This window comes from Crassostrea angulata, chromosome 3, assembly GCF_025612915.1.
Source record: "Crassostrea angulata isolate pt1a10 chromosome 3, ASM2561291v2, whole genome shotgun sequence".
Taxonomy (NCBI): Eukaryota; Metazoa; Mollusca; class Bivalvia; order Ostreida; family Ostreidae; genus Magallana; species Magallana angulata.
In genome coordinates, this window is record NC_069113.1 from 26,824,322 (window position 1) to 27,112,679 (window position 288,358).

At 34.0% G+C, this 288,358-nt stretch overlaps 11 protein-coding genes across 52 annotated transcripts; 5 read left to right on the forward strand and 6 right to left on the reverse strand.

Annotated features, from left to right (window-relative positions):
* Positions 1-9,623: 9,623 nt before the first annotated feature.
* LOC128176293 (myotubularin-related protein 10-A-like) lies at positions 9,624-39,262 on the reverse strand. 6 transcript variants are annotated; one of them, XM_052842530.1, is made up of 18 exons: positions 39,106-39,234; positions 33,472-33,706; positions 32,932-32,976; positions 31,925-31,942; positions 30,446-30,509; positions 28,854-28,993; positions 26,893-26,968; positions 26,556-26,638; positions 22,953-23,009; positions 22,677-22,764; positions 20,527-20,653; positions 17,292-17,382; positions 17,081-17,169; positions 15,409-15,450; positions 14,408-14,538; positions 12,432-12,575; positions 11,627-11,808; positions 9,624-10,763 (listed from the first exon to the last, which is right to left on the reverse strand). In XM_052842530.1, the coding sequence occupies exons 2-18, from the start codon at positions 33,535-33,537 to the stop codon at positions 9,921-9,923; spliced, it is 2,286 nt and encodes a 761-aa protein (XP_052698490.1). In that variant the 5' UTR covers positions 33,538-33,706; positions 39,106-39,234; the 3' UTR covers positions 9,624-9,920. The 6 variants fall into 6 exon arrangements, with proteins under 6 accessions (XP_052698490.1, XP_052698491.1, XP_052698492.1 ...); XM_052842531.1 differs by lacking the exon at positions 33,472-33,706 and having other exon boundaries at positions 39,106-39,262; XM_052842532.1 differs by lacking the exon at positions 31,925-31,942.
* Positions 39,263-43,850: 4,588 nt separating this feature from the next.
* Positions 43,851-44,889, forward strand: LOC128176681 (histone H1-delta-like). Its single transcript, XM_052843177.1, has one exon. The coding sequence runs from the start codon at positions 43,906-43,908 to the stop codon at positions 44,473-44,475; it is 570 nt and encodes a 189-aa protein (XP_052699137.1). The 5' UTR covers positions 43,851-43,905; the 3' UTR covers positions 44,476-44,889.
* Positions 44,890-50,888: 5,999 nt separating this feature from the next.
* LOC128176023 (regulator of G-protein signaling 22-like) lies at positions 50,889-81,881 on the forward strand. Of its 14 annotated transcripts, XM_052842003.1 has the most exons (31): positions 58,077-58,483; positions 58,964-59,052; positions 62,330-62,523; positions 63,362-63,648; positions 64,267-64,363; positions 64,693-64,769; positions 64,963-65,044; positions 65,314-65,536; positions 65,844-65,992; positions 66,231-66,416; positions 66,736-66,972; positions 67,630-67,707; positions 68,065-68,222; positions 69,156-69,315; positions 69,567-69,677; positions 69,890-69,925; positions 70,261-70,314; positions 71,174-71,372; positions 71,518-71,612; positions 71,785-71,940; positions 72,086-72,236; positions 72,361-72,489; positions 72,970-73,164; positions 74,497-74,598; positions 75,866-76,054; positions 76,247-76,345; positions 76,538-76,721; positions 77,052-77,197; positions 77,601-77,739; positions 79,297-79,317; positions 81,528-81,646. In XM_052842003.1, coding segments are annotated over exons 1-30 (4,119 nt in total). In that variant the 5' UTR covers positions 58,077-58,368; the 3' UTR covers positions 79,299-79,317; positions 81,528-81,646. The 14 variants fall into 14 exon arrangements, with proteins under 14 accessions (XP_052697960.1, XP_052697962.1, XP_052697963.1 ...); XM_052842000.1 differs by lacking the exons at positions 58,077-58,483; positions 77,601-77,739 and adding an exon at positions 50,889-51,087 and having other exon boundaries at positions 81,528-81,881; XM_052842002.1 differs by lacking the exons at positions 58,077-58,483; positions 77,601-77,739 and adding an exon at positions 56,445-56,636 and having other exon boundaries at positions 81,528-81,881.
* A 1,298-nt stretch (positions 81,882-83,179) lies between these two features.
* LOC128175353 (dynein axonemal heavy chain 6-like) lies at positions 83,180-140,561 on the reverse strand. 11 transcript variants are annotated; one of them, XM_052840912.1, is made up of 85 exons: positions 140,490-140,561; positions 139,733-140,167; positions 139,329-139,483; positions 138,217-138,362; positions 137,718-138,104; positions 137,286-137,422; positions 130,567-130,734; positions 130,194-130,300; positions 129,903-129,965; positions 129,355-129,622; positions 128,889-129,066; positions 128,561-128,745; positions 127,630-127,695; positions 123,360-123,415; positions 122,974-123,115; positions 122,475-122,682; positions 122,231-122,381; positions 121,741-121,844; positions 121,397-121,629; positions 121,084-121,206; positions 120,655-120,828; positions 119,683-119,901; positions 119,305-119,591; positions 118,465-118,694; positions 118,077-118,267; positions 117,657-117,737; positions 117,357-117,515; positions 117,078-117,199; positions 116,693-116,864; positions 116,443-116,550; positions 116,011-116,120; positions 115,833-115,907; positions 115,628-115,715; positions 115,198-115,448; positions 114,711-114,942; positions 114,223-114,491; positions 113,683-113,949; positions 113,340-113,514; positions 112,738-112,974; positions 112,198-112,437; positions 111,586-111,855; positions 110,810-111,065; positions 110,154-110,334; positions 109,695-109,721; positions 108,345-108,583; positions 107,844-108,113; positions 107,045-107,532; positions 106,849-106,937; positions 106,515-106,734; positions 105,938-106,108; positions 105,242-105,409; positions 104,645-104,671; positions 103,955-103,990; positions 101,698-101,787; positions 100,952-101,149; positions 100,113-100,478; positions 99,570-99,751; positions 99,237-99,345; positions 98,721-98,846; positions 98,029-98,283; positions 97,630-97,761; positions 97,421-97,516; positions 96,364-96,504; positions 95,874-96,089; positions 95,670-95,788; positions 95,415-95,526; positions 95,110-95,231; positions 94,684-94,813; positions 94,227-94,341; positions 93,928-94,064; positions 93,249-93,589; positions 92,697-92,914; positions 92,116-92,358; positions 91,427-91,660; positions 91,055-91,265; positions 90,702-90,804; positions 90,191-90,418; positions 89,562-89,759; positions 87,560-87,753; positions 87,225-87,418; positions 86,498-86,709; positions 85,775-86,021; positions 84,881-85,038; positions 84,420-84,566; positions 83,180-84,032 (listed from the first exon to the last, which is right to left on the reverse strand). In XM_052840912.1, the coding sequence occupies exons 2-85, from the start codon at positions 140,114-140,116 to the stop codon at positions 83,784-83,786; spliced, it is 15,213 nt and encodes a 5,070-aa protein (XP_052696872.1). In that variant the 5' UTR covers positions 140,117-140,167; positions 140,490-140,561; the 3' UTR covers positions 83,180-83,783. The 11 variants fall into 11 exon arrangements, with proteins under 11 accessions (XP_052696872.1, XP_052696869.1, XP_052696866.1 ...); XM_052840909.1 differs by lacking the exons at positions 83,180-84,032; positions 84,420-84,566; positions 84,881-85,038; ... (10 more) ...; positions 104,645-104,671; positions 127,630-127,695 and adding an exon at positions 127,024-127,041 and having other exon boundaries at positions 92,656-92,914; XM_052840906.1 differs by lacking the exons at positions 83,180-84,032; positions 84,420-84,566; positions 84,881-85,038; ... (10 more) ...; positions 103,955-103,990; positions 104,645-104,671 and adding an exon at positions 102,629-102,655 and having other exon boundaries at positions 92,656-92,914.
* A 1,982-nt stretch (positions 140,562-142,543) lies between these two features.
* Positions 142,544-172,173, reverse strand: LOC128175563 (echinoderm microtubule-associated protein-like 2). Of its 7 annotated transcripts, none has more exons than XM_052841311.1 (22): positions 172,048-172,173; positions 165,760-165,909; positions 164,713-164,938; positions 164,443-164,586; positions 160,462-160,487; positions 159,623-159,749; positions 154,971-155,120; positions 154,520-154,592; positions 153,869-153,916; positions 153,223-153,324; positions 152,532-152,633; positions 150,863-150,997; positions 150,664-150,763; positions 150,388-150,545; positions 147,534-147,659; positions 147,074-147,205; positions 146,638-146,794; positions 144,808-144,905; positions 144,507-144,594; positions 144,295-144,390; positions 144,069-144,199; positions 142,544-143,956 (listed from the first exon to the last, which is right to left on the reverse strand). In XM_052841311.1, the coding sequence occupies exons 1-22, from the start codon at positions 172,097-172,099 to the stop codon at positions 143,831-143,833; spliced, it is 2,547 nt and encodes an 848-aa protein (XP_052697271.1). In that variant the 5' UTR covers positions 172,100-172,173; the 3' UTR covers positions 142,544-143,830. The 7 variants fall into 7 exon arrangements, with proteins under 7 accessions (XP_052697271.1, XP_052697269.1, XP_052697273.1 ...); XM_052841309.1 differs by lacking the exon at positions 172,048-172,173 and adding an exon at positions 167,264-167,580; XM_052841313.1 differs by lacking the exons at positions 164,443-164,586; positions 172,048-172,173 and adding exons at positions 162,509-162,532; positions 167,264-167,578.
* On the forward strand, positions 165,827-185,913 carry LOC128175564 (uncharacterized). 2 transcript variants are annotated; one of them, XM_052841318.1, is made up of 14 exons: positions 165,827-165,956; positions 172,725-172,896; positions 173,926-174,092; positions 174,976-175,060; positions 175,616-175,763; positions 175,929-175,963; positions 176,347-176,593; positions 179,338-179,411; positions 179,534-179,647; positions 179,911-180,388; positions 182,496-182,607; positions 184,429-184,548; positions 184,835-184,924; positions 185,365-185,913. In XM_052841318.1, the coding sequence occupies exons 2-14, from the start codon at positions 172,771-172,773 to the stop codon at positions 185,465-185,467; spliced, it is 1,899 nt and encodes a 632-aa protein (XP_052697278.1). In that variant the 5' UTR covers positions 165,827-165,956; positions 172,725-172,770; the 3' UTR covers positions 185,468-185,913. The 2 variants fall into 2 exon arrangements, with proteins under 2 accessions (XP_052697278.1, XP_052697277.1); XM_052841317.1 differs by lacking the exon at positions 165,827-165,956 and adding an exon at positions 172,320-172,407.
* A 3,337-nt stretch (positions 185,914-189,250) lies between these two features.
* Positions 189,251-234,520, forward strand: LOC128176071 (alpha-mannosidase 2-like). Of its 7 annotated transcripts, none has more exons than XM_052842125.1 (5): positions 189,251-189,301; positions 196,436-196,561; positions 216,913-217,036; positions 229,414-230,024; positions 230,410-234,520. In XM_052842125.1, exons 4-5 carry the CDS (start codon positions 229,482-229,484, stop codon positions 233,179-233,181), a joined length of 3,315 nt encoding a protein of 1,104 aa, XP_052698085.1. In that variant the 5' UTR covers positions 189,251-189,301; positions 196,436-196,561; positions 216,913-217,036; positions 229,414-229,481; the 3' UTR covers positions 233,182-234,520. The 7 variants fall into 7 exon arrangements, with proteins under 7 accessions (XP_052698085.1, XP_052698082.1, XP_052698083.1 ...); XM_052842122.1 differs by having other exon boundaries at positions 216,913-217,022; XM_052842123.1 differs by lacking the exon at positions 216,913-217,036.
* A 3,605-nt stretch (positions 234,521-238,125) lies between these two features.
* LOC128178345 (uncharacterized) lies at positions 238,126-241,224 on the reverse strand. The gene is made up of 2 exons (XM_052845463.1): positions 241,186-241,224; positions 238,126-240,467 (listed from the first exon to the last, which is right to left on the reverse strand). The coding sequence occupies exon 2, from the start codon at positions 240,465-240,467 to the stop codon at positions 238,239-238,241; it is 2,229 nt and encodes a 742-aa protein (XP_052701423.1). The 5' UTR covers positions 241,186-241,224; the 3' UTR covers positions 238,126-238,238.
* A 13,928-nt stretch (positions 241,225-255,152) lies between these two features.
* On the reverse strand, positions 255,153-267,110 carry LOC128177992 (aldehyde dehydrogenase-like). Its single transcript, XM_052844940.1, has 14 exons — positions 266,958-267,110; positions 266,142-266,246; positions 265,767-265,907; positions 265,542-265,668; positions 265,390-265,451; positions 264,158-264,286; positions 263,895-264,008; positions 263,478-263,580; positions 261,199-261,383; positions 260,772-260,936; positions 260,495-260,652; positions 260,261-260,335; positions 260,063-260,102; positions 255,153-256,052 (listed from the first exon to the last, which is right to left on the reverse strand). Exons 1-14 carry the CDS (start codon positions 267,006-267,008, stop codon positions 256,020-256,022), a joined length of 1,488 nt encoding a protein of 495 aa, XP_052700900.1. The 5' UTR covers positions 267,009-267,110; the 3' UTR covers positions 255,153-256,019.
* A 1,974-nt stretch (positions 267,111-269,084) lies between these two features.
* LOC128178383 (uncharacterized) lies at positions 269,085-274,061 on the reverse strand. The gene is made up of 4 exons (XM_052845516.1): positions 273,884-274,061; positions 271,507-271,665; positions 271,143-271,322; positions 269,085-270,796 (listed from the first exon to the last, which is right to left on the reverse strand). Exons 1-4 carry the CDS (start codon positions 273,948-273,950, stop codon positions 270,597-270,599), a joined length of 606 nt encoding a protein of 201 aa, XP_052701476.1. The 5' UTR covers positions 273,951-274,061; the 3' UTR covers positions 269,085-270,596.
* Positions 274,062-275,548: 1,487 nt separating this feature from the next.
* LOC128178095 (40S ribosomal protein S15-like) lies at positions 275,549-287,031 on the forward strand. Its single transcript, XM_052845106.1, has 5 exons — positions 275,549-275,604; positions 277,393-277,496; positions 280,173-280,305; positions 282,285-282,386; positions 286,890-287,031. The coding sequence occupies exons 1-5, from the start codon at positions 275,602-275,604 to the stop codon at positions 287,001-287,003; spliced, it is 456 nt and encodes a 151-aa protein (XP_052701066.1). The 5' UTR covers positions 275,549-275,601; the 3' UTR covers positions 287,004-287,031.
* The last annotated feature ends 1,327 nt before the right edge of the window (positions 287,032-288,358 follow it).

Sequence of the window (288,358 nt, forward strand, 5' to 3'; positions counted from 1 at the left end):
CTGATGTCATATCAAACTGGTAGGCTCTCTTTTCCATCCCTGAAAATGCTGCAGTTCTCTTTACAAGAGTTTTTTTTTTCAAAATCTTGTTAGAGTGCACATATTTGTTATGCTCTTTTGTGAGCAGCACAAGACGTTCCATTTGAAGGTCACAACTAAAAGACGAGTCAAATTTTCCTTGTGTATTGACAAAGAACCATAAACTGTTAATGGGCAGACTTTTCATCAAGTAGTGATTGCTGCATAGCCAGCAGTCTCAAAATTTCAAGGGCATACTTTGAATTATTATTATTTACCTTTAAAATACACATATTTCTGGCAAGGTAGCATTCAGTTCCTTTTAGTATTGGTAACGTTCAAAAGTAGAAATTAAAACTTAAGGCAAAACCCATCTCTACCTCAAGTGAGCATTTTTAAAAACACTATCTGAGTCCATGGGATTTTGCATGAATTATCAGAACTTGTGTTTTCTAATGGCAAAGAAAATAAGAATTTCAGTGGTTTCCTCTCTGTTGAAAGGCGCCATCTTCGCTAGCCAAAAGTTTTCGGTCCACTTCGCTCTCCATAAACCCTTTGCAGATCTTATTACGAAAACTCGGTGACATGATCCGTTTTATGATTTGCTGCAGTTGCGAGTAACTGATCCAATCGCAGAGTTGTAGACAAGTACTTGTAAAAAAAACTTTAAAAGAAACACATGATTGTGTGATCTATGGTTACACATTCGGTGCTTTTCAGAAGTTGAGGCACAAGTGCTCGAATAAAGTACCTCCCCAAGGATGGTCTAACCAGATCACTTTTAAAAAAGATATATTTTACTGCATGGGATTGAGATTTACAAATTTGTCAAGGCTCGCGTGATGGTAAGGGAAGAAAACATGGCGAATGTAGAAGTTGCCTATTCTGCATCGATACGTCCATGTTAATGGTTATTGCTTTTAGAGGTTCAATGAGCTGTATATTTGTTAATTTCTTTTGTCCGCAATAATAACGACAACGATACCTAGGCTTAGGGCTTGAATGCATATATATTAGCGACTTTTTTACTCCCGGTAAAGGTCCCTTCATATACTTTAATAAATAAAACATTCCTTGCATTCTCTAGGTTATATCTTCATTTCTATATTAAAAGCATCGTTAATGATGTTCCGCTTTTCGCTAGTCAACATGTTTTTCAAGTTGTATTTATGCTGTAGCGCGTATATAACCCGTTGAATCATTCGCTAAAAATATAAATGTACAAGGGGCGTAACTCAAGTTGATTGCTAGATAGCGCCACTGCATTATCGAATTTTCGTATTGAAATCTGCCAAGGGTTTATGGGGAGCGGAGTGGACCGAAAACCCTTGGCTAGCGAAAATGGAAAGGCGCATGCATGAAAATTTGTCATAAGAATTTGTTTTCAAAAGTTCTAATACCTGACTCAGTGCCATTACATTTTTCAAGATGAATTCGTCCACAAATATACACAGACTATTGCTACCCCAAACAAAAATTTTTCTTAAGAAATCATATCAAAATCACTTAAAAATCATATCCAACTCACAAATTCATGATTTTGTTCTATGATTTAGACATGATCCATTAAATGAATCATACCCAAATCATAGGTGACAAATAAGGAAGTATGATCCTGATGTGGTTTGTTTCTTGGTTTTGAGTCTGCTATGATTTTCTTGTGATTCTGGTATGTGCTATTATCTTAGAAGGCAACAGAGCATGCGTTTGAAATGATTCGTTAATTGCCAGATAAACTGACCACTAAGAATTAAGATTTCTGCATAACAGGAAGTTGAGTTGCAAATTTTGAATGTTCATCTTGGAGCCTAAATGTGATGTACATGTCAGGAAAATTTGTTATTGTTGGGCATCTTGCTCTATCTTGGCATATTTATAAAGTGAATTTATGGAAGTATTTTGGGGGGATATATTCTTATTCACTTGAGGTAAATAATATTTTATAAAGACTAATTTACAATACGCTATCAAGTGATTTATTAAGTGAAGCAAGCAACTAATGCATGGATGTACATGTATCGTTAGTTCAGACCGGGAGCTACAGACCTGCAGCTAGGTTTTGAAATGCATACATGATATTTTAATTTGAACAATTCATGTAATAATTGCTAGAAGAGTTTGAAATAACAGTATAATTATCATCTAAATTATCGAAGACTTTGATCCTGCATTCTAATTCAGATTATATTGGCTTAACGATATAGTACATGTGACATTTATGTATACTATTTTTCATATTTGGTAATTGTCAATGTATTTCAAAAATTAAAAGTATATAATTGTCTGTTGCAAAATATTAATTAAGTGGTAATTTTTTTCTTTAAGAAATTATTGTATAATTGTCCTTTAACAGGTCATATAAGGATCATGGTTTTGATATGAGTTGTTAGTTACAACAGATCATACCAGGACCATGGTTTTGATACGAGTTGTTAGTTACAACAGATCATACCAGGACCATGGTTTTCTTGCAATTTGTTTAGTTTAACAGATCACCCGAGAATCATGATCCATTAACTCATTTGCATGTGAAATTTTCCTATACCGAAATCATCTCAAAACCATGATTTACACACAAGCCATTGATATGATCCCGTAGGCTATTTTTTCTGTTTGGGAATTATACGGTCCTGACCGGAAGAGTATTTCTCACAGGGACCCTAGCGGATAAAGAACGATAACTCTGTTAGGTACATGTATGCAGTGTTACAGGCAATGTTTTATCTACGTGTCGATTTCAGTATGAGAATTAATTTTCATCTTATCAGATATTTTAAGCAATATAGCTGCTAATTATTGTGTACATACATTTAAATAATGTATGATGTAAACAATTGTCAGAAACACACTATTCAAACTGGTTTGCCATTTCATACTTCAGCAATTATGCTTCATCGATAAATTCAATCATTTTCAACGCATAAGTTTTAGTTGAGGTAGTATATATTTATTTTGTAGTAGCTTATTCCAAAGAATTCACAACAGCTACTGACAATGAATATCACGTAAATTACATTTTATTGAACTTCAACCGATCGATGGTACACTTTCTTCTACAAGTGTGCATGTGTTTTCAAACACACAAAAAACTTTCAATTTACGATACAAATGTGTTTAATTTTGGACTGACCTGTGATTTACAATGTACCTTATTTTGTACCTCACTCAGTCTGTAGAAACATGAATTATAATACAGGTACCTCATTATTCATCAGACAATATACTGCTGCTGTTGACGCTTTACTTGCTGCTGACTTTCTCTAAAACACGCTAATCGACGTCGGATTGTAAAATTCGCGTTCAAATCGAGTCGCCATTTTACATGTATATAAACTACATTTTACGATGTCTCAAAGATTTTCAGTTCAGATTTTTTTTTACAGCTGTAAAACGTCTTATGGATTTCACGGCGTGTCAGCTTGTGTATCTCTAATTTGCTGCAAACGCTAGCTTTTTTGTGAGAAAAAGGAATCGGTTCAGCTCATGCGATATTCCATATACATTTATGGTACACTGTGAACGGTAATGTAAGATATAATAATTTTGTTACCTAAACAATTTCTGTCGAATTTTTTCACAATGAACAGAATAACGCAATTCGATGAGCGAAGTACAAATAGTGACTTTAATTCATATGCGCCCGTCCCTATTTAATGCATTAGAGAATCCTTTCTTTGATTTTGGGGGCATTTTTTTCACTAACAGATAACAGAATTATCCATGTATTAAAAAAATCATACAATATTCAGTTGCGGCAGTTTCATTAATCAACGTTTTAAACATTTGTTCAATTGTATTTAGCTATAGATTTATTCAAATCATTTGAATGAATTTGGGAAAAAATATGGAGCTCAGACCCAGTCTATGAAGGAAAAGGCATTGAAGTTATAAAAATTACACTATTTGGAGGTTTTCACACGCATACGCCAGTTTAAATCAATATATTGCAAGTATTTTAAATATTTAAAGGTTACAACCCGTTGTTACGTTAAATATACATTGTTTTTAATTATTTTTTTAAAAAGTATCAGAAATTTGGGATTTTGTATAATTAATCAATATTTGTTGTACGTTTACATATGTAAGTAATTAAACATCGCCCCGTTTGTTCTCAAATAATTTTCAACTCGTGAATACAACTCCATTATGAACTTTCTTCGACATTTGTCTCCAAGTGTTAGCATCATTTTGTCAACATGCATTTACAAATAGGCGGGCCTATATAAATGCCCCAGTTTGTTGTGACTCGCAATTGAAATACACACCGGTTAGAAAGTGTCATTACTTAACGCAATGCTACATCGGCCGTAGCGTATACATCCATGCTATATTTGCGATAAATAATGAAACATGAAAGCAAAAATGTGCTTCATTGATGACTGTAGAATTCTGCTGAGATACAGAACTATAGCTTTCCGAAAATATTGCCGGGATTTGCGAACCCTAGATCTATTGTCTAGTACATGCAAAGAATAAAATCAAAAATGGTGGGTGAATAAGGCGTGTAAAATCCCCATATGAGGAATGATTAGATACGGCAAAATTAAAATATTAAAATCCGTGTAGGAAACTCACGACCAGTTGTGCGAGTAAGCGTTAAGTATTAGTACATGTACGAGATACAGGCTGTGGATTTTCGACAACAATAATTATCATACATCACTCATTGTTACATGTAATTTGCCACTTTCAAACGACGCCACCGTCTAACAGTACTTTCAGTACTTTGATTCAATAAAGGAGTGATTCTCTTCACATGTTACATATATCCTGTATTTATCTCATTCTTATATATCTCTTGTAAAAGTGAATTCATTCTCTCCAAAATGCAGTTATCACATGCCCATTAGAGACTTATATCGCCAGTTCCTTGCGCGCATCATAGCAGCCCCAGAAACGTGTGATCTCCTTTGCTTGGTTATTTTTTCTGCATGAAATGTTCCTGGCTCAGTACTGTTCTTATTGTATAAGAGTTTTAAAAATTAGTAAGAAAGTTCATTTGAAGATGGATAAACTCAAAGGTTATAGGTGTCAGGTGTTGGAATTTCTCTCTGCTAGTAAGGCCATGCAGTAGCTCTTAATCGTTTTGTACACAAACTTTTAAAGCTTTTGTTTTTGTTGATATTAATTTTCAAAGACATATTTTCAATTTCCGCTGAAGTTCATTATTTAAGCACAGGGGCACCGTATCCGCTCTACACTCTATGACATATATATAATAATATGTCATAGAGTGTAGAGCGGATACGGTGCCCCTGTGATTTAAGATATCAACTCCAGATGGTGATAATTCAGCTGACTTGGAGTAAACATGATCCAAGTTGCAGGTACCATTAAAACAACACATTATCAAACATGTACCGAGCTCTTCTTCATAAGAAAGTAAATAAAGCCTAAAAAGGCCAAGACCATCCAGCCATCATTTTAGATATAACATGACGTCAGGCAATTCCAACACTCTATTTTATGACTTTCCTTAATTTATTTGAAAGGAAGTTATTTTGCGTAAAATAAATTGAACAAATAAATCTTTAATCTCCATTTAGGAGGTTATGGTTTTTGGAGTGAAGTTAATCAGCGTTTTTGAAGCAGGTCGCATACCTGGGACATACATATATATACATGTACTATATAGTCCGCTAACGTATAATATCTAATTGGCATAGTAGATTTAACAATATTTACATTCTACTGTGTTTTTCCATTAAATTCCGTGATGTTTAAATGCCTCTAAATGCAACACCTATTCACTGCGTATGAATTTACATGTAATTTACATAAGTAGTTCTCAAACAGTGATTTATGTAATCGGTTAAAAAATGTATTTCATAAATGTTGTCAAAACACCATGATTTATAATTATTCAACAAAACAGTTGACTTTATTGTTAAAAGCAACATTTCAATAGTTATTTTTCATGGATTATATTTTCATGCTCGTCGATCTCATCTCAACGGTCTCTGTGAAAACCAGTTTAAACCGGTATTACAAATCAGCTGTTCTTGCTGTTACTAATTTACTCCCTCCGTGGTCTTCACTTTATATCGATTTATTTCAGTAAACAATTGATTTCTTCAGTAAGGGAATGTAAATATAAGCATTAAATGATTTATTTTTGACGTCGTCGTGTCAATAACTGCCGTCAGGTGAGCAGACAAATTATCATAACGCGCTAACGCGCGTTATTCAATTTGTCTGCTCACCTGACGGCAGTTATTGACACGACGACGTCAAAAATAAATCATTCAATGCTATAATAAAGGACGGAGCTAGATTTATAATGGACTGTGATCTTGTTTATCGAGATGCTTGTGCACTTGAAGTATGGATGTTAAACTAGGTTTATCGGCTGTAAACTTCAGACGTAAACTATTATAATAGTTATCGTTGATGATCTGTATTTCACATCTCTATATCATAGATAATGCAATGATGCACGTTTCTGAAGCGGGCACGTAGCATCAGGAAGGGGGGGGGGGGGCTGCCAACCCCCACCGCCGCCCCAACTTTTTCTCGCAGCTAACATTTTTTTTAAAATAATGTAAAAAATTGGAATGAAATGAAGAAAATGAAAGTGAAATTGAAGTTATAGGTATACAACACTGTGCCGGATAATAATGCCAGTGCCAATGTGGCATTTTGGCACTCGTCTAAGCTGCATATTTCGAAAAATTTAAATATGCCATATGTTAGACCATTGCTTAATGAGTTTACAACCACCTTTGTTATCATTGTATCTCACCTGTCAGGTGAGATATTTACCTTTCAAAACTAAATTCCCACAGGAAAATAATTTTCCCATAGGAAAAACAATATGCCTACAAGGAAAGTTCCTATCGGAATAAAAGAACTTCCTATGGGAATTTCAATTTCGATAGGATTTGATAAAATCCGATAGGAAATTTTAATTCAGATAGGTTGTTTTCCTATAGAAAATTTTAATTTCCTATAAGTAAACAACCTATCTGAATCAAATTTCTACAGGAAATAGCTTTATGGGATTGTCAATATTTCCTGTAGGAGAATCGTTTCTCCTGTAGGAATTATCATTTTCCTATGGAAGATTAATTTTTAAAGGTAAATATCTCACCTGTCAGATGAAACACAATAAAAACAAAAGTGGTTATATACTCTCAAGACCATGGTCTACCACTTGGCATATCTGGATTTTTCCGAAACTGCAACTTAAGCAGGTGCAAAAATGAATAAAATATTGATATATAAATTTAAGAGGGCTGGCCATTTTTAGGCTAAATTTACCTCCTTGAAGAACTCTGTATAAAATATAGCATGCTCAAAATTAAAAGCTGAACTATTTGGATTTTTTTCTCTTTTTTTTTTTTAAATAATAAGCAAGATCTGATCTGCAAGATATGCAAGATCTGATCTTAAATATCAAAATATATTGATTGTATTTCTATAATATGCAAGATCTGATCTTAAATATCAAAATATAATGATTGTATTTTTATAGTTTTGCATTCTTTAATTCGATGTTATGTATTGTATATTATGATGCAATTTAAAAATATTGTGTTATATTAAACAATATTACATCATATAATAAAACAATATTATTTTGTACCTTATGATCCAATATCATATCATATTAAGCGATATGGTTTTGTAACATGCCATACAATATTGTATGTATCATATGATACAATTTCATATCATATCACACAATATCAAACGACATAATATTGAATTATATTACATGGTAGCAGGACTTTTTGGTCCAAAGATATTTAGGCCCTTATTTGATATGAAATTTAAGCTCCAAGATGTTTAGGCACCTATTATAAGATACTTAGGCACCAACATACATACAACAATATTGTATATAAAAAAATGAACTTCATAATTATGATTCCAACATGATCTGAATGACAATTGTCTTAACATATACAATTATTGCTGTTTTGAGGTCAATACAATGGTATAGCTACCCGAGAAGTACAATAATTACCGAGCCGGAGGCGATGTGAATATTATTCTTCAAGGGTAGCTAAATCATCGTATTGATCGAAAAACCAGCAATAATTGTTTTATTATATGACTCGGCGATGAATTGATACAGACATATCAAATTGAGTGTTATCAAGCAATCATTTTAGTCTGAAGCCATAGCCGAACAATTCATTGGACGATCTATTTTCAGCTCAAGGTAGAGAAAGGTATCAAGTGTATGGCTATACTGACCTCCTATGTTATGTGCAGGTGAATATAACGTTTTATTTTTTCTTCATAGTTGGATATGAGCCAACCAGAGATCTAGGAATTAATCAATCATATAAACAAAATACATGTATATTAATTAAAGGGGGATGGTCACGATTTTGGTCAAATTCTATGTTTCTGTTTTTACTTTTTACAATGCTTTAGGAATGCATTTCTAAAATGAAATTTGAGAGTCAGGCGAAGAAGTATAAGCAAGATAGAGGGCTTACTATTCTTTGTCATGTAAACAAGGCTCTACCTTGTATTTGTTTACAAGTGTTCAATATACCAGTAAAAATCTTTTTCAAGCTGATTTGTCTATCTTCTTATATATAAACAGTTCCTTAAGTTTAGCAAATCCATATTAGGTCTAAAACTTGAATTTTCACTTCAACATGCAAAATGTAAACAAAAGATTTTTTTATATAGCAAAGAATTATAAGTTCTGTAACTCGCTTTTAACTCAACAAACGACATTCAACTTTTGGTTACCTATTAAAAATGCCTTACTGAAGAATTGTTAAAACATGACATGACATTTTTCTTGTAGCATATTATGATATATTTACATCTCCAAAGTATTATTCCCTGTATTTCTTACAGAAACTTATAGTTAATTCAAAGGTCTATAGAAACAGCCAAACTGAAATCTACACGCTCCATTTATCGATTGGTCGAAATCTACAGCGGCTGAAACTGACAAGAAAATGACAGGACAGATATCGACACGCCCTGTTTATGGATTGGTCCAAACCTATAGCGACCTAGGAAAAATCACGGACTGCACGAAATAATCATGACAATGTCAGACTCAAAGTCTCACAGGAGACAATTTTGCTGTTTCTTTTCGCTTACTTACTTACGTACATCAACAGTAATTTAGTGCATTTTACTTACTTTTCCTAATCAATTTATCAATTAGCTTAAAGAAAGATGTTAATATAAACAATAAAATGCTTTCTTTGATGATTCATTCGGGTTATGAAGGTAGTGGTCATTGCAGAAAAAATTAGCGGGTAATGTATTTTTTCTGCAATGTCACTACCTTCATATCCCAAATGAATCACCAAAGAAAGCATTTTATTGTTTAAATAAATCATTTTCTATGAATTTTGTATATGCTAACGGTGGTTCATAAAGGTGATGCCTGTCTCAGTGACCTCTGAAATCTTTACCAGTGTTTTTCAAAATATTAACTCTACCGAGTGTTCTTATTATACTCAGTTCTTGTGTGTTTTAAATATTAACTATATAGAAAATTTTTTTTTACATTTGCTCTATACCTGATGACATGGTGGGTTTTTTTATACTACCTTACAATATGGATGTCACTGCAGTTTTTACAAATAAAAGTAAAAAATTAAAACTCCTTTTTATCAGAGAAAAAAATTGATATCCATTTTATTTTCAACAAAGCTTGCTTTGATTAAAAATTATGATAAACAATGCAGAAATAAATATGTTTGATTCTGGTAGTGAATTATATTATCTACGTGCCTAGATGAGTGCTTTAACTTTTTTATGCTGCAGTAGTAAATCAATAAATAACAACAAAAACATTTAACAATATAAAGAAATAAACAATCTAAATTTAAAACACAACTTGGTCCAAGGAGGTACAGACAAGGAATAACACGGAATGTTGAGTCTTAGGAAAAACACAGTATGAACATATCTAGATATCAGTCGTCATCATTGGAGTAATCATAATCAATTGTGCTGTGTTCCAAAAACAGGCTAATTGGTGTGAACACAGATTTCTCCTCTCTGGACAACCGCTGTACAGAGGAGAAAGGAAAGGAGGAGGACAAGTAAGTGTTGGCTAGAAGTTCGGTCGTTCTAGGCGTGTCCAGTGCCATGCTGAACACCAGGTCACTCCTAGTCCTGGCCAGACTATTGGCCGACTTGGCACTGTTTTTCTTCAAGGCCTCAATCTTGTGCAGCAGACACAGGATTTCCTCTACCATCACACACTGCTGTAAATATTGCGACGGATTTCCTCCCCCGATGATCTGAGCCGGAGTCTGCCATCGTAGGTAACACTGAGTCCAGAGCTTCATGCAGGCAGCCCCTGTTAAAGGGGTCAGTCTGTAACCTTTCAGTGATTTTGTTCCATCTATACACAAGTTAGATCCTTCCAGGTTTTGAAGTTCGTACGAATATAATTCCTGGGTGGGAATTTTACTACGAAGAGAAGATTGGAGGTATTTGGCCTTATTCAATGCCTCATTAACATCAGGGTTTGTTTTCATTACATACAAAGGATTATTGAAGAATGACTGATCATCATCACTAAATTGCACATTCCAATCCCACGTGGAAGGGAGGAACAATCTCTGCTGCCATCGTGCATCTATGTGGTAGCGGGATCGCTGGTGGCAACAATCGAATAGGAATGTCTCAAAAATTCCCAAGTGCACACTGTCCCATAGTGTGACCAGGTATGTCTCTGAGAAAGCAAATCCCGAAGGGTACTGCTGCGTCAACTGCCATACACAGTCCAAAAACAACAGGAAAAGTGGAATCTGAAAGGAACATCCAATGTAACACATTTTAAAAATGAATATTACTGTGGTTTCATTAATATTCAAAGGTATCAATTTTCATGGATAAAGTGAAAATTACAGTTTCAAGGATATGTAAATTCGTGGCCAATGACCCCATCAATACAAAATGTTAATAGAAATTGCATTTCAATGAACATTTAATTTCATGGATCAACTTAAAAACGAAATCCATGAAAATTGGTATTCAACGAATATTGATGAAACCACAATAATTGCTGTTTTTGAGGTCAATACGATGATTTAGCTACCCGAGATGTACAATATTCACCAAAAGGAGGCCAGGTGAATATTGTACTTCCAGGGTAGCTAAATCATCATATTGATCAAAACCAGATGTGTCGTAACGCTATGAAAGTCCCCGCAGGTGACAAAAATTTCAAACACCAAATTTAGTATAACATTTGTTTGATTGCAGAATAAGTTATGAATCCCTGAAAATTACTCATTTTTTTTCAAGTTCAAGAGGCAAACTTCAAAAATTATCAGACTGGAACCAAGTTCAAACTTGACCTGTATTTTCTCATTAATTAACTTTACATAAAATATAAGCTTTACATATGCATCACTTTATAAGTTAGAGAGCGGAAACTACAAATTTTTCATTTTATCTTAAGTTCAAGAGGACCAGAATGAAATTCGAAATTGATGTTTTTTATTGTAATTATGCTACATATGAAATATTAGCTTCATTTATGCATCTCTTTTAAAAGGTATGTATACCTGTATTGGTACAAAGAGCTAGCAGTATGTGAATGAGAACTTTTTTTTTTTACAACAGTTCAACTAATTTCATACTATTCCACCTTTTCCTATAAACTTACGTATTCAGTGTTTGATTTACTGGAATCCTGGACCAGACAACCCTCTCTCTGGAAGGGGTAGCCCATGGCCACCCACTCTCTCTGTATGAGGGACTGGAATCCCAGCCGGGTTCGGAAATGCCTGTCCAGTAAAATCTGCACCAGACTTGATATCATACAACAATAGTGTCGGCTATCTGGTTCTGTCAAATATCGAATGCTCATTGATAGTACATGTACAACAAAATTTACAACCATTTATGCAAACTAGCTGCATAATTGTTGTTCAAAGGAAAAAATTAGCTTTGCAGATTGTAGAGCAACAGTTTTCACATACAAAAATGCAATGACATAGAACTTCTTTCCCAAGATTTTGAACATTTAACACTTTAAATTTCAAAGGACATTTCATAACCAATGCGAACACTTTATTTGGTTTGGAATATTTTTAAACACCCTCAACAAACCAGATTAAGGTTAAAAGTTTGGTTTTGTTCACAGATAAAATGGCCAATGTCATTCAGCATTTGAAATTGACACACTCACTTTCCAGGGTTGTTGAGGGTGTCTAAAAAAACAATCTAAGGAAGGTAAAGGAGTAAAATATGGAACCAAATACTTCTACATGTTAGGAAATACTGCAAATTAGTCAAAAATGTGTAAAATATATTGAAATCTGCATGTCTAGCTTATATTGTCATGCAGTCAACTGAGTTATACCAGTAATTCTGCAGCTAATGTACTTGAGTAGCAATAAGATTTAGAACTAACATGAAATCAAGAATGCAGGTTTTTTATGTGTAATAAGTACTTGGATAAGTCAGACCTTTGATAATGACCGTGTGATTTTCCAGGTGTTTAGCTGCATCACAAGCTACCTTCAGACACTGCGATACACAGGTCAGCCATTTTGTTCCCTCAAGAGATGAGAACCAAGAGATGTCCTGTACTGCAAAGTCCTTTCCAGAATCTACCAGATTTAAAGAGTAAAAAGAATAAGTAGAACAAGTAGAGTTTAACAAAAATCTATTTCATTGTTTTGTCTAAGCCTTAGGATTATATATCTATCATTGCAAATATATATACTTCTTGAGACATCATAAAGATATCAAAATAATGATAATTGGATAAATGTATTCATTTGTGAAATTTGTGTTATTGTGTGTGGGTTATTTAATATAAACTTAATTATCGAAAAAAAAATTGATAGGGGATTCAATTAGATCTTGAATTAGCACCTATGGAAAACTGTTCATAAAGACATTTTAAAACAATATGCACATGCCCATGGACCACATTGCTCACCTGAGCAAAATTTCCCATTAGTGTCCAAGCCAGCTCTGTTTTTAAGCCTTAATAAATTGCTATGATATCTTAATACATACTAACACAAACTTTAATATTGAGGTACCTCACTACACCCAGACTTATACATTTTAAGACAGTGCATCACAAGATGGCGATTTAAATGTTTTGTTAAACTGTTTGTATCGTTCGATTGGGTTGTATATCGTCGTAGCTCAGTGGCTAAAGTATTGGACTTCTGAACAGCAGATCATGAGTTCGAATCGGCCTGGAGCATTTGTTCATGTTAACTGCATTAATTTTTTGAAAATCGAATTTTTCATCCAAAATTGCACATTTTTTGCCTATTTGACTTAAATACTTCTTATCCATTATGATTTCTCTCAAGTAATTTTCTGCTGATTTGAGAAAATATTTTAAGGTGTAGTGAGCCACCTTAAGTGAATATTATTCTGCTTAAGAAGTTGAACAATTGATATCAAAAACCTCCTGCTATATTTTATCAAACATTTCTGTATTGTAAAAAACCCTCAAAAAACCCCTCTATTAGAGGGTAAATATGTACAAAGTGTGGCCTTTGTAGTCTTTAGGAATATTTGTTATCTATATACAGACATATATGTCCAAAACTTCCAAAAATCCAAATATCAAAATCTTTCAATAGAATAGGCCATGTCTCTTTATCATGAACAAACTCTCAAGTCCTCCATCCTTTAATTTCTAGGGCTCCACAATTCCACTGATCATGATGATACAACCACAAACACTTTTCAAGAGTGTCCTCTACCAGAACTATATAAAGCAGGTATAGCTGAACATAGAAGTCAACTTGACACCAAATCTAATCTACATGGTGTAAGTTATAGATAACTGTAAAACTTACAGACTTTCTTTGGTACATGGAAGGTTTCTTGGAGACTCGTAGAGTTATTTTACCTTTTTAAACTCAAATGGTACAAGCACCATTGACAACATGTTGGTATCAGGTCAGCTTTTATCAGACAGTATTAGACAATAATCTGTACTACCACCTAATGAACTGTCAGATCACTCCCTTATCAGTACTTCTATTGAGATTAAAAACTTTTTACATGGAGAAGAACATAAAACCACTCCTTGTCAAGGAAAATACTTATGGAATAATCAATCAAAACCCCACTAGTCTTCTTAAATGCACTTCAAGACCATGAGACAGAACAACAAATTTCCAACCTAAATGAGTTAGTTGAATCAACAAATGTAGACACCAACATTCTTGTGGCCAGGTTAACAAATATATATGTATTACTGAGCAAATAAAGCCATTATTTTTCGTAACAGTCAAATTATATCCAAAAAGAAGTGTAAGAAAAAACCCAACTGGGTAAATAAAGAATGCTTACTATTACGTTAAGAGGTATGAAATTTAGGCCCAAAAAAGTATCTTAGTATCCTGTAAAAAAGCATGCCTCTCTCAGCAAATGAAAACTGCTATTATCATAGAATATCAATTCTTACCAATAAATATAAGTTCTTTGAGCCTCTCATAAGACGCCTGGACATCTTTCAGGGATGGGCATAGTTTGGTTAGATCCATTTCCACGGGGTACCCTTTGTTCACATCAGCCAGCTGGATGGCAGTTTTAAGACTGAAAATGGAAATGCAGTCATGTGGTGAAGAAAGTGTGCAGGTAATTGGTACCATATCTGTTGCTGAATTTTGATCTGTACAGCAGAATTAAATTTATTATAAGAAAAATTTTCTTTTTATATCTAAATTATCAAAATGGTACCGTAATCCATGCATCTTGAGCAATACAACAGCTGTCATTTGAAAAACTTCCCCCATCCCCTAACCCCCCCCCCAAAAAAAATGATAAAACAGATATAAAATAAACAAAACTAATTTCAGACTCGGCTTTCAATACAGCAGACTAAAGCTTTACTTATTAATCTCTAATCACCACAAAGCAAAAATAAAAATGACTTTAGTATCAATTAGTTATTTTTGATGATTCCATGGCAGTCATATTCCACATGCAGATTTCGGTTAAGCCTGTGCATGGTCTGATCAAATTGGTCCCGTAAAGTTAACTACTAAAAACACAGATCTCGCTTCAATTAAATTCACAGAAGGGTCATCTCTTAAATTCCACCTTATGGATGCCCATTATGAACTATAATATGAATGCATGTATATGTCAGATTATACCATTACATGTACCAAGAAACATGCAAAAGGTTTTAGATACATGTACCAATGGTAATAAAGGCATTTTGAGTAAGAGTGTTTAAAAATCTACTGTTACATACATCAATTTCACAAACTCTTCCAAATTACAATGGCATTAGTTTGCTGTTGGTATTAAATGCTGAATGATTCAGCCTCCAGTCAGCCATTGTTTTAACTGATTAGATACATAAAGAGAGTAGATTTTAGTGTCATATCGAAGAGATGCAGTGAGTAAGGCACTAGATACAGCCAGTCATATGATGGCAGTGGGGTGTGGTCATCTTACCGGTTACAGTAAGTCCTAATATACATCTCAGACGACAGGCTGCTGTAAGGGTAATTCATCCATTTCCATCAGAAGCATTGAATATTATACATTTAATGAAGTTGATCTTCCTACATACATATATATGTAACTTTAGTATAATTAGTACGTAATCTTTCATTTAGGGCCTTCTTTTTTATCTTTAAATCTTGTATGCCAGCTGCAGGACCAAAAGTTGGAATATAATTAGCTCATCTTATGTAGTTAGAATTAAGAGCCATTTTCTCAAGCCAAGGGTTTTTGGTCAATAGCTCTCCAAACAACGTGAATTGGGAGTGGAAATGTTTGCAATTAGCTTGTCAAGATGTAGTGGACCTATTTCGTCCTTATGTAGGATAATTTACATTTCTGATCAATATCATTCTCAAACTTCCTTTAATGTACCAAGACTCATCTATTAGAAAAATAACTGTTGTTACATTACAAGGATAAAATTCCTATAAAATTAAAAAAAATCAAAAACTGCAATTTTATGAAATTAGGTATGCACAAGGTATGCTAAAATCGAGAACATTTGAATTATTTATTTAAATTCTTAGGGGAAACTCTGTATCACAATAGCACAACAATTATTTTATCACTAAAATGGGGTACTTGATCTTCATGATTAGTGTCTATAAATGAATTGATAACAACTATAATAAATTGTATATCTCTAATATTTACATTTTCCAGTGTCTTTACCTGTGATAACACTACATGTCGATTTTGTACTACCGGTATATAACCCATAACTTCAAATGACGTCAAATTGAGGCGCCTGTGGGATTTGCTTATTTATATTTAAATATTTAAGTGTACCATGGCTTAAAGTTATATAAATATAAGTTATAAAGAATCACTCTTTGAATATTATGAGGTGATAATTTCGGTCGGGACTTCATCAAATCTATCATAAAGCCCTTTGGGCTTTATTGGATTTGATAACGCCCAAACCAAAATTATCACCTCATGATACTCAAAGAATGATTCCTTATTCCTTAAATATGAAATAAACTCTTCATTAGATTTCTCAGAAGCCCTATGCATTCTACAGAAAACATATAACCTATAACCAATATTTGCCAAGTTTTAATCTATAAACAATCAGAAGATGGGATATTACATACAGCAAACTCCTGGAAACTGTCATCAAATAAAAAACATCTGATAATTAAAATAACTACCAGTATGCTTATAGCACACTTATAATAAAGTCTAATACTTTATACTAATCTCTGTCAGTCCTGACTTCGAGAGATTCAGCCTCAGTCTAATAGGTCATGTCCTGACTCTGATTCAGCCTGGGTCTAATAGGTCATGTCCTGACTTCGAGAGATTCAGCCTGGGTCTAATAGGTCATGTCCTGACTCTGAGAGATTCATCCACAGTCTAATAGGTCATGTCCTGACTCTGAGAGATTCAGCCTCAGTCTAATAGGTCATGTCCTGACTCCAAGAGATTCAGCCTCAGTCTAATAGGTCATGTCCTGACTTCGAGAGATTCAGCCTCAGTCTAATAGGTCATGTCCTGACTTCGAGAGATTCAGCCTCAGTCTAATAGGTCATGTCCTGACTTCGAGAGATTCAGCCTTGGTCTTCAGAACAAGACCATGTACACATAATCTAGATTTTTAAAAAAAAAATGGACTCACTTTCCGACATAATCTGCTAGCTCCGACTCAGCATACATCTCAGCCATTCTCACCAGACTTGCTCCGTTTGTGTGGGTGTAACACCAGGCCTGAAAACCCAAGAGTTCTCCCATTGTACTTACACTGTCATAATTGCATAGTAATAATGATAGTACTATGGTTACTTTTAGGTAATCTGTTTCACCTGGTGTAGTGTACTATATAGACTTACAGGTAATCTGTTTTCATTGAATTGAGAGGCTGCTTTCATCAGTTCATCGTAACTCATCAAGTTCATGGGCAGAACAAATCTCTCTGGCATGCTACAAGTAATCAAAGTACTGAAAGTACTTAAATGCACCAACAGTATGCCTGCTCTTGTAAGACGTTTTACACAAAGTCTCCCTGTCTGCTTGTTATTACGTCAACTTCCAGTTAAAGTGTTCATAATTTAATTTGTTGTGTCGTATAGTGGTATAACATCAGTTCTAATCTAAATTGGTTCTTGATCTGTTCTCTAAATCAGTCTGAATCGGTTCTCTAAATCAGTTCTATAAATCAGTTTGATCTCTAACAATTGACATGAGTATATATACCCTTTTGGCTGTCTAGGACGGACAGTTTTGGTTAGTCATGACCACCTGTGCTGATCATGAGTGTAGATTCAGTGATTAAATTCGAAAGCAGTATTTTAGTTCCAAACACAGTATCAAAACTGTCAAACTGTCCATCACAGCGTCAAGGGATACGGGCTTACAGTCTCCCGCATCAGTACATAGCATGAGTAAAAACACGAACATAGGTCAAAGGATGACAAAAAACATGTAGTTTGTGGCAAGCATGCAATAAAAAAGCTATATAGAGTCTACAATTATAACAAATATAGTTCTCCTGTCCCATACCTGGATGTATGAGATTGTACTACTGTGCAGTTCAATTCAAACTGTACTTTCAAAAAGAGTGATTATTATGTTAATAATTGCGCAGCTTGTACATAATTGTTTACGTGTTCATTTAATAGTACTTATCAAGGTCACTTGTATAGTCATCTGTTTACACTTTTAACTGTATGTGGTCCTCAATTAGTTAATTATGTATTATTTGTGTATCACGTGAAAAATATATACTATTTGAATATGCCTAATATTTTTCATGTTTATTACACCTGTGACATAAGTCACATTAGACATTAGATACTACCATAGGAAAATATTCTGAGAATAAGCTATATGCACTTTTCAGTGAATTTTTCATGATTATTACACTTGATTTAAGGTATTAAAACAGGAAACAGGCAGGGTTGGCCGGGAAATACCAGTGCTGGGAATTACCAGTGGTAAATACCAGTATTTTCCGTCCTAGATGGTAAATACTACTGATTTTCACTAAACTGGGAAATACAAATTTATAATCTTTATTTCTTTAATTTGCTCAATGTAAATTGTATGTTTGGGATATAAGATAGTAACAATAAGCATCAAAACACAATTCAGCATACTTTGCCATTTCACTGTCGGTTTATGAATCTTAAATTCACCAGATCACCTATTCCCAAAGACTTCTATAGCTGCTAGAATACAAATTTTAGTCCAGCTTTTTGAACCCCAAGTTTAGTGTTTTACAGATTAATAATTCAAAGCACAAAACAAACTGTTAATAAAAATGTTATAATTACTGTAGGTGTTACAAGTAACAATTTAATAATCACACATGTTGTTTTAATAAATAATTGACTCTTGACAGTTTTGTGCTCCTGTTTTGGGGAGATATATACTATCAGTGGAGTTATTTGGCTTCTCAAGTCTGTTGCATACTGTGGTAGTGACACAAATCACACTTTATTTTTCATAATTTTCTTGGCCCATTTTTACATACACCAAATAACCAGAAAATGAATCTTTTAATTCCATGTTTATGATAACTGTATAAATGAACCTATATCTGAGGGGTCATTTGACATATTTTCTCTTCATTTTAAAATGAACCAAAATTGGTAAACCATTAATTAATTATCCAGAAAGTGATGATGTGTTCATTTAGAGAGTCCCTAGCTTTTACCTCTTATACCATAATGACCGTAGATTCTGTAGATTTCAGCAGGTGTCAATTAAACAATATGAAATGCTTTTTTTGATGATTCATGTTATGAAGGTATAGCGATCATTGCTGAAAAAAAATTTCTGCAATGTCGGTACCTTCATATTCCGAATTAATCACCAAAGATAGTATTTTATTGTTTAATTAAACATCGTTAGAAAATATCCTATTTTACTAGATATTTTAAAGGTTTACTCTGTGTATGGATTATTTTGTAATAAATCAAAACTTTTAGCAACATGGACTAATTTTGGGCTGCAAATGTGTGTATAGTATGTTGTTTGCGTTTGTTGACAATGGTTTTCTCGGGGTGTCATTATCAACTTGCTTAGTTACATAGGGGGGAAAATCGGGACTGGAGACTCACTTCGAGTGACCAAGAACTTCGAGCGATCGAAGTTTAAGCCATCAAGACTTACCTATATTAACACTGTATCATATTTATGTGTAAGTGTTAATTCCTGTGCTTGCAGGGGATATCATCTAGTTTGGTCAATAATTTTTCTCATTTTTGGACATGGGATTGAGGGCTACATTTTCCAAAAGAACTTACGACAAAGTCATAAATATTTACAGCCTCGCAAAATGATCTTTAAAGAACAAAATTGACATAAAACCATTTGTTTACAAATATTTCAATTCCCATAATTATATTTTCCAGCCATAAGATAAATTATTGATCAGTTGGTGATTAATTAGCATTCATTAATTTGGTCTTAAGGCGTAAGTTCTTTTGTAAAACGCAGCATCTCTTCAATAAGCAGATTATTAGATTTTAAGCTCACTGTTTTTTACTCACATTAATAGTGAAGCAGCAGATTGGCCATAATAAAACATATAGCAGTTTAATCCAATCAGAGTGCTAATCTTGTTTGGTCACAGACCAAGAAACTTGACTTGTCAGTTATCGAAACAGTCTTAACATGTAATAGCTGTATGCTTTTTTTGATTGTTCATACAGGCTTTGAAGGTTCAAATTATTGCAGAAAAAATTGGCATAACCTGCAGCAATCTAATTTTTCTACATTAATGTTTTCTTCCTATTTGCCCGCAAAAAAAACGGCATTGTATTGCAGTAAAAAATGTGAAACTGCAAGATCATTGGCATTACAAGTAAAAGGTGGGTTAAAGGTTTTATAGACAAATTTAAACATATGTCTCTCTATAAACATATGTACCATCGCATTTATTTCTACACACAAAAGTTACATTTCTAATGATCTAGAAACAATTTCTCCATGCATTTGCAAATGATGAAACATTTAATTTTATATAAGAAATGACCTGGTTCTTTCTTTTTTTTTTGTTTATAAATTCTCCACAGTTTAAGTTTGGTATTTAACAGAGCTTTTACAGAGCATAATACCCACCTCTGGGACACACAATATCCCCTGTTGACATCACAAACATTCCACTTAGTACATCCGCACCTGTTCAATTCTCTCTCCCAATCGTCAGCGTTATTATATAATGGGGTATTGCTAACTGTCCCATTTCCTGTTGAAATAGACAAGAACATACTATATTATATACCCACATGGACTTGTGTAGAAGGGAAAAAAAATCTTTAAAAAAAAGGGTAACTCAGAGGAAAAATCAAAGTGCTAAAAGTACTGAGAGACAGGGTCTTGGAAGTCTGGATTAGTAATAGACCACATTTTCTTCAAGTATGCATTTAAAAATTATGAGTTTGAATTGGGTATTTCCATCCATATTAAGATTTGGCTTTCTGTCTGATATTTTGTCTGAAATCTTTACTGAATCCTGGCCTTCGTAATTGTAAAAATTTGCACACTAGTATTTCATGTAATGTAAATAAAGCCCCAAGAGAAAAAATGAGAAAACTTACAAGATATCGGGAAAATCAAAACAATTATATTCATTTAGCAAGATTATAATTAGATTTATCTAACATTGCAATCCATGCAAAAAAAACCCCACAATGTGACCCCGTCTAATTACGTTAATTTTCCTCCAAGGTACCCACATTTTTTAAGATATTTTTTTTTCCTACACAAACCCCTGTGGTATACCCATAAATTTTTCTGTTTTGATACTGTTAATATTACACAGTGTGGTCCAATTTTCCGGATCATCACATTGTGGTTTTCCAAATCCATATTCCCACTCTCTACTAAAACTAATGACATAGTACACGATAAATAACATCTGTGTTTTAGCGCATTTCAAAACTGTAATGAACTCCTTTAGAAGAAGAATTTCATATGAAAATATATACCGAATTCAAAAGTAAAATATATGGATTTTTTTCCTTACAAAATGATAGTTAATAGCTCACCAAATCATATCTTAAAATTGTTAACCATTTAGCCTTCTTAATACATCTTAAAAAATAAATTTGTGTTAATACAGAGTAAATTCTTTTTATATTCAAATATCTTCTTCAAAATTTCAAGAAATGCAATACTGTAGATTCCTTATTTTATGCAAGAACTTAATTCTGCAATCCTGCCATTGTGTATTAAATTGGGAGAATATAAATTTGTGAAATCTGAACAATTGTCTCAATTTCTTATAATTCTCAATGCTCAGAGAATAGTAGCAAGATTTTAAAATCTGTAAGGGGTGCTTCTCAAGATTTTATGCACATATTACCGGTGATTCCTTGCGTTTATTTAGAAATCAACAGTAGTTTAGGAGTGCACAATTGACAGAGTGTAAAGTGTCCCACCTAATGTTCAATTTGAGAATCAATTAAAATATTAATATAGATTCATAATTTTTCATACAATTAATAAAAATCTTTCACAAAAGAAAAGCTCACAATGTGACAGCAAAACAGGGTTTCTTTTATGTGATTAGTATCAAATTCCATTTGTCAACTTTGAATTGATAAACACTAACTATCCAGAGAAATTGGGTACTCTATATGCAATATTATGAGAAAAAAAATTACTTAGTTCAACAGCTAGTATTTTTCACAAAAATTATCAAAAATCAAAATCCTAGCAATATGCACATCATTTATAAATATGTACAACTGATCTGCAAAACAACAACTTCCTATCTTGAAAACTGTAAGGGGAGTCATCCGTATAATAGGGGTACCAGGTATGGCAGCGGCCCGACAGCCATTTTCACCTTTCAATCACTGGATTTTTACTTTGGAAAACCCTGTTTACAAATTCAATAATTTAAAAATAAAAAACATTGCAGTAGCCATCCTTTATTTGAGCGTGCCTCCGTGTGACTCACAGCATTCATGTTTATCATGATGGTGATAACAAGGTTCATCCATTTCATAAGGATGTACATGACGCACAGAGCAATCTTTCCCGACTTCTCAAAAAAAAAATTATCACTTCCAACGCTCCGCGAGAAATATTAACATGACTATGCTTGCACTTTAAACAAACAGATTTATGTGTGCTCTGTATGGGAACATTCACAAAGGGTATCCTAAAATCAATACATTCATTTCTCTAAGTGTGATATTTAGGCAAAATTAATAGAACTGGGCAAATATAAGACCCTATTCTTTTCTTTTTAAATAAAATACCTGTTGGCTGGAGGTTTTTGGCATATTCATAGGCATACAGAAGCCAGGACTTGCTTGGAAAGGCATAATGAATGACAGCATTGGTTATCTGAAATTCAATTTAAAAATTAAAAACAATGAAATCTTGCCATAAGATCATACAACCACACACACACACACAAGAACGGTGCATTTGAAAAAAAAAATATTTGAACATATATTGTGTATGATTTCTATAATCGATATCTGAATAAAAGTTAGATTAATGCTGAGTTGGTGTTTATTACAATTACACACCTTTTTTATTTGGTCTTTAGGAGTGAACTTGAAACCAAACACATGAGTCCTAAAATCCTGCAAAAGAAATAGGATTCATCTCCTCAAAAAATCAATCGCAGAGTTCCAAAAATTTTAAAATTTGTAATGCAGCTAGCAAGCTTTGTTTCTATATATTTGAAAAGAAGGATTACTCAATTTGATTTTTTTTTTTAATATATCAAATTGAAAAACTAAGACATTCCTCTTTTTCAAATAGCAATTGTTAATAAGATTAATCAATATGGCAGCAATTGACACAAAGTGGCATTGCCTGAGAAACAATTTTTTTATGGCCTTTGTAATATTTTTTTTTATCATATTACTGTACACACTACATTTCTATATTATATTACACGTACATTACAGTATACATTATCAAATTACAGGTATGACTGGTATAATATTAACTGGAATAAATTTTCTCTGATGCAGTATAATCAGTTTCAAGATATATTTCTAGCCTGCCTTAGCGACTCTGTTGTATTAAAGGGTACCTGCAGTGCCGGTCAATTTTTGATATAATGGAGATCTATGTGTAAAAACATCATCCTGAAAATTTTACATCGATCCCTTAAGTAGTTTTCGAGATATTTGGGGAAAACCCGATTTCACACCTGAACGAGTTTTGAATCAAGCCGTTTTGGCGCGAGATGAACTGTGACGTCACGGGGTCAACGCCGCTGTATGAGAAACAGGAATATCGTATGAAAACTGTTCGTTTTCTTGCATTGTTTAATCGATATATGAATATTTTTTTCTTTTATTTTGTTTCCGTATCAACCCTGGATGACTAATTATACTGTCGTTTGAGTTTAACCTGTATTTTATCGAACAAAAATGCCGAATTTGGACAATTGTTTGCATCATGAATTTCGTCAAATGTGTAACACATTTTACATATAAATGCACACCATATGTAGCAAAATGACAATTAATCAAAGCATTATTGTTATACGAAACATATTTTGTTAATATTGTCATTCTTTCGAATGATTTCTCAGTGACATTATTAACTGATTATAATAATAATATTGATGATACATAATGATATTTCGTAAAAGGTAACTCGGGGTCTATTCCTCGTATAAGGCATAACATTACAAATGATGTCGCCCGATTATTCAATAATATTGATATCGGACCAATAACAATCAAAATAGTATGCATTCTTTAACAAACAAACACGGGATTATAAACGGAACAAGGCGAAAGTCCAAGATGGCTGCATGCATGATTATGTCTGTCTCGTATTCTTTTAAAAATACGATAATGGAATTTAATTTTACATTTATTTACATCCTTTGTCAAAATGTTCCAGTTTATTTAGATTTCATAATGATTCGTTGTCAGTATTACAATTTAAGCTATACGGAGTTATAAAGCGTTTAATTGCTGACCATAGCGCTCGAAAAAAAGTTGCACTTTATTAAATAACAAATTATAAATCCGAAATAATTACTTGATCACATAAAAAAGGTTTCAATTGCAGAATTGTAAATGTTTGTCATTATTTAAGTGATAAGATAAGTAACAATAAAGGCATTTACTTTGAACATTAGTTTTACTATTCAATAGTATCATGCATGCTTCTTTAATCACTGATTGTCGGACTATACACGTTTTAGCTGACGAATGCTTGATTTTACACAGTCTAATTTATTTTTCTGTTTTATCTTTTAACAATTGAGTAGCTAATTATACACAAATGAATTTACCAGTCTAGAGGTGTGAAACCCTCTCTTTGTTCACCAGACTCGTGTACCTTGTGTATACATACCCCAGATACACGTGTGTCTGGAGCAGTGGCTTCGATAGTTTACCTGTTTACCTGTGTCATTATCTCGGATCACTCGTGTGTGAAAGGATATTATGTAATCAATAAAATGAATAATGAACATAAATTTGCCCATGTAAGCGTTTTAAGATATCGTATTCATCGGTAAAAAGGCGACGAGAATAACAAATTTTAAAATCGTTTAAAAAGAAATCAGATTGTAATAAAATAATAACGGATACAAATTTCTAGATCTACAATACTTAAATTAACAAAATACGTCAAAACATCAGACCTATATCAATCATTTTGGCTGAAAAATCGAATTTAATTTGTATAGCTTTGTAAGGAAATTTCCGTCGTGTTGACCTCGTGACGTCACTTCCGCTGAAGCCTCGTTATCGCCTAATTCTGTTTTTTCTTGATTAGATTTCCCAAAGCAGGTAAAAATAGCCACTTTGAAGGGGCATAACTTCATTATTTTTGCACCGATTTCGATGCGGTTTTTTGCATTAAATTTTGGTAAATAAACTCTTTAACATATGTTTCACATCGGATGGGCTGCAGGTACCCTTTAAGCCACTCTCTGTCTAATGCGACCATATTTAGACCGCCCAATGTAACTTCCTATATGAAAACTCTGTATTAAGCAGGCCCCCTGCCTTACGTGACAAGCGATCATAATTATTAGTCCCAAAATGTTGTGAAGACTGTTTTAAGCGACTTTAGCCAATTAAAATGACGTCCCAAGCTAAGACACAACTAGATGTCTTTTGTTCTGATAACCAATAAGAATATTATCCCCATTCATATTAAATTAATGGTTATCATGATATCATCATTAACCCAAATACGTAAAGTTTTTCAAGACTCTCTCTATATCTCTAATGACGACTTTTGTTGCACCTAACATGGCGGCCCAATAGTAATTGATATTCCATAAACATGGGTTGTGAAGCTGTTTATCATTACTTGGTATACAAACGTCTTGGCCAAACTCATCTTGGCATGTACATGTCTAAGTTGAATCCACACATCGATATTTATAAAGATGTTGTGTAATTAACACGTGTATAAGGAAGAAATAGGGAGGGTGCTTAGTCAAATAAACAAACATGGCAGATTACGAATCCGACATCGTACATGTATTTTGAAGTCAAGTTTAAGGTCAGATTAATAGATGTGAAAACATGTGTAAAACTATGCATGGTTAAACCTGGTAAACGGAAACATCATTGAGAAAACATCATCCATTGTTATGATGCATAAATGTAGCTAACATCATTTTACCAGTCATTTATATAACAAAACAATGAAAACATACTGCCACAGTCCAATTGTTGGAAACAAAAACATACTGAGTTTATAAATATGTTCCCCTATATTTAATTATTGTACAAAATTCAAATATGATAAATTTTGAATTTCTGTGCAGTCTATCAAAAACTACTTAAAGGTAAAAGATGTATAAATTAACTTTTTGGTACTAAGTATTATTGATAACTAGAAGGTAACTAAAAAGATTGTGAAGTTAGACTTGGACTGCGTTATGTGACTCCCTATCTTATGTGACTTTTTTAATTGGTCCCTTGGATGGTCACATAAGACAGTCTAGACATTGTTTTGTGGACAATAGTAAAAAAACAAACAAGAAATGTTGTCCAAGATTTACTTGATGATCATTTTATTTTTGGGATCAGCTCACTGACGAAATGCACAGAAATATTTGCACTGAATATAAATTGAAACCACAATCAGTGCATGCAGAATGATTTCCCAGAGAAAGAGAGATAACTCTAGAACATTACCTTGCAATGAATTTCTAGATACTTCGTCAATGTGGACACAGTGGTATTTGGAAGCAGTTTCTTCCTCTTTCCTCCAGACACAACTAAAACAGGATAAAGCCTATTATTTTCTCCATTGAAGTAATACTTCTTAGTCATGAATATATATCCATAAAATTGCACAGAACATTTCCTGTGTAATGTAAGTCAAACAAATCTGAATACTTCCTTAGTCTTTGTCAAATAATTTATACTCTATTTAAAACACAGGTAAAAAAAACAACAAGGTATTAAAAGCTTGAAGCTAAATAGAAATCTGGGCCTGTTCAGATGCTTTGTTTGTTGTTACATTGATTACCTTGGTAGATGCTTTCAATGTTGGTGAGTGGAATGTCTCCATCGTCGATCAATTTGTTCCTTTGCCGACGATTTTGCTGCAAAGTTGTATTTAAAAGCTCATCATATATGGAAATTTGAATGATAATACAAAAACATAGCAATTATACAAGAGATGCTAACTAATTGTGGTTGATTTTGTATGATCCTTATTTTTCTATACATATGTCACTGTGTGAGGATAATATGAATTCAAGCATCTTAAGTTGTCTGCTTTTGTGAGTAAGTAAACCATATCTTTTTACAAAATCATACACTGATATATTGTGAGATTTTCCATCTTTTAAGAATAAAATTAGCCAATGGTTCATATAATGTGCATTATAAAAATTTCTTGTCCATCTCCTTCCCCCAAAATCCCCCTCTCTCCCCATATCTTTCATTCTAAATCCATCCACCTACTGACCATTTCATCAACTTACCGCATGGTCATTATATCCACTAATCGATCATTTCATCCACCTACATATCATTAAATCCACCTATCAATTAATACATCCACCTATCAATCATTACATCCACCTATCAATCAATACATTCACCTATCAATCATTACATCCACCTATCAATCAATACATTCACCTATCAATCAATACATCCACCTACCAATCAATACATTCACCTATCAATCAATACATTCACCTATCAAATAAAACATTCACCAATACATTCACCTATCAATCAATACATTCACCTATCAATCAATACATTCACCTATCAATCAATACATCCACCTATCAATCATTACATTCACCTATCAATCAATACATACAGCTATCAATCAATACATCCACATATCAATCATTATATCAACCTATCAATCAATACATTCACCTATCAATCAATACATTCACCTATCAATCAATACATTCACCTATCAATCAATACATCCACCTATCAATCAATACATTCACCTATCAATCAATACATTCACCTATCAATCAATACATTCACCTATCAATCAATACATCCACCTATCAATCAATACATTCACCTATCAATCAATACATTCACCTATCAATCAATACATTCACCAATACATTCACCTATCAATCAATACATTCACCTATCAATCAATACATCCACCTATCAATCATTACATTTACCTATCAATCAATACATACAACTATCAATCAATACATCCACATATCAATCATTATATCCACCTATCAATCAATACATTCACCTATCAATCAATACATTCACCTATCAATCAATACATCCACCTATCAATCATTACATACAACTATCAATCAATACATACAACTATCAATCAATACATACAACTATCAATCAATACATCCACCTATCAATCAATTCATCCATCTATCAATCAATACATCCACCTATCAATCAATACATCCACCTATCAATCAATATATTTACCTATCAATCAATACATACAACTATCAATCAATACATACAACTATCAATCAATACATACAACTATCAATCAATTCATCCACCTATCAATCAATTCATCCATCTATCAATCAATACATCCACCTATCAATCAATATATTTACCTATCAATCAATACATCCACATATCAATCATTACATCCACCTAATGATCACTACATCCACCTATCAATCAATACAGCCACCTAACGATCACTACATCCACCTAATGATCTTCATATCCACCTACTGGTCATTTACATGTAATTCATCCACTATTTGGTAATTGACATAGAACTAGTATATACCTTCCTATCGGTCATACCCTCCACCTCATGGTTATTACATTCATTCATCATAGTATCTACTCTTTTTTACAACCACCATTGCATCATTACATCTATCTATTAAACATTACATCCACCTATTGGCCATTGAATCCAACTTCAGGTCAGAACATCCAACAATAAATTGGCAGCTTTCTCTGATTACATCCACCTACTTACAGCTGTCTCAGTATTACCTGGTCATAAGATGATCGATCCCCCGTCAGAAATGTGAGCTTGAAGTTGGTGATGAAGAGCTTCCCTGAGATTCCTTGCTTTTTTTCTGTGAATGGAACAAAGCACAGCACGCTGTCTGCCTCTGTAACTGTTTTCTCCCCTGTAACAGTCAAACTACATAAGGAGTGCGATTCTTGCTTGGTTTAAATTCATTATTCCCGTGCAAGGGAAAATGGCATCGCTGATTGTGTGTATGAAGGTGTGTTAGAATAAAAGTGTAAAAAGCTTTTGGGGAACATTGAAAGAAATCCTTAGTCTTTTAAAGGTTTCTTTAACTTTGCTTATTTTTTAAGCAATGTAATATGTCAAACTTATATTCAAAACAGGGAGGGGGGGGGGGGGTAAACAGCATAATAGGGGAGCTAGACTCCCCTATTTTACTATAACCCAACCCCCCCCCCATATATTTTTTTGTGTCAAAATCCTGAGGAGTTAACAGTAAAACAAAATAAACAAATGAGTTAACTTAATTCATAACACATTTAAAAAAGTTTTCATTTGCAAGGGGATCAATGCTGCAATTGGCAGAGCTCTTGTGTTTGCTTGGAGTGTTCATTTGTTCAATTTTGAAATTACCGTAGTTAGTTCTAAGAACATAAAGTGAAATCAATAACAGTAAAACAATGAGTAAAATTTTACTGAACTGTAATGTTATATAACTATTACAATATACCTGACAAATCTTTAAAATTCAACTCACTTGAAAAATGAGGCACAAGTTAAATTAACATACTGGTACATAAAACTATTCATCAGAGTATGTCACCCATACCTTCATTATACTTCTAAAGCCAAGCACATCCCTTGTCATATTGTGTTTCGACACACTAGTTTTACTATACAATTATTTCATTGTAGTACTCACAGGTGCTTGAGGACAGGACCCCCCTCCCCCCTAACCCTGATTTAACCACCCAAGGTAGTTGACTTTTTTTAAAGAAATTTTCTTAAAGCCCTTTACACAACATATTTGGTTTCAAAAATTTAATAAAATTAACGGAAAAAACCCCATCAACGTAAAACATCCCCCCTCAATGTATATAAAAAGAGGAAAGGTATGCCTCTCTTGTTTGTTTATATACACCTTGTTTGTTTATATACACCTTGTTTGTTTATATACACCTTGTTTGTTTATATACACCTTGTTTGTTTATATACACCTTGTTTGTTTATATACACCTTCGTCATATTTGGGACTATAAAACATGTATTCTCTTTCAATTTCCAAGAAGCAAGGGATGATATTACCGCAGTAAATATATCTTTTCCTCATTCCTCATTATGCTTTTAAAATGAACGTATGTTCTTCTGTAAACCTACCATATCATGTCAAACGAGTTTTTTTTTAAGACAAGCTAGGTAACTCAGACAGAAGTTAACATCTTTCTGGGACATAATGTACACTCATGAAAGATAATATCCGAGGAGGGGGGATGGAGGGGGGAGGGAGGGGGGGGGGTCCTGTCCTCAAACACCTGTGGAAGTACTCTGTGTTTACTGCCATAAATCTTTGAATTTCTGCTGTAAATCTGAAAGCACAGAATGAACTTACCTGGTAAAAGATGAGGATTCAGATCATTTTGGAAGAAGGAGGAGGCTCGCTTCTTTATCTCCTCCTGGTAAAATATAAACAGAGAAAAACACATCAGTGACATACTAATCCTCTAAATAGACTAATCAATTAAATATTGGTATTTGCATACTATATGTACATGTAAGTAGAAAAAGTCAATATTAATATCCATATTTAGGGGGATCCTCCACATCTTTCGAAAAAGTCTCTCAAACTTCAACAAAATGCCGTCTTCTTTAATTAAAGATCTGATATTCTAGCATGTGTACAAAAGCAAACTTTAGGGGAATAATCACTTTCAAAAATTTATTGGCCCTGCAGTATTCCAACTCGGGATCTGCATGCCTAATATTATGTCCAGTGAGCTATGTACACTGTGAAATTCATCAACACAAACTTCACAAGGCATTTCAATCTTGCTGTTGTAATATGTAATATCATTAAATTATAGGTCACAAGGTCTGAATGACCAGCTTATCCAATGGCAATCCAACAAACCTGTGACGAATGGGAAGAATAGAACTGCTACAGAGAAGTTTTGGGGTTAGGCTATGAAAAGGGAGAGATACTTTACAAAAATGGTTAACAACCAATACTTATTTTAAATACCGTAAGTAGAATTAATTAACATCTAATAAAAAATAATAATGTAGAAAATGAATAAGAATGAATCAAGATTTTTAAGAAGCTTAAAAATGTTAGTGATATATTTTAAAACAAGTGACAAAATTGCTAATACTCGCTCTGTAATTATACTGGATTTTTAAGAGATAATTGACTCATCGCGTTGCATTAAAATATGGTATAATATGACATATGTACACATGATCATAAATATCAGTATACTGCAGTGCAAATTTCCTGTTAACGGGACTATAATCATTATAACATATAATCTGCATGTTAAAAAAAATCTAGCTTTATTAAGGGTACTTGTGCAGATGATGGAAAATGTTAAATCTTCGACATATGCAATTTTTAATGTACAGCTTTTATAATGTTGTACAATGTCTTGCAGTATTACGTTTGTTAGTTTCCCTAATTGCAACAAATGCAAATTAGATTATCTAAATATATATAAGCTTTCCAAATTTTCTCATTTCTTATTACGTAAATGCTCTACCTATAAACGTGCAAAAATTTAATTTTTCAGAGTATAGCTTATAAAATGACATGTACATGCAAAATATTTACCTTAGAAACTTCCTAATAAATCATAAAGTTGACATGTAGATGTAACAATTAAGTCAAAACCTGACCAATTAATTTGGATAGCATTGTACAATCCAAACTTGGTTACATACATGTAGGTCAATTAAGGATTTCTTCATTATTCCGAATTTTTTCTACACATTGAAAATGCATCATATGGCATGAATTCTAATCAATGTTTGCAGCATTAGAGGATCATGGGCAGCTAGCTGGGGGAGGGGGGATGGATATTATCAAAATACTTACCACTTTTCCCACACAAAACTGATAAAAAAACACAATGGTCGATCTTACATCATCATATGACATCATACAACTTTTAGTTATTTTCATGTCCAGTGGAAGAACAATGGATAAAAGTAGTGACACCATACAATGAGACATTATCTCTGAATGATTTTTTGAATCATTATTTTGATTTCATTTTTCTTTTTTAGTCTAATCAATTGAATCAGTGTAAAATATATTTGGGTATATATATTAAGTGAGTGAAGGATTTTTTGATACCCTTAACAGGTCAATACTACCGGTATTTATAAGAGTATAATACATGTACATATAAACATATACATGTTAAATTTATTTATATGCACACATCTTTTACACAACAATATATGCAGTTGAATTCCCTTTAATTTGAATATTGTGCAATTTGATCTACTCTTTATTGCGTACATAAATTGTACATTCCTATATTATGTTTCACTTTTACAGTTTAATTGTCACTTAATACCATAAATACCTGGTTTGAACAAGAGACTAGTCATTATACACATGATATACCCATTGCGTTCTGTCATGTGTATAACATGTGTTGAGTATATACCGCAACCTATAAATTCTCAGCGCATTCCTACTGGTGAATATATCCCTCTCTTTTCCCCCAAAAAGGAAGTCTACAATCTTTGGAATTTTTCTTTTCTCTCACTAGTCTTAGTTGCCCAAAATTTTTAACTACTAATTTTAACATTATCACCCTTTACACACAAATACATAATTTTTTGGAAATCTTATACTGAAAGGGAGCAGAAAAAAGCTAAGATCCCTTGCACATAGTTGAATTAAAAAATTCAACAATTCTACACGTACTTCCACATTTAGTTATAAAACTAAGTAATTATTGATTTCTCTAGCCATTACCAATGTCTATAATTTTCTAAGGAAAAAAACTTTTCTGAAATAATCAATAAATTACAGTAGAAATAAAACAGCCAACTTAACTATCCGTAACTGCTTTCATGTTCAAAACTTACGTCATTTTCATCTTCATCTGGATTGTCAACATAGGACTTGAATGTCTGAAACATAGAGTAGAACTGATTAAATGTATATTAAGTTAATGCATATTTCAATAAACTCTTTGCCTAGCACATATGTATATATCTATTTAGTTGGTGGTGATCAAGGAAGTCACTTAATCCAACAATCTAACTTTTCCTGTTTCTACAATACAGTTGAAACATGTAATGATTTCAATCTATTTATAAGTAACATTTAATCTATCTGCCATTTATGGTCACTGAAGACAAGGGCTTATTAATTTCTGTCATTAAGATTACTAACTGCATGTGCATGCAAGCACAGTCAACGATGTTTAAATGTTTTCATAAATGTTATCACCAACTATTTTAAATAAACACAGAAAACAAAACACTAGGACAAACTGAAATCCATGAATACTGAGCATGTCTTCTTCGTTTACCCAGCACTTCTTTCTTCCCCCCCCCCCCAATCCTCTCCAGCACCCCCATTGACCCTGCCTGACCCCTCAATCCATGATCTCACTCTCCTACCTTCATACGAACATCAACATTATAACTGCTATTCCTTGAAAACAGAGACCTCCTAAAGGATGCCATGTTGTCAACATTGTCTACAAACTTCACTGTATAGGATACACATGACTGCTGGCAACGCCCCCTCGTATATTTCCTATCAGCAGAGCCAGGTCACATGAATTGAAAAACTTCAAACAGACAGGCTGTGTTTGTATCGGCCAGTGGTTGTTGTTGGGTTAAGAAGGGTGAACTGATAAGTATATATAGATTACTTCAAGATGTTGGCATACTGTATTTAAATAACTACCGGTATAATATGCGTTTATTTTTAAATGTCTAATAGCTGGATCACTAGGTTTAACAAGCTTGATCATGTACTGGGTATGTGTAAACAAATGAATTACCAGTATTCTGGATACTGATGGATTACATAATTAAACAATATATTAAGCTCTGTCATTATATTTACACCAGATCAATGCCGATTTCACAAATAAGAGTTGATTCTGATGTATTTTGTTAGCTTCGACCATTCACAGGTCAGCTTTATTATTTTTTTTACCATATACCTTTGACCTTATTATCAGACTCGATGGAGTGGATATACACTTCTCACTCTTGCTTTTATATATATTGATAGTCACTCATGTAGAAGAACTACCCTCTGGTATCCGGACAAGGTTGGGGGTGGGGGTGGGGGGAAGGGTGTCAGCTTGCTTTTTTATGTGGTAACACTTACCGGTACATCTAAAGCTGCATGTATATTGAAATGAAAATTTCAACACAATTCAATAAACATAGATTTTCCCTATTTTAATACAGTACCAGTATATCTTATTCAACTGTAATTCCAATTCAATAAAAATTAAAGAAGCAACACATTGATGTTTATTTTTTCATGAAATAAAGTTTAACAACTTTGGATATTAAGAATTAGTTAAAAAAAAAAACCGACTTGATGAGAGCCTTTGCTAGTTGGGTAATGTCTGACACAATTTGATTTCATAATCTGTGTGCTATAGGATATGGTGGAATGAGAATAGTTCCATTTATGTCTGCATGGATGTGTGGAGTATCAGATATTTACATGGTGTTTCCTGAAATACTTAATACACACTTGAAACTTTCAGAATCACAATTCAAGTGCTATAAAATTCAACTAAATAGTAATTAAAAAAATTCTTCTCTCAGTTGTTTTGCATTCTGTTGAAATATACATCCTGTAAATGCTAGCTATAGATATTTGGTATTGAACAGCAAAAAGTTTCTTGTATTTAAAAATAAAAAATAAGTCCAAGATTCACAAAAACCCATCGAGCATTTCAGTAGCTATAAATAGAAATAAACATTTTGTAATTAAACATAAATTTTGCAATATACAGCAAAACTTTTCCAAATAAACACTTTTTAACTTTTTATGTATAATGCAAACTTTTTGCAATTATTCAATGCATAACTTTCATGAATAAAGACATAACTTTCTCAATATATGACTCAAAACTTTTCAAAATACCTGCTAATTAAACTTTCCTAGAAATAAGAAACTCTGATGAGTGTTCAATATACCCAAAACTTTCACAAATAAACGCCAAACATTCAGGAATAAATTACCCGGTAATGTGCAACTTTGAAAATGAAAATTTTATCATGAAACTTTCGCATTTACTTGAATTTGTTTTTTAGTCAAAAAATTTACTCGTTTATTCGCAAAAAATGAATGTTAATCTGTGAATTTTTTTTTAACCTGCAAATATGAGCTCAATTTGGCTTTCATGTAAACTGATACCTTATTACTGGTATTCTAGTTTGTTGATTTCACATTGTATTCATGATATGTGTCTGTACAATAGATCCAAAGATCAAATAAGAGGCCCAAAGGCCTAAATGGTCACCTGAGTAAGATACAACCCTTTTAATTCAGGATGGCAGTTTAATAATTTCATTCTTATCATTATGCAAAATTATTGATTGAAGGAAATATGTTGCTCAAAACAAGAATCATAGGGTAATGAAGGATCAAGAAAATAAATGCATGTGTCTGTTATTCAGAAATTTCCCAAACACTTGATTCAGTCTATATATTCAGTGACAGGAGGACGGACAAGTATACCCATGCAAGTATATGCAAGTAGGACATGAATTATGACCTTGCCAGCAAACACACATCATAAAAGTTCCATTATAAAGATGTAAAGAAAAAAAAACTTCCTTAAAAATAAACACTATCAATGCATTTGACAGCAAGTGTAAACAAGAAAATATGCAAGCTAGGGCAATACTTTTGCAAATTTCTGTGCATAAGTATGTCACGTACTGTTAACTTAAAGTCTTCACAATACCACTTAAAAACTTCAAAACTTATTTTGGCATCATACATTAAAACTTCTTAAATAATTTCTGTTGTGAAATGACCCATCAGTTACATTATTAACAGTGATTAATAAGTCACTACACATGTGAACTAACTCTTCTAAATGAAGAATGAAAAATAAAAGGTCATATTTCTGCAGAAAGTACATGTACCGGCACATGGGTATACATCTGTAACTCCAACTAGTTCATGCAGTCATTTTTTATCCACCATATATCAAAGTACTTATAAGTTTGTGTGCTAGATGCCTGTTATTATGTAAGAAGATTTTAGGCATACCGGTAATTGTATACATGTATTCACCATATTGACAAATGAATGACTTTTCTGTTGTTTTCCCTAATCTAAATTTTCAAAACACAAAACTACTTGTGAGCAAACCGCAAATTGCATTAGTACGGTAATACATAATTACATATTCATTGCCTTTTCCACAGTCTTTCAAACCTGTTGATAAAATTAAATGAATTAAGTATTTGTGTGTTCTTTCACCTTCCAAGAAAAAATGTGTTTATAAAGTTCTTGCAGTGACCCAAGCATAATTTTAGAGTTTTTCTATGCATATATACCGATAAAAAAAAAAAATCTTCATACCACAAATTCATACCACCATCATACATGTTTACAAGTGTGTGTAAATAGGCATTAAATGTGTTTCCAGGAGAACTGGTTGTCTGTCATCATTTAAACACTTTAATACTTTATGTCAGTAAAGTGAAATGGATGGGTATTACATTATACGGTTCACTGATTGGCCACTATTAACAGAGCAAGAGGGACCACTGTAGGAGCTTGCTCCCAACATGCTTACTGCCTCAATTGCTTTCATGCTTTTAAAGATGCACAACTATCCGTAAATTTAACAAAATTAATAAGAATGACATTCTGTATTTTGTTCACTAAAGCACCTGATTTAACCTTTCAAAAAACATCCACATATATGGTATTGTGAAAAGAAGATTGTGTTACATGAACATTGTACCTTACACAAAGTATCAGATATGTACCGTAAAGCCACTCGTAATAAAAGACGATAAGGAAATTTAAAATCAAACCATGAATTTGCTACAAGCATGCATGTTTATTATACTTCGGTCATATCTGATTACGTGTATATTTTTTTACTTTCAGCTATGTTTACATAAAATAAATATATATATTCTAAAATGTGTACCTAATATATAATTTACACATGTTACCGGTATATATCACAATATTAATTAATTAACCAGGATTCAGTGCCTTGGTATAATATACAGGCCCTTCTCATTTAGAGGAATTATTGACATTTCTTAATTAAATTGGGAAATGCAATCTGACATGAATGTAGATCTGAATTTGTCCCAATTAATGTCAATTTTTATGTCACACATGTGTGTAAAGGAAAATGACACATATTGTGAATATTATTCCTTTTCTATTTTGAATACATACACAAAACTAATAAAATTTAAAATAGACTTGTGAAATATTTTTCCTCAAAATTTTGATTTCAAGTAACTTTGTTCATAGTTAAACTTTTAAAATCTTTCTTTCACCTTAATAAGTAATATTCTGATTGATAAATATATACAAACTCTTGAGAAGTTAATCATATTTACGGTATCATAAATGTCCTTGTTTCAGCACACATATCTTATGTATTTACTATACCGGTACTTTACTGATGTGAAAAGATTAGGCCCTATTTTTTTTCCTTGAACAGAGAGTCCTTATCTTATCTGACCGCATGTTGCATTATTACATTTCTATGCAAAGCTTAACAAACATGGATTTGTAATATATCAAGTGATGGGGTGTAATGCTCGTGTAAATGATTTAAGTTTTCTTACTACCAATTTTGATACAGATGAATTTTGAATTTTAATTAAAAACCAATAGCAATTTCATAATAATTCATCCTTTACTGATCCACTTCTTCCTCTCCTTTAACAATTATTTAGAGTCATAGGAGTTTAAATTATACTAAAAGCTTCAGCCATAGCATCTCGGGACATATACATGAGTCAGACTAAATTGGACATTTATTGGGGCCATGAATGGTACATTGTATCTTCAATTGGGCTTCATTCAGGTCATTCCTTGAATTTTACTTTTTAACATAAATCCACCCTTCGATCTCCCTAATTACTGAAGTCAACAAATAATCCCATTGTTGTAACAAATTTATTGTACTAGTAGATTCTTTTTGAAAAATATTGATTTATTTGTGTATTCACTACTAAACATTTTGTGTAATTTTACATTTCCTACTACAAAATACAATAATAAATATTTGCTCCACTTGCTTGGGCGATTATTATATAATTCCTCATTTTCCTATTTGAGTGAATTTGGACATTTATCAGTTTATCATAGATTACTATACTTTGTCCCGAGTTTTTGCTTCCACCACTTTTTGCTTGATATTTCAATAATCATAAATACCCTTTTTGTGCTCAAGCTATGTTCATCCACTAAAATGAAAAATGTCCAGATTATTTGTTTTGAAACGCCCCCTCTACTGTTTCAGGTTTCAATATACATCCCAAAATAGAAAGTCTACAGAGATTTAGCATTGCATCAGCCATTATTAAGCCTGGATGATAATTTTGAAAAATTGTGCAAGGTGTCCCAAGAACTTCCAAATGGAGAAAAGATGTAAACAGTTCCCATTATAAATCTCCGTAAGAAAGTTTTTTTCATTCCTGTGAACTTTCATGAGTGAAAAATGATAATTTGTCAATGAAAATATCTTGGATATTTTCCCTTTTATCGATTTCAACAGCATTTCTTTCACAGGTATGTGTATTTTTATTAAAAATCAATAAAAAGTGATGGAAGCAATAACTTGGGACAGACCATATACATATTTAAAACACTAGGAACTATAGTAAAAACAACATATGAAGATTTAACTAGTACATTCTAAGAAATTTCAATGTTAAAATGTTTCAACTTATTTCATTTTACACATTTATCCAACATATCTATAAAAAGCCCTAAGGCATTATTAGGCGTTTTTCTGTAATTAGTCACAGCTGTGCAAACTTGGACATAATGAAAAATCACGGACTTACGTTATAAACAAATGAAATTATCTTTATAAAAATTACCAAAAGGTTATTTAGGTGCTATAAAAAATAATGATAAATCTAATAACCACCTGAAAAACAATTTTGCTTCCAATATTCAGAACAAATTCGGACAATATGGGAAAATGCACATATCTGCATATTCTGAACTTTTCATGAAAATAAAGCGCAATAATCGCATATGGTCTATACATAACACTTTACCTCTCTCCCTGCTTCTTTCTCATTTCTTGAAAGATAAGAAATGAAACTGGATGTCATATTAAATTTCGTAAGCGATATTCATCATGTTCATCGTGTTTATTTACGAGCGACTTCCTCAAGTTCCTGCTGATGGTTGACGTAAAACTGGTTCCTGTTCACTAACCCTGAACCAGTTCAGGTGTCTGCGGTAGCTTGCCGGGTTCCGGCTTTTCCAGTTGTTGTTGTTGTTTTTTAAGAATAAAAAAATCAAAGATGGAGTTTTTAAAATTCAATTTTCAAACCTTATCAGGAATTCAGGATGCAGTACAAAGTTTGCTAGCATGTAGATCTATATCATAATTTCAAGAGAGGATACTCGTGCATGCACTGCAGAGACATAATTATGACAGCGTCTCTGATGCATGCAGGCCTTTAAAAAATTAAAAATTAAACCTTTATTACATGTATTTATAATTTAATATACATACAGTACCTGGCATCGTCGGAACCCACGGGTTTTCTATCCGTTACACTGGAACGTTCTGGAACGTAACGGATAGAAAACCGGCGTGGGTTCCGACGATGAGTAGGCTACCTGGCTTTTTTTTTTAATTGAGAAATTAATATCGACAGTTTTTTGTCTGTTGTTCGTTCTATACATTTTATCGATATTATGTACAATATACTCATACATGTACATGTAACCGGAGTACAGTGTATTTCATTGCTCAACGGCTGTTTGAAATGCGACAGTTCTCGGAAAAGAATAACACCTACGGATAATTAATTTTGGATTAGGCATAGAAATGAATGATTAAATAACATGTAAAGACTGATACCAGTGTATAGAAAAAAGTACTTAAAAGAGAATATACTGAACTACAAAATCATATTATATTGAATTTTACTCGTAGAACGTAGTTCAACATTAAAGAAACATGGAAGTATCAGGATGTTATTGATCCTAACTCTGGAATATGTATTACAATGTAATAAAAATGGCCAGTACCTCTAACTTCGCCGCAAATGCAAAGAGGCGAGTTGTTTAATTTTCTTTGAAACAAATGAAGAATTGAAAAGACCACTTCATTCTAGTCTTACAGTAGTTTGGAGTGAAACGTTTGGCCTATTCTAATTTGGAATTTTAATCCTACTGGTATGTCAGTATGTCTTATGGCAATGTAATGAAATGGATTTGATTGCACATTTAGGTTTTTATTTTCCCGATTGGGTTTTTAAGCTTCATGCGCATGGCAGTTTAGATATGAAAAATATCAGACTATATGTGTACAATACATGAAGCTGTTAATTATAAAAGAAAGTTTGTATTCGTATATGTCCGACTAAGCATATGATAGAACTGAACGGCATAAGTAAATAACTAATAATTATATCTTTTATTCTGATAAATATTGTTAATAAAATAATCAGTAGATATATAATGACAATTGACGATGACAATTTCTTTATTCTCCTAACTGCATAAAGTTCAGTTCTGAGAAAAATCTAATAAACATAATACAATATATGCATTGAAGGGTGAAAATAGAAGAAAAAAGCCAAAAAAAAAAAAAAAAAGCAAATCATTAGAGATGACAATTAACCTAGAGAGCTAATTTAACTCTCTTGGTTATAATTTTAATGAATTTACACAGATTAATCGACCTTTCTTAATATTATTAATTTTAAACAGTTGTTGAAATTTGTAAACATCTTGGTTGTGTGTAGAAATATAATGATATGTATAAAACTGTCTTATTTTAAATTCTTAAATATGTAAAATGAAATAAATAATGAAATTTAATCTCCTATCTCATTACAGTTACATATATAGTATACAATATATACGCATTTATACGATACATAAATATCATTCCATCTACCTCTTTCTATAAGCAATTTAGCATTACTTGTTCTAAAATCACCAAAAAAAAATGATATTAAATAGGCAGTTAAAATAGAGAGTTAAATAAGTGATGTACATTCCTATACCTTTTAATGTTTCTAATTTGTTTCATTAAATGATATTCAGACGTTGAGAGAGAGAGAGAGAGAGAGAGAGAGAGAGAGAGAGAGAGAGAGAGAGAGAGAGAGAGAGGTGCCTTAAAACTTATCAGCGACATCACATAGCAAAGTATATACGCAAGTTTTGGGAGAGAGAGAAAGAAAGAGAGAGGTAGAGATATGACGATGATACTGAAGGGGACATTCTAACATCAATTTTCTTTCTATCTATTTGAAATATTGTAAAAATGAAACGATCGAATACAATGTGATGTAGAGCATACTGGTTGGTTACCAGTTTCTAACATATAATAAGAATTGTTGTAATATGTATAGCATTAATTTGGACGTCGTAATTTGACAAAATTAACTTGCAATATAAAGATGATTATACTGTAAACGTATTAAAAAAAAACTGTCTTTACCCCTTTGGCTATGTATTCTATTTTGCGTTTTTGGCGGAAAACGGCGTCCGCAAAATCAAGTACATTGCCAAATGTAAAATATATAAGTAGATAAAAAGGTAAATTCAGAAATGCGCTAATTCAAATCCATGCTAACTTGTTGAAAAATTATATTCCGCCAAATACTGTACACCCTAAATATAGTGCGTTTACAGTATTTACGGAGACATTCCAGCTACACGATTTTTTTATATCGATATAAAATATTGTAAAAATGATTCAAATACATTGTGCGTGCGTGTGAAAGGGAGAGAGAGGGGATCATGTTTGATTTAAGGTAAAACACAGGTAAGAAACCTCTTTATATTGCACGTTAATTGTGTCAAATTACGACGTCCAAATTCATGCTATACTTTCTTATCATATGTTAGAAACTGGTAACCAACCAGTATCCTATAAATCACATTGTATTTGATCGTTTCATTTTTACAATATTTCAAATCGATATAAAGAAAATTGTTGTTAGAATGTCCCCTTCTGTATCATCATCATATCTCTATCTCTCTTTCTTTCTCTCTCTCCCAAAACTTGAGTATATACTTTGCTATATGATGTCGCTGATATGTTTTAAGGCATCTCTCTCTCTCTCTCTCTCTCTCTCTCTCTCTCTAAACGTCTGAATGTCATTTAATGAAACAAATTAGACACATTAAAAGGTATAGGAATGTACATCACTTATTTACACAATTATATAATTTTTGCAAATTTCGGATAATCGGCTTAAAAATTTACAGCGGCAATCTGAAACATACAGGTAGTTATATTTTATGGTTCAAAAATTTATTTCAATGAATTTATTTTCACTTTTATGTAGTCAAAAATGATATTAGTTTTGTTTAAATTCCGTTTCGTTTCGTTTCGATTTTTGGTTTCGTTTCGTTTGATTTCGTTTCGTTTCGATTGGTTTCGTTTCGTTTCGATTGATTTCGTTTCGTTTCGTTCGATTTCGTTTCGTTTCGTTTCGTTTCGATTTCGTTTCGCACTTTACAGGCGCCCAAATTTAACTTACCTTGGAATTCAACATCATTATTTATTCTTAGTTTTAGAACACCCCCCCCCCCCTCCACTACCACCATCACTCTTTTTTTATAAACAGGACTTCCCCCCCCCCCCCCCCCCTCACTGTATTTTATTTGCGTTACTTCTATGGACATAGGGAAATTAAACCTGACAAAAATGTACATGTTCGATTCTTGAGATTTCTGTTCATAAGTTTGTATGCTAAATACATTTGTAGGAACAAAGAGGGATAAATGAAATTGAAACTAATTAAAGTTGGGATTTTGGGATTATTAGTTTGCATGATCATTTGCATCATAAAATGAAATATTCATGTCACTTGATATTGGTCTTATGATTTAATGCCGTTGATAAATTTAAGTAGAAAACATGTTATATGTGAGTGGATATATCGTATACATACACGTATTTAGGTGCCAATGTACATGATCGACATATCACGTACGGTCGACGGCGTACCCATTATTCTAATTAAATATTAAATTGTATATATTTCCAACGTGCACATCAAAGTTTATATAAAAATTCTTATCTTCAGGTTCACAAGATGTTTTCCTCACTGCAACATCAATATGATTATGTTTATAAATATAGTAATCCGACATATAACAAAGCGCCATTTCTACCTATTGCACTCGATATGGGTCATTCAAAAGTTTCACAATTTAACATATTTTGTTGAATGCATCTAAGTTATTTGAGCATAAAAACAATCGTTTACTATATCTCTTTCTATTACGGTGTGCTATTTTTAATAAACAGGTGCACATAGTGCAAAAAATGTGCATCGCGAGTGCAACGAGAATACAATGGTGAATATTTTGTGCTTCGGTAGTCATCTTTTAGACGGATTATCTCAGCCCTGGGCAAATATCAGTTGATTGTTTTATATTCCTCGGCACCTTGAAAGATTAAAGTTCATCTGCTTTCTTAAAAGCTAACCCAAAATAAACACAGAATGTAGATTTGGACGAAAATGTTATTTCAGTCCTCTGTTTTTCAAAGACCGCGCTCCTGTTTTGACTTGAATTATAAGAAAAGTATAAATTTAACTGTGGTTTCATATGATAGAATCGGTAGTTTAGATATCTGGGAATTATATTGTGAAAAGAAATATGATGAAAGTAAATAAGAAAGTATAGAAAATTAAGAAAATACTAGTTCGAGAAGCACAACGGCGTTCATTTTGTAAACAAAATCTATGCTACGACGTAGTCTGGTGTAGGTGCTTTCTCAGACGTCCGCGCTCGTAGTATAAATAAAGCCAGTCGATAACGCGCAGGAAATTCATTCAAAATACGAGACTCGGAGACCACGGAAGGTATTTTTAAAGATGTCTGACGCAGAGGTAGAAACCCCCGTTGAACAGCCGGAGGCTGCAGAGAAAGATGAAAAGGCCACCAAACCCGCAAAAAGTCCCAAGAAGAAGGCTGCAAAGGCAAAGAACAAGACGCCATTGAATCACCCTCATTATCGAGACATGATCAAGGATGCTCTGACCAATTTAAAGGAGAGAGGAGGCAGTTCTCGACAGGCCATTTTGAAGTATATTGTAAAGAATTTCAAGGTGGAGGATGAAAAATCGGCCAATAATCATCTGAAAATGGCCTTGCGTGCCGGTGTTAAAAACGGATCTCTCAAACAGTCTAAAGGCACGGGTGCGTCTGGATCCTTCAGGTTAGGCGAGAGTAAACCTCCAAGTAAGCCGAAGGCAAAGAAAGAAAAGGCAGCGAAACCAAAAGCAGAGAAGAAAGCGAAAAAGAAGCCCAAAGTGAAGGCCAAGGCCGAGAAGAAACCGAAAGAAAAGGCCGAGAAGAAAGCCAAATCACCGAAAAGGGCTGCTGCCAAGAAAGCCAGCAAGCCTAAGAAAAAGTCGCCCAAGAAGGCAGCTGCCAAAAAGTGAATCTCGTGAACATTGACGAATTAAGAGACGCTCATTTTAAGTGCTCGTTTAATTAAACAGTGCAATACATAGATCTGTCCCTTTCCATGCTGTAGAACTCGGGAAATCTGATTGGAACTCGTGTTATCAATATTACTTATATTTTCGTACCAGAAAGGTATAAAATTTTGTTTGTTTTCATCACAAAAGTTATATATAGATCGTTTTTCATGTCATCATTGAATACGAATCTGGACGATGTCTACTATACTACAGATTTTCGCCAGATTTATAACGAACTTTTACATTTTTTTTACTGTAAAACAGTATTGTAGAACGATCCTCTTGTTATTTTTAATATTGTATTACGTATTTTCATGTTATTTTCATGTTTATTACATGAATTTCGTTTGAATAAACGAAAACTAACTTAAATTGGAGTTGTCGTTCTTTTACCCATTAGCGATAGGAGGTGCTGCGTGATTAACCGTAGATGTATTCAATGGTAATTTAACAAACGTTAAACCATATACAGGTAGTTATGAATACAAGTAAGAAGACTGAATTCAGCGGGGCATCGGCGCATTAAATAAAGGAGTCGCTTGCGGACGTACCAACACAGGGTACATTCAGAGATTTTTGCTATCTGTACATTAATTGTGGGAAATTAAGTGTTGGTACAAAAAATCATTATGGGCATGAATTTTTCTGTTGGTATATTTGGCACTTGTGTTAATTTCTTGTCTGTTCACTGTGGGCACCACATTCGTAAGTACAAATGGTCCTACATGGACAAAATTTATATGGAATAATTTTCCATCTCGTATATTTCAGTCTCTGGCTGTCAAAAATGCATGATTAACGAATATATTTTTTAAATAAATTCATTTTCAGCTCACCTGAGCTGGTCTCAAGTGAACTTTTCTGATTTGTCTGTGGTCGTCGTTAACATACCGGTAATCTGCGCGGATCTAGAGTAAATGGAGGGGGGTCCGAACCTCCCTCCTGGAAATTTCAAGTTTATCGATATAAAATACAGGCACGTATCGTCGTTTTTTAAAGTAGGTGGAGCAGACTTGACTATTAAGCAACAAAATTATAAAAACAAAACAAGACAAATTGGCATAATCACGAAAATCCTTATCTGTTGGGTGGGGAAGCGTATACCTTATTTCCAATTCAATTTTTCATGCTTCCAAAAAAAGTTGAGGGGCGGGTATAATATTTATTTTACTGCAAGAATAAGGGGGAGGTTCCCCACCTCCACCCGATGCTACGGGTCTGTAATACACATCAGAACCCCCCCCCCCCCTAAAAAAAAAAACAACAAATTTATACACCCATTACCCTCGGGATAAATTATTGGATCCGCGCATGTAGATGTATCATTTCAAAATTTCAAAATGAAATTATGTGGAATTTTTAACATATCGTTATATTAACCGATAAGTCTTCTTATCAATAGCATAGATAAAATAAGACAATACCGATTGAAAGCAATTACCAGTGACGAAACTTCAAAACAGAAAATTTATATTTTTTGTGCAGGCTTTTATATAAATGGAACCTTTTTTTGAGATATATTAGTCTTTAATAATAATGTAAACAATGTAAAACATGAAACAGTCCAGGCACGTAGCATCTGGGGGGGGGGGGGGTGATGGGGGGGGGGGGCAGGGGGCCTCCCCCCTTTTTTTCTCGCAGGAACAATTTTTTTAAATAAACATATAAGAAATTGAATTATCATGGAGTTGCCCCCCCCCCCCCCCCACTTTTTGGGAGCATGTAAAAAATTGTTTGAAAATAAGGATTGAAATTAAAGTAATATATAGTAGCCCCCCCCCCTCCCCCCCCCCCCCCCCCCCCCCCGATTAGGATTGTTTTTTTTTTTGCTTGTCAAGATTATTTGGATGAATTCCCCCCCCCCCCCCACTTTCAAAACTGATGCTACGTGCCTGAACACTTAAAATGGGCTTAATAAATCATTGAGAGTAGAGCCCGAGCCGTTGGCATGTGTCTGGATAGTTCTTACGACAAGCTGTAGGCTACTTACTTTACATCTGCTGTTCCTATCGTTCTTGGTGTTGTTTTCAATACTACGTTATAATAAGATATATTTTCTTTTTATGTAAGTGTATCGTAAATTCCTCAACAAAACTGGAAGTGTGCGTGATATCCAGCAAAGGTCAAGGTTTCTGGTAGCAACCAGAGGTCAAGATCGCTACATCGTTCGGCTTAACCACTTTTCAAACGTTAGATGGAAATCAGTCACCGAAACGACAAGACAAACAAATGTGTTTATTTTATATAGTAAAAACGTTATATTGTGTAAACACTTTAAAACTTTGGTTCAGTGTAAGTCAATGTTACGTGGAGTGCAACCCTTTCATGATATGTAATTATATTCGCGTTCAGGGAAAAATAGTGGACAAGTGTTTGCATGGTACCATTCTCTTCTACACGAAACAAAAGCATATCAAGATCCGTATATGGCATTATTGCATATCACATGCATATTACATATCACATTTCATCCTGGCCCAATTTTAACTAAACTTGGCAAAGATCATTCTTGGTAAGGGCTTTCAATTTTGTTCTAATGAACAGTATAAGGCTTAAGGGCTATGTCCTCTTCAAATGCCTATGGGATATATTTAGAATATTTTGAACATATATATACCTAATGCTTGAGGGCAAAACGGACCCCTCGATCTTTACTCGCCTTATCATTTGTAGGAGAAGGGGGGCATAAAATGGACAGCAATGATACAGAACATTATAAAAAATCATAAAAATAACATCTTAATTTTTTTGTTATGACTAAATGTTAATTAATTTTAAAAGAATGCCATATGATAGACATATCCCAAGTTAGGTAATGTATTGTAGTAAAGCTACCTCGCTATATATACATGTAATTGTGTTAGAAATTGTTGCTCAGGTAAGCTATGTGGCAAAAGGACCGCTTTTTTCAAACTGATTACTGGACCAAAAATGTGCTAACATTGAGGCTACTGGACGGTCATAAAGTTCTTGAAAAGTTTTCCTTGCGAAATATTTGGGTTTTATTTTTCAAAATTATTACCATGTCAAAAATGTTTGAGTGACGGTGTCTGACGCCTTGCATTCTTTTAATCTGTGTACTTGTGAACGATTAGGACACACACTCATAGTTCATTAGGTTAATCAATTAAAGCTTTGTTGGTAAAAATAGATGTGTTGGTTAAACAGTTACATTTCAATCAGTGTCATTAAAGCCAGATTACTTATAAATACTAAAATTTGACGTGCAGTTGACAGGTTTGTTTTTAATCTTAGCAAAGAGTGAGTGAATATGCGGTTCTAAACCAGACAGTGGCTATAGACAATGCAGTTCCCAATATGTTTATCCTTCCTTGTAAGTCTTTGACCGACTTGCAAATTCCATGCATGACAAGTATTAATTTCTCTCTATATGGCTTATGCATGTACATTTAACCGTTGTGTGCCGAAGCATGTATGATGTAGGATGCAGCATCGTTTTAGAAAGTTGAATGAATTTTGAATTCAACATATTTTATTGATTAAATCAAATGGATTAGACACAAGTTCTAAATAACTTAGATAGTCCTAATAATGAAATTTTATAAATATTGCCAGTAATAACGTTAAATATGAACACACATAAATATACATGAATAAACAATCTACTACATATATAACATCACCTTATAAATTCATACATTTTTTGAAAAGCGACCACATTCACTCAAAAAATTGGTACCGTCTTGAAAATTTCAGTGTTTTGTGTATTTTTCAAAGAATCATCCCCCCATAACAGTAAATGTGCATCTATAATGTGTACATTTAAACAATAAAATGCTTTCTCATTCGGGATGTGAAGGAAGCGACATTGCGTTAGCGGGTTATGTTACTTTTTTTGCAATGATCGCTACCTTCACAACCCGAATGAATCATCAAAGAAAGCATTTTATTGTTTATATTAACATATCTCTATTAGCTAATTGATAAACTGATTATGAAAAGTAAGTAAAATTTACTAAATTACTGTTAATGTACGTAAGTAAGTTAGCTAAAAGAAACAGCCAAATCGTCTCCTGTGAGACTTTGATTCTGACATCGTCATGATTATTTCGTGCAGTCCGTGATTTTTCCTAGGTCGTTGTAGGTTTGGACCAATCGATAAATATCCGTCCTGTCATTTTCTTGTCAGTTTCAGCCGCTGTAGATTTCGACCAATCGATAAACGGGGCGTGTAGATTTCAATCTGGCTGTTTCTATAGAGCTATAAGTTTCCGTAAGAAATAGAAGGAATAATACTTGTTGGATGTAAATATAACGTACAATAGCTTATTCATTATAGAATTCCGAGCTCTTGTATACTTTTTACAGACAAAAAGCAAATGATATGCATCTTCTAATAAGCCACACGAACAGTTTGGACTGGCTATTAAGTTACAGCGGAATCATGAATAAGTCAGAATTTAAAAATACAGTTGTGTCTCAAACGTGTATGAGTTATGTTTAAAAATCTTTTTCCAAATGAAAGATGTTTCTGAGGCTTTATCGTATCATTTTATAAACATTTTTTTTATATTTTAATAGAGGTTGCCCCCCTTGTATTAAGGCTTACGGCATTCCATCTTCTGACAGTATCAGGAATAAATGATTTATTAAATAGTTCTAATCTAAATTTTGGAACAGAATAATCAAGAGAGTTTCTAGTTGTGTAACTTGAAACACCGCCTCTTGTATATGGTACAATGTTTTGTATATTAGTACTTGTAGGTACTAAGTTATTGTGCATTTTGTATATAGTTATTAATTTAGCTCTATTTCTTCTGTGTTCCAAAGGTTCCCAACCTGTTTCAAAATAAATTGAGTTTCTTGAAGCAAAACTTGTGAGTCCAGTTACTATTCTTGCGGCATTTAATTGAACATTTTCCAATTTTTCTATGTCCATCTGTGTGCAACCAGCCCATACTTCAGCAGCATATTCCAATTGTGGTCTAATAAAAGATACATACATAGAATATCCCTTGAAACACGAAAATTATAGCTTTTTAAGTAACCCCAGTTTTTTGTAAGCTTTTTTAACAATGTTATCAATATGTTCTGACCAACTTAAGTTTGAAGATAACTGTATACCAAGATGTTTGTGTTCAGTAACATATTCCAATTGACAATTTTCAAAAAATAAATTAGGAAAATGATGTACATTTTCAAAATGGAAAAATACAGCTTTGGTTTTCTGTGGATTGAATTTCAACAACCATTTTTTTTTTACCATTCATCTAATATTCTGAGGCCATGATTTCGATTTTGTTCAATAAGATTAATATTATCTGAACTTTGTTGTAAAGAGTTGTCATCAGCATATACGGTATTCTACATACAGATATCACAATTTCAGCCACATCATTTACATACAATAAAAATAATAATGGCCCAAGTACTGAGCCATGAGGAACACCAGCTTTAACATGGCCTACGGAAGAAAAATATTTCTATACATAACCTTTTGTGTTCTGTTGCTTAAATAATTCTCAAAACAATCCAGCATGTTTCCACTAATTCCATAAATATTTAATTTGTAAATTAGACCTTTGTGCCACACTCGAAAGTTGGTCTTGACAAGTTGAAAAAATATACTCACTTTGAAAATCTGTTAAATCCTAATCAGAGAGAGAGAGAGAGAGAGAGAGAGAGAGAGAGAGAGAGAGAGAGAGAGAGAGAGAGAGCAATATGTTACATTTATAAGTTGGGAGAGTGGAGGCCTCCATCCCGGCCCCTATTGCCACTTGATATAGATTTGTTAGATATCTATATTGGGAACCTGTAATTCTAAAGATATGCATCCAAATTTTCACGTCGGACAAGCAGATACACAGTACAGTGGTAGGTACCGCGAAAACTTTTCAAACAACCCCTTGTATATTGTTAGAAACGTCATCATCATCAGCTTAAATTGTGAAGAATGCATGTGTAGTAAAGAATCAAAATTATGAATGTTTTCCAAACTTTGCATTTTTAGGTTTACACCTCCTTTTATAAAGCATCCCCTGAGATAACAGTATGGTCTTCTTATTTTCATTTTTTTTTTTAATTGTTATAATATGATGAAATTTACATTCATTTTTTTAAATCATCGTCATAATGTTTGAACATATATTTCATAGGTTTAAATAGGATAAGAAATGTTGTGATTAGAACTTTAGATTGATTAAGAGTAAACAAAATTGAATTCAGATTTGCGATTGTTGGAGATTGAACACATAGACATTTTATTGTTGTTTGTTTCGTGTTTTTTTTAAATTGCAGGTAAAAAATCTATAAATACTCTCTATAGTTTTCATTGACACGCAATCCTATTAAACATTTTTCCTTGTCCTCGCCAATTACATACACCTTTGTTAAATGTCCCATTCAAAAATCCGTTTAAATCAAAATGGCGGAGAGGCGTTCCTAGCAACCTATTACGGTCTTCGTTGATTTTTTCCCCGCTTTTTGTTGAAACTTTATCGCGTGTGTCTAGGTCTGGATGTAACAAGGGGGGTCAGGTCGGAGGGATGAAACGAGACCAGACCACCTCTGGGACCACGGATGGCCCCTCCTGGTTCAATAGAATGAAAGGTAAGTCCCCCAGTTATAAGTTATTCACTGGAGTTCTTTAATCGCTCAACTCTAGCTACCAGGACTTGTAAGTCAAATCGATCTGCAAACATTTTTATCGATATCCACTGATAAATTCATATTTAAAGTTATAATGGATTGAATAAGGCTTGTACTACAATTTGATATTTTGGATGTATATCGCTGTAAAACGGGTTCGTGTCAATTAAGAAGGAGAGACAATTGGGCGCTATGCATGTACCCGAGTCGTGTTAATAAATGTATTAAAGGTGTCCTGAATTTAATAATCTATCAAATCAAGGGAGCCGAGGGAAAGTGTTTCGTCATTTTAGAAAATCGTCAAAGTGGACAAAAATCACGTGGAATTTTGGGTTGAACGCTTGATTTTTTATTCGTAAATTGCTTTCCACTTAACTTAAACCCATCCTTATCACAGATAAGTGTCATATATCGATAGAACACACGACAATTGCACGCATAGATAAAAGATGTGAATTTATTTCAATTTGATTTTTATATTATATATTTCTAAAAAATGTATAAAGGGGGGGGGGGGCAAAAATAACCCAATTGATTGTGCATATCATAAGTATAGAATGTAGACTTCTGAGAGCACATTCTGACCTCTCCACGAAATATCACAGCAAAGGGATTGATCTCCGAGATAAATCCGAGATATCTACATATACGTGATGGAACTTTAAGGTAGTTTTACGTCCATGTACAGTATTCTAATGGTCCACACTTGCGACTTAGGTATTGACAGCTATTAAAATCGGCTGCCATTAAATCCCCACCATTATTGTTTATTGACCTGTGTTTCGCTTTTTGCTAGATTAAGAGACTTATCCCCCACCAAATCAATAGGGAATTCATCGAGCGAAATTCCTCCAATACGGCAAAATTCTGTTTCTATCTTTCTGGGGTTTTTTTCCCATTATCTTTCACTGCACCCGATACGAGAGAGATTTTTTTTCTATCGGCAAATATATTCCTTTCCTTTGGAATTGGCGCCCGGGTTTATCTATAAAGGGATTAACGGATTTTCGCCTTGGATTACTTCTTATGCCTATTCAGTGATGGGAATCTCATAAATGGGTGCTATTTCCTTTGGTAGAACTATAGACATCCCCGTTTCTCTTTCATCCTAATTCAATCAACACTAATACAGTTTATTTAACAGCTTTGTCAAAATCATATGTCATTTCTCCGAATTGTCGCAGCTCTGAGTTTGCGAATGTTATTAGTTGATGCGAAATATGTGTTTACATTTTAAGTAAGTGCAAATATGTGTAAGAGTTTATACACTTGCCATATAAAGTTGGATTATAGGAGGTTTAGATCAATACTTTAAGCATCTCGGATCATTATGCAATCGATGGGGACAACAAACCATTCTTTTTATGTCTTTTATTCTCATATATTGAAATTGACCGCGGAAAAATCAATACATTTTTTGACAAGGCACCTGTAATTTTGATGATAAACCCTGAAAAGTTATTACCCTTTTCATCTGAAATCATTTCAAAGTACCCAATGACGTCACAGTGAATGGTCTTGTCTCCATTGAACATCACTGATTTTGAAGTATGAAGCTCGAGTAAATCATAGTTACTATACCTGAGATAATATTATTTTGAGTTTAATGGAAAATACGTTTGAACCTTTCGCAAGTAAGTAATCATTTAGAATGTAGAATAATTTAGTTAAATATAAAGGTACTCTCTTATACCTGAATAAGAATACGTTTTTTTTTTAATTTATGGGAAAGATTTTAAAATTGCGATTTTGCTAATAATCAGCAATAAAATGGGTTGTTAGACTTTCCTCTCGAATCATAAACATCAACACAGACATTTTCTGAACATTTGAAAATAAAGGTACAACTATTTACCTCCAGGGAAGTATGTGTAGTTTTTCAAAAGCCATAAAATTGGTCGACGAATTCTGTTTTGGGATTTTAAATGTATTTATGGACACATTTAACACGGTTACACAAACGGAGTGTTAAACTTCCGACAGGGGTAATTTCTATTCACTTTTATAACTTTAATAAACTGCATGTCAACAGATTTCAATAAAGTTATTCCGTAAGGCCACGCAGGTATGAAATTCAACATTCCGCGTTTCTTCCTTTTCACAGAACTTGAATAGTGGTAAAACACGGAACGGTATATTTGGGATCAATACAAGTAAACAGGATTACTAGAATCTTACAAATGTTTTGTACGAGGGAAGGAGGGTTTTGCCTTTGTTGATATATCGTTAATTCAACGTTGGTGAGAAGGTTTGAACAAATAGCGCGATTGGAACTTTCTCAGTGGATTCAATTCAGAAGTCAGGTTTAAAACCGAAATGTTACCATTGCTTGCATGGCTGAGTACTCTATAATTAGATACCCCATGCATACCCCTTCCCGTACAACATTTGGAGAGTGGTTATTTCTAGGGAGGGAGGGAGGGGAGGGCTTAACCAGATAATCCTAATTCATATGGAAAGTAAAGAACAGTTTAATTAACACAGGCGCTTGTTTATGTGATAAAAGATCACACGTACAACAGTATGATATTTAGAACCATTTTATCAAAAGCTTGGACTTTGGGTAGTTGTGTCAAACAGCAACATGACGTAGGCCTGTCTATTTCATTGCTAGCCACAGAGCCATGGTTCTTTGAAATCAACAAGATTTGTCTGGCTTTTAAGCTAAGACTTTGCAATCAGTGCATATTTCGCTTGAAACCGCGTCATTTTTAATTTGTTTTGACGCAGAGAATAGATAGCTACGCCCTACTGAAAGTCCAAGGTCTTGTTAAAATGGTTCTACATCTACCGAGTATGAATCCCTTTATTTCTTACGGAAACTTATAGTTAATTTATAGCTCTGCAGATAGAGCCAGACTGAAATCTACACACCCCGTTTATCTCTATACAGCGGCTGAAACTTGCAGGAAACTGATAAGACTGAAATCTACACATCCCTTCAATCGATTGGCCGAAAGCTTGTGACCTAAGAAAAATTATGGACTGCACGAAAAAATAACGATGATGTCAGACTCAGAGTCTCATTATTTGGCTGTTTCTTTTAGCTAACACACTGTTGTACATAGACAGTAATTTAGGGAATTTTACTTACTTTTTATAATCAATTTATTAATTAGTTAAAAGAAAAATGTAAATATAAACAATAAAATGCTTTCTTTGATGATTCTTGAGAGTTATGAAGGTAGCGATCATTGCAGAACAAATTTACATAATCCGCTAATGCGGGTTATGTATTTTTCTGCAATGTCGTTACCCTCATATCCTGCATGAATCACCAAAGAAAGTATTTTAACACACGGTATTTAATCCGAATTCCGTGAGGTACCTCCCCCTGTGAATTGCGATCATTTTCGTTTTCAATGGAAAAGGAGCGAGAAAGTGTTTATTACTATTCTCTTTTGCAATAATTATCTACAAAATCATATATGGCATGCCTGTCTTTATTTAAGGACAATATCTGCGTATCTTATGATATGTATTCATGTATTTTTAAAACTTGTTTTACTAGTCGGAAAAAAATATTGCATCTTCTTTCCACGGAATGAAAGCAATACTACAATACATTACGTATTACCAAGCACTCTGTTAATTTTATTGATTGTATTTTTTCTCTCTTGCATTTCAATGTCATGTCATTAAGACCTTAATAAATATGTCTGTGGGGAAAGTGGGGGTCAAATTGTATGTTGACTTTGAATTTAATGGACTTTTAAAAAAAATTAATAAAATAGAAGAATGAATTTACAATAGTAGAGTGGCATTAATCAAACTTCTACAAATAAAAAATCCAATTAGATGGATAAACTTTGCGACCCAGTTTCCACAATTCAGAACAAATTGAATGTTCCACGTGGATAAAACTACACTTTGTCCGCTTCAAAACAAAATGGTGTTCAAAATTTGTTTATGGCAAATAAAAATTTCAAATAGCAAATATCGAAATATTTACAGAGGAGATCAAAATTGAGTTCCTTTCAATTTTACCCATTAACTTTTTAAAAGTGCATACTTAGTTGCAAAGAAACTACTAATATTTTGAAAAGTATCCAACCGTGTTGAATCTGTTTAAGGTTTCTTCTTACAGTTATTTCCCCTGCATCAATGTATTGATCTGACGAAGCAAATTTGACATGAAAATATTTATTGTTTGATCAAGGTCTTTCCAGAAATAAAATAGTACTTGTATGTCCCATATTAACTTTGATAAGAGACCCGGCGGAACCATTGTGTTTCTGACAAGGTTCCAACAGAGTTAAAATTTGTGTTGAGGCGGTTCAATAATGCCTCATTGTTTTATACTTCGTCAAGAGTTCCTTAATTAATTAGTAATTATGGATTACAGAGGAATAAATGATCCAGTCTGCATTTAAATGTATGATTTCTCAAAGTATTGCAAACATATTTAACAAAAAAGCTTTCAAGCTCTTTACTTTACGCGATCGTTTCGAATTGTTAATCGAAACTTTAATGACACTTTTATACGTTGTGAGGTTTCATGTTTTAAAATTCAGATGCAAACAAAAATACATTTGATGAAAACATTTCAACATATAGTTTGTCGCAGATTAATGGATACCATTGATTGGTACCCCCAAATGCTAAATGTATTATTCAAATTACATCCATAAAGTGAATTTGATTTTATGGACGTTTTATACCAATTCTATTGTTTACCATTGAAATAAGGAAGCATTTGATATTTTGAATATTATTCAACAGCTTTCCAGCATTTTTTCCCGTTTGTATAGTTTTGTCTGGGAGATTCTCTCTCTCTCTCTCTCTCTCTCTCTCTCTCTCTCTCTCCCGCGAATGTTTATAAATCGGATAATAAGTGTATACATAGCATAACACAAACTTAATTAAGTTTTCCTTGAGTGAATAATCAAATCTAATCGATACTCGATGAGAGGTTATGACATAATACACCTCCATTTTCCGAAGAGAAAAAGTCAGGCATAAGCATGTTGTTCGGTTTTCTTAAGTTGTTTACCCAGAAACTTTTCGCGGTCATTAAAATATTAGATGGCGACCATCGGCTTTGTCTTTTTTTTCGGGCCGACTTGTATGTTAGTATTTTTCATTAAGACCTTTTCTCACATAACCATACAAACACGTAGAAGTGAAATTTAAATTTATCCTCAGTTCAATCTTTGTTTCCCCTTACGTTTATGTGGAGTGACTATCAAACAAATTTCTTGTCTTTCGGCCAACTTCCATCAAAGAATGTTTTATTAAGATAAACTATTTAAAATCTGACGACAGGCCTTAATGAGAAACAATAATACATCTACTCCCTATAAAGTTCGGCCCGAGTCAATCGCTCGAATATACAGTCGGGATATACTAGATCATGGAACTGCAAATCACAAATGGGGTGAATCTTAGCATTTCGAAGATTTTTTTCTCCTGCAAAATGATGTGATTTTTTGTGTGTGTTTTTGGATTATTTCCCTTCTTGTCCCTGAGAATGGCACACACGAGTGTTTCAGATAAAGATTTTTACTCGGGTAAGCATACCATGACAACGTCGTCATTGCAATTTACCATTTGTCCTGCATGAATGATCGGACATTCCAAAAGAATAGGACTTACACTAAGTAACAATATTTGTTTTTAGTCCAAGCGAATTACACATACTTATTTGTAAATCTCTCTCTCTCTCTCTCTCTCTCTCTCTCTCTCTCTCTCTCTCTCTCTCTCTCTCTCTCTCTCTCTCTCTCTAACTCTCTCTGTCTCTGTCTCTCTCTCTCTCTCTCTGTGTCTCTCTCTCTCTCTCTCTCACCATAAAACAACCAGCCAGTTTAACTCTTTCTCCTTATGTGCCATGTTAGAGTGTATTTCCATACACAGAAAAGTATATTAAATTAGATATATGAGCATTTCTAATCAGAACGCGAAAGTGAATAACGTAATTATTAGAACAACCTTCATGCTCTCCTGTTTTCATGGATGGAATTCAAGTTTCATTAAAACGAAATGATAAAATAAAATAGGCCAGAACTAATGAATATCAATATCTCTATATGAATTAATTGCATCACCTACCAAATAAATTCACGTTTAGATCAATAAATAAACCTTAAAATATACGACATCTAATAAATCCGAAATGGGTATCTAACGTATACGTTAATTAACTTGTAAATCTTGGAGCCAGGTCCCTTTAACATTATGAAAACGACACCATTCTTGTTCGTTGTCAATCGAAACATATACTCATGTGGAAACTAGGTTAATTGTTTCATAGACAATTAAAACCAAAACTCGAATATCTAATTATGGCTTTAAATTTAGTTTTAGATTTCCGAGCAGACAAATGTGGGTCATTGCGGGTTACTGGTGTATCTATAATTTTTTAAGTTATCTTCGAGTCCTTTTTGGTTTGTTTGATTTTTAAATGTAAAGAGAGAAGAAGGGTTTGACATATGAGCAATGGTGAAACATGTTACCAGGGTAGGAGAAGAGGGAGTGTGTGGCGGACAAAAAAGATTTCATTTGTTTTATCTGCCCTCCCCTTATTTGACAATTCCTTATCTGATAAAGTCTGAGAGGTAAAACCATTCCTTCTGTGTGTATTTAAATTTTATTGAAGAAAAAAAAAGTAAATTGGTACATCGAGACAAAAGAAAACTTCTCTGAGGTTGCATAGTTTTTGTCCGTGGTGTAATAATAGAAAAGTCTGCCACCGACAAAACGTAGATTTTTCAGATTGGGGTTTATTTATTCGTCGAGAGCAAAATCAACAAGAGTTCGTCATTTCTAGCACTTATCTGGTGCGTTAGCTTAAAAGGATTGATTACCCGGTATAATAAATTAGCCTTCAAAATAAAAGAGTGCCTGCACAGCTACCTTAAATATACCTTGTACAGAACCGTCACCACGACACGGTGCACTCAAAACTTTCTCAGAGCAGTTTTACACCTGGGGAATTCATTATCTTATTCTATTTGAACAAGATGGGTTGAAAGGGTTTCTGCCAAAAAGAAAAAAAAATTGTTTTGTGTGGAAGGGAAGACTGTCACCATGTTGTGTCTCCGAGAGCAAGCACTTTCTTGGAGTTTGAATTGATATTTTAATTTGTGTGGATCGAGTTCAACCTTCCAATAAACACTTTTATTTCCCAATAAAACGACGAATTCTCTGAGAGACTTTTTTTGTTGATATTAATTTCCTTTTGAAACCGGGAATGCCGTGAAATTGACGAGTCGATATTTTGTTCTCTTCGCTGTGATTCGTTTAATGGCTTTCATGTTTGTGGTGATGGGTAGTGAGGGGGACATTTTCAGTAGAAGGCAGTCCACTTCTTTAACGTGCATTCCATGGACTGCTTGGTCCTGTAAAAACTACGAGCAAGGTGACAGGAAACATTCTCTGTATTTCTTGAGAATTATCACTCTTTTTTGGCTTTTATTAAGCATTGCATTGATGTGTATTTCATGTTCTGGTGATTTCAGAATGTTTTGATGGGTTACGGAATGGTGATAAATATACACAGAATGTACGATCGGTGTTTAACATTCATTGAACTCATGTATTTCTTCCGACATGCGACACTCAATTTCTAGTCTCTTACAGATGTAATTTTCAACATAATAATGATTGGTAAAAACTAAGAAAAATAAATCTCAGCAGAGATTACAGCGGACCCATCATCATCACCGTTATGATTATTATAATGACAGTTACCGAACATAACCGTCATTGGTACCGATCAGAACCTTTACCTGGAAAAAATCTACATAGATTATCCTCATCACACGATACTATAACAATTTCCAATTTTATTATACGTGTTTAATCATTTAGAATAATACGGAATCCCTTGATATTTCAGCGCTAGAGATCACGGGGGAAAACCTGGAGGATCTGCTGGCTTATGACGATCTCTTCCTGGATTACTTCAATGCTTTTTTGTCCTTGCCAGTAAGTGTTTTGAACTTCTTACTAAGATAAGGCATAATTTCTCAAGAAAATGCTAAATAATTAATTATCTGGATGTTTGGGTGGGGTTTTTTTCTTATTTTTTTAAAAATTTTGTTTAGTGTTTCAATTTTGCCGTAAATATTGTACTTACATGTAATTCAACTTACCAATACCAAACGCGCACCTTGCAATTGTGACGTAAAAATGTAATATATAGCTCTTGTTTGTTTGGAGGCGAAAAAGGGGGTGTTTTGGCGGACACTCCAAAAACTGAAAAAGCGAGTTATACATTTGAGACATTGAGTGCTTGCAATAAGCATTATTCGGTGGGTTCCGGATTAGGATAATTGGTCATTACAAAAGTTTAAAACTACTTTAAATTATTGGACTTAACTAATCAATAAATGTAAAATGCAAATATGTTTTTATTTTTATATATCGTAGTAATTTGTGTCAAAGGCTCCTCACTTCCGCCAGTTCCGTGAAAAAAGAATAAAACTCCCAGAAACTACTGTTACTAATTAGCTGGTTAGACCATAAATCAAGTATTTGAAATTATTCATTTGTCCACAATCGCTGTTAATAACGGTATATTACTCATTCATTGAAATCAAACAAACTAAACAATCGACATAGTTAAATTTTTCTATTTGAATATGAACTATAAGAGTATATCAGAATCATCTGAGTACATGTATATTCTGGGCCTTTTGTATTTTTATATTTAACAGCTGTTCATTCAAACGATATTGCATGCACATGCACTTAAAGAAAAATTAATATACGTTGGTTTAAAGGTCATATGAAACGATATCCTGACCATATTGAGTTATATACGGGAATGAGTTCATAAGTGCCTATTTAATAAGACTGACATTGTCTTTTGGATATTTTATGCAAAATGTGAGCGCCACAGTCGATCAAAATTACTTAATCGGGAAAAGGAACATTGACTTACGCGGCTTACCTCCCTTGCTTATGACGTCAGTAAGACCCAATCGCCTTATAAAGCTATGTTGTGAATACAAATATCCATGTCATTTTGCAGCATTTTAAAAGAAAAAAAATACTATTTTATATAAAAACTTGTATAATTATACAATAATCAACCACGTCAGTATTTTTTCTCTCAAGAAATGAAATCGTGTGCGTTTTTATTTACATGTAATAGCGTGTACATAACGATATTCAGTTTCGAGACTGCAGGGAGAATAAATGATTTTCTTCATAGATCCACATGCAAGTATAATATAATTTTAATATAAGCATATTTATATGTTTTATTTTGATCTTTTTAATGAAATTGACAAATTCAAAAATAAGTCTGATCGTTTTTTCCCATTTGCACGTTCATGCAATTCATTAAGATTTTTTTTCTAAACAACTTGTAGGCCTCATTGTGCCTCATTCGCTTCACGATTATATTGTTTGTTTCACTTTCAAATTCACAAATATGTTACCATTTAATTATTTTTAGTCTAAGAGAAATTTCTTCAAATGTTTTGTTTTTGAAACGTGTACTTGAATGTGCGGTGTTTTGATTTTAAAACGTGTATGAGCGGTGTTTACTCACAGATCCCTTTTATCAATGCTTTCTTTCGGGTTTTTTTTTATCATTATTGATGCTTGTTCTTAATAAAATCTGTTGATTATCTTCACATTCGTTCACAACTATTTTTATCAAACAACCGACTTATTTTACCGATACATTTCTAAATCCGTAAATGCCATATTTCCGCGATCTAATTTAATAAAACGTTAATACACGTGTACACAAAGTATTTTCTAAAGATATTGCTACATGTATATATCAATAAGTCAGAAATTTATATTATTTCGAAATAAAATTTAAGAATAATTTTGCGGCATTTTATAGCAGCTCTTAAATATAAACTATGTACACAATGCCTCAAACATTTTCATTGGCCTGCCTTATATACTTTTTTATGTGACAAAATAAATCAAATCAATTTAAATGCTTTAATTCCCTTTAAATGTAGCTCAATCATTATACGTACCGAAGAAGAAAATGATGTTTCTATTTCAAAAGGATAATTCATTAATCAGCTGTAAATGTTGGAGCATTTCTTTCGTTAAATTTCCACTCCGGTACGGGATCTTCATCATGATTTTACTTTTGTGAGAAGCTGATATTAGATTTATTCATTAACGACCAATTAAAACTGAGTCATCTGTAGGCTACTACGAAATCAAATGATCTCATTTGAAAAGAAAGACACGTTCATATACGCAAAAATTACTAAAATTTAATCGATAAACTACTGTAAAATTACACTAGTTTTAATGCATTGTTTACTTCGGTGGGTCTTTGTGACGTCATAAATCCACAAAATCAAGAACGATAAGCGGGCAAGAATTTTTTCAGGTGCTCAGTTTTCACGGTTATTTCTCAGTAATGCAAAGGCAAAAAAATCTTACATCATGTATTTTAACATTTGTTTATACCTAGCTTTATATTCATGAAAGAAAATCATAGTGTTAAAAATCGTTTCATATGACCTTTAAAATTTCATTTATTATTATTTTACTATTAATCAAGCATGCATTTAGATTTGATCTAGATCCTACATGAATGATCAATTTGTATATATATATATACTACAGATTAGTATGCACGTTTATATCAAATTATATTATAAATGATTTCCATCTGTAAAATTTTGCACAGCACTTAGTATATACGTCCCTGCTTAAACATAGAACTGTGAAAAGCATGTTATAAGTGTCAAATAAAATGAATATTAACGGGTAATAGTCCGAGACTTGCTGCTAGTCATGTATCCTTTATGTTACTATATATCATGTCTATAGCCCCTTTAAACTTTATTCAAATTGGTATATTCAGAAATACATGTATATGAAAAAAGTTATGTCTTAAAATAAGATGTTTAGTTAGTGCAGGGTCACAGGCATTTGACGGTTTATATTTCTGCTTGTAATAAAAATATATTAATTAGGCTATTTTTATTTTCATTTAAAAGAAATCATATATTGTCAGGCAAGTGCCCATGATGCTTGGGCTAATCAAATATTTCAATGACAAATATTAACAGCCAGCTGAAAGTACATGCATGTTAAATTAACATTATACTCATTACTGAGGTGGGTGAGGAACTGTGTATATAAATTAAGTCTCATTCACCATCTTGTTTTCTGAAATCTGCTATTCTGCAAATGGAATTGAAACAAAGAATGTCTTAGGTATATGAAATATGTCAGAGTATGAGAATAAGCATTGATTTTGTCTCCGTCTTAGGTTTTCCCCCAGCCTATGAGGTACAATCGTCTAACCGGTGATTTCGAAGATGCCTCCAAGCATCTTCACAGGGATTCCTCCAGTGTAAGTTCATCGTCCAGTGAAGGCAACAATTTACCTTACGGAACCACAGACAGTGAAAGGGATAAGCTTCTGGAATGGGCAAGGGAAGAGCGACTACCTCTCTTTCTCAGGTAGATAGACATTGTTAAATACTTATTTACCTGTACAGGTAGACTATAGGCTCGTTTATCAGGTGGACTTAAGTTGTTTGGGCTTCTACTGTCTACCCCAATAATAAAAGTATTTCGAAAGGCATTCGAGATCTATATTAAACATCGGTAAGCAGAGTGAAGTGTTTGAGTGTATGATGTAAACAAAAGGTTTGCACCACATGGATACACATTAATCACAGATTAAATTACCACAGATTTTGTCAATATATGCCTGATACTGATAGTTTTACCTGTACATGCAATGCCCGTCTATTTTGGGTACAATTTAATCCTGACAAGTGCATTTACCTGGTATCTGAAGCTTTTCCAGTATGCAGTTTTTTTTTCTCTTTAAGTGGATCTTTTTTTTAAACATGATTGAAAATTGATTTTTGAGAGTCTTGGATTTCTCATTGAAGCCAATAGATATAGTTTTAAGATTTTTGTCAACTTTATCAGTGCAGAAGAGGTGACATTTGTATTTTGTCTATAGAGATCACTACTTCAGAACTTTTGACAGAAGTTATTTAGATAACAAAATGTCAGTGTTGTTTTAAAAAAGCTAAGAAAATTAATACATGTATCAGATATTTAAATAAAGAGTAAGTAGTAATATTATAGGGTGGAAGGGTATAGTGAGATGGAAGGAGAGAGAACTCTTTAAAAAAATATATAGTTATAATATTTTTATTTTTATAAATAAAAGCCTTAACTTATACGATATCTCTTTATTTATTTAATGTACAATTCCTTATCCTTGAAAATATGTTGCACTTTTCATGAGACAACCAATTTAATTATATGTATCTCTTTGCAGTACACAGTTATTCAGGGAATTCAAACTATGCAAACTCTTGTTACGGCCACTGGATGACAGATATTCGGCTAGTCGTAATTCCAGTAACCAGTTACGAGGTTACAGCCGTCAGTCAGAGAGTTACGTTTCCAGCCTCAGTAACAGTGCTGACAACAGCGGTCACGATGAAATTGACGAGGAGGAGATGGCCGCCATGCAGAGTCAGTTCCAGAACTCCACACTGTTCAAGTATCAGCGCCCTGGGAGCAGGGCCGTCAGTATGCCCACAAGGCTAGACTTTGAAGCCGGTGAGTTTTTAACTACCCCGGTAGTAGTAGATGATGATAATATTTGTGTTTTACTCACCTTTTAAAAATAATTTTTTAAGCAATCCATAGTTGAATTTTTTTAATCCAATTTTGGAAAAGGATACCTTGTTTTATGCAACTTTAAAAAGAATGAAAAACCTGTAACCTACTGACCCAAAATTTAAATACAGAGATACCAAACAAATATTTATTCATAAGTGTCCTAATTAATACTTTCAATTTTGAGATTTACTTAAGGAATGAATTAAATACCTATGAAATATAAGCTGAGATGAAACCAAAGAGGTTTATTAAAGAGGTTATTTATTTAAGTATAAATTTTGGTAGCTACGAAATTTATTCCATAAATTTCAATTTCCGATCAATAAATGCAGAAATAAGAATGATATGTTTGGTGCCTCTGAATAACTTAACATTCATTATTCAAATTTACTATCTTGCAAATTGACATTTTAGTCAAATAGTCTGACATACATGTATGAGGCAAATGCAACTTCTTGTCAGTGTCAAGTATTCAACAAAAAAGAGAACCTCATAAATATGAATATTTTTATTGAAATGTTAACATGGAACTTATGATAGAACTGATATTTTCAGAGTTCTATGTCCAAGGAAGCACAGCCACCCCAGGGACCCAAGAACCCCCACCCTCAGAAACCATGCCCAAAAGTGCCTCCTTCAAGAAGAAAATCAGGTACTGTATTCAGGGAAATATTCACCCCCGTTTTATTTTTGTTCCTTTCACCCTCGTTAGCTTGTGAATTTAAGACTGGGTGAATTCCAATGTCTCAAACTATCTCTCATTAAACACAACTGTGTCTGGGCGAATTCAAGATGGTGCGAAACTGTTTGCAAGGTTAGAAGGTCAAAAATTAAATAAGGTGAAAATAAACCTATATACAGTAATCAAAAAATTATTAAAAATAAATATGTATATGTAAATTAACTGTTTAGCTAATTAAGTGACTTCTAAATCTCAGTACAGAAACTCCTTGCTGATATTTTGTGGTCTGTTCATTAAAGGGAAATATCTGACAACGATAAAGAGGAAGACATTCCAGAGAGGAAACCATCAGTTGTCAAGTTTGATCCTGTGACCAGTAAGTGGCGTATAATTTCTACAGGGCACTATTGTGATTGCATGAATTGATTCAGGCAGTAATTATTTGTAAAAATGCAAACTTAAAGATTTGATAGAAACCTGTAAAGATTGTTATTCTAAATGTATATTTTTTAACAGGAATAGCAGTTTTCAAAATCTAAAAAATTGTGGTTTTTTTTTTTTACCTACAGGCGATGTAAAAAATAAACGCTCTGCACAAAAAGAGAGGCGACAGAAATCAGAGGCAGAAGAAGCATTTATGAGGCATGCTAGGTGAGCCACTAATAACAAACGCCCCATAATAGCAAATATGAGGTTCCTTTTCATTCAAATGTAGACAATTTCCTTAGTACATGTATAATGAAATAAAGAGAGCACTGATTTTCTCTCTCAGCAATTTTAGAATAATCAAAGGCTAGAGAAATAAGATACTGGTCAATTGACCATTCATAAATTTTAACAAACTAAAAATAGCCTAAAAAATTTAAAATTATTATTCCACTGAAGAGCATATCAAAATTGCTATCAATAATTCCTTGTAGAGTCCTCTCGGCGCCTCTGAACTATGCTGACTACATGCGGCACCCGATGTTTGGGGATTTTGATTTTCTGTTCGGTGAAGATGAGCCTGACCCAGATGGGCGGGTGTATGTCTCATTCCAAGACGAACGCGTCAGTGAGGAACAGACTGAGACTGACGTCAAAAACATGGAAGGCAGGCTGAAAATGTCACTTCAGCAACTGAAGGAGCAAGTGCTAGGAAAGGTAAGGGCTGACAGAATGCTGTGAAATACTGTATAGCAGTTTGTCAAGGCGAGTTCAAATTATGTGTTTTAATTCCAAAATTTTGGGGTTTTTTTTTGTTTTTTGGGTGTTTTTTTTTCAATGACTATGAAACAATTATTTCCTTTGGAAATTTGTGTGGTGGAGATGAAATTAAAAAATAAAAAAAAAAGAACCCCAAAAACCTTGCTGTAAAATTCAACTGTCTGGTTCTAAATGTAGTAGTAGGCCTATGTGTACAAATTTTGTGTTTTAAGGGGAATAACTCTATCATTCTTATTTCTTGTAGCAAAATAGTATGGAAGGCTTCAAAGAGTTTCTGTCAGATACAGCTGGTATTCATCTACTGAATTTCTGGCTAGATTGTGAATATTTCAAAGATGCTATGGAGAACTTTGATGAGATCGTTAACATGGATATCAGGAACCGTCTGTTCAGGTGGGTTAGATGATCACTCGTTGTTATTGATAAATGATATCGTCTTTTTAAAAAAAAATTTAATCCCTATTATCTATCCTGACATATACGGAAAACAAAAAGTTTTTAAAGAAAATGAGGAAAAGTTACATATTTTTCCATATTATTATAACTTTGTTTTGAAATATTACACAAAGGAATGAGTCCATGTTTATTTTTGAAATAAATCGTAAGATAAAATTTTGAATTGAACATGTAGGGATATCCAGGACAAATACAAGCTGAATTTGACAGAGGAGGCGCGTGATCAGATCACCAAGGCCTCTTGTAACTCCTCCCTCAGTCACACGGTCTTTATTCGCACGCAGTACGATGTCCTGCGGAGACTGCGAGCTTACTGGGTACCCAGATATCTCATCCACATGGAGCGGCTACGTGAGCTCAGGTCAGTATCAAATTCATTACAGAAAAAAACATAATTACATGAAGAATTACGAATGTTGTAACAAATTATTCAGGCATTCTGCATTGCTCAGTGCATATGATCTATTCTGTTTTATAGCTATATTTCTTAATTGATTTTCTGCCTTATTAGTCAATTTAATAGTACATGCATCTCTTTGAGGGTTAGAGCACTATTATTTGGTGATATTGGCATGCAAGAGGGGTTTATATCATATCCTAGTTGAAACTTTCAATTCTTATGACCTGAGATATAAACTTTAAAATAAAGCAATTAAAGTCTGATCTTGAATTTTTTGCAGAGCTATTGGTAGTGTTATGGGTATAAAGGGTATCAGAGTAGATAACTCTTCCCGGAAAATTACGCCTTTCCTGCCGTCCATCTCTCTAGTCAACTCCATGCCTGTCCGTCCAGACGATGTACTAACCTACTCCAAGACCAAGAGCTGGGACTTCCTGAGTAAGGGAGGCCGGAAGCTGGACTCCAGGATCTCCTCTGCCAAGCTCAAGCCCGCCTTGCACCCACCATCACCAGTCAAGTAAGTCTCCCCATCCCACACCCCCAATCAGCAGTCAAGTAAGTCTCCCCACCCCACACCCCCAATCAGCAGTCAAGTAAGTCTCCCCACCCCACACCCCCAATCAGCAGTCAAGTAAGTCTCCCTACCCCACATCCCCATTATAGGTCTAGTGAGTCTCCCTTTATACTTTGAAGCTCTAAGGCCTGTTTAGCATAGAGGGTGCTTGCTTGAGCTCATTAAAATTCCTTATACCAGTAACACAAGTTTTGTGAGCATCTGCTCTTCTGAACAGTTATCCATATATTCTTATGGTTTCAGCCTTTCTCTTACAGATGTTCTCTCCAAAATAGGTCTCATTTTTGGATACCAGGGTACACAAAAATAAGAAATCCCAGCCCTCCAAACTTAATAAATTGAAATTAATAGTGTTACATCAGATGAGAAACTGGTGAGAAAATGAATTCCCAAATTTTTATAACATATAGGTAGTAACTTGTAATAGATAATGACTTGATTTTCATATATTGCTGATAGACCATATGGAAATATTTTCCTTAAATAATGATATCAGTTTATCAAATGGCACCATATATACATGAACATAAGAGCCTGAATTTATCATTTCCTGTTTGATTTTACGGACATAATTTTAGATACAATTTTTGGTTTTTGTAGATTGACCAAAGACAGATTTTTGGTTGCCTTAACTTCAGACAAGGTGGCAGGTGGTCCATTCCAAAGATTCCTGGAGAAGTAAGTCCTCTACTTTGATACTGTCAATGGGACGATAAAATGATATGATTCAAGAATTAATCAAAAATTTCAAAAACTTAAGTGTGTAAAACTTGTAGGTGTTGAATATTCATTAGCTGTTAAATAAATGAATGACCTGGCATGATAATCAAAAGTACGGTAGTACATTGTACAAAGGGATGAATTTTTGCTGCACAAAAAGGATATAGTGTATACTGTTCTTTTTGTGATAATTGTGTTTAGAATACCAATAACACCATTATTTAACCTAAAAAAACATTTCCAGATGTATGTTACATGTATATGCAATAACTGTTGATCGATTATGACTTTTATGTTGGGACATGTGACTTTCAGACAAGAGGATCGACGCCTTGTGTCGTGTCTGCTGTTCTGGCAGGATGTGACGGACTACGGGAAAGAGGAGGACCGTTCCGCGGATAGACTGCTCCGGCTGTGTCACGCCTGGAACATCTACAACCTGTACTTCCCGGACGGATCAAACTATCCCATAGGTAGGCCTTACATACTTGTATGTGTAAACAATCAGATGTTATTGGTGAGTACTGTTATCAGCATAAAGATGACTTGTACTGTACAGTAGATTATTTTTGGATGTTTTGATCAAAGATATTCAGAATCAGTATGAAATCTTTTATGTTACTTGGTGATTTAAGGACAAGTTGACTGAAGTTGTTATCTTTCAGTTCAAAGTGTATGTGGTATATGTACCTGAGTATTATCTGGCATTTTGACACTGATAACTAAAAATTTGGCAAGACATCTTGTATGGAATTTATGTAAAATGGAGTTAAAGTAATACATGAATTTTTACCTTTATAATAACATGTAAACAAGACTGACTTCAAAGAGAGTGGGTGAGTGTAATGGGATTGTAAGTACATGTACCACCAAGGAGACACACCAATGCATCAATACATCAGTTTTTCTGTAGGTCTCAATTTGCAATGAAAATTTTCTGATTCATTTTGTAATTAAAGGTCAAGTTGAGCTACATTGGGTTGTTTAAGGTGAAAAAATCATGTATACCTTAGATATAAATAAAGTTTTTAATTTTATTTCATTCCTCATTCACCAAGACTAATCCTTACTGAATAGCTACTTGAAAGTATGGTTTATACCAGAATAGTTAAAATGCAGGTAAAAGTTTATTAGATATATGCATGTGGGTTGAAAATCAGGTATCGACTTAACAACATAATCAAGTTAACCCATAATCCAGATATGTCATATTTAGTTTCTTTGTATATATTACCCATTCAAGTCCCAGCTAATAACAGATTAAGAACTTGGGGATTGAAAAGTTAAGCTCATATATATAGCACTTGTTCAAGATTTAGTTTTCTTGAATTTGATTTTCTTCCTTTTCTGACCTGAGGGTGAAATTTTGGACAGTTGCATGAAATTCCCATTCTATTCTTTTAAAGGTGCCACTGATCTAGAGAAAGCTCTCCTACATCACACACTGCTCAATGCAAAGGACTTCGTAGAAGCTAATATCTTCACGTCGGCTAAAGCACGCGCTGTGGAGTTGTTGGAGGAAAATTGGATTACTTATCTGAAGGAAGATTTAAAGACCTTTTTAGAGTAAGTACCGGGAGGTTGTTATACATATTCTAAATTTTCGACACTCTTTAAAACTTTAAAGCTAGAGTAATTGAACTTTAGAGTTATGTTCTATTTCTTAATGATTTCAAGTTTTAAAAAAAATTAGCACTTAGTAGTTATAAAGGATACACAAATGTAGTGTATTGGTAAACAAAATAAATATCTTTGAAAAATCCTTCAAGATTTTTTTCACTGTAGCTGTCTTATGTTTCCTTACTTTGGAATTTTAGTGCCCATGTTAGAAATGGAGCCCAGAGTCCTCCAGAATCTACTGATGTGATAGACATTGTGGTGACCAATGATGAGTTGATTATCACAAGACCCGACCCATGGGTCAAAAGGTCAGTATAAATAAGACACACTTTATTTCATTGATGCATGTCAAAATAAATGATTAAAAAAGATAATGATATGTGCATCATATGCATGATGGGAATGTCGCACAATATGTACATGAACATGATCAACAATTCTCAAAAACAAAAAGGTAAAAGTTCTGTTTGATGTAATTGTATTGTAATCAATTTTGTGATACTCTAATTGTGCTATCTAGAAGGGATGAAGTACCAATTGTTTTGGAGGCAGAAAGGTATTCTGTTATATGTAAAATAACTTGCATTCACAATGTATTCTCTCTACATGTATTTAAAAAGAATACACAAGAAAAGCTAATTTGTTGCTGCAGGTCTAATACGTCACACATATATACAGGATTTAATTGATGACGCCTCACTACATTGGCACATTTAAAATTTATTGTGTTGCGAGAGAGAGAGAGAGAGAGAGAGAGAGAGAGAGGAGAGAGAGAGAGAGAGAGAGAGAGAGATTGCTTGAATGCTTCAATTGACAACACGATTGCTTTAAATTTGTTTGAATTGCACAAAATAATACCAGTACTCAACATCTCAGATATTGGGATTTCAGATTGACCTCTTCAGGGTGGTGTACCCACAATTCATCTCGAAAACAAAACCATATGTGGGTAACTTGGAATAAATCTCCCTCTCCTTTTCCCCCCGAACTGTTCCTTTTAACAATGAACTGTGTGACATTAAAAAATCTTATTAGCAGATATTCATACATATTTTTTTCCTTAGAAGTTTGAAGCTTTATTTAAACATGCATGTGTGTATTAGGTTTTAATCAAATACTCCCTTCACATGAGCAATTAACAAATAAAATTTGCAACTCAAATTAATTCATGAATGATAAAATTAACAAAGTTTTAAAACTGCTTGAATCCATACTGAATTGTATACAATGAACTTTTGAGCATACATGGTATCAATATGTAAATCTTTTATTTGAATCAAAGAAATAAATTCATGTTTTAAGATATCTTAAGCTAAAAGTGTCAATGTGTGTGTCAGGCAATAGACTTTAAATCAATAGATTAATCGCAGGATAATTAAGATAATTAGTTTGTTCATTATTTAGCGGAGCCATCTGGCATTTAATCTACCGGTACCTCTGTGACAGAGATTGGCCCCAGAGCAGACGTCTCTCCACATCACACAACTGCTTAAGAGATTTAATTTTGTCCATGGTCAATTTAAATTTTTGTGTATTGTTTTTGTTTGCAGAAAATTAATGATTTAAAAATGTATGTCGTTTGGAGGCGGTATTGAATTTCTTTTTCCCAGGGGATTGGTTAAGATGGCCTCTTGAATTTATAGATCGGACTGACCTTAGAGAAAAAACAAACTCTAAACAAAAGAAAAAACTTGAACAGCATACACTGCATAGTTTGCAGATATCACAAACATCAGCTTGAAGAATATTTCTAAATGTTGGATTTGACTTTGTTGTAACAGTTTTGAATTATTTTGGGTCACAGAATTCCTACGACTGACTCGGAGAGAGACGCCAGGCTAAGAGCTGCCTTGAGGTCTGCTGATCTGCTTGGACCCGAGGAAAGGGCAGAGCGGAGGGCAAAAGCCAGGGCCAAGAGGAAGGAGATGGAGCGGGAAAGGAAGAAGGCCATACGGGCCGCTTACAGGAGGGTGAAGGAGGCCAAGAGGAAAAAGGAACCAGAGGTAACAGGGTCACATAAATATAATGACTTGTGGGTAGGGGAATGCTTTGGAGAAAAAGTGAAATTTTTTTTAAAGAATTGGCAGAGAGATTAACTAAAGAAATAGATGACAATGATGATGTTGACAATGATTCATACTCTTGTAGAAAGAGGATGAGGAGGACATGGAGTTTGACATTGATGGAGAAAAGAAACCGTCCAAACCACCTCCCCCATTTGTAGAAATGCTCCATAACAAACAGTATGTATTTGCAGATTTGAAATTTTTTTTGTACATAAAGTTTCAACATTAGAAAAAGTCTCTCTATTTCGCTTTTAAATACAGTTAAAACAACATTAATGTAAAAATAAATATCAGAATTTTTAATTGCTGTTGACATTATATTGTATGGGATTTTTACATTCCTCTGTAGGATTATGACTAATTTCAAGAAGAGTCTAGCTGAGTCGGATGAGAAGGAAAGAGCAAACATGGTGTACCTGTATTTTGATATTGAGAACTACCTGAATTTAGGCAACAGCAAAAGTGAGGTCAAGAAAAAAGACTCGCTGGCTCAAAATCTATACAAGTAAGTTTGTGATGCATTCAAAAGTGTTCACTCTATTCTGCAGTATACAGTATTTGAAATTTTTACACAATGGAAAAGAAACTTTGTTTGGATAAGTTTATATGATAATAACAACTTCAGTATGAAATGTTCTATTTATTTTTAGATCTTATATTGATGCTCAAGGGAAGAAAAAAGTGAATTTTAGTGAAAAATTGAACTCTAAAATGTCTGAAAGACCAAAATCTCCAGTCATAAAGGATATGCAGCATTATATTTTGCCAAAAATAGAGGAATCATTTAAATCCTACATCATTGTAAGTAATCATGCCACTTTTTAAAATTGAAAAAAATTATTGTGTTTTTTCCTTAAAAAGGTTTCATTTTAACATTTTACTTTTATATATGGAGATTTCTGTATTAATTTGTGGATGTGTTCAGGAAAAGGCCAATGAACATGGTATGGAACCCAGGGAGTTTGCCAATTTATCACAGGCAGAGCTGTCTTTACGCATGGGAACGGATGCCTCGCTCATGGGCGGAACATGGAAAAAGGGTCGCAAGGGCAAGGTAAGGTTCCATTACCTGTTGCGGAACTACTGTAGTCTTGAGAATCAGAATGAATTTATAGTAAAGTTATTATGGGCCCAGGCATTCTATAGTACGCTGAATGTACTTTTTCTTTGGTTCTGGTTTATGTAGATCATAAAGGTAGAGGGCTGGTTAATTCATTGAGCTTTAGAAATAGAAAACATTCTCTGTGTGTAACATATTCATCAAAATCATGATTTGGTAAGCCCATAGCAGAGCTTTTATCAATTGATATTAAGGAAATATGAAAGAAATGTGTGCAAAAACATTTATTTGCTGAGATAAATGTGTTATTTCTAAATACTGCAAAACAATTTTATTTATTTTTTGGGAAAAAAACACACCAACATCGTTTTGATTATGAATTCTCATAATGAACAGAAGTTGAAAATGCTTTGTTTATAAGTGTTAACAAATTTTCCTCCCAAATCCAATATTGTTTTCAATGTCAAATCTCAGGATGATTACGATGAGGATATGGACTTTGAGACCGAGGCAATAAAGGGGGTTGGAAGTGGTAAAAAAATGGAATTTGGGCCGGGGGTTACAGTAAATTTTCTAGAACATGAAATAAAAAAGCGAAGTGGTCAGAGGCGTGTCCGCTTTGCCAGACCTGACGGATATGTAGACCATGATTCAAGTTTCGGGATGCAGGTATCGATTGGAAACAAAACAAAATGCATGCTGTTTGTGTCTTTGATATAATATGAATGCTGTTTGGAGCTGAACCAACTCAGTGAATAAAATGCTACTTCAGTTACAGTTTTCCTTTAATCAAAATAGCATTGAGTGACTACTTATGATGTATACCTAATTAAATTATTAGCAGTTTGACATGTATGCATAACTTAATAAATTTATCATTCTTGAAATGTTGTTTGAGCTAGAGGAGGTGGGGGGGGGGGGTGGGGGGGGGAGGGGGGAGTGGTTGATTGCTTGTATATGAATGCTTGAGAATAAATTTACAAATACTTGTGAATTTTGCATTATAACATAAATTGATGGTATTGAATGAGATATGGTGTTGGATGAATTAATATTACTCATTAATATCTTCATTTCATTAATTAAGCTCAATGTTTAGTCTATAAATATTCTTTTTATAGTATTAATCTTCATTTCATTTGACAATGTAAAGGGTCCAGAGAAACCTGTAAGTTTCACTCAAGTACACTTCCATAGATTCTCTCTGTTATTTGATTTTAATACCCTCCATTTCTCAGAGTGTATCTTAGACTTTGTTCTTCATACATCTGAAATCTCCAGCCTCTTTGAACATCTATATATATGTATACACTGATTAATTTTTTAAATGTTAACTTACATTTTTATATGCATGTTATCTGCATGTGTTTATCTAAAAGAATTATAATACATATGTACATGTTCTACTGTATATCAACAATTAAGTCTTAATTCTGTCATCTATACCACTAGTGATACTCAACAGGCCCACAGCACATGGAAATTCATAGAGTAAAGCAATTTTTCAAATTATTGGAAAACTGTACATTTTTTTTTCAAAGTTCCATTCATTCAAATATAAAATATAAATGGAATTCAGAAAAAACCATTTTGATTTCTAAATACCACGGTATCTATTAGGCCATACATTGATTAACATTTTAATGGTAAAAAATGGGCTGTATGCATAAACAACGTTAACATGTGTCTAATAAATCTAATGTTTTTTTTTATATAATATTTTGAAGGCTTTTAGTACAAATAATAAAATTACCTGTGACAGCGTGTGCTTGATTTGAATAGGGGGAAAATGGATATTAGATATGCTTGAAATTATAAATGATTCAAATAATTCAACTTTCTTAAAAGCTTCTGTGTCTCTAGATAATTTTAGTATTTTCTTTTAAATCTTTTTGAAATAGAGTCGCCTTTTTTCCTTACATTTAAAATATCTTGCTTTTGTTGATTGACATCCATTACTTTTGAGGATAATTAAGCTTACAATATTGCCCCTGTACACAGGATGAAACGACGTACACTGGTACCAGCAGAGATCATTCCTCATCGCAATTTGACGAACCTCCTTCGTCAAAATTATCCAACAGGCGCGGGCGAAGGTTAAAGGTAGCTCGGCTTAATTTTAAGGGACTGCTGCCGATCTGTTGCATGATCTAACTGCTTATTAAATATATGTTTTGCAACCAAGAGCTTAACATTCTGGACGCATGATATACACAGTACCAGTAAAAGGCCATTAGTGGTGACAATGATGGTCATGTGTGTGTGTAGTTGTAATATCATCAGAAGTGCAGATTTAAACCAACAATACAATTAATCTAGTCACAAACTGACTGATTAGGGCTAATTAAATCTCTGTTGCATGCGATTGATTACCAGCATTACACAATGCATGCAATCACCGTTAGTTTCTCTCAGCATGATATGATTATCTCCCTTAAATAGCTTTAGATTTCTTCAGATATCTATGATATCACTCTTTGATATCTCTTTGCTTTTGGAGGTCAAACATTTCATTTGACCTGCGTAAGAATCTTCACTTGCCTAGAACTTACTCCCTGTATGATTACACTCTTTTCTTCCTGTGTGGTTTGTAGAATTTGTACATGAATGAATAATTTGCTTATGATAATCAGAGATATACCAGGTAATTATACCAAGTAGACTTAAAGTAGATCCTAAGATGAACTTGCATACATATATATATATATATATACATACCAGTAACTGAAATCAATGAAAAAAACAACAACACATGATATAGCTGGGGTAACCGTATAGATTTCAGTAGTTTTGTTGCATTATGATTTTACAGTACTGTTATGACTGTGACAGAGATGAAGTATAGAATCCTATATTAGTGGAGCTAACAGGAAGGACCCATAGATCTGAGTTGTAGTCTGTCATATTAAATTGTGTGCGATATTAATCCGCAGATGATATTTGGAGAGAGGAAATAACCATTATAGCTCTTAAATCATATGTATAAAGCAATGATGGTTCACCAGTGTTAACCTTGTTGTATACGATGCATGTCTAATACTGCAGTGCATGTAGATAGTTAATATTTGATATGTGGGTTAAAGAAATAAGGAAGAATTGTGTCTGATTAAGTTTACCATGATTAATTTATAAAACAAGTTTACAGAATCAGTTGAAAATTAATTCTAACCCCAGTAATAAAATTTGGGAGATCATGATAACTTTTCTATCATAATACATGTACAACATACATGACAAAGGATATAACTTTTTTTCAACACCCAATAAAATTTATCAATGTATAAATGACTAAGTTGATTCAAGAAGATAATTTAAACGAAGAATTTTATTTGAGTCCACTCACAGTGCCCCATTTTGTTTCACCCAATAGACTGGTCGAGCCCAGCCCAACAAGGAGGATAAGGACGAGTTCTTCAAGTCCCTGAAGCAGTCGGCCGGGGGTCACCTGACACTGCCCATGCTGTTCTTCTACAAGTACCTGCTGAAGCATGGTGAGGAGGACGGGAGTCCGCTCATTGACAAGGACCTCTTCTTCTACATAGAAGTCCAGAAGTTCAAGGTCAGTGCTGGCAATTTAAATAGGGGTATTCTATAAATATTGGTTTTTGAGGGTTTTTTAAACTTTATTTTTCCATTCGACATAAACAAGTTATCTTGTCCTTGCTGAAATGTTTTGTTCTCTACACATTGCAAGCAGATATAACTCTATGTCGATTCTGGATTAAGATTGCAAATCCTGTTATAAATATAGGATGCCAACCATGCTCACTCGGATGAGGAACTTCTGAGAAAGAAAGTGCAATCCATAATGGAGTGTTTCTTGGATTCTGTGACTAGTCCCACACTACAGGTATGGATCCACCTAGTTCACGGAATGTCTTCTTTCATTTGAATTTCTCAAATAAAGTTTTGTCTAACTGTTATTGAAGACTTAGAAGTTAACTTTCCTTGATGACTTGTATCTACATAATGCTTATGCCATTCACTGATTCCATAACATAAAGGTATGCTGATAATGTTATATCTCTTTTCTGGATCACAGATTGACATCACACCTCAACTTCAAGAAAAATCCATCAAGGCGGCTCAGAGATACTTGGCCGGTAAGGATGTGGTGGCTAACCTGTTTGACGAGGCCCAGTTGGCGGTGTTTAAAGAGCTGCTCCCATACTGGGCTGGGTTTAGGCGTGGCTTCCAGCCCCCGGAGGATCCTGCAAAGAGACCAGGTATGATGGGGAAATAAAGGCACATACAAGGGAGAACTTTGTTTTGAAAAGGACAGGGGTGACTTCACAATTTATATAAATTTAGATTGTGGAATGAAAACTGCAGTTAAAAAAAAATTGTTTGTGAATGTGCAGGGATAAATTGATTTAATTTTAGATTGTGGAAAGAAATTAAAACTGCAGTCCGAAACCTTTTTGGTTTGGGAATGTACAGGGGGGGGGGGGGGGGATTGATACTATATTAAAGTATAAGTGTGTTTGTTTAAGCAGTGTTTTAGTGCTGTGAAGATAAAATATAAATTATCACTGCCATATTTTTTCGTTGTGCAGTGACAAAATACCAGAAAATGCTAAAGAAGAGGCTGGACAACATTGAGAACTATGAGATTCCCAAGGAGGACTTCACCTTCCCTTCAATCCCAGATGGATCTATTGCTGCTTATACCTTCTCTTTGTCTGATGGAGTCCGATGGAGGGTAAGTCAGGGTCAAACGGAGGCTTGAAACTTATAATCCATTTACTAATCACGATGAAGAGATTTATAGGGATATGAAAATATATTTATTCGGATTTTAGCTATTTGGATTTGTACAACCCACATACTTTATATTCACCTGTGTTGTACATAATACTCACCTGTTTTGCTAAAAAGAATTCTTTAATTTATAGGCACTTTGAAATCTTGTGACAATTCGTTATACATGTACTGAAATTTACCAGTGTCTGGTTTCCAGATTTTCATTCATTTAAGAAATAAATAGGTAATCTAAATGATAATTCTATTTAACAAGCATTTTGTATATTCAGTTGATAAGAGCAAGATATCTTAAAAGGAAATTTCTTTAGACACAAAAATATACAACTGGGATGATTTTTTAGCTAAGAACTCCAAGTTCAGATTTAGATGAAGAGGAAAGACAAAGTACACGTATGAGTCAGGATATTGATCAAAATTACAAAAAAGATAACGGCATTGACAACGATGAAGATGATGATGATGATGACAAGGCATCTCTGTGTGGGTATTGATCATGTGACCTTGGTCACATGACTGTTGACTTGGGTCACATGCTTTTTTAAAGCTGCTGCTGTGAAACCAGTTTCTAATTAGGCTACAAAAATGTCAGCTACAGCCAAACTACCTGCCTTGTATTAGCGATTTGCTGTTGAAACAGAGGACTAGAAAGCTCTATCATTATACTTAGAATTGGATTTTATATTACTCCCCCCTGTTTTTATGTAGGCTATTTCATTAATTGCTTGGAGATATGAAATGCAATATTTTTTTTATTGATTAATTTGTAGGGCTAAACAGGATTTACACAACTTGCAATTGTGTTTTGTTAACTAATTGCAGATTATGATGTTTTATTAGCTACATGTAGAATAGCCAAGTATTTGAAGAAAAATTAATTGTTGCTGAAAAGTCTATAGAAGATAAATTCTCCATTAATTATACCATGCATAATTTGAACGTGGACGGTATTGGGGAAATCAAAATGCTTTTTTATTTTAAACTTGTCAGAATTTGTGTGTGCTTGATTGTATTTCAAATATTGTATATAGTCTGTCCCTAACTCTCAAAGGACCTCACTCATTGGTGATCACATGCATTGTAAATCTATATGCCGTTACATGTACATCGAACTTGAAAATCAACCATAAACAAAAAGTCCCAAGAATAAGGAGCATGTCATTCTAAATATTACCAGTAAGTTTAGCAAATCTCGCATAATATTACCGGTACATACATGTATAACACTTAATTGAAAAAGAAAAACCAAAAATGACCTGCACAGAAATTTAATAAAGAGAATCTTATTTTTTGCTAAATTTGTAGTCATATTGAATAGGGGCACATTTTAGTCCAATACGTAATCTGCCAAAAATTGAGGTCCTAGGGAACAAGGAACAGTCTAGCGTATATAGATGATTATAAATTGAATGTGTATGCATATTTTTACTAGAGAAAAAATCAGTTTGTATGAGCTTAGGTTTACTAATTAGAGTAAAGTAAATACATTTTGAGCTTATTTGTGACTGAAATAGATTATGGGGAAACAGTTTACTAACACATTATACTGGTCAGGGGATTTTATAATGGTATTTGATGAAATGATGTACATGCTTCAATTTAACAGGGAAGTCAGGTATAGAATGGACTCATAGAGTTTGAGGTGGCATCAAAACCATCAGACTAGCAGCTTTACTTCTAAACAGCCTGGGCTGATATTTATTAATTAATGTTAATTGGCATGTACTGTAACTTATGCAAAGTGGACATGTTGACATAAGGATCTTTGTTTAAAACATTGAAATGAGGAGGATTGAAAAATGTGGAAATTTGATATAATATTTTCAATATTTATAGGTTTAAAAAATCAATTTATTGAAGATTGAGAAAACTGATTTTGAAAAAAATAAAAATTGATTTTAAAAAAATTAGAAGGGGAAGGTGATCAATCTATATTCATATTAATTATTTACTTAATTAATACTCATGTGTCCACTTTGTATTCTGAATGTAGAGTAACAGTGTACTAAATGACTGACATTGAATGCAATCCTTTTACAGAGAGAAGGAGTGAGGGATTGGGTACGTGTGTCTGTCGGTGTTGGCTTAACTCCCTTTGATTGGGTCAATGTGTAGTCTAAGCATTTAAACGTAGAAATAGTCGCTCTCTTTCTAGTTTATGTTTAACTGCTTGGTCAACCATAGCTGACCTTGCACTGTTCAATTAACAATTTTTAATTGCTTTGAATTATTTAACTTTATTTCTGTCCTGTTTTTGTATAGGATGAACAGGTAAGGAAAAATGATAATGGAGAGTATTGGTATATAGGAAAACTATGGGTGCAAGGGTGTTTATTTTTATTTTGTTGATAGGGTGTACCTTATTTGGATGTTTTCATTCTATACAAATGGGATACAAGGTTGTAAAGTCACATTTTTCCATTGTAGAACAGAACATTTTTATTAGTTGATTAACACATCTTGGTAAAAAATACTGGGTATGTAATGGACAATGCACGTGATATGTAACCCAATTTATCATTTTGAAGTTTTGAAGTTAAATCTCCAGACTGATCAGTATATCTACTATTGTAACAGAGTCAGCATTGAAAAACTGTCATCATTGCAAAATAGTTGGCCTTTGTCTTGAATGACTTCTGTACAATTATATCTATTTGATAGTTCATGATTAACAAATGTATGTTGATATCTTTGTTATACCCATCACCTTCTTGAACTTAGATTTATTTGTATCAAATATCATTGAATATGATAAGCATTTGTTTAGCTAAATTGGATGAAGGAAATTCCGAAATAACGATGAGATGGCATGGTGGCTATATAGACAATTTTCAAATGTTTAGGACACTAGTTTGTATGTATTCTAAGGCATTGCATGCACAGATTGCAAATGAACCACCAAATTGACAAGGGCGTTGATCACTGTTGAACTTTTTTTTATGTTGATCAAGTTAAATCGCACTGGGTACAGAGTGGTACTATATAAGTGTTTGGGCACAGGGGCAGCACTGTCATTTCATGTGATTCAGAAACTGCCATTTTTCTATATTAACTTTCTTCAAACTAACAAAAACAAATCACAAAATCACCTGTAGAAAAATGAAGTTAGCTGCTTAATATTAAAGGTACATTTGTAGTACTAGATTTCTTTCCATAGAATGTTACATTTATTCAATAGGATGATATTTTTCTTGTTCAATAATTCTATATAGCAGTCTATCATATTCTGTGCATTTTGGGGCTTATGTCATTCAATCATTAAGCATTCAAAGTCATTGTCACTGAACAGAAACACCAGGAACAACAGGAGAGGTTACAGGCGAGGTTTAAGGCCATGTCTGTCATGAGTCGTTACAGCATAAGGCTCGGCCTACAGGCATCTTGCCCACCCTCCAGACAAGGTAAAAAGGTCCCAGCCAGGGTCAAATGCTGACCCTGACTCCAAATACGTGTATCTACACTGTGGAATGAACTGCACAGCAGATAATTGCATGGAAGATTTGGATTTAGGGGGTATGGAAGTCACTGTTGCTTGTTTTGTTGTTCAGCAAGGATCAGTTGAGTGGGTTATATAATTATGGATTTCAGTGGACTTGTGTTTAATACTGTATACAGGGTTATTTTTGCCCCATGTTATCTTCGTCCTTTTTCACTTGCAAACAGTTTTGCCCCGTCTTGAATTTGCCCAGACGAAGTTGTGAATAAAGAAAAATAGTTTGAGACAGAGGAATTTGCCCAATCTTTTATTTGCCCAATGACAACAAGGGCGAAAGGGGCGAAATTAAAAGGGGTGCGAATATTTCCCTGTATACAGTAGCATATGTTTTGAAATGAAAGGGAGGGTGTTCCAGTTGCATTTGAATAAATTGTTGACACTTTTTGTGTTTGTGTTTAGATTGGATCATATAGCTGTGTTGTGCTGTACATTTATGTCTAGCTTAAGATGTTGGTCTTGATTTTGAGCATCATTTTCTTTTGTTCCACAAGTGCATCATCATTGTAGAAATTGATTTAGAACTACATGTATTATACTAGTATTTTTTCTATGCCTTTCATAGTTAGTGCATATGCTTTTTTAAATGGCACAATTTAATAGCTTCTATAGCAACAAGTAAATTATTGATTACACAGAAATGGTAATATCATAAAGTCATTTAATTCTAACAAACTTATAGTCATTGATTTATATGACAGAGTACTCTTTAGAAGTATTTTTCAGGAGGTACTAAATAAAAAAAAAAAATCTTAGTTAAATTGTATGTTTTTTACAGGAAGTGTCATCTGATGAAGCAGGAAGCATTCTAGGAAGTCCGATGGACCGTTCCGAAACAGCCACCACTAGAGGGGGAACCAGTCAGAAAACATTAGACCAGCTCAAAAAGAGGCGGAAATCCCACAGTTTACTAAGTGTACCACCAGGTGGCGTCATGACGAGGAATAACACAGAGTCGAGTACCAGCATATCGGTGAAGGAGTGAGGACGTCGGGTGATATTTGTGCTACTGATTGTTTTATGTGATATCTTGAGCTTTACGGACCTGGTGTGATATCTCAAGTCTTTCTTTGTTTATTGCTTAATATTTTATTATTCTTATTGATAATAAAATGAAATATTGTTATATTTACAGGATTGTTGTTGTTCTTTAAACCAGAGTTTGTATCTTTATATTTAAGTGCACAACATTTTTCAAATCACCAAACTCCATTCTCAAACCAAATCTTTAAAAGTAAATTAAGAGCATAATAAGCTCAGTTATTATACAAGAGAATAATGAGCTCAGTACTTATACAAGAGCATAATGAGCTCAATACTTATACAAGAGCATAATGAGCTCTGTACTTATACAAGAGCACAATGAGCTCAGTACTTATACAAGAGCACAATGAGCTCAGTACTTATACAAGAGCACAATGAGCTCAGTACTTATACAAGAGCATAATGATCTCAGTACTTATACAAGAGCATAATGATCTCAGTACCTATACAAGAGCATTATGAGCTCAGTACTTATACAAGAGCATTATGAGCTCAGTACTTATACAAGAGCATAATGATCTCAGTACTTAAACAAGAGCACAATGAGCTCAGTACTTATACAAGAGCACAATGAGCTCAGTACTTATACAAGAGCATAATGATCTCAGTACTTAAACAAGAGCACAATGATCTCAGTACTTATACAAGAGCACAATGAGCTCAGTACCTATACAAGAGCAAAATGAGCTCAATACTTATACAAGAGCATAATGAGCTCAGAACTTATACAAGAGCATAATGAGCTCAATACTTATACAAGAGCACAATGAGCTCAGAACTTATACAAGAGCGTAATGAGCTCAGTACTTATACAAGAGCATAATGATCTCAGTACTTAAACAAGAGCACAATGAGCTCAGTACCTATACAAGAGCATAATGAGCTCAGTACTTATACAAGAGCATAATGAGCTCAATACTTATACAAGAGCATAATGAGCTCAATACTTATACAAGAGCATAATGAGCTCAATACTTATACAAGAGCATAATGAGCTCAATACTTATACAAGAGCATAATGAGCAAAATAATTAATAAACAATTTTTATGGTGATCTACATAAATAGGAAATCAACATGCTGACCATATAACAGTGGTCATATATGTTTTGCTGTTTATACATTGCAATCCAAGGGTTTTCAGTCCATTCTGCTCCCCACTGGAAATCCATGGGGTTTAGTGTTTTAACTAACTTTGAATTAAATGTGTCTGTGTAATTCAGTTGACATGCAAATCAAATAAGATTCAAATTACAAAGAAAATTGAAATGTTCAGTTCAGTTCAATCTAAGGGCTACAACTTTGACGGATCAGTCATTATATGGTTTGATATAAAGCAGACAGCTTCTGTAAGTGTCTCTTCAAAGACAAAATTAAAAAATAAATGCAAATTTTTAAATAATTTATTTCTTTTTATAAAGTCTTAAATAAACGACGGAATAAATTTATCACAGTAAAGACAGTCAGCAAAGTACATGTACTACCATAGTGCAGTACAATGTACCGGTACTTATTAAACTTTAAAATATGAAAACCTGGATGAAAATCATCCAGTTTAATTTAAAATGAAGTCAAATACAAAATAACCCTGCACAAGTTGTAAATGCTGGTTGGGGTTCCAGTTTGTTATAATGCTTCTATTTATTCAGCAGTTTAAAGTATATGTATAAACATTGTAAGGCAATTAATTACATGTATATGTACAATTAACAGACATGTATCACACTGAGAAAAAAAATAGGACGGAAGTTCACAGAAACCTGAAAATAACCATCAACACTTGAAAGAACAAAAAAAAAATATGTCATAAATTCAGCAGTTTGTCCAATAATGTGTCTCTATGACAGTAAATAACAACAATATAAAATGTACTTCAACTGTATCACAACGCGCATTCTTTAAGTACTTTGTAAACAAATCACAACAGTTATATATAAATACAGTTTTTTTTAAAGAAGATAAAAAAATCAACAATGAACTATATCCTGTAATCAGTCGTCTAACTGACACAACATGGCGATTCCTCTCATGACCCAGAAGTCGGACAGGTGTTTGGACGGAAGGTCGACCGCAGTCACAAAGTTTGTGGAGTGACCAGTAGAGGACAGAGTTCCAGCCCTAGCCGATGTTCGGTACAGTGGGCATTTGTAAGTCTTGTAAGTCTCTGCACTAGCAGTTTTAGTAGTATTGGTGGTAGCAACATCAGATGAGGAGCTTTCTGGAGTTCCTGCTGTTCCAATCTGAAATTACAAAAAGAAATTCAATTTTTTTCTATATATATCAAAATGCAGATACTTTGAAAAAAAATCAATAACGGCCAAACATGTACCGGTATTATTAAGTCACCCACAGAAGCATTTAAAAGTAATCATGGAAGAGAGATGACCCTTGATTAGGGTTTCATTTTTTCAAGAAAACTCCATTTTGAATTTTGTTGGTTCTGTGTTTTTCAATACTTTTTTTGCAGAAAAGAACCAGGCTAGAAAAAAACCAGCATTTGATGATTTTTATGCCAGAGTTGTTTACTTTTTAGTCATTCTTTGTATCTGTCTTCTTAAATTTGATAAACAAAACTGATAAATAAACTGGTACTTTGAGATTTTGGAAGACAATGTAGGGAGGTTTACCTGCACAGGTTCAAAATGGATTTCTGGTAGCTTGGAGAACCTGTCCCCAGGTCTGGAGTCGTTCAGACACTCGTGGTGGGGGTCCCAGCTAGCCCCGTCCAGGAACAGACCAAACACCAGCACCCCATTTTCCGGGGCATGATTACCCTGTAAAGATTACAACATGGGATCATGTCATCCAAAAAAATTCTGTTGGCTATCAAGATAATTTTGACAAAATCCTTAAATTGCGTGATAATGTATGTACAAAATACTAGATCAAGAGAACTAAAAAGACTTGAAATAATTTAGACAATTCTGATGAAAGCCATTTTCAAGTCTGAATTGCTTGTATGCAAGACATTGTCAACATTTTTTGACATGCTAGTCTGATATAAAGACTTTTTCTTAAATTCTATAAAATATTTCACTAAATACAGGAATTGGCTAAATGGTAAACTATAATTTCTTAATTTTGTTACCTTAAATGCAGTGGTCTTTATGTGGGGTTTGTGCTTGAGATCACACAGTGACTCTTCGGTGTCCATCGGCCTGGTTTTGACTTGGAAGTTAAATACGAGCGAGTCCACTGAGATGCCCAGCTTTCTGGCGTGATTCTGTTGTACCCCTGTCAAGAACCCTGTACAAAAAAAGTCAACAATTATAAGTCACATCTGTTTAAAAAATACATGTAATTTTTTTGGCACAATGAATTATCAAGACTTCTGGTAATGTTATCTAAATAGTTCCTGTTTGGGATGGTAACAACCAATGCGAAGCGGAGGTTGACAATGGTTTTTGAGGTTGTCAATTTCAACTGTTGCCCTCCCAAACAGGCACTATTTGTTTCATTATACTCAATGTCTTAATTTTAAAGAAAACTTTACTGCTGATGTGAATTCTGCAGCAAACCATATGCGCATAATTTATGCGCATGTAATAATTCATTGTGTTAACCGTTGCCAAGTGTGGTGCTAACACTGATGAGGGTAATACATCAGATTATGAACTGCAACTAAACCAATCAGATTTCAGTTTTTAACATGAAAGTATAATAATATAGAATGTGCTAGCAGTAGTCCTTGCAAAAATATCAATTCCAACACATCGTTATTCTTGAAACTTTCATCCAAACTGATCAAAATGTTCAGAATATTTTGATTAGTACTGTAAATTCCTAATTAAATGCAAGAAATTAATATCCACATAAAATCGCAAGAAGTACCCTTCCAGGATTTGAAAATCTCACCATCATTTTCTAAGAATTGAGAACCAAAAGAATTCCACGTTTGTGATTTTATAACCTCACGTAATATAAGTAATATGCAGTTAAGACTTGTTCAGATTCTGGTACTTGTCCTAGTATATTTATATACCTTGCGGGAAGAAAAAACCAGACAACCAGAATGCCCGGGGCTGGTTTTTGCTGAGGTCCTCTGGTTCGTGGTCTGGAGGTGGGGGAGGGGGAGCGTTGGATTGCTGTTTGGAGGTCATCAGAGTAGCTTTGATTAGTTTCTCCACATTTCCGCAGATCAGCCCTGCCCACGTGGCAAAGAACTCCACCCTCATCATGAGGTCATGGGTCCAGGATCCCAGCTGCTTACATGACTCGTAGGATGCATTCTGTGAAAGGGTAAGAAATATCATAAGCATATAAATTTACAGAGGAGTTGTTTCACATGTACATAAAAAGGAATTGCATGTACATGGACCAATATTTGTGTTCATAGACAGGTCTAATTTGCATTATCAAACAATACATAATAAAATATGGATATATTGCAAATTTAGAGAATTTTATGTTTCATGTTCTTATTTTGCAAATTTAGAGAATTTCATGTTTCATGTTCTTATTTTGCAAATTAGAGAATTTCATGTTTCATGTTCTTCTTTTTCAAATTCAGAGAATTTCATGTTTCATGTTCTTATTTTGCAAATTTAGAGAATTTCATGTTTCATGTTCTTATTTGATGTTATTTATGGTATTTAAGGTATTAGTGTCATTCATCATTAACTTTCCTCCATTACCCCATCTCTCATTCTTCTCTTATTCAAAAATATTTGGAATTACACAAAGTCAAAAACGTCTGAATGTATACCTTCCAGTTTTGAGGGACCTTCTGACTGAGGAGAGCTGTGTAAGCCTCCTCCAAGGATTCCGACATAATGACTTCTCCCTTGACAGCCAGGATGAGAGCCTTCAGAGATTCGTGGATGATGGCCAGCAGGTGGTTGAATCGGTCCACTTCCTGTCTCAGAACCGTCATCAAGGCAGAGTTACCGACCACTGTATCTATTGCTTCCTGTACAACTGAAAAAGAAATTTACAAATTTTTAAATTTTTTTGCTATATATCTAACAACATGGATATCAATTAGTAGTGTCCATATGATATATAAAAAATACTGTGGAATCATTAGATTTCGTGGTGGCTCAATTTTCGTGGAATTCGTGGGTACCTTTCATCCACGAATTAACATCCTCCATGAATTAATAAATTAGGGTAATAAAGTCATATTTCCTCTGTAGGTTCAAGAGAATACACAAAATTACGTCCCCACGAACCTGTAAAATTTTAGCAATCCACGAAAATTGGCCCCTACAAAAATTAATGATTCCACAGTAGATTTGTTGTTCTTTGAGAAAAGAAGAAAGGAGCCTGAGATAAACAGATGGGCAAATTCTGACAGGCAAGAAGAAGAAAGTGAAGAAAGCGGACAGATCAGTCCAAGACATAAGCCTAAAATAATTTTAATACATACCCTGTGAAAAAAAAATCAAATAATTTTACAAGTTAATAATTAATTATCAAACAATTTCCCTTACTTCTCTCTTTCTCCTTGTCCTTTAGCTCGGGGGCCTCCTTGAACAGGATGTCTTTGAGGGAGGGGCGGGGGATATTCTGAATCTGCCCCCCATGGGACTCCCTCACATCTGTGTAGTCCTCGATACTGACCGGGAGCAGCCTCAGGATGTCGTTGGCCACCTCCAGTACCACGTCATCATTACTCTTCTCAGTCCTAAAAATTACACAGATCCATGCAAGAATTTCCATGTCTAGTTATACATGTATATTATTTTAAGTGTATTACAGGCATGATACATGCATTAAAAAGTACATGTACTAATGAAAACTGCTGTAGCAATAACCATTCACCTACCCCAAGATGTCCAGGGACAGCCGCGGCTGTACATTTATAATGGTGTCAATCAACTCGTGGGCCTGCATCTCTCGACATGCCTTCTCCGCATTGTTGGTCATTCCAAACAACTCCGGGGAGTCGTAGTTCGGTAAACTCTCCAGATAGGTAATGACATCAGCGAATGGAATGTCTGTTTTGATTGGTCGATAAAGCTAAAATGAAACATGTAATGCACATGTATATTCACCATTTATTCAATTTTCTGTATTTTCCAAAAACAAAATATAGTGATTGCCAATCATGAAAGTAAAATTATGTAAAATGAAAAGAACAGAAAAAGCAATGTTAGACCACCATGTTTTTTCATTTTAAATTAAAATAAATAGTTTAAAAATTCTCTTTCATACTCTCTTCTCCTTAATTGACATAATCAATATGAAGAACATATTCTGAGACAATTTACCTAAAGAAATATAAAACATCACAATCAAAAAAACTTTTAATACTGATCAAATTATCATTTACATTTATATTTTTTCCTAGATTTTAAGTTTTTATAAATTTTTTCTTATAAAGACTGCATAAGTTTATAAGTAATGAAAAAATACCTTGTTGTTTCTTTTTTTCTAGTAATAATTTTTTTATATATACCGGTAGATATGGTATCTGGTATCTAATGTTACATTTACATATCATACAGATACATTAATTTCTTCATTTTGTATATATATGCCTTATGATACAAATTTTCTAGATTTAAATGCTACGATTAAGGTTTGTTATAGGTCACTGCTTTATAACTATATATATACATTTGTATAGACAATACTGCTCTGTAAACAGAATACACAACTCTACAAGTTTATATATGCTGGGTATAGAAAAGATGCTGGCATTCTGTGACAGGCGACAGAAAAAGAGTCCAAGAGACTGTGCGGATCAATTCACAAAAGTCTTTATCAAAACTACGACCTTTTTTCATGACGGTTTTAAAACCATATTGAAAGAAAAATCTCCATTTCCTGAAAACAAGGCAAATACTATAGGCATCAGAATTAAAAAAAAAAAAAAAGCTGAATTTTTACACATCATGCACTGCAGTGAATATTTTTCATTCTTTGATAAAAAATTACGCAAGGCCTACAAATGCATGCATGCAGAATGCAAATGTATGACACCTAGACATTTACATAATTTTGTATGGTAATATACAATATGCACACTACACTATATTCTATCTGTCTGTATGCTCCACCCCTTTATAATGGAGAGGTATTTGCATCGACTGTCTCATACACATGCTGATGATGCAGAACTTAATCTAAGGTACACTGTATGCTGTGTACCTCCGTGCCTTAATTACCATCTTACCTCATGCACATTAACCTAGAGTGATTAAATGAAAACAAGTCACACACATTACTGATACCTGTTAATGCTTCTTGTATAAAACCACTGATTTAAGCCTCAAGTTTCACTACATGATTATAAGCATTAATTGTACATTTCTGAAAAGCGGCATGCATATAGCATGACTTAAACATCTATAAATTAAAGAAATCAACAAAACTGGGCAAAAATTTCTCCTCCCCCGTCTCTCTCTCTTCTCTGCTGCTCTATAAAAAGTCAATTTAATTTGATTTCATTTTAAGATGGGGAAAATAGAAAATATACACTTCATTCACTAAATATTTTTGTGAACATTCCCATCTTTGAAGGTGAACTGCTCGAGAGACTGTTCATTCATTGAGCTGCTTATGTCTCCTATACTAGTTAAGGGCAACACAATAAAGTCTGTAACAGCTCATGCTCAGCAGTGTTAGCATGCAATCTTTCACATTATTATTCCTTTGCAGTATATATTAAACAATAAGGCATTCATGCGACCTATTACAATAATGCATATGTAATGCAAAACTTTACATTTTATCATTCCTAATAACCAAAGCAGAATGTTTAATACATCTCGAGCACATTCCAAGTAAATTCATTATTGAGATTCTAAACATAAGAGTTTTACCCCATCAGGTGAGTATGAATAGTCTGGGTTGAGGGCTTCAGGGCAGAGGAACCTCTTCAGGAGGGCCCCCAGACACCTCATGTCCCACTCGTCTGTGACACGACCTCCATAGATGACCTCGCCAGTCAGGAAGGTCAAGGCCTCCCAAGGAATTTCATCGTGTTCTTCTAGTAGATTCTGAAGCTGACGTACAGATACCTTACAAAGAAAGATAAAAAATTCTTATCAGGGATGGCTACTTAACTAAGAATGTTATTCTTAACATTCAAGTTTGATGCTGCACATAAAAGCATTTTCAAGTTATTGAAAGTTAATCAAGTGTGACACTTCAGGTGATCTGAAAAATCAATTCTTGATATCTGACCAAATGGTGCTCTATTGATTAATTTTATTACCATATTATCAAATAAAAGGAAAAACTCATTTTTTTCCATTCAAAGTAAAATAGGAAAACTAATTGTATTCACTTTTTAAAATTTTTAAAAAATATAAAAAAGGTCCTTTACTGCTTTATTTTTTTTTTAAGTTTTGCATGAAAAATCTAGTTTAAATTTTTATTTCGGGGGGTTTTGGGCTGTTGTGTTGAATTCTGATAAAGAAATTACATGTATAAAGCAGTAAATTCTTACTGAGAGATCCGAGTCGTTGAATTCATACAAGACGTTCCACCCAAGTCTGCCGTACTTCTTGCGTTCGTGGATGACACTGTTGAAAAGACAAAGACCAAAGAGGAGTTTCTGCCAGTCGGGTCCCGCCTCCTTGTACTCAAACTTCTTCTCCGTGATGGTCCCCGTCCCTCCACTCCCAAATGACCGCAACATGTTGGCTTTCAGGCCTTGTGGTGGCTCAACGGTCATCTGAAGGGAGAAAAAATTTGTCTGGACTTAAAAAAAATCTAATCAAAACTCTAATTTAGAATAGCTGAAGAAACCCCAAATAGCATGAGGTATGTATACTTTTAAGGAACATCTTTTTCTAAAAAATAAATCTTTCATTCATTTCTTTCTTTCAAAAATATTATTAAACATTCTACAAAAAAAACATTCAATCTTGAAGCAAATTATCTCATTCTGAAAGAGAAAGGAGAGAGGGAAGCAGCTTAAAAATGAATACCTCTCTGGCTTAATTCTATGAACTGACCTTCATTCCAGTCTGGAGTATGGATATTGGGAAGCTTGAATCCGGTTTGGAACTGAGCCAGAGTCGGAACTGTGGATCAAGGTCATCTCCTGCATGACTTAGTCTGCAGAAAATATACCAGATACACAAGATTATAAGATAAAGATTCCATCCTGATCATTATCCCATGGAATAAGAGAATCAAAGAATTACTTGGAAGATTGAACCAAAATTATGTTTGCTTCCAATTCTACCTCCCCCCTACCTTTTCCCGAGAATTGCAAGGTAGAATAATTCATAAATAAAGTAGACATATGCCATAGCATATGCTTAAAAAAATGTCCAGATTAGCACATGATATTAGTTACTCTTACTTTTCTACTATGGCCTGTAGCCGAGGCATGAAGGAGGCTGCCAGATGACAGTTCTGTAAGAACACCCAGCGTCCCTTTAGAATTTGGGCCTTTGAGATCAGCTCCTCAGCCTTGGGGCCTTGATCTCGCCCCAGGGAGATCATATCCAAGTGCAAGGCACTGCCCCTCAGCTCCTCCGCAAACCTCACTAACTGTGCCAGGGGGTCTGTACCTATAATGAAACAATTTTGAATTTTTTATCTTACTTGTAATACTGTTGCAGCAGTACACTATATAAAGAAATAAAATGACAAGTGGATTCTGGATATAAAGGATATTATTGTTTATTTTTGAAAAATTGACTTACAATTTCAAGCCATGACATATGCATACCTGGTGAGAGGATGAATATGAGAGGAGTTTTAGCAGTGGAGTCATCATAAATCTCCTTCAGATCAAAAGAACCGGTGGATATAAAGTTGTGGCCCAGGTGTTCCTCCACAAACTGCCTTATAGCTGTCATCAACGCATCGGGGCGCAGGATCTTGATGAGGATCAGCCGATGGAACCCTGACAGCTTCTCCCAGCCAAAGATTGTGCCGTACTTATGCTGAGGGTCTTTGCCAGCTTTATCAAAAAATATCCCAAAATGAGCAATAAATTTTTTTCCAATTCTCCTATTCAGTTTTCACATCAACAAGGCACTTGTATAATGATATCATCAGTTTACCTGAGAGAAAAACCTGATAAAATGATAATTGAACTATAAAAAAAGTTTTTCCACAACATTAAGAAACTAGATGATTTCATCTTAACTGTCATACTCATACATCTTTGACCTTACTAAGTACAGTTGAACTTTGATATCTTGAACACTGATATCTCGAATACATTAGATATGTCTAAGTGATTTGTATGTAACAACCACTTTTTAAAAAAGTATTTTACCCTCGATATCTCAAATACTCGGTTATCTTGAAGTTTTTAAACAGCCCCATTTAGTTTGAGATAATAAAGTTTGACTTTACATAGTATATGAAAAAAATCTTGATGGCTGCCAAATATATGACTTGAGTACTCACTAAGCTCCTTGTAGCTAGTCTGCATGCCTTTGAACGGATCCTCCATCTGTTTCAACAGTTCCCAGTGGACGTGGTCAGTGATCAGACTCCTACACAGGCCGTCAAAGCTGGGCAGGCTGCTGTCCAGGTGCTGGCATTGCTTCCACATCGAGTCTGTCACCCAGATAGGAGGTACCTTCTTGTGTGGGGCATCTGGGTCCCCAGATCTGGCCTGGTATTCAAGTCTCTCCATTGGGGTCAAACCTTGCAAAAAAAAACACGAAACAATTTTAAGCTTTAGTCAATCTAATTGTCCAATGTCAGTATACTTTTGCCTCTTCGAAGTTATGCTTTCAAATATTGTACCGGTATATCCTGTTAATTTCAAGATGAAACAATTTTTTATTTTCACATCACATATACCAAGAATTCATAATGAATCTCATATTATATCAGATTGTGTGCTGATAGATACTTTTCAAATTGCAAAATATTAAAGATTTACACAAACTTTGTTACACACAACCCCTTCCCAAATAAATAGTGTAACATCAGAAGAGCAATCTATAAACTTGTTTATTTACGTATCATATTGAATTTACCGTCGTGTTCTTGTAGCACTTTTTCATCCATCATGTTCGCCAGGATGTTTCCCTGTAGGAATAAGCTCCAGTCAAAGTCGGTAATCTTTCCGATGGTGGTGACATCTTCGTACTTGTCGTTGGCCCTCATTATGCTGGAGCACAGCATGAAGGAGAAAGTCAGCTGGTGGTTGGCAAAGAGTGCCACCGACACCACGCGGTAGATACTGTAGGTAAGTCTGGAATCAAAACAAAAAAATGCGTGTATTGACCCAAAAAATATCCATGACAAGTAAAAGAAGTCTTGATTTGTTCATAGAAGGCATTGCAAACTTCTAAAGCAACAAACACTGAGGTAAAAACAGTAGATTTATATTTAAAGAGATAATGTTTGTTTGATGCATACATTAGTTACATCATGCTGGTATGGATGGCTTGCAAAAATGTAGATACATGATAAACTTAATATGTACATGGGCATAATTGTTGAGCAACAAATCATTGAAGCAGGAGCAATGCTAACACAATTACTTTGTGTTCAATTTCCACCTTTTTAAAGACTACAATACCCACCTAGTTATCATCTCCAACATGTGCTTCTTCAGCTCCAGGGGGTTCTCAGCCGGGGTTTCCTTTAGGACCTCGGCAATGCTGGTTCTAGGGGTGGAGGAAATGCTGCCTTGTCGACTGGTGGGCCTGAGGGTGCCCACTAGGTGGGCCACACTGGACTTCCTCCTACCTGCCCTCTGCCCATCCTGCAGAAGGGCGAGGTCTGTCTGCCCGTGGGTCAGCGTCTGGTTGCTGATACAGGAGATGAACATATCCTTGAACCAGTCCAGAGAGAACTGGTACATGACATCTATCTGGGCCAGGTCAGCCAGGACAAAGTACAGGGTTGCACCCCTTGTAGCTACCTTTAAATGGTGAAAATCAAAATCATGAGAGTAATGAAAGTCATGAGAGTACTGAAAAGCATTTGATTGGATTTTCTCTATGTTAGAGGGGAATAATGAATATAATCATAAACATTAGTCAACACTTAAGGTTTTTGTACATTATCAATGACAAACACTGTCAGATTTTCATCCTCAACACAGATTATTAAAGGTAACATATTTCAGCAGTTTTCTTAGTCTAAACCTAATGTAAAAATTTGGTTTTCAGTTATTCAGATTTGGACTTTTGCTGTTGAAGAAATCAATACAATTCTTTCCTCAAAAAGTCTTTGTCAAAAGACCTCTGTTAAACTTACAGGTAGGTAGCGTTTCCTGGCCAGGTTGAGTTTTTTCTCGGTCTCCTCGGACTGGGCCACTCTGTTGGTGATCTCTGAGGACTTGCCCTTACTCTGCTGCAGAGTGTCCACCAAGTCCTGGTCGTCCAAAATGTGACCTGAATATCATGTCAACAAAATGTTATAAAATGAAGTGTAGTGAATGAAAAAAAAATGCTTGTCACTGGTGAATTGTGGGAGTCAAAATACATTTAAAGAGATAAGATGCACACTGGCGTATTCTAGTTGTGTTTTTAAAGAAAGGTTGATAAGTGTTTTACCTTCAGTGTTTTGGAGAAGACTAAGAGATCGATCCTCCAGATCTCTCAGTGACTTCACATCATCTGCTATACTTCCCAAAAGGTCACTGCGCTGACTCTCCAGAATTGGTTTTTCCTACCACAAGTAAAGCAAAAGTTTGACAAGCTGTATGTTAAAGTTATTGTATATCTGATTTTATAATTCCTAAATAAATGAATTAAAAGTAATTGCATTTAAAAAGTTTTCAAGCCACAAAATTACTTTCTACGGGGGAATATTTGCTTGTATCTTATTTTCATCCCTATTCATTTCAATGTCTTTGGTATTATATATAACAGGGCTTAATCAAAATAGAAATAAAAATTGAAGTAAAATCTTTAAAATTTATCACGATAACACAGGATAAAAATACAATGATATGACAATGCCCTGTACATGTATTGGAATTACACTATCTAGTGGCCAGCCATTACCTACCTGTCTGACAACAGCAGACAAGAGTTGTTCCTGGAGGCCATCGAATGTGACAGTAAAGTTGATAATGTTGACCTGGATGTAGACAGCAGGGAGATAGTGGGGGTTGGCTACAGAAGTCGTCATGTATAGCCTGAAAGAACACAGAAGACCATCATAGACAGTACAACAAAACTGTCTCAATGCTACCTACTAATATGGTGCCTTTGGTACTAGTATATAAATTTTGTATGATCTTAACGATTATGTGAGTTTGTTTGAAATTCAATGCAGTGATTTTTAAGATGATATTATTGACAAGTTTTACATGGATGACAAAATTCTGTACATGTAAGTGCTGATTATAATACAGACCTATTCAAATCTGAAATTGAGAGTATAGTATACATGGTGTATCTACATATTTACACTGTGACTTTTTAGAGTTACCTGAATTTGGCGTTGTACTCTATTTCGGTGTCTCCCAGTTTGATGACAGTCTGTCCCCCTCTTTGGAATGTTTCATGTAACAGTACAGGTCTAAGGGCAGGGTCTAGCTGCTCCGACACATCCTGAAGTCACAAGTCAAGTTTTTAAAAAGAATACAATTACAGGTATGTCAATTCAAAAGGAAAGGTAGTCAACATTACCTTGAAAAAATAAACATGGAAAACATGGGTATTTTTAAGGTAGATTTTAAAAAAGATTACTATCTAAATAATTCTTATGAAATAATCTATAATTTAGACCCATACCTTGAGTAACATGGGCTGTCCTACTCTGATGGCAGTCTCCAGAGCTTTCATGTAGTTTGGATCTGAGGCATCAACCACCTCCAAACGATTCCCCTTCCTCTCTTTAATATAACTTAAACAGAAAAAATCATATACTATACTCATTTCTCACCCAAGCATTAAAATGATATCTATATGAACTTTCTCTGTCAGAGTAAAACAAGTTTCAATTTAAATAATTAAATTCATCTAATTTTCTCTTCACAGTTTACTTACTTCACTGCCTGTCCCTGCGGATCAATGAAGAGAGGCCATCTTTTTGTCCTCTTTACAATCAGAGCATTTTCTGTGGAATGGTTGTCCTGTGGCAAGCCTTTGTTTTGCCATTTCAGGACCTGCAGATATAAAATTATATTAGCACATAATACACGAAACTCTCTCTCAAACTCTCTCTCTCTCTGCTTTGTCTAATCTCCTAACCTGATATGCATCCACTGTGCTTTTGACTAGATCAAACTTTTGGGAGATTGGAATGGTGTACTGCCCACACAACTGGATCCAGGAAGAGACCAGCTCCTTGCGGTAGGTGGCGGTGAACGGACCTATGTACGCCACGGAGGCTGCCGCTATTAGGGTGTCCCCAACAAGTCCAGACAACTTCTCATCCAACAAATTGACTGACTCTGCCCATCTCACCTGTGTAAGGCATAATCATCTGATAAAATTCTTTTAAAAAATGCATTAATGTCCCAGTCATCAGGTATCCCTGATTTAAAGAAAAGGACTGGTAAGCGGATAAAACTTATTCTCCAACCCCTTTGTGTAAAATGAATAAATACATTGTAAAAACATTGTAAAATGAATAAATACATTGTAAAAATATATTCAAATCAATGCTGATTGATTTTGAAAAGTTTAAGAACAATCAATATCTATTAAGCAATCTATTGTAGAACATGTTGTGTCTGACCTTTTCACCTCCCAGGGCGTCAATCAGAATGGAGGCTCTCTTGAGGCGAAGGCCTGTGGTGATCCTGTGCTGTTTGAGGGACTCTCTCTGGTTCACACTGTCCTTGTACTGTTGCTGTAGCGTGTCCAGATGGTCTTGAATCTATCAAACAATTAAAACAACAACTTATCCAATAGATCTATATCAAATCATTGAGCTAAATGAATTTTCTGGACTTAGCAGAAACAATGACTGGCAAATCTCACTTCTAAAGTTTATTTGAAAAGACCTTAAAGATAACAGTTTTAAGGAGGCCGACTTTAGTTTGCATTGCGCATGTTTTTGCGCATTCTAATATAATACAGTTGATTTATACTTCTAATGATTTTTTTTCGATGTCAATTATAAAATTGAACACAATAAACAAAATACAGATAAAAATATTTAGATTTTTCAAGGAAATTTTTATTTTTAACACGATTTTTACATTGTGCGGTAGGGGAACATTGCCTTTGCGCTTTTATGACGTTATGATAAAATGAAGCTTTGTAGGAGTACGTTATAAGAAATAACATAAAAGAAAAAGTAAAAATTGTACGCTGTTGAAATTTTATATACAGAATTATGCTATCCTCGAGGACATTTTCCTCATTTTTAGAATGAATCCATTATACCAATCATCATTCGTGATGATCCAAATATATAGCAAACTTTGGTGCATTTTAATATTTTGAGATGGCCCCCACTAAAAACCAGAGGGTAGAATTTTGTGTTTTTTAACATATAAGGTAGGAAATGATATTGCTAATCATATGTAAAAATTTTAGAATAAAAACTATTGTAGTATTTTTTTAAACTGCTTTGATGTGCGGAAAATGACAGTTTCCTATATATTCCTATAGTAACTGTACCTCTATTTTGAGATGGTCCCTAAAAAGAACCAGACGGTCTATTTTCATGAACCTTCGCAAATAAACTAGAGTTGGTTTAAATTACATATGGTTAAAAAATAAAGAGTTATGCTGTTGTAGTTTTTCCGCAAAAAAACCCAAATCGGCCTCCTTAAGGGCCTAGCTACCTTCTTGAGACTCTTCTGTTTCTGGGCCAGACTCTGCTCTGCCAGCTGTAGGGCCTCCTTGGCCTCTTGTACTCTCCTCTGTTTTGGTTTTACCATCTATGCAGAGAAATTTTTCTTGATAAAAAGGCTAAACTATACTAAAAAATTTAGATTAAATCCTGACTTTAGAATAATCACAATAATTTTTTTATCATTTCTGTCTGACTGACCTTGTAGACTTCATTGTAGTGCTCCAGGGCCAACACCCAGGCACAGATGGATTTACAAGCATAGGACACTGTTCCAACTTTATCCGGATTGAAATCTGGATTCTTCGAGTATTTTTTCAGCTTGTGGAAAACCTATGAAGAGTGAAAATTCTAAAGTACAAATCAATATGAAATTTATTTATAACTGTAATATGATTTGCAATAAATTACATTTAAATGCATGTCACCTAGAATTGAAAATACAGTAAAACAACATACATTTACATGTAGCTAAATGCCAGAGAAGAACAAGAATAAAAATATCTTTACTATAACATCAATTGTTTATTCTCATGGTTCTTATGACCATATATGTTCAACTGGATTTGTTCTAAATTTCAATTTTAATCATATCTTCACCTTGTCTGGTAGGCTGTCCTTGTCTATCTGTTTGAGTCTCTTTAGGAAGTTGGGGTCTCCCAGCAGTGTCTTGGCCACACTCCACTCCGGCTTCTTCTGCAGCAGGATACAGACGGCAGCCATTACTGTCATCACCAGGAACGGGGGCTTGGTGTACACTCGGATCTCAGAAATGGCCGCCTTGTCCAGGGTGTCTAGAGCCTCTGTAGCCATGAACAGGGTTGGGATGACAGAGGACAGGTCTCGCTGACATTCCTGTTATAAAAACCCAAAAATGTTTTTTCCTCTTTTTTTTTTAAATTTTAATACATGTACCAGCAGTTCTATGGAATAAAAAAAAAAAATACTCGAAGTTTGCTGCGCAGCACACATTTTACATGCAGAGAAAACATGATGTTAGTTACAATGGAATTACTGGATATGGACTTCTAAGGGTAATTGTGTATATATGCCCCATCTTTTAAAATTCAGCATTGACAGCTGTTTATAATTTTAAAAATATGCCTTGTAAAATACATTTTTAATGGAATAAATAACTAACACAACAATCATTGGGATCATTTCCATAAAACATTTCAATTTCCATGAAACCAAACAATGAAATAGGTCAAGGTAATCTCAATGAAAAGTTTGATTTCTGTACTGCTTTCTGTCACAACTAATCCGGACAGACTATGAGGACATAGACTTACGTCGGCATAGTCCTGTACAATCTGGGTCTCCCTCTGCATCACGCCCTCCTCCTGCTCCACGATCTCCTGAACCTCCTCCACAGCCTCCTGATCCTTCTTCAGCTGCTCCAGTAGGATCTCTGTGTCCTAGGCAAAGGATACAAAGGATATAATCCTACAATCTATTCAGTTAATCTACACAATTCCAAAATACAGAATACTTCAGTCAAAGAAATACTTAAATCAAGTTTATGCATACTAAGTTCATAATAAGATTCAAGATATGAGGGAATGAACCTGACTTCCCAGTTAAGTATGAATTCTTTACAGGTGTGATTGCTATAGATGTGTTTTACTGAATATAAATCTTGTCCTATTCAATTTCTAAAAGGAAGGCTGACTTAATACATGCAACTATTGCTTTATCATTACAAGTTGATAAGTACTGCAAGTCTGAGTGGTACATTGGAGCACAATACCTTTGCATTAATATTTTGTTGGGATACATAACCAAGGTGAAATGAATGCACTACATACTCTTTGTTTCTCTTCAATCTTTGGACCGAGAGACTCAAGTTCCACGGACATTTCTCCAACCAGTGAGTTGGCCTCAGACAATTTAAACAGACCAACATTCAGTCGATTTCTGTAAAAATGAACCATTTAATAGTACTTTTTTCTATGTCATAACTGCTTGATTTTTTTTTTCAGAAAAGAATTCAAACTTTTAAAAAAATATCACAATTTTTTCAAAGTGAAGGTTCAGTAATTGCTTAGCTAATAATATAAAACTCCCTTCACCTTCAGTAAAATTTTCAGCTTAAACTAAGTTCTTAGAAATTATTACTACATAAATGATGCCCAACTCACTTGTTGTTGACAAACTCTGCCTTGTTTTCCTTGAGCATCTTGGAGTAGAGTCGGATGAGCTCCATGTAACTGCTTGGGGTGGAGTAATAGTGCCTCCTCATCTCCTCCCAGTACCGCACCGACATCCGCCCAATCGACTTGTGGATCTCCACACACACCTGGCCAACCTTTGTCTTCAGTGCCTAGAGGTAACAAACAGGTGTTATAATCTCAACTCTGAGGGCCTGTATCAGATCATCTGAGTACAGAGCCATTTGAAATACAAAAATTGCTAGTCAGCATTAATTTATTCCTCATCAGCACAATTGAATAGTACTGTATCATTCTATTACTTAATGATTATGATAAATAACAGTATTTGGGAGAGAAATTTATGTTTGGACAGTACAAATGTACTATGAAGGATAACTGACAAAAGCTGAAGCTTTATTTACTGGTAAACAATATCTGATGTAAATAAGTAAATGTACATGTGTATTGAGTTCTGCAAGACTGAAATTCAATCAAAAGAACTCGAGAAACATTTGAGTCATTTCTACTGACCTCAATATCTGATCCTTCACTGGTGATGAACTCAGCATTGGAGAAGAAGACCTGAGCCACATTGAGCATGGCATCGTCGTCCCACTCATCGTACCAGTCAATGGTACAGCAGTTTATTAGGGCTGGGTTCATGCGGCAGCGCTGGCGGAATTTTCCACCAGCCGGACTCATGGTGAGCACCACGTGGAGGTTTTGTCTGACTCGGTGGATAAAGAACTGGTAAACGGACTCCTGGGTGTCTGGAATGTCTGCCTCTGAGGCGGCCTGTTTGAGATCCATTCGGATTCCATCCCTCTCCTCGGAGTCAAACAAGTCTGGAACTTCACCAGAGTTCAGGATACAGTTTATGTCCTCCAAGAATGATTCCTAAAAAGAGCACCCAATAAGGGTTATACTACATGTATTACCAATTGTTTTAATATTTTGAAACAACATGCAATCATCATTCTTTAGGGTGACTCAATTTTCATCAATTTCATTGATACCTCACATGCAAAAATTACTTGGGATTACATCGTTTGTAAATTAAACAGTTTAGTCATCTCACAGTGAAAAGAAATTGTGTTTCCATGTTCCCACAAGCCAGTTATTTTAACAACACGTGTTAATTAGCTCATCCATTAAATTGACATTAATTTGTTCAGCTGGCACTGTTAGAAGTATGATCAGATTATTTGAAACTTAATACTAACAGGTATCAGTATTTAATTTTGTAGAAAACAACTGACATTTTCTAAATAATACTGACTTTAAAATCATACTGGTTATAGATTTAACACAACACTTTCTCCTCCAAATTGCAATATATCATAACTATTCCAGTACTAAAAAATTCTCACCTTGACAATGTCCGAGTCTGTCAGAAGGAAGACGATCTTTGCACCTTTGACGCCACTGTACCTGAACACCTTGGTCAGGTCCTCCCTGAACTCGGTGGTGCCGTAGCCACGGTGGAGGGAGAGCTTGAACAGTTCACATCCCGCTATGTGACTGGCCAACTGTACAATGGTGGACTTTCCTGTCCCATCCATACCAACCTGTGGAAGTGCACCAAGTTTGAATTTGGTTACAGTGAAACATGCTTACTGGTACATCAAACATATCATGTATTCAGCCTGTAACAACATTTTTACCATAAGAGTTATTTACTCATTTCAAGCAACAACAAAAAAATTATTATACTATTATATTGAATAGATAGTGTTGTAACTGGGTTAATTAAAAAAAATAAGCTGTCCTTGGCAGGTTGCTAAATTAGAGATATGTGAAAGCAAATTAGGTTATCATAGATTCAATTTACAGAAAAAAATTCACTTAAATATGAGTTTAAGAAAATTAATGTTACTACAATATATCCTCAGAAATACTTGACACTGTGTGAGTGTGGTTTTTTTTCATCCAAATAGTCTTTATTGTTATTGAATGAATTTGAAAAGGGCTTTATTATTTAATATCAAAACATAACACTGTTTAGGTGAGTCTAAAGCAGGAGAAAATATTCTAATATTTTAACTTAACTGAGCAGAAAGAACATGGGGCATGACATATTCCTCTAAACAGTAAATGTCCTCTGTGTGACTCTTACCAGCAACATGTGACCCCCGGGCTGCCTAAACACCCTGGCTGCCCGTGTGATGTGTTCCACTGCATCTTTGAAAAACACCATCTGTGTAGCCTGAACAAATGAAAATCCTCAACATTTACTTCAATCTCAAAGTAGAATGAATCAATACAATATAGTGGCAGAAATTGGTATGACAAGCAAACTTTGCGTTCAAATGAGCATGATTGCGCAAAAAAAATATCAACAAAATTGAACAAATAAATTTAATATCTTTATATTAGATAAATAAATATAACTTTCAAAAGTATAAAAATATTCATCTGATGAAAATGGAAAGAAATTCAAGAACTAAGATCTTTTTTCATTAAATTCACACAGATACTTTAATTGTGGCTCTAAACGTAAAAAGTAAGGCCTTATGCTTCTTACCAATAGCATTTCACCCTATTCTTATAGTTCTATAAAACTATGAAATCAAACACTGTGAAAAGGATAACTTTTAAATTCATCACTAAGAAATTCTTCCAGAATTCTTGAAACAAAATGATTCAATGAAACTAATACAAATTATTTGATAATAAATTTTAAATCACTTTGACCCTTAAGAAATAAATTCAGATGATATTGAGAATTTGACATAACCTATAAAAATGCTGAATGAAATTTTTAGAATCTTTCCGAATTTTTTTTAAATATTGAAAAAATTGATAAAAAACTTCAATCACAAACTAAAATTTTCATATAAAATGAGTGAATGAAATTAAATCCTAGTGGTTCAAAACGAAATATATAATGAAACTTTTCAAATTGATCAAATTCTAATGAAAAAAAAATTAAAAGTATAATAAAAAATAAAAGACACAACTAAAAAGAAACACTTTCAAGTACAGAAGCATGAATTCAGTTAGAATTGTAAAATCTATTTTATGATTGAAAAACTCTCAGATATTACCTTGATTATCACACCAAATATATTTAGCTAGAAAATACACAAGTAATATTTATCCATTAATAATGGATTAATCCATTCATCTAATTAACTTTCATTCCACATGTTAATATATTTAAATGAACATGAGTCAAACTGCTGAAAAAAAAAAGAAATTGAAATTAAATTTCCACCAAAAACATTCCCATTTATTTTCCCGCACCAACACCATTGATTTCTTGTTATGTATTTGCCACTTGATACACACAATATTGAGGTGGGTTCTAATGTCTACAGGTGCACCTGGGTGCATAATGATGGTCAATAATACTGTAGTGTACTAATTCAATAGTATCTACTAATTTATAATAATTAACCCATAGGTCTGAAAGCCATGCATGCATTGTGCGCGATCTACCGATTTGTTCATTCTATTCTCCATATCATGTTGTTTAAGAACAGTAAAATATCTTGAAAACTTACACTGTTGTATTAGAATATTTGAAATACATTCAACAAAATAACCTTGCCCTAACCGCAGGGAATCAGTCCCAGTTTCTATCATATATTTTTCCAAAAATAATTGTATTTATTGTTTCATGAATATTTCAACTACGGTAAATATAGAGCAAATAATATTTAAGAGAATTCCATTTGAGCAATAGGAAGTATTTTATTACTGTTAGTACATTGTATCGGTAATTGGTATCCATGTAAAATTGACCCCAACCTTACACATCTGGTTAGAAGTTCATCTCACTTGTTAATATTCATTACATGTATTAAATTTGTTATTTCTCTTTAATGTACACATACATGCATGCATCGATTTGAAAAGCTATTTCAGAAGTATCAGAAAATGCTGCAGACATTGGATATTTCTGTACTGTACACAAAGGGGTGGGGGTGGGGAAAATACCCGTACATTTTTATTATGACCCATATATATATAAAGCAAGAAACATCCAATAGAAGAGATGTAAGAGTGGCCCTGCCACAATGAAATTAAAACCCTTCTTTGGGTTAAAAAGGAAGAAATTGAACCGAGAAGAAAATCTTCCAAGGTCTATATTACCAAATGTGTCCAAAATTACCAAACCCATTGTCAAAAGAGAAATGTCCTTACATTATTCTTTAGTAGAGCAATATAGGCATTCTGTATGTAAAAAAAATTCTTGGAATCAATCAATGTAAATAAACACATGCCGATAAAGTTTAAAATATGGGAAGGGGAGGGTGGATGGGGGGGGGGTTGATATCTGAAATAGCCTGTTCTTTGATTGACTGATACGAAGCTGTTATTTACTGCCATTACACTGTTTGTTGTTTGGTTATTTCGCTCTGACTTACGGTCAAGGTTCTATACATCATTTTGCTGCTATCTTCCTTTAAATTCAACAAATTTTCATAAATTAAAATGATTTTCAATTAATAATTGTCTATAGGTATTCATATGAGAAGCAGTGAATGATGAACAAAATCATGTGTCACAAATTTTGTGTAATTATGATGATATCTTTATTTTCTACTTTAGTAAATAAATAAATATCGTCATAATTACACAAAATGAAATATAATACATGTAACTATATATATTAATTCATCTGTGAATTTACTGGATTTTGTAAAAATGTATTTGATGAGAAAAAAAAGCTGAAGAGATATACATGTATATATAAGCATTCACTTTTTAACCTGTATACATAATTACATATGTTTACCTAGGTATAGTTGTATAAAGTACACCCCCAAAATTATGATACATGTATATGCAACAAACTTGATGTGAAATATTTAAACAAACATTATTGAATAAATAAGAAAAATAAATATATCTGTGCTTAATAAATAGGAATTTGAAAAATATCGATATAATATATAAGCCTTTTACCAAATAAAGCAGAATAAATATAAAAACACAAACTCGGTTTTTGTTTGGCTGTGAACCTATTGCCTGCAATTCTCCACAACAGAATACATGTATATAGGCTTTATTATATAACAAATACACATTGTGTGATGATTGCACATTATTGCTACCTGATAGTCAATAGGTTCTTCATGTGGCTATAAAAAGAATGCATCATGTCACATGCATTACATGTATCAAACACCAAGGAACGATCAACAACATTGTGTGCCTTAGTGTAAAGTACCTAACCATCGACAGAGTGATCCAGACTGCAACAGGAATTGTAAATATAAGGCTAAAACAATATGCCATGTTGATGCTCAACAAACTTGTAATTAATTGCCACAGTATTTATCAAAGGCAAATTTTTTTTTAGTTAAACTGAATTATAAAAAAAAAATTATATGAACTTATATAAGTGATAAAGAATCATTAATAAATCAATTCTCCAGATTGAGCGATTCAAAACGAGATTTGAAGCAGTTTTAGGATATAAGGTTGCCTCTAACTGAACAATAGGTTGCAATTATTGCTACAGGATTCAATAAAGGATAAACAGACTAAAAAAAAACAAACAAACAAATGAAATAATTCTTTTTGTTTTAGAAAAACAAGCAAGCAGGCAGGATTGAGGATGTTGAACATGAAATGGAAGGAACACTGGCACAAGAATAGGGATACATTGTATAAATCACAGTCTCTCTATGGTTTTTTATTTTGTTTACCTTGGTGTTGCCGTAATTCATCCGGAGGTAGTACTCCTCCAGTATCTGGGAGAGCTTGTTGCGGTCCGACATGGGGTGGTACACTCGAGCGGTCTTGGATTCCTGCAGTTCGAAGAAATCTCCAAACAGTACCTGCTCCTTCATCAGTTTCTCCTGACTCCATTTGACCTGATAGGGTATAAAGAGGGGAGACGATTAAAAAAATAATCTTCAGTTACTGAAAACCAATTTTTATTTGCGAGAACTCTACTAGGTGATAAACTGTAGATTCCCAATTAAACGCAAGGAATTAATATCCATGTAAATTGCAAGAAGCAACCCTTGCGGATTATAAAGTCCTGCTTTTATTGTTCAGACAGTTGAACTATAGAATTTTTTGTTTAAAAATTGGTGCTCGCGATTTCATATTCTCGCTATATGATACATAATAGTGGAGTCGCTGAATTAAGTACTCGCGTAAAATAAGGAATTTACAGTACCTGTGGCAAACTAGTTCACATTGACTAATCTTGCAATCAAGTCTATATATGTTTAATATCTTAAACAGATACAAAAGACTTAAAAAGACTGTGTACACATGTAACACAATATGTACAACAACAATGGTCTTGCAAACTTTGCAAAATAAAAGGTGGTTGAGACTTCTAAATGTTGTTATATCTGTAGACTTCATCATCAAAATGGATACCATATTACCTTGAAGTGGTCATGTAGAGTGTCAGAAAGAAACTGGAAGAAGGTATCTCTGTCTTCAGCACATATGAGACGATCATGGAACACGCGAGTGGCCTCATGAGCAAAGAGCTGAGCCACATTGTCCTTGCTCACTATCACAGACTCGTGAGCTTGTAGGAGTCCTTGTATTACCTACAGAAAGGTCACTAAACTATAGGCTACATGATGATCAAGTAATCATGATAATGACTTAAAAATTGTGTGTGAATAACAAGAAAAGGAGGGTAAACTTCATACAATTTGAATTCAAACATGCTGTGTAATTTTGGGGTTGTACAATTTGAGTGAATTTAAATTCAATTGAATTTACATCCTTAATCAGTCATGAAACAATCTTCATTACATGTATAAAATTTTAAGAAAGTTTATTAAGTATGTCCTCATTTGTTTGTACGAAACTGTCATTCCATGTAAACTGGCTCCCATGAACTTAGATATTTCCCTCAGTTTGTGTCCCAATTTTTAATTAATAAATCTGCAAATTTTTTTTGAAAATCAGAATTTTAAACTCAATATAATGAAATATAATCCCCTCTACCTTGGACAAGTCTCTGAGATTGAACGTGTAGTGAGATTTTGCGGGTGTTGGCAGCATACTGCCACACATCCTGTAGTACACAGCAATGGCCGCCGACACTAGGGGGAGCTGCAGTTCAGTCACCTCAGTGGCAAACTCGCCCTCTTGGAAAAAGCGACCTAACTGCACTTGGTAGATATGTTGAAGGGATCTTGTTGATGGCTGTGGAAGGGCAAAGACACTGAAAAAGAAAATGACAAATTTTTGATTTTGTATATACAGTCTGCCTTTGGTTGCATTTCTCGTATTTAGTCTAGCTTCTTTGATACATATCGACTAGTTGACAATGACTTACCTGAAGTGTTTGAGCAGTCGGGGACTGATGGGGTTCCTGCCTCCCCCCGGGGGACCACAGGCTGCCACCACATGGACGTCATAAATGTCCTGAAAGATGTAACCTTCCATGTCATCAAGCTCACAAAAACATTTATCTACAGTATAGTCTATGTTATGTTACATGCTTCATCAAAAACATGCCAATAATCACATACCTTCCAAACAAGATGAGTTTTCCCAGCGTGATAAAATCCACCCAGCTCTAAAAACTGCCTCAACAACTCCAGAGGGGGCTGGGCTCCATACACCTCTGGGGCTGGCATGTTCAAGTCGTCAACAAACACCAGCACTTTCCTCCCACGGGGGGCCCCCATTGTGTCCTTGCCCTTCTTGATCAGCTTGTGCATGATGTGGGCCTTTAGTCGGGCTGACGTTGTCTGGGCCGAGAACTGAATCATGGAGCTTATGATGCCTGTCGTACTCTTGGGTTTGGCTGTACCCAGCAGGACGTCGATGTTCTTGGACTCGTCAGTGTTGTCCATCTCAGTGAGTTTGGAGATGCTCTCCAGTAGAGCATTGGACTTGTCCGAGTAGCTGAGGATCTGACCTAGCACCGTGCCACTCTTGGTGGATGCTCCACCCTCTTGTCCTAGTCTGTTCAGCATGTGGTTGATAATGGCCGATTTACCGACTCCAGATTCACCTATGTACAGTAAAGTCAAATCACAATGAATCAAAATTCCAGAACAAGAATCTATCACCTTGTATTTATTTATCTTTATTATGATTATCTGACTCCACATAAACCCATGTACATTAAAAATTCAATGATAATGAATCAAAATTCCAAAACCAGAATATAGCTATTTATTTTATATTTAAATAACACTGACACATTATAGATATCATAGATGTCACATTCCTTGCAAATCCTGAAGGAATGAGCAATGGTAACACTTTTGAAAATCAAAGTATTGACAGCTCCTGTATCACATGATGTTTAAAACCACCAACCTGTTAGAAGCACTGGATGCTTGTGGAGCAGTAGAAGTCCTGATAAGAAAGAGAAGCGAATGAGGTCCACAGTGGGAGTAATCTCGGCCTCCTCCCTCTTCTTCTTGTGCCCCCCTGAGACCCCCATGGTTTCCCCTATGGTTATGACCGCTCCCTTCTCTATTAGAGACTTGGTTTTGGGGACCAGAACATCCCAGGCAACAAAGTTACCAGACTCCATGTCAATGAAGTAGGCGTAGATAGCCTTGTTTCCAGTTGGCAATCTCACACCTGAAATCACAAAATATGAATTGATGGAAACTTATACCATGCAGTATTTTCATTCTCTGATATGTTTAAATTTCCCTGACTTCAGGCTCAATATGCACAAAATGCTAGTTTACCATAATTATAGGAAATTAGGTCGATCCCATTTATAGGACGATGGAGCCTGTTTTTAGCAAAAACATTAAAAAAGTATAAATAGGTCAACTTCGAAGAATTGAACAGGTAAAAAATTACCAAGAGGTGGTTCCACTTCAAACAACTCGTGCATGAAGTTGTCGAACTCGTTACAGATGTTGGTGTCCCTCTCGCCCTTGTCCTGGCCCCTCCTGATCATGTCGTCATCGTCCCCGTCCTCCTGACGCTTAAACATCCCGCCCATGCTCCAGGTGAACGAGAACACAAACAGTTTGCCCAGCATGTTCAGCAGCTGGCCCGGGTTCCTCTGAAGATAATACACCTTGTCCCCTTGGGTGCTAATAATGAGAAAATGTGTGTTAATCTTACTAAAGGGGAGATAATCTTGACAGAGATAATCTTTAAAGATTATGAAATCAACATAGAAATTATATGAAAATGCAGCAACCTTCATATACTGAGATGGCTTGCACATTTAGAAAAAAATCATGACCTTAAATCTTGATGGTGACTTACAATGTTGTAGTAAAATGCATTATAAACCCTATTCATAATTGACATATTCATATACATTTGTACACAAGTAACTTGCTTTTTAACAAATTATTTATGTATTTTTTTTTAATTCTGAAAACAAATGAAGTTAAATTCCTCTTGGAAAAAAGAAAGAAAAAAACCCCAGATGAAATTGGTAATCAAAGTAAACATGTGTAGTACGTGGTGTGCACTGAAAATATGAAGAAAAAAAAAGACAAGGCCTAAGAAGCAATTAATATATCTGTTGAAAATTGTTGAAAAAAGTTTTAACGTTCTGAAGCTAACCCCCCAACCCCAATTCCTAGATTTAAAAAAAACCCACAAAAAATGACTCTCACTGATGATCATCAAAAAATTAACAATGAATTGAAAACCAGACTTGCATGCTAATATAGTTGGCAAACCTCAAGTATTCGACAGCCTAGATGTCTACGTAGATGTCGCTCTCTGATTTCACACAGATACTTACCTTTCTTTAAATATTTCAGTTATCACATAAATCAATGATTGAATTAACTGTCCTATTGAAGAAGTATTTATTACAGTAAAATTCACTCAATATCACTGATAATGAAAACACATGAAAGATAAACAAAATGATATCCACTCTCCAGCAAGCAAATCTCCTTATAATTTATCTACACAATGATGGGTTTTTTTTTTTTACCTCTTCATATCAAATCTAAAGTGAATAAAACTTTGTTTACTTATAAGGTCCTGTTTAAATGGTTTTACTGAACAAAGGCGGCATTAAATGTTTTTTTTTTCTCATTTCGAGTTCTGGAAACTGTATGTTTCTTATGAAGCATAAAAAGGAAATTCGAAAATAGTATATCAACAAGAAGAAACTTTTGAAAAAGATCAACGATGCACAAAACGTCACGTGTGAAAAGTGGAACACCATTTACTTACATATCAGAGTGGGTAGAACTAACAAAACTTCAGAAAAAGAAAGAAAAAGAAAGTAACATAAATAGCTGTCATTGTCAAGGGAGATAACAGAAAAAATCAGTAAATTTTATCTACCTTGTAAGGTTAGTAAAACCGGTGTGTAAGACCCCGACCATCTCCCATTTCCAATTTATATCTTATATCATTAAGCAAACACTGTGATAATATTTTTCATTATCATTATAAGCATCACCTTGAATTAACTTCATCATGTTAACATTTTGTTGATTTTTATCTTCAATACAAGATGAGAAGTATTAAAATGTATGTTTGGAATTACAATTTAACACACTTTAAGTTTTTTCCCTCTATGTATATATATTAACAAACCATAAAAAACAAAGCTACATCCAGAAAATCTATAATTTAAATAGTGCATTACTCTCTTTCTATGTTGAACACTAACTCTAATATACTGACCTGGAGCTTTTGACAGACTGTGTTTCCTCCACCTTGAAGCTGACGTCCTTTGTTTTAGAGGGTACCTTTTTGGCGGTCCTCTTCTTGAGGGCCTTGTTTTTTGAGGCTCTCGAGGAACTGCGACTTGAGGCCCTACTCTCGGGCCTGATGGCCTCGCTGTCCTCTTTTGTCTCTATTTTGTCTGAGGTTCAATGATAGAGAGGATAACAATTCAATAATAGGATAATGAGTATGTGTGGAGCTAGAAGTATGTTTACTGGTACTAATACAAAATGCTGTGTTTATTTACATAAGCTGCACTTATGCTCATACAATTAAAATAATTTTCAGTAATGATTTACAGGAACAATTTTATTAGGATAGGAAATTAATTGGGAAGATTTAGATGTTTTTCTATATTTCTTTTTGAAATGTCAAAATATGACATTAAGAGCCTAGATAAATGATAGATGTACAAGAGGTCAAGGTTCCTGAATTAAATCAACAGCAGAAAAATCCAAAATATTTTCAAAATATTGAAACTCGTCATAAATCAGGACAAGTATACTTAAACTTATGTTTTCTGATGGCCTCTCTCAAAGTTACCTTCACTGTAAAAGTGTGCCTGTTGTCTGTTAACCCAAAATTCAATTAAACAGAAAGAAAATTAAATTTACCAGGAGCACCAAACCCTCCATGCTTTGACAAGAAGTCCAGAAATGAGGACAGAATGTTACAGAGAGTCATTATGTAGCACATCTCGGGGACCTCCATCATCAGGAAGCGCGAGTGCCTCCGAATAAACTTCAGTCCTTTCTCGATGGCAAAGTCAAACAGCTGTTGGAGATGTTGACGGCCACTGTCAGGCATTTCCCGGGGAAGTTTCTGTAGCCAGGTCTTCACATAGGGTCTCCATCCCAAATCTACTGGGTCCTAAAATAAAACAAGAAAATAATCATGTTCTGGAAAAAAAAACATCATTTAATATAATTTCATACAGGTTTCTAAGTAGGCTTTGCTTGAAATTATATGACTCCGCTAGCCACCCTGCAGACTTATAATTAAAACATTACAAATTGTAAGAATATCTTGCTTTGTTTGTGAGTTCTGGCATATACGCAAGTAAAGTCAAATTTTGTTATCTCAAATTGAATGAAACAGAGGAAAATACTTTGAAATTACAAACAGTTGGAAACAAAGTAGTATATACTGGAGGAAACAGTGATTGGGACTCCCAACTCACTTTAATATATCCACAGTAAGGGGGTATTTAAGAAAGTAATGTTAATGATTAACATCAACTGGAAGCAAGTTTTGTCTAATTGCTTCTTTACTCATCAAATTCTATCAAACTGTAGATTGGAAGAAAATTTTGACATCTAAACAGAACTGATCATAAACTTTTGTAATGATAAAACTGTCAAATCTATAACCCTGTAAACCAGACCCCTACCATATAAACCATGGCACATCTACTGATGGTAGCGGGGCTGGCCTCTGATAGGTTGTCCACCTCAAACACCAGCCTCATCCCGTTGGGCAGCCCGATGCGGTGCCCGTTAGCCAGACACAAGACCTTGGAGTCGTCCAGCACCGTGTTCAGGTTTTCCACCCAGATGGTGTCCACCGGCCCATCAAGAATCAGCCACCGCCAGTTGGTGATCATCTTGTCCATGTGGTCCTTCTTCTCTACCTCTTCGTCCTTCTCATCGTTCATCATAGACTGTTTGAAAGAAATGAAAAGGAATTAATATTACTTAACTTAAAATACACAACATACAAAAAAGCATATTCAAGTACACGTGCATCAATAATGACAATAAGGTTTGGTAGATTTTGGCTGATCTCTCAATGGAAATATCACTTCTTAAACAAAAGATGGATATAGGCATTTGGTATCACAAATATTTGATCATTCTGTAAAAGAAATGTTCAGTGTAGCATTCTGTGCCAAAACTACCTATGAAAGTTTTTTAATCAATAATATCATATATCATACAGCACCATCTAAAATTCATCAAACATATTTTCAAAAATAAAAAATGTTCCTTTAGATAGATATTACCTGAGAGGCCTCCGATAAGTTAGTCATGTTGTTGCCCGAGGACACCGGTCTCCCAGCATGCTCCTCTGGAGTGCCATGCTGTTGCTGTAATTCATTGGAGAATTTTCTGGTTGCCAAGGCAATGAGTCCATCAGTCCAGTCCCTAGTGTAAGGATCAAAGTCACCGAACAGTTCCGAGGACTGAACACTCTTGGGGTTCACAGAGAACAGCTCTACATGACCCTTCTTCTGCCTACTCCCCTAGAAAAGATGTACATAAAATCAATATGATGCCCTGGTGAGTCCATGAAAAAAAAAATCAGAAACAAAAAACCAAAGTAAACATCAGTCAACAATAGTTGATTAATTTTCAATACCATCAGCAACTTGATCAAACACTTGAATAATTCAAAATTAAAAATACATAATTATGCATAGATATCTTTTCCATCACCTCTTTTATAGCACACTTGCAAAAAAAAAATATCAGACATCCTCTACATGGAGCTAAAGAAATAAATTTCCATCCCAGCTTCATGCACACTCTAACAGTAAACTTACTGGGAACAGGCTCTGTTTTCTGGTCACATTCTCCTTCTCGTCCTGGGGTACAATGGTGGGCATGAGTATGAGTGCCTTCTGTAGAATGGTCCTGACTGTGGTCTTGCCCCCTCCCGTGGGCCCCACCAACATGATTCCATGGCGGACCATGATCTGGTTGTAGAACTGTTTGACCTTGTCTATCTGGTGAGGCCAGTTCTGGAGGTTGTTGTCTCTCACAGCGATGTTAATGGCTTTCTACAAAAACAAAAAAGGTATGTTTAACAGATTATAACCAATTTTGTCACATTTACCATTTTATCACATGGTTTTGCAGTGGATTTAACAAAATAATAGGAATATCTCTTATTTAATTTTTTCTGGTGACCTTTCAATATCTGTTTAATGTTGTACTTTTTCAACTTCATAATCTGATTCAGAGAGGATAATTACTATTCCCAGGAATTCCAGGATACTGAAATATGACTTCATGATTTTCTCTGTGACATTACTATTGTTAAATGTTTACTTCTGAACTCTATAATCTGGTTAAAGTGTATTAATTCAAACTTTAGTTTTAATCAAACTTTTTGGTGACATTAAAAATGCGATTAATGTTGTACTTCTAAAACTCCATAATCTGGTTCAGGGGGGACAACTCCTGGAAACAGGTCATCTAAGATGCTCTCAAACAGTGGGACATCCTCAGCAAGGAACTTGGGGAGGTTGGCGTCCCTCAGAGAATGGATCAGGATGAAGGACTCAACATTCTCTGTCAGGTTTCTGCTGTGGTCACCCCTACAATTAAAGTTTATCGTAGGCTATTTTTTGGTTTCATACTATTAATGTGTTTTCGAAATACAGAATAGGTGAAAGATGCAGACATTGTTTTTGAACTTGAGCTCTGCATGAATCTCTGGCACTGACATTTTGAGACTCTATATTTTTTTTTCCGCCTCCTCTTACTTGTGCTGTTCCTTGTATCGCCGATGCCCTGCCATCACTAGAACAGACTTGATGGCTCTCATCCCAAAGTCGTAGTGGTCCTGTTGAGACAGTTGTCTGCTGGCCAGCTGATACAGGTTCACGATTTTCCTGGACAGGGACTTGGCTGCGATGAAGCCCTCAGAGAACAACATGATCTCTGCAATCTGGTCATAGTGAGGCACCATCATGGCCACTGGACGGAAGAGGGACTTCAAGTTGTCTGGCAAGTCGACTCTACCGGCATATCTATAAAGGCACACATGTTGTAAACATGAGATTAGATTAATGTCGAAGGAAAACACAAATTGAAAATAAAAAACTATTTTTAAAGGTAGAAACTACAGGTAAAAGATTTTGAAAGCAATAAAAATTGAGTAAAAATTGTTAAGTAAAAAATAGAATATGTAAAAGGTGGAGCATGAAAATAAAAGTAACTACATGTAAGAAATAAATCTGAGTATAAAAAGAGCAGCCTACCCCATATAGAAGTTTCTGAGGACACAGAACAAATATTCTTACGTGGGGTTCATTGTGATGAAATATCCACAGGTTGGATTGAGTTTGATGTCTTTGCCCTCAAACATAAACCTAAGGTCCTCGCGGTCTTTGGCCTGTTTGATCATCAGGATCTGTTGGGCAACCACAGACAGGACCTCCAGGTCAATCCGGTTGAACTCATCAAAGCAGCACCAGCTTCCAGATTGAGCCAAACCGGAGAAGAACTTCCCTAGGGTGTGGTACTCCAGCCCCTCAGAACAGTTAAACACCACACACTGCTTTCCAACTCCCTTTAAAAATCCAAATTCCATAAATAAAACATCCATTTAAATCTTATATGGGCTATTCAACTCTATTTCACATAAAAATCCAAATAAAAACTAGTATTTCCTGACTACTTATGAATCGAAAAACAATACATGTATACAAAAGAGACATTTAATCCTATATGAGCTTTTTGACTTTGCTCCTCTAAAAAATCCAGTTTATATTTCCTTTTGAAGACTCACCTTGGCCAGATCTTTGATAGTTTCAGTTTTCCCTGTTCCTGCAGGCCCCGCAGGAGACCCACCTAGATGCAGGTGTAGAGCACCTGTCAGGGTGAGGTAGCAGCGGTCAGTGAGGGGGGTGATGACCAGGCGGGGGGAACAGCCCAGATACTCATAACCGTACTGGAATCTGGCATTGGACTGCATCACAAAGCAGTTGTTACTCTGCTCGTCCCACTCATATCTTAGCTGCCTATGAATTGAATCAAAGAGCTCTGGTTATGACATTGCATTGGGGTTTTCCTTACAAAAATTTGGACACACACAGAAATTTTCCACTTTCATCAGAGAATTAGTATTATACAGAAACTTAAGCTTCCTGTATTTCTATTAACCTATCCATGAATCACGTGTTGATCCTTTTGAGATATATCAGACCAAACACCACATTGAAATAAAAACTTTATATCCTTTTTTATGAAACTAGACAATATTAATTATATATTACTTGGTCCACATGAAGTCGTCCACCTTCTGGATCTGTTGGTCTATCATGTCCAGGAGAATGTCTCTGTTGTGTACATTGATGGTCAGCAGTGCCATGATGCTCTCCCTTTGATGAGACAGGATGTTGCCGGAGACCATGCGAGCCAAATCATTCAGCGAGTCCACCAGTTTATCCTTCACCTCAATCAGGCTGTTTACCACGTTGGGCAGGTCAAAACACTGGACAATGTTCTTATTGAACATAATCTGGGTCTAAAAATGAAAAAAAAACCAATTTTTTTTTTATCCCTAAAATAAATTTACATCCCAATAAAATGAGAATATTGAAGTATCAGTTTTCCGTTATCCCTACCTTACACCAAGTACACAATGCTAGAGTAATTTTGGGTGTGGAAAGATCATTCTGTTGGTGGACTTTTGTAACCACTTACCACTGTGAGTACCACTTGACCGGGATGTTTCAGGACCCACTCCCTGTTATCCGCTCCAAGCCAGTCAGCCAATCCAAGCTTCAGGTGCCTGGTCGAAGAACATTATGGAGGTGAAAGACCAAGAGAATATCAAATTTTAAAATTGATCAAACATTCTATTTCCTGGACACAATGCTGCAAAATTTATGGTACAATATCCACTCACTTTTTAACAGTGTCTATCATTCCGTTCTCCACATAGACCAACCACTGCTCCACAGAACCCCTGGCTCGTATGTTCCTGTCATAAATATTCATATACATTGTGAAATATTGATGATAATTAACCAATACGACAGCAGAATTCATGGTAGAATAAAGATGTTATGCTACAGTCTACGTACTTTGGCATGGCAACCCGTTCCCCTTCAGAAGAGATCATGGTTTTAATGGTAGGAGGATTTTGTCCAATCTCCAAATATTTGATATTTCCAAAACACTTGCCAAGATGTGGCTACAAATTAAAATCAATAAAATACAAAAAAACATTTACACAGATTTCATCAAAATTAGTTTGAAAAATTGGCTTATTTCATGTTATTATTTTCTGTTTACATGGAAATATTCATATGCAACCCATTTTGCTTTGTTGTCAGCGGGCAAAATTAAGACTGGGTGAATTCTAATGTCTCAAATTATCTCTCTTCAAACACAACTGTGTCTGGGCGAATTCAAGACAGGGCAAAACTGTTTGAATCTGTATACAGTATTAATGATATCTTCCATACCTGTACAGCATTGTATACTGTATACAGTATTAATGATATCTTCCATACCTGTACAGCATTGAGGTCTTTAGACTGGGCTCCCAAAATCTCCAACAGTTCATCATTACTGAGGAAGTAGAATCTGGGGAAGACCACTCTTCTAGAGTCCAAATATTCCTATAATGGAAACATGGTGAATAAAATATCATTTAAAATCAAGTTCATTTTCAACTAGGGTACAATACCCATATAAAAACATTCAAGTTTTTGTAACAATACTAGATAGAAAAAATAGAGTTTCAGTGATCTGCAGACAAACCTCCAAGCTCTTCTGTATTTTCTCCAGGTTCTGTCGACAGGAGGTCAGCGTTTCCAGGGTACCTGTGGTGGTGGCGGCTTTGAGGGCATTCCTCCGGTCCTCCACTCTCCTCATGATGTCCTTCCAGGATTTGTCCACGGCAGTGAACAGCTTAGCATCACCTGGCAAAGTCCTGAATGCAAAGTAAATGTTTGCTTAGGAAAGAGTGTATGAAAAGTTATGGTATGTATATGTTTAAGATTTAACAGATTCAAAGTTTTGATTCACAAGAATTGAACTGGTTTAATCTATTTATAACCTTCTCATATCTACATATTTACACAAATACATGAACTGTGATTTAATTAAGATAATTAATGCCTTATTTCAGTGACAAAGCCATTACCTTTGGATATCTGGAGCACTGAAAATTGGTTCCAAATACAAATACATTCGTTGGACTGTGAGCCACTCGTCCAACGTCCTGGAAAATACCCCAAGTTTGCTCTCCCATTGGTCAACTTGTGTCTGAAAGGACATTTAATCACGTAATGATGATGAATTTTTTAAATCAGGTAAAAATCTACCATCAAACAAGTTTGTTTTTTTTCTTAATGAGATAATATTGGTACAGAAGAAAGGAAGTTGATTGTTATATTTGAGAGAATGATAAAAGTATTTGAACCTGGATTGGCGCAATGTATCTAGAGGCTTTAATGGTTCCTATGGTAACTTGGCTCTCTTCCAACTGAGCCATGATGTCATCTGCTCCAGCAATAATAAATGTGTCTCTGCCCTGATGGGGAGAGAGATGGAAGTCTGTGTTCTGCCACAAGTTGATAATCTGTAAATCAAACAAAAAGATTCTGCTGTTTTTTTATTGAGGTAGAGTTAAATGAATGGTGGTGTATCTTCTGGCATTGACAAGAGGAATGTAATGTGACAATGTTTTAAAAGAAAAATCTATATTCTACAAGCTTCATACTTTCTCCAGCATAATTTCCAATGTGGCTTCATTGCTGGCCTTGGTAGAGATTTCTTGAATCTTTTCCTTATGCTTGAAAATCTGGGGGAAAAAGTACAAGTGTCTAATCATTTACTGTATATTCCATATTTTTCGTGAGTAAGGATTTCCGCACTTTGGCTGTTTTGTATAAATTGTGAGACTATAAAATTCCAAGAACCAATTTATTGTTATAATTTTCAGTAGTTCAAAACTGTCTTAAAAATAAAAGCCAGATTTTAAAATAGGATTGCTTCTCACGAGTTTACGTGGAAATTAATTCCTCATGTGTGATAATAAACCTACAGTACTGTTCATGAAAATGTTTGAAATTGAACCAAGGAATGTTGAAATGTTAAACAGGAACTGAATATTTCATTTTCTGTTTGAGTTTTGACTTACATTCATCTCCAAGAGGTTAGCCAGTGTGAAGTTTTTGTCTCTGGCAATGGATTTTTGGATCAGCCTCTCTATCAGCTGCCAGTGCCGAGCCTTCAGGGATGGATTCCTTAAGGATGTTATCACAGGCATGCCATGCTTAAACTCCGTCACCTTCTCCTTCAAAATTGGCAGGACCTCATTGGATGGCAAGCCTAAGAAGATCAAAAGATACATCCCAGGAAACTGCGTTGCAAAAAAAAAACTTTCCTACATTCAAAATTGTCAGCCTAAAAAATCTCAGTCAAAAATTTACTTCAAAAGAGACAAAAATCTAAAATAAAAACAATGTTAAAGATATAATGAATTTTAAATGTCAAAACAAAACATAAAATCACACAACAAAACTCACCTTTTTCCAGCATGTACACAGTTTGAGTAAATCTGTTGACATTCTTCTGCAGTTGCTCCACCTGGAGAGAATCAAAGGGTGTGGCTGTCCATTCCCCATACAACTTGTCCCACTCCTCCTGAGATTGCCATAGCAACTGTCTCAAGGTCAGGTCGCGCTCAATGTCGGACAGGTCAGCCTGAATTTCGGAGGCACTTTGGCTGTCATACCGGTCCATCAACATGTACTCCCTGAGAAGTTTACAGGCAGTTAAAAGATATTGTAATGCTAAAATGATCTCAACTTTTGAGATTTTAATTTAATGGATATGACTTTAATCCTGCAAAATTAGATGTACAAGTGTAGATGTAGATGTAAAAGTTTTTGTTCTCTGAGGGATATATTCTTCAAAATCACAATATTTTCATAAAAAACATCCAGCTCAATAATATGAAATAACTTTCAACAGGAACAATATCAACAAAAGAATACAATAATTTGTAACATTGAAAAGATTACCATACTTCACGCCTAAGAAAATCAAACACAATATTCTAAATTTATAATATGGGAAGAAACTAACATAAGAAATTGGCAGTACATGTATCTATATTTATGTTAAAACATACTTATTGCTAGGTATTTAAGATTGCCTCTTGAAAATTTAAATTTTTCTGCGTATTTCAAAAATTCTTAGTTTTACATATGGGACAAGTAATACACATGTATCAATATTACGTAACAAGATTTCATAGGAATTAGAATCAATATTTAGCCTCCAATTCATAATCAACACTTTAAACAAGTTTTGGTCTATTCTATTAAAGAGTAATCTCAAGGACAAGATGCTATTTCACTTACTCCCCATACATGCCCTTCTTTGAGTTGGACAGTGAACTACCAAATCGCTCCTGGTAACTGCCGTAACTCCTGGCTTTAGTGGACAGTGAGCTCACTTCACTCTGAATCGAGTCGAGCTTACTCAGAGCGGCCACCGCAATGATGTCCGTACTCAGCAAATCTGGGTCGCGCACCTTGTTTTTGATCTCCATCAGCTTGGTGCGGATATTGTAGATCAATGTATCCAAATCCTGGCTGAATTTACGGATGTTTTCATCTTTTTTCGCCTCACCCACAAGTATGGCATTCTTTGGGAAAAAAATTTTAAACATATAAATTTCTTCTTCCGATTTTTTTGTCTTATACTGAAACTATGAATGGTGCTCAACAATTTTATACCTTTAGTCCCTGGAAACTGGGTCCCAAAGTCTGATACAGAGCCAAATCTTCTGGTTCAATCTTAACAGAGAAATCCTTCGCAATGGTGAACAGTTTGTTTACAATCAGGAACTCCTTGTCCAGGGCCGTGATTTCTGAAGTCATCTTGGAAAGGAAAGACAAATGTTCCACAAATTCCTCCACAGATTTGGGGTAGTCTTCCAGCTTCCTTGCAGCTCCCTAGAGAAGAAAAAAATTCAATCAAGAGAAAAGAAACCAAAAAAAAACAATATAAAAATGAATCTAACATACAGAAAATATGGTTAAAGTTCTATCTTTTTTCATTGATAAACAATAGAAAACTGAAATTAAATGCATACAGAAAGGACTACATGTGATATGAGTCAAATTCTGCCCCCATAATTTGTCATTTTATAATGCATTCAAATACATTAAATTGTTATGTTATTTTTTACAAAAAATTGATATGCATGTAAGATATATTTTTCACCTATTTATTTGATTTATTTGCACTCACTGGCAGTATATGACACCAGAATAAACGCTATTTTTATAATTTAATCAAAATCAGTCAAAAATAGACATTTTTCTTATCATTTTTGAATGGAAAATATGGAGCACAGCTTTGAACAAGCAATATGCTTTTGTCACTTATTAGTCTTGGATAGATACATCTCTAATGAAAATATTTTGTTTGTTCAAGCATGCGCTCAATGCTTTCTGAAAGAAAAACTGCTTAAAAACAAGCTGTTTTATGCTAAAAATGTGATAATGCCGAAAAAAGGTTAACTTTATGATGTCATATTTCTAAATTGTGGTGCTTCAATCAAAATGGAAATTATGAAAAAAACTTACATGTATATCTATACCAAGAAAACAAAGAATGACAATAAAATGATGATGTTCATTTAATTAAGGGGTCATTTTAGGCTTCTTTTTTTGTTTTTTCTTAAGAATTTTTTTAAAGATTACCTTAATGATAGTGAGCAGATCTTCATTTCTCTTGTTAGCGATGATCGGCAGTTTGTGGTGAGTTTTGTCGATGATCTCCTGAGGATATGGCATACAGGAGTCTCGGTAGTTGGAGCTCATGACTAGAATCATCGCACATCGCCTCTTCACCGTCATCTTCCTCATTTCTCTTACCTTAATAGAAAGAAAATTCATTGATTCAATTTACTTATAGTCATTTTCTGTTACTGCACACAATAATACCACATGATGGAAATATTTGCATGATTTTTCAATCACCCTTCCCCTACCTCCTAAAAGGGTGAAAACATTTTTACCATTACTTATTATTATAATGCATGTTTTTTACAATGTTTATTAAACATTCCTTTAATATTTAATAAGATATATTTCAATTGGTGGATATTTTGAGAGTCAGATATCCCCTACCATTTCTGTGAAGGTTGGTAGGACATGGTTGAACTCCTCTGTGGACCATTCATGAGAAGCCATGGAGCCGTCAATGTCCAGGGCTTTACTCTTGTCTACCATCTCACAGTACTGGCCAAAGTTCTAAAGTCAAATAAGAACAGATGATGAATAGCAATTAGATACAGCATTTCTACAGTCTTATTTCGATACACGTATTCCAATGTAAATATACAGAACACTAATGTCACATAAAATCTGTATTGCATTGTGAAATATAAGTTTTCAATCTTTGGTATTTTAAGAAAACATTTTCCATCAAAGGGAAACTCACATGAGAGAATTGTTTGACTTGTTCTAACTGCATTGCCATGTAGGATCCAATGTCTGTCAGGTATTTCTGGTACTCAAGGTCATCTCCAAACAGATTCTCAAGGTCAGGCCAAGGTCGCTGGTATTCCTGTCTATCTCTCTCCTCTTCCAGGTCAAGGTTCAATCTGAGGTCATTGGCAGGGGGCGAGTAAAAGACCTTCAATTTAGGATCCCTCAGCATGGACACAACTTGAGCTAAAAAAAAGGTCAGAAAATGGGGATATAAAATTGAATAGCATTTAAGATCGACATGTAGAAACTGAAGTAGTTTTTAATGCTGATGATGAATTATAAATCTTTAAATACCAATGGTGTTTTCAAATCCACAGATGATAGTTCTGATTCCAGACTTGAATTCATATTCAGTAGGAGACAAAGACACATAAGAATTCTTTTTCCCTCCTTTATTCCTAAAATCACAAGAACACAAATTATGCTCAAATATTCACTCTGTAATATTAAAACAATCTGATAAAGTACATGTATAAACAATCAGATGATAATTCCCACCAGACTTGCGTGATTTGTTTAATTGATTTTGTGAATACAAACATTTCAGATGCCAGATAATCATTAAAAACAACAGCTACTATATATGGTTTACAGATTTATCAAAACTTTAAACAAGCATGTACTGTAGTTACTATTGAAAACGATAGACACAGGGACTTCATAATTTTCCAAATATCATATATGAATTTAATAAAAAAGCAAAGTTCTTGTATTCAATAAAATAAGTTAACGGTAACGACAGAAATTTTTTTCATTTTTCTTATGACTCTTCACATTAAAGTACCTTTTATCGTGCTCCTCTGGGTAAGCATACTCCTCATTGTGTCCTCGCTCCTCATCATCTGACTCTTCACTGTAGGAGCTGTCCCTCCTCCTGTGATCAGAGTCTTCGCCCGAGTCCTCAGAATCACTCTCCTCAGACTCAGATTCACTCCCTGCAAAGTTCAGGATACCAAAATTATTTAATCAAAATTTTTCAGAATATATCCCTTATCTTTAATTGAAATTTATTTTTTTTTAATCCTGACCTGATTCTTCCTCCAGGTCTTGGAATTGAACGGTTTTCCGGGTTGAGGTGGAATCTGTTCTCTTGCCTGAAGACTTGTGTCGTCTATGCCTCTTTCTCTCCTCTCTGGTGGCTTTTTCTGTTCCTGGGACATTTAACACCAGCTGTATGCTAAACACAGGGGCTATGGTTTCCTCTACCACATCCTTCTGTCTGATTTCTTCCAACACCTGCAAAAAAAATGTTTATCTCATAAAATTTATCAAAGACCTATTGCTGAAACTCATGATAAGAATCTTATGGATTTTTTTTAAATTCAAAATAAACATCTCACTGCATGGGCATAGAGACAGTTTCTACTGAAACTGACATAAAAATTTTGAAAGTTATGGCCTCAAGTGAAACAAACATTTAAATGTTACTTTTATCTTAAGTTACGGTAATTAGCAAGCTTCAAATCAATTTTCATTCTAAACATGTGCAGACTTCAGAGTATAAAATCATAGAGTAAGAGTTATTACCTCATCAACATCAGGGGGTCCCTCCACAATTTCTGGTTGATCAAAGTCAAAGTGAGGGATCTCATAGGGGGTGTTGGGTTTGGGAGGGACCGGGATCACAGGTCTACTGCTGCCCAGACTCTGGCTCCGCCCTGAAAATGGTCTGGAAACAAAACCCCCCAAAAAAGTAAGTCAACAACAAATCAAAAGTTTATACTTTATAAACATTAATGAAATCAAAGAATTTTATAATTAGTCAATAATTTTAAACTTTGGGGAAATTTAACAATATTTGAAACTATAATCTACTTGCATTTCAATCTTCATAAAGTCAGACAAAATAATATACATTGTAGAACAAAAGAACCCTAGCTGATGCATAATATGATAAATAAAAGTTACCCTACCTGCTAACTGAGGACATGCTATCACTTCTCTCTGAATGTGTTCCATGTTCACTCATCTGTAACGATTACAAACTTGAGTTAACATAACATATTAAATTTTCTGTGAATTCCAAATGTAATAAGTAATTGTAGTGTAATGTAATTTTTTCATTCTATATGCATTAAGATTTTCATTTTTCTTTTTAACAGCCTTCAAATTCAAAACAATTATGTAATTTCTTGAATTAATTAATTTTTGTTAATTTTGAAAATGACATTTAAAATGAGTCCATATATTTAAGGATATACTATGACATTAGCATAAGTACCCAGTAGAAGTATATATCTTTTATTTTAGTACATATAATTACATATGTAATATGATATATATCTATTAGTTGTAGATGTAATATATTTTTTATTTTCATAAACTAAAATTTAAGAATAAGTACCTTTAAGAGTATTAAAATAAACAAGAGGCCCATGGGGCCACATCGCTCACCTGAGCAACAATGGGCGTTCAAAAGATATTGTGCCATATGGTCCCTCGGTAGAAAAACAAAAAATAAATATTGTAAAGTATTCGAATTTTACACTTTTTTTGTATACATGTAATCTTTGACATTGTACCTTCATGAAATACTATTTTTTACCAGAATAAGAAAATTCTACGCAAGATATAAAACTAAACATTTGGTAGAGGTATACTGTTAAGTTGTTAACTTCCAAATCCCTATATTTTCGTTCTGCCCCCCCCCCCCCCACTTTGTAAAGCGATCAAAATATATGAGTGCATATAGTTACATTTTTTTCATCAACTACTCAGTACTTACTAGTTATTGTTTTAAAAAAAAATAATAGTTATTGTTTTTTATTTTAAAAACCCTACATGTATAGATGTGAAGAAGAAAATTGTACCTCAATGTGCTCAATTTCTCAAATTAAAAACATTCAAAAATTTTATTTGTCTTCTCCATTACAATTAAATGACTGTTATTTACTTCGCGTACAAACCAGGATAATTTTCCGCTGTGATATTCTTAGGAATAGCGATAATTACTTTATCCCCGCAACAGAAATGTGTCAGAAATATGGAAACTGTTTTAAAGATGTCGTTTTTATTTACTCGTGTCTGAAAAACTATCAAAATTGATGTAGATTTCACATTATTTATTGTATAAAGAGAGGGAAAGTAGATATATACAGAATACTGTGGAATCATTAAATTTCGTGGGGGCCAATTTTCGTGGATGACTTAAATTTTACAGATTCGTGGGGACGTAATTTCGTGTTTTCATATATATCTACAAAAGGGAATATGACTTTATTACCCTAATTCATCAATTCGTGAAGGATGTTATTTCGTGGATGAGAGGTACCCAAGAATTCCACGAAAAATGAGCCACCACGAAATCTAATGATTTCACAGTATCATTATTTTATTTTGTTTGTACAAGTATTTAACATACTCTAATTCATAGAGATTTTCTAATGTTCAACCAAAATTTCAGCGTCAATTGTAGAATTATAAGCAAGATACAGAGCTCACAGTTCGCCTAGGTTTGATTCATATTTTGTTCACATGAGTTTATTACATTCAGCTTATGATTTTTAACTTGGTATTTCCTATTCAGCATTTAAAATGGAAAAAAAGAATGGCCTAAGATTTTATATTCTTTTATTCACTCAATACCAGTTCACTGGTATTTGAGGTTCAAAATCAGTTTATACAAATGTACACAAACACAGTGAAGGATCACATGTACAGTAGGAGTAATAATGACGAAAAAATGTTAAGTTTACAATACAATAAGATGTTAAAGTTGGTTTCTGAACGAACAGACTTTGAAAATTTTCTCAATAAATATTGACAAATTTTTTACTTTTTTAATCTTTAGTTTTTAAGATCTGTGTACAAACATAGAATTGTGAGCAAATCTCTGTATCTTGCTTATAATTTGAAGCTTAACACTCAAATATGGTTAGTTATTAGAAATTGAAAACAATTAAACACAAGAAACATTCACTATAACAAATAAAGAACACAATTTATTTTTTCGAAATGAATCATATAGATACATGTATATACCTACATATTTCCGTCAGCAATGTCAAACTTTATTTAAATTGAATAAACTCGAGAAAATGCCGAGCATCGCAACAAAACCTATTGCATTAATCTACCATTTCGCAAAAGATAATGCCGATCGAATTACCGGTAGAATGAATTGTATTTCATTATTTTTTAATACATCAGATTTTGCTTAATTTGCGCAGGTAAACAGTTAACTGTTTGATTTACCAAAGTCTCTGTTTGATTTGATACGTAAAAATCACGAAATAATACAGACGATTGTTCCCAGGTTACAAGCAGAAATAATGAAAACGAAACGAAAATCGGAACAAGCTAACACCAACGTCATGTGTGAAAACTGTCAACGCATTGAAATATTTAGCCTCAATTTACTTCACAAAATCGGCAACGATATATTTTGCATGTTTCAAAAATTTCCCTTCATACGCGAACTGTTGCACAACAAGCAAATTCATCATAGTCAGATCGACCCTTTTTCTTATAATGTCATGGCTGCTTTAAACAAAGAACCTCGTTTTAGATGTATGGAATACGAGTCTAGGTAAAATGGGTATGCAAACCCGGGCCGTGGCAAAATAAAAGCCAAGGCAGATCGACAATCGTCAATTCCAAATACGCATTATTTTGCAGCAATATATACAGCGAATACAAATATACTAGTCCATCAAATATCCTGATATTTTAATGAGATTGGCAGATTAATATCTGCCAATCTTTGTTTTGCCCAGACCAAGTCTTGCCTACCCATTTTACCGGATGCCGGATTACCGGATGCCGAGCCCGAAGCTATTAAACTGATTGAAACACCCATTTCCTTTATTATTATTTTCGTAATAACTCAAATTTGACACAGAATTAGCACTTAATTTTTGCAATTTATATTTTCCTTCCCATAAGGATAATTTATGCTAAACTACGTTGAATTGGAATCAGTAGTTCTTGAGAAGAAGATTTTTAAAAATGCACCCCCCTTTTTCTACAGTTTCAAGGTTTTCTCCGCTTTGAATACAGATCGGACTTTTATTTTTGCAATTTATATTCGCCCTCACATAAGGATGCTTTGTGCCAAATTTGGTTGAAATTGGATAAGCGGTTTTAGAGAAGAAGTTCAAAATGTAAAAAGTTTACAGACGGACAGACAGACAGACGGACAGACGGACAGACGGACAGACGGACGACGGACAAAATGTGATCAGAATAGCTCACTTGAGCTTTCAGCTCAGGTGAGCTAAAAAAGGATGAAAAAAAAAATAATGAAAAATGTATAACATTTTAAAGCAATAGTTCAATGCACTGAAAAGAAAGATATTGGATATTGAAAAAACTAGCTGCCATGTCACCATAATATACAACTGTCATGCAATTAAATGCTGGTGGAATATATTTTATGGCATTTGTAATAAAAAAAAATTAAAAAAAGAAAGAAAAATTCCCACAAGCAGCCAGTGATATTTGAAAATACATATCAAAGCAAAAGAAACCCAAGAGATATTGGGGGGAAATCAGTGTTTGTTGATGTTAATATTCTATATCTATATGTATTAAAATATAAAATACGAAATACTGTATGTCTAAAAATAAAAGTCTCACAAGCTTCTTGGTAAGCAGCTGAAAAAAAATATGGCAAATTCCTTTTTATTGAATTTGTTTGCTTTTTATAGATGATAAATTTTCATATACATGATACCCCACTGACTACAAATTATACCTATATTACAATGTCACTTTGTCATGTGTATTCATGTGTACATGCAGTTATAAGCATTTTCATCACACTTCATTATCAAAACACACTTTATACGTATTATCACCAGAAGCCATTTAGTTAATGAATGAAATACACGTATTTCAGCATAATCTTAAAAAAAAAACACCAGAAAATGAAGGATTAGATGGTTTGCACACTAATGAAAACTTAAAGTTAAAATCAATGGGGTTTAGAGGGCTCGATCTTCTTTCTATATATTAGCAATCATGTCCTCCGATTAAATGCATCCAGGAATTCACACAACATTTTTACAAAACAAAAACATTCGCAATTAGGAAGCTCCTGAACTAACTAAATGAAATTTAAAACATACAAACAACTATAACAACATCTGAATTAAGCCAATTTGGTAACTAAATTAATCAAGGCAGCCAAAATTAAGAACTGATTATATATACATATATCAACAACACGTTTGGCACAAAGACCTGTTTTTTCTCTGGAATTGGGGAGGTGCTAGCAGAAGTGTTTTCAGATGGAATATACGAAGATGCCTGTCAAAACAATTAGCTCATTGAATACCGTCTTTGAATATCACAAATTACAATATTTCTTTGCTTATATAACCTGAAAATTTTGCAATGAATTCATAATTACATTTCTATACAGGAAACTTTTCATATTGAAAGATTAACTTTTGAAATATCTTTTTTTCATCTCTATAATTCATTTAGAATTCATAGAAATATAATTTAGTCAATACTGTGCATGAACAAGAAAAATGCAATTAGGGAGTTAATTAATTAACTCATAAAAAAAGACACAGATGGGTTGACATATCAAAAATGGTCCAATATTTTAAAAACATGAAATCAATGAAATAAAATTAAAACCATTCTGTTTTGGCAGTCAGTGTAAGTTAATTAATGGAGTTCTATAGGAATAAATGGATTGGGCAAACATACATATTATATATGTATGCGGAACGTTTCAAAGAATTAATGGAACAACAGAACTGGAACTTGTAAACTTACAATGCGATGGGTTGAAACAATTCCCTGATGATAAAATTGATAGTCTTGACATTTATAAATTGAGAAATCTGCATGTCTATTAAAAAAGGCATTATTGAAAAATCTAAAACTGGCTAAAGTACACTGCTTTCTACATATTCTACCAATTGTACACAATAATAATTAAATTATCAATCATAATTAATAATAGCTGAAAGATTCAAGATAATATTCACTTTACACATTAATAAATATATGTATCTACTGGACTTTAAAATTTTCTAGTTTAACTTCTAAAAATCTACCAGGTATCCACAATAGTTTTTTTTTTCTAAAAGAGCTATTCATCACAAATTTTTCTTATTTCACATCATCTATGAAAGAATAAAAGAAATATTGCTTATACCCGTTCCTCGTCTTCGTCGGTGACATTGTATGATGCTACCAGATGATCCAGCAGTTGACGGACAGCGGTCAACACGAGTCGACGCAACATTTCCAGAATCAGGTAGTCCACGGAACGAAGGAAACTACACAGGCGGGACAAGATTTTTCTCCACTCGGAGATCTCCGCATACAATGGTTTTACCCCTAAAAGAAACCCCACATTTATGAAAAATATATTAATTCTCTTTACTTTATCACTCCCCCCCCCCCACCCCCCAAAAAATTGAAACTTTTAAAGATTTTATACATTTCTAAATAGCCTGCTGGAGGCCATTTGCATTACTTACTTGTTTTCTCAACTTTGGCAACAGTTGAAGTTTTACTCGTGAATCCATATTTCTCCTGTAGTTTGGTTTTGCTAGTGACAACAGGCACTGCCTCCTCTTTTGGGACTTGGATTTTGACTTTCTTGGGATTATTTTCATCTCTGATTCCTGTAGTAATACCTTCCATCTCCGCAACAGTCTAAAACATAAAGGAATGCTCAAAGGAATAAATATTGTGTTAAGTATTTATAAAATCAATCTAGTATGTGAAAATAAAATGTTTTACTCATCTATTCTTACCAGAGCGCATTAAGCTTTAAAATAAGAATGACTGATACCCATATCATTTTAACAGGAATTCCTTTGATTAAATATTTAGTTTGAAAGCAACTGTTCTTAAGGTTCACAAGTATATTCTATAAATGCAAATAATATGTTTCAAATTTTCTCCATCAAAATAGACATTCAATAAAACCACAAAACTTACCGCACACGACTCCCACACAAGATTAATGATTTTATCTCGCAGTGCATTAAGCTGCTTCAGGGCCTTATCCCCTTGTTGCTCTTGCATTGACATGAATTCCTCCAGAGTAAGGGTGCGGCTCTTGTCCAGGGACACCAAGGAGATGGCATGTTCCCCCTCCCCCAGGCCGGTCAGACTCCCCGAGGCCGCCTCACACAGCTTCCGAACGTGGACCAGGCAGCCTTGTAGAATCTCATTGGCCATGAAGAGGGTTTTATACAGAACAGCCCTAAGAAATTCAAGATAAAGTATTTCATTATCCATAGGTGTAAAGTAAGAACGGCTCATCATTTTTCGAACTGTATTTTAATCCTGAACTGCTATCAATCTTCTTTGAATAGTAGTTGAGGAACTGGCTTATAGTTACAAACCTACTATTCAAAATATGGTATATCATATCATTAAGTGTAAGCTATGAAAAGCTCATCATCTTTGAACTTAATTTTAATCTTGAACTGCTATCAATCTTCTTTGAGTAGCAATTTAAGAAATGGCTTATAATTACAAACCTGCTTTGACTGCTTTTCTGTAGCCTGACATTTCTTTTCCACTGCTTAAATGTCTTCCACAATCTTGAAAAAGCATAGGGAAATCATGTAAAAGCTATTATTGATAAAATTCTATCCACATAAAATTAAAATTATAAAAAGTAATCATCTCTTAAAAAAAGACGATAAAAATTCAAGTTATTAAAACTCAAACTTTTAAAGAAACACATTTCATCATTTCTTAACATGTACTAACAAACATGTTCCATATTCCTTCTTAGCCCATCATTCTGATTTCCTTTCTGTATTTACCTGAACTTGACAAAGACCGGGAAGTTGTGGACCATGTAGAATAGTCTCCTCTCCCACAGCCACCACAGGACGGGGGTGTTATATGTCTCCGACTTACTCTGGATACACTGAAATTTACAACACAAACAAATCAAAAGCCTTGTCACAAATCTGAGCAACTAATTTACACTGCAAACAAATAAAAAACCTTGTTACAAATTAGAAGACATCTATACATTCAAATCTTTAGCATGTACCAGGTAACCAATTTTGTGATCAAAGTCTATTAGACATGATATACACACATTTTTTTTAGAGAAGAAATACCAGTAAGTGGAATATACATTTTGACGCTTTTGTTGAAAATCTTCTTGCTAGCAACAAAGAGGTTTACCCTAGTAATAAATGAAGCAGATATGGTGTAATATTGATCCGACTTTTGCGCCTCGTTAGGGGAGACAACTTGGAGATCAAATGGGTCATATCTGGCTCTTGGGTTCTTCCTTTGGCGAGGAAGGCAGTACAAAAATTCACCATCATCTTCCTTCATTTTAGCTCTCTCCTTCATAAACAAAAGTTTAGTATAAGAAATACACTCAACAAAAATATATTTCCTCAGCACTGAATAATCATACCAAGTGTTCTTCTTATATCAATATATTAAACATGCAGTGAGAGAACTGGAGTTGAATATTTGAATAGAAGCACTAGGCGATCCTGTGAAATTAACCTATTCTTCATGGATAATTAGTAAACGGTGTGACCGTTGGATGGAGCGATGATTTAACACAGTGCAGTTTGATTTTTTTTGTAGAACAAAATTTATTTGAAAAGCACACAGTTTTGCTTCGGAATTAGCCAAAAAAAGTACTTGATTTAGCTTCTTCTTTCTTCTTACAATGCTTATAATTTTCTCAAATTTATTAATTAATTTTTTTTCTACCTTATTCAGTCTCTAAAAGATCGGTTCCTTGATTTAATGATTTTATTTTCCATTTAATGATTTGATAAGACATACGTGAAACTATTTGTATTTCTTGATTAAAGCACTGTTAAGAGTTGTTTACATGTAGTTTGCACAGTCAAAATTTTCATCTTACTTACTTTTAATTAAACACTGGAAAGTTTTTGATTGAGATTCGGGGCAAAAAACATCGACAAATGGTAGTCATTTTAATGATCTAGTTGACTTTTTTAACAAAATGGTGTGCAATATGGCGGCGCCCAGGGCTGGAAGAAACTTTTTTGGCCCTTAGCACCCTTGATTCAACTCTCAATTTTCACTGATTAAGGTCTTCCGTTTCCAACGGAAGACCTTTCTATTATTGTGCGGGAAAAATTATTTTTCTTTTTTTTTTTTTTCTTCCTAGACGCGAACTTTGAGGCTTCATATCTTGCTTATTTCTGAACGGTTTTTGCTCAAATTTTCAGGGCTAATGTACTTTACAAAACACTATCTTAAGCAATTCATAAAATTTAGAATTCCCCTTCCGTTAAAGAGTTATTCCCCTTTTAAAAATTTTTAGGGCCTTTTGTTTCCAGACAAAGGCTCTGAGACTATGATAGCAGGGAATAGGAATCCAACGAATTTGAATAACAGAGACATTGTAGTTGTGCACATCTGTTTTTGTTTTAAGATTACGTTTTTTATTTAGGAAAAGGTAGGGGATCAAAGAACAGGATTCAAAAAAGTGCGAAAATTTAGACATATTTTCCTTTATATCTTTTAAACGAAAAATATTTTATCAAGACATGTAGAATAAAAGTTGTGCAAAATATAGAGGGCTTTCATTTGACATCAATAAAAAAGGGCTGGCCCCTTAAATTAAGGGCCAATGGCCCCTAAAAAATTTTGCTTAATAACTCAAAAACGGTTAGGATTTTGATATAGCTGTCGCTGGAAAAGTTGTTTGTTGGGATCTCATAAAGGTCGTTACAATGTTATTTTGTATGTGATTTGTGTAGTATGAGTGTAAAAAGCTTTACATGTTGACATGTACATGTTTTCATTTGACAAGTTAACGAAAGTCTTTGTGCGTACAACTGGCATAAAGTTGCCGCAGAAAGTATGCTGGTTTATACAGGAGGCATTAATTCATAAGAATTTTTGTTGTTGTTGGAGTATACGCTTTTCCTTTAGGAGTTAAAATTATTGTTGTTAAGTTCTTGTAGTGCACAATCATTAAAAACGGCAATTGTAAAACAAAACATTCTTTTTCTTTTCTAGTAAACCACAAAATATGGAATTAAAAAACTCTATGCATTACATTTTAGTTATTAACTCCATGCATTTAAAATCTACCTTGAATCAGAGCTGCATGTGTGTACACCATTACGTAAGCTCTCCCTTGCCCGCGGCCGAGAAAATCGGTTACCATGCTCGCGGCTGGACTACCTAGCGGTCAGCGGTTATCTAATACACGAGAGTTGCGTCTCTCATATATGAGTTTATGTAGCCGCGAACTCAAGAATTGTTTTAGTTTTGATTACACAAAATCTTTTGTGGATTAAACGATTGGATGTCAAGTAAGAAATAGTTCAGTTAATTAATAAAAGCAATGTCATTCTCTAAAGCAATAATAGACATAGATCAATTGTGGGGTTTAAGTTTAAAATATATAACTTCTATTTGATAGAGTAAGGTCATTATACTGCAAACTTTTCAAATCTTCCTTGGTTCTGAGCTGTGCGATTCTGTGCTTTGTACCTTTACGTAATCTATTCTTCGCCCACGGCCGAGGAGATCAGCCACGGATGCATTACCTAGCGGTAAGCGGTTATTTAATACACAAGATTCGCACACCGCGACTTACACTTACATGCATATGAACGTGTTTGAGTTAATATAGCCGTATATACAAGAACTGTTTTAATTTTATGTTATAAAAGTTTGTCCTACTTGTATATATATTTAATTAAATATTTGAGTGTAAATGAATATTAATGAATGATATTACTCCATATCGGAAAAATCGTTAGAATAAACTAATGTTTCGTTTGTTTAAGTAAAGTACTTTAAAAACTGTACAATTAATGTTTTAAATCAACACCCCCCCCCCCCCCCCCCTCAAATATTAAACCTTTAAATGATGATCATCCCTCGCACATGGCTGAGGAGATCCGGCGCGAGTGGATAAGTGATACGCCGTCGGTTCGTGTTCTTCTACATGTACCTTATGACGCGTTTATGTTTCATATTTTGCACGGACACAACTATATTTTATTATGTTTTCAACTATTATATTGGTTTAAGATGAAAAGATAAATTTATTTTACTTGTACAGTTGATTAAGCATTGGTGTATACGATAGCGTACAAGGTAGTTTAAAAATCAAACAAATTATAATCAAAGTTCCATGTTACATGTTTGCGGTAGGTGCTAGCACGATAAAAGAATGTCCTGAGTTGAGGCATTCGATGATTATTTAAAAGAATATTCACATGAGTTTTAAACAACTTTAGATTAGATTCTATCGGTCACATATTAATCACTTCTGTAGTTTTTCTACATGTTCGTTTCATTATGGAAGCGAACTCATTGCTGCCCCCCCCCCCCCCCCGCCCCGCTGACAGGAGCTCGCGCTGTATTTTTTTATTTTTTTTGGCGAAACGATATCAAGATCTGTCGAAAATCATTTTTGGTGGCTTCTTCTTATGTGTAACATTTTGTTTCACTTTCCCAACCGTTTGTTTATTCGGTCAGTCTGTGTTAATTCAATCGCCACGTGCGACCGAGAATTTTGTGTCGCTTCAGCGCACACAGCTCGGAACATATATAGCCCCGGGTCATCAATTGTTATGTAATTGAGTAACAGTTGGAATGGTGCTTTTACTACATAAAATATAAATAAAAAATCATCCAGAAAAAATGTTACCGTAACTCAATAGTCAATACCAAAAATAAAAATCCGTATGATTACAAACTGAAATCGGTTTTTCAGTATTCGGCGGGATTTGATTTTTCTTCTAACATTAGTATTTTTATTGGTTTCAGAGAATACGATGAAAAAATACAAATAGGAAATAAATCTGATATTATTTACATTGATAATGTTGAAAAATATATAAAATTAAATTAGTCACATTCGTTAGAAAACAATGTTATACAAACATCCGATAATTTTTTTCCTATGTCGTATCATTCGCGTAAATAAATACGTTCTGTACATATCCATGTACCTCAGAAAAAATTCAAATGATTAAACAAAAAAGAAAGTTGTAATTACTATTTCGGATTTTTTTCAAAGTAATTTAACATTGTATTGAAAAGAACAAGAAATAAAAATGATTTAAATTTTTGACTCAATCTTCGTATATATTACCGGCGCTCCTTACATGTATAACGGCGTACAGTGTATATAGATTATCATGATCTATTTGAATTAAGTTCCATTCGTAAAGATTCCCATAATAATTAATTGCATGACTGTGTACATTGTAGGCAAATCCCTGTGCGTTTATTACGTCTTGTTTTCCGTTAACAGTGGTTTAAGTAATTAAAATAATTACTTGTAAAAATATCTGTAATCGGGATTCCAAAGAACTTACTTCCCGCAATTCATAGAAATGATCAGTATGTTTTCTTTCTATGTTTAAATTTAATTTTGTTCAAATAATTAATAAATTTTCTATCATTTAAATTGTGTGCTTCATCAAATACTGATTCCAATTACCTTGAAGTCATTAATTTTTCCATTGGCTATTGACAAAAAAGGAGACGCTTGACCATCCAATGAAAACAAATACACAGAGTTTGATTGACAGGTTCAGCCAGGTGCAGGTCTCACCCGATGTCCGAGGTTATGTGTGTCGCGAGTGGTCTCAATAAGAGTTATCGATGTAAATAAATTAAAAAAGATACATGCTTATCAAAACATGCTCGTGTAAGTTAAAGTTGATTAAGGCTTGTTCCAACAGAAATCATATTTTGCTAACTGTATTTAATATTTTTTATGTATAGCGAATTTTAATATTGTACAGTCATTTTACCGGTAACGAATCAGTATGCGGTTTCTCGTGCATGCAACTATTATTATCGGAATTCCAAATGTTTTTATTTTTTGTTTAAATCGCGTTTCTTTGTCCTTCTAAACTGTATCAAACCCGAAAAAATAAAGGATGAATTACGGAGACAGTAATTTCAACACCCCCTCCAGTTTCCTAGTTTTGAATTCGTTTCCCAGTATCGAATTAAGCGCCCTTTATCACTTCTGACCGAATATTTTGAGGCGAATTAATTTCAAAAATATACTAGAGGTACATGTTAATGGACTTATAAATGAACAAGGAAAAACAATTGTGGGAATATGTCATTTAAACAAATTATATGATCGTTATTTTTATCATACCGTTTTCCGGTCAAATTGAAACTGGACTTGAACAGTTTTCATTTCCGTTACTTTATAATATTGAATTTTCATACAAACACTTTATAGTAGTAATTGATGGTAAGTAGTTGCCATTTTCCTTTGTTTTTCCCGTATATCTATCAATTTTTGCAGCCAAATAATACTTCTGTCGCAATGAACCGTAACTAGGAAAACTACACGTGGTCCTATTTGAAGTCGTAATTTCATTCAAAGCTCCATTATTATTTGATATGATGTATTATCTTTTTAAATGAATTATATTGACTAATTATTCACTAAATAGGGATCAATAACAAACTTATTTTCATAGTTAGGCTTAATTGTTTTCACACTTTCGTTTTTTCTGCTTTGAACATCCGGCAGCCCATATCTGGGGCACATTTTTAATTTGTAAACAATTCGGTAAATAATCGTGCAAATGGCAAACACTGATATAATATTTATTTCTATGTTATAATCACCTAGCTAGAATTTTTTAAAACCTCAACTTTGTCTTCCACCAATAATTTTTCTAAAAATTATTCGATACTGGCAAATATTCGTTACCGGTAAAACTGTACCAGTACTGAAACATCGTATAAAACGTTATATATACATGTACTCTGTAACAAGTCGTCTTTTAATACATATACCTTTCTTTTGTTTGTTAAAAATAAATTCAATTTTGTAAAAAGATAAGTATATCATTTCTTCTAGATTTTTTTTTCATGAAAATACCTACAAGAGAGTTTTGCCAATCACAAACAGTTTAAAGTACATGTAATGTAAAACACGGGCTCCATTTTGAAACAAATTGTCAGAGAGTTCCGAATGAAATCTGATAAACGTTTCACATGGTTCTCGCACGCTTTGCTCGAAACGATTTAAACGCATTGTCCGAAATTCTGCACGCTTTGTCCCAAACGCTAAACGGTTTACACGAAACGCTTCACGATTCACACGAAACGCTAAACGGTTAATACGAAACGTTTTTCGCACGTTAGTCGCACGCTTTTTTTTGTTGTAGTAGTACGTTTCAGGGTCTGTAAATTTCTAAATTGCACATTGTCTTCAAAAATTTACAAATATTTAAATAAAGAAGTTATCTTAGAGAAAAGGTTACGTGTTTTGTAAACGGGTTCGGTTTAAAATAAAAAAAAAAACCACAATTCCTGACATGCCACATGAGTACATACTGTTTATTACAATGCTTGCTACCCTCTGAAAATTTAACTCGCCATTAAATATCTCATTTTTTAAATAATGTTTGTTACGATTACATAAACTGTATGCGACAAATAGTTTTCCTAAAACATTTTCTTATTTTCTTTTTCAAAACACGTTTTATATGCAGGCTTTCAATCACAACACGTTTTTATAACAAAAGCAGAACTGAAAGTTTAGTAATTATAATCGTTTGACACCATATCACATATATTTTCAACTCGCAGCAACAACGGAAGACCTACTCGTGGCTTTGCCACGAGCTCTGCTCTAGTTTTCTTATATATACATGTTACCATGAACCTCTCTTTGTGAGGCGGGCATTGCCTGCCTCTCGCTGCGCTTGGCATAAATATATAATAGGTTTTTACTTTTAATATCAATCAGGTTATTCATTTTACATTATTTCAGAACACATTGGTAATTAATACATTTTATGTAGATTCTTGACCTTTGAGGTTATTCAAGCCAATACGTATCATTAAATAAATACATGAAAGCGGGAAAACTAGATCTTGAGGAAATACATTGTTTAACTAACCTTCTCATTGTCAGGTAAATTTTTTAGCTTTTCCATGGCATCTTTACACCCCATAGCATGACGAGGGATTTCTGTTTTCCATCCTAGCCTCTCTCTGAGTTTTATAACGTTATCCATTATGTTGTCGTTTTCAGGGACTAAAAACCAAAAGCACCTCTTAAAAAATATCACTCTTGAACATCTTTGTCTTTTGTTGAAATTTTGACATAAAATAAAATACCAATGCTTTTGTATATTACAACTCAATTTGGAATTATTTGTACATCAGAGAAGGTTATTGGTTAGACAAAATTAAAATATTGTGACACGAAAAGTATATTTTATGGTGTTATCAGAAAAAGCATCAAATGTTTTCATTGTGCATCAATTCTAACTCAAGTCATCCTTTAGACTTATTTGTAAGACTTGAGATTTATTTATATTGCAAAATACCTGTGTCATCATATTTGTTTTTCTTCAGGTAAGACAAAACATGAGTCATATCTTTCTTCCTTCCTGACTGCTGCCTGGCATGAGAATCGGTTTTTATTGGCTGGCTGGTTTTGGCCTTGACCTTCAAGTCAGTAGAAGTCTTTTCCTCTTTGACTTCATCAATAATTGGGATAGTCTCGGGGTATTTCTCCATCATGGATTGTATTTTGGCATCCTCTTCTTGCTCTTCTTTGGTCGGTGTGGGAACAGAGAAATTGGTGAAGGATGTGCCTGGTTTGGACTCAGTGCTACGACTTTTAGCAAAGTTAATCGGTTTATCTCCAGCCGAACTATTTGCTTCCTCTCTACTGATTGGGGTTTCCACGTCTTCCAATTGTCCAACACTATCTGAAAATAGATTACCTTTTCACATATACCTTAAGTAAAGCAGGACTCAAAATACATGTATTGTTAGGCACCAGATTACATTTATCAGTATGGAGCCAGAAATTTCCCCTACCTGATCGGGCGACAGTGCTGGCCTCGGTTCCTGGACCCATCAGTTCCTGTAGTTCAGCCATCACCTCCAATTCCTCAGCTTCCTCTGGGGGAATCTCGTCCATTGTCATGGAGGGGGCAGGAGAGGGGGGTAGTGGCTTGTATATCCTGAAAAAACCCCAGATTTTTGATTCACTACTAATTAATACAGACTTCAGTATTGTGATTCACAATTTGTGAAATACCAGAACTGTGAATCATTAACACAATATATCCATTTCTTTAACTTGTTACATGTCTACTTTAAATTGGATTTTGAAGGAAAAAAAAGTTATTAAATACTGATAAACGTCTGAACATTTTCAATACCAATTAAAATATATTTCAGGGGAAAAATGAGTGGTATCAGACTCAATTTACATAAATCACATATCAAATACTTTTAAATTTAAGGATATACATGTGTGGTAGATCTGGATTTCGTTTGTATTTATTATTATTAGTATTCCGATCCCGATGTGATTTATTCTATTACTTTGGTAACGCCCACTTTATACGATAGCCAATAACTTTAATGACAGTTGTCTATTGTTCTGTCCCATATATAAAGCCGTGTAAGTCCTTATTTGACGAGGGATACGGCTGGTTTTGCTAGCTACTTTTCTCCAGATAGAGGGAGGGAGACAGCTGGTTTCACTAGCTACTTTTATCAAGATGGAGGGAGGGAGACAGCTGGTTTCACTAGCTACTTTTCTCAAGATAGAGGGAGGTAGAGCTGGTTTCGCTAGCTACTTTTTTCCTGAGTCCCCGTCTCGTCTGTCTATTTGAGGTCCCTGTTAAAGTTAGGTTTTAGGGTTGTGGGATTTTAAGTACTTGCTATTGACTTGTGTTCTTATTTTGTTATAATAAATTTATAAAGGGTTATTAATCTTGGTTATCATTTACTTTGAGTTTGGTTTATTATATCTGGTTTATCTATATTGAGAATAAAGTTGTTTTCAACAAATACCTTATTTATAAATTAGCAAAGTTTAATTCTAATGTAGAGGTCAAATTCAGTCTCAAAACAAAAATAAAAGCAAAGTACTGATAAAAACCTATACGGCACTGACCTGCTACACATGTAATACTTACTTATCCACAGTAAGAAAGGACTCTTCTTTAGTTGTGTCTTTCTTTTGTTGTTGTCTTCTTTCATAATCCTTCTTGAACAATGTTGTTCGGAAGTAGTTTGGTGGGACGGGGACTCCATTTGTTTTGGGAGGAGGAGGGCTTGGTGAAAATGGTCCCTGAAATTATTTTGTAAATGTAGTCACATGTTTAAATTTTTTGAAGTTGGTTATCCATATGAAAATCTATTTTATCAGACTCAATCATACTTGTATTATTATTTCTCTGTCAATGAAATTTATAATGTACGTAAGTACAAACATATATAATATATCAATGTAGTCTGTTTTCGATCCATGGTTATACAAACATCTTACCATATAAATATTCAATACATTGACATTCATCTTATTTAAGATTAAACTTACTGGCAATGCTGTTTGTTTCTTGTTAATAGGAGGAACAACAGAAGGAGCTACTCTTGGCTGACCTCTGGCCACTCTTAATGCTTGTGAATTCTCTGATCGATCTACCAACCGGGCCAGCAAGTGGCTCGCTGCACTCCTTCCATTTCCATTGGGAATTTTCAGGGGTTGACTTGCAAGCTGCTCAATGCTTTGAGCTCTCTCCAGATGTGAATCTGGAGCAAAACTAACATTTTTCTGTGGGGATGCTTTCTCTGTTTTTGTGGGAAAGATTTCTGCTTGAAACAAGTCAGGGTCTGCAATGTCTTGGTTGATGACAGTGGACTCCGAGTACTGGGACTGGCTATGATAGCTTCCCCTAGATTCTCCACGTATGTCAGCAGCCATTCTTCAGCTTAACATAACCTATAAAGTTTTCAGCTGGTCATTGCCGGGAAACTGTAAACAAGTATTAGCATTACTTTAAGACGCTGTTTAAGATACATTAATGACTATTTTTATCAACAGCTTATTCATATCTCTTTAATATCTTTAATATCCCTAATCAAATTTAATTTGGATCCTTGAGCTATGTATACAGTGACTGTCATCATTCTCGAAGCATGTGAGGGGCACTTGTTCAAATGTTTATTCAATTATGTCGTTTTTCCGCATATATATGTATAAATATGTATTTACACTAAATATGTGTTTAACAAACATATAAATTAGGCAATTGGTTCAACAAACAACATAATCGTGCGTTAACTATAACACTCACGAAGCTTGTAAAGTTCAAACTTGTCTTACTTTCCGCCATGACAGTTTATGTACCTTAGCAATACCCATCATGCATTGCAAAATGACACTACTTTAAGAATCTGTAGGGCACCTGCAAATTCCGAGTTAATATTTAAGTTTGTTTTTCTCTGAGGTCCGATTAAAACTCTGAAAAAGAGTAAATTAATCCTCAAATGTTTGTATCGATTGATACAGATGAAAATAATATTTATTTTGGAGATAACAATCAGACATCGTTTTTGAAAGGGGGGGGGGGGGTTGACTAATAAAAAAAATCTTGACAAGCAATAAAAAAAACCATCTTCAAAATCCTAATCCGGAGTAGGGATGGTGGTGGTAGCAAATTAAAGACATCAACTCTAAAGTTAATAATTATGTTAATTTCCCTATATATATATATTTTTTTTAAGATGGGGGGGGGGGGGCTCCTAAATTAACCAGCTGTAAACTCAATTTTCTAAATTTTAAGAAAATCATATGTAGCCATAAAAAGTTGGGGATGGGGAGTGGGGCACGCTTGGTAGCTGCTATGATCTAGATGCATCCCTGTTTTTTCCTTAGCCACTAAAATAGTAAATCCCTTTGAATCACAGGTTTGGCCAAACATATGTACATGTAAATAATAAAAATTCCCAAGAAGATGGGGGAATAAGATAGTGCAAATGCCCATTTAGTGAAATAAGTCATAAAATACAATTTCAAATTTCCCCCCCCCCCCCCAACAAAATACACATGTACTTGAAAATGTTTAAATGCAAGTTTACAAAAGGACATTTCTAACTTTATTCAGTTTTGAATGTCTTGACAAACCATAAGAAAAAATAAATAAATTCAGAAGTTTGGTGGTATCGAACCCACAATCTAAACACCCTAGGACTATAATGTTACCTAATGTTTGGTGCTCTAACCATTTCATTCACAACAGACTCCAATTTTTTAACTGCTATAGCTAGTTATATATATAGGACTTCGACCACAAATTTACGGACCTGTATTATTTTTGTAAAACGTTCAATTGTGTGATACAAAATGACATTTTTAAAGTAAAGTCGGTCATCTCTCCACATTTTTGTTGATTGATATCAATTCTATATCCTATAAACCTTATATAAACTATGACAAAAATATGGAGCTCAAACCCTCTCTACAAAAGAAAAGACATTGAAGTTCTCTAAAAATGACACTATCTAGAGGTTTTGACACCCATACACCAGTTTATATCAACCTATTCCAAGTATTTTAAACATACTTAATTAAGGGTGATAAATCGATGTTATGATAAATATACATTACTTTAAATAAATTAAGAAAAAAATGATCAGATTTGTTGATATTTTAATTTTATGGTGTCTTATCTATTCTCATATAGGCATTTTACTCATCTTAATCACCCATCTTCTTTCGAAACTTAATAGTCAAATTTTTATAAACATGTGTAACAGAATTATTATGGACAGCAGAACCACGATTTGAACCTGCATGGGTCCCTTAAGTTGTTAAGTCTGATGAATACCAACTGAGCTATTTCTGGGACCAGAAATCAAACCAGTCTGAACATTATAGATAAAATTCAAAGGTTCTTATCCCCAGCAGAAGTTAAATTTTTAGTTCCAGGGGTTGGTCAAGGCACCAAATCCAAAAAGATTCGAACCCAGGTCCCCTGAATCTCTAGTTAGATCCTCTACAAACTGAGCTATAGGTTGCTGGCAGTCTGACCATCAAATCATTAATGTGCAAGTAATATTTATTTATTTAATATTTGTTTATCTACAATAATATATTAAATAATGGCCAGCAAATCACAGAATTGACATGTTACAAGTACTTTATCATCTCAATCTTCTAATATTCAATATGAACCCAAAGATAAATTCATATCCCAACATCAATAAGACAGCACATCTATCCACTGAGGAATTGTTTGGTACATGTTTGGCCTCATGTACACAGTACATCATACCTTTGTTTTACAAGACACCCACTACATGTATTCATGTACCGAATGGAATGGTAACAAAAATAAAAACAGCAGACTGATGATGCAACCAAATCTTTTATTCAAGACAAAATTTGTGTATATGATTAATAAAGAGAACAAAAGTATATACGTATAATCTGTACATTTGATATAAGACACTATAAAAAGAGGGAAAAGAAGTTAAAGATTCAATTAAGAGACCACCAAATAACTTGATCTGTAAATTGCCTATCATCAAAACTATTACATGAATATATATAATCCTAATGTTTTGATTTTGTAACAAGTTATCAAATTCAAGCACTTAAAAAAAACACATTAATAAAAGTAAAATAGTACTAATTAGTGTATTGCACATTAAAGAATACATTAATTTTACAAAGTATGTTTAAATTGTTTGAAGATTTTCATTATGACAATCATTTTTACCAACATGATTTGTCTTTTAATTTTGAGCTCTCCTAATACTGAAAAGGTTTTATTAATTCATTATCTTAATTTTAATCATTGTGAAAACTACACATAACCTACACAGGCAAAATTAAAAAAAATAAATCGGATAATGAAAGCAAAAAGAAAAAAAAACCATTAAAATTTATCAAAAGTTGAGAATTAATTATTAATTCATGCACAAATTAAAAAAAAAAATACGCAAAATCACTAACCACACTTGTACAAATTTCTAATTGGTTAATTATTCAAAAAACTATTAAGTACATCAAATCTTATATGAATTTTTCTTAAATATCTTCTATAAATTTCCACACATACACACATTGAATACATGTACCTACAATGTACACTGACTATGATAGAAACTCATAATCTACATCCTGATACACAACTGTAAATCAATACAATTAACTGTTCTAAAAATCAATCTAAAACCCTGTTTGCAAAGTCTTTTATATTACTTTAAAAAATTGCTCCACATCAAATACTGTCTTGTTCATATATGAAATAGGAAGAAAAAATAAACATATGCAAGAAAAAGGTCACCAGACACAGAATATACATTTACACATTCAGATACATACATATTAAGGAAATGATTTATAAACTGTAACAATACAAAAAGGTAGAAAAAGTTTCCCTACATCACTACACCTTGAAATTACAAAATATATAACAATAACATAGACCTATATGTGAAAACAACTGTATAATGCCTAACTAGGAAGTTGATATACAGTGCAACTCTCATTTACAATGTTATAACCTCAAGTTACCATGTAAACCAATAAACAGTAGAACTTGTTTTACACTGCACCAGAGTTACAACGTAATCCCACTAAACAATGTAATTTGGAGTAACAGTGTATCCTACTTTACAGTGTAACTGTTTACACGACCTGCCATTGCATGATTGACATGTCTCTTCCTCCCGTGGACAACAGGCGAGAATCGTCAAACAGGAAGCTGACGTTGGTCACATGACTGCTGTGTCCCTTGTAAACATGCTTCTTAGCCTGCAACAGTAACATTAACCACCAGGTTTAAAGAGTGATGAATAGCAATATGTGATTGTTTTATACAAGGCTATGAGTGTGAAATGACTGTATTGGGGTTTTTTTCTTATACCTTTGGTTGACAACATGGATACTGGTAGAGATTGACTTTCCCGAAGTCATCAGCACTGGCCAGGATCTTCTTGTTGTTGGAGCGGCAGACATTGTTCACATCCGTACCATCAGCTCCCTCTGGCCAAACTCCTGGAAAGTTCAAAATTCCATAAAGTCATTCTCTGTTTTTAGTGGATTAAAACTAGTATGGTAGGCTTGAACATTCTAGAAGGTAAAAGACATACCTGCAGCATTGAAAGTTAGAGTACAATTTCCGGTGGCCCATTCAAGGTCCCTGACAGCAGAAATTGATGTTTCTTGTTTGCATGCTGGAACCTTCCCTAAAAGACAAAAAATGTACATGCAGCTCTTTTATTCAAAATTAAGCTCATTTACTTATCATGATGAGAGAGAGAGAGAGAGAGAGAGAGAGAGAGAGAGAGATGAACTGACTTACAGTACAAGACTTCATAGTCTCCTGAGTTACTGCACAAATATACACCATCGGTTGACCAGTCCAGGTGTGTTACGAAGCTGCTATGACCCTTTTAAAAATGATATCTAAATTTACACTAAGTCAAACAGTATCTTTTAAAGTTTAGTAGTAAGACAAATAATATATGTGTGCAATTAAATTTTTTCCTCATTTTCAGAATCAACTATAGTAAATAATATGTGTGTGCAATTAAATTTTTTCCTCATTTTCAGAATCAACAAAATTGTAGATTACAGATCATCTGAGATGAATATATACAGACTGAGCATTTTCCAATCCTGGAATATTTCTTGCCTCCCTCTGTCACCTCATAAATATAGATATGGTTGTCTCGAGATCCAAGAGCTAAGTATTTCCCATCTGCAAAGTCCAAATTTACAAAAATGTGTATAAATTATAAAGTATATAAAACTTAAAGTATAAAAAACATGATGAAAAAAAATAAACAGGGGCACCGCAAAGCAGAGCATACCCTCGCAAAATGAAATATTGTGGCGGTAAATGCATTATTTAGGATCTTTGAAAAAAAATATTTTGATTATTCCTTTCTCCATGCATGCTCTGGAGTGTATCCATGGAGGAGGGGGGTTACATTTACATGATTGTACAATTCCTCATATTACTAGCGAAAACACACCACAATGATTTTTACTTAAGAATTATAATTTCATTCTCTTCATTCAGTGACATACATTACACATTTAGACAATTACTGGGGTAGTGTAGGTAAATTTAAGTTTCATGAATATGAAATGAAGCTTAACATTTAACAATCTGTAGTCTGCCCTATGGGAAAATTCAAATTAACATGTCAGTTTCAACCCCAATTTTTTAAACAGAGTTATGTATCTACACCAATAGACATGAAATGAATTCATGGTTAAAGGGGCTTGGACACGATTTGAGATCAAAAACTTTATTTTTATTTTTTGTGTATAAAATGGTTTACTGGTGCATTTTAAATGATTGACCAAAATATTGAATGTTAAAGTTAAGTTACGAGCGAGATACAGAGGTAAGAATTGGTTGTTATGTAAACAAGGCTCGAGTCTTATAGTTGTTTACAAAAAAATGTAATGTAGAGAATTACCATTTCTTAGACAAAATGACAAGTAAAAACAATTTAAACTTATTCAGTATCTTCATAAATACTATTATCAACAAAATAAAGATACATTTGATTGAAACTTACGCCAATACAACACATATGTAAAAATGACAATATTCGAGCTTTGTTTACAAAACAAAGAATTACGAACTCTGTAACTTGCTTATAACTTGACATTTGACTTTCAAATTTTGACATAGCATTATAAACGTCTATTTTTATCAGTATCAACATTGAAAATGGAAAAATAAAATTTGAAAATTTTAAGCCAAATCGTGTCCAAGTCCCTTTAATAATGTTGATGATATTCGTCAAAGTCTCTTCGAATTAAGAACCTGTTCTTCTTTTAATAACACATGAAATGTAGCCCGAAATGCAGCTCAGACAGCTGCTTGTTCTGATTAAATTGGGATGAACTTCATCTCCAGCTCGCTTCAATTTATCACTGTAATCATCCTTCTAACTCCCCGTTTCTAAAACAATGTTTGTTTCTTATCTTTATAATGCCTAAATTCAACAAAATATCAAGTTCTTGATTTGAAATGTTTACCTTCGTGAACAGAAATGTCTATTGTCTAATCATTCATAAAATTTCCGTTTTAAATGTTGTAATTTTAACAATATTTTAATAAATATTCAACAGAATTACTTGGAAATGAACAGGGTTTGTCCTTAACTATGCTTATAAAGTGTAGTAAGTTTGATAAACATGCATGTGTGGTTTTTTTTAAAAGGCTGAAATGGACGACCATACACACACAAGCACAGCAGCGATGCAACAAGTTGCACAAGGGGATAAAAATGGCAGAAATGCATTCAAAAGAAGGGGAAACAGGTGCATATAGTACACAGGAATAATTTTTACTCACATTTACAGAATATTTTACAAAGAGCACCTTTTTTTTTAAAATTTGCCTCTAAATTAAGGCATGAGGTAAAAGCAACAAAATATATAGATGCTGTGAAGAGGCTTCATGTACACACCTGGAGAATACAGAGCACACTCTATCTGTTCGTTGCCATCTGTGTGACTGGTAACAATCTCATGAGTCTCACAATCCAGCACCAGCCATCTTCCAGTCTCTGTTCCTATGGCAACCACACTGGCATCTGGGTAAAAGCTACAGCTGTGGGCTGGGTCCTGTTGGACAAAAAAAAACCTCAAACTGATTTTAAAATTACATTTTATTGTTTACTACCTGGTACATGTATTGATATTTTTCTTGTTGAAAAGTTGTCAAAACAGCAATGCATTTCAAATGGTATTTCTATCAGTTTGGATGCAACAGACAAACAGCTGGAAAAATATTTTTCATATTCTAATCCAATGAATCTTCTCTTTCTCGTTTTTTCTGACAATTGTAACAAGACATTTAAATTGACGGACATTTAGAGCCAAAGTAATAGACTCAGTACTGACCGAGAGTTCCTTGGACCAGACGACAGATCGACTCATGCTGTCCCACATGTGTACTTGTTTGTCAGAGCCACTGGTCATAAACTGGTGCTGACTGGGGTGAGAAGCTAGTCCCCACAACTCATCCATGTGACCCTAAAAAAAGAACAATTAATACAAGTACCTTGATAATAGGATGTTCCATCTGAAGTATGGACTTTTACTTTCCATTTCAGCAACAGTGTGAATATCAAAAAGAAGTATTGAAAATTACTTGAAATGCCTTTTTCAACATATTTAAATGCTTTTTCATGATTATTAGGATTACAGCAACAGAAAAGAGCAAAAACAATGCAATTCATTGATAATACCATTCGAATAGGACATTTTACACTCTATCATTTATGCAATGAGGTTTCCTTTATAAGGCTAGTAACACCATTTATAACAACAGTACATAAGTTGATGGGGTTGAGATACTTACCTGTACAATGGGGTTGAGCTGTAGATCCACGGTCCCCTGGAGGATACAGTTCCTGGTGGTCCCTACAAGAACCATGCCTCCCTTACCCTGGTTAAGCATCCTCACCCCTCCAAAGTTCTCAGGGATCTTGAATAAAAAATATTGTAAATTAATTCAAGAGTCTTAAAAAATAAATTAACAACAAAATAAAATATTGTTACAACTCCTTTTAAAAATCAGAAAAAAACCCAAATTCTGCTACCATAGAAGCCAAGGGTGCTAATCCACTTCATCACCCAGAGACTAAATACTAATTAAATACAACCCACTTACGGAATTACATTAGGATCAATCTATTATGCTAAAACTAAAACTTTCAAAACTGCAGTCATTTCTGAAAACACCCCGCATTCATCTAAATGTATGCCAAATTAAAGTAAATGCACTTGCACTATCATACACTAATATTTACATTCCAAATATTTTTGCATGTAAAGTGTGTGAAAAGATACTGCAGTTATAAGACCGTAACACACACAGGGTACTCAAAGGTTAGGATAACTAGTTTTATTATGACGTCACAAACGTTGAACGCTGTAAAAAGCAACGTCACAAGCGAGAATCAAAGTTCACGCTTGTGGCTGTTACAGTGGCTCTTCCATTAATTTGAACTTACCCTAAGAATAAAACAGAAATTTTGACGTATAAATCACATTTGCAGACAAGGCAAGAAGTTAAAAAAATGTAAATATAAGCATTGAATCCTTATTTTTTGAAAGATATAGTCTCATAACTGCAGCGGTGTGTGCATACAAATTTTCATAACGCGCTAGTGCGCGTTACTCAATTTGTATGCACACACCGCTGCAGTTATGAGACTATATCTTTCAAAAAATAAGGATTCAATGCTTAATAATTCTCATATTATTTGCACATTTTACAAATCATAAAACAAATTTTTGACAAAACTTGTAATTTGATATTGTTGACATTATTTTATGCTATTTCTAATACCATTATAACGTTTTCACATCCATTTTTCAATGATAATGTTCACACCTTACTTATAATAATGCTTTTCTTTTTAATTTTATCCATCTTATAATGATATACTTTGAACTTATAGGTAAAGATGGTTAAAAGTTAAAGTTGATTGTGGCTTTATTGTCCAAGTTCAAGAAAGATAATAGGGGCCCCTTCTAAGTCACTTGAACCGAGAGAAAATGGCCGACTGTGTGTGTTTACGCCATCCCGGTGATGTAGATTAGCACCCTTGGAAGCTGAATTATGCAAATAGCGGGTACATTAATATTTATAACAGTTTTGTAAGATACACACTTTCATGAAGAACTAGTGGGTATTGTTTTTTTTAACAAAAAAACACATGTCTCCCCTTCTCCCCAAGGATTGTAATATGGGGCAAATTAAACAATTGAAAAAGAATAATGTCAGCTATATGTTACCCAGACCCATCATTTTCTTAATTTGACCTTGAGCAAAACATGGTCAAGGTCATATATAAATCAATAGTACACCTAAGTGTATTATTATTGTTCTTTGTTTAAAGTTTGAAGTCCTTCTGTCAAAGTATATTCAGGAGTTGAACAATGAAGGTTTTTCTAATTTGTCCTTGAAATAAAAATTCTAGGTCAAGGTCAATTTTTTTTCGTAAGGTTCAACTAGGTTATATACCATCTATCCATGATACAAGTTAAAAGTCTGTATGTTAAAGGAGTCTTGTGTTATGGTCCAGACAATATTTTTTATGAAAAGCTTGACCTTGAAAAACAAAATAGGTCAAGGTCAAAACTTCTGGTGGCGAGCACTCCTTCTCAATACCATCTACCTATGTTCCAAGTTTGAAGTCATAATGTCAAAGGGTATTTTAGTTACGGCTTGGACAAATTTGGATGAAGAAGAATAAGAAGAAGAACTAGACACGATCTCGTTGCGAGCAACGAATGGGTCTTCCGTCCGATTTTTTAATAGATTAGATCAAACTTATTAATTCAAAGATAAATCGTAGACCTAAGCGAAAAATAGTAAAAAAAAAATTGCGGCATTCGGGGCTTGAACCCAGGTCGCCTGGGCCATGTCCACGACTCTATCGAGTGAGCTACTCAGACTCTCGCTTCAGAACTTTGACGCTTAGTTTTTCGAGAATGCCTTGATCGATTTTAAAACAAATTACATATTCTGAATCAGTCAAATGGTCACTATCAACCCTACAGAAAAATATCAAAAAAGGAAAAAGTTGAAAAAATCGATTTTTTGTCTTTCCTTCCGGTGACGACCAGAAGTGACGGACGTTAACCATTTAACCTAAGGGCATCCTTCCAAAGATAGATCTATCATCGCTGAAAATTTCAAGTTTCTATCTTCAACCATTATTTAAATATTCGCTGGACAAAATGAATTTTTAAAAAAAGTAAACTTAACGTTGTTGACGAACGGAAGTGACGTCATATTCGAAAAGATATGTATGCATAGCTATAGTTACTGTCTTCTATCTGTAAAATTTTCGAGAATATCCGTCGAATCGTTTTTGAAATATTCGGTTTAAAAAAATTTGGTGCAGGAAAAAAAACAAGAAAAATAATAGGTCAAAAGAAACCTAACGAAAACAATAAGGTCTTCCGTTGGAAACGGAAGACCTTAATAAGAAGAATAAGAAGAATAAGAAAGTCGACAAAAACAATATGTCTCCCCTTTGACAGGGGAGACATAATAATAGTTACAAGACAATCTTACAGACAAACAATAAAACTGAAAATATTTTTCATTCACAGAATCAAATTTGTAATGATATACTGCATGTATTTTTGTGCGAAGGGTGAGGAAGGAGGGGTTCAATTCATCAGACATTTACAATCACCTCTGTCTCGACCCCGGTCTTGGTGTAGGAGCTGTCAAACTGGACAATCTTCCTGTCCTTTCCCCCTCCAGAGAGCAGGGTGCCATCCTTCATCACACACACAGAGAAAATCCCACCTTCATGGACTCCCTCAATAGCTTTAGATATTCTGTTGTTTCCTGTTGATAAAGATTTCTCAAGCGTGTTGATAACAATAAAAGGGTACAAAGACACATATTGGGCACTTGTTTTATGTAATGAAAATTATACTTTAGAAACAAAATTTTCAAATCAAACCTTTGGGCCAAATGAAAATGTTTCCGTTTGAATCTCCAGATATAACGTCTCCATTCTCGGCAAATGCTACACACAGAACAAACTTTGGTTTATCATGTTTCTGTAAAATATAAAACATGATATTCACTTTACTGTCTCAATGAAACCCTTACCAGACAGAGAATAATGGGGCACTAAATGTAAGTAAAACTAGACATACATCAAAGATGCCGGTCTTCTTGGCCAGTGAGCCTCCCTCAAGGGTCCAGAAGGAGATCTGACCTTTCCCACAGGTGATGATGTTGCCCTTTTCCAGGGGATGGAACTCTGCAGCCAGCACTGGCTCAGTGGAACTCTGAGGAACAAATCAGGCAGTAATAATCTATGAAATTAATATCTCACATGTTAAGACTCATCTTTTGATGCCTATAGGAAAAGCAAGAGGTCACAATGCTCACCTAAGCAACAATAGCCACAATAAAATCAGCTTTATGGAGTCACATACAATATATCTTAACAATGTCGTATAATATATTCTGCATAAAAAAAATTCCCCTGCATATTCTTATGTATATTATTGACCCCCTTTGTATAAACAGGATGATTTTACAGTGATATTACATAGAGCAGTGCAGTCCTTGAGTTGATGATCAGACTTAAACAACTGTTTATATATAGATCGTAAAACTACATCAGACTTTGAACTCCTTGTGAGGCCCAAGAATTGTCTAGGGGCCAGAGTCTAAATAATTTTAAAGAATCAGAACATTTAAGTTTTTGTGGATTATGTAAATGCTTTCCTTTGTAAAATTGAAACCCCTCCCCCTCCCAATGGGGCCCAACCCTACTCCTGAAGATAATGATTTTGACAAATTTAAATCGATACTATCTAAACTGACTAAAGTTACAGCTTTTCTAGGCAAATTGGGTTTAAGAAAATGATATTTAAAGATTTTCCGCTTATATTCCTATGTAAAAGTTTCACCCCCCCCCATTGTGGCCCCACCCTACCCACAGGGATCATGATTTGGACAACTTGAATCTACACTACCTGAGGATGCTTCCATACAAGTTACAGCTTTTCTGGCTGATCAGTTTCAGAGGATATGATTTTTTAAAATTTACTCAATATATTCCTATGTAAAAAATTTGACCCCCCCCCCAATTGTGGCCCCATCCTACCCCTAGGGATCATGATTTAGACAACTTGAATCTTAACTACCTAAGGATGCTTCCACATAAGTTAAAGCTTTTCTGGCTGATCAGCAGGGTTGTCTCTATGACCCGGGGGGGGGATTCCCCCACCTATAATGCCCTAATTACCCAGCTATTATTGCATTATTGGTCAAGTACAAAACTCTGTTTCTCTCCAAAGCTAAGTCTTTATCCTCAACAGCCTTGCACTGTCAATAACATTTTGTTTGACAAAACAATTAATACACATCAATATTCCCCTCTCCAGGCGGCTACCACTGCTGCTGAACTATTTTCCTAATCAGTGACTTGTAAATTCACTTGATGTCCTTCTAATGCCCTTGTTAGTTCTAGCAGAAGTCTCTTGCAATATCACTAGATGTAATTGGTTCTAGTAGAACTCTGAGCTTAAGATAGTTGACAAAGAGAGGAGACTATCAGTTAACATAGCCAAAGGGGAGAATTCTAAGCTCAGCTGAGGAAAATTGACAATTAGGGGAAAGTCCTGAGTTGTTCTAGCTATGAGAATTTCAGGCTCAGCTAAGGAGTAGTCAATTAGAAGGGACGCATTTGGGGTGGGTCCTGAGTGGGACAATTCTAGACCCAGGGGACCCCTGGGGTTAGGTTCTGGCAGGGACAATTCTAGACCCAGGAGGTCTCTGGGAGTGGGTGTTTCTGGCGGGGAGGTCACTGACCTTGGTCTCTGTGATCTTCTTGGGGTGAGACTTGCTCAGGTCCCACACAGACATGACGTGGTCGTTAGCGTCATCCACCACCACCAGCTGGTTCCCTCCGTCCTGTACGTCACAAAAAAAAATACAGACTATTTCTCTTCTCAACGAGATTCAATCATGAAAATCACAAGAATTCTGGTCATCTTAAAAAAAAGATCAGACACAATTATAGATTCTCAGAATAGGTTTGTATTTGAAGTGTGTTTGTAGTTTTAATTAACCTGGATTTTCTGAGATAACGAAAATGGTCAATTTGTTTCTATAGCTTTTGTCGAGCAAACTTCAAAGACAAGACACCTGCAGCAAAGATTTATCTCCTATTTTTAACTCACTATTTTTGCCATACAAAGCTGATCTTAAATATGTTATTCTAACAGATTTATTGATTATTTATCGGAATGCAACCATGAGCATTTCTTCATATGGAAAGAAGAGGCTGTAATAAAATGAAAAGCTTGACACATGTATATCATCACGGAGCAAACAAGATCTGTGAAGCGTATATAAAGTATGGTATCAAAAGTAGAAATGCTTCTGAGATATCAATAGCTCTTTAGGTACCACTGAAATATTCAGATATCTCTTGAGCCACAGGGATGTCTGTGGACCGCATTAGATATAGGTTTATACTCAATGTTCATTATTTTCTTACCAGCCTGGAGAAGGAGAGACAGCTGACAGCCTTGTCGAAGTCTCCTATCCCGATCACATGAAGGGTGTTCAGGTTCATGGTGTCCCATATCCTCACATGGGGCTGTTCATACAGAAAGAGGGTCACAGAATGTCAGAATCAAAGTACTGACGATCACAACAGCTGTATGTTAATGTTAAAGATAAATTTGGATTGTGGTAGTAATTAGTCTACATTAAGGGTATAAGGAACTGAGTAATCATATTTCCGAATACTTTGAATAATTCATTGGGGTATATATATAACTACAAACATATATGGGTAAACACATAAGATAAAGTTAGTGAATGATTAACATTTCCTTGTATCGTCATTTACAATACCGTACAATACAATCATGCAGTGAATATCACAGTATACATCCAATATATCAACACCTGCAAGCTTTCCAGGGGGAGAGTAATTAAAATTCTTTATTCAATGCATTGTTTGCATCTTTTTAGCAAATGCAAAATTTTCACATCATTACAGCAAAAATCAGTCCCAAATGAGCAATTAATTGCCAACAACTGATCATGCAATAAAGTGTACGAATGTGATCTGCAATGGGAATCCAAATGCATTATGCAACATGGCACACAACTGGATAGTTGTTAGCAAGTCTTACCCAATGATCTTTATCTGCATCAGGGATATCTTTTTTCCCAGCTTTTCTCTAATCATGCAACAGAGCACAAAAAGGACAGGTGAGAAAAAGAAAACAGTGAAATGTAAAACCAGGGCAACAAAAAAGGTCCAACTAAGCAAAGAAAATATAGAAGAATTACACCATTCCAATATTCACCATAGAATTAATTACAGAAAGTTAACATATGTATCAAATACGGAAGAATGTTAAATGTTTTAATATACATGTATCTTGCTATCATATAAATCAAGGTTTATATTATTTCTATAGTAATAGATATACAGTTCATGCATTATTACTTCCAGGTACACAAATGATAAGATAGGTACATATAATTTATAAATTTCTATTTAACAAACTTGAAGTTTGCACAACTCACTGTCAGGCCTACATTGATTAACAAAATACATGAAATACAACAAAGACATTCAAAATTCAGTTAAGAAAAAAATTAGGAACAAAATTTTTTTAAAGATAAATGTACTAAGCAAAAAGATGATAGAATTGATCTTTAATGAATATATGTGCAAGCAGACCACCAAGCAAATTGAAGATAAATTTTTTTTTACAAAACAATTTTTTTATATCCTGACATTGTGATATTTATTGCCATTGAACTTTGACCCCTACCTTGCCCTCTTTCTGGTCATGACCTGCTACTTGACCTGTGGCAACTCTCACTTGGTCAGGATGAATGGCGAGACTACAAAGACATACATGTACATAGAATGACATTAAATTAGTAAATTAAACCAACTGGTATTTGTATGTTTTAATGGTATTATCAAAATAAATCTTTGTTTATAAGCCTCATAAGTATATGAATAGTAACAAACTAACCATTAATAAACTCTGTATTAAAATATGTACTTGTATATTTATTAAAGAAAAAAGTCCAGCAGGGAAATATAAGAAATATTCAATTACTGTGTATTCCAAATCTGCATTCAGTTACAGAGTAAAATGCATTATTATTGAAATAAATGTAATACAATCCTTATAACAATGTTAGACTGCAACTTTTTCATTCAAAACTGGGTAAGTCTTGCATGAATGTGTATTAAAGCCAAAAGCGACTAACCACTTCACGTCGTCGGTGTGACCCAGGTAATGCCGTTGGGTATTCTCCTCCACATTGTGGAGAACAACTGCTGCTGCTGCAAAGTAGATGATTTCTCCAGTGGAAAGGTAGTACAAATTGGAGCGACAGTCTCTGCCTCGGTACCCATAGCTTGTTACAGTCAAGAATGCAAACAGTCAAATGTTCTCAAAATATTTACAAATCCTTGATTTATATTCAAATGCAGTCTGAATTTAAGGACTATACTCTGTCCAAAGATATCCTGGATTCACATTTTGCTTAATTACTCAATATTTATAAATACCTCAGGGTTCAAATGACGTTCATTCCAAAGTATGAAAATGTATGAAGACTTCCAGGATTTCTCAGTTGAAACGCCCCTGTTAGCTTATCAGGTTTCAATACATGGCTAAAACATGTGATGTCAACGAGGATTTTGTATTGCAGCAAGCCCAAATGATAACATTGAAAAATTGCACGAGTGACTTCCAAATGGAGAAAAGATGTAAACATTCCACATTATAAATCTCCATAAGAACTCAGTTTTAGTTCCTGTGAATTTTTTCGAGTGAAAAATGATAATGTGTGAATGAAATTATCATGGAAATTCTCCTTTCATCTATTTCAATTGTACTACTTTCACCGGTATGTATATTTTTATTAAAAACCGTCCAAACGTGCAGCATAAATATCTTTCCAAGGCAATATCAGTGTTTATCATGTATTTGGCCTTTTTATTATATATAAAACATACATTGCATTTTAAAGAGTTGGGGGCTAAAACATTTGTTTACTATACTATGGAATCATTAGAATTTTAGGAGGCTCACTATTTATAGAATTCGTGTATTAACTTTCTCTACCTAATGTAAATCACAACCATTATTATTGATCAGTTTCAAATCCACAAAATTCTGACCTCAAAACCTCCAAGAAGTTGACAATTCACAAATCAAAGTACTGAAAGTACTGACACGAGTTGATGCGTCAGAAATCAGACATTTAGTGCCCCTTTTCTGCTCTCAATAAGCAGAACTTGAAATAAATAATAAATAAAGTATATAGGTATCTTATTATACTAGGCCACAACATATCAAAGAGAAAAAATCACGAATAGTGAAAGATCATTTTTTAAATTATATAGAGGAGCATATCTAAATATTCTTTAAATTGACTTCGACAGAACATTTTAAATTTCATTTTTCCTTTTTCTTTATGATCAGAATGGTTAATTTGGGTATTTTTAATGTCTTGCCAAAATTTAAAAGTCATATATTGAGTTAGAAGCACGATAAAGAGTTTTTATTTCTTTGTTTTGTAAACAAAACCCGAGTCTTGTTATTGTTTACATATGTGTTTTGTTAGACGTATGAATTTCCATCAAAAGTCGCTGTCTTCTGTTGATAATCTTAATATTATATAGAGGGATGTTCGGCCATCTTGTACATTTGAGGGTCAAAATGTAAACATATATTAAACTGGTTTGTTTTTGCCCAAAACTGACTAAAACAGTTGTCATAACATAAAAAGGCAATAAATATGAGTTTTACTTATTGTTTAGTCTGCAAATTACGCATACAAAAACAGGAAAACAGTACAACACCTTTTTTAAAGCTGCATGATCCGATTATATTTACATTTCCCAGTGTCTTTGCCTATGATAACACTACGTATCGATTTTGTACTATAAAACCCATAATACAAATGACGCCAAATTGAGGCGCCATCGGGGTTTACTTATTTATATTTTTTATATTTAATCGTACGATGGCTTAAAATTATATAAATATAAGTAATAAGGAATCATTCTTTGAATATTATGAGGTGATAATTTCGGTCGGGGTGTGATCAAATCTATCATAAAGCCCTTCGGGCTTTATTGGATTTGATCACGCCCCGACCGAAATTATCACCTCATAATACTCAAAGAAGGATTCCTTATTCCTTATTTATATCAAATTTTGTGTACGCTTTTAAACGATGGTTGTGCTAAGTATGTGTATAATAACAGACATTGCGGTAGTTTTCCCAGTCAATTAAGCCATATTTCAATGAAAAAAATTATAGTTTTTTTAACAAAACAAACGTCATAAAAAGGGTATCGCGTTATTTCGCCTCATATTTAAATTCGCCCCTGAAATCGAGGTGGGGATGATTGTATTACGACTTGACATACAGTGTTAATGTGAGTTTTGGCAAAACAAAAATAAGATAATTGGTTTGTATGGATATGAACAATTTTGAATTATTTTAAAATAATTAAATTTTCATTGCTAGATAACTATGAATGTGAAATGAAACAAATTCACATGACAGACAACATGTAATAAGCCGGTCATTTTGCACCATAATATTTTTTAAAAGCGTTATCTCCACTTGAAGGAAAAAGGAAAATTTAAATATTATCAAAATATCTGCGGTAAATGATTAATTTATTTCATATTTTAATGAAGAGAAAGTTAATGCATGACTGTATTAACCAAGAGAGTTTTATGAAATTTAAGTTACTTTTCACAATATTTTAATAAAACATACGTTGCCCATAGACTTCAATGCAAAATTCACAGTGTAATTAGTTGTACCATAATTAAAATATTAAAAATTCCTTTGGTGGAGTATTTTTATTTGATAACACCTTCAAAATAATATTATGATTAAGAATATCGGACCATTCATTTATTAGGTACAAAATGTGGTCGTTATATATCGAATACCTTAAACAGGTGGTTTGTATTGTTATGTCGATCAACACAAATAATGTTAAGTTCATTCATTCGGCCACATTTAACTAATGTTATATATACATCTTTCTCATAATTATATTTATATAGTTACCTTCTATACTGGTACCTTATTATTAGGTAGAGGGTTGCTATATATTTTTTATTATGAAAAAATGTATAACATATGTGCCTCTGATTTATCGTATTTACTTCAATGAAAGCCAACCGTCAATATGATCAAATGATGGTCTCTTTTTCTGTCATTCCTTAAATTATTATACTTCTTTTCAGAACCTTGTTCCATTTTTACATTACATTTCAAACCATTTTTACAAAACTACATGGACACAAGATTTTAAAGGGTTTCATAAATCACATGCACGTGACGTTTAAAACTTTTCTCTTTAAAATTCTCTTTTTTTCATTTAGAGAAAAAAGTTTTTGAAAACGTCAGGTGCCTGTGTTATATCTAAACAATAAAATGCTTTCTTTGGTGATTCATGGGGGATATGAAGGTGGCGACACAGCAGAAAAAATACATTATCCGCGTTAGCGGGTTATGTAAATTTTTTCTGCAATGATCGCTATCTTCATAACCCACATGAATCATCAAAGACGCATTTTATTGTTTTTATTTACAATTTTTTAACAAATTAATAAATTGATTGTAAAAAGTAAGTAAAATTCACAAAATTACTGTTTATGTACATCAGTACGTTAGCTAAAAGAAACACCAAAATCCTCTCCATGATTATATTTCGTGCAGTCCGTGATTTTTCTTAGGTTGCTGCATAGTTTTTGACCAATCGATAAACGGGGCTTGTAGATTTCCGTCTTGTTGTTTTTATTATATAGCATTTAAAGTTATTCTACATTGATATATAAATATAATATACTAATATAAAATTCAAATCATAACACCAAAAGACAAAATTCTACTCATGTCCAAAATGCACACCATTAACTACAAACTACCATTCTATAGACTGGGTAAAATAGTTTGCCTCTGTTTATCAAACCGATTTGTAAAAAAAAATCATGTTTATGATACTATTTCTTAATCAACGCTGCTCAAAACACAGTAACTACCACGCTAATCTATTTATAATCTATGACGTATATAAACAGGCGTGCAGTTCCCGATGTGCATGTTGCAGGGCCACACTGACCTTGAACTCGACGAAAGATCAAACCACATAGACCCCCCCCCCCCCCCCAGCTCTTTATTATTTTCAACTCTTATGCTTCAACTCTTTGTTTTGTCACACTAAAATCATTTCACGTTTGTAAGCGTAAGTAATGAAACGCATTCATGATCTTGAATTTCAACTCTTGTGTGGGAAAACGTTAAACGTCCATCACTGAGCTGAGCTCATCTGCATAAATAGCGATTACAGCGCGGGTATCACTGAAGTTCCATATACATGCACATACGTCTTTAATTTTAGCGACATTTTTATCAGTCAATTAAAATGTTTTTAGTTATGAAGAAACATACTTGATATGTTTTATACAATTTATTGACGGCAACAATAATGTATCCTTAGTATATGAAATGTGTCAGAAGATTTTCCTTGAACCTATATTCTTGTGCGGATTGATATTAATTAACAAAAAGAAAATCATGATTTTTTGTTGATTAAAATACGATGATAACAAATTTTACCTCCGATAAAAGAAGTCATCCTTTCATGATTCATATCAATGCATTTTGATAATTGATGTATAAGTCTGACCATCAACACGAAAATGTGATTTAACCCAGTGATGGGAAACCCCTTTGCAGTGACTATACTGAGTTGATATACATCAACTCGTAAAAAACTAGGCTCCAAAATTTTAAATGACTACATCATGTACATAACAGCTTCTCAAAAGCATCCAGAAAATATGCACTGATAAATGGTGAATATACATTGACAAGGATACACCCACTCCAGCTGCAGTTTCTCTGAGGGTGGATCAGCCACACTGGTCACATCCACATTCTCCACCGAGGTGGGGGCATATAAATTGATAGCTCGGCCCCTGAGGTAGATTTTCACATATCCTTCCTCTTAGAAAATGAAAGCAGGAAACATAATAAACACATGGACTTGATACATACTTCAATTCATTTATATTCTGGATACTAAAATCATGATGACCTTGAGTTTTTGACATAGGTCAAGGTCAGTTAAGGACAGGAAACAGTGACACTTTCACTATGAAGAATGTAGTGTGATTATTGGTCTGTTAGTTCTAAATAGAAAGTTGAAATCCCTGTAAGATACACTCACACTGACCAACTTTTTTAAGTGTGCTGAGGTAAGTGAGGTTTGAAAATTGAAACAATTTCTATGAGTTTACTAAACTGTTTTCTAAAATAAATACATTTTCAAAGATACTTTCAGTGACGCTTTGGATGAGTACAAAAACAACACAATTCATTAGTCCCAAAAAGCCATACCATAACTAACCTTTCAATTGTTCTGGAGTTTGAAAAAACAGCAAAAATAGAAGAAAATATTCAAAGAGCTTTTCAGTGACATTTTGGGTATTAAGGAGAGGAAATGTTGGAAAACTCTGTAGTTCCCCAAAAAAAAGTCCCCAAAAGCCACACTAAAACTGACCTTTCAATTGTGCTGAAGTTTGAAACGATTATATTTTAAAAAGTCAACATCATTATCATTATCTGAAAAAAAAAGTTCATTGTTTTTGTTTTTTTTTAAAAGAATTATTATTGATACTGTATTAAGGAATGAAATTTTATAATTTGATCAAATTACCTGCTCTCCACTCAGGATCTCGGCTGCTGCAATTAAAATAAATGAGAGAGATTAATCATTTGATGAAAAAATGATTTTTCTAGTAATTTCATGTGGGGGTAGTACGACACAAAATTCAAATGTTGTGACTACCTACTTCATGAAAAAAATATTTCAATAACATACAACATAACACGAATGAAAAAAAAAAATTGATTTATCATTTATAAAAAAGAAAAATGTCAGCTAGGTTTTAGATGCTAAATTAGAAAGACTTTAGGGATTAACTTTTGTCATGTATATTGATTTATGTTTATTTGCAAAATGGTCTAAATGCAATTAGTTCTAAATTATGTAAATAGATTTAGCAGACATCATTGTCAGTTGTATTAGCATCCTGGGAGAAGTCAATGTATAGATTCCATTGGTAATGTTTCACTAGAACATGTACTCCCTTCCCTTTGAGGCACTGTGGATGCATTCTTCTGACAATATAAGGCATGATTTGTTTTTTGTTTTTTTCCGGTGGGGGGGTGGGGGGGGGGGGGTGGAAAAAGCAACACAGAAAAACTTAAATATAAACAAGTCTGTATTAAAAAAAAATTCAGAGTCTGGCTTACGTGAGCTTGAAATAGCCTGATTTTGCTTGAATTTGACAATGATAAATTATTTTGGACAAGTTATATAACTGTACAAATTGACAAGAAATTTAGCTGGTTTAGTGTGATAGGTGTAGTTTTCATTCAGAGGCAGGCATACAGGATACCATAATTGTTTTTTGGGGTTTTTTTGAGTGTGTGCAAACCTTAGCTCTATCATGATTAATTACAGAAACAGAAACTAAAGATCACCCCTCCCCCAATTATGATGGATGTATGAATTGTAAGGTCTTGTAAAATTGCAACACAGCAAGCATAGAACGGCAGGTGTTGCCCATCAAAATCTTTACGGTAACAAAGGAATGTCCACAATATGTTACACATTGTGTCATAAAGTTACATATATATATCAAAAAGACCTTTGTTGGTCCAGTTACCATGGCAATTTATTAATTTTGTAGCTCATTGATTTTTCAGTAGTTTGAGAGAGAGGATGGCTACCACAGCATTAGCCATCAATGGTATTGAATGCATAATTAATGCCTGATGCTTTAATAGATCTGGGTGAAAACAAATAACACCATTTGTCAAATGGGTTCTCTCACGTCAATGAAAAGGAAATTCACTTTTTTTGTAAATTCAAGCTTTAATCCATATGTTCTCTATACCACTGCAGTAGAAATTAAGGAAAATAACAAAATTGATTTAGGTTTGAATATTTAACAGATATATACAAATACTATCACAGATTTTAATATTTGAAACATTAAATCATATTGCTACTTTAAACCAACAAATAAAAAAGTCACAAAATGCACTTTATTCTAAAAAAGAAGCCTCAATACTGAAACGCTGATTGATACAAACCAGGACATATATATTATATGTAGAGCATGCATTTTTAAATGAGATTGTACATTATATGAATTCATATGTAAATAAGATAAATAGGGCATTCTACTGAACTACGAGTAATTTGAGTAAAACAATTGAAAAGATATTGAAATTAATAAACTAATGTACAATAAATACAGTATATACCGAAGATATTTTAGTAGACAGTTTATACATTGACCAAGCTATATATAGGGTTATTATCTACACCAATTCAGATTATCAGCGAAGAAAATGAGTCAGTATATCCTTCGTATGAACAAAAAACACAGTATGAAACAGAAAAGTTAAGATGCTCGAACAATTTCCTCATTCATAACAGATACATCCTTCATGTTAACATCATGCACAAAGACATGACTCCAAATGCATTGATAGGAAAGAAATGACCTATTGTCATAGTGCATATAATGCTGAAAATGAACTATTCAGAAAGTGTCCAGCTAGGTCAGCTCAATAGTTTCAAAACACAAAACTCTAGGCCACAAAAAAATAGTGTAGAGTGTAAATATTTCATGCATGAAACAAATAAAAGCAGAATTGTTTGGAGTAAATCAAACGAAATTTGTCTTTACCGTGGCTTGGACCCTCTCTTTCCTCTGGAAGCCATGAGTAACAATTTGTAACAGTATATTGATGGTTGATAAATACAAGGTCCCTGCCCACCTTCGATAACACTCCACTTATTATAGAATTACACACAGTTACACATGAATTAACGCACAGAATGTTACTATGTCAACAACAATTCCGTAGCCCGAGAAAGCAATAAATATACATGTACATATATTGTGGTATATAAGGGCACCAGTCAAGCGTTACTGCTGGCAGTGTGATGTCCAGTCAGCTGACTGTCATGTGACTGATGAAGAACGTTAGCAGGTTGTCAAGGAAACCATCAATAATTGATTTAACCTAATGCATTAATGTCCATCTCATCTCTGAATGACCTTCATCTTATTACTTAATATACAAACTAGTGCAATCTCCGTCTTGAATTTCCACTTTAATTGAAACAACTGACACTCAATACACAGATTATTTCCAAAAGTAAAACAGAACTAGCTGTTACATTTTAATTTTTCTTCCTTATGTCTCATTTCTTACAACCCACTTACTCATACCAACACAAGCCTCGGTAGTAACACAGTGATGCATCTTCCTGCGTACATGGAGTGGTTTCTTCCTATCACATTAACCAACTTTTAAGTCTTGTTTTGGGTGAGTTGTTTTCTTTCAAATATTTCTTTCAACAGCAATTATTTATTTTATGGTTGTGCAATAGCTAAATGATAATTGGTAATGAATTATTTTCATGATGTTCTCTAAAGAATTCAGCTACAGGTAGTTTTCAAGAACAAAGTTTCGAGGTCACTCAACAGAAATTAAATAAGTGTCTTAACAATTAGGTTAATTTTATGTTTCAGAAATTGCTTGCTTTTAATTTATTCAATTTACATTTAATCTACTGGTGGCAAGATGTAGTAACTGATAAAACAGAAAGCAAGCAAGCTGAAAAATATCTAGGACATTTTTATCTTACCCTGCAAATAATAGCACCTTGACTTCTCTTACTGTAACATTCTGAACACTAGATCTAAATAAACAAAACTAAAAACCCACACAGCTAACCTAACCGCGCCTAGCTATGCAAGCGTATACATATACTAGTATTTAATCAACTTTAGCAGACTCTTGCAATCTCCTAATGCAACTACACCTTTTCAATATGTATTATGTTTATCATACAGTCCTCTCTCAGATTTGATCAATCCTCTGCTGACCATTATGAATTCATGGTCTGTGTGAGCTTGATACCCTCACATTTAAGTCCTCTGCCATTGGACCCTGGAGACCTCTCTACTGATTTAACGCTTTCAATAACATTACATCACCGTTATTCCTGATTTGTTGTTGATTTGCCAGTTAATGGAGATCTAAATATATTCTCTGTCAATTAACCAGTTACTGAACAAGAGTTACAGTTTCAGTTTGCAATCAGAGATCTTTTGAATCACTGTTATTTTAAGATATTCATGTATAAAACATTTTTTTTTTAAAATAGAGAACCTTTTAAGTCCTCGAAATATTCCTCTATTTTACCATGTAATCTTTCATCAATTCTGTGATTTAAACTCTGAAATCACATTGGATAATGATAACGCTATATCCTTCATCTCTCCTCTCATTTTCAATTTTTTTATGAACAAGCTAAAATTGTACAAGGTTTCACACCCACCCTGAACAGAAGCAGTGCATTGGCTCAATAATTAGAGATAGGCAGGATTTTTAAAAAGTTGAATGTGTTTGTTAATAGATAAAATATATACAAGGGAGCTAGCATTAAAAGTTATATTGTTAAGTTGGTTTTAACATTGTATAGAGGATTTTTAAACCTTTATAAAGAGCCATAACTCTAGACAAATTATTCTTCACTTTGATCAGCTACAATCCTCTATATAATGTATCATTATGAAATTGGGTTTATATGGCTACCACCCAAATTTACCTCCTTTCATTAGAACTCTGTCTCTCAAAGCTTTTACTAGTACGTTTGGTTTCAACAGGTTTGCTAGATTTTGGTTCAACAGGTTTGCTAGATTTCGGTTCAACACCTTTGCTAGCTTTCAGTTCGACAGGTTTGTTAGCCTGGCTAAATTGTTTTTTCACAAATAAAAAAAAAACCAAAAGATACAAAAACAAAATTTAACAAAAAAATAACCAGAAAATAAACTGTGTAGCAAAAATAATTAAGTGTGTGTTTCAATGGATAACATACCCGTCCCTATGGAGAGTAGAGGAATCCAGGGAGTTCGACATGGAAGACCACTTTTTACTGGGGGTGTTGGTCCGAGGGGAGGCAGCAGAGCGATGTGTGGGGGTGGTGGGTCGTTTGTTGGGGGTGATGTGGGCATTGTCCAAGGGACTGCTGTAGGCCTTTTCTGCCCTACGGGTCGGCGTCCCCCGGAAATTGGGTTTACTGGGCAGCGCTGAGGATGATTGTGCTGCAATAGAAAAGCAAATATATCACTACCTTTTCACTATTATATATCACTTTGTTTTTAGAAAGTTTATCAATTCTTATAGAACATTCATTTTCATTTACAGAAAATTAATGCTAAAATGAGATATTGAATGAGTGAACCCTGGCGTCCTTACCGAATACTCTAAACAAACTAATATTATTTTCGAACAATTTTATTTAGCGATTTCCCTGAGATGAGTTGGTTTGCGGTGACTTAATTTTGGGACCAACCCTTATCCACATCTTTTTATTTCTTAACAACTATATGGCAAATACTGGTATGCGGCAAGAAATATTTGCAGCAATGTGACTTTTGCAAACCTCGTGAAAAATTCTCTCACACGAAAAAAAATTGGTTTACTGTACCAAACTTATCTCTACACTTTTATAATATACATGTGAACAATTGGATCTTCCACTTTACTTTTTGTTAACCTTCACATGATATCTATTGGCCCATATTCCTTTTTATAATTAGGCAAGTTGTCATGAGATCTTCCAATTTACCTTCAATGATCATTATCTTTATTTTTAGATCATCCAGCTTACCTTTGGTGGCCCTCACATGACCCAGCCTGTGGACGGCTATTCCTGCGATCTCCTAGCCTGCTTACCTTTGGTGGCTTCCACATGGCCCGGACTGTGGACAACTATTCCTGAGATCTTCCAGCCAGCTTACCTTTAGTAGCCTCCACATGGCCCGGCCTGTGTACAACTATTCCTGAGATCTTCCAGCTTACTTTTGGTGGCCTCCACATGACCCAGCCTGTAGATGACTATTCCCAAGATCTTCCAGCTTACCTTTGGTGGCCTCCACTTGGCCTAGCCTGCGGATGACATCAGCCAGTGCACTCTTCAGACAGATGATCTCATCCTCCTGCTGCTGGACCTTCTTCTCCAGACAAAGTACCCGCTGACACAGCTCTCCATGGTCCTGGCTCAACAGCCCATCTGTAACACCATCAAGGGATCAAAGAAATTACAAAGGCATCAAGCAGGTATCAGAGAAATTTCAGTGTGGTAAATTTTGCAACAGAACAACATTTATATACACAGCTAAAACTACCTACATATCAAAAGTCCTTAAAATATCTATTATATATATTAAAGTATCTATGTGGTAATCATGTTACATCATTGATGGCAATTATACATGCATACTTCTGTTGCACATGCAAAAATGGCAACTCTAATAATACAGAAAAACTGATTCGTGCGAAAAAAGGACTCTTTGGCCAATAAATGTTAATTTTCTGGCAACTCTGTCCAAAAATTATAACATGAAATCATCTAAGTTGTTTATGAAGAATGGCCAGATGTCACAATTATTAAATAAAGTGAGGAGAGAAATCATTACTTAGCTTTCCATTCAAGTCTTATAGTATTTCAAGCCAAAAACTTGTTTACTTTCACCACAAAAAAAGGTATTCAATTGTGTTTCAAAAGATTAGAAAACCCTGGCACAAGTGTTTACACAATTATGAAGGACCTCTGAGGTATATGCCCCTGAACATCAATATAGTATGGGATCCCTGTATGTATACAGGTACACTGTATTTATATGAACATAGTACAGATCAGCACTGTGTGTTGTATTTATTTGTGGTATTGATTTTTACCCCCATTAGCCATGGTCTGTACATAACCAAAACCACCAGTTACGGTTAATTTGGACATTCAGAGAAAACGCAGGCCCCACCAATCACCACAAATCCATTGTGACAATGCCCTGCATATAAATTGTCACTTGAACCCAAAGACAGGCATTGCACCGATGATAAAAACTACCGACATTTGACACAAGACCGTCAAGCTTTGTCTATTCTGAAGGAACTGATAAAACACTGCATACTAACGATAGTCTACTAATGTGTGTAAATTCAAACCTTATACATATTAGTCAAGAGTTGATTTGGTCTTTGTTTATATATCCAGAGCTAGAAATTAACAGAACACATTGTGCATTGTAACATCTGTATACAGTTATTACCTTTAGAAGAGTTTATTACATGTTGTTGAACATGCACATCATGGGATTTTGTAATGTGTATATAATTATAATTCAAAGCTCCCTACAAAACAATTACTGCAACTGCTCTCAAATCTTGGGAGACTACTACAGCTAAATGCTTTTAAAGTAAGCAATTAATGATCATCTTGAAAGTGAAAGTAGCAACATGCCTGCCGCTTACTCATCGCCAACAGCCTTTCTCATAAATGAAATATTTAGCATGTGTTGTTTGTGGCAAACGTAAACACACATTTTATCAATTGGAGAAATCAATTAATTCAATTTTCAGCTCACCTAAAACATCTTTATCATCAGAAACATGAAATCCAAAATCAATACTGCTACATTCAGTGGAGCACACTTGCGTACTGGGCAGGCTGTCAAGACAACTAGCAGATAGGTGGTTCTCCATTTTTCAAAAAAAATAAAAAATTCACGTTTCAATGAGAGAGGAGAGACACTAGCCTTGACAATGTGGGCATCTCTCATTCTATTCCCTAGCTCCTATATTTAGGCTATAAGCACAGGTATAGGATTAAGTCTTCATTTATGGAACACATTTGCTACCAATAAATCAATATCCTGTCTGAATGCACTTCTCTAGTAATACACAATGGTAGTATTCTTCTTCCAAATGATGACCTTGACAAGCTGCTTTAATTCTTAGTCATACTTTGAACTGGCAACCCTAATCTTGCTTTTTCATCATGTAACACAAAATTTTCTTCATTCACTCAGGGAAATAATGATTGGAACTTAATTAACGCTTGAGTAGCAATATTTGACAAAATCAACTACAGAGCCACTCCTATTATTTCTACTTCTCATCCATCACTCAAATTATTTTTTTTTATTTCCCCAAAAAACCTTGTCATTTTAGGAACCATTCAAAAAAAAGCTCAAGTGTGCTACTACGAAAGCCTCTTTAAATTCACATGTGCTTTTTTCTTCTAAGAACACTCAGTTGTAAAATTTTTCATTTCAAAAGTAAATATTCGACTCTTTGTCTGAAAAATGTGCTCATCTCATAAATCAACACTCCTGTCCCAAGATCTCCACAGTTTTATCGAGTCACCGCAAAAATGAGATAATTCAGGATATTACGTGATTTTACAATTATCAAGGAGATGATACCTGATGAACATAGAAAACGTGAATCAAAAACACGAAAAACAGACTTTAAACTTTGCTTGTAACAAGCATACTAACATTAACAGTTGAATTTATAAAAATATAGGCCTATCTACTTATCACTGCAGCAAGTTTGTATAGGATCTACATATTTTTCTCCTTGATAAAAAAAAGATACACATCCCCCAAAGTTCACAGATCTCCTATGGTTATCTCTCTACATGTACAAACACCTCACACCAGATATAATTATGAAATCCCGAAACAACCACTAGCTGAACTTCAGAACTCCATCAGCAATTTCAACAATCTTGGGCGCTCAGAATCTACCGTTTGCATACAAAACCCATAAAATCTCTGGTACATGTACTTGACGTACTACACACATGTAATTCTTTATCTAGACTTCAATGTATATTTTGTTGTATTTTGTTACACAACAGGGTCGATTGCTCACTGCAGGCACTGTTTTTGGCTCTTCAACAAGGAAACATCATCACTATATACAGATGTATCTGTTTTACATTAGATATTTACCCTAATATTATTTTCTATGCATAAAGAATCAGTTTACAAGCACATATAGCATTTTTTTCTGACCATCCTACATTTATAGCATCTGTAATAGGAAAACACATGCATTGATCCATGAAATAATTAATAATACAGTTGTTCCTTTGTATATAGTGGTAACTCATAATTTATACACAAGTAATTAACAAGACTTTTACTGCCCAATGCAACAATCAGAGACGAGTTACTGTGGAATCATTAGATTTCGTGGTGGCTCAATTTTCGTGGATTTCGTGGATACCTCTCATCCACGAATTAACATCCTCCACGAATAATATATTAGGGTTATAAAGTAATATTTCATTTTGTAGGTATAAGAAAATACACGAAATTACGTCCCCACGAACCTATAGAATCTAAGCAATCCACGAAAATTGGCCCCCACGAAAATTAATGATTCCACAGTACTTCCCTTAAAGTTACTTCATTTCATAGGAAGCTTTAATGATATAAATTAGTCTATGCATGAAAATAAAAACAGTTCTTTTTAGAGATCGGAGCCAGAGATTTTCTGTTCATTGACAATTTCTCTCTTGTCCCTATTAGCTATATTAAAGCTTGTAAAACAATTTTTCACACACATCAACCAAGCACAATTACTTTAAATGTCTGGGAGGCATCTTCTCAGCTCCTTTCTTGCAAGGAGAGAAAGAATTGGCTGCTTTGTTTTTGTTTGCTGGATGGTAAAAGGTAAAACTGGATAAAATACCCAACATTTAGTTAAGTACTAAAAATAAAAATCGAAAACTGCCTATTGCAAACTACTGGCTGACAATGAAACACTTTGTTCAGCCTCAATATCAGTTGCATCTATTACTGCAATTTCTATAAAACCTTTACAATAGAGCTTTTTTCCTGCAATATTCGTGTAAATGTAATTGTGTAAAATAAAATTGATTTTAGATTGTTAGTAATGTAAATTTCATCAACCTGTTGTACAAATTCAGAACTACGTAAATTCATCAAACATACTCTTGCCAATGTAGCTATTGATAAGCATTCGTTTGGGCATTTAATTTTTACTTTTTGGGGGGGCTGGTTGAACGATTTCCTTAAAAGTCCCGGCAGTGTTTGTTGCATTATTCAAATAATGTTTTGTCATTAATATTCAAAGGTTTACATAAAGAACTATATGCGATAAAGTTTAATTTCTGCCCCCATGTTTTGTAAATTTGAGAAAAACATCATATCATAAAGACATTTTGATAAAACAAAAAATTGAATATGCTAGTTACAAAAATCTAAAAGTTTTTCAACATCGATCATTCCTCATGCTTCTATGACGTCACGTAAATGGGCCATTTCCCGCATTTTCTCAAAAGATGAAAATTTTATCAGTTTTCCCTAATACTTAAGAATAGCTAGGAGTTATAGAGTGCAAAGTTGCTCCAAAACCATTTTATTAATAACATAAATTACTGTTCATATTATTTTGCATATCATATTTAAAAATCGTGTTGGAGCAAGCATGCACTCGATGTTTCTTTTTCAAAAAACTGATAGAAAATCACGCATTTTTGGCTAAAATATGTACTTTTTGTGCATGAACTTAGCTCATTACTAACATATCATATAATTTCTGTTACATTAAAGTTTTAGATAGTTTAAATTAGCTGAATTTTAAAATTTTAATGTAACATTTCTACTATGACTTCGATCCGACAATTTATCTTTATAATTCTTAACTAGATATATATATATTAACCTATCTTAACACAAATTTCTAAAGCTCCATTCATAACTTTCAATTTTGGGGCATAAAAACACTTTGCTTTCCACATAGCTCTTTATCAAATTTCCTAGCTGTTCTTTAATTCACTTTACTGATTTTAAATTTGCTCTTTAACAGAGTTAATGTCTAATTGTATATCCTGTTTTTCCATCTTGTTTGTATTTGAATATTTCCATACACATCTAAAAGATCTTAAATTTACATATATTTTATCGACCTGTAAAGCAAATACTCTTACATAAATATATATAGTAAGAAAATATTGTTCAAGGCAGTTGCAAGTGACTTTTGTTAAAAAGTCAAAAAAGTGTAACATTCAAATACATCACAGGACACTATTGGTTCAATGGATTGGATCAGTATTTTTACAAACAAACCCCCTGAAATAATGCGTCTTTCTAATTTATCAGTCGACATGAACTGACTGACACGCATAACTCTTTAAATGCCACCTAAAATACAGTTTACTTTTTATCCTATCAGGGATAAACTAAAACATTAAAGGCCTGACCCTGCTTTACAGCAACCTTATATATTTCCTTGTTAGCAGGTTTAAGTCTTACTGTATAGTTCTTATCTATCATTGGCAGTTGTCCATTAAGCCTTTCTAGACTATTACGGTAATTCATAAATTTTTTTTTTTTGCTTATTGAAAAAAAAAATTTCAAATGCCAAAAAATTATGTCATACTATGTCTCATGGAAGACAGACTTTTGAAACATGCAGAAGATTGCAATTCACGCTGCATTGAATAGAAGCACACTTATTCATTGTAACCCGTTTGTTTTCTCATTTCTAATGGTGACTTTACAGGCATGTTTGGAATAGCTTGAAGCAAGGCATCTCAGGGGTAATAAATGACAGTAAAGTGCGTCTTTCCTCTATCTATGCAAGTAAAGTTATTGCATTTGAGACTTTTATGAATCCCCTGGTTTAAACATGATAATTTTATGTAGCCATGCATTCAGTGCAAGTTTTTTTTTTTAATTAATTATATATTTAAGAAGTCGTATATTTTGTTTTAAATGCATTAATGCGATTTTAATTTAATTAGAAATATCTTAATCAGCATTTGTAAGATAATTCACAACTGATAAGCTGATAAGGATGTCTTCACATTTTATTTCTGTTGGAAAGTTACTTGAAGTATTCATTTTCTGGCACATCTTATGTTTCAAACCTAAAAATCCCTGTCAGTTCTTCAAAAGTGCTATATTCATTGGAAGCAAGAAGCTAGAGCCCATCAATTAGATTTCCCTTTACTGTGTATATGCAAATATCAAAGATATCGTTAAAAGAATTGAGAGGGTTCCAAAATACCTATAACTTTTTAATTTAAAAATTATGCACACTGTAGTGAATTAACTTCTCTTGTCAAAACATGCATATTAGGTTAGGCAACACAAGTTATCAAATCTTTAGAATATATGCATTAGAGTAATTATTCATGCGAGCAAGTTGGTCCAAATGACCGACACTAGCAATTATGTACGGCACTGTAAAGTGTTGTGAAGTATATAAAGAACAACACCCAACTCAGCGGTCGGTTCTTCAGAAGCAGTTTTCAAGAATATCGAATGTTGGCTGAGGTGCAATGAATGAAATAAACATTTTGCTGTCTTACTTTAACATTATCACTCACCGACACTGTCCGAGAGCATGCCATTTGACAAGTCCGTGGCAGTACTGTCCATCTCTGAAACTTGCTAAACTGGTCACAGGTGTGAGAGGACCAGCTACAAGAACGGTGTAAAATTAGAACTTATTACAACGTGTATTTCATAGTTATCTCATATTTTTATTGTAATTAAAATGGCCACAACATAACATGTCTGAGATTTGTTTAATCGATGAACTATTAGTTAGTTTTATTGTAACTTTGTAAGCTAACATGCATTTAACCTCACGAAACATTTTACCACTTCCTGTCGCCATACTTTTTGAGGCGGGAAATCTTGAAAGATTGACAGCGTGCAAAAAAGTTGATGTTTTCGTATAAAAAGTAAATATTACAGTATTTTTAGACATGTTTTGAATTTTTTATGAGGCATTTTTTTTAGAAATGATCTAAAAGGCTTAGTTTCTAAAGGGACAGAAGTCTTATATTGCTATGTGGGTCTTTAAGAAATATCTGATCCCTTATATTGAGCGAATAAAATTATTTTATTTTTCAATTTTGTAAAGGTAAATAAGAACAATATGCATGTCTATAAAGAAACTAATGATGAAATTAAAAAATTACCAGAAACCTTATTTTTATTGAAAAATTATGCTGTAGTTTTTATTTCCTATACACATGTCTGTAAATTTATTCTACAGAATCCTAATTTCTTCATAAAAAAGGGATATCGTCACAAAAAAATCGATGTTTCCATACCTCAGTAGAAGTTTACGAACAAATGAAGTCCAACTTTACAGCCATTCCCATGACTGTTTTGGATCAGTTAACCAATGCTTTTGTCAAGGAGATTCTTCTAATGACAACTCAATGGTAACCAATTAGCGTTTGAAGTTAAGAAATAAAATCTAGCAAACATTTTATAATATATATTACGGTAATTATTATCTGCATGTTAATCAATTTCCACAGAGCCTGAATAGTATACTTTCAGAAGGAGATAACTATTATGTTATATTTACATTCAGTGTATATTTCCCCTTATGTTTGCATTGGAAGTCTGCGACATTCAATTTTCTATGATTACACTTTGCTAATTCATGCGCCATGAGCACAAATATAAACGTCTTCATGTGTTTTGAGTATATTAATTTTTGTAAGATTAAATGAAACTTTTAAACTTACATAACCATTTTGATACGTATGTATGTCCTTTTGAAAAACAATCATTAATACTGTGGAATCATTAAATTTCGTGGGGGCCAATTTTCGTGGATCGCCTAAATTCTATAAGTTCGTGGGGACATAATTTCATGTATTCTGTTAAACTTACAAAGGAAAAATGACTTTATAACACTTATTTATTAATTCGTGGAGGATGTTAATTTGTGGATGAGAGGTATCCATGAATTCCATGAAAATTGAACCACCACGAAATTTAATGATTCCACAGTATATATCTTCTACTTAATAGAAAATACTTTCTCCAAAATGTTTCCGGCACCATATTTTTTTTCGCGGAAGCTAACTAAATGTTAATATGGATGTTCCATGAAGTTTCCATCCCTGACTAAGATTTTAAATAATGGTTATATAGCAGCAATACACAATATTTCGTACAAATAGACATCAGTATGAGTATATAAATATAAGCATTGACTGCTTATTTTTGGATGTCGTTGGACCTATGACACACCAAACGGTGCAGACAAATTATCATACCGCGTTAACATAGGACCGACGACATCCAAAAATAATGTGTGGTTTTCAATTTGAATACACACCGCTTGGTGTGTCATAGGACCAACGACATCCAAAAATAAGCATTCAATGCTTAAATCAATTAATTTTTTTGCTATGAGTGATTTTATAACCTTCTGTTTTTCAAACTCTCATTTTAAGGGCTTTGTTAGTAACGAAAGTGGTGGACTTCCTAACACTGTGACTATACCGATGTCAAGTTCCATGTTATCGCCCGTCTCAGCTCATTTAAAACCACATAAACGGACAGGAGAGAAAACCCCCAAAACATTACTAAAAATGATGGAAAGACATAGAGAAAACGAAAGGTAAAAATTTAAAGCTATACACGCTATAACTTGCGTCAATTTTGAATAAAAGGGAAAATGTATGTGTTTGATTACTAATAAAAGTTACCTTCATGCTGTTAATTATAATGCTCAATTCGATCACGTAACAAATATATCAAATATTAAACAATAAAAAATATTTATTTTCCTGCCAGGAAAGTAATGCCTCCTCATGAATATCAATCTATCACGTGATATCGACAGCTAAATTTAGTCTATCATACCACAACTGGTGAAGGGTCAACATCTTCATAATTGTGATAGTTTCACAAAGGAAAGGATATTTTCAGTAAAACATAAATTTGTCCGATATACGAGTACAAACAAAAGAAAAAATACAAGCCTGTGAGTAGATATGAATACTTCCTTTAAAAAAATGACGTAGACCTGTGTTTTCCCCTATGTGCTATTTATAGATCCTATAAGTGTTAATGCGGAAGTAAGGGTATCGTGAATGACACACGTATTTTACTCATTATACATGTATGTATTTCAAATTAACAACTGTTAAGCATATTAAAATTCAAGTTGGATATCTAATTAGGCAAACAATAACGACCACCTAGTTCTCCGCGGACATGCGCAATGAGGTCGGTTTCGCTCTTCCTTCATCAATATTCATGAAAAGGTCTATTTTCCTTGCAGGAAAATAAACAATTAAAAATCTATATCTTTGTAACTAGATGGAATTCACCATTGTAATATACAGATTAAGGATAACTTTCTTAAGTAGACAACCACATGCGTTTTCACTGTCATTCAAAATTGACGCAAATTATAGCGTGTATAGCTTTAAATGATTTAGAATTGATTGACACAATTGTTGAATTAAAGGCTTATCTTATATTAAATTTTTCTTTAGAGTCCGGCATCATACACTAAATGAATCTATGAAGAAGGTCTGTGAACGTGTCCCAGGTTACTCTGATGTCATGAAAGAAACAAAGGTAATGGTACGTTAGGCCAAAAGAATATGATAAACAATACCTGGTAGTTTCTCACACCAAAATGTAATGTTGCAAGCAGGTTTCTCTTGCTGTATTAGAGTGGGAGTAAGTCAAGTTTTATTTCTTATTAAAAATAAGTTTTTCCACTATTCCATCTGGCTATAAATACCAGTATATATTTCAATTATTAATGCAGCATCATTTGTCCTGGTCACTGGACCAAAGAACACTTATTTTTTTGGCTTTATAAGATAAGTTATTATTAAGCAGAAACTTTTTAGATTTATAATTGCATACTGTAAATTCCTTATTTTACGCTAGCTAGTACATGTACTTAATTCAACGATTCCGGTGTTTTGTATCAAATCGCGAGAATATAAAATCACGATCAGCAAATTTTTGTTATAATTTCCTGTAGTTCAAAACTATCTGAAAAATAAAAGCGAGATTTTAAAATCTGTGAGGGTTGCTTCTCGCGATTTTACGCGGAAATTAATTCCTCGCGTTAAATTAGGAACAGTACTACTACATTAATGTTTTTCTTTTATGTAATAGGTGGTAATGATGCAAAAAATCATTGCTTATGTTTGTTACTTGGAAAACACTGTCCATGACCTGTGTGAAAAACTTGACCTTAAAGTTGGCGATCTTCTGATGTCCACGGACTTCATCACTGAGCAACTGCGGACTAAAAAAGCTACTAGTACATTACATATGTTACTTCTTGTCATTCAGATTTTCCTGGCATCAAATTTGTAGGAGATAGCAAGTTTTAAAAAAAACGAAATATGGCTCAAAATTGAAAGATGTATGTTTCTTCATGTAAATTGTTATTTTAACAGCAGAGAATATTTTTTTTTTTTATAAGCTTTAAAGAAGGATCCTCCTGTTCTGAAGCAAAAGGTAGGGGGACACACTGTATAAAAGAAAAAAACAATGTTGCTTTGTTCCAGTGCAAAATGTTTTGTGATTTTCAGGTTTGTTTGCATGGATACAATAAAATAGTCAGGTCAATTTTGTTTCCAATGAGGAGGCTTAGGAAGATACAATCATGATAATTTCTCAATCAGATTAAAATCAGATCCTTGTTTTTCTATTGTCGCTACATGAGGATGTTTTTTCAATAGAAAAACAAGGAGCGGATCGACTATCTGATTTAATAATCAGATTTGATGATTTCTATATAAACCTTGTTACTATGTGTGAAGTAGGAGAAATAAACCCAATTTCAGCAAGATATTAGATAGCTCTCAAGATTGATGCAGATCAATTTGACACTATTTCAGACCAAAATTAAGTCTGATCACAAGAAACATCAACTGGAGCAGAGAAGGCTGAAGATTTCCTCCCCGACCATAGACTCCACAACTGACCACCAACTGGTGGAGGACTACGAGTCTTCCCAGGAGTCAGGGGTCGGGACCAGTGTGGGGATGCACTCCTTCCCCTACCTGAGGGACCACAAGTGGCTGACATCCCCCATCAAAAACCTGATGGACATATCTGTGTGTGGAGAGTCCAAAGATGATCCAGGTTATTAATTTTTTGAAAGCACTGCTTCTCATTTTTAGCTCACCTGAGCTGAAAGCTCAAGTGAGCTATTCTGATCACATTTTGTCTGTCGTCTGTCTGTCCGTCTGTCCGTCCGTCCGTCCGTCCGTAAACTTTTCACATTTTCAACATCTTCTCAAGAACTACTAGGCCAATTTCAACCAAACTTGGCACAAATCATCCTTAGGCAAAGGGGATTCAAAGTTGTGAAAATTAAGGGCCATACCCGTTTTCAAGGGGAGATAATTAGAAATTAATGAAAAATTTCGAGAAATTTTCAAAAATCTTCTTCTCAAGAACCAGAATGCCAGGAAAGCTGAAACTTGTGTGGAAGCATCCTCAGGTAGTGTAGATTCAAAGTTGTGAAATTCATGACCCCCGGGGGTAGGGTGGGGCCACAATGGGGGGTCGAAGTTTTACATAGGTATATATAGAGTAAATCTTTAAAAATCTTCTTCTCAGAAACTAAACAGCCAGGAAAGCTGAAACTTGTGTGGAAGCATCCTCAGGTAGTGTAGATTCAAAGTTGTGAAATTCATGACCCCCGGGGTAGGGTGGGGCCACAATGGGGGGGTCGAAGTTTTACATAGGAATATATAGAATAAATCTTTAAAAATCTTCTTCTCAGAAACTAAACAGCCAGGAAAGCTGAAACTTGTGTGGAAGCATCCTCAGGTAGTGTAGATTCAAAGTTGTGAAAATCATGATCCCTGGGGGTAGGGTGAGGCCACATTGGGGGGGGGTTAAAATTTTACATAGAAATATATAGAGTAAATCTTTGAAAATCTTCTTCTCAGAAACTAATCAGCCAGGAAAGGTGAAACTGTTGTTGAAGCATCCCCAGGTAGTGTAGATTCAAAGTTGTGAAAATCATGATCCCTGGGGGTAGGGTGGGGCACAATGGGGGGTCGAAGTTTTACATAGGAATATATAGAGTAAATCTTTAAAAATCTTCTTCTCAGAAACTAAACAGCCAGGAAAGTTGAAACTTGTGTGGAAGTATCCTCAGATAGTGTAGATTCAAAGTTGTGAAAATCATGATCCCTGGGGGTAGTGTGAGGCCACATGGGGGGGGGGGTGTTAAAGTTTTACATAGGAATATATAAAGTAAATCTTTAAAAATCTTCTTCTCAGAAACTAATCAGCAAGATGATTCTTTATCATTGTTAAAACTTTGGCTCCAGGACAATTCTTCGGCCTCACAAGAAGGTTCAGAGTTTGATGTAGCTAAATATCCCATATATAAACAATTGTAAAGGATCTTTTTGAGAACTGCAATACTCAACATGTGATATGACTATAGAATTGAAGCAGGCAGCTATTTTTTCATTAGAATCTTTTTGTATTACTGTATTGAGTTATTGCCCTTGATTTATTGATTCTTGATTATTTTAATTAATGCATCCACTGTTAACCAATTATTGTGATGATTATTTTTATACAATAATAAATATTCAATGTATATAAGGCCTAAAAAAAAAATAGGTTTGTTTCCGCTTTCCCGACCGACCCTAACTTAAACCCGCCGACCCCAATTTTTTTTTTGAGCTTTTTCGTAAATTTCCGTTTTTATCCGTTTTTTGTTAAAATTTCGTTTTTATCCGATTTAAAAATTTATAAAACCTATTTAGATGTCATCAGTGTTGTGTAGCTGTTTGTTATTTACAAATGGCAGCACATGTCGTGCCAGTTGAGCTCGAGAAATGTTCCCATCAGCCGGCAGCCGGGGAAAAAGTTCATCAGATCATTTAAAAAATGACAACAAATACTTGGTTGTTTATTATCTTACCCAGTTTAATAGATAAATGGTTTAATAACCACAACTGAACAGATGGAGAGGAAAAAAAAAAGATTTAAAAAAAAAAAAAAGCCGACCTACCGACCCTAATTTTTTTCACCCTGAAAGCGGAAACAAACCTATTTTTTTTTAGGCCTAAGTTGTTCTGCATAAGAAGTTTTGGGTAAGGCCAGATTATTTTGTTTATTTTTTATTTCCAATTTTTAGATACTATGAATTATTTTAGGTTGGCACATATATAGGGACAGTGTCTATTGCATTTCGATGAGCGACAGTTTGGGGTGAAACTTGAACAGGTATGGATAGATTGAGTGTGTGAACATCCTTGCTCTATCTAATCTACGTGTTTTCAAACCTTCGATACAAAGTGTGCGGTCTTTCTTGCCCTGTATCGCATTAATACAAGTGTGCAGTCATATCTGCTTGTATTGGTGGTAGTAGCGGCGGAGCAGTAATGTATGGTCATCCATGCTGGTGTTCAGGCCTTTCTAGCGCAAGTGTGCGGCACTCCCTGCTTGCGTTAGGTTGAGCTGTTGGTGCAAGTGTGCGGTCATCCCTGCTTGCGTAAACGTTGGTACCTGTTGAGTTGCATAGGTGTGCGGTCATCCCTGCCTGCGTAACTTTGAGTCCCTATATATGTGCAGGAGCGGTGATTAAAGTCTGCTCTTGTAAATATTGGCAGCAATCAGGGCTATCCGAGTTCCAAGGGGGAAAAATGGATTTTATTTATACAGGATCTACATGTATTATTGTACATTGTCCAGATTGTTTGTATTATGACTTCATTAAGCTGATTTTATCATACTTATTGTTCCTCAGGTGAGCGATGTGGCCCATGGGCCTCTTGTTTATTTTCTTTCAGTTGTACAAGTTGTTTTTCATCTTAATTGCTGAAATATTTTAAAAATATTGTTGGTTTTTGTTATAGATGAGGAAGGATTCTTTAGCCAGTCTACACAGGGTATTCTGAGCCAGTTAATAGACACTCCATCCAAACTGATAGTAAGTTAGAACTGTCTTATTCAACAAAGATATGTACAACATCAGATGTCTGACTCTTAAAAGTTTTTTGCCAGAAATACTGCAAAATTGACAGTGAGTAAATCAAATAATGTTGATAATAGTTTCAGAATGATGACTTCTTGCCTTCTTCATCCTGCCTTGACAATTTCCCAGATGCCTTTGATCTCATGTCTAGTCCTATTGGTAAACGGTCATCTCAGCTAAACAGTCCAAGGGTGAGGGTTTGTACTAGTATTTATTATGAAAAAAACGAAACCACACACGTAGAAGAAATCTAAAGCTTATAATAGGTTAAGTTGCTCCAAGTGAAAACTTAGCTTATAGTTAAGTCAATTGTTTGTGGAGCATTTTAGATTGCCTTAACTTTGAGTAATGTTTCCAAGTGCATTGCAGACGTATTTGATGTTATAACAGGAAAGAAAACAAAGTGTTGATTTACTACAATGAATTTCAAATATTCCAATGTTTATCTATGAAGGAGAGAATATTGCTGAATTCCTCCTATGGGATCAAAAACGATGTACAAGACTATACTGAGGCTGCTGAGCACACAGATGGGGAGATGAGAACCATATCCCCCGAGAGTATACTGCAGACCAACGTATACAGGGAGGACGTCTTCTTATCCCAGGCATCCGAGCCCCTCAGTCAGCACAATACATCAGGACTCTCCGATATTTCTGTCTTCCTGTCAAGTCCAGAGAGGCCAAGCATGCAGAATACTCCAGTGAAAAGTCCGTACTGGCCAGGGAAGAACAAGCGAAAGCAGTACACCCCTAAAAGGTCACCATTTAATAACATCACAAACCTCAGGCTGCAGCCATCTGTATCAGAGGAGGAGGAGGAGGAGGAGGAAGAAGAAGAAGAAGAAGAGGTGGATGAAGATTATGAACCAGAACCAGCAGCAAAAAGATTTAAATCTGACTCCTGTGGAAAATTTTTGCGAAGAAGCCCAGGTGAAGTAAAGAATTCAGTATAGTAGGATGTTTGTTGTTATATGATAGTTATACTTGTGGTAAAACAGTGCATGTACAAGCTAGTACATGTACTTAGTATACCTGGTAGTACAAACAAAATATTTAGGGTACTGCTCTGGGAGGTGCCCTATAGTGATCAGTCTGTCAATTTGTTCATTGGACAACAATTGTTTAGAGTATATTTTCTCTCCCTCTTGCCCATTTGACTCATACATATTGTACTACATATGATGACATGAAGAATGCTTGTAGGTAATTCTAAAGGGTGTTCAGTGACATAAAACCAAGTTTCTAGGTCAAAGGTAAACAAGGGCACCACTAAGCAGAGCATCCCCTCGCTACATGGCTTATTGTAGGGGGAAATGCATTAATTAGGAAAATACATGTAAATTTATCAGATCAAAATAAATATGACACAAGTATCTCTATTTTATCCTAATCCCCATCAAGCTTTGTGGTGTATAAATTGAGGGAGGTTTACATTAACGTAGTTGGACAGTTTTCATATTCCTCGCAGAAACTCAACACATATGCTTTAAAGTTTAAAAATTTAAATTCATTTAGTGAGATTCATTTTTATACATGTATAAGCATACATAAACGATCCATATACATTATGAAACATAGTTGAAGATCTAGCGATTGGTAGTCTGCTCTGATGGACAATTCTAGTTGCTTGTAGTAGATATGCAGCTATCATTAATCTAAAAAAAAAATTCATGTGATAAATGTTCGATATATGTCAAAGTCTCTTATGAATTTTTGACTAGTTGTACTATCGGATAACTAATACGAAAAAATTTGTCCGAAAGTTGACTGCTTGTTTCGATGTAAATCAGATGACTTTAATCTCTTGCCCGCTTCAACTTTTAACTGTGGGCAAATTTTTAACCCTCCAATCCTACAAACTGTTTGTTTATTTTTACCTTTACTAGATTTAAATCCCCAAAAATGTCAAGTTGTTGATTTTTATTAAGTACATACAGAAGCGATTTACTTAAAGTTGTATATAAAATTACCAGAAATGTCGATTGTCAAGTCGTACATATATTCCTGTTTAAACTTTGTTTTTTACAAAGATTTAAAAATTATTTTATCAATTGACTTGGAAGCTACATGTTTAATCTTTGTCCTTTTAACATGCCAAGGAAGTGTACAAAGTTTGATGAATATTCATGGGAGGGTTTTCTTGGAATTTTGCTAAAGAGCTGACAATGGACACCCACACACACATACATACATACACACATGCACAGCAGTGATGCTATATCCCCCTTGCAACAAGTTGCACGTGGGGACAATAATGTAGCAGATCTCTTCAAAAAATCATTGCTGGGGCCATATTTTCTCTCTCTTTGGCCAAATCTGGCCCATACTTTACCAAAAGACAGCTTGTAGTTAGAGAATATGTAGTTGCCTTGAACCAAGTTTCTAGGTCAAAGGTTTGTTACTGACTGTTTACTGGACTTTACCGACCAAACAAATTTCTGTATTCAGTCAGTAACAAACCTAATAAGTGTTTTGTTTTGTCAAGGACCAGTTTGATATGTAAACAATAAATGATAATATATAACAATTAAATTCATAGCTTAATTCTCAAATTTTTTACCTTCCTCGTCAGTGGAACCTGGCCTGGATGCCATTGTAGGATCGTAATATTACGTCACGGGCAAAGGGGGGGTCAATCTAAATATTTCAGGGCTAAAAATTTAAAGGTATGGTTGAACGTTTGTGTAAAAAACCAGCTCAAATAACGTTACGTCCACCATGTTGCTGTATAAATTTTGACACTCGCCATGTAAAGAAATTTATAAGGCAATCACGTGACACAATTTATCCAATGACGTCGAGACATTCTAGTATGAGGCAAAAGAAAAGTCCTTATCAAGACCCTATTTCTTTTTTGTTGGCCATATCTGTTTTAAACAATAATGTCCTTCATGAAAGTGGGGCCCACCATCTCGGTGATATATGAGTTTTCGTTATAGTAGTCACTATTAGTAAGTGATAAAGATACCTATTTTGGGAGGTATGGTGATGTGTTGAAGCAATTTCACAGTATATATTCAATGATTGTTAATTGTAGTTGATGAGGACTTTGTATCTTATGTTCCATACATTTGGAAGTTCCATAATACATCTCGATCTCGCCGACAGAAAGCAACACCTGTTCCAGAAAAACGTAGTCAGGACTCTCAGTAAGCCATCATTTCTTTCACCAGACCTTGTGCTTGTTGTTGTGATGCTCAATACTTAACTTTCCTTAAATACTCTCCAAACTGGACTTTTATTCTGCAACCACATCAACTTCTGACCAGGCTGGTCATTGTGATAGCTAATGTTACCCTTAATTTCATTGGTTAATATTCCCAATTCTCCAGTCAGAATCAGTCTTTCTCGAAGACTTCAAAATGGCCGGCCTTGTCAGAAGTCGACGTGGTTGCAGAATAAAAGTTCAGTTTGGAGAGTAGTTAAGGAATTTCATCAAAGTTGGAGGATGTAAGTAGTGTGCGTTTGATGCATGATTTTATAAAATTTGTGCGAATGCTTCTCCACTTGTCGAAAACCTGTTGTTGTCATAGGCAAAAACCCATTAGGAGCCCTGGACTGGTAAATGTCCGAATAAAAATAAACTGGCGACTTTGAGAGAGGAATGACGTATATCTCTACTATTTTAAGACCTATCAACTTGAAATTCGGCATGAATGTATCTCAGACGACAGACATCAAATTTACGGTACTTAAAACTTCATGCATATTGTGAATGTTGTAAAAATTTATTAGGCTATTGAAGTGAGCTGGTAGTTTTTTATCTGGGTCAGAGTTTGACCCCTTTCTTTATTTATGGTTACATTGAAATTGATTCTAAAACGAGCTTGGCTCCTCTGATACAATGAGGAATTATAAAATCTTCTCCAGACCCAAATACATGTAGCTCATAATAACCAAACTTTTACATCAGCTTTCTGATGTATGGTAGATTTGAATTTCTTCAAATCATGACCCCAAGAATTCAGGAAGGGGCGCTAAAAAGGTCATAAAGAAATAAGTAGAAAACAACACTTAAATAATTTTTCTGAAGAATCATAAAAAATCTGAAGGCTATTATTTGAGAAAATAAATCAGAATAAAGCTATAATACATTGTACCAAATTATACATTTATAAGTATTGCTTTTACCCTTATGGATCATAATGAAGCAGTTACCCAACTTGGGGGGAGGGTGAGTTTTAGGATTATATATTATGAAAAATTCTTCTGAGGCAAACAGCTAGTAGCTGGGGGTGGCGGGTGAGTAAACAAGGCTTGAAATTTTTGTAGATTAGGTTTGTAATGATGAATTTTCAGTGTTATTATCTATTTAAAATAAATACATTAATGGTATATGTTAGAAAATTTTAAAAAACACTTTTTTTTGTACCAAACATGTACTGGTCATTTGGACTGTAATTGGTCCTTGGTTATTTTTATCGGTTGCTGCTGACAGGACCAAAAGATTTCAAGAACTCTGAGTTACATTTTCTCAAGTTGAATGTTTCTTTTTGGTAGATACACAAATAGAATAATTAAATTGAATTAAACTAAAATGAAAAAGCTAATATAACTTTATTAAAGAAGTTGATGGCTTGTAATCAGTTGAAACAAATAGATTGAGACTGCATTTAGATTCCATTGTTTGTATGTATTAGGTAGTCTTTGATTCCAAATGCTGCCGCTTCCTGATAAGAGTTATGACCAATATTACTCAGGTGAGCAAGATGGCCCCTGGGCCTCTTGTTGTGTTTGTAATTAAGCTATTAAATAGATTTTGGTGTCAATACTATGGTTGTGATTTATTAATAATTACACATGATTTAACCTAGCTTCCCTTTTGTTTGAATAGAAATTTCATTGCCATGAATAAAAAAATATCCTTGCAAGAGAGACACGTATGTTAGATTCTGTAAATAAAGTAAAAGAAAGCAAAACAGTGATGTTTGATATTGAACATAATCTCTTAGTGGAATGGTCATTCACAGGGAACCTGAAAGTGAGAACAAGAGCTCTGTTTGTAAACCAGAAAAAATAGACCACAGGAAAACCACCTGGATGAATGGGTTCATGATGTTCAGTAGATACAATCGCAAGAAATTCATTGAGTGAGTTTCTTTGCTATTTATACATTTATTGCTTTACTTATAATTCTTTTAATATTTTAAGATTAACATCCAAAGGAAAAAGTCATAAACAATTTTTTCAGTTTTGTGTCAATTTTTTTTCTTTACATATATTACAAAATTCATTATTACCAGTAAATCATGCACAGTGAGGAAAGTTTAATATGATTCATTTGAAATCAGCAAGGGGGCATTATGTCCTATAGATTGGTTTAAATGGTTCAAATCCAAATGTCATACCGTTGCCAGCTTTTCTTGTTTCCTGTAGGGCTAACCCTGGGGTACACACCTCTCACATCAGTAAAATCCTGGGCCACACCTGGAGGAACATGTCAGCTGAGGACCAGAAACCATACAAGTAAGAGGGGGAGTATATATAGATACTGGTAGTCAGTGAAACTTGGCCGTGGCAGTCACACCATTCCTCTGCTATTGCAGTCTAAAAATCATACTTCTAGAGAGCAGCAGTCTGATATCAGTACTGTCCCATTATAATTCTTCTATAAGAACTGGTACTTCTTTTAAAGGCATTCGGTGTTATCGATAAATAGAATGTATTAATTGCCTCATACAGTTCTGTATGAAAATATCCAACAGATAGTTTCAGATATTGATCGATCATTTTTATCAATGTAGAAAAATAAACGTGAGTGTTATTTGATATTAGATTGAACCATGAAAATGGTTTCTTCATTACATACTTTGTAGGTGTAGTACCCCAGTACATTTATTTACATTTGTATACATGTGTATCATCACATGCTATTATTATTGATCTTACAAAAAAATGAATTTCAGGGATGAGGCCAAACTGTATGCCAAAGAAATGAGGAGTGATAACTTAACATGTCAAGAAAACAGTGGGAATGTGGAGCTGTCCAGCCCAGCAAAAACAGAATGAGACCATGGCCCATTATAAAGAGCTGCCTTTTCATTAAAATGGTTCAAGAAACCCCACGGGTGGTTGTGAAAATTTCACCATCAACAAAATGCAACATTGCATAATGAATGGGATACTTTACTGATACACGATATTATATTCTTATATCTCGGTATACATTTTTAAAACTGTAGTGTCTGATATGTTAGGGTGGTTGAATGCAGTGTACATTCCTTATGTAGAAGTAGCAATGTGTTACCTGTCATGGACCCTGGTGGGTATAAAGACTGATTTTATTTTTTATACTTTTTTATTACAGGTTGATACGTTGTTACAGACATTATTTGTTTCCTATTACTTTGAATTGTTATTGTTTTATTACCAGTCCACATTGTTATTCAATCATGTTGCCAAGATGTCATGCGGATATATGTTTTAAAACTTGGAACATTTTAATAAAACATGTTGAGGATATTACAACTTTGCTTAATATTTATATAAGAGCGCTAATTTTAGTATCCCTGCAAATCAAATTGCAGGATATTCTCATTCGCATTAGCCATCAAACAATTTAGCCAATAAGCATGAATATTGATATTCTTTAAAAGGACTATACGTGATGAGGACTTTAAATGACCCCCTTAAATGAACATCATTTTACTGCATTCTTTTGATTTCTTTGTACAGATATACATGTGAAGTTTTTTTAAAGTTTTTATTTTGATACAAATGCCCACAATTTAGAAATTGACATCATAAAGTTAACATTTTCCTGCTTTATTTATATTTTTAGCACAATATGACTTTTTTTTATGTTAAATTTTTTTTCGGATGAGTCCCTCCCTTCACTTTAAAAAAGATGCTCCATGTGTGAAATTAATGTACCTGAATAACTTAAAATAAAGGCGAGTTAAGGGAGCCAAATTCGACCCATATCATATACATTTATATAGTTATTTCAACGAAAAAAAAATGGTTGGTTAAATGAGAGTTATCCACCCTTGCCCACAATGTTAAATATCTGATGCAATTTACTATTTTTTATTTGCAGATTTTATGTCTGAAACATATGCCTTAATAACATTTATTTCATTGAAATAAAGAAATGAAACATGCAGTTGGTTAGGCACGCTTAAGCCTCAGATATTAAGTTACAATGGGTGCGGAAGGGGGTTGTAGTTGATCTAATGGGTAGTAATCACCCAATTAAAAAATATTTAGAGTTTCTATACTACAATCCTTTGTATATATGAACAGACTGGCTGGAAATTAATCAAAGTTTTCCAATCACTGTTAGATTCCTGATTAATTAAGAAGTTGACATTACAATCCTAAATACATGCATGCATGTACATCAATGAAATTCCAGCTTTAACCTAAGCTGTTAACTGAGACATTTTCACTAGCCAGACCCTTGGCTAGTTATAAGCGAAGAAGTTAATGAGAATGCAAATGTTACTTGTTGATATGTACAAAAAAAATTTCCGTATGAAAATTGGATGATCTATTGATAATCAATCATTAGTACAGGTAAAATATATCAGAAAGAACAAAGAATATCATGTACAGCTGATAGAGTTGTCTTCATATAAACTACCGTATTTGGTTTGGGGGGGATTGGGGTACCTTTTTTTAGCTCACCTGAAATGAAGGTGTAATCCAGCGGTTTTTGTTTTTACTTTTGTTCCAGAACCTTGGTCATAATTTCAGCCATGTTTGGCACTTAACAATTGTTTGGTGAATAGTGTATACAATGAACCGGTACTAAAGCATGTTCAAAACATGGGTCATGTTTCCTCCAATCATGAATAGGAGGGAAACAAAATTAGATTTGTGTTTTTAAAATCAATGTCATCTCCAGAACCAAAAATTAAAAAATAATAATGTTAGCTTCTATATTATAATCTACAGAAAATTGTAATTTGTTCATACCTATGAGCTTTGAGAGTGTGAAGGGGGGGGGGGGGTTGAGGATTTTAAAGCTTGTTAATATAATACTATATTTAAACCCTTTAAGCTCACCTGAGCTGAAAGCCCAAGTGAGCTTTTCTGATCACTTTCTGTCCATCTGTCTGTCCATCCAGCTGTAATCTGTTTTTACATTTTTTTGACTTCTCCAGAACTACCAGGTCAATTTCAACCAACCTTGGTACAAGGTATCATTTAGTTTAGAGGTTTCAATTTTGTTAAAATGCCCTCTTTCAAGGGGAGATAATTAAAATTTATTGAAAATTTGTTGGCATTTTTCAAAAATCTTCTCAAAAACCATTTGGTCAGAAAAGCTGAAACCTGTGACCTCAGGTATAGTAAATTCAAGTTTGTTCAAATCATGATCCCTGATGGTAAGGTGGGGCCTCAATGGGAGTGTAACTTTTGCATAGGAATATATAGAGTAAATCTTTAAAAATCTTTTTCTCAGAAATAAATCAGCCAGAAAAGCTGTATGTATCTTGTGTGGAAGCATCCTCAGGTAGGGTAGATTCAAGTTTATTCAAATCATGATCCCCTGGAGTAGGACGGGGCCACAATGGGTTGTCAAATTTTTACTTAAGAATTTACATAGAGAAAAATCTTTAAACATCATTCGCCTAGAAAACCTCAATTTTAGTGAAAGCAACCTCATTTTAATAGTGTTGATTCAAACTTGTCAAAATCATATAGACTCAGTAAGTTGATTTTATTATGTCTATTGTTGCTCAGGTGAGCGATGTGGTCCATGGGCCTCTTGTTGGTCAAAGAGGGGCACAAAAGGGGTGGTGGCAATTTTACGCTGAAATATATCGTAAAAATTATTCTGAAGTAGGTGGAGATTATTTGTAAAACCAACACGAATGCAGAGCAAGTAAAAAAAAAATAAGCCTGTCAATACTATATTCCTTAGGAGTAACGAAAGTCAACATTGGAGTGGGGAAGGGGTGAGTCGTAATCTACAATGGAAATGGAGGCTATGATTTATTCGTAAAATGATATGAAAGCAAATTGTTAAGAGCAATTCATACCAGTATCCATGTTGGTTTTGGTACATTTTATTTTTTTTATTGAAATATAGACGACATTTTAAAAGTTTAAATGGGGGTAACTAGCTAGCAGGAAGAATTTTAAAGTTTTACTTTATACACAATACGGCTCACTTTAGTTTGAGAGGGAAAAGAGGTTGTTTCAAACATTGCAACTTTGAAATTGGAGGGTCAAATTTGTCTAATTGATAAGTAAGGTTGTATGAAGATTGATCAAGTAATCATACCAGATTAAAACCTAGATAGGGCCGGGATTGGGGGTCACGATTTGGGGACCAAATTTTATACTTAAAAATTTTTTTGTACAACTTAAATTTTGGGAGGAAAATATGCCAGCAGACTACAAGTACAAAAGTAGTATTAAGACTGTGCTTTGCAACGGCTCAGACATTGTAACATCGAAATGTATTTAAGAAAAATCACCTTTTGAGAAACGTGTGGATAAAATGTGTGACTAATGATATATTTGCTTGCTACATTGTTCATTAAGTGTTTAGGTAAGTAAATACTTACATTTTTATTTTACAAAGACAGCAACCGTTCGGTCCAATTGATTTGATATCATTTTCGATATATATACATGTATAAATATAGTTACTGATAGTATAAAAAGCTTGGTATCGTGGTTATATAGTTACTCAGGTGAGTGATATGGCCTATGGGTCTCTCTCTTTTTTGAAACCCCGATATAGTGGCCCTAGTCCTTTGGTTTATTAAATTACGGTTTAAATCTCTACCATAAGCGCGCAATTTTGTTTTTTCACTTCAAACTAGATCGGGATCGGCATTCCAATGTAGGATGCACACAGGTATTGAATTCGTCAGGATACTAATACAGGTGAGATGTACATATTTTTTGTATCTTTATTGTTTTTTTTGTATATAAATGCAAACGATGGAAACACAGAATGGCTTGGTCCGTTACTCTGTACAACCCTAAGTAAAATTTCGTGTGCACAAAGTCGGACTTAATTTTGGATAAACTCACCTGCATATTTTGATTTATCCGATTATCCCGTAGGCAGGAAATCGGCAGACAATTTTTGTGAATATCATTCCTTTTCTTTGGTTTATTAAGAAAAATTGAAATTTAGAATATTGCAAATTATACGCTTGAAAATCCAAAGTCAAAATTCATACCATATATTAACCTGTTCATATTTGTCTACAGTCTAGTGGCTGTAGAGTTGGAAAGTTTCATATTACATGTAGTCTATATTTTATATAACCTTCCTATAGTCTATCCCAAGGTATTTATGTAGCATGTTTGGACGATTTTTAATAAAAGTACACTTACAATCCGTGAAAGAAGTTCAATTGAAATTGATGAAAGGGAAAATATCTATAAGAGATCTCCATTGACCCATTATCATTTTTCGCTCAGAAAAATTCACTGGAACAAGAACAGATTTCTTATAGAGATTTTTAATGGGAAATATTCACATCTTCTCCATTCGAAAGTCACTCGGAATATGCTAATTTAACTGGTATAAACAATTGAATAATTTAATTTGCATAGTTTTACCTACAGTAGAACTGTTTCACCAAACTAAGTTATTAAAATCTGTCCCAAGTTACTGTTTTTGTAATTTTTTAATGATTTTTTATGAAATTAAACACACCTGTCAATAAAGTACTATTAAAACTGATAAAAGGGAAAAATTCCAATATTTCTTCATTGACACATTATCTGTCTTTGCCCAGAGAAATTCACAGGAACAATTAAATCAAAATTTCTTAGTAAATGGAGATTTATAATAAAAAAATGTTAGCATCTTGTCCTTATTTGATTATTTGATATTTACAAAAATTGTTTGCTGATTACCTGACTACGGGATACCCAAGTAAGTACCAGGTTATCCATGTAACAACATTTAGAAACCTCATCCGTACTAAATATATACTAAACGGACAGGTGTTAGAAAATACCTCATCAGCTCGGTATCTGGGTCTTGATATATCGGATGACCTAACTTGGAGAACACACATCAGCCGGGTTACAAAGAAAGCCAACAGCACCCTTGTCTTCCTACGTAGAAATATCCCAACCAAGAACCAGGGGCTTCGGTCAGCAGCATACAAGGCCGTGGTACGCCCACAGCTTGAGTATGCTGCCAGCGTTTGGGACCCTCACTTGGCCACACATATTAACCAAATTGAGCGCAGAGGAGCAAGGTTGGTGATGTCTGACTATAGCAGGACATCAAGTGTAACAAGTATGCTACATACCCTAGGTCGGAGAAGCCCACAGTTAAGGAGGGCCAATGCCAGACTTCGACTTCTGTACAAGATCATCCATGGCTTGGTAGCCATTCCCTCAGTTCAACTGTCCCGCCTGGTAGGATTACTTGCTCAATTCACTCCTTTACCTTTCGGCAGATCCAAACCACAAAAAATGTTTACAAATATTCTTTCTTCCCTCTTGCTACCCATAGTCCAATGGAACAGACTGCCAGGCAGTGTTGTCTCACTTCCAGATGTTGATCATTTCAAACTGAAAGTGGGCAAATTGAACCACCTCAGGCCTTCAATATGTAAAAGTGCTTTTATGTCTTTTAATTGTAAATACTATTTTTCTAATCTTTATCTTCACTAAAATGTAATAATATTACTATTCCCTTTTCATTCTTTTGAAATTTTACTCTACTCTGATTTCTTTTTATCTTTTAACAAGCAGCACACACTACTCAGAGTACTCAGAAAAGTACCGAGAGTTAGATAGATTTGGGAGTACTTAATTGGGACATCTTGCACATTTTTTATACGTTAACATCTGTGGTACTTACATGTTTGCAATGTGAAATCCTTCTAGACTTTCTATTTTGGGCTATTTTTTTAAATCTGAGGCAATGGAGGAGCTTTTCAAAACAGAAAAACTGGACTTTTCGTATTCCAGTGGATGAATGTAGTACTTGTAATTGGGAATTTATTTATAAATGATTTTCAAAAAAAATTATTCATAAGCAAAAACTTGGGACAGAGTAATCTTAATGGAGAGAACTAATATACCGGTAGGCTATTTGTCACCTCATGCATGTTATTAGAAAATTATCCAATTCCAAAATACAACATTTACATGGCCTCTCTCTCTCTCTCTCTCTCTCTCTCTCTCTCTCTCTCTCTCTCTCTCTCTCTCTCTCTCTCTCTCTCAGAGTTACTTCCCTTTCCAAAGTTATTATTTAATGCTCTGTGAAATGGATGTACCAGTATAAATGAAATTGATACCTTCATCTAAAGAAATGCTTTTCTTTGATACACAATATTAACATCAAAAATGAATTTTTCTAAACTGACCAAGTCTTAAAAGTCTTTTATGTATATATTGGATTACCTCACGTGTAATTTCTACAATTCTGCCTATTAATTTGATCTGAGAGGCAGCTAATTCAATTAAGCATTAATTTGGTAATTACAGCTCATGCAAGGTCCCTTTTTCATGAAGATAACGCACTTACTGAAATGCGAAGCACATTTTGAAAAAATGTCCGCCTTCATGCCTGCTATTAGCTGATAAAAGCATCAAAGAATTTAGAAAAATGAAAGGCTTGTCATTTTCAGTTACTGTTTCCATTTCTATGTCATCATTCATTATTGAAATATTTTTTCTACAGCAAGAATCTGATAATTGGCATATTGCGAAAACCTTTGATAAACTTCTTACTTGCATTTTTGTGCACAAATGAAATCTTTATAAGATGTAGTAATATCATGCAAATATATGTTATGAATCAGTCAATCAAACTTTTTTTTTTACCACAAAGGAACAGATGAAACTAAACTGCTGAAATAGCCACTTAATAACTTATTGACATCATTATTACACATGAATTTAAATTTTCGATAGGAAGGATTGCATCTTTACCAGTAATAGTCTCAGCGGTATAAATTTCTTGTATGTAACATACGGCACCTGTCTATAGATTTACTTAATGTCGTACTATAACCAATTATCTTGATGGCCTTCTCATCAAAGTACAGCTACACTCTTAAACATCGTGCATTATTTTAGTAAAATTAATTGAAATCAAATGTCAAGTTTCTAACTTACTCACACGATCTTGAAGAAAAAAAAAATATTCAAAACTTGGTAGCCTATTGTATTTCTTGTAAATAATTTATTTATAATAAAAAAAATATGACAAGATCTATTGAGATATTCGTTTCAGAAATTTTGAGATATCAACGGAAAATATCCTAGTGTTGATGGGTACATAAGTATTGTGAACTACATTTCTCAAGCTAGCTAACATACAATTTCATATCAATCACTCCCCATTTTTTACATCAAATAAGTGTGATCTTTCATAAATTCAACTTTTTTATCTGGCTAGGAACAGGGAATGGAATCATATTTTTGGTGTATCGTTCATCGAGATGATGTTGCACTAAATCATCCGATGAACAGACTAGAGAGTTTTATATACAGGCATCAAGGTTTGGGTTTTAATAGAACAGAAAGATGGCAAATCAACTCAGATATTGGTAGAAAACAGTGAATCAAAAACCTAATGTCTAATCAGTTTCATTATTTCTGCCGATTGAAGGGGAAATTGCTGATTTCTCTGCTGTAGAATTGTAGCAGCACTATTCTGTATTGTTTTTTTGTCTACCCCATTACATTCTCGGCATGGGGGGTTCTAATCCTTTTGTATAGATGTATCGACTTTGAGCTTCAGTAAAATTTTTATACTGATCTGATGGGTCTGGAAATTGTGATTAAAACATTTTTATTTGTGTGTAATCCATGTATATTTCAAAAAACTCTGAGATTTCAGATCTTACAATATCTTTTTTAAACCCGAGTTAGTTGCGTTTCATTTTGTAAGCAGACTATTTTTATCATTAAGTTTCTGCAAATAACCCGCCTATTACATTGTTTATGTATGAGTAATGTTTTCAGATGTATACATGTGTCTTCCTTCATTGCGAATGTGTGCGGACAAGATTGAAAAGAAGCAGCCTTGTTTCTGATTATGAATCCTATCCTATCTTTTAGAGTCATTATTCAGTATGATGGTGTGCACAATGGTATTACTAACCTATTACCGGTACACACATTTTCTCAGCTGATATATGAATAATATGAGTATTTCAATGGTATTTTTCCTTAACAATCAACAGTATCTCGATCAGCTTTTGTTGGGTTCTTTTAAGTTAGATAAGAGAATATTTAGTCACTGTAATGACAGCATATTTAAACAACACACTTGCATACATGAATACAGAACTTGACATATTCTTTATCAGTGTATTAATAAAAGGGCTGGATCATTAATTAATTCCATAAACGAATATACCATCATTTATAAATCAATGACTGTATTTCAACCAATTGCTTCTGCAGTTTTCTGTCTTTCAGTATGTCAGTTTGCCCTAAATTCTTGGATTACTTCTGGCCGATTGATGTGAACATTAAAATCAGCAGATAATAATGTTTCCATTAATTTTCAAAAAGTATGCAGAAAGATGCATTTACTGCATTTCTGAATGTATGAATTTCACAGAGTATTTTCTTCATTTGGTAATAAAAGAAATCAATTATGTTTCATATTAACATTGTAAAAAACAATCGTGGATCTAACTTGCTTAAATCTATTTGTCCAGATGCCAGTGTTATATAATATTTTGAACCCTGCGATATATTGAACCTGGGTTAAAGATATCGATGTGATATGTCATGGTGTGTCATTTTGTGTAAATATGTTAAAGAGTTTACTCATGTTAAATGACAAGTAATTACCCAGGGTCAGTCTGCTCTGCTAATTATCCCCAATTAGTCTATATAACTGTTCTGAGTTGTGTTTAAGCTTTTTGAGTTATTATCATGAGTAATGTACCTCACTTTTATTAATTATCGATTATAAATACAGTTAGAAATTTATTCAAGGCAGTCAGACACTTTTGGCCACTACCTCATGTTGCTTATGTCTTCACACTGACTATCTAGTTGATTGTCCACCAGTCTGTCAGTAGACTAAGCAACATCGAGCTAAAGTCAAATCTGACTCATTTGGCATTTTAAGAAATAATTATTTTTATCCTGTTCTATTTTACTTTATTCTATTTGATTATTGTTGATATTTCATAGTGAATTAAAATCACTTGATCAATAAATTGTGAAACCTGCTTTCGAGTTATAGCTCTATGCATATTCGACTCAGAGGTCAATTTAAGCTTAATAACTATAGGCTGACCCCCAGTCTGTTGGGTTGGGCCTATAAGAGTTAGTTCCCCTTATCCTATAGTGCCCTTTCCTCTCGGTGACAGATATATTGAACCCCCTTGTGAAATATTGAACCTTGAGTTCAATATGTTACGGCTGCAATATATTGAAAGCCCATCTGCTTGTCAGTTGCTACAGGAGAGGGGGTTCAAAATGTTATGGCCGTGATTTTTTGAACCCCTTACCTTTTGATGCCCCCCTTAGAAGAAGAAAGGACATATTGCTTTGCTGCTGTCTGTTGGTCGGTCGGTTCACCAACAGTTTCCATTCATTTTCTTCGCAAAGGATACACATATTGAAATGAAATTTAGTATACAGGTTTATCATAATAATATCTAGGTCAAGTTTGATTTTGTGTATGCCCCTTGGACATAGAAAAATTCCAATTATTTGAAGTTTCCATTCATTTTCTTCGCAGAGGCTGAACATATTGAAATGAAATTTCGCATACAGGTTTATCATAATAATATCTAGGTCAAGTTCGATGTTTGGTGAGATTGAGCAATTTTCGACAGAGTTGTGCCCCTTGAACGTAGAAAAATTTTATTTTTTTTAGTTTCCGTTCATTTTCGTCGCATAGGATGCACATATTGAAATGAAATTTGATATACAGGTTTATCATAATAATATCTAGGTCAAGTATAGTTTTGGGTACAATCGAGCAATTTTCGACTGAGTTATGCCCCTTGGACGTAGAAAAATTTCAGTTATTTGCAGTTTCCGTTAATTTTTGTCGCATAGGATGCACATATTGAAATGAAATTTGGTATACAGGTTTTAATTATTATAATAATATCTAGGTCAAGTGGTACAATCGAACATTTTTTGACACAGTTATGTGCCTTAGACTTAGGAAAATTTCAATTATTTGTAGTTTCCATTTATTTTCTTCGCAGATGTTTCCATGGGAGGGGTGCATAAGTGTTTTACAAATATCTCTTGTTTTAATTACCATTGTAGAGGGGATTCAAAATATTATGGCCGCGATATTTTGAACCCCCTTTAATTTTCATTACTATTGGAGAGGGGGTTTAAAATATTATGGTCGCGATATTTTGAACCCCCCTCCTATTTCCAATTCCCATGGGAGAGGGGGTTCAAAATAATATGACTGTTATATCCAAATCACCAGGGGGGTTCAATATTGTGAGGCCATAATATTTTGAACCCCCTCTAGCATTGAAAATTAGAAGGGGGTTCAGATTATGGCTGCAAAATATTGAACCCCAATATTTCGCAGCCATAATCTGAACCCCCTCTCCAAACGGATTTTAAAATAGGGAGGGTGTTCAATATAATGCAGCCATAATATTTTGAATCCCCAGGCTTTCCAATAGCAATGAAAACTGTAGGGGGTTTAATATATCGCGGCCGTAATATATTGAACCCGAGGCTCAATATTTTAAAGGGAGGTTCAATACTTCGCAGTGATATATTGAAGCTGCGTTCAATGTAACGCATAATATCGATATTCAGTATTTCGAGGTTCATGCATCAACACATTATATGACACATGTCTTCATATACCTGTATGCATTCCCTCACATTTTCAAACAATGATTTCATCATTCGTTGGTGCCTTGATTTATACTTAATCATTACCCTGTATACCAGCATGTACATTTGTATTTTAATATTTTTGATCCTTGGAATTAGTATTTTTCTCTTGGAGGAATTTGTGATACTGGTAAATTTTGTTTTTGATATTGCAGTGTAAAATATTTGAAGGATATACATGTATTTTTGCAGTTTTTGGAAAGAAAATTGGAACTAACTTAATCATCAGTGTCCCTCACATGAAGAAGAAGGAGAGTCTCTCCATCATCAACCAGATTTTAACGGACTTGTGATGGCTGAGCCAAACTTGACATAGAGGTAAGAAGATCTGGGACACCCTGGGAGTTGATCGACAAGAGGAATTGACAAAGATGCTTTATAGAAAAGTAGAATTACGTGTAAAGGCAATTCGAAAATATTATAGGCTAAGTCTTCAATATATTTACATGCTATAAAAGGTTGAAACCTTTATGTTAGCTTTTTAACTGTGTCAAAGGAAATGAATCAATCCCAACTGCAGCCACCCCACTCAAATTACTATTGAGGTCATCAGCAAATAAATAATTTGTCTTCTCTGAGAAATTTAATTGATTATAGGTATATTTTTACATTTTTTTTTAAAGCGGTTGATCAAAATCAAGGATGATTTTTTTTATGTCAGCATAAAGTTATCAAGAAATTATAGGTTACTGAATTTTGTTGATCCAATTGATAAATTAGTTGCCACCATGAGGATCAAATACAGACGAAACCTTAATAACCAGTTTGATTCTTAGGGAAGTAATTTATAGTTATTTATTTATATAATATTCCCCACAGATATGAATCGTCTATTTTTTTTCCTCTCTCCTATCGATTTTGGAACAAAATTATCTTAATCAGAAACCAATTAGAATCCTATTAGTCAAATGATTTGCACGTTGGGATTTTTTCCCTCCCCTGTAACCAATCAAACTTGATGGTTTAATGTTCTGGGGTTTAAAAATTTTTTTTTTTTTTTACAATGGGTACCAGTATTTTAAATTTTTTAAATATTTTTTAAAATTTTTACTGTCTTATACTGTCTTTTCATCCCAAGATAATTTCAGTTTAGTTTATCATTCAAGTACTTTGAACTAATATATTTACAAGACTGTTCCAAAACAGGAGAGTATTAGTCATTAAAATATTGATACAAATCATAATGCAGCAATAAGAGTTTCACAGATGTTGGTAAAACCCTTCAAGCAGGACATTGACAGAGTACTGATTCTTAATCAATTGATCATTGGTACAAAGTGCCGAGATCCTCACAATTTAAAGGGAGACAACATGTCCCCTTGAGGATGGAATCGAAGTGCTCATCCCAGCAAATGTTGCTTTTACAAAACTTAAGTTTATATATACCGGTACACTCATTTATGCCTCTGATTTTTGCAGAATTTGCAGGAATTCAAGTTGCAAAGATTGTTTTCTTTCAATAAAAATGTTTCTTTTTAGTTGTTCATATGGAAAGTGTTATAGCATGGTTTGGTTATCTTGGGATTCTGTATAAATGGTTGTCATATCTTAAAAGCTTTAATGAACAATCAAAGAGAACATTTGAATTTCTCTACATGTACTGGGTACTTATAAATACATCAATCTCTCTTCAATTATTCATGCTTAGCTTTGAATCAGTTTGATCTAGATTTGGCTTTTGTTAGTTGCAGTATAAATGACTTATGATTTCTTTCAGAAATAAAGGGGAAAATACTCAGCTAGGGGATTTAAAAATTTAAAACTATTTTCATCAACATAAACTGACAAATTAAACTGATTATAGACATTATTAAAATTTAATTAAAAATGCCTAGTAAGCAGAACATTTTTTTTTTGTATATAAGTCTTGATTGACTTAAGAAAGAATGTTGGCCTTTGAAGTTAATAACATAATAAAAAAGGAGAAGAAGCAGAAAGGAGATCATGATTATGCTTTTTCTGAATTCTGGGAACGTTCTACAGAAATGGGTAAAGGAATTGGGAGTATATGCATCACATCTTTGGATTTAAAATTTGATGATATTTTCAGAAGAACACATAGAGTTGGGTAATTAAGTTTGCAATGAAGCTTAGATTAAGAATTTGGAATGCTAGCTTTTTTCTTTAATCAGTGCTGAAATAGCTAATAAAATCAAGTAAGCTCTTGTGCATTTTCAAACAGTCAATCAGATTACATTACGGTCACTTTCTCAGTTTTTCTGTACTTAATTGCCATACCAGGATAACAGCATATTTATTAATTCAAAAATGAGCTGAAATAGTTGGAATAAAATTTTGCAAAACAAATCAATATAACATTATGAGTTTCTTTCCTGGGTGTTCAATGAAAAATGCAGTAGTGTTGAAAATCTGAGGGACTATGAACAATAGAAGCTACATTGATAATATGCAGGTTTTTTTTATGTTCATGATTGAAACAATGTCTGAGGCAGGAATAATGCGATTATTATATTTCCCTCATTGAGTTTATTCAGAAACTGAACACAAATCACTTGACTCCCTTTTTTTTTTGTTTATCTATCTGAGTCTCGCAATGTCAAGATAAAGGCATCTATTTGCATTATCATGCTAACAGTTCAGAATATATTGTAATACCCCCGTTTGAAATGTTCCATTTTTGTTATTCATTATCTCAATGTCAGTTAGGTTTTTTTTCTCTCTCTCGTGTCGAAAGAAAGGGTTATACACAGATATTGAAAAAAAAAGTTTTCTCAACTTATCCTTGTGCTTAAAAAGAAACACATATTTATATATATTTATTTCAAATTTGGATACAAAATCTTTGCACAGTTTTTTATCCTATGTTTTTTTCCCCTCCACTGCCAACCTGCCTTTTATATTATATATGTAATCTTAGAATTGCTTTGTGCATGTAGAAAACTGAGTTCGTTAATAGCTGCAAGCAAAGGGGCCAAAGATTGTATCAACTCAATACCCATCGACAGGAAATGAGATTAATTGATATGATTGTCAATTTTTTCTGCTGAGTTTTGTCTATGTTAGATGCACCAAGGGTCTTTGATTAGCCCGAATTCATACCGACATGCACATCAAATATATATAAACCCTCAACCATATTACATCAAATTAGATAAAAAAGACTGAATCTTATATGAAGCATTTCATGGATCTTAAATGATTACCGGTACTGTAATTTCCCCCTATCAAACCCTTCTATACAGGAGTCCCTTTGCTTGCTCTCTCATCTAATTTGTGAGTGCCTAAAACTGTTCTCTCTTGGTTCTGGCTGTAGCCATATTATCCTCCCCCTTTCCTTTGATCTATCCTGTTGGGCAAATTAACTTCTAACTGATCGGCCACCATATCTTGTCAGATGAAGTGTGGTCAAGGGAGATAAGCCAATGGTCACCTCCCTTGCCCCTTTGAGATAAGGGCGGCCATAAAATCTCCAAGCGGCATTAGTTTAATTGAAACAGATAGCAATAGTTTCAAAAGTCACAAGTATCGATGGCCATTAAGCAAAATTTCCTTGAAGATTTATTCAAGCCATGAGTGTTTCTCGGAAGATTTTGGAAGCTGGCTATCATGTTTTTGTTTGTGATGATGGAGGAATGGTATTTTTGTATTGCCTTATTAGATCTCTAAATAAAAGTTTATCAGGCATCTGAAGATGATGCTGTTGGAGGTACATGTAGCAATCTGTATCTCATCTCTCTCCTAAAAGTATTAAAGTAAGCATATTCCCTCTCTCTCATTAAAGTATAATCACAGAAGGAAGAAAAAGAAGGAAAAGTTTTTATTCAAAGAAAAAAGAGTACATGAGCTATATGCTGAGCATGTACATACAACTAGTGAATGCATGCTTACAATGGATGTGTAGTCTGATCTTTATGCTGTTGCGTAGATTGAAGTGTATGAATTCAATTTCGTAAATAAAATCTTCAGTTCTCTTTTCAGTAAATAAATGAATTATTTATTTAAAACATGAAATATCAAAATGCAAAATAATCAATAATTTAACATTAGAATTGCTATATTACCTAGTCACTTCAATTTATGAAATACCTGGTAACATTCATTACTCAGGACTTCTCTTCAATTTTCTACTGATACAATTCTTCCTGACTATTTATTGGCTTATTTGATTCTCCCAGTAACTGACCTCCGTACGTCTATTTATACTTACTATACGTAACTAGGTCATAGCAATACACATGTATAAATGTACAATAATAACTGTATAATCTTAAATATAGTAGTATATTTCCAACAATACTTATTTACAATACATGAATATAAGTTCATGCAATACAAATACTCAGATTTACAATATTCATTAAATTTTCAATTAATTAAGAAGTCAAGATTAGGCTCAGAATTACAAAAGTAAACAATGGGATTTCACTGTAAAAGATGTTTGATGCAGTTTCCCTATAAATATACATTACTATGGGACTAAAGGTAAATAAACATCTACAATGGTCAACCATCTCAACAAATCCATAAAACAAAATACAAATTTAAAGCAGAGCAACACAGACCTCTAAAAAGACAGAGGTAGGATCAGGTGCCTAGGAGGAGTGAGCATCCTCTGCTGACCAGTCACACTCGCTGTGTGCTCTTTGTGGTAATCGGGAAAAAACGGAAAAAGTTCGTAGACAATTGGGTGATTAATTATGGTCCAGCAATTAGTATGAAAAACGGCAGACAGCATGTGACCCAGTGGAAGATTGTATTTGCTGACAAGGTCATTGTATCGACCATAGAACTTACGAAAAGATGACTTCAAACAAGACTGTTGATTGTCCTGCTTTATCAACTTGTTTGTCAGTAGCTTGCCTTGCCTTAGAAACTGTTCATACGAAGACCATGCAATACAATATGTATGATTATAACAAAAGTTATTAAGATAATACTAAAAGATTGCATAGAGATTGAAAATAGACAAAAACACTAAATCTGAATTTTCTCGACGATAACAAATACAGGTCAATATAAATGATTAACAAAACACATAGTTATATATTTATTTCACATTTACAACATATGTTTTGTACCATACTCTTCTGTACTATATGCACACGACTATTGTACATGCACAAAGAGTGTACCCTACACAATTTTGTAGAATCAAACACTGAGTTTCTAAAGATGTCTGTATTGTAAAAAAAATTTATGATGAGAAAACAATAAAGAGGCTCTTAATTCAGCTGCATTGATTCAAATTTTTATCAGATCATTGCCATGTAGTGGTAAATATTTTACTGTTTTATCACTAATAGGACCTCTCTGTATACTTTGTGTACGTTATACTCACTCTCTCTCTCTCTCTCTCTCTCTCTCTCTCTCTCTCTCTGTGCACCTTGTGTCTCTGAACCCTATATACCGGTAAATATCATTAATGATGATGGAAAATAAGATCAAAGCTTCTTGTATTGTAGGATATCCCACATAATCATGCATGATGGATTGTGCATGCTTCTACATTTTTCATGATTTGATGGTGGATGAATGAGGTGTTTTTTAATACGACAATACTTTCCCTTTTTTTCCTGAAACTCACCCAATCTCTTCTGAAATTCATATTTAATAAATTGCGTCTACATGACTTGCATGTTAGTGTTTCGTAATCTTCACAAAACATGGCATTCAAACGAAATAGATAAAACTGAGTCTTTCATCCATCACTTGTTTTTAAACAACCTTTTTCTAATTAATTAAAACAAATGAGTTTGGCAATAAGTTGAGTGCATGCGTTCAGGACACTGCTCAAGGGAGCTTTATGGGGATTTAAAAAACACCACTAATTGCTGGAAACAACGTAAAATCGACTCTTCTATTGCCTTAATATAGCTACTGCTCTTTTACAAATTAAGCTTTTTTGCTGTTTAAGAGATTGAAATTCCAATGTAGTGCTCCCCAAAGGAACACTGTGGGATTCCGGAATAGTTACTGATTGTATGTGTAATCAAGATGTACGTGTTTCTGTGAAAAATTTACATTTTATTTTTTTTTGTTCAAAACCCGCCCTATTTGTTGCATCATATCTTATCATTTCTGTTGAAAAGATAAAAAAAACATCAGATCTGATTAGTTTGCTCTAGATTTTGTCGTGTAGAAATCTACAAACTTATACCAATAATCATTAGAACAAAATTGTATGTTTATGAAAGATTTTTTTAGGGGGGCCTGATTTCCCAAGTAAAAAGAGAAAAAAGAAATCATGGAACGATCATGTAGAATATGGCTGAGCATTTAGAGTGACAAGTTTGTTTACCTAGTGTTCTTTCATCTCTGAGGTATTACTCACACGATGTAGAGCACAAGAATGCAAGTTCTTACTTCTAGGTTCCAGTGTGCTATCACCTAGTAGCAGTTGTGTTCATATAATATGTTGTTTGTTCTATTCTAGTAGCTCTTAACCATATAGAAGAAAAAACGACCCTTTGTGTTATTAAATCTACTGTAGATGTTATTTGTCAACTTTGTCACGGTCTAGTCAGTATAGCCAGCCTGCACATTGTGTTTTAGTCAATCTTTATAAAGATGCTACTGAAAGTTTTGGAAGATGTAAATGGAATTAGTCTCTCGGTGCACATGGTTTAAATGCATCTAGACTGATGCATGTCCTGTCACAACTGGTACGCTAATCTAATTATTTTGGAGAGAAAACATCAATGCTGTATCTATGCTGGGTGATCTAGGGACTGATGGACATTCAGTAGCCTTTATACCTATCCGTCTTCTTCAGATCTTAGCAGATTTGAATCTTCCAAACCGTAAGAACAGGTAATTGTAAGATTGATAACCTTAGAAGAAAAATAATATTGTTAAATGATACCACAAAATTGGATCCTACAAATGACTGGTAATTTTTTTTTTTTACCATAACAAGTCATTAATAACTGAAACTGTGCAAGAACATTTTCCCATAGATGGTTCATTATAAATTGTTTTGTATATAAGAGATTGAAACATTTTAAAAATCTGTGCACACAAAGATATGCTTGATTTCACAAAACATGTTTTGAAACTAGATACAGGCACAGGTCTTCATATTCTAATCTTGCTTTGCACAGATTTTCCTCTCAGGCATACAGACTGCTATGAAAAGTTGTGTACTAGAACTTTTTTTAATGTTTTTGTCACCTGGGCAGCCATATGGAGGAAGCCAGATAGCAAAAATGTCAACAGTTGGCCAAGCAATTTGTAAGAAAGCGTCAACACCCCCACTGGAACACAGTTGATTTTTGTTGGATGTCAAGGCCCAGCTTATTCCTGAAGTCTTCCCTCAGCAACCTTCATTTGACAAAGCTATTTGTTCTGTTAAAGTGATTGCCTTGATTGATAGCCAGTCTATCACATCAGCCATGTATGTTTACACTTACATGTCTATCTGCAGAATTCCAGATGCTAATAGATATAAACAATTTCCAGTTTTCTTGGTGAGCTGATTTATATGCCACACTTTTGACACATTGAAGATTTTTGAAAAAAGTGTGTTATGCTTGGAGGTAGACAAAATTAATAAGCGGAAGGGAAAACAACATTACATGCTTCTGTTTGTCTGTTAAAACAAACTTGATGAGCACTTTGGATTACGCAGGTTTTTTGAGTTGCGATTCTTGAATGTTTTTGTGTTTAATTAGCTCCATTATCTTGTGTATGCCTGGATCTGTGAACTATTTTGTAAATTCCAATCTCAATTTAACGGAAATTTCAATAGCTTCTCTTTTTTTTTGTACCACCTGCAGAGTCAGGGAATGTGTTTTACTGTTATATGCATGTCTCAATCAAATTCAATTAATTAAAAAATAGATATTTACAAAACCCAAAATAATATTGGCTGTCAATTTTGAAATCAATTATCCATGCATGCTTATTTATTAAAGTAGAATGCTTATACACGTAATGAATGTTTTAAAATTGATTTTTAGATAATTTTGTTGCCATAATCCATCCCCTTATTTTATCATCTATCATCATATTTTGTGTGTTGTTCGTGGCTTAGAAGAGAGTTTATATTAATAATTCATATTTTTCCTTTGTTATGTTCTTGTTTAAAATCTGTATTGTATTTGAGTGGCTCCTTAAGATCTGTAGAGATGAAAAATATGGTTTTGACAAATTGAAAGCTGAATAAATCATAAGTTTTGCTCTCAAGAGTCACCCTTTAATTAAGTAAAATTTCAAAAGAGACAGGAGGGTTTTTTTTATATCAAGAACATGTATGAGCAACCATTTAAGTTATTCATTGAGAAATGGATTGATTTTCTACAAGGACGTTATTTCTTGTTTTCATTTAGGCTGCTCAAAGTTAATTCTATGTTTGACGTCACCTTGTAAATATAAAATCTATGTGGGAGTCGAAAAAAATAAAAGGAACAAAATTAAAACAAGTGATTTTGATCAATTTACATCAATACAAATACCGGTACAGTAAGTGTTCAAGTTACATGAAGAATAACTGTTTTAATTATAATCTTTCTTGTTAGTTATAAAATAAAGACAATCCCAATGGGTATTTCAATGTTTAATCCATAATATGTCTGAAACATTCTGTATTTCTACCAATTGCAGTATTTTAGTCGCAAGAAGTAAAAATCAAAATGGAAAATAGAAAATTTGGGTTTGTTTGTTTATTTTAAAAGACAATTTCCTTTTTTAAAACCCATGCATGCCGGTGACCTTAAACATATTCAAAAGATCAAACGAGTACATAGTACCAATCATAGCTTTTTCTGAAAAAAAGTTTGTAATTAAATTATTGTTTATTTTTTTCATTGAAAGATTTAGATATTGGACTGTTGTAAAGGATCTGTTGGAGAGTGTAAAAGCTAATTGAATTAATCAAGGATTATACTGCATCTTTATATCCTTAGTCCTTTATTTTTGAATGATGACCAACCAATAGCATTTTTCTCAAAGTCAGACATAACTGGGAGACAGACAAAAGCCCTTGATGCATTAAAGCCATTGAACAGCCTGTCTTCTGCTGTAAAGAAAACCTAGACTCATACTTGTATTCTAGTATTTACCCTTGTCATTATGAAAAATCAATTGGTTTGACCAGATCTTTCACTAAATTGTCTGACACCTACAACTTTTGGGTCATGTAGTCTTGAAGGGAATGTTCTTGATGGGACATTTAACAAAAGTTTACCATCAATCATTCCCCACATATCTAAAGAGGAGAAAAAGAGATTGTTATCCATGAGGATGAAAATTTTGATGTCTCAGATCCTGGTAATTGAGAAAGACATTTATTCTCCGACCAGACAGATTTCTTTGCAGGAAGGCAATATTGCTGCACAAAATAGTAAATTGACGAAAGGTATTGATTTCATTATGACCATAAGTGGCAACCTCCATAAGCCTGGTTGTATTGCCTGTGAAATGTTTGCTCTAGATTTCAAAAGCTAGCAATGGGGATTTTGAGAGACTGACAGACAGACAGAGACAGGGAGAGAGAGAAAGAGACAGAGAGAGAGAAACTGACAAACATACTGATGCATTGCAAAAATAGAAATTACATTTTTATGTATATATTGTATGTGTATTAATTATGCCTATTCTTAATTTTTAAGATGCAAAGATATGTAATAAATATTTTTAATTTTTAAGTAAGTTAGACTAGGCAAAGTAATTTTGTTAGAAATTGATGTTGCCATTTTATGGTCCTAAAGGGAGAGTTTGGTTCATTACAGAGCTGAAGTTTCAATCCAATTTTTTGGTTTGATCTATTCAACAAGTTTTTATCAATCCTCTGTAGTTATTGAAGTTGGTCCCATTCTGCAAGACTTTTGTGTTCATAGAGTAATATAATAACATAGCCTTTATGATTAATGTGTAAATTTCATGTAGACTTGAGAAGAGGGGAAGAAAAAACCAACAAGAAACCTATTTGCATTTTGTAAATTGATACCATCAACACCCAATTTCTTGATAATAACACGTTTATGACAGAGTTCAGGTCTGGAAATATTTACACCTGCATGCAAAACAGACATTTCTACGATAGTTTTCAAGATATCCAGACAATCTTCGGTGAAACGTTGACGTAATTTATATACGCTCCTGGATTACAAAGGAGGAGATGGGATCAACATTGGGATGAATTTTTTTCACAGTTTTTATTCCCAAAATATTTACTACTGATCTTTCAAAATAATTGATTTGGCCAGGATGTGTAGAAAATGCAAATATTGAGTGTACAAATGGCATATTTTACAAATTAGCAATCTTTTTTTTATTGGTATTCTAGAAATTTCTGGTAAATTTGCAGCTAATGCATTGTCTTTGATCAGTAATACAGTAATCTCTTTTCATCATAAAGAGATTACTGGTAAGTAAATTTTGAATTTCAACTTAAATTTCTAAAACCATGGTATCATCCCCTTTTTTGTATATTGCTGATAATGTGGCTACCAGTATTACTGGTAGTCAGAGGGGAGGGTTGTGTCAGATAAGTAGGTAGGAAAAGTGAATTGTTTTTCATCTGAAGTTTCTGGTTAAATTTTGTCCCATTTGAATGAGAGTTAAAGAAAACTGGTTATAGATGATGTCACTATACTGTCTTTAGAACCCTGATGACCTATACATTCAGTCAGCCTTTGATTATTTGAATTTTGGAACATGTGGCACAATTTTTTTCTCTAAATTTAAATGGATTGACACAAGAACTTAATTTGTGAAAGTTTCGAAGCTCAACTCAGCAAGTACCTAACGTACTGGGGTCATTTATGAAATTGCATCTGTGTGTTCCCTAAACTAATTGTGTGCAGTGGCTGTGGATTATTTACTTCATTTGTCTGTCATTGTCAAGTAAGTCAGCCTAGAGACAATCTATTGTTTGCTTTTGATTAGATGTGATTGAAAAATAAATTGCTGTGTTTGGTTCCAGTGTTTTCCTATTTAATTTACAAAATATCTAGAGAGAAGCAAGATTTGCACTGACACTCTGGGACTCACAATAGACAACAGATTGCTGACTCCTGCAAAGAATGCCATTCAAAAATGGATACAGATCCTAAATGCTCTTACATTTATCAAAGGAAATCTATATTCATTAGATACAGATCAAATTTAAGGTTATGCAAGAAAAATTTTCTCACTTAAATTGCTACAGAGCTGCATGTTCATGGCAAATTATAGTATTGCCCTGCATACTATTTCAAAAATACAAAATAGTGCAAAATGTGAAATTGCAAAAAATACAAAATAGTACATGTAATACAAATGTATTAATCTCACAGTGTCATATAGACAGTGCATATCCTTGGGCAAAACTGAATATTCAGTTAGCCAATTTCAATGCATACACATCTTTATAACAGAACAGGGCAGTTATGTAACTCATTTCCATACTGCACATACAGCCGTGCAATACCTGGCAGGGGAGATCATGCAGAATTAAGCAGATGGCTCCATATTAGCATCCATCCCCAAACTGATAGGGCTTTAATCACCGTAAATTAGTAGCAGCCAGGAGACTGGAGATTAGGTGTGCACAATAACAGCTTACCACTACCACACCATGGAATGCATCAATAACTCTGTTTGGCTTCCCTGTTGTGGAACCAATTGCATTTTTGCAGCTCTTAATTGCACTCCATGATGAAGCCAGCTTGGGGCATTATGATTCTGCTGATTCACACTGATGGATCTGCCATTAATGTCACTGGATATGCCCTTTTATGAGTTTACCTTGATCATTGGAAATTGACATATTCTGCTGCTATAATGTCCACTGGTTCCTTTTGCCAACCACTACCTGTTGCAATAGATCAGGAATAATGTTCTCTATTGCTGTTTGTTAAAATTAAGAATTTACTCCCCAAAGTGTCATGATTTGGTTTGAGTTTTTAATGTCTTGTCCTTGCAATACTGTCTAATGTATATTGCATGTCTGTAAATAGCTCTGGTTACATAAACATTATAGGTCTTGGCTGCAACCTATCTTAAGTTAAACTCATGTTGCTGATGTTTGATTTATTTGATATTACTGTGCAACTTTTTGTTATATGAATATATTTTATTGTTTCAAGCGAAATTAATCACATTTTTTAAAATATCTAGTTCTAATTCATTTATTATATAGCTTAATTTATGTATGAAAATGAGAAACAAAGTAAATGATAGATTTGTAGAAGAAAGAGTTTCATTTATTGCTGCCATTTTTAAAGCCATATTTTTAGCCTTGAAGCGGGTTAGACGGTTTTCAGAGAGCCACTTCAGCTGTGTTGTACTGTACCTATATCTGATATACATAAGGGCCATCCATCACCAAGCCTCTAAGTGGGAAGTAGCCAGAACTTGTAGTGTTCAGCTATGGCTTCTGAACATATAACCAAGTGTGCAATTATTTCACTCTTTGTTCAGAACCTTTTGATGCGCAAGTTTATCTCCCATACAGAACCATTTATCTTCCTTTCTGTCAGTTTGGAAAAAGCCAAAAATGTAATGGGAAATGTCAATTGACAATCTGAAGAGACTCAGGCATAGGGAACTGGTGATTTGTAATACAAGGATAAACGTTTCTTCTCCAACTTTTTGGGTCAAGAGTTATTGTTGCCAAGAAAGTAATACTTTTTTGTGTCTTGCACATAAGCTGACTTGTGATGTTCTTAAATCCATGATGGTTTTTTCTCATACTTTTCAGGTCAAGGGTTTATATTGTTAAAGCCCCTGTCACACTGTCATGAATTTGAGCTACGATATTGTACGAATTCAATAATTGCACTTGTTCAGGGTTCATTGTAGATATAGTCATAGGCCCTCTTCCCAAACGCGGTACGTTCTTTAAGTATTCATAGAATTTCGCATGACATTCGCACTGCACTCGTGCACATAGTCGCAATAAATCTTCTACATTCATAGGAAACTCATGAAACTTTGTAGCACTTACGATGCTACGAATATTCTACGATCTACTCCGAGTATTCTACGAGTTCATATGATTGTTTCTCAAGTCTTCCCCAAGTGTCCTCTTGGATGGGAATGTAGTTCGATTTGATGCAAATAGTACGAAAATACAAGACTAGTTAGTGTTTCGCACTTGTATTCTTTTTCTTTTTTTTATTACTAAGTACATCATTTAGTAATTATGTAAGTTTATTACAGAACATTTTCTTTCATTTTACATATACTTGTAATTTTTGGGAGTTGATTTTTAATCAACTCTCCTATGCAGTCACGCGGACAAACCGAAAGTGAAACAGTGTTTGGACCTCAGCACAAATCATTGCTCCTGGCAAGACTTAGTTCTTGAAAATAATTGATGAATTCGATGTAATGTATGCTATAGCATGGTTTTTCAAGGAAACGTTTTTACAAATACCTTAAAAATAGTCAGATTTTAAATGGTACGAACAATTTAAATATTTTTTGTAGTCGTATGTATTCCTACGCCAGAGTTCAACATAGTCTCGTTCAACTCGACGCTCGGCTGTCTCCGTAAACCCTTGTCGGAGATTTACGGTGTCAGCCGAGCGTTTGGTTGAACGAGACTAGAGTTCAATATTGCTTGGATCCATACAATTTTCGAGAAATATTTCTACCACTGATACATAGTTTGATTGAATTAATTTTATCTTTAAATATTATTCAACATGATTCATATGGAGGTTTCTCGACATTCTAGTCGAAAAAATTCAAACATTCATATTATAAAATATGCGTAATTCAAATTAGAAACTACGTATACATGTACTTGTCATGCAAAATAACATATCATTGATTTTAAAATAAATAAACATCGACAAAATCAACTCCCGTCAGTTCTTCAGTACTTTGATTTTTATTCTAAAGATTTGTTCTTCATTGATAATCCTATCCATGGAATAGATTAAATAATATTTTGTTGGTATAAACTTAAATCACAAATTTATTTCTACCTGTACGTGTTTTCATACATCTTTTATAATCTATATGAATATTACTCTGATTGTATTATTCATCTTATGTTTGAAATTAAAAAATATTTCCAGCCAATTCCAGGTAAGTATTTTATGCAAAAATGCAATAATTAATTTGTTTAATAATCATTTTATAATTTAACACACCAAATATATAATCGTAAAAACTCGTATTTATTCCTGGTAATATCATGTATCATTCGTACAATTTTGTACTCATTTGTAATAGTATCGTATAAAAATTGTCTTCCATCTTACCTGCTAATAGGAAGATCTCTCAGCGTTCGTTACTTAATCGCGAAAATTCGTACATGAATCGACACAACTTGTCCTGTTATTGCACAAACATTGTACATGGTTGAGCAGACATCGAAGTCAAGTCGTATTAGATTAGGAAAAAACACTGTCTGTAGAATTATCGGAAGACTGACCTGGCTAATAATGGCTATTTTTAAGTCTTCGTAGGCAATCGAAGTATAAATCGTAACAGTGTGACAGGGGCTTTAGCCAAGAAAGTAATACTTTTTTGTGTCTTTGACATAAGCTGACTTGAAAATATTCATCAATCCATAAGGTGACATGCCATGCATGGACTTGATATTCCAGGATACATATTACTGGATACAGCTTAGCCATATATCCTGGAGTCTGGGCAATATGAATTTATATGGTCATTCAGCTCAAGTAAGAGTTGTGCACCCATGTCTTTTGGTTGGGTCACATGTCTCTTGAATGGGTTTACCTTCTCATCCTAGTCAATTTTCAAATCAATATTTTTTCTTTGAATTAAATCTTTATCAAAAGTATGGAGATGTAGCTAAGAGTGGATTTAAAATGACTACTTAAGAAAGATCTATTTGCATAATAAATTTTTAATGAAAGTGCTTTTCATGTTTCTTACTGGTAAATCTTTACATATCTTTTGCAATGCACCAGTAGATGCAACATCCATAATTATGTTTGTATCATGACAGAGCAACATAAAGTCAGCAACAGCATCATTGTGATTTCTTCATTCTCCATAAAATTTCTTCTCCAATTTCAGTGTTGGCATTGGCATATTTATGGTGTTCTCACAAGTAAAAAGGATGTACATCAAAAATTTTGTCTAGAAAAAGTATCTGCATTCTCAGCGAATAAAATTAATTATCAAATTTCTTTGCAAATAAATTAGAAATGCTGACCTCAATAATCAAACAGTTCTTTTATACGAATTATATATATAAAAAAACAAACCAGGTCTGCAAAATCGGAATGTTAAACTCTTGGTAATTAAATCATTTTATTAAATCCGTTTGCTGAGATAAAGACCTCCTAATTTTTTGGCCGTGTGTTTGATGTGTAATAAGCCTAATTGAGTGGGATGAGAGAGAATCAACATCATGGCATATCCAAGCAATCTTTATGGTTTTTTGGTAAATCTTTGAGATTCACACTGTCTTCCCATGGGTGAAACTGTGAAGTTAACCAAGTTTGAATTCTTCTGAAAGCAACTTATTTATTGTGTCAAAAACATGCAGCGTCAATCTTAATTGTCTAGAAAACGGTGAAACTGACAAGGTTTTGAAAAAGTAATTTCTTTTTTACTCATCATGTGAGATTTTGCCATTCCTACCCTGCAGATAGTAAAATCAAGGCTTAAACTGTGAAAATTTATTTACTAATTTTACTGGCGCTGCAAGGAATTCTGGTTTTGTGACAGAAACAGTCACATTGAAATCCCACATAGAATATGATGGGTTTATTTTTTCCTTTAATTACAGCATGTATTCTATTTTTAGTTAGGAAGAACAAATATCAAATTCCTATAATAAATCATTGCAAAATAGAAATTGAGAAAATCTGTAGAAACTTAGCAAATAAGTACACTGTAACGCACTTTTTGCACTTTAAGTTTAGCCCAATGTTACACTGTACATTATTGCTTATAGTTATGGCTCAATCCATTTGAAAAGGCATGCAACGCAATTAAGGAGACTGGATGCTCAACAAATTACCCATCAGATCTACCTTAAAATTAGTTTTAGCCATAAAGTATATTATTTAGTATATATGTATAGGAAAAATCTCAATATTTTAAGTTCAAAATCTAAATGTAGTCCCCTATTTCTCTATACAGAGCTTTTTGTCTCAAGGGGATTGATAGTCTAAAAATGGCTGCACCCTCTGAATGTCATATCATTTTGTTTTATGCGTATTGAAATGATCAAGTTTTATGCCAGGAATAAGTTGTTCACACCTAGTTGAGAATAGACTCTTAATATGAAGGTTGAGCATGCATCAATTTTGGTTCCTGCAAACATTTTTTTAATTTCCATTTATGGAACATAGTTTTCATAGCACAAAAATCTTAACAATATGACAACTGACAAATAATATCATATAGACTTTGATTCTTTGACAAAATCAAATATAGAAATTCCCCTTCTGGATCATAGAATTGTAAATGCTTGAAATGGAAAGTAATCAATATGAGGAATATATGTACAAATGTTTTAAGATTTTAAGGTTGAATCGTGACCACAAACATAAACTACTGCTGTATCATTTCATTCTCCAAATAAATATTATGGCAGTAGCAGTATTTAATTTTGTATATTTACATTTTCCAGTGTCTTTGCCTGTGATAACACTAGGTATTGATTTTGTACTATATAACCAATAATACAAATGACTCCAAATTAAGGCGCCAGCGGGGTTTGCTTATTTTAAATATTCAATCGTACGATGGCTTAAAATTATATAAATATAAGTAATAAGGAATCATTCTTTGAATATTATGAGGTGATAATTTCGGTCTAAATTATCACCTCATAATACTTAAAGAATGATTCCTTATTCCTTATTTAAGATTGACCCTTTCACATGATTTAATATACTTTGAGAAAAGTTAATTCCCATATTTTTATTTTCTTTTATCAAAGATATACAGATGATCACTAACATTTTGCTATTCAGAAGGTTTTACTGCAGCAAGATGGTAAATTTACGGTTTGTTTAATCTTGCAGTGAATTTGAATGTTTCCTTCAGATGCCAGACTTAGAAACCAAAACAAACATACTTTCTCAAAACTTACAACAGTTTTAAAATAAAATCAGATAGGTTCTCTTCTTTTTATGAAATTAGGCTGCTGCTTTTTCTCAATAGCTGTAGTATTTTTGTATGCTTCAACACCTTGCATTTTCTTATGATTCATGGTTATTTTTTTCTTATCCTTTCAAATGCAGCCATATGTATGATGGCATGATTTTCAAATCTCAAAATCAACTCCATAGATTTACTAGCTCATTTGTTTATCAAACAACAAACAATTGTGTCATGGAGTCTTGAGAAAAATTCCAGGAATCCTTTATTCCTAACAAACTTATCGTTGTCAAGACGATAACATGCATTTTGAGATTGATAGAGGCTGTTTGGAGAGTATATATTTATGCACTGACCTCCCTCCACTTCAGCCTCTCCCATCCCCCAACCCCCACCTTCCCAAAATCAAGGGAAATTTTCTTACAGGAGCAATTAAATCCATAATTGTAAAGATAGTATGCATTCAGATCAACATTTAAAGATATGCAAAGTTTAAGATTGATCAATGCTGAAGCTCTCGATCTCTGCTCTCTGAAATATTGGAAGACCATTTTTTGAATACAATGAGATGGAACTAGAGGCGTGACATTATTTTTCCAATAATGAGTTGTCAGCCACTAATTCTGCATTTTCCTCTTCTGAAACAGAGGTATGTAGTATTCTCAGACTGAGACTAGTGTACTGACTTTGATCACCTTGGGGTATCTCGTGCAATTCAATAATTAATGAGCCGACTGTCATTTGTTACTGGTCTTAATGACTCTGTACAAGAATCTGGAAAATTAATTAGAATGGAGGATGCTCATTGCCTTGTTCATTGCTTTCAACAGGTAAGGAAAATATTCGTTTCTTTTTCAAGTTCATTCTGTTGATTCATTCTCTGCGGAGATTCTTGTCCCTGACATGAATGGTGGTAGAAATGTTTGACATATATCCTGTAGCTTGCTCAAAGGGCCTATAATTCATCCTGTTGGCTATTATCTTCCTGGGATAAGGCATTATGCGATAATGATGCAACATCTGCATGCTAATTTTCACAGGGTTCCTGTCATCTTACCCCTGAAATCTAAATGATGGGATCATGAAATGTGTGAATGATACTGTCATTTTTATGCAAACAGATGTTTCTGATGAGCATATTAATAAAGATATTGGCACATATTGAGAAATTTTGTAACGGCAGTCCATTGAAGTTGTACGTATCTGTAATTAGGATACAGTAAAAAATTGTGTTAGATTTTTTTTTTATGTACAAAGGAAAGTGGGAACAGATGTATCGTTTGTAATGGCTCCCACAACTTTCAAGTTTGTTCTTTAGTAGTCCTTTGCTTGACTTAGATCTTATCTAATGTGTTTGTAATAAGTTCCCAAACTTTCTAAAATCTTTGAAAACAAGTAATTTTAGCAACTTGTTGGCAATGTGTTTTTGCTCCAAAGTGCAAAGCAATAATTGCTTAAAAGGGATAGTAGCCAGAAATGCATAGAACTGGGAAACAGTTTTATTTGTCAAGTTGATTTGAGAAAAAAGCAGTTTGATGGAATGGCTTGCAATTTAGAAACTAAAATTAGGCCTTAGTCTTTTATTTCTTAAAAAAAAATGCATATTATATTAAGACTTTGTAGGCTGTTTTTGACAATTTTGATGTAAATGATTATATGGAATGCAGTCTAGACCCAGGTCTGCAGTACAAGACAGCTTGATTTGTCATGCTGGAGAGACTAGGAGGATGTAAGATAAAACTATATAATTACTCTGTACAGATATCGATGAGGAGCTGGAAATTAAATATGGTACTAGTACCTTTTTTTATTCATTTCAAATGAAAAGCTAATTTATTGTGCTTGCTCTCAAGATGCTCAATTTTTTTTTGCTATGAATATGCTTTAAATAGCATAAGAGATTACCAGAAGTAAAAAATAAGTTTGAGACTTAAGAAGCTTATTTACAAAGAGTTTCACGACTCCCATTCAATTTGCATGGTGCCATTTTGTTCACCATGTTTACCAGTACATGAGTCTAACATGCTAATATAAATCCTCTGCTGCATTTCTATATCACTCATTGCAGTAATAATCAATGAAATGGTGTCTAAGATCCAATTATTAGGACTAATAACCAACACTAATTAGACTTCAGTATTGCCCTCCTGCTTATCTTGTTTGGTTAGGTTTTAGTCACATACTTCTTTGGAAAAGATTATACGAACATTTCAAAAGACCATTGATTTATTTCACTTTGCTTCTCCTCAGTTGCTATTCGTCTAGCTAATCCTTTGGGATTTTTAGGAGAACCTTGCATGTCATCATTAATTTCATAATTTAAGACTATTTTGATGAATGTAACACTGCTATTCCTCTGCCTCATTTTGATAACTATTTATTTTCACGAGGCCATATTGTCTAAGGCCAGAGGCTTCCAATTTCATTAAGTACATATTAAAAGGATTTCTTCCCCAAAGCAACAAAAATATCAAGCAGCGATCAGATGATCTTATTGTAGTATTTCGAAAGGGCCAGCCTGTTTATCTCAGTAAGTCCAGGGAAGATGCTGTCTCCATGCATAGACATTTACTCAAGAATTAATTGGAGTAGAACTGAAAGATGTTTGTAGCAAAACTGTTAATTCATTTACCATGGAGCAAAGAAAAATTACGTGTCTCTGTATTTTTAGGATTTCCAATCAGAACCGACAACATTAACCAAATTGATCATCTCTGAATATCCCTTTTTCCTTCTTACACAATGCTTTGGAGTTTTTGTTGAGTTACGAAGTGTTGATTTATGTAATCAGAGATAGAAATAATGTACCGATAGATCTATATTTTCTTTGTTTCACCAGCCCTACGCTGTCTCTCTTTCTCATGATGAAGAGGGAAAAGAAAAACTAGTTTATTTTTCTGAGCAAAGATGGATGGATATAGAGGAGAAAAATTCTGATCAGTTGGTAGATGACATGGCAGCAAAACAAACCAAAACATAATTTTACGCTGGTTTACAATAAGTATGTATTTCTCCTGATGCATGGGTGTTAGAATTAATTATGGGGTGGTCCATAAGTTAGAAAAACAGATGTACTGGCAGGATTCTCAAAGAAAGAAAAACAGCTTCTGTCGAGGAAAAAGAAAAAAGAGACTTATGAAAAAATGCCGATCGGCATATATATCAAAGAAACTTCATTTCAAGAATCGTGGTCTTGTTTTTCTTAAAGCTTATAGAAAATGTAGGCAATGAAGCAGACGTTAAATTAGAACACAGGATCAAGATTTATCTGTAAAGATTTAGATTGCAATGCCAAGTATCTTGAGAAAGAATATGTGGCATCAAATAAGTTGAATAGATTTTGCACAAATTACCTTATTTTTTGAGCAATAAAATGTCACTTTCCGTGAACTTCAGGCCCTGCCAAAAGAGCTTAATGAACAAAGAAAGGTCTGTTAGGATTTATGGGATCTGTGTCTGTTTAAGAACTGTTTTGCGATTGGAACATGGATTTCTGTGTCATTTTGACACTTAACCATAGCAGAGCTGGGTTGCCTGTGGAACAGTAATGGCTGCAGATGTGTTTATTTCGGCCATTTACTCATTAAATCATAAAAACCCCTCTTTACACTTTGGAAGATGATAACCACATGCCTAGCATATTGTTTGATGTACTTTTGGTGGTGAAGGTTTATTTTCTTTTTCAGACAGTATAATAACCGCCAGGCTGGGTGAGTCCTGGGTTCAGGGTCGACCCGGGTGATATATGGGCAGTTATGAGACCCTCAGAATGCTGATGTTGGGCGAGATACCACCGGTAAGGATCTGTTGGTCAGTGCTATCTGCATGAGCAGACAATGAGAATTCTTGCAGACATTTCTGTCACTTTTGTTTGACTACCATGGTGACCACACATTGAAATAAAAAGCCTTTAATATTTAATATATTTCTGTTTTCAAGTATCATTCAAGAGATGTTGTAGCCTTCCAACATGAACAAATGGTGGCATATAACTAAGTTTCAATAATTGAACAGATTGAACCACACCATTTCTAATTTCTTGTTCATTGGACATCTGCATGATGAAAAAAGATATTGAATTGGTGTCAGTCTTGTACATGACAATCTGAGCAGGCTATCCAAATAATTATATGAAGGTATTATGATATATTTTTGGCTCTAGATGGAATTAACGAAACTTATCAAAGATAACCGACTTGAAATTTTATTGGCAAGTCGTACGTACAACATTTTAATTTTCAGATATTCAATCAGTAATGCTACCTGAAAATGATAATTAATTATTAAAGGTGAAATCATAGTCCTTTTTTAATGTTGCATGCATAAAAGAAAGAAATGAAGAAAAAAATGTAAACTAACTTTAATGACACCAGAAACCTTTGTGTGTATATATTATGTTTGACAGTAGTATGTCATAAAAGTTTCATGATATACCCTCATGGGAACAACGATGTCAGATAGTTTTGAGTGCATTAGGAAATGTGGGGACTTTATTATTTCCAGTGTTGGGTATTATGCAGACATATTGCATTGGGACATGTAACTGAAGGCAGCACCGTGACTCCATTTATTGAGCACAATTCGCTTTGATCTGCTGGGAGAATACCAGTAAGCTTTAATTGTCAGGTGATCTTGAGCAGTGTTGTTGTCTCTTTCATTGTTTTTTTTTTTTGGTGTGTTGCATTTATTGCTGTTTAATGAAGCTAATCTATTTCTACTTGTGTCTGCTCAAAACTTGTTCAGGTCAATATTTTAAGACGGAGTATGACTTCCATTAACGGGAAATCAATTTTTTGAGTATGATCAATCATTGATGCTTCTCTTAAAATTTGGTAAATAGTTTCTGAAAAGATTTGCTTTTAAAAATTATGACCAAAAAAATAAAAATTATCTTGCAGTTTTGAGATATATTCTGAGGTATAATAATCAAATTTAATATCCATTTGCAAGGTGCTATGATTTTTTTTTCTATCTACAAAGGCGTTTCTGTAAACATAAATACAGTAAGGGATACTGTTTATATTAAGCATAGTTTTATGTAACATCTTGAAATCTTTAATATGAGTAGATGATGCATATTGCTATATTGTTGAAACAGATGGATTCTTTGCTTCAAGGAGGTATATATGTACAGGCTTCATTTCTAAGTTAATTTTTTGGAGATAACTTTTTTAGAACAATGCAGTATCAATTTCTGGATTATGTCATGAAATCAGCAGATGTTGTTATTATTAGATTCTAATTTCATTTGTTTCAGATTGGCAGTCCCAGGTTACCCACTTTTTCTACATTTTTAGTAAACTTTTTTGCTCGAGATTTTCTTTTTGCCAAAATTAGGCCTCAAATTTATTATGCTGCCAGTACAAGTTGTTGTATTTTTTACACAGAACAATATGATAATCTAAAGTAAATTAGCTCATGGCGAGAATTGTTGCATCACTATGATAGTATCAGAGCTAAAACACATGTAAAGCCTCATTTCCAGACTGGTAAATCCGAGAGGGCCAATCAGAAGCCTGACATGGCAACAACCTTATCTCTCCTTCCAATCCTAGAAAGCCAGAGATATAAATATTAAGGTTAGGGGTTTTTTAAAAGAAAAATATCCCACTAGAAAGATTTTTAAGACAGAGGGAGTGAAAATGTATTTTCCAACATAGAACAGATGTGCATTTGTAGGGAGAAAATACAAGTCTGAGATCTCTGATTGTTTTCCTCTACCTAAAGAAGTAGGTCTGGTTGTAACCCAATCCTACTCAAATAAATAACTGCTGAACAAAGTGGTATATATGTCGGGAGTGGGATATATTTGATTTGATTGGCCAGTGGCTCTTCCCCAAGGTTGAACCGGGACACTGTAGCTGAGATTGCAGAATTAGACATGGCAGTAATGTGCAGAAGCTGATCAGCATCAAACTGAACATCATCCTCATTTTGTGATTTTAAAACGATTAAGAAAAAATGTCCTATTTGGAATACTTTGATGAATTTCTCTCGATTTACTTTTAAAAGATTCTCTAGTTGCATTTTTAACCCTTTTTATTTGTTATCTCCATTAAGAGAGTGACAAATGTGTGAAGAGAATGATAAGAATTTTCAAGGATTTTTGTTGAGAAGGATTGCTACAGACAACATGAGATTATCAGGTTGGTTTACTAATATATTTTTTTATTAGTCTCTCTTGGAGGAGAAAAATAATTTCTTTTTGCAGCTGAAGCACATCATTATTCTAGCTATTATTGGATATTTTTCTTTTAAAAAAAAGCAAATTCAAGAAATTATTATTGAAAAATTGCATAGCAAGCAAATTTGAGTTTTCAGTTTGATATTGCTACTTAAAGTATTTAAGGTCTAAAAATATCTAAGTGAATCTTTGTTAGTTTACCACTTGAAATGTGTAAATTGTCAAATAAAAAAGTAATATCAGAATAATGGATACTTGGATATAAATTGAACCGGTGTCAAATATATTGGCAGTTTTCAGATTTTCAACCAGTAAATGTTGATCGGAAAGCCGTGCTGTAATTCCGTGCTGATCTAGTGGTACTTTATTCTCGAGTTGGGTCACCAGCCTTTAAATTAAAACTCACTTGAGATGATGTTTTTAAGTAATTGATCCACTGTTTTCCTGTAGGGTTGGATTAGATTTACAATTACCAACCCATGTAAACTTCATTCTGTTGATTGTAACAAGTAGATCGACGCATGTTAGAATTTCATGCTCCTAAAACAAACCGCTGAGGATTCCTCTTTCTCAATTTTTCAGAATTATTTTGTAGCAGAAGTTTTTCCAACACAAACAGTTTAGCTAATAAAGTTGAAATTTAATCAGATCAAAAGATTAAATCAATAAAGACATTTTTTCCTTCCTTGATGTTTTCTTAATCAAGTCCACTCGGAATGAACATTCTATTTATTTTGGTTAAAAGGTTAAACTGTCTAATTCTGAGTGGTATCTATCAAATTATGTTTGGGGTGTTTAGGCTAATCTGTTGGAGATCCATGGAAAAATACTCTTATCAGTCATTCTGTCTTTTTTCCAAGATGTGCTATTGAATCATTTTCAAACGGTTGGCTTTGTTCTGACAAAAGTAAATAAAGGAATCGGTGAGTGTGAGAATTAATCATTGCAGAAAAAAGTTGGTTCAGTATAAGTCTATTTAAAAACTTGATTTATTACATTTTGTTTTTGATTCTGAATTTCATTTATAGTAATTAAGATAAAAAGATTCTTTTTTTTTATCTTGCTTGAAAGTCAATTTAGATTTATGTTTTTAATGAATCATGAGAAAAACTACTTAAGCTGCAAAAAACCATCATGACAGAGCTATGTGGATTATTCTGGACACTCGCTCACGGTGGCTTGGACAATGCAAAAAATCCCACACATTTAACTTGAACTATATATACTATAAGAAATAATAAAAGAAATATACTTAGTATTATTATACACATGTATATTGTTTTGTATTTTTTGAGGAACAATTTTTTTTTATGGAATATTTTCATAGATCCACACTTGTCAGTTTTTGACCCTTGATTGTTGCCAGAAAAACCATGTTCATCTTTGGGATTTATCTGCCCCCCTATCTAGCAAGAGTTATCTCCTATTTATATAACTTTTTATCAGGGCCGGTGTTTATCTCAATACCCCCAGGGGGCACTGTGTCTAATGGAAGGGCCCATCCTTCCCCCCTCTTAATCTCTTAACAACAAGACCAATGTTCATTGCTTTGCATAATATCTCTCAGTATCTTCTTCATCACACACGTCTGGTATAATTTCATATTTAAAATCTCATTCACCTTCTATCTATCTATATATTCATATATATATATTTTTTTTAGGATTTCAAATCTTGATTTATATTTGGAAAACCATCGTTTCTGTCTCCTGCTGTGCAAACAACTGAACATTGAATCTGAACATGCTCATTATGTAATAAGCTCGAAGGCCTTACAGTTACTTCTTTCATTCATCTATATCTGTGATCTAATCATTTTGTAATAATTCAGGGAGAGGAAAAAATATCATGCATGCACGTGGATGCGTGTATTCACAAAAGCCATTTAATAAATTTATCCCAGTAGGCAGGGGGTGTTGAATTTTGATCCACAGGAAATGATGTATGGATTCTCATCCCTGATTTATAATCTTTATATTTGCAATAAAGTGCATATTCCTGAATCAGAAATTTTGTAATTTTGCTCCCATTCATTTTTAAAAAGTAGTATCCCAAGAAGTCTGCAATTTCAGCTAGTTTTCTAGAAGTCTGCAATTTCGGCAAGTTTTCCCACTGACTAGTTTGCTCTATGACTGGGTCTGCATTTTGGAGCAGAAAACTTTGCATGCACGTGGAAGCATTTTTGTCATTGTTGCTCATGGCAAATGTTAATTAATTTGATGAAAAGATGCCTGGTCTAAGCAGAGAATGGATAGTATATCTGAAACTTAGGTGCAATATTAATGATGCAGCACCGGGATGGAGATAGCACTCTCATGTCAAGCCTGCGATCTAATTAGCTCTGGTATGCTGAATAAAAACACTCCATTTGTTCTTATGCTCAATATGGGAAGAGATTAGGGATGATTTAATGATTTTATTGCTCTTCCTATAGCTTGTACTGTTCAAAGGAGTTGCTCTATTGGTATAATGCTTGTGTAGTGTAAATGTAATTACCATTCTCCTTCTTTCTTTTTCAATTTTTTTCTAGATTGACCTTTGTAACTTTTGACCTTTTGACAGTGTAGATGGGTCAACCCAATCACAGCTGGGCCTCTGGGATTGCTTTGATTTTTGTCTGATCGCACACAGCACTTATTGCCTTTGGTGTATGTTTTAATTAGTTTTTTTTTTTCTTTTTGGTAGTAATTTAAATTTGCTCCTCACTCTAGATAAAATAGGTTGGTGTATTTGAGACCCAAAAAAAAATATAGATTAAAATAAGTTAACTGTATATCTCAAAACAATGTGAACTTAATTTGCTCTCTTGTTACATCAGGTAGGAGTACCAAGTAGTTGTTGAAGTTTCTTAACAAACATATCTTCAATGAATTACCTTTGTCAGAGACCCATGGAAGGTCTCGCATACGCTTACTGTAAATGTATACAAAGCTGGCTTTGGTTACTTCAATATGTATGTTGCTAGATGTAGAGGCTGGCCTCAGGTTTACACTTAGGATGCATAAAATAAAGCAAAAAATCACTATAAGAAACAAAATTTAGAAGGAGTGTAAAAATAGTACGTCACCAAAGTGTAATATAACTTCTACTTATCTTGTGTGTTTTTGCTGATTAAACTATAAGCAAAGTTTATGGGTCATTTACCATCAATGCTAAGTACATGTGCCTGGATTTGTAAACACATAGCTTATTTATTAATTTCTTTAAACATATCTTGTCAGAACGAGAGAGAGTAAGTGGATAGTCAAGTAATGGTGATTTGATCATCAGCAAGAAGTTTACAGCTCTATTTCCTACGACCCATGTGCGTTATTAATGATGTAGGTGAAAGGAGAGGATTTTTCCCCTTTTTAATGTCATTCATTGGTGAAGCATCACATCGCTTAGATATATTTTAGTACTCCCTTAGAACCTGGTTTTTACATATCAAGGCTCATGATATTTGCAAGTTGTTTCCATGTGCTACTTAATTATCTTGTTTTATTCATGTTTTTTTTTTAATTCAAAATAAACCTGTAAATGCCATTCAAAGGCCTTTGTTTTTTTCTTCCTGATAGAAAACAAAATTATTGAGAGCTGGAAAATTTGCGAGCTGATCTTTGATTATCAAATGATGTGTGCTGATTTTCTTCTTTCCTGGCATGTTTTGCAAGATATTAAAAGTGCATCTCTTTCATTTTGATAATCTGCCCACAATTTTCGTGTTCAAGGTATGTTCTTAAAGATGATAATTTCATGAACATCTAAAGAATGACTTAATTAATGTTATTAGACTAATTTTGAAAATAGGGACCACCTGAAACAGGAATTACCTTGATAACCTGTGAAATAATCACACAGGGCAGATCAGGGCTTGTTTATCAGATTATATTTATAAAGAATCAGGCTTTTAGAGTTCAACATTGGTATCAGAAAATTTTCATACCCAGTTTTTTTTTTCTCTGGCTTTGAGATAAAAATAACACACATGCTCAGCCATACAGGCAAGAGTTGATTCTTTCTTTCAGAGAGAGGGACCTCTTTTATCTTTATACGATGTGCATCATTTCAAACCGAAACGATGTGAATCAAGGCTTAAGCCTTTTATTAAGTTCATTTTAAGTCTTGTTTCTGGTGAATTTCACTTCCTACTTTACTCTGACAGAGGATGTAAGGAAATCGCAATTACCTTGAGAGAATCCGACAGGGGATGAAAACAGGGGGGCATACGATCCTTTTACTTTTTTGCCCCCGTTTCATTCATTATTTCCTGATAAAATAGATATTCACTATAGGCAGTTACTGATTAAGTCATTTTCCGTGTTTAATGGGTTTAAAATTGGTGAAAGGTTTATCAAATTGAGTTTTGAAACATGGCATTATATCATGCAGATGTTCCTCATTATTTGCTAAAATGATGAGCATCTCTGATATTTCTTGATCGAGTTAAATGATGATTAGATTATATTTTTAATAAGGTACCCTTGCAAATGGAAAACTGTATCACAAATTAAAGTCATACAAAATGTAAAATACATTGGAAAGGAAACCTGAATACAGCATATGTATACACTCTCTATTTTAATCAAAACCTTAAATTAGATGATTGACACAGTCTTTGTATAGCTCCCATTAAGGCGTTAGTAAGTTGTACAAGAAGATATAGTGCTATAGATTGGTATGTAGGTTTTTGATAAAACCATAGAGAAATATTGAGTGAAAACAATGCAGAATTTTAGTTTCATCCACTGTCAATATTTAAACAATAAAATGCTTTCTTTGGTGATTCATGCAGAATATGAAGGTGGGGACATTCAAAATACATAAAAAATACATAACCTGCATTAGCCGGTTATGTAAATTCTTTCTGCAATGGTCGCTTCCTTCATAACCTGCATGAAACATCAAAGAAATCATTTTATTGTTCATATTTACATCTTTCTTTTAACAAAGTAATATATTGATTGTAAAATGTAAGTAAAATTCACTTAATTACTGTTAATACACATCAGTACGTTAGCTAAAAGAAACAGCCGAATCGTCTTCTATGGGAATTGGAGTCTGACATCATCCTGATTTTTTCGTGCAGTCTGTGATTTTTCTTGTAGGTTGCTATAGGTTTCGACCAATGATAAACAGCGCGTAAATTTCTGTATAGAGTTATGAATTAACTAAAACTTTCCATATAAAATAGAGGGATTGAATCATACTTGGTAGATGTAAATATATAAGGAATAAGGAATCATTCTTTGAGTATTATGAGGTGATAATTTTGGTCGGGGCGTGATCAAATCTAATAAAGCCCGAAGGGCTTTATGACAGATTTGATAACGCCCCGACCGAAATTATCACCTCATAATTCTCAAAGAATGATTCCTTATTACTTATATTAATATAATTTTAAACCATCTTACGATTAAATATATAAATATAAGCAAAACCCACTGGCGCCTCAATTTGGTTTATGAGTTACATGTATATAGTAAAAAATCGATACGTAGTGTTATCACAGGCAAAGACACAGGAAAATGTAAATATAAAGTTATAAAGGAAATAAATATAATCGCAAATATGATATAAAGTGGTTATTGCATTGCCAGTAATATATATAGTCATTACTCATTACCAAGAATTGGATTAAGTCTGAGAGATGATATATGCTTATGGCATTAAACTTTTGCAACTTTTCTTTCTTACTCTCACTCATAATCTCATAAGTCATAATCTCTTTCATAATTTTACTTTGTTTTTAAAGTAAATAAGACACAAACCAAAGTCCAATTTTGTTCCATAAATTGAAAATGTTGTGAATTAATGATGAACGATAACTATTAAGGTTTGAAAAAAAAATACCGTACACATCACATCACATTCTTATATTTTTATCAAAATGTCAACAATTAATTGCCTGCATCAAGTCAACTTAGCATCTTTGTATGTAAAATTTTTGTATCCATTGCACAACTCGAAATGGATCTCTTTTGTTTTCTATACATAATCGGTGGTTATATCATGTGATCATTAAACTGGCACGTAATAATGTTGTTTTATGCCAAATTTTGCAATTTTTCTAAGCAGAGTAAGATTTTAAGCAACATTAATTTTATTCTCAAAGCATCAATCTTTTTTTAGCTTTTAGGTGTTATTTAGGTGTTATCTGAAACCAAGTACATCATCATTTAGTCAAGAATTTTGTTAGTTTGAGTTTACAGTAAAACTGCGTTATAGCAAAGTTCTAGGAACTAATGGATTTACCTGCTTAATTCGCTATATCTGTATAACATATTCGTAATAATAACTGTAGCGAATTGCCGAATTCACTACATGTATACATGTTTTCTTTCAACAGACTACTATTTTTGCTAATTGTGGCTTAGAATGAAAATACATTCTTTCATACCTTTAATAATTGGATTGTAGATTGAAGAATTCATGTAAAAATTAATTCATTCGAACAATTATGTTAAATGGTAGTGCAAAACTTTCTAAATTGTAAAGAAATTTGTTATAAAAGTGTTAAATTTTTTCATTATTCATCTCTATAGGACTCAACATCTTTGCTTTTTCCTTTGTTATATCTGAATTCATTATAGTCATAAAAATTTGTTAAGAATTTTACCGGGGACTAAAAAAAAACTTTATTATAGCCAAGATTTTGCTATATCCGGGTTTGTACTAAATGAGTTTTACTATGTTAACCTTGTCCATATACATATACTTAATGTGAAAATTTAGTACATTGATTCATTCTGCAAAATTGCAGTATCTCCACCATGAATTATCAGTATTTCTAATATAGATGACCCATATTCCAATGGAAATTGCCCTCCATTGCCAAGAATATTTTGATAATGAACACCTACCTTGTTCTTAAACTTTTTTACGTTAAGTTTAAAAAAATGCAAGGTATAAAATCAGGGAGTTTTTTTAGGAAAAAAATTGCAAAAAAAAAATGGAAAAGAGATGTATGAATGACTACACTGATTGTGGAGTGAGAGAGAAGGGCCCAGGTAGCTGAAGTTTTAATGGTTCTGTTCATCTCACATAATACCAGCAGGCTCAGATGTAAAGATGCTCTCCTCCGATAACTCCTCAGAAAGACACAAGTTGTTGTATAATGGCTGGGTCTGGTGATTTATAGGGAGCTTACTGGGATTTGAATAACCGGATGCAACACCGGGTATCGCTTTATGTCAATTAAATAAAGTTTTACACAAGGTGAGCCCTTCAAAGATGCTCCAAGTGGTGAGCTCATCACAGCCATTAATCTGTTCAAATGAACCAATGATGACCTTGGATTGTGAACACCTCTGAGGCTTGTATAGATAAATAATAAAGTACATGTACTTGTTTGTATCTACCGGTATATGATTTTATGAAGAAAGATACAGCTGATGGTGAATGAAACCTGAGGCTTTTGTATTGCAAAATAAAAATCTATTACTGAGCTATTCTGACATATTTTCAATGGACCATTCCTTCAAATTGTCCAGATTAGTTTAGCATTAGCATGATTTTAAATCATCAATATATATTTTTCTAAAATTTGGTTTTCCATATTTTTTTTAGGAACTTGATAACTGAACCCTCATTGTATTTATAAAAGAAAAAAATTAAACATTCATATGTGTATACAATGTATCTGATGTCTATATTCACTAGAATGTAGCCATTTAGCAATGAAAATAGTAGAACAAACAAGGGAGTTTTATAGGAAATTGGTTATTTAATTGCTCTATGCTTCCTGAAAGTTAAGCCACCTGAATTTAAATACATGTAGTAAATACTTCTTTTGTCCCAGGACAGAGATGTTTTTCTGACTTTATAGTGTCAAACGACTGACATATCTTCATTTTCAGTAATTTCTATTAATGAACTTTTGCAATACAGCATAACAAAACTAATGAGTTACAAAACTTTTATCAATTCATGTTGCTGAAATCCCCTGGAGTTTGTCACAATTGTTTATCATGTCTGTAAATTGTTCAGAAACTTCAAAATTATATCATATAACCAATTCTGTTAGCATATAAATTATTTTGTTCACCTCGATGGCTGGTCTCTGGTTTCATGTGGAGGAAAGAAAGAAACAAGTGCTATTATATTATCTTCAGCTGCCAACACATGAAACTTGTCTGGCAAAAATTTAGTACCACATCAAAAAAAAAAAATAACTTAATGATGTCCCTGTCTTCAACGGCTGTATTCCCAGTCTGCTAGATTTTTTTTTGGGTCACATTGTACTTATCTAATAATTGATTATCTAAATTTGAAAAGTTACTATTTTTTCTGTAACAGGCATAGTGATTGGTCCCTTGTTATTTGCCGAAATAACACGATTCTAGGAGCTAGGTGTCAAACCGAATTGTCAAATCCGGGACGGAACCAGCAAAATTAAGTAAATTAGGGGGTAGACTTGTTGTCAATGCTCACAGCCATCAATAAACTATGAATTTTATGAGCACAACTCTTACAAGAATATGATGAAGATGAAAAGAATAAGAAAATGGCTTTCTCGCATGTGTTGATAGTTGGAGGGACATAACAAGATACCCTGTACAATGTAATTACTATATTGACATATTTTATCTACTTTCGCTTGCATGTGCCACATCAATAATAATGGTTTTGTAATTGGTTATTCATAAGGATATAAAAAAAAGAGTCTCCTTAATATTCTTTGAAGAAACTATTAAAGGTACCTCAATTAATAAGCTATATGGAAACTATGAAAAATTGCTCCAATATTGCCTTCCTTTTTCGACTGAGGAAATGGAGTTACAAGTAGGAGCTGTTTGATAATCATTGGCATCAGTCTAGAAATTAATGGTTTGGTGTTGCCTTTATAGAAAAGCAGTCATTTCTTTGCTCTCAGAGAATGACTGTATCAAGGAACAGTGTTATCAGCTGGGTACAGTTTGAAAATAATTTATGCAAGAATACAATTACAAAAGAAGACTATCATTTCATTTCATTCGGCAATTTCAAACTGAGTCTTGTGATTCACCATCAAGTATTGACTGACCTTTCTGTGTATCTACAACATGTACATCTGATAATTTTGTTTGATTTTCTATGCTGTAGTTTTATCCTTTGGAAATTGATGTGGGTCAGTAAATAGCTAATTCTGATATCATTTCTGAAGAATGATTGTAATCTTATAGAACTAGGTGGAGTAGGAACACTTTTCATAGTAAATGGCTCAGATGTAAAGGCACCAACTAAAAACGATACTCATTTTTTAGGTGCTTTGTGCGAGTTTTTATTTATTTATTTTTATCAAATTTTAATGTTACTCATTTTGAATTGAAATTCAGTGAATCTGATCAGAAAACGTGACTTGACAATTACCATTATACAATAGATATATCAGCTCTCAATCTTATGAAATATTGATCTCTTATCTGTGACTTGAATCAAGAATGTGTGATATGTTCTGTATCAAAGCGATATTTTTATCCCTCTCAGTAATCGCCAGGTTCCATGAAATATTCAAGGTTTGTGTTCCATCACAGATTACGAAGATGTAGAGTTTGTTCAATTCTGGTTCTCATGTCTTTGTTGCACTGAGTATTTTATCTTGTAAAGCATTACGCCACCACTTGCTTTCAGGGAAAGGATATTTAAGCCTCCAGTTTATGGCAGTCTCTACATCTCCTTGTCACCACTCAACATATGCTTTTTCTCTGGTTGATTAAGAAGGGAAGAAAATTTCAAAGAAAAAAAATATTGAAAACTTCTACATCTTTTTTTTTTTCACCAAGGTTATCTTTTCAAACTGTAAATTTATTTATAGTTTTTTCACATCAAAGACAACTAAATGAACTGATAGTTTTTATAGAATCACCATGTGGTTTTAACCTGCCTTGAATAGCCATGCATTTAGATTAATTGCCATAAAAACTTTAATTTTAAATGTGGTGGGTTATTTTATCCACAAGCTGAAAACATTGATTTGTATAAAGTGTTATTAAATACTTAAGAGCTTCAGTCTAAATTTAATTCATTGTTTCTTCCATTGCAGAACAAGAATTGTCTGATGGTAGTGCCGCAAATGTCCCATGGTTCCGTTGGACAGAAAATGACGACAGGATGAAATTTCACCAGAGACTAATCGCCATCAGCGGTTTTCTGTTCCTTATAGCACTGTGTCTTTTGTTCTTGGAGGATTTACCAAGGAACCTTCAGGCAAAGCATGGCAACCATCACATATCCTATAGAGATTCTCCCCTAAGAAATCTTAGATATGTCCAAAACGACCCTCTGAATCTCAGCAACCAAGTTTGTTTCCAGTATGAACACTTGAAAGCAGAAACTAACATTTCCCTGGTTGGTTTGCGGCTCAAGAATAATTACAACCTGGGAGCAGGGGGCGACTATGTTTTGCCAACCTTGACCCCAGGAAGAGAATATGGGTCATCTATTCGACCTCTGAAGGTCATTGTGATGCCACACTCTCACAACGATGCTGGGTGGCTGAGGACCCTTGAGGAGTATTACGTGTACACAACCAAGAACATTTTAAACAACATGGTGGACAAATTGAGGTTGTACCCCAATATGACCTTTGTCTGGGCTGAGGCAGTGTTTCTGAACATCTGGTGGAATGAGTTGGAAGATGACATGAAAGTTCAGGTGAACTGTTCACTGAATTATATTTAAAACACAATTGCACTACATATTAGTTCATATCTAGTGAATTAAGAAATGTTTGACAATAATGATATACTGATATATACTAGATCCCTCAGAATATTACTAACATATGATAAGTCTATCAAGTATCAACAATGTGTGAAGAGGAAATAAACATCACAAAACTTCAAACTTTGTTACCAATTCATAGAAAGTGGGTTTGTCAAAATATAGACAGTTTATAAAGGCAACTTTATCCAAAAACAATATCAATTTCTAGCATTATGATCAGATTGAAATTTGTGTGTTAAATTGAGAACGAGTACCAAGGTACATTATGTACATGTACATCTAAAAATTTCACAAGTTTGTGTTTACTTAACAGGTGAGAAGACTAATAAAGAACGGGCAGTTGGAGATAGTGAGTGGAGGGTGGGTGATGCCGGATGAGGCCTCCACTTCCTACTATTCCATCATTGACCAGCTGATGGAGGGCCACCAGTGGATCCTGGAAAACCTCCATGTCAAACCCAAAAACAGCTGGGCCATCGACCCGTTCGGTCACTCCGGAACTGTTCCCTACCTGTGGAAGAAAGCAGGGCTGGAGAACATGGTCATCCAGAGGATTCATCAAGCAACCAAGGCCTCCCTGGCCCAGCAGAAAAGTCTGGAGTTTCTATGGCGACAGCCTTGGGATGTCAAAGGATCATGGGATATGTTGTGTCATGTGATGCCATACATGTTGTATACTGTGAAACACACGTGTGGGCCTAATCCATATGTTTGTATGATGTTTGACTATCAGGTTCATAAAAGGAAGTATAGGAAGACATTTGCAGCACCAATTTCTTTAGATAATATACAGGAGCAATCCAAACAACTGTATGAACAATATCGTAGGAAAGCTAGTCTTTATAACTACGACACTATTCTAGTTCCACTAGGTGACGATTTTAGATATGATTCTGCCCAGGAGTGGGATCAACAGTACCAGAACTATAACATGCTCATGGAGTACATGAATGCTAGAGATGACTGGAAAATTGATGTGCAGTTTGGAACACTCAAAGACTACTTTGAAATCCTCAGAAAATCTGAGAAGGAAAAAACTCTACAACACAATGATAAAAATTTTCCGACTGTGTCAGGGGATTTTTTCCCTTATTCAGACAAGAGCAATGCCTATTGGAGTGGTTATTTCACCACAAGGCCGCATGCAAAAAAATTCAGCAGAGAAGTGGAAAAAAATCTTAATGCAGCTGACATTTTGAATACATTGGTCACAGGCTACAGTAAAAAGTGGAATGTAGAATACCCAGCTTATCATGATATTTCAAACTTCCTACAACAGTCTAGAAGAAATCTAGCTTTATTTTTGCATCATGATGCTATCACTGGAACTTCAAAAGAATATGTAATGCAGGACTATGAAAATAAACTCTTTCACTCTTTTAATGCAACACAAAAAGTGATTTCAAAATCGGCCCAGTTCCTCATTAGTGGAGGAAATTCAGAAGTTCCCCTGATATTGGAGCCAGAGGAGGTCAAGACCTCGTATGATTCAGTGACTAAAAAACAGGTGTTACATGTCACTAAAACAGGGGTTCCTGTCATTTTATTCAACTCGCTGGCAAAAGCCAGAGTCGAACTGACTTCAGTGCTGGTAGATACTGATAAAGTCATTGTAAAAACAAGAGATCACGAAGAGATTCCCTATCAACTCAATCCAGTTTGGCAAAACAGTGCATCAGTCCATCAGAGTCAATTTGAGATAATCTTTCTTAAAAAATTAGCTGCCTTATCACTGGATGTTGTGTACTTGGTTAGAGTGGAGGAGGGGGAGGAAATTAAATCCGTTTACCCGGCAAAAATTTCCATCTTCAATTCTCTGCAGTTGAATATTGCTCCAGAATTGATATTTGAGAAAGAAGAGCCGAAGTATTCTGGTAACCATCAAAGTAATATCTCTCTTGAAAACGAATACCTGAGAGTGGAATTTGATCCTAAGACAGGTTTACTGAAATGCCTGAAGGATAAAAGAACAGGAAATACCACAAGAATTGATCTGACTTTCATGCAATACAGATCTCAAGGAAGTGGAGCGTACTTGTTCTATCCGAATGGAGAGGCCAGACCTCTTCATTTAGGGATTCCCATCATTCATGTAATGGAGGGCCCCTTCATGTCTCAGATAGAAGTCGTTCATCCGAATCTGAGACACAGTGTTAAACTCTTCAGTTTGGCCGCTGAACAAGCTCACGGACTCCATGTGCAGAACTTTTTCGACATGCATGCAAACAAAGTGAAAAATCTACAGGACACTGAGATAATCATGAGATTAAATTCTGACATTCAAAATACTGTTTTCTTTACTGACCAAAACGGATTCCAGATGATCGCTAGGAAAACAAATCCTAATCGCTATGTGGAGTCCAATTATTTCCCCATGACCAGTATGGGCATTGTGGAAGATGCCCACAGGAGACTGTCTGTCCATAGTGCCCAGGCCCATGGGGTGGCAGGGCTCTCCCCGGGGCAGTTTGAGATCATGCTTGACAGAGAGCTGCTGTATGATGATGACAGGGGGCTGGGGGAGGGGGTCCAGGACAACCGACTCACACAGAATGATTTCGTTATACAGCTAGAATATAAAGAGGACATCTCAACAAATACTGATGTCCCCAATCAACAACCGATCTCAAATCATCAGCCTGGTAGCTTAGAAACTCACACATTCCCAACCATTTTAAGTATGCAAATCAATGACTTATTGCAGAAGCCCATCATTAAGCTCTTCACCTCTGTATCCACAGACCTTTTCAAAAATCACTTCCAACCTGTGGCTTCCGCTCTACCATGTGATATCAGTCTAGTGCACATGAGAAACTTGATCAATTCAGAGCTAGACTACACAAATTCCAGTCTTGTTTTGCACCGACGGGGTTACAAATGTGGCTTCCCAACGCGGGACGTCCAGTGTGCATTAGACTCCCCTGTATCGGTGGCTTCCATTTTCAAAGACTTGTCTGTGTACAGTGTAAAAGAGGTCTCTCTCACACACATGTACGACAAAAGAAAACTTTCTCCCAGCACAAAGCTACACATTCCAGCCATGGAGCTCCTCACTGTGCAATTTTCACTGGACAATGGCAGGTAGCAGATGACCCGAGCAATAGACTTTGATTATTACTATTGTTCATATTATTTATTTTTTAAATTAAAAAGTTATGGGAATTTTGGGATCAAAGGAAATTTTAGGCACTGTCTATATTGCTTTAATGAAACAACTTCAGACTAAATAGGAATTGTACTGAAAATTCATGGAGCATGAAAAAGTATGTTTTGTTCCAAATATCATCATATTGGAACAACAACAGTTTGTAGCTTTTTATTTTCTAAAATGAATTAAGGATATGATGAAACAAATAAAAAGTTAATTTTAGTAAACTGTTTAATCATTGCTATTGTGGATGGCTCAATTTTTAATATGTGGATACCCTTCACCACAAATTTCAACTCTGATTAAATTATGAAACTTTATCTGTATTGATGATGAAGTGAATTCAGGATTTTGAAATTAGGATTTTAAAATAATTATTTGTGTAACATGCATTTTTGCACATTTTCTCCATGCTTGGGAGAATATTATGAAAATCATGATAGTTATCGCAATATTGTTTTGAAGTAAAAGAAAAAAAAACATTGCTGTTCATCACATGATTTTCTACTGCGATTATCGATTTTTCTCTCTGTATCGCCAATATCCTTATATTATGATGCTTTAGTCATGTCTCTAGAGGTAGCCTTAAAGGCAGAAGATAGGTCTAGTGGAGCTCTAGGTACTGATATATTTATACACTGAACTAATGTGGCCAGTTTATTGTCTGTGGCAGCCATTTCCCCCGGGGAAAAATTGGCTTGCCACTGAATCCACAAGTCAGCAAAATTTTGTTAGATGCAGCAACATTCTAAAGTTATTAACAGAAGTAAAAAGAATTGGTGTTTAATGTTTAAGCAAATATTTACAGCTCAAATTTTATTTTTTATTTTTTTTTCGCATTTCCTAGAATGTATTGTGCTATTTGTAAAAATTGACTGCCTAAAATTAATGACCTGGGTGACTATAACTGAGGTATAGAAAGTTCTTTTATCGTATGTATATGGTGTTTGGAAATGTTGCAACATTGCTGTAGATAGATGTACATTTATTGCTAAAACTACAGCAAGAAAAAAAATGTTATGAAAGTATGGATTTCATCTGTAAACGCATTTCCCATCATTTCAATGCTCGTAATTTGTACATTCCGTGTCATTTTAAATGCCGCATTTTTATAAGAAAGTTAACCTTAATTCATGTAAGCATTGTTTTCATGTCAGAGAAATTCACAACATCCTTTTCATGCTCATGTAGTGTACCTGTACATCTTATATGGTTGTCACTGGACTGTATTCATTTGATGGATTTTATGCAGAAAATAAATATATTCAAAAACCAGGCTACTGAGCAAAGGGCAGTAACTCTTTTTAAATTCAATAGTTTAAATGTTAGGAGATTTTGTCCATGTAGATAGAAAATGTAGCATATCTTTCTGTTGAATGATCGCCAATCCCTAAATAAAATATTGAATACAATTTTGCATACTTAAAAAAAGAATGGATGCTATATTGCTTTAATTTGTAATATTTTATAGAAGATACCAATTATTTATCATCTTCACAATGGTCAGCCCCATGTTATTCAGTTGTCACAAAACAGGCCAATGAAAAGGACGGAAGATGATTCGGAAAATTACAATGTACACAACATGGATGTTCCATGAATTAATAATTAGGTCAATTCTCATGTCCTTATGGGTTGCTATTCCATAGAAGCCTATCCTATAATAAGGCGGAACGTGGCTTTGGAAAATGAAATAAAAAATTGTTATATGTGGTTGATATTTTCAATTAACGTTTATCGGAATATATTTACTTCTACAAAGTATTATTCCCTCTATTTCTTACGGAAACCTATAGTTAATTCATATCTCTATAGAAACAGCCAGACTGAAATCTACACGCCCCGTTTATCGATTGGTCGAAATCTACAGCTGATGAAACTGATAAGAAACTCAAACATACAGCGACCTAGAAATAATCACGGACTGCACGAAATAATCATGACGATGCCAGACTCAAAGACGATTTGGCTGTTTCGTGTAGCTAACGTACTTACGTACATTGACAGTAATTTAGTGAATTTTACTTACTTTTCATAATCAATTTATCAATTAGCTAAAAGAAAGATGTTAATATAAACAATAAAATGCTTTCTTTTATGATTCATTCGAATTATGAAGGTACGTAGCGATCAATGCAGAAAAAATTTACATATCCCGCTAACGCGGGTTATGTATTTTTTCTGCAATGTCGCTACCTTCATATCCCGAATGAATCACCAAAGAAAGCATTTTATTGTAAGAGGCCCAATGGGCCACATCGCTCACCTGAACAACACTGGCTTTATATGGGCGTTCGACGGATATTGTGCTATATGGCCCCTCGGTAGATTAACCAAAAATGAATACCCGAATTTTATACTTATTTTTGCATATACTTAATCTTTGACATATTTACCTTAATGGAATACCATTTTGACCGAAAATAAGGTCATATGCAATATAAATAACTAAAGAGGTATAGCGCACTTAATATACAATTTGGCATCATTTTCAATATTATACAATATCTAGTTTAAATATATTCAAAGAAACGCAAATTACACAATCACCATGCTCTAAGAGTCTTAATTATTTTACACGACATCATTAAAATATTCAGATTTTGTTAGAGATATATGGGAAAGTAGTTGGTATACGATAAAAAATTGGATATTTGACTATTTGAACCACTCTAAACCAAAGACTTCCGATTAAAATTATGTTCTACTGGTATTGTAGTAGCCGTTTACATTGAATTAGTTTTGGTTTAACGTGGTCTTCGTACTGAAAATTAGACAAATATTTCAATTAGTGTCTTTTCTAATACAATCATTTATATAGCCGTAATTATTGAAAATGCATCTGATGAACAAGTTAGATGCGTGGCCTAGTGGTAACGCGGAGGTCTTTTTGATTTTGTGGTCGCTGGATCGAATCCACCAAGTAGTATTTTTTTTTCACTTAAATGAACAGAATAGAGAGGTTAAGTTACATGTATCTATTCTTGTGGGTTTTTTTTAATTATCTTGTTTAATTCAGTCTAAGTATGAGTACACCCAATATATATATATCTCTTCATTAACACTATACATGTACTCTATTTACACTTAGATCCATTGCATTTTGCTTGAACTTATCACGGTTCAGAATATCAACTTCTGTTATACACAAAGTTTCCCGAATTTATGACAAATCAGTTCTTACAGACACCATTATATAAATTGGATACCGTAAAATAAAGAAAAAATATACGATCTGACAACATTGTTTTAAAATAAAAAATAAAAAAAACAAGAATAGAATTCCAGGATCCCCCGCCGGTCAAGCAGTATACTAGTATACTGTATACTGGAATATTTTCAAACATTCAGGGCTGTTCCAGAATTAAATGATTGGGGAGGTTGGGAGGAACATTTTTTTACCCCCACCACCCATTTTTTTTTCTATTTTCCCTGTCGCAAATATATCCAAAATACTACAATCTAAAAGAACTTGACCAAAGTATTAGCGGTATAAACATTTGGTATAAATCTAATTAAAATCCGTCAAAATTTGTAGGCATGAGAGCGCTTACAAGGTCACAAAGTCCCATAACTCCAACAAAAAGTATCGACCAATGCTAATTTTCGAACTTGACCAAGATAATAGTGGTATAAACATTTTGTATAAATTTAATGAAAATCCGTCAAAATTAATAGGCATGAGAGCGCTTACAAAAAAGTGTGATAAATCTGTCACAAAGTTCCGTAACTCCAACAAAAAGTATCAACCAATGCTGATTTTCGAACTTGACCAAGGTATTAGTAATATAAACATTTGGTATAAATCTAATGAAAATCCGTCCAAATTTGTAGGTATGAGAGCGCTTACAAGGTCAATTTTATTTTATAAAACGGAGTCGTCATTGTGGTCAAAGTCCTATAACTCCAACAAAAAGTATCGACCAATGCTGATTTTCGAACTTGACCAAAGTATTAGTGGTATAAAGATTTGGTATAAATTTAATGAAAATCGGTCAAAATTTGTAGGCATGAGAGCGCTTACAAAAAAGTGTGACGGACGGACACACGGACGCACGGACACACGGCTCGGGGATAGAAAACACACAACTCGTTGGATAAAAATCATATACCATCGCAAATCATGAGAGATCCTATATTTATAGAGTCATACACAAAACTTACGGAAAATGTAGTAAAATAGATCATGTATAAAAAGATATTCAAAAATATTCTCTGGATATTCTTATGTTAAACTTTGAATCCCTTTTATAACTGGGTGATAGTCATGCATTGCAATTCTCAAGAAGATCTTGAACAACTGTTCATAATATAATTATAGACATACCTTAAACTTTGAACCCATTGTGTCACTGTGGGTTTATTTCCTACGAAAAATTCGACTCCCCCCCCCCCCCCCCCCACCTGCCCAATTGTGACCCAACCCTATCACCGGGAATCATGATTTTAACAAACTTGAATATAGACTACCTATTGATGATTCCACCCAAGTAACAGCTTCTCTGGCCAATTGGTTTTTCAGAAGAAAATTTTTGAAAAATACCAACAGATTTTCAATAATGCAAATCCTTTGACAGGGGGCGCGGCCCTATATTTAAACTTATTATAATCACCTTCACGCAATAATACATTGTATCCAATATTTGTTTAAATTAGCCCAGTGGTTTTGGAGAAGAATTGTGAAAAGTTTACAGACGGACGCTTAAATTTGCTGGTTTTTAAACCATGACGAATTATCATCCAACAAACATTTAAAGTACGCGTGTTTTATGGCGATGCTGAAAAAGGAAGGAAGCTCTTTCTAAATTCGGTCAAAGAATAAACAATCGTTTAATCATTTTGCTATTTACTTAAAAAAGATATTTATAAGAATACTGTGTACATATATTTCTGTTTACATATATAGAGGAGTACCGGTTTATCATGAATTTTTCGGCGTTAGTTCTTGTTTGTCTGATATGATATTCTATATTATCGTGATATCGATGAATGGGCTATCTTCTTCTTGTGTTTCTATTAGAGGGCGATTCTCTGAAACTGTTGTTGGGGGTTTGTCTCCTTCTTATGGCGGGGAGTTTCGGCAGTTTCACGTGGTGGGTATATCGTGGCGGCGGCTGATGCAGTTGTTCTGATCGTCTGCGATATATCTCTACTGCCTTCTCCCTAACTTGTCGATTTCTAAACATGCCGACCCTACCTTGTGAAAATGCGTTTCTGGGAAATCTCTGTGAGACAAAATTATTCATCTGTATAGACGGGAATCGTACGAGTTCCTTCCTAGAGGAATCATCCGAGTCTGTGCCTGAAGAGTTGGATGGCGTGGTATCAGAAGTGATGTGGAACATTTCACTGGTGGTAACCGCGTACCCACCACCACTGCAGACGTTAGGTTGTCTAGTGAACAAGACGTTTCTAGAACTCAGCGAGGTTTTCAAGCGACGTGATATCTCGAGGTACGAATTCTCCTTGCGCACTTGTCTCTCTGCTCTTTGCTTGTGTGTTATTTGATCCACTGTAATGGTGCTCTGAAATTGATTGCACTCGTCTTCTTTGGAAGAAAGGGCAGAATCGTTTTTCTCATCGCATTCAAAATCATCTTTATACTCGTCGACACTTTCATCCTGGGGCGGCTGAGTACTGGATTGGTCATCTTTTTCCAGCCGATCAAGATGGATCATTCTATCTATGAACGCCTGTTGACATGTTTCAGATTCCAATTTTACCACAAGTATTCTCCCTGGCCCGTTATAGATTGCAAGATTTTCCTTCAATGGCATATTTGCCACTTTATTTGCTTTGTATTTGAAAACTTTCTCAGTTGAGACGATTTTTGGCAGTTCTACGTTTTCATGTAATCTTCGACGGCGCGATCTATTTCTGCTCATCTTTTCGCAAACACATTCTTTGTATTCCTCCTTCTTTGGCGTTTGGTGGATGTGTTTCCTCGTTTCAGCTCTCTGCTTTTCATCATAGGCTTTGCGAAGAGCTAGGGTGTTCACGGGGGCTTCTTTTATTTCTGTAGTTTGTTTCTTCCTGCCATGTTTGTCCCGTGAAATATCTATCGCCGTTTTATCGGAAGATTGATGTTTTCCATTTTTTATTTCTTTAACCACGGCGACTTGCCTTTCTTCGCCACCATAACTGTGACTACTGCCTTCAAAGGCGTCTAGCTGGTGAACAACCACAGGTTGAGAATTACAGGATGTTGTCACTTTGGTGCAATTATTTCGTATTCGTAATAATTTGTGGTGATTTTCATTATTGTTTTCAACATCAAAATTGGTGTCAACGGAGTGAGTACCAACATCTTCTTTTTCAGCAGTGTCATCATCATGGTCAACGAGGCTCTCCATAACTCGGTGACTCGACCAAACGACACCACCAGAGGGCATCGCCTGCTTGCTTCGCTCGACTCTTGTGTCTTGGATTGGAGGTACAGGATTTCGTTGTGCAGTGCAACTTGATGTTGTTCCGGCGTGTGCAAGTTTATTGTTTCCGAGTTTAACAAGATCTTGTATATCGTAGTTTTGCTCTGAGGTGTGACGAAAGGAAACCTGATCTATAGAACTAGAACATTTTAAATCGAAGTTTCCAGTGTTGGATAAGCATTCTGGCACCAGAATTTCATCCTCCATGGTCTTTGGCTGGGTGTTTGCGTTAATCATCCTCTCTTCCTCGTACAGTTTACAGCTTTCCTCGTCCACTTCTCTTTCATGTGGACGTTCTGTTGCTATCTGAGTACTAGAAAAAGTGCTTTCTGATGAACATAGAGAGATATCTTCTTCTAAGGAATTGGAAACATGGGGGGAACCCGTGATATTATCGTTATTTACCGGCTCAGTGTTTCCTGAATTCAAATGTTGAAAATCCAAACATCTTGTTATATTCTCCATTTGCCACACATTTGGATGAAACCTCCACTGGATATCATAAAGGTTGTTTTGAGAATTAGAGCTTGAGATATCGTGCGATGTCTCATGCATATCTGCCGATTCACAATTCAAAGATGCAGACATTAGAGATGATTTCAGTTCTTTCAGTGATTGAGCAGTATAAGCGGGTATCTCGCCATAAATTTCTGGCAGAATTTTATGGCTGTTGATTTCTTCCTTTATGATTTGTGGTTCTGAAATTTGTCTCTTATGACCATCTAACGGAGTCGAACAAAAGAGTTGAAATTCACTCAAATTTGGAATGCTCTCCTCGTCTTTCATTAATGCCATCTAAAACGTTGCAAAGAAAATGGACGAATCGTGCAAATACTGTACACAGGGTTATTTTCGTCCTGTGTCGTGTTATTTTCGTCCCGTCTTTAAAGAGAGATAATCTAAGACATTGGAATTCGCCCAGTCTTAAATTCACCCGCTGACAAACGAAGGCGAAAGGGTGAAAGTAAACGGGGGCGAATAATTCCCTGTATACGGTATAAAAATGCCAAAAGAAGGACGGGTAGATATGAAAAAAAGTGATTTACCAATAGACGTGTAACTAGTTTTCATTTTAAATATTCGTTTGTGACGCATAGAGAGTTTAATATTAGCGCTTTAGTAATTCCAGCATTTATATTAAAAAATTAATTTTCTTTCTTTAACGGGGTAGTTCGTTATCTAATTCGTACATGTTCTTCCGGTACATTCATACCTAAAATAGGTGGAGTCACTGTATGCTATTTTACATTAAAACACAGTCGATTTTGATCTCTGTTACACAGATTAACCCAATTATGGGGTAATTTTCGTCACTGTCCTTTCTGAACACGTGAAAGTAACCACTACGTTCCGATTTCCTAACATATAAAAACACATTTCGATTTAAATTTTGCTTTCCCGACTTGAATTGTCAGTTAAAAGTAATTTCATCGGTGGACCAACCTTTATGATAGTTATAGAGTATGAATGTAGTAGGAAACATCCCAATGAAGATGATAAAAATTTTACTTACTGTACAGTTTTTCGCATGCTGCTCTCTTGTGTACGCAACGTTACCAATGGATGATGACGTTTCAACAATGGCTCAATACGACGTTGGAGATTAGACTTCAACGTCATAATGAGCCAAGACTCCGTATTTGTAGTGCCTCATAGACATTCAAAATCTTTACAAAATACATCGTTCAAATCAGATAGATTTTTAAAATTGTGATTTATTTCAAAAAATTAATAGAAATTTTTGAAATGTTCATACTAATAAATAACAAATAATTAATTAAAAATTATCATGAATGACTCAGATCTATAAAATCAAGGCATATAACGGTATAATGAGTATGACTTGTATATTTTGTCAACTTGTTATGCACACATCTGACTCGATATCCCAGGGTTTGTTCCGTTTTATTCGAGGAATGCACCGTTTCAGATTCTTATTTGTTATACATGTGTATGAATATATGTCTTCCGTATTTAATTCTGATTCTAAACAGATATGACTTGACTTAACGACCGATTTTTTTTTTATAAATGAAGGATAATCAGAATAAATCGAAAAGTTAATGTTTAAGGTATCTCACTCCTCAATGTTGTTGTATCAAGATTTTCTTGAGAAGTATATCATTGAAATCTGTAGACAAAACAAACTTAAAAAATACAAAGATAATGAGGGATCAGTATCCATCCCTCTGAGTAATGGCCCATTTAATTTGACCTTTTTGCACCTAAAATGCAATTTCATCCTGATTAGGATTTGTTGTCAGTATTTTTGATTAAGCAAACTTATTTCTTCAAATATTGTTTTTAATTATGCACAATGGTCACACTGAATAGAGGGATTACGAAAAAAATTTGTACAAAGCTGCATAAATTTTTGTGTGACCTTTTTGCACTTAAAATAGACAATTTCTATAATAGCTACAATTTGATTTGAAATAAAAACTTTTTGAATATCATATTTTATAAGATTAATCCAGTTTGCCTTAATATGTATTCAGTATCATTTTGACATAATATAACATGGAGGTCAGTGATGTCAAATTTTAGATATAGGGCTTCAAAGATAAAATTCTCGCAATATTTGGCTTAAAAAAATTCAGACATGTTCTATATATATGCATGATTTTATGCTAAACGGCTATCACATTCTCAAGATTTGATTTTGTACATGTCACACAGAACCTATAAAATATGTTACAAACCTATCAAATGTTAAAAATGTGAATAATGAATAAAGTATAATAAAAAGAAAAATATATTGAAAATTCATAAAATTGCTTGTTTCTGTCATTTTCGTCTAAAAAGCCTTCCGCACGAAAAAATAGTTCCCCAAAAAACTTGTTTGTTTCTTGAATTCAAATGGATTTTCTTTATGAATGTTGTGTAATTATGAAATAATAATCTATCTGTGATGATTAAATAAATAAAATCATATTCATTTTAAATATAATGATCATCTGCGCAATGAAATCAAAACATAAGGAGTGAGATACCTTAAAAAAAAATTAGTGCAGCGTAAGTGAGTAATTTAGTTATTTATAGTGACATTTGTAATACATTTTCAAGTGTAATATCAACAGCAGTAAGCATAGATTGAACACCCGGCCCGTCGGGCCTATATGCCACTTTGAACACATTACAATTTAAAAAAATAAATAATAACACAGCGTGAAGAGGTAAACATAGAAGTTATTGAAAATATACATGTAGGCTATGATTTAATTCTGGCTGTAACGCGGCAATTGATTGGATAGAAAAATTTAAATAAATTTGTATAACCTGGTTTGCACGTCACAAGACACGTCACGATGCACCAACGTCAAAAACGTACTAATCCGCTTGACGTTACGTTTGAATTTTGAAAGATTAATATCATTTTTAAAAGTAAAACACTCAATTTGTACAGTAAATTACAGAAAATTAAATTATAAGGAATGAACTCAATATCTACCCAAGTTATACGAGTATAACCTGGATTGGGGCAATTTACGCTTTATAATCCCCGAAGCGGATTATAAAAAAGCGTAAATTGCTCCAACCCAGGTTATACGAGAAAATCGTAAATTGCCCCAATCCAGGTTATACTCGTATAACTTGGATAGACTTTGAGTTCATTTCTTAAATAAGTATAAAGCCTCCTAAAAAAAGTACATATTTTTTGTCTGTATTGAATGTTTTTTTTTTGTCATAACGTTCTATCACTAGAATGCCGTCTTAAAAAAGGGAAAACTGTGTTGTATTATGTAAGACAAAGATTTTGAAAAGAAGTGACCAAGCTCTACTGTTGGTTGATAATGTTAATAATCCATTATCTGTAACTTTGCTTCCCTGGCTTTGACTTTATTTAAGGTGGCTAGGTGGCCAACAGATTACTCATCCGTAAAGATCAGCTATGTCTGCTATGATAGTTTAGACTATTATTTGGGCAAAAAAAACCCATAATATTCTAACTTTACCATTGTATATTTAAGGAATGAATTCAATATTTATATTCAATATTGAATTCATTCCTTATAATTTAATTTATTTGCTATCAATTGTTGATAAAAACGGTCATTTGATCTATAAAATGACATCAAATTGAACAAAATTCAAACGTAACGTCAGGCGGATTGATACGTTTTTGACGTTTGTCTTACTATGACGTAGGCAACATTCTTTACACAATATAAAATAAATTTTTCAACCAATCAGAAAGCGTGTTACAACCAGAATTAAATTATTGTCCTATAAATCTATAAATCTTCATACAAGCTCTTCGTCCAAATGAGGTGAATAAAGTCTAAGAAAAGTCATGGCTATCGAGTCCTTTTAAATTTGATACACACTGTATGTAGGTATAAAAATATAGTGTAAGTACATGTACTGAATGTTAGCCATCTGAAGTCATTCGGTTATATTTGGATTTGGATATTTTCCCCCTTTTTACTTGAAACGATATGCAACAGAAGTGTGAAATCAGCATGGCTTTGTGTAAATTTTATGACATAGCTATGTCACGGAACATGTACCATAATTAAATGAAAGTGCAGTTTTGGTGTAGCAGATTTGGAACAAAACTTGTTGGGGCGCAGTCAAATTGAATGGAAATGTACTTTACGTTTAGTTCACTTGTCAGTTGCAATTGAACTTTAATTTTTTTTTCTTGAAAATTGCTCCCGTATTTTTAGTGCATGCATGATTTTTATACATTGGTAATAAATATCAAATGCGCAAAAGGAAAAAAGAATCGTATCGTAATCGTAGCTGGTACACCATTGATGGAGGGGTGTATATGTGCAATATTTCTCAGTGTCAATTATTGTATACAACTTATAATATTAGGTAAGTATACTTGTCATGTAAATTTGTAGATTAGTTTGATCGTAGACCAAGCACCACGAGTAAACATGTACATACATGCATGCAGGAAACATGTGCTTCAAATAATATTTCGTTCAACATTGTTTGCTCACCTAAGCAAAAGGGCCAAGTGAGATTTTTTATCAGAATTAGTCTGCTTTCTGTCCTCATTGTCTTCGCCGTAAACTTTAAACATTTTCATCTTCTTTGCCGTTTGTGCTAATTTCAACCAAACTTGGCACAAAACAAAATGCCCTTCTTGTGTAAACCGTTTTACGGTTTGTTCAAATAAAGGGGCGTGTTTTCTTGAAAGAGAAAATATTTAGTTTTTAAAGACAATAGGATGGGGTGTTAAAAGATTCAAGAATCAAATATCTGGTAATATCAAAGTCTTTGCGCTATTTCTTACTTAATTGTAATTTTGATATTGTCCAGGCAATGACTCAAGAGTTCCGGGGGGAGATTTATATCAGGATTTAAACTTTACAAAAGAAAAAAAGAAAGAAAAAAACTTCTACTGTTATTTTTGTTATGTCAATTAATGGGAGGAGGGGGGGGGGTGATATTGGTGTACCAAGAGCGTAGTTAGTGTATACGTCCCTGATATAACTACATGTTATATAATATATACAATGTAATAGCCCCTCATAGTGAAATGTCGAATGCCATTGGTTCAAGAGGGACATGTGACCGGAATATGCATATGTTCTATATTCGACAACATTGTGGATGTACTACCTGATCAATACACCTGTGTGCGGTTATTTACTGCCGTTAGGTTTATTACTTATCACATACTCGAAAAGGTGACGATACTTATCCAATATACTCTCATTGAAATCATCCACATTATGATTTTCTTTATGAAGAGAAGTAGTAATACACGTTTGATATTTGACCTTTCTGAGTTCTTGTGCCTAAGACTCCATATTATTTGCAGATGGTATTTATTGCTGTAAAGTGATATCACATATTCGAATAGGTGACATTACATATTCAGCCATACATTTGGTGATATTGCCGATTTGATTATTCAGACTGGTGATAAATTACTTATTCAGATGGAATTGAACTAGGGCACAAAAATGTAATGTTTGACAGAACCAGCGGTTTAACCTACTAAGCTATCCAGAACTTACATTTATTTTAAATGTAAATATAGATCCTTATGATAGCAATCAGTTTTGCAAAATTCGACCCCAGGGCCCTTAAAAATGATATTTTAATCTTTTCCTTTGAACAAACCCATGGAAATATCTAATATCTAATAATTTTCAGGGGCAGTGGGTCATGAATGATATCTAGGCCAAAACCATGCAGAAATATACCATTTAACTGAGAAAATGCTGTTTTAGCCAATTTTGAACATTAATAATAAAATTGCAATAGTAATATCATAGGTTCAAAATTGAAATTCGAAAAATTTAGAAATATGTACGATAGAGAATAATAAAAAAAACTTCGATTTTCAAAATTGATTTTTCCGGGAAAATCTCCCCTATTCGCAATAAATCCTTCAGAAATGTTCAACATCATTTTGAGTATTACATATCTGTATTTGTTCATTAATGCTGAAATAACATTGTATAAAATTCGAAAGCTATCTGAATATATGTATTTGATATCACCTTTTCAATTTCAATCGACGATACCACCTACATGTATTCAAATAAGTACAATCGCTTAATTGATCGAATAGGTTATAACACTTTTATCGACTTGGGGATATCGCTAAATGAAATTAAGGTACCCTATACTTATGCTGTCTTGTTAATTTCTTATGCAAACCGACTGCGATCAATGTAAAAAATTCAAAATCTTTTTACGACATATTTTTCTGCAATACCCGCAGCCGCCATATCTAAATGACCCACAGATACAGATTTTGATTAAAAATCTATTTTTTATCGAAGAGTTTTTTCTATCATCCAGGATGCGACCATCGATATGTAGCATATGGATTGGCCTTGAAAGAAGAAACAAATTTATCCATCCTCTCAACAACTGCATCCACCATTGTATTAACATCAAAGTCTGACATCGCTATCAGTGATTCCAATAAAACGTCACAGACAATGGCGGACGAGCAGACGACTAATTATAAGGACGCGGACTCTGCGGTTCTTGTGGCCAGTGTCTTTTTGATCTACATCGTGTTTTTTGTATGTGCTGTTATGTTGTACAAAATGTTAAAAATTAACAGCTTTTAATCACTTCACATAGACCAATTGTTTGTTCAGTACTATGTTAACGATCTTTAGATTATCTTTCATTTAAAAATAAAACTCTCAAATCAATGCAGTGCAGTGGTACTCATCTAACCCGGTTGCCCGATCATACAGTGACTGGGGTGTTAAAGTGTAATATCTTTATTTAATGTCTATAAAAAAAACTTAGGTCTGTGAAATAACGTTTATACGTCTGATCATACACTTTCATGACTAATATTACAACCAATTACCCAGGAATCAATGAAGCGTCTGCGTCTTATTTCGTTAAAGCCCCTTTCACAATTGGCGCACGAGCACTTTACAACACTTTGCGATCAGAATGTTTAGATTCGCACGAGCTCTCGCATACGTTGCACGAGCTCTCGCATTCGTTGCAAGCGTTTTAGTACTCGCACCAAGTCTCCTCAAACTAGTGGACATGCACACTATTCAGACGCGATCGAATGCGATCCAAATCATCGCAGTGCAACGCACGAACATTAGTACGAACGTTTTACAACGTTTTGTGTAATCGCAAGAGTGACACACGATTTGTTAAGGTCGTATGATGAATCGCTGCTGTATATGCGTGTGATTTGCGACCATGAGACTGTTGAAATTCGTCCGTATTAGATATTATAGAATAATCATATTGAGGTATAATAATAAATGCTTCTGTATCTATGATTCTTGTTGGGCGGCATGTTCTCTTGCTTTCAACTATGTCTACTGAAGAGCGTCGGGAATGGGCACTATATATACACTGTACCCTCTCTGACTCGCACGAGCATTCGTACAATGGAACGCATGATTGCACGTCCAATCGCATTGGCGCGCGTACAATCGTCCGATCACCTGGTCTCTCGCGCGATCCTATCGCATTATCTTTCAACAGTCGCTTCCATAATACAACAGTCGCATATAGACGCAAGATATATCGCAAGATTTAATGCGTTTATATCGCACAACGCTTCCTTAGATCGTGCGAATTTTGTACGAATACTTTTTCAAATGCGATTATTTCGGCAACAGTTTACGATTCATATCTAATTTTTTTCGGTCGCACGAATATTTTGTCGCTTCTGCTCGTGCTCCAGTTGTGAAAGGGGCGTAAGGTATACCTGGTATATCCCAATCGCCCGTGTATAATACGCAGCTCGAAATTGATATACTAACGTGCAATCGTTTGCTATTTTTTGTTTGTACATTGAAACCAAAAGCTTATACCAAGACGCGCGCATAGAATTCAAAGTGAAATATACTTATTTTGTGGTTTAATTCACATCTTCCCCAACCCTATGCGATTGCTTTTTAATCAAAGTACTAAAGAACTGACGGGAGTTGATTTTATCGATCAATATTTATTTTAAAATCAACGATACGACTTGCTATTTTGCTTGGCAAGTAGTTTCCTATATGTATTTTAATTACGCACATTTTTTTATTATATGAATTCTCCCACAGGAATTTCGTGAAAACCCAATATGAATCATGTTGCGTAATATTCAAAGAACTAATTCCATCAAACTACGTATCAGTAATCGAAATAGTTATGAGTAATTGTATGGAACTGTATCCATTGATATCCGACAAGCTCTCTGCTTGTCGGAGATTTACGGAGACAGCCGAGCGTGGGACGTCCTAAAGACCTGAAATACTAATGACTTGAAAGACCTGAAATTTTATATAAATGATACTTTTTAAAGATTTTGGTCAAATGAAATAACTTTGTGGGTTTTTTTCAATTATATTTCTAGGTATATATGTGTTAAAATATATCATACTCATCGTCTGATCAGTTGTTTACGTAGGAATACAAAAGACCTGAAAATTTGAGCCGTCTGGTTGAACGAAACTATATAGAACTCTGGCGTAGGAATACATAAAATGTACGATTTCAAAAAATATCTAAATTGTTCATAGCATTTAAAATCTGACTAATTACAAGGTATCTATAAATCCTTGAAAAACAACGCTTAAGAACTCATTACATCGAATTTATCGATTTGAACTAAATGTTGTCAGCGGTGTTGATTTGTGTTAGGTCCAAACACTGTTTCACTTCCGGTTTGCCTGAGTAACTGCATAGGGGAGTTGATTTAAATCAACTTCCAAAAACCTTCTTTGGTATGGTAGGCCATAAAACTTTCCTTTAATGATATACAAAATTCATCATGAAAATATTTCCCCTTTGATGTTTTTCTTGTCAAATTTGACACAGTTGACAAAATGCCCATTTTTAAAATAGATCGACAACTCTAAATGATTAAATAATCAACTCTCCTATGCAATTATTTTGGCAAACCGTTAACAAATCATCGACGCCGACAAAAAGGTAGTACTTGAACATAATCGATAATTTCGATGTTGTGTATTCAGAAGCACTGTTTGTCAAGGAAATGTATTTATAAATACCTTAAATATAGTCAGATTTTAAATGGTACGAACAATTTAGATATCTTTTTACAGTCGTATGTATTCCTACGCCAGAGATCGATTAGAGTGCTTGGAATAAAGGACAAACTATCCAATCTAAAGATAGAACCAGGACTGGCGTAGACTAAACTTTTTAGTTTAATTTTCCATAATTTATTACAATTTTCAACAGCAATACAAACTAAATGTAGCTTAAATAATAGTTTTACACAATATATATAACGTATAGTATACAATCTTTTCTACGCAGACAAGGGAATTATACATAGTCAACTGTCCATTGTATCCTTTGTCATTCAACTGGAGGACTGCACCCCCAGAATGTGGAATAAAAAAGATGAATGCATAAACTTAAATTACTTATAATTACTTAAATTAAAGTACATATTATCCCTATATGTAATACTTTCAGCTTTTTTAAGAACACAATTTTCCACAATTATGTTATTTTTCACAAAATATTTCAAATTTTCTTGTGGCATTCTTTCTTGATTTATTCTACACGACATTTTGTATTTATAAACTGAAAAGCAGATAAATGACAAAATATTATTCAATATTCTTGTTTTGACATTATTTTAATAATGGAACCCTAATACTAATATTTACCATGATATTCCAAAATTTAAAAAAATTCCCACCTCTTTTTGTGATCTATATATATAAATAAAAGATGTTCACAGTCTTCGATCGTTTGACAACATTCACATTTGGCTGATACATCTTTGTTCTACTTACAAACACATAAATTATTGTTGAATACACTGACCAATAACTTATCATTAAATTCAGCAACTTTCTTATCATATATGCATTTTATTATTTGATTATAGATATTTTTCCAAATAATTCCAGCCGATATACCAAACAACCTTTTCCATCTATTTTCATATACAGATCTCTGAAATTTCATATTCACAAAAATAGGATAATAAAAGTCACTCTTTCAACATTCTGTATTTCTACTAAGGCTATCACTAAAGACAAACATAGTATTATGTTGTATATTAATGTATTTTGCACATGAACAATTAAATCTATCCATGTAATTCTTGATACATGTTCTAAGCATAATGTACTCAGAAAAAATATTATTTTTCTTTTTCATGATGTTGGAAAAATAATTCATATCATACAAATTCCCATCTGCATCAAAAATATCTTTCACACATAGAATACCACTTCTGATCCAATTTCCAACGCACAATGATTTTTTGATTTGAATGTAAAAAGATTATTATTCCAGATAAATTCTGTTAAGAATTCATCTCTCTTCAGGTGATTTACTTGTCTCCATTTTTTACATTTGTTTAGAGCAGTAAAAGCTTCGACATAATAGTGTGAAAGTTTTGTCTTTATAAAAAAGTCTGATTTACATTTTAACACATCATAAATTGACAGATTTGTTTTATCAAGAATATCAGACAGGGTTCTGAATGTAATGCTTCTATCGTCTAAAATAAGAGAAATCCAAGATGCCTTGGCAGCTAGTTTGGAACAAAACCTTTTGGAGCGCAGTGAAATTGAACGGGAATGTACTTTACGTGAAACTTCCGTGTACGTTAAAATTTAATTTAATTTTTTTTTTAACTTTAGTGTATGATTTTTTATTACTTGGTAAGTGATAACAATGCGCACAAAGAAAAAAAAATCGTGTATCGAACCTGGTAAGGGAGAGATGCATATGTGTATTGATATAGTATCAATTATTTTATACAACTGATAGTATTAGGTAAGTATACTTATCTATACTACTTATATTAATATAATAGACTCGAATTTTGGGGCTTTAATACCGATCAATCGGAAGTGTACTGTCTTTTGTTTTATATATTTTTAACATCATTGGTACTTGAAGATTACCAATTTGTTTTCTCAATTAAGCTTCGCCAATTTTAAATAATCAACGAAAATTCCTCAAACGATCCCGGAATTCATTTGGATTTTTCGGATTTTACAATCTTGCGCGTGCGCAATACATTCACGCTAACGGGATCTTTAGTTTATGTTTCAACAATATCATATTTTCATGAATAAACTCAGAAACAATAATACACATACGTGTACATTTTCATTGGAAATGTGCTTTATATTCTGTTCATATATATTTATGATTTCTTATGAGAGAAATTATAAAATAACAATTATGCATATCAATTATAGTACTTACTTTTGTCTTCGTGATGGCAAAAAAATATTTGCCAGTGATTCCGTGCAAAAAATTCACATTGTATTTCTTAGGAGAGTGAAGATAGAATGTTTTATCGTTGAAATGATAAATGTCCTACGGACCTGCAGGAATGTTCACGAAGCTATCTTAGGACTATGGTGCGTCCTAAGTACATCTTAGGATACGTCTTAGTCTTAACGTAGCTCGCGGGTTTGCTGACGTCACAATAGGAATCGACGTAAAGAGTTGACCGTCATAGTAAACTGATAAATTTTTTTTTAAAATGACAAATGAGATATTTAGAAGTATAAAAGAAAATATTTTAAAAAGCTTATATGCGGTTTATGACTGTTTATACAGATTTATAATATCAAGTGCTGAAAATTTAAAGATTTATACATTGTCACATTTTGTTCTATAAAGATAAAGAATGAGTGTGCGTTAGAACTCTTCCATTTAAAGTCATGTTTTAAAATAGAATGTATGCATTAACTTCGCTTTTTTTTTTTACAATTATAACTTCCGTAATCTGTACTACCGATTAAATTCTTAAATTTCTTTTGGCTTGAGATAACTGTTTTATTCGATTACTTACTTATAATGTCAGTAGTTGCCTGGCATTTTATTTTTGCATTGATTGACTCAGAGTTTCATAAAAACAAAAATAGCAATTTTCTGTATCTTTACAGCCTTACATTAATTGCATTTGATAACATTCACAATAATGTTTAATAAGCATTTACATGTTCTAAAATGTGTTAAACAGCTAGTCTTGTCAATAAATGCATTTCAATTTTGGTGTTCTAAGAAGTAATAAAATGATGACGTCAGGCTAACGTCGTAATGAAAATACAAGGTTTTGAGAAATCTTTTAAATCTTTAAAGTTTTTTTGCCAAAAATTGGCCGAGAACACATACTGATATTTTTTTATGAATTGATTCATAATTATCTCCTCTGTTTTTGTGTTGAGTATGATTAATTTCGTCTGAATCGTTTAAAAGTTTGGAGCATAGTTTTGTAAAGCGTTTCTCGGTTAAAATGTGCATTTTACTATATATTTCATTGAAATGGCGTTGCTTGATTTTATTAATGACACTGTATTTGAAACACAATAACATTATTACCGCGCAGACGAATCTTAAATAAATTTTAGAAATAAAACTATAAAACCTATGGATCACGTGGACAAATTTTCAAGGTAGGTTTTCTCACAAGCAGGTAAACCCGCGAGCTACCTTAAGTCTGTTTCTCGAAGCTCTCCTAACTTTAGGAACCGCCATAACTTTGTCCTAACTTTAGGACATCACTTACCTTGTCCTAAGACCATCCTAAGGCTTTAAAATCACGTTTTTTGGGAATATTGGGGCAGTTATGAAGAATTTTCTTAAGGCCGGTCGAATAAAGCCATATTTTCTACAGTTCCAGCAATTCCGACAAACCTCAAATTTCCAATTCGGGAGGAAGACGGGGTGCAGAGTCATTAATTCTAGCATGTATGTATGTTAGTTTTAACAAAATTATGTGCAAAGAGACCCTAAACTCCCCCTCCCCTTTTCCCGTTGCTACATGCTACATTTTTTTTTTCGCAAATACTGTCTTTGTTTGGCGAATGAAAATTAGTCACTTATTTTGAATATCTATTATGTACACTAATTGAGTTACATTCTTTATAATTAATTTGTTCTGATTACTTTTGGAAATTTTTCAAATGTCCTTTGCTAAAAAGTAAATTGACATTGATTTATATAAGCCATGCGCGATAATTCCTAATTTTTATCACTTCATTCTAAAATAAAAAATAATCGTTAAAAATTTGTAATGTTGAATAAACTGTATTAATGTATTTTCAAGATACATAACAACTTATTTCTTATTTAATATGTCCGTGTATTCAATATTTTGCAGATTAAAGGAAAATATTGGTTGTGTTTGTACGTGTGTGTTTTCTACATGTAACATTAAATTTTAGGAAAAAAATAATTTACACTCAAAGAATGTACATGTGTTATTTATTTAGTATTTGTAAATTTTCAAAAAATGTATACATTAAATTTACTGGTTTTAGTCATATTGTGTTAACTACCGACACGTACACTTTTCTCTGGCAAACTGTTTAATGATTTATCCCTACAAAAGTCTCTCAAATTCGATATGTATGGATAAATGTGAAAAATAAGAATGGTTATAGACGGTTAGGATATCCTAACTTAAGATGTTCCTAAGTTACCGTCGAGCTACATCTTAAGACGTGTCTTAAGTTGATCTTAGGATGTTCCTAACTTTTTTCCTAGGTCATATCTTAGGAAAGTTTCGTGAACATGCCTGCTGGGTTTACGATAGAATGCGTTCCGTGTATTGTCTCTGTAGCAAAGAAGATACGTGTACGTTGTTGTTGAATTCTTCCATTATACATGTATGTATTAAAATTTCAGATGAAAGGTATTTACAGTCTAAAAAGGTTTATTACGATTAATTTATTTGACTGTTATTTTCAATGCAACTTCAATTTTCTGTTACATTACGGGTATATGGGAGGCATTCTAACTGTGGTGAGGGCCTTTCCCGAGACACAGATTATTCTAACTAAGGAAAGTGTAGTTAAATTAATAGCATTATTGCAGGCTTATAGCTTTGTCATGTTAATGTCGATGTGTCGATGTATATGAAAAGTTTCTAGAGGCCTTTATGTTAACGATGTTAATTGTAGATAATATTTCATTTTAAATATAGCTCTAAAATCAGTGTAGTGCAGTAATACTCATATATATAATCAACCCATTTCTCGATCATACGGTGACTGGGGCGTTAAAGAGACGCTAAGTGGTCAATAATTTGCCCATCAGATCTAACTTACAATTTTAGAAATGGTCTGTAAAGCTATAAAATATTATTCAGTAAAGAAAAAATCGGTAAACGTATAAAAGTTTTTGATTTCGAGTATTTTCCTTATCTTTATACACAGGTCTCCTTCTAAAGGCGATCAATACAGTACAAAAAATGGCCATGACCACCAAGTCCTCTCAAAAGTGCAGTGTTTTTATTTTAAGTCTTAAAAAAAATGTTGGTCTCTGAAATTACTTTTATACGTCTGATTCTGTCAATGATATTAATACACTTTCATGACACAATATTACAAGGAATCAGTGAAACGTGCACGTGCCTAATCATCCGTGTATAAAACGCAATCCGACATTGTTCGCTGATGTGTAATCATAAAAAAAAAATGCCATCTTTTCTATGCACCTTGCAACGACAAGCTTGTCCCAGAACGCGCACATAGAATTTATAGTAAAATACACCGAGTTTTGCTTTTATAATCCCATCACTTTTTTTCAAACGCCTGTTTGGTATTGTAGTCAAATAAGATACACTTCCGTTTTGTTATATACAAAATTTATCATGAACCTATTTTTCCTTTGGTGCGTTTCTTGCAAAAATGTGACACAGTTGTCTAATTTTAAAATCGATTGGCAGTCTTAATAAATGAATTAATTATGTGTATTTATGATACATTATGATACATAAAGTGGCGACATTGCAGAAAAATACATAATCCGCGTTAGCGTGTTCAACAGTAAATTGCATGCGCGGATCCAGAAAATTTTTCCAGGGGGGGTCCGAAGGATAATTGTGTTTGCCAGGGGGGGTCCGAGGCACATTTTCGCGATAATTTTACTATGTAAATTTAATAAATTTTCATTTTCCAGGGGGGGTCGGGACCCCCCCCCCCCGACCCCCCCTCTAGATCCGCGCATGAATTGTGTATATTTTTCTGCAATGATCGCTACCTCCATAACCCACATGAATCACCAAAGAAAGCATTTTCAATTTCAATGGTTTATTGACATCACCATGTTGGCAATACAGTCAAAATGAAATCAAATGACAGACAAAAGAAAATTATAACATGAAGGCTACAGCATGCAAGACAGTTTTATACAATACTTCGTAGTCCCTGGAACTGTTTAATTGTTTATATTTACATCTTTCTTTTAATAAATTCATAAATTGATATACATGTAAATTGATATTAAAACGCAAGAAAAATCCACTAAACTGCTGTTAATATACATCATTACCTTAGCTTAAAAAAACCCCAGCCAAATCGTCTCCAATGGGAATTTGAGTCTATAACATTTTCATGATTATATCGTGCAGTCTGTGATTTTTCTTAGGTAGCTGACAGTTTCGACCAATCAATAAATGAGGCGTGTAGATTTTAAGTCTGGCTGTTTCCATAGAGCAATACATTAACTGTAAGTTTCTGTAAGAAATCTAAGAAATCATATTCGGTGTTGATGTGTGCGTGCGTGCGTGCGTGAGGTTTTTTAGCCAACATGTTTTTTCCTTACTTACAGGATATGTCTCAGAAAATGTAAAAGACTCAAAAAAGTACCGGCATATAAGTTAAGTGACAGGATACCCGTCTAATATACATTCACAGCAATGCATGACGGGATACACATATATTGTACTAGTCTAGGCTGATGTAGTAGTTCTGAATAAATACATTGTATGTTAAAATATTCCTTCGTTCATTCAAATCAACATATACACAGAAATACATGAGTACACAAGAACAAATTATTTACAGTTACATTTTCTTACCAAACTAAATAAACCCGAAGCATTTAATACTTTATGCGATGACTGTATATTGTATAAAATGTCACAGAACTCAGTCACGTCTACGAATTCTTCTGGGGAATCTTTATCATGACCTAGAAGAAAAATAGTAATGTAAATCAGAGATAATTCCGACTATATCTTATAAATCTCTATTCTTTTTCTCAATGATGTCGCTTAGTCCTAATCACTGATCCATTTAAGTCTTGTCCATATATAAATAGTGCCTGTTTGGGAGGGTAACAGTTCGTTTTATTATACCTCAATATGATTATTCTATATAACGCGTCGCCTGGTTGGTCTAGAGAGTCACGAGACCGGGCGAACAAAACGTCGTGTCTCCCGGGGAATACATTTCGTGTCTCACCGCTTCGGAAGTCTCCGGATTTTTCATTCCAAATGTAGCAAAAAGCCAATATGAGCATACGATGTTGACAAATATGATAAAATCAAAAAAATTTAATTAAAAAGAATTCTCTTTGTGTCACAAAAAAACCAATTTCACTATATTTGATTCAAATCTATAAAAAAAAAAAAAGAAAAGAAAGAGAGACAACAAGAAATAGCTTTTCAAAAAGCTTGCCTGACTAAACAAAATTATTCAATGGAAGCATGCATTTATCAATTAGGCATTTCTTATTCTTATTGTTCAGCAGGCATGTTCACGAAGCTGTCTTAGGACTATGGTGTGTCCTAAGTACATCTAAGGATACGTCTTAGTCTTAATACTGTTTCTCTAAGCTCTCCTAAATTTAGGAACCGCCATAACTTTGTCCTAACTTTAGGACATCACCTTCCTTGTCCTAAGACCATCATAAAGTTATAAAATAACGTTTTTGGGGATATTGGGGTTGTTGTGAAGCCTTTTCTTAAAGACCGGTAGAATAAAGCAATATTTTCCACAGTTCCAGCATTTCCGACAAACATCAAATTCCTAATCCGGGAGGAGGGGGGGGGCATAGTTATTTATTCCATCATATATGTTTATTTTAACAAAATGATGTGGAGGGGGACCCCGAACTCTCACTACTTCCCCGTTGCTACATGCCTACCTGGTAGCTAACAAATCTAGAAATTTTTTTCACAAATACTATCCCTATTTATTCACTTATTTTTTTTATCTACACTGTACACTAAATGAGTTACATTCATTGTTTTGATTATAATAATTTTTGATAACAATTGTTTAAATGTCCTTTGCTAAAAAGTAAATGTACATCGGGTTATATAGGCCATGCGTGATAATTCCTAATTTTTATCACTTTATTCTGAAAAAACAATCTTTAAAAAATTTATAATGTTGAATGAACTGTATTTATATATATTATATAACTTATTTCTTATTTAACATGTTCGTATATTCAATATATTGCAGATTAAAGGGAAATTGGTTGTGTTTGTACATGTGTTTCCTCATGTAACGTTTCAAATTCTATGAAAATCACATGTTTATGTATTACATATACTTGAATGACAAGATTCTCAAATTTAAATTATCAAATGGCAATACACACGTTTTGTTTACATATAATTATCTGCTTGCAAGCCAATTCTGTCCTGATACATATTTTCTTTTTAAAAAAAGAACAGTTATTTTTTTTTGGGGGGGGGGGGGGTGTTTCATTAAAAAAAAAAAAAAACTTAATTGTTATTGCTCACAGATATATATTTAGGTAAATGTAAAATTTTTAAAATGTATACATTAAAATTACTGGTTTTAGGCCTATTGTGTTAACTACCGAGACGTACAATCTTCTCTGGCAAAATGTTTCATGATTCATCCCTGCACAAGTCTCTCAAATTCGATCTGAATGAATATATGTGAAAAATAAGAATGGTTGTAGAAGGTTAGGATATCCTAACTTATGATGTTCCTAAGTAACCGTCGAGCTACATCTTAAGATGTCCTAAGTTGATCTTAAGATGTTCCTAACTTTTTTCCTAAGTCATGTCTTAGGAACCACTTGGGTCATATCTTAGGAAAGTTTCGTGAACATGCCTGCAGATTTCTTATCAGAAATGAATTTTTAATTTTCGCTGCTGATCATAAATTTATAAACGGAACGTGCAAATTAAAGACGAAATGTAAGTCTTTTCTTCGATCTAGAACATGTACATATATACTAGTATCGCTTGAAATTCAATTATTTTAAAATTGAAAGCTGGAGATTAAATAGTCATTTTTGTAAAAATTGTATTTGTTATATTAAGATGCAAAATCAACTGAAATACGGTTTTTTTTTTCAACCATATAAAATATGAAAGGGTGTACAAACACGTTTTGTTTTTGAATGTGTGTGGGTCATGCGCAGCTTCATCAAAATCATCTTGACAAGCAATTAAAAAAGGGTGAATTCTCAAATTCATGAAAAAACCCTAACTGTAACTTAAATTCAATTAGAATTCCTTATTTGCAGTTTCATTTATTACATACTCCTACAAATGTGGAGGGGGCAAATCCATAATATTATATAAATCGGAGGTTGACAATGGTTTTCGAGGGGTGTCAATTACAACAGTTACCCTCCCAAATAGGCACTATTTATTTTATTATACTGAATGTCTTAATTTTAACGAAAATTTTACTGCTTTTATATAAAAATGAAGTGAATTCTACGGCGACCCGTACGCGCATAATACACGCGCATGTAACAATTCTTTGTGTTATCCTTTGCCAAGTGCGTTGCTAACGCTGAGGGTAATGGAACGGATTACCAACTACGTCTAAACCAATCAGATTTTAGTATTTAACATGAAAGTATAATAATTCAATTTATTATATAAAGTTAAGAAAAGTGCCTGCTGCAAAAAAGTGGGGAGGGGGAAGCAGTCCCCCCCCCCCTCACCCCCGATGCTACGTGCTTGTGATAAAAACACGGTGTGTTCTGGGGTATTCGCATGATCCCAACGGACTCGTCCACTAATCGGCGAGCAAAAACTAAGAATGAGACATTATGGCGCGAAGTCCTGCTTTACCATTCACGCAACGGCTGAGATCTTGATTCAATTTTTTGAATTCGCCCACCTGAACGAAAATCGGGTCACAACCCGCTTTGGCGATTTAGTTCCTCCAGTAAACATTCCAGCTGTATAAATATACATTTGTTTTAATCCAAACTGATGACTCTCTTGTAATAATGATAATCCAACACCAATTATTACTTAAGTTGTATCGTAATACGCAATATGTTACAACTTGTTGCGATGACCCCCCCCCCTCCCCACTTTTCACCGTTCAAATATGGTGGAATGCTGATCTATTTTTAAATCAGGATTACACACGCGCACTGCATGGTAAACATCCCGTTTACTTGAAAACTCTTGCTCGCTGTTGTTAATACATCCCATTTAACATTTTCATCAATTGTGAATGTAAATGCTGACATCCTAAACATGCATCGGTTAATCTTTTTTGTGAAATATCATGATATTGCTTGATCCCATTGTCTGCACTGTTTCGGAAAATGTAACTTTTAAACCTTAGATATGCCTGACGTCAGGCAATTACAAAAAACCCCAAACAATCACGACGTTACTGCTTTCGACAGTCGCAAAATTATTAGAATATTACAAATCGACATATTTTGTGTAATCATATGCTGTTCGGTATAATAAAACTTTTATTGCATGAATGTTTGGGAAATATGAAGATATATTCCCCCAGAAAAATCATATTTCGCTCGGGCAAAGCCCTCGGGAAATATAATTATACGGATTATCAACTGCATCTAAACCAATTAGATTTCAGTATTTAACATGAAAGTTGCTTACGTACTTTGATATGATTCTTGTAATGATTTTTAATGTTATCCATTTGCATTGCTTCATATTGTATGTTATGATAACATAGTAAACTAACAGCAACATTTCATTTTTCAAATATTTTCTCAATATCAAATAGCTCTAATGCAGTTAAGTGTATTTGCATTAAACTCGCTGTTTTGACAAAATACATTTTTTAAATCGACATCACTGTGCTGAAATTGTACATTTTAACAGTTCAATTAAAAGAAAAAAGGTATGAATATTCTTAACATAGTTATTGATAAAAAAAACCTCCAAAACAATTCTTATATCCATAAGTTCTATATGAACGGAAACTTACCGTTTTAATCTCTTGATACTGTGACAAGTTGTATTCTCCCCTGTGGAAAGAAACGATAAACAACGTGTGATTAGCAGATAATATTTGTACATATAGTACATATACACTTGAGAAAAGTATAGTGAAAAAGACCCTCTCTCTCTCACTCTCTCTCTCTCTCTCTCTCTCTCTCTCTCTCTCTCTCTCTGGTTTACTTACATTTCTCTTCCTAGTCCTGACATCTTGAATCCTCCAAACGGGGCCTGATAGCATGGCGGATTGTAACAGTTTACCCTGGTTGGAAAAAAAGTCAGAACAACTTTTGTGAATTTTGAATAACGTTAAACATGTAAACTTGCAAGTCCATTGGCTTTTGCGTTTCACAACGAGCAACACATTATAAGAGTTCATTACATAAACAACTCTATGGCCAGAAAGCACGGTGGACTTTACCAAACAGTGCCAGCTCTGACTCCTTGGACAAACATCATGGCTGTGTCAATATTACTGGTAAAAATGGCGGCGCCTAAACCGTAGTGTGTTGCATTGGCTCGCTCAATGACTTCATCCAGCGAACTGAATTTGAAAATCTGCTGGACTGGTCCAAAAATCTTAACAAAAAAAGATCATTTGGTAACATTTATGTCAGTTTTATCCGTTATCTGAAACTCTAGCAATCTGAATCAAGGACAAAAGTCTTTTTTTATTGCCAATTTACCCAACCACCCACCTCTTCTTTAGCAATCCTCATGTTGTCTTGGACCCCAGAGAACACCGTGGGCTTGATGAAGAATCCGTCACCCCCCGCGGCCTCCCCTCCACACTCCACCCTGGCGCCCTCTTTCTTGCCCGCGTCAATCAGCTCCAGAATCTTGCTATACTGCTCCTTGTCCACCTGTTGAAGGTTAGAAATTATGGGTATACATGTACAGCCATCCGACAGTTGAATAGATTTCTACATTGGATAGTGGTATCTAGAATACAAGACAATTTGTTACTGCTCTTCGTTTCTTTCTTCTACGTTCTAAAGACAAGTTCTTGATATCGTTGATGTGCTAAACGTTAGATGATACACAAAGATTTCACTTAAATTGGTACAGAAGTATTCCCGCATGCATGGATGACCAGAAAACGCCAAGTCACACGGAGTAACGTACCTGTGGGCCGTTCTTTGTGGTCATTTCATACGGATCTCCGCAGGTTCTTTGCTGCGCTAGTTCCCGGGACTTGGCCACGAACTTGTCGTAGATTTTCTCGTGCACGAACGTCCTGCTTCCTGCCACACAGCACTGGCCCATGTTGGTCATCACCGCCTCGTGGGACCAGGCGGCTGCTGAGTCAACTGTAGATACAAAGCAATCGTATCTACTCGGACATTTCCGTTCTCGAAAAAAGAATATTTTCGCGACGGAAATGGCAGAGTATAGTTAAGATTGAGCGAAAAATTCAAATCAAAATCTTTGGTACTTTTTACAAAGAAAGGGGTTCTCTAATGTGCTGTTGACTGAAGCGTGTTCAGCAAAGCAAATGTTCGCGAGCGCTCGCCAAAATTTGAGTTAGAGGTATAGGGAATTATTGGCAAGCGCTCGCGAGCACCAACATAAAACACTCTGATAAAAGTGTAAGTTGGTCTTCAGAAACTTTTACAGCTGCTTGGTCCGATTTTCTATCAAATTTTGTGAACGCTTTTAAGGACGTTGGATCCTGCGATCATAAGTCTTAAAGGTTTTTTTTAAAGTATTTTTTAAAAATCTACACACATAGCTAAACCAAAATTCAAAATAAAATCTTGGGGTCTATATGCTCCTTTCGGTGCTACAGTGTATTTGATATGACCTTTCTGCGCTGAAAGTACAAACTGCACATAAATCGCTTTTCCCTGTATAATCTATAATCGGAATAAACCATAGCATCAAATACAAATTCATATTACTGTGGTTTCATTAATATTCAAGAGTATCAATTTTCGTGGATAAAGTGAAAATCAGTTTCAAGGACACGTAAATTCGTGGCCAATGACCCTATCAATAGAAAATGTTAATAGAAATTGTATTTCAATGAATACTTAATTTCAAGGATCAACTTAACAACGAAATACACAAAAATTTGTATTCAATGAATATTGATGAAACCACAGTATTCAAAATTAGTAAAATTAAAATAATCATAAAGAAGAAGTTGGCAATTACTTCACCTAATTAATATTTTGACCTTTTTTGCACTGATAAAAGGCTATTTTTATCCATTAACGATTCAACATGCAATAAATTATTTAAAAGTCTCAAACCTTTTCTCAAATTTTAATAGACTTGTCAAAAATATCTTACAAATTCAAAAAATAAAACCAAAAGTATGGGTCTACGACATAAATTTTGAGATGTAGCATGAAATAAGCTAATTTGGGGCAAAAATTGGAGTTCATTTTTTCTTGACTTTTATGAAATATTGGTTAAATGTGCTAATATGTGTCGATAGAAATATTGAAATATTGTTAAGATATGTTTTTGAAACAACACGAATATAACCCAATGCATAAACTAGCTGGAAATTTGGTCTGCACTGAAAATAAAAGCTAAAATTATAGTACTCTAAAACAATTGAGTTATGAAAAATGTTCATTTTCTTCTTAAAAACCTTCCGCCGCAAAATATAGTCCCTTACTAAACTCTGTAATTATGTAAATTACCCGTAACTATTTTATTCGATATAGTTTATTTGGCATTGTAAAATAGGAATTTACAAGTAGAATTAATATATGGCACAGAATTTCCAGACTAGAGGTGACCTAAAATGGCTACCCAAAATCAGAGGAACGAACCTCTTTAAACTATGCTTATGCTAAGTATGTGCATAATAAAATATACTGCAGTAGTTTTTCCTGTCAATTCAGCCATATTCTAATGAAAAAAACATGATCAAAATTTGTTAACAAAACAAACGACACAAAGAAGTACCGCGTTATTTCGCCTCATATCACAATTCGCCCCCGATTTCGAGGCTGCTGTAATTGTTTTACAACTTAGACATCGCTATTTATAAAGGTTAAACTAATTTGGCCAATTAAAAAAAAATTCATTTGGTTCAATAATATTTATAAAGCTTGTTTTGTTTACAGTCGATGCATAACGTGCGGGTTGAATTAACCCAATCATTCGAGGGAAGAAACCAAACGGTTCCTTTTCTGAACCTTCATATGATGCAGTTTGGTTTGTTTTTTCTGTATGCCCATAAAGATATTATTTTGTTTACTTTGAATATTTTTAACTTTGAAAGAAGACCAATTCTGCTAGTGTTAATAGGCGAATGCATTTCTAAAATAATTGGTTTGTATGGAAAATTATTTTGATACTGTAAGAGCAAAAAAGTCGGACCATGCACATTTGTTTCACTCCGCGCATATTTGCAATGGTTTTATTATTGTAAACTTTATACAAACTGTCAGCATCGTCCATGACGACATTTGGACTTTTTCCACCAAGTTCCAGAGTTGTACGTTTGATGTTGGTGGCCCCAGAAGCCTGTAGAATGATCTGTCCCACCTACGTGTCATAATTTTACATATACTGTACTAGTATTCCAAACAAGAACGACACAGTTTTAAAATCATTATCACATATATTTATTGGAAAAATTTGCCAAAATGTACCAAGTCACGTGTGTTAAAGAAACACCTATGTCTAAAAACACTAAGGTCTATTTGCTATATCAAACGTTATAGCTTGAAATTATCATAGACTCTGTGCATAAAAGACTGTAGTTATATCTTTACACCAGACATACGTACAAAATGCTAAAATTTATACTTTGACCAGTGATAAAAAAGCTTAATGATAAACTTAAAATTACATCCCACCTCTGTGGATCCTGTGAATGCGATTTTGTCCACCTCTGGGTGTGCTGTAATGGCGGCACCAGCAGTTGGCCCGTAACCATTGACAACGTTCACAACTCCAGCGGGAATTCCAGCCTAAAATAGTATCATAATAACCTGCTACATTGGAATGAAAATAAAAGAATAAAAATCATTTAATATATTGGTATATTATATACAGGTATATGATATTAAATATATTCAGCATTAATAGCCATTTTACTACAGTTTTCATTCAAGGCTACCTCTTTGCAGAGAGCGGCCATGTACAGGGCCGTGAGGGGGGTCTGTTCAGCGGGTTTGAAGATGATTACGTTTCCACAGGCCAGAGCGGGGGCCAGCTTCAGGGCAAACATACACACGGGGTAGTTCCACTGTAAGACACAGGCAAATGAAGATTAATGGAAGGTTCAACTCTTAACGTTGCAAGGGAGGCGTCATTATGGTATCAAAACAAAGACACTTTGTAAATATATGCTCTATGTTCAAATAATGAATATCTTGGCATGTCTCTGCCCCTTGTGTGCAAGTAATTTTTTTTTCAAATATGTTGACATGCAAGATAGTTATGTCAACATGCAACATAACTACATGTAAGTTGGCATGCAAGAAAATAAGAACTATGAAAAATCTCAAAAACGTCAAATATCGCCAACATGTGGCATCACATTTGCTAGATGCTACTTATTTCTGTCGACATGCAACTTATTTATGTTAACATGCAAGATAAATATGCTGACATGCATCTTATTTAAGTCAACATGCAACTTAGTTATGTTCATATGCGACTTGTCAACATGCAACTTTATTATGTTTACATGCAGATGCTACTTATTTATGTCGACATGCAACTTGATTATGATCACATGCGAGATAAATGCAGACATGCAACATAGGTAAGTTCACATGCCAAATAAATATTTGACATGCAACTTATAAGTCGCATGTCTACATAACTAAGTTGCATGTCGACATAAATATGTTGCATGTCAACACATTCATCTTGCATGTTAACATAACTTTGTTGCATGTCAAGATAAATAGTTTGCATGTCGACATAAAGAAGTTGCACGTCAACATAAATAAGTTGCATGTCAACATATTAATCTCACATGTTTACATAAATAAGTTGCATGTCGGCATAAATAAGAAGCACCTAGCATCTTGGATGTCAAATGTTGGCGATGTTTGAGATTTTTTATAATTCTTATTTGATTGCAACTTATTTGCATGTCAACATAGTTATGTTGCATGTTGACTAAACTATCTTGCTTGTCAACAAATTTATCTTGCATGTCAACATATTTGAATGAAAAATAACTTGCACACAAGGGGCAGAGAGCTGCCACCATACATGAATGTAAGTATTGCAATTAACCATATATCATTTTTTAAATCATTGCCGATTTCAAAATTAACAGAAAGTCTAGCTATTTTTTAAGATAGGAAAGTTCACTTGAAGATGTTTAGTCCTTACCGGAATGACCGCTCCACAAATACCGACGGGTTCATGCCGTGTGTAACACATGTAATCCCCATCTGTTGAACAATGATGTTAGATGGCCATTAAAGAAAGTGTCGTTAATATTCTTGATCTCTACAATATGTACTGTAAACATCTCCACTTACCAACGGGGATAGTTTTCCCGCCAACCTTATCAGCGGATCCGGCATAGTATTTTAACATGTTGGCTGAGAACATCATCTCTCCAAAGGCATTCATGTACGGCTTTCCATTGTCAAGCGTTTCAAGACTCTGCACAAAGTTGAGAAATATATATGACAAAGTTTAAAAGAATTGCGATGTATCTGTCTTTACGTGGAAGATTCAAAATGAGACGCGGGAAAACTTACACCCAGGTATTGAGCGTCCCTTTCCATCAATTGTGCAACTTTGTAGAGCAACGCACCTCGTTTGCTGGCGTCCATGCGTCGCCATGGAGATCCAAGTTTAAATGCTGCTTTAGCAGATTCAACTGCTTTGTCTATGTCGGCCTAAGTGGAAATGACAAACAACGTCGTATATAATCAAGGACATGATTTGTTTACTGATTACATTGAGGAAAAAAACTTGTACGTGGATGGAAACTTATGTAACATTTCTTGTGACAGTCTACATGCTGTGTTATAAGTAATTGGGGGAAAATGGGGTTAAAGTTACAACTATCAATAGTTCTAACCTTGTCACCCTCTGATGGGGATTTAGATACAACACTCAGTAATTCTTACCTTGTCACCCTCTGAAACGTCACAGATTTTCTGGCCATTGGTCGGGTTGATGGTAGGGAAAGTTTTTCCGCTGACGGAATCCACAAACTCATTGTTGATGAAGAGCTGAGAGATGACATTTGACGCATGAAAGTAGAGACTGCTAAAGCAGATCAAAGTGCCACTTATTCATAATCATCCACGTAAATTTTTGGTATACTAGAGTACTTTCATGAGACATGAAGAAAAGACATTAAATCATTTGCCGCAGTTTATCCAGTATTGGTCGGCAGTGGAAATTTTCTGCTTGAATAAACAATTAGAGCACTCAAAACTATATGATTGAAATAGTCTTTCTGACTGTACTGCACAGGCACGTAGCATCGGGGGGGGGGGGGGGCAGGGGGGGGGCCTGCCCCCCCCCCCCCTTTTTCTCGCAGCAACAATTTTTTTTAAAATTTACATATAAAAAATTGAATTATAATGGAGTTGGCCCCCCACTTTTTTGGGAGTATGCAAAAATTGATATGAAAATAGGAAATGAGGAGTGAAATTGAAGTTATTAGGATTTTGAAGATTTTGGAAAAGTTTAAATTTCCTTTTTTTTTTTTTGCTTGTCAATATTTTTTGGATGAGGCTGGCCCCCCCCCCCCCCCCCCCCCCCCCACTTTCAAAAACGATGCTACGTGCCTGCTGCATGTGTCTCATATCAAAGCTTGCTACGTACAGCCAGTAGTCAGGGCCACGTTATGTAAAACTGTCATGCAGCCATGAATTATGCCCAGCAATGTAGTAAGAAAGCACGAGAATTGACCTACTTTTCTGATGCATTCTCACCTTTGTGAATTTGACTTCGGGATTCCGAATAGGTGGAGGGAACTGAGCCATGCCGTCACTTATTTGTTGCACTGCGACGCACCGACAGTAGTAAGTTGGAGGGAAGTTGTTGATGTGTCCGTGCGTTATCTATCCAAGGCTAAACGATATTAGATATTATGTATGGCGGTCAAAACGGGTCTACAACTGATAGCATCAGTATTGCAGAGTGTTGACATTTTATTATATTCAAAAGATTTTTCGATATATTTGGTAACTTTGATAGATAATAAATGTATATAAAAGGGGGTGCCGTTAGACTGGATATTTGTTGGGCGGCACCTAATATCCTGGGTTTTTTTTCACCCGATCAAATTTCCCCCGCTTTTTACGATCAATTTTATTACAGTATATGTCGCAAAAATTACGAAACGCGGATATTATGTCAGCTATGGTGCACTATTATATAAATAGTACTTCTTAAATCGCAAAAATATCATTTATGCAACTATAAATAAAAGTTAACAGATCATGATGGTTTTGTTTTCGCAAAATTTAAAACATGCGAGAAAATAAAATATACACTGGGATATTTCTTTTGTTGTAGGATCAACACCAAAGCCGTTTTTATTTTGCCGATTTTTAAATGAAACATTCATACATTAGAATGTAATAGTAATGTAAATGTACATGTAAATCCACGCAATAATGTTGAAAGATTTAAGTCATTTTGTATAATGATGGCAGCTCACGGACGGGATTTCGTATCAAATACTTACATACATGTACTCTTATCAGAAAATTTATCGCCGTTATCTGTCAGCAGAGTCTATATCGATCACCCGACTGACACAAATGGGTACTTTGTGTGTGTAAGGGTTTTGATTATGTCATGTTTGAAAAAATGACATGATTTCGAGTCCCAATGGATTCAGTGCATCAATTTCTTCTTTAGCGTAAGCGGGTTATGTAAATTTTTTCAGCAATGATCGTTACCTTCATAACCCGAATGAATCGTCAAAGAAAGCATTTTATTGTTTATATTAACATCTTTCTTTTAACTAATCAATGAATTGATTATGAAAAGTTAGTAAAATTCACAAAATTACTGTTAGTGTACATACGTACGTTAGCTATAAGAAACAGCCAAATCGTCTCTTGCGAGACTTTGAGTCTGACATCATCACCGTTATTTCGTGCAGTCCGTGATTGTAGGGTTGACCAATCGATAATCAAGGCCTTGTTTGTGTGGTTCAGAATGATCAGGATCAAATCACTTTACGCTACACTTTCATCTCTCTCTCTCCTCCTCTCTCTCTCTCTTTCTCTCTCTCTCCATGGTGGCATCTCGAAATAAAGGTTTTGACAACTGTCAAAAGAGAGTTGCATTGGAACAACTTGAAAAGGGTTCGTTTAAATTGGGTTAAAAGCATGTCCTTATACACGTTCTATACCATGTGGCTGGAGATCAGTCTCTGTAGTGTTACCGTTGTCAAAATTCATAATCATCTCTTTAAAATGTTTCATACATGAATCAGCGTTAATCTTACTATTACTGTACTATACTGAAAAGTCTAGAAACCAATTATCCCCAAGACCCAGAATGGCATGTTGCAATGTTCCATACTTTTTTTTAATTTTGAATCTCTCTTTCTCTGAGGAAAGTTCGCTTTATTTTTGCGGAGGGTCCAATAAACGTTTGTTACTGCAATGATAAATCGACGATCAATTTTACTGCTCCAAGCTTAAGTACATACACGACCACTCTAAGGAACTGCACAGCTCGAGGGCTTCTCAATATGCCTGGACTTTTGACCCGAGGCCCGTCCTGCTGAGTTGACGCTTGAAAGTCCTCACCAAAATACCCCATTCCAATAACACAACTGTTCCTGAGCGACCGTTAACAGGTCTCAGAGCAACATTATGATTTTTTTTGTGACAGCGCCGATTGTGGCAAGAAACTGAAGTTTTGTTAGGGGGCATCTGATGCCAATTATTCCGTAAGGAATTGAATGTACGTGTATATTACTCAGGTTTCTAGGGCGTTAAAGGTTAACCTTTGAAAACCGTTCTTACTTTCGTAACGGCAAAGGCCAAATTCGGAATGGTGCCACAATATATGTTTAAAATTAAAACACGTTTCGGAAATTTTGAATTAATGTTTCAGTGTAGAAAATTTTAATGTGAACATCAAAAAGCAAACAATGTAAGAAGAAATAAACAGAAGACACACGTTATTGCAATGTCCTAGTCGTTCTTAAAACTATTCACTAAAACAGAGATCTTTCTGGAATTCTACAAATGGACACAGGCTTCTATGTGCTATCGTAACCTACATAAATACAATGTATATCAGAGGTTAAATCATCTACTAAAATGCGTTTTAAATCGCAGTTCTAACAAGGTTTTTTTCGTATTTTACTATCATTTGAAAAATCAATGAAACTTTCTATCAAATACATGTATACCAAAACATTATTGGTCGATACTTTATCTGTTAGTTATTAAAAAAAATGATGGTTCGTCAATTTTATACATTGCTCGTAGAAGTCAAACTGGTAGTTGTTTCATTTCTTTTTGGTGTCGATATTTGCAATACAAATCTTTTTTTTTTCCAAACATATACCATTCTTTAAAAAAATGTAAACAAGTTTCACACGCATATAAAAATACACACGTTTCAGAATATCTAATATATTCTAACTATTAACAAGAGGTAGCTAATGGGTGAATAAAACTGTGACATTAACAATTAAGTCGTTTCATGCTTTTAATTACATACATATTGTAAAACATTTTTTTTTGAAAGTGAAGGGATTAACCAAACTGTTTCCATACCATTCATCATGTCGTTAGCAACAACAACATGGAGGATTTCTTGACTATATACCATATACCGGTATATATTTACTTAAATTGTATAGCATGTTACTTTATGATAACAGAATTGAACAATGTGCTTTTGCTTCTCTTCGATTTGTGTACCTTTTCATATAAATGACCATAACAATAAACAGAATGAACAGATTTAAACGGTCTAATAAGTAGTCACTACAAATTGTTAAAAAAAAAATACCTCCCTGCCACGAAGTGCTACATTAAGTAGGTGCACTGTATAACTACTAGTAAGTATTAAAAGTCAAAAGTATCAAACACTAAGTATTATGCCGCTTTAGGATTTCTTAGATTCATTGATGGTCACACTTGTAAGATCCAATGTATAAGGTACAGTAAAAAATTTAAAAAAATGAGTTCATGTTCTATGATGTAAAAATAAAAGAGTACATTTCAGAGTGAATACGTAAGTTGGTGGGTTGAAACTGACTAGACCAAATGATTTCTCGATGTTTGGCTATACATTTATAGAGTGTAAACGAAAGGCTGCTGGTTTCCAATACTTAAACAACCAGATAATACCATGATGGCATTCTTCTTCGAATAGAATTTAAAAATAAAAAAAAAAAGAAGACCAAAATATTAGAATTGTCTTACGCAGATTGAAACTTTGAGATTTTCTCATTTTCTATCGAAAGGTTGTCAGGGTAAAAGAAATTTTTTTTAATTCATAATCGTCACGAAACAAAATCCTGAAAATCATTATGGAATGCATAGAATCATATTGTACTGTATGGTTTCCGTTGATAATTTTTTCGGACTTATCTAAAACCTGAATATAAAAAAACTGGCAAGTAATGTCGCAAGTAGCAGAAAACCGAAAGTTGCTCTAACTGCTTCCTGAGAGTTGCAGGCCTCCTTGTTGCAGTAACAGGTGTCCGCAGTATGGTACTCGTGACATCCTTTAGGGTACCAAGACTTTGTTAGACTCGTTGTGTTGTAACAGTACCTAGTCACTATTTCCTCTGTTAAATGAATAAAAATAAAGTTCTTCAATAAATAGTGGTGTACAGACTGTTTAACAGCTTAAGATCTGCTACACTGACATGGATTTGATAAAAAGTTGGCCTTAGAAAAGAAGTCCAGCTTTCCTAAGAGACAACAATGAAAACGTTACATAATTATTTGGTTCAATTAAACATTCATTTTATCAACCAACGATTAAAACAACGATCATTGGATAAATTCTTGTGCAAGAAAACTACATTATTGGATCCATACTTTTTTCAAAACTAACACATTTAGACCATTCTAAGCTACAAGTATACTTAATCAATATTTTTTGAAGACCCCCCCCCCCCAAATAATTACCTCCAGCATAGGCATTGCTGATCATTTTACCACATGCGCGCGCATTTTTTACACCAATGTCGTCACAGGAGACGAGGACGCCAGCCTTTATTGCCTCGTCCCGAGAGTATCCGAGAGTACGACCGCACTTTTCTCCATGTTTCTTGTTGGCAGAACTACAGACGTAGCACATTAAAGGATCTGTTCAAAGATTAAAGACTAACCATATGACAACCTACTCCTTAATTTCACTCCTTAATTTCAAAATTTACAATTTGAAACAACGAAGAAGTTTTTGACAGTTTATTATACAGTAGCACTCTTTTAGCCTACAGAGTTATTATAAATACAACTGTGTACAACAGCGTTTGAAATGTCGTCTTACCACAGTTGAGGATCTGTTCGCCTTTTATTGGGTCCCTCACTTTCTTGATATACTGGCCCCGAGCAGACGACCACTCACAACAGATGAAGCCAGCGGAATTCTTCCAGGGGAAGCAAGTCTCCAAGAACGGCTTGCAGGAATCGTGTTTACATATATTCTCTGTCAAAAAGTAAAAATATAAATCGTACATCTTGTTGAACTCCGACATGCGTTTTATAATAAATAATCAAGAGCGGGATCTACAATGGCTGAAGAACAGGAGAATCGTATGTACATGTATACATACAAACTCATTTTTTTTAATGAAATATCAAAATCAGAGAGGAAGACATGTGGACAGACAAACTGAGGGACCAAAAAAGAGAGAAAAAAATACATCAAATTATATATGCTTTCCTCTATTTCAACAACTGTTTCAAAACATTCTAAATTCCGCAAAGCTTTAATTCCACATGAGACACAGTCAGAGATGGACAGCTAATCTTTTAATTGACTTCTGTTTATGTTATTGACACTTCAACTTTCATCTTATTATTTCTTTTATGTACATGCTGCTAAAATGTCACGAATTACTCAATAGCTGTTTGATAATTGATTTTCTCACAGCTGTACTTATTTTGTTAATCCATTTCATTGTTTCTATAGATCCCTATATGATTTTAAATTGTAAATTATCGTCATTTGGAATCAGACATTCGGTGCTGATGCATGCCAAACTCGTTTAAAAGTGTATTTTACGAAAAGTCTACATAAAAGTCTGAAAACTAAAACGCGCGATGGCTTGTTGAGGGTTTCATGAGGCTGGGTCAAACAACAGAGGAGTAATCACGGGTTTGCCCAGTATAAGTCCTGTACGGGATAGAGCGTCTCGTAATAGCTTTGCCATCAAATACAGACGATACAGCGGGCATTCTAACGTTGAAACTGTGTTGAAACAACGTCAGGCAGCACCTAGCAACGCTGAATCAACGTTGGAATATGGCTGCATATGAAATTTGAAGCAAAGTTGAAAGTGTAACGTTGTTTCAATGTCAAAATTCATCTTTGATTCAACATAATAATGGGTCCGCTGACCTAGTTAAAGCAATTAGCTTTATTTTAACAAAATAACGAATGCTTTTTAATGTAAACGTAATGTTTTCAAAACTCATTAAATTGGGGAAGAACAAAACTTATTTTATTTAAAATCGAAGTTCGAATTTTCATTATTATATATACAGTGTATTATCAATTATCTTAGATACACCTATTTAAAAAATAATTTTGACAAAAAAATAAGTATAACCTCAATAAAAATTCTACCGATTTTAAGAAGAACTAAGTTGGTTTCTATACTCAACTTGTACAGTTTCATCTTAAAACGTTGTTTAACTTTTAACATTGAAAAGCGGTTGATGCATTCAACGTTGAAAAACGTTGGGTCTTCAACGTAGAATCGACTAAGTCCAACTTTCAATCATTCATAAAATCAAAATTTATAAAATTGTGCTTAATATATGTAACTCTCAACGTAAGAGAAACAGTTTAATAGTATTATATTTTTTCGATGTTTTTAATCACAAGACAATAAGACGGTGTACAAATTTTGACTCAAGTCAAAGACTTCTTCATGATCCGAAAGCATGGTTTGAACGTTGAAACTTTAACTACTCTTCAACGTTGAAACAACGCTCCGTGCCATCTGAGTAATGAGGATAGGGTATGTTAGTCATGATGCAAGACTTACATTGTGTATATCTTTTGCTATGTTACATTCAAATGATAGACACGATTGTGTTTCAGTGACATCACTCTTTGTTCTCCTAAGCGTGACCTATCATGCAAATTTCGAATTACAAACCATACGGTAATGGTTCAACAGCTGATAATCATACACCTTGAATAATTGGGTATTTGTTACGCTTTAGGGGTGCAAAAATATCTACAATATAATCTGGGACGGAGAGCGGGATGGGGCGTCCAAAGTAATTAAACAGACTCTGGACAAAGAACGAGAGAGAGAGAGAGAGAGAGAGAGAGAGAGAGAGAGAGAGAGAGAGAGAGGGGGGGGGTTATGTGTATACCGTAATACGTCTCAATTGTGTTCAAGCACCCGTGACACGTACCAAACACAAGCAAACTTAGCTTAGAATTCACCTTTAAATATACGAATAACTAATACAGTAAGCGTTCCATATGAATTAAAAATGGCCAGCAATGTAACCCGTGCAACAAACAGTTGACCCCCATCTCCCCCATCTTCAGTGTTTGTATTCGTTGTTTTGCCCTTGTGCAGTCTCCTTCCAATGACAATGAAATTGCAAAATCAGGTCGTCGAATATGCAGTCAATAAAATTTCGACACGTAAATTGGTGTGAACAGATAATCTAATGCTTACCCTGAGCGAAAATGGTCGGCACACAAAGTATAAGGAAAGCCAGTCCTGAGTTTACAAGCGTCTTCATCTTGATAAAGGTGAAAATGCCGGCATCCAAAAAGGTCAACTACGATATGTGCGCATGCTTGCGCGTGTAGTATTGATCGATTTACAGTGCCTCGGGGGCCCTAGAGCTCAAGAAAGCATAATCAATTCCTATTGTACTCGGGCGGGTGATCTCAATAGAATTTAATCCGCTTTTAAAAATAGAAAAGGGAGCCTTAAGAAACTGGTCATTTAAATTTTTGTAGTGGTTTATGATGTTTATAAACAGCTGAGAGAGAGAGAGAAAGAGAGAGAGGGAGAGAGAGAGAGAGTTATAGTTCACAAACACCATGCTCGGATTTAAGTACAGTGGTGCCGGGGAAGGGGGGGGATTCAAATTTGACAAATTATAACCCGTCTGTGTTGATGTATATGAAGTTTCAATTTCATTGTTAAAAATATGACATCAACTATATAAGTAATTTTGTGACCTGGTATGATCCAGAGATTCGCCAGTGTTATATACGTAACGAGCAAACGAATGAGTCAACGCGATTGATAACTTGATATATTCAGGTTCTTGTAATTATTGAAAATCGTTCATTCACAATCAGTCTTATTTCGAAATTATTGATATCTTTTTGAGTCAGCCAATCAACACAGATAGGCGTTATATAATTTTGACAGTTTTTTGAAAAAAAATTTAAAAATTAATTTAATTAAGTTTTTAGCAAAATTATTGGGACAGCGCTCCTGTCGCCCCTGTTCCGACGCCTTTGTGGACATCAAACTGAAATAGTAACTAGTTCGTGATTTATCCGGCTTTAATTCGGTTGGTAATTAAGTTTTTCAATTAGTTTGAATTCGTTTGTAAAACATTACGATACTAGTACTCTAGGTCCATAATTGCAATATAAGGAAAGAAACAAATCTTTTTTAAGGGTCATTATTTTTACAAAATGAAGAAAAAAAACTGAGGCAAGAATGTGTGGTATTTGTTTTGGTATCTATATTTATCACAATGCTTAGTACAATAAAACAAAACCATGATTGAGGTACAGTACACAATGCAAACTACTGACAACTAGAATATGCATGCAATTTAAACTACGAACTTATTGTTCAAACGTTGATTTGAATGTGATACGACAAGTGTCATCAATGTAACACCTATTGTTACAGTGTTTGGGATTAATTTAAAATTGCCTGACCTTCCACCTTTTGATTAGAACAGATTTATTTATTATATATAATAACCGTGAACTGATGTCTGAAATAAGATACACAACCTGAGGGATAGGGCACTATAAACATGATAAAAGGCGCAACTTGAAAAACTTGAGAGTGATTTTGTCTCGTGGTTTGAGAAAATCAAAAATTAAATAACATGTACATGACAACACAGAACGAAAAACGAAATGGAATCAATTACGAATTTTAGAAACAGATTAATTAAATGTCAAAAGAAAAAAAAGATTTAAAACTCATGCAAAATATCTTTAAAGATATCTTATTTTATTCATACTTTGTTGGATTATATTACCGATATGGTAAAAATTGAAGACACTTAAAATTTATCATCAACTGAAATAAGTTTATATATGCATTGTAAGCTCCAGTATTACGGAACTTTGCATTCCACCTCCAAATGCCAAATCCCCGCTTACTTCCTTTTCCGGTAAATTGTCGTAAACATGGTGAGTTTCTTGGATCTCCCCTCAATAATCGACCTTCATCATCTGTTTAGACGCGAATATAATTGTCTAAGGCACGTTTTGAAACAATGTTACCGTCGTTCAACAAAGTTTATTTAAAAACTAAGATAATATTGGTTTTTTTAAAAAGATATTTGCTTCGAATGAGATTCAATACAATAATGGGACGAATGTATTGCAATTTAATTTCCACTGAAATGATGATATGAAAATTAATTTTTTAATTATTGTTTAGAGAATAAAATGGCATTCACTTTGTTATCACCTCTATATCAATACATTCACCGGACATGTACAATAAACATCTTCGCTAGCCAAGGGTTTCTGAACCACACCGCTTCTCACGAACCCTTGGCATATCGTGCCATGAAAACTCAGGATTTTTTTCGTCACATGATCTCCTGTCCTATTTTAAATCAGCCAAATGATGAAAGATGCCGTACTTTAACGTACCTGGTGCAGAAATGGCAAACTGTAGTCTGTAGACATTGATATAAATTGACAAGTTGAAAGAACGTTTAATGCCCAGTGTAATCAATACATAGTAATATTGTTAAATGTCACAAGTGAATAAACAGTACAAAAACAATAGGCAGGTTCGATCATTAACTAGAGTTCAACCAAGGTAGTAAAGAAAACTTACAGTGCGCATGTCTCTGTTCGAATGCACATTGGTCGAAAATGAGAAAGTTGTTAATTGCTACTCATAATTTTATTGTTCGTGAAAAGAGAAGGACAATACCTTGTAAACACATTAGATCGTGTGTGTGCTAAAATTTGACACATTGCATGTTGTGCTGATTAAAATAAGGCCTAACAAAAAAAATGGTTTGTTTCCGCTTTCCCGACCGACCCTAGCTTTTACCCCCCGACTCAAAACTTTTTTTAAGGATTTTTGATGGAAAATCGTTTATTTTCGTTTTTATCTGATTTGGAAAAGAAAAATTACTCAAAATTTTGGTCCCAAAAACGCTTGAAGCAGTTACTCTTCTCAAATCAGTGTAACTCAAACGCTTTGTTTCAAAATGGCTGTATGTTTCCATGTGTTGTAGATTTTAATAATGCTCTCATCGTTGGCAGAGGAAGTATCTGATATATGATATCATTTTTGTGTTTTCTTAAGACCAGCTTAATAGTCAGGAATGATATTAAAAGTATTTCTCATTTTATACCATTCAGCAGTGTCAGTATCTAACCGGCATGTATGGATACTGCAATATTAAAGGGGAAAAAAATATTTGAAAAAATAAAAAAAAATTCCGACCGACCGACCCTACTTTTTTCAGCATGAAAGTGGAAACAAACCATTTTTTTTGTTAGGCTGCTCTCCGCCGCCATCTTTAAATTACCTGACTAGAGACAGCGACTCTCCGTCGGTTTGACCACGGTTCCATTTTAGTTGGACTAAAGTGAGTTTGATCTCATTTTAGTCGAACTACGGCGACCGTAGTTTGTGATCGAACTCACTCACTGTCAATTAAATCCGATATGTTTAGCAATTTTTGATTGGTCAAACGGTTTCAGTAAACCCCAATCAAAATCCAGTGAAAAAATCCTGACTTTTGATAGCACGATATGCCAACGGTCCGTGAGGAGCGAAGCGGATCAGAAACACTTGGCTAGCAAAGATAGCACAATCTATGGCACAGCTATGTCTACTCTGCTTACTTAGCAGAATACAGAATATCATTTAAAAAAATTAGTAAATTCAAACGAATATTATTTTTCTACAATGGTATGTTGTAAACAGTTGAAAATATTTTTTTACAGGCAGAAATTGACGAGAAAGAATTGGCTGAGAAGAAGAAGAAGCGTACCTTCAGAAAGTATGCTTACAGAGGAGTTGATCTTGACCAGCTTTTGGATATGTCCAAGTTAGTAACCAAGTTTTTTTTAAACTTTATACGAGCAAAAAACTTAATATGTAAGCATTGTGACCGTTGGACCGAGCGCAGATTTAACATGATGCCTTTTAATTTTTGTTTGATTTGAAAAAAATTTGAAACACGCACAGTAGGATCCACCTAGTTGTCTACTCAAATCCTGAGACAAAGCAAAACTAAATGTCGCGTGCTCAGTCTACATTATGATGCCATGTTTCAAAAGTATAACGTACAAGTTTTGTATTCGCAAATAGCTGAAAAGAGTTATGTGATTCCAAATTTTTTTCATTTCTTCTTTCAATGTTTATTCATATGTTGACTAACGCAGTAATGAAATTGAATACTTTCTTTACTTCCGTGATGTTAATGTTTTTATTTTCAGGCCTCTCGATTCTCTTTAATTGGGGCCGATATTCGGCCCATTCCCAACGTGAAAAAGGCACCTTTTTTCCCCAAAATTGAGTGTGTTTTTTCCCAATTTGAGATTGCCTAAAATTAATAATGTAAAAAAAGAAAACCATACTTATTCTGAATATATATTCAGCAGTCATAAAAGCATTGTGAAGATGTGCAACACTACCACGTTGTAAACTGCTTTTTTGTGATTGATAACTTAGCCAGAATTTCCTCAGACAGAGGTAGTGTAATTTAAAAAAAAACGATGTTTATTAATTTGAATCCTGATATCACAGTTAGTTGATAAGCTGGAAATAGTTTATAATTCTGCAATAGATGTAAAAATTAGTATAAAAATGTTTGTATACACAGATCCTCTACAAAACGGTAGTAAGTGGGTCAAAGGGTTGGACTAATACACCAAATACACAGTACAGAGACTTATTTTATAAATATTGTCATTAAGCTTACACAATCAAGAAACATCTATCTGTAAAAGGTATAAATACAAAAATAGATTAAATTTTACATTAATACAGAGGGTTCCACTTAATCTGATAGCGATTAATAGAATAATTCTGTTAATCTGATATAATATCAAAACACCGAACCATTTCTTATATATCCCTTTATATTTTTCCTGATTATCTGATAGGAAAAAACCGTCATTTTCGGTTAATGTGATATGATTGTGGCAGTGCAATAATGATTTCCCACCCTCTAACACCTGTATATTCCTTTGTTTAATTAGTTGACACCCCTTTTGTGTACACAGTAACGCTTTACAGGGCATTAGTTTCACTTCTAACGCACACGGGTGGCTCACCTCTTCGTAAGATAAAAGCTATCGACATCGATAGTTGTTCCTGATGACTGCACACAAGACTGACCTTACCCATGTACACATTTTACTGTTTATTTACCAATTGCCTGTGTTAATTTCATTCTAGGCTGGCACTATTAAGAATTATTTAAACATGTAATTTCTGAAGCAAAAGTGACTGGCTTGGGAACATGTGACATCGAGGAAATTCTGATTACTTTCAATTTTACATCGGGGTAGAAAACTTATTGAATAAAATTCAAATAATTTGTTATCAGGCAAAATTAATTATTTAAGAGCATTCTATATACCAGAAAAAGAATTAAAATAAATTTTCCAGGTGAAAAGAGGGAATGTTCAGACAAATAGCCATTTCCTCTTATAACTTCCTGTCAAAATTGCGGCCATATTGAAAACATCGTAATGAACAGTGATGAAGGGAAACATTTTCTTTTGAGCATTTACAAACAAAATAACGGCTAAAATGCTATTTCATTGCTAATGCAAGGTAAATTATTTCATTTCAAACTACTGACAAACAGATTATATCTTTTTGTTGATAAATTATGTATTGAAACAAGTTGTATTTTATTCTATACCAAAATTAAAGAGCACAAAAACGCTAAATTGGTTAATATGATATTGGTTAATCTGATAATTTTTCTCTATCAGATTAAGCAGAACCCTCTGTACCAATAAGATAACTCTTTTTTGTTAAATTCTTAAAAACTGTTTCATTTTTTTCTGTGCAATTTGATATATAGTAATTACACAAAACCTTTTGGTAAATTTTACTTATTCATTAACAAACTTGTATCACACACTTTCTCCTTTTCATTATTAAGTTTTAAAAATAATTTTTTTTATTAATCTTTTAAAAAATCCTATCAGTATACCACAGATGTTAAGGGGACTGTACATAAAGCTGGGGAAAAAATCCCAATTTCTATCAAAACGTTGTATTTTTCCCAGTTCATTGGCCCCGGTCCCAGTACCAAAAATGGGTGTGAGAGGCCTGATTTTCCATCTGATAATTTGATAAGACATACGTAGAACTAGTTGTGTTTCTTCATTGAAGCAGTATTGAAACTTATCTGGTTTCTACTTTAATTTCTTTTAATTAAAATTACCTTTTATAGAAACACTGGAACGTTTGTATTTTTTAAGTGAGTTTAGGGGCAATAAACATCGATAAGTGCCAGTCAATCAATGATCGAACTAACTTTTTAAAACAAAATGGCGGTTAATATGGCGCCGGCCATGGCTGGAAGAATTTTTTTTAACCCTGTTTCAACTCTCACTTTTCACTGATTTTCTTATATATACGTGTTACAATTAATCTTCGCTTTGCGAGGCGCTCTGCACCTGCCTCTCGCTGCGCTAAGTATTAAATTTCAGTTTAAAGTAATAGCAAGAAAAAGCATAAAAAATTTGGCTTTGAATTGCAGTGAGCAGTTGATGGAACTCTTCCCCTGCAGAGCTAGACGCAGGATTTCTCATGGCTTGAAACGCAAACCTCTCGGCCTCATTAAACGTCTTCGTAAGGCCAAGAAAGAAGCAGGTCCACTTGAGAAACCAGAGGTGAGTGTATAATCCCAAGTTACATTTAACAGGTTGGGACCAATCACCCTTACAGGATATCGTTAAATACAATAACTTTTGGTAAGAAAATTTTTCTGTAAACCTACAGTTTATGAGATAGATCCCTAGGAAGTTTTAAATCTTCCAAGAGATCAATCTCCAAAACAATAGGGTTCAAGAAAAGATTGTTTACCAAAAGTTGTTACATTTCAAGTATTTTATTGTAGATTTACGGAAGTTTTGTAAAATTAATTTTTTTAAAGTTTTGTTGCACTGTATTTTTATTGAGACGACTTGCGAAGCAAGCAAGTCCTTGTTATCATAGCCTTTTCTGTGAAAATTTTGCAGTACGTAATTCATGAGCTAAAGAAAAAAGTTCATGCATTAACAGCTTTTGTTTGCGTGATTGCCAATTTGAAATGGTTTAACAATCTCATCTCTATTTACGCAAATATTTTTAAAGATTTTCTTGATGTTTAAAAAATAAAACAAATCAAGTAGTTTTTGTTCAATCGCTGCCCATGAATTCGTCAACTAACATGGGGCAAACCTTGTTCCTTATTAATGAACGTAACTATTTGAGAAGTTCCGAATGGAGATGTGCAAAAAATCTATTTTTAGAAAAACCCAGTTTGTTTTTTAATTGAGGTCACTAAGCGAGAAGACCCTTTCTGTCATCGGATCTCTTGGAGTGGATTTTGAGCACAAACCTGAATAAATAATGTGCGATATAGTGCAAATAGTTCTTATTTCATCATCATTGAAATATACTGGTCCTTTGTCTCTATCCTATGATATGTGTATCACTCGCGCATTTCAGACAGGCATTGCCAGTCTATCATTGAAATATCAACAGAACATGATAAATCAACGTACAGAAAGTACTGACATGAGTTGATGATTCAGAAATTGGGCATTTATTGACCCTTTTCTGCTCTCAACAAGCAGAATTTGAAATAAATGATGAATAAAGTATACAATTATCTTATTATTATCTTTGGCTACAACACATCAAAGATAAAATACAAATACAAACGTTAAATCCACGGTGTGGAAGTATTTTGGATTGTTGACTTGCTTGTTTTCTTGAATAAAAACCTTGAAAGGTACTGGTGAAACACTGAAGTGGTATATGTCTTGTGACTCGGTCAGTTGTGAACTTTCTAGTCATGATGTTTAAAAACAGTTAGAATTGTTTTTGTTTAATGTTTTTGAAATAGGATTTGAACTCTGAATTTAAAATTAATTTGTTATATTTTAAATTGTTTATGTTTATTGTTTGAACTTGTTCCTAACTTCCTAGTCACTATAATGAACTTGTTCCTAACTTCCTAGTCACTATAAATCGTACAACATATTTTTATATCCTAGTTTTCTTTTATTCTAACCAGATACAGTAAATAATATTGTATGTGCTTAATAATATTTAAATTTTATTAACATATTTGATTTATTTGAATAAATATTTAATAAGTTCAAACAACTGAAACAAGTATATTACTGTATATTCAATGCAAGATGCAAGTTTTTGTTCAGAGAATTGTTTTATTCAATTAAACATAATTTGAAAATTTTCGACTATTTAATTGATTATACACTTTCGATTATTTCCGATAATCGATTATGAAAATTTTCCGATTTCCCATCACTAAAAGACAGTAAAAAAATTCCATCAAAATGTTGACAACATGTTCAGAGCGAGTCGACTTTTAGGCCGTTAAGGCCTTTGATATTCTATCTCGGATAATATTTCCGAAATAGGTTTTTATAGCCTGTTTCAAAATTAGTTCCAAACCGTTGAATTTGGTACATGTAGAAGAAAAGCCAAAAGATTGTAGAATAATTTTGCATGGACTGGTAGGAAAGAGACATACAAGTCTTGACAACAACAAAAGAACAATTCAAAGACCACATATTATTGAGATATATATATTTATTTGGTATTGTTCAGTTCTCATTTTATCATTTTTATATCGCAGGTAGTGAAAACGCACCTGCGAAACATGATCATTGTCCCAGAAATGATCGGAAGCATCATTGGAGTTTACAATGGCAAGACCTTCAACCAGGTGGAAGTCAAGGTAAATTATTCATGTAGCTCATATATGAAATACCTATAAAACTTTAAGCTACACAGAAACAAACCTTTACATCCATGGTATGCTGTTTATGTAGTTTAGATTTGTTGTGAAGACTGCTACCCTAATTTTTATCTGTTTAGTGTTAACTAGAAAAGGTCTTACAAAACTGCTCTTCATGTAAACTGTTCTCTTGAAAATGACTTTGATCAGCCAAGTACTCTATGAAATTATATGATTAGAAACAATTTATACAAATGGAAAACAGCAAAGGTAAACCTCATGGAACATTTTGTAAACAAGGATTTTTTTCTGATCGATATTTAAAGCTTCATGGACAATCATATATGATAGCTTCATACTTAAACAGTGCAATATGTAGAAATACTTTAAAATTATTTAGCTAACACACATTCTATGTATTTTGTTAATCAACTGTTTATGTGAGGTATGACATTGCATACTGTAGAATCATTATTGTTAGTGGCTTTCATGTATAACCATTGCCCATGAATGTACATCTCCATGAACCTATATACAGGTAACTCTTGATGGCTTGAACTTTGATTGCTCGAAGTGAGCCTAGGGTCCCAATTATTTTCCCTGAGTAACTAAGCAAATTTACTCTTGATTTCTCAAACTCTCGTATTAGCATTTAACAATTTAAAAGAATACAGCTGTTGTTATTTCTAGAACATGAACGGTGTAAAGGGTGATTTAAAAAAAATAATAAAATCTGCCCACCTGCCCCATATTTTTTGCAAGTCAGGATGAGAATCTAAATATTAATTTTATGTGGCCTATGGAGTTCAGATAAACAACTTGATATTTTTATACCCCCCGCAAACGAAGTTTGGGGGGGTATATAGGAATCACCTTGTCCGTCTGTCCGTCCGTCTGTCCATCTGTCTGTGCAATCGTGTCCGGTCCATATCTTTCTTATGGAGAAACATTGGAAGTTCTTACTTCACACAAAGATTGCTTATGACCTAGGGGGTGTCATGACCTTGACCCAAGGTCATTCCGGCAAGGTCAAGGTCACTGGCAAAAAAAAATACAAAATTCGTGTCCGGTCCATATCTTTCTTATGGAGAATTATTGGAAGTTTTAACTTCACACAAAGATTGCTTATGACCTAAGGGTGTGTCATGACCTTGACCCAAGGTCATTCGGGCAAGGTCAAGGTCACTGGCAGAAAAAATACAAAATTCGTGTCCAGTCCATATCTTTCTTACGGAGAGTTATTGGAAGTTCTTACTTCACACAAAGATTGCTTTGACGTAAGGGTGTGTCATGTCCTTGACCCAAGGTCATTTTGATAAGGTCAAGGTCACTGGCAGAAAAAGTTCAAAATTTGTGTCCCGTCCATATCTTTGTTATGGAGAAACATTGGAAGTTTTTAATTCACACAAAGATTGCTAATGACCTAAGGGTATGTCATGACCTTGACCCAAGGTCATTTTGGCAAGGTCAAGGTCGTTGGGAAAATTAGTGCAAAATTTGTGTCCGGTCATTGTCTTTCTTATGGAGAAGCATTGAATGTTCTTACTTCACACAAATATTGCTTATGACCAACAGTTTTAAAAAAAATAGAGCAGTTGTTATTTATAGAAAATGGACGGTGAAATAGATTCATCCAATATTTTCTATCATTGGAAAAATACACGCATTATGATTTTTATCTTAGCGGGGGGCATCAATTATGAGCTTGCTCACAGTACCTCTAGTTTCAATTTAGATCCATAGCAGGTAAAAAATGGAGGGTTAATACAATTTGGTCTCCTCAATTACATTTACATAACTGTATATTCCTAAATAATGCATCCCTCGTACAGTATTTCATGTCGCGAGGGAATGCTCTGCTTAGCGGTGCCCTTGTTCATAATCTACCGTATTTTCCCGACGACTCGTCGATGCGGACGACTCGTCGAATTGCCCATTTTTAGCAAAAATATTAACAAAATCCTACGATACGTCGATCGCAGACCATACGTCGATCTTATCACTTCAAAATGGCCTATAAAACTGCAGTAACATTATCAGTGTATGATGCCACGATGTCACCGATATTGCTACGAATTATTATTAATGATTAACATTTAAACAATTACGCTTTATACTTATGCATCAAATTTTCAAATACCGGCAACTTCTACAAAGTCGCTTGCATTGTAAACAATTCCCGATATCGCGTGTTATGCAAAACTAAACTTACTTTGACAGAAATATTTTATTCCCAAGCATTAAAATAAGTATCCACTCTGACTATCGCCAGTGTATTCGCCATTACGTAACCAGCCACCTGTTGACTCGGCGCGTGGTCAATGTTTGTTTAACAATTTCCAGTGTCATAGGCATGCACCTGTCTCGTGTCGGACTTCAAAGGGGGATCTCAAGTGCAGAAAGCTTAGCAATTACTATGATTTGATGAAACTTGTTTACTTTGTATCCAGTAATGCAGTTACACGCTATTGTTTTAGATAGACACTGTTAGAAATAAATCAGTCATTTGTACGACTTGATAATGACGATATACGACATACATACGTTTCCTAAAAAAATTATCTAACAATAATCAACGAATTGGACAATAATTAATCAATGAACTATAATCACTCTTACAACGGTACTCTTTATATACACAGGGAGTGAAATTGCCGTAAAGATCTCAGCCTTAGGGCAAGATTATTAACACAACCGGTGTCAGCCTATTGTATAAACAGTAGTATTGATAATTGCCGATTACGTAATTTAAGATTGAATTTGACCATTAAATATTTCTGATTTATACTTTCCACTAACAACTCTTTACAAATAAAATAATTAAAATTAAAAAAACATCCCCCGGACCTACTGCAATATTTTCTTCCATTCAAACTTGGTTTCAATTTTACTGCGCAATGTTATCTTCCTACTAGTTATACATAGAATCATGTGACGATGTGTTTATAAAAACGGAACGGTAAAACTTTTAATTGATTAAAGACAATGTAACATTTTTTAATAACTGTTGTTATTATTATGTATTTAAGTGTTGACAGATGAGTGAAAATGATAATTATTAAAGATGAACAGTGAATTCAACAACATAATTTTCAATCACACAGCCAACTCAAGATGATTAAAACCAAGATTTTTAATGCTATTTTTAAAAAATTTCTGACTACGAGCCTACGACAAGTCGAACAAGACGATAAGTCGGGTGCTCTGCTTCAGAGGAAAAAAATACCGACTAATCGTCGGAAAAATACGGTATTGTTTTTTACTCTCGATACCTCGAAGTGGCTGAGTTTAGGCTAATTAACACCTACTTGGACAACAGGACAGGGCTCGACATTAACACTTGTCCGGTACCAGTTAAAAAAATATATGGACAAGTGAATATTGCTGGCCACTTGTCCGACTGGACAAGTGCATTTTTATGTAAAGAAGTCTCCAACATTTAAAAAAGGAAAGAAAATTTTGTGATAAGTTTATCCGTAGTCTCGTTATAAGTTTATCGATTAGTTATTTTGAATTTCGATCCCGACATCAAATTACAATGCAATTGAGTTACTCTTGATCGGGATTGAAGTTCAATAATTTCAAACAACTTTCAATATTAAACTGTAAAGATGTGGATCTTAGTTCTTACAAAGTACCAAACACACATGTTAAGAAAAAGAAAGGAAGAAAAGGTAGAAAAGATAAAGAATTATGGAAAGAAATGTAATTTATTTTAGGTTTCATTCATCATTGATTAACTATGATGGCTTTCCATGTTTAGTTTAAAAAAACAGCTGAGAAATCAATATAACAGTTACATGTATTTTTAAACCTGATGCTAAATTTAAAATGTCTTGTAATTTGCCATGACAAAGCTACAGCTGACAAATCATGTTTAATGTTATATGGAACATTTAGGAAAGACATTTAAAGTTTCCATTTGATAAGTCAGGTTATTAATTATAGCAAGAATAATCAATGAATGACTTTATTTTAGTAATACAGAACTGTAGTTTTCAAGTTGACAATATTTGATCTTTAATATTGAAAAATTTTCGGACAAGTGAAGTTAAAGTTCGGACAAGTAAATGTCTTGGTCACTTGTCCGAATGGACAAATAGGAAAGAAAGTTAATGTAGAGCCCTGCAGGAAAATTTTGTCTACCCATGAACACTGACCCTCAAGAATAAAAATGATTCCACAGTATCCATTTTCAGCATTCACTTTTCCCAACTCTTATGTAGGGCTGTGTTCAAGATTGTAGCAACTAACCTAGCTGCTAGGTTAGATATCTAGGTTCTGTTGAACGAGCAAAATGAATAAATGCAATTATTGTAATACTAATGTATTGTTAAAGATCACCGTGGCTACGTAGTGCTAGGTTGCTACTATGATCTTGAATGCATCCCTAAAGTCATCTACACTTAACTTTGTTCGAAAATAGGTTATAATATGTACCATTATTTAAGGTCCGACTATATCAAGTGATTTTGACTTTTATCTTTATTTTTAATTTTTCAGCCCGAGATGATCGGCCATTACCTTGGGGAGTTTAGCATTACATACAAACCTGTTAAACATGGTCGTCCAGGTATTGGTGCCACCCACAGCTCCAGATTTATACCACTGAAGTAAACTTCATCAAATAAAGAAAAAAAATTACTTTTGTTTGTTGAGTCTTTGTTAAAAAAACAGTACGGCGCATCTTATCAAAAAACCAATTAGGTTCGGTATTTTTGTACTACTCATAAATGTATAAACTTTCAGAAAATTACAAAGTTCTCCATGAAATAAATCTAATTATTTCAATAAAATTAATAATTTCTATTAAACCTATCAAAGATTTACATCGCAAGGTGTTGCTGGTTCGATCAGCCTTCCATTCTATTACGCATGGGTACTTACTGTAAACAAAACACGTGCAGAGCTCGCGAAGATTCTCTTGGACATGTTTGTTGATAAAAATATGTCTTTTTTTCTACTTTTCCCAGGTAATAATTGTTCATAGTTTTTAATTATTTTGTAAGCAGGTATTTTTCCTGTTTATCATAGGAGTTGCTACAACCTAAATTCATTTTTGCAAATAAGGCTCCTTGAGGGGTTATTTGACATATTTGTCTGTTCGTTTTAAAATGAACCGAAATTGGTAAACCATTTATAAATTATTGAGGAAGTGAGGATGTGTTTCGTTTAGAGAGTCCTTTTAAGATGATGACGGTAGTCGGACGAAGGTCTTGTAGTTTTCAGCACGTGTCAATTACTGTCCACCAAAGTCTTCATGGTACAAATAAATGATATAAGAATATTCCGGTTTGTACGATCTTTAAAGTTTCGGAAGCTCATAATTTCGTTAATGAAGTAAGTGAAAAGGGATTTTTATGTATTTCAACTATTACAATAAATGTTATTTCTTATTTCCTAACGATACAATAGGATAATCTAAATCTACAGTTATTCACAAATACGTTTTCAGCTGTACTGTCTCTTAAAGCTTAGTCAGTACATTTTAAAAAATTTGTTAAATGCTCCTGACTAACTGCATCGACGCAAACCCAGGTTTTGAGTCTACAAGTTTGAGAGAATCGATGTGAATGACACATGGGTCACCAATGATGGACTAACTGTTGAAAAAAGAACATGACCAAAAGTTAATCTGTTTCATAATCTGTTGAAATGTGAATTTGTTTAATGTAAAAGTGTTAAAACAAATACATTTGTACATCCATCTTTGTAGTGAATGTAATTTCCGAATTAATCATCTTATTAAAAGTTGATTTAGTCATAAAAAGGCAAACAATTTTTAAAACGTGGCCTCATATGTAAAGTTGTGATAAAGGGGATTGTTATACTTTCATGTTAAATACTGAAATCTGATTGGTTAAGACGCAGTTAATAATATTTACTATTACCCTCAGCGTTAGCAACGCACTTGGCAACGGGTAACATTAAAAAATGTTACATGCGCGAAAATTATGCGCGTACGGTTCGCT

Excerpts from the sequence above, each read along its gene's own strand:
- LOC128176293 (XM_052842530.1), bottom strand. The coding sequence starts at position 33,537 with ATGGCATCCTTTAGGAGGTCTCTGTTTTCAAGGAATAGCAGTTATAAT. Across the intron at positions 14,539-15,408 it reads ATTAGGACTTACTGTAACCG|TCTTAAAACTGCCATCCAGC; the intron begins GTAAGATGACCA and ends TTCCATTTTCAG. Across the intron at positions 12,576-14,407 it reads CAAAGAACTTATATTTATTG|ATTCTGGAAAGGACTTTGCA; the intron begins GTAAGAATTGAT and ends TAAATCTGGTAG.
- LOC128176681 (XM_052843177.1), top strand. The coding sequence starts at position 43,906 with ATGTCTGACGCAGAGGTAGAAACCCCCGTTGAACAGCCGGAGGCTGCA.
- LOC128176023 (XM_052841997.1), top strand. The coding sequence starts at position 58,369 with ATGGCTTTCATGTTTGTGGTGATGGGTAGTGAGGGGGACATTTTCAGT. Across the intron at positions 59,053-62,329 it reads ATGCTTTTTTGTCCTTGCCA|GTTTTCCCCCAGCCTATGAG; the intron begins GTAAGTGTTTTG and ends TCTCCGTCTTAG. Across the intron at positions 71,613-71,784 it reads GAAATGCTCCATAACAAACA|GATTATGACTAATTTCAAGA; the intron begins GTATGTATTTGC and ends ATTCCTCTGTAG.
- LOC128175353 (XM_052840912.1), bottom strand. The coding sequence starts at position 140,116 with ATGGCTGCTGACATACGTGGAGAATCTAGGGGAAGCTATCATAGCCAG. Across the intron at positions 103,991-104,644 it reads AAGAACCTATTGACTATCAG|GAAGATAGCAGCAAAATGAT; the intron begins GTAGCAATAATG and ends TTGAATTTAAAG. Across the intron at positions 90,805-91,054 it reads CTACAGGCCATAGTAGAAAA|ACTAAGTCATGCAGGAGATG; the intron begins GTAAGAGTAACT and ends TATTTTCTGCAG.
- LOC128175563 (XM_052841309.1), bottom strand. The coding sequence starts at position 167,381 with ATGGAGAACCACCTATCTGCTAGTTGTCTTGACAGCCTGCCCAGTACG. Across the intron at positions 150,546-150,663 it reads CATTTTCATTTGGCCCAAAG|GAAACAACAGAATATCTAAA; the intron begins GTTTGATTTGAA and ends CTTTATCAACAG. Across the intron at positions 146,795-147,073 it reads TCTGGTCCAAGGAACTCTCG|GACCCAGCCCACAGCTGTAG; the intron begins GTCAGTACTGAG and ends TTTGTCCAACAG.
- LOC128175564 (XM_052841318.1), top strand. The coding sequence starts at position 172,771 with ATGTTTCCATACCTCAGTAGAAGTTTACGAACAAATGAAGTCCAACTT. Across the intron at positions 172,897-173,925 it reads CTTCTAATGACAACTCAATG|GGCTTTGTTAGTAACGAAAG; the intron begins GTAACCAATTAG and ends TCTCATTTTAAG. Across the intron at positions 176,594-179,337 it reads AGAGTCCAAAGATGATCCAG|ATGAGGAAGGATTCTTTAGC; the intron begins GTTATTAATTTT and ends TTTTTGTTATAG.
- LOC128176071 (XM_052842121.1), top strand. The coding sequence starts at position 219,297 with ATGTGTGAAGAGAATGATAAGAATTTTCAAGGATTTTTGTTGAGAAGG. Across the intron at positions 219,373-229,413 it reads AGACAACATGAGATTATCAG|AACAAGAATTGTCTGATGGT; the intron begins GTTGGTTTACTA and ends CTTCCATTGCAG. Across the intron at positions 230,025-230,409 it reads AAGATGACATGAAAGTTCAG|GTGAGAAGACTAATAAAGAA; the intron begins GTGAACTGTTCA and ends TTTACTTAACAG.
- LOC128178345 (XM_052845463.1), bottom strand. The coding sequence starts at position 240,467 with ATGGCATTAATGAAAGACGAGGAGAGCATTCCAAATTTGAGTGAATTT.
- LOC128177992 (XM_052844940.1), bottom strand. The coding sequence starts at position 267,008 with ATGGCTCAGTTCCCTCCACCTATTCGGAATCCCGAAGTCAAATTCACA. Across the intron at positions 264,009-264,157 it reads TGGCCGCTCTCTGCAAAGAG|GCTGGAATTCCCGCTGGAGT; the intron begins GTAGCCTTGAAT and ends ATACTATTTTAG. Across the intron at positions 260,653-260,771 it reads TGAGGATTGCTAAAGAAGAG|ATTTTTGGACCAGTCCAGCA; the intron begins GTGGGTGGTTGG and ends TTTTTTGTTAAG.
- LOC128178383 (XM_052845516.1), bottom strand. The coding sequence starts at position 273,950 with ATGAAGACGCTTGTAAACTCAGGACTGGCTTTCCTTATACTTTGTGTG. Across the intron at positions 271,323-271,506 it reads CGAACAGATCCTCAACTGTG|ATCCTTTAATGTGCTACGTC; the intron begins GTAAGACGACAT and ends ATCTTTGAACAG. Across the intron at positions 270,797-271,142 it reads CAGCAATGCCTATGCTGGAG|AGGAAATAGTGACTAGGTAC; the intron begins GTAATTATTTGG and ends TTCATTTAACAG.
- LOC128178095 (XM_052845106.1), top strand. Across the intron at positions 277,497-280,172 it reads CAGCTTTTGGATATGTCCAA|TGAGCAGTTGATGGAACTCT; the intron begins GTTAGTAACCAA and ends TTTGAATTGCAG. Across the intron at positions 282,387-286,889 it reads TCAACCAGGTGGAAGTCAAG|CCCGAGATGATCGGCCATTA; the intron begins GTAAATTATTCA and ends TTAATTTTTCAG.